The following is a 274,483-nucleotide window of genomic DNA, read 5'->3' on the forward strand; positions in this document are numbered from 1 at the left end:
AGCCCAATCACAAGCCACCCTGTTACACTGAGGAAAGACAATGCTTTTGGATAGATAGGTCTCCATAGCCAGGGCCAAAGGAGTGGGTTAAACTCTAGGGAGCTTTTCTATTTAGCTTTTGCTCAGGTTAACTGGCTTCAATTTCTTATCAGAAACACAGTTTCTTGAAGAAAAAGCTTGACTACAGTAAGTCATGCTGCCAGCTTACAGTGACTGATACACATCTTGTGGCAGACAGTCTAAATTACAGGAGTGCATCTGACCCATTTCTATTACATATATCTCTTTATTTTTGTAATGCTAAGCGCTCACCATAGTACCTAGGTGCCATGTACAGTGCATTAAGTAAATCACATTTTATGTCCCCAAAAGGATTTAATTTTCACTGTCTTGAGTGTCATTGTTCTAGTCATAGCCTTTGGGGAAGCCAAAACTGAGCTGTTCCATAGGTTTGTTACTGGGGAAAAGGCCTCCTCTAATTATCACCTAAATTGTGATGATTTGGAATATAATGACTTCATTCCACACTTCTGGAGAGCATTACATTCCACCTTAATATTACATCAATAATATTCTTATTGCATAGTTTGTAGTCCATTAGTGGTCTGGCACCATTCTTGATGGTCTGTAGAATAAAAGTTCTTGAAAATCAAGCAGTGAGGGAATGGCATAACGGGAGAAGACTTGGGGCAAAGGGCAGATCATGTGCTAGCTCACTCTCTCTCAAAGGGTCTAGTTCATGGCTGCCGTATGACCATTTTGCACTAGTATAAATCCCCCTGCTTCTGGGGACTACAAATCTAATACTGATTTACAGAGGGAGGGCAACTATTTTCACAGTAAAAAAAAAATAGAAACTTTTTTTTAAAAATGAAAGCTAATGTCATGGAAAGGGCTCATAATTGTAGAGTCGGCCATTTTTTTATTCCTATGATATTCTAGTTGCCTACTTCTGGGATCTATAACTCAGTAATATCAAGTCACAAAGCCAACAGAGAGAAACAGGAAAAGATGCATTTAACAATGGATTTTTACTAAATTGCTACATTTTCAATCTCCATCAGGAAAGTCTGAACTCCTTATAAAACAGAAGTCATTGAATCCCACAGTGCCCTGCGGAGGCCATTTCTTTTATAAGAAACATTTATCTTCTGTGCTGAGAGGGCAAAGCAGATAAACCACAAACTTCCTGCAGGGACAGTTGCACTCCATCATTACTTACAGCATGGCTCTACTGTCTGCTCAGCATTCCACTATCTCAGAGATTAAGAGCGATCTATTTTTATACTGCTCTCACATTAGGAAGGAAACATTGAATCAGCTGTAACGTTTGACCACCTGCAGGCATTGTGCTTTTAGAACACAAGACCATTTCTCCCAAAGCAAGTCAAATCAATAAAGCAAAACTGCTACAGCTGGTCCAGAAATTTAGCAGGCTGGAAGGGAGAATTCTTTTGACTTCTTTAAATGTGTATAAGATGGTAATGCATTACTAATTCAGAAGTCAGACACTCTGCAGCACAGAGGATCAACTAGAACATACTATATTTAAGCAGTGCTTTTCAATGTCAAGGACAGAGACCACTTTCATTTAGTTGTGATGTTGTATACATTTTTGATGCTTCTACATACAGAATACAATAGTTCATGCTTTCCTTTACTGCCCAAAAGAACCAAACCTCAATCTGCTCATGAGAACTCCTTTAATAAAACATATAAAAGCAGCCTTATGGGACTTTTAACTATTTACTGTATAAAATAAATACATCTAATTGTGATGAAAATGAAGAATTTTCTCCTTTATTCAGGAATGGAACATTCTTACCATCACTTTGTTCTAAACTTTGAGTTCCCTAGGATGCAGTTATAGTTGGGAAGCTTCAAGTCAACTACCCCAGTGAGGAATAATATAAAAAACCATACACTAGATAGATGGATGGTGTATAAATGCCTAGATAAGATACAGAAAGGATCTGACTGGATGAAAAACAGTTCATGATTCCCCTCTTAAGAAAGGCTCATTATATGTGCACACACTACTGCCCTCTGCTGGATGTAACAGGAGAGCTGCTGGCATAGTTATCCCTTCTTTTTCTCCCTATGAAGGACTGGCAACAGCTCTTCCAACTCATCACCTAGAGGCCTATTTTTGGAGCTGCTGATGAAAGATTATAGCTCCTATACCCTGTTGGCAGTACCTGCTCACCATGGCAACTGTGTATAGGCATTGGCTTAAATCATAATAATATACTTTGGTCCACCCTCATTACATCCTACTTCTTAACAAACTCAAACCCATGTCGACCATTGGCAAAAAGGGGAAATTATGCCACCTGATAAGATCTAATAAGGGAATTTTACAAGACAGGACCACCTTGAGGAGTTAGTGCCACTTCCTCTTTCCCAAATGGAACCTAACCTTTAAAGGGATGTCATGCTGGATTTAGCCAAAAATCTGACATCCACTAAAATACTGAAATGTAACTGGAAGTATCATCTGGATTCTATTTAGAAGGGCCTTGGTTTTTATTTAACTTAACTTCTAAACAACTGATTTTTTTTTAAAATAGTCACCAGTTTTAGACACCCCCGCACAAAACCAGCATTTCAGGTGTTCCTACTGGTGCTAAGGCAGCAGTTAAATATTTTTCCTAGAGCTACACAGACATCAGTTGAAGGTTCAGCTCACAGTTCTTTCAGTATAAGAAGGTGCTACACAGAGTACTGCATATTGATAATGGTGCTGTTAAACCAAACAGACACATTCATTTTTATTCCATTCAAAACACAGGGGAGTGGAAGGCAACTCAAGTTTGCCAATCAAAAAAGGTCAAACTATAGGAGGAAGGAAGAAACATTTTCAAATGTACAAGATGCCAGCACTCTGAAGATGTAAATATTAAGAGGAAATGTATAAAGGGAAACTAAGACAAAAGACTACAGAAAAATTTCCTTGACGATGTGCTTTTAATAAAATATTGCAGCAGTAAGAAGAGCTATAATAGAGACTTGTTTGTGCTTTGGTCTTTTGATCAATACAAAATTCTTTTTCAAATTTCAAGAGATGTAATGATGACCAAAGATCTACTTCAAGCGATCTCTAGGGTTCATGTTAAGAAATGTATAATTTTTTGCTATGGTTTTTCTAAGTTCTTTTTGTATCCCCAACTGAAATCCCTTTTCTGTAACTTCACAGTACTCCTTAGGAATTGATCATATGAAATACATTCCTATGCCTCTTACACTAACAGTATGGCAGGAATTCTCTATCCAGCAGTGAGGAAATGTCAGCATCACAAAGCTGTGCTGAATCAAGGCAAATGGGCCTTTCTACTCAAATATCAACTGGAGTCCTCCAAGTGCAGACCTGAAATGAAGCCACAGAATATATCTGAACTACATTCTCAAAGAAACACAGTAACTTTGGCCTCAAGAAGGCACAAGATGTATTTCCCATATTATAAGACTACATTTTGGAACTCGCCTTGTGAAAAGATGGCATGACAGTTTTCATTCTAAAGCTACTTATTTAATTTCATTCCTGCAGCAGCCATCTTTGTAAGTCAAAGGCAGATTCAGTTTTAAAGTAAGACAGACCTTGTATATACAATTCGGTCTCCTTCAATACAGGTGTAATTCCTCCTTTTAAATAAGACTCAATTTACGCAGACACTATAAATAGTTTATTAAAGGAATGCATCTAAGTTTGGGTTTTTTTATTTGCTTCCATCCTCTTTTCTCTCCTCACATTCCTCATCATCTTACATGCAGCTGATAAGGCACCTCCTGATCAGACTGTTAAGTAACAGGTCATTTCATGCTGAGATGGGAGAAGGGTTGAAAATTAAGACTAGCACCTGCCATGATCACCAACTGCTTCTCTGTTTCCCCAACCCAGCAGAGAAAAGGGTGTTACTTCTGTCCACCTTATTCTTTCTGCTCCGGCCCCTACCTGTGCGAGCAAGCTTGCTTGATATCTTAGGCAGGTATTGTACTCCATTTATACCATATAAAGACCTGTCTGCTCTAACCCTCTTTCAGCTAGAACAGTGCTGGAAACCAGTTACACCGACCCTTATTATTATTACCCCATCTCTCTTTCTGGTCTTTCATAATATTTGGTGGTCCATGTGCTTTGGAATTTTACAAAAATGGAAAGAGTCTCTTTTTCAGGATGTAGAGCACAGTGGCCAAAAATAAGGCCAGGGCGAGAAAAATGAGCAGCTTATCCGTCAGTTCTCTGCGGTTGTACTTTGTAATGAGCTTTCGCCCCAACTGTATTGTCCCCGACATGGACTTAAATTCCTCATTCGCATCCAGGATGGTTCGTGAAGAATTGGCTGAAATGAGAAAGTGTAAAGTTTCAGCTGAGCGTGCTTCAAAGCATCTTACAAGGGAAACATGCATAAAGGAAACTACAGATAGTGACACCCCCACAGGTTAGTCTGACTAGCAGTAACATCAATGCAGATCATGTTCCTGCAGAATCTTTCACCACATAGGAGCCCTAATATGCCTTGGAAAAAAACACAAAGCAAAAGAAACTAGGAGGGCTGGATGGTTTGCAGATCTGGTAAGAGGATACAGGACCATTAATGCTTAGATTACTGGATCATCAAATCTAGTTCAGGTCACTTGTGAACAAAAGTCATTGCCTTTTGAGGTCTGTGTGAAACAAGTTTGGTGGATTCAGCTCCATTCTTACTAGAGAGAAACTGCCATCACAATAGGCACCATTACTGGCAACTTCAGTGTAGGCCAACATCTGACTATGGTCATGGAAACCAAAGTGCTCTCTCACCACTAGAAGTGTCCCTCTGAGCCACGACAGTAATCGATGAAAGTCAGGAAGAGTGATGAAGCAGTCAGGGCCTCAACAGATCCCCTAATGGTTCACTTCCAAACATTTTAACATTTGGCTTTCTTTTTTAAAAATGTACAATTTCTCTGTAAAAATTCTAATCTTAGGGTGAGGGTATTAGCTGGACTCCATTGAACAAAGAGTTTGTTTGAGAATATAACAAAATAATGACATGGCATACAGGGGCTTTTTAGTTTGTGTTTTTGCAAAACAATTCTCTCTTCAGATTACTAAATAATGAAAAGCAGAAGCCCGAGCCTCCATTTTCTTGCACAATCCACATCCTGTAACTGAGAAAATGCAGCTGAATTTGTACAGAGCTAAATGAATAAAGAAAGGTCAAACTTCAAATGTGCTGTTCACTCATATGAGCATGCAATATCTTATGAAAGAAATATTATCATAATCCATCATATCACAAACTCTGATGTCCCATCCTTAAAGAAAGATCCTTGATCCAAGTGGCAAAGGGAAAATAGTTGTTGTTTCCCATGGTTAGTGACAAAGCATGGCTTCCTTGCTCCACAATCAAATACTGGAAAAAGGACTGTTATTTTTTAGATGTTAAAATTCTAACTACAGACTCAAAATCCACAGCTGGTTTTCTCACAGCAGACAATCTTTGATAGCTCCTCCCATGACAAACTGTAAGCACTATTCAGCCAGAAAATGGGTGACAGAGTGACTGCCAAATCTGTCTTATTTAAAAGGAAAAGAAACATACTTTTTCTGCGTGCAGGAACTGTGCACAGCTGCCATCTCCAGATGGGGGTAGACAGTGAGGGAGAGAAAGTTGCATTATCTAACCTATCCTTTAAATCCCACTCTCTTTCTTTCTCTCTCCAAGCACAGCAAATATAAGAGGCCCAGCTGGCACACATCCGACTTCTAAATGGTTCATGAATCACCAATTTTGACAGCCCACTTGATTTATTGTTCTAGGATCTAAAGGAAAGAGCTGGCCAAGTCCTGGGTTCCTAGTCCTAGATGCATTACTGACACAGCATGTGACCTTGGGTACAAATCACTTGATCTCGTCCTGCCTTAGTCAACCCAGCTGGAGGGCTGGGTAAAAGCAATCTTCTTCTTGTATCCTTCTGTGTGTGGGTATGTGTCTCTATTTATACAGACACACCCACACATCATATTTTTGTATTTCTTTGATATGACACCATGTATGCTAGGAAAACAGTATAAAATAATGGCAAACAAACTGTCCCCGACATTGTTGCTTTGCCATCAAATTTGCTGTGGAATGTCAGTGATTTCATATCACAGAAAAGATTTTACACAGAACCAAGAGTCTTCAATCAGCTTCTTCCTCTTTCTTCTTTTTCTTAGACGATTTTACAAAACTTGCCACCAGTCAGGAGGATGGTCTGAAATATAACTCCAAGCCACAGTCAGTTGTTATTCTCTGTTTTGTGTGAAAATGTTAGTTCTGGTGACAGGTACTGACTGAAAGTCCTGCAACAGAAGTCGTCTATGTATCTGCAAAATAAGTTCATCATGGGCAGCGCAATGCAAGTTTCCACTGCACTCTGCCAATTTTCCTCACTCTATCCTGGAAGAGTCACCTCTAGGAATAGAGCATCATTCTCCTTTAAAACAGGTCTGAACCCAGGTCTCCAGAGGCAAAAGACTAGTGCAATAATCCTATACATAAGAACAGTCATACTGGGTCAGACCAAATGTCCATCTAGCCCAGTATCCTGTCTTCCAACAGTGGCCAATGCCAGTTGCTTAAGAGGGAATGAACAGGCAATCATCAACTCATCCATCCCGTTGTCCACTCCGAGCTTCTGGTAATCAGAGGCTAGGGACACCCAGAGCATGGGATCGCAACAGCCATTGATAGACCTATCCTCCACAAACTTATCTAATTCTTTTTTGAACTCTGTGATAGTTTTGGCCTTCATGACATCCCCTGGCAATGAGTTCCACAGACTGACTGTGTGTTGTGTGAAGAAGTACTTCCTTTTGGTTGTTTTAAACCTGCAGCCTATTAATTTCAATCAATTTTTTATAATCCATAACCAAAGACTTGGGTTGCATCTGTACCTAGCGTATGCATGGTCTCCTCACTCTGCTGGACCTGCTGAGACATCATTCTGCTAATGCCCATCAGGTTCTCTGTAATTTTACTTGCATTCTCTGCCAGGCTTTCCTTTGTGGTTTTTCTGAAGGAAGAAAGGAAAAATAAAATGGCAAGGAATAAAATCACATCTCTGGGGTGTTTGATGCTTGCTGCTTCTGATAGCAATAGGGTGTTTAGAGCTGGAATTTGGCACCAACCATAGTCGCCTTCAGATGTACAAAGCACATAAACATATTATTTTAATGTGCTCATTCAAATGAGGTAGTTGATTTGAGTGTGCACCCAAAATCCTCACTAAAGCCCAAAGTCACTGAATTTTAGAGCAGCAGCCCCTGAGACAGTTACTAGGCAGTGGCTGATAGAAGGGGTCCAAGTGTCATCAGATGCTGATCCACAAATATACTATTTCATGACACAGTATGGAAACAGTGATTAAAGCCACTGCTTTGTTACCTTTTATACCCAGTTTGATGTTCCTCGTCGATTAAATAAGACAAGTGTTTAATTAACAAATTATATAAAACAATCCAATTCTTGGTGTGAAATAATGATATCAGGCAGATTTGTAACTTGTACTTTATGTCTATGATACACTTGATGTAAACCACACAAACTTTGGAGCAGTCTAACAATTTCCCCCTTCCTAACAAGCCAAAAGTGGGAGAATGTACAGTTTAACTGAATATTACAAATCAACCACACCTTTATTTACACAGAAGGTAATAGGTGTCAATAAAAGACCCACTTTCTAAATGGAACCATGTAGTTTACAGTACACACACACACAATGTATTACTATTTCTTTTTAGAATAACTGGATACAGCATCTATTGTTTAAATTCTCTAATTACAAAGGAAAGATTTAGTACCTTTGTCTTAATGGGTCTCCTCTTTGCAGCAGTTCATCTTTCTCAGAGTTGTCTATAGCAATTTTGCAAGCTAGATTTGCCTTTCTCCAAGCTGTCTGATTGCTGAAATCACAAGTGTACAATGTTTTAGAATGATGGCGACAGTTCGCAAAGCTAGAAAGATTTTCAGGTGCCAGCCAAACAGAAGGCAGTTGGGCACAAATAAATACCACACCCCAACAACATCCCACCTGTTTATCAGTAACAATCAACATGTAAGATATATTATGTGAACTACTTCTACATAAAAGCAACGAGCAGTCGTTGTGGAACCTTAGAGACTAACATATTTATTTGGGCATAAGCTTTCGTGGGCTAGAACCCAATTCATCAGATGCCTGAAGTAGGTTCTAGCTCACGAAAGCTGATGCCTAAATAAATTTGTTAGTCTCTAAGGTGCCACAAGGACTCCTCGTTGTTTTTGCTGATACAGACTAACATGGCTACCACTCTGAAACCTACTTCTACATCATGCTAAGAGTAGAAATATCCCATTCCCTCATACATTTCTCCTCTTCTGTATGTTTAGAGAGCAAGGCAAGGAAGAATATCGTGCAAGCTGTTGAAAATCTAATTACATTCCATCCCTCTTCTGAGTGTCATCAAGAATAACTATTCAAACAATTCTATTTGACAGAAAGGTAATATATATATAAAACACAACTCAGAGATTAGAACAATAGACTGTGCTTCAGGAGATCTGAATTCTATTTTTGACTCTATCATTGATTTACTCGGTGACCTTGTGCAAGTCACTTCCCCTAGGTGTAGTTTTCAAACTTTTTTTCTGGCAACACAGTTGAAGAAAATTGTTGATTCCCGCGACCCAACGGAGCTGGGGATGAGGGGTTTGAGGTGTGGGAGGGGGCTCTGGGCAGGGGCAGGGGTTTGGGATGTGGGAGGGGGTCAGGGCTCTGGGCTGGGGGTGCCGGGTCTGGTGCGGGGCTGTGGATGAGGGGTGGGGCTCAGGGTTGGGGTGCGGGTTTACCTCTGGTGGCTCCCGGTCAGCGGCGCAGCCAGGATGCAGAGGCAGGCTTCCCGCTTGTCCTGGCACCGCGGACTGTGCTGCGCCCCGGAAGCGACCAGCAGCAGGTCCAGCTCCTAAGCAGAGGTGTGCAAGCAGTTCCTGGCCAATGGGAGTGCGGAGCTGGTGCTTGGCATGGGGGCAGCGCGCGGAGCCCCGTGGCCTCCCGCCTCGGAGCCAGACCTGCTGCTGGCCGCTTCTGGGGCGCAGCATGGTGTCAGAAGAGGTAGGGACTAGCCTGTCTTAGCAGGGCAGCACCACTGACGGGACTTTCAATGGCCCAGTCAGCAGTGCTGGCCAGAGCTGCCACGACCCAATGCCTTACATTCCACGACCCAGTTCTGGGTCACGACCCACAGTTTGAAAACCACTGACCTAGGTGACCTCATCTGTAATATGAGCGTAATGAAGCTCACCCACTTTTGTAAAGTGCTTTGAGATCCTAAGTGTGTATGATTAAATGAAGAATCCGTACATGTTGTCACCATCTTTACCTACCTGAACATCTGTTTTTTATGGTTCTCTACTTCCTGGAGTAAAGCTTGTTTCTCTGATTCTTTATCTCGTTCCTTAGCCATCTGCTCAAGCTCCTTCAATATAAAAGCAGACATACTAAAATCTGAGCATAAGCTGTCACCATCTACAATCATTACTTTTTTCTCCACCAGAGAGGATAACTAACTTGATACTGCTGATACCCTTGGTTTGGATCTAGATTAGTTTAGAATGACTAGTCATGTGCATCCTAACCAGTTGGCTCTTGAAGGTCCCCAATAACAAGACAAGAATCAACTCTCTCTCACATCAGCCAGAGAACACAGACCAATAAGTAGACTGGCAGGTTAACTTCACTGCTGCTTTTCAGCAGACTATTGGCAACAATGGAAGTGACAAGAATCATGCCAGTTTTCCTCTTCTGATTTTAGAGAAAGCTATGAGTATCAGCCCATTTGGAAGGTTACCACTATAACTAGTGTTTAGGAATTTAATTTTTCTTTTAAAAGTAAATTTAATTTCTGCAGAACTCGTCATCTTAGACTCCATCAATTGCAAAGAAAGGTATACTTGCAAGACACATATTTGTGGGATGAGACCCCAGAATTAACGATTTTTACTTATCATGCTCAATACATAAACAATTAGAAATTCTCAATATTATGGTTTATAAATGGCTCCAAGATACTAGTACTGCAGTGTCACCCTGATACATTTTAACCTTCATTCTACCTAACACACAGGCAAATAAAACTTCTGTTTCTCTAGAAAACCCAGGCAAACCCTATTACGAAGCACCATTAACACTGTTACTGTTACCTGCCAGCATCTCATTTTTGTCGTTATGTTATGCCTCACCTGTATTCTGAGACGTAAATGTTGAAACTTTTCCTTTACTCTGGCATTTAATTCTGTAAGCACACTTAAGGGCCCTTGACAATCACTGATATCCTAAAAGAAATAACAGACAGCTTAGAAGCCGTCGATGGGTAATGTAATTTAATTTGTTTATTAATTTATTTAATTAATTTTTGAGAAGGGTGTCCGCTGAATGGCATACAGGCAGAAACGTAGGACTTTTCAATTTGTGGGGAATGTGAATGTTTGCAATGTGATTAAAGATGAAGAAGGGGATTCCTCTTTGGGGTTGATGTAAACATTATCAGCATTATGTTTTTGTTTTGTTTTTCACCAGGGACACAGGGCCCATTGCACTAGGCACTGCACAAACACACAGGCAGTGGTTTTGAAATGCTCTATTAACCTTTTAGTGGGGTAGAACTGGCACAGTTTGGGAAAATCAGTTAGTCTGGGCACATCTGAGGACCAGGCACCAGAAAATTAAACTAACATTTCTACTTCCCTTCCACATAAGACCTGCAGGCTCCTAAATGCCAGCTCTCCAAAGCCTCCAAGGGACATGACCATGGCAGAGAGGTTCACAGAGACATGCGCTCACGTACCTGTTTGCAAAGACCCTAGATGGTGGGCGGGGAAGGATCAAGTCCTTGGGAGAGGTGTCTGGACTGGGAAGAGGTCAGGGCACTGGGCCAACTCCCCAGAGGCGACACACCCGCCCTGGATGTGGCAGGAAGGCAGCGGGCTGAGCCCAGCTGCCAGCGGTGACCCCTCCACCTACTGGGAGGAGTGTGGCGGGAGGGCCGGGCGCGGAGCGAACTCCCCAGCGGTGACCCCCCCCCGGGTGGGGCGGGAGGGCCGGGCGCTGGGCCCAGCTGCCCCCAGGTAACCCCCCCACCACACACACACACACCGACCCAGCTGCCCCGGGGTGGGGGCGCGGTGGCGGGAGAGTAGGGAGCCGGACTGGGCAGGGGCCAGGGGGCGCTGACCCCTCTTCAGGAAGGTGCCGGGCGGGAGGGGGGGTTGGTGTCTGAGGGGGCGCAGAAAATGGGCCCGGGGGTTGCGGATGATGGTACCTGCACCGCCGCTTTAATCTCCAAGTCGAATTTGACAATCTCCTGGTTACAGACCCGCACGGGCACGTCCCCGGCCGCCGCCATCTTGCGAACTACGGGGAGGTAGAGGGATCAAAATCAAAACGCAACCCCCGCCCTCTAGTGGCCCCGCCCTGCCGGCCTAGGGCATGGGAAGCGAATACAGAGCCTCCTCCCCTGGTCCCAGGGCGGGACCTGCCTGTGACCGCTGCCCCAGGGTTGTGGGCGGCAGGAGCAGGGCCTAGGGGGCGGTGCCACTTTGTGTCCAGACACTGAAGTTTCAAAATCTTGATATTGCCACTTCCAGGCCAGTCATGAGTCAGATTGCCGCCCCCCACAAAAAAAAAGAGTCAGGGGCTTGGCTTCAAAAACAGGCACTTAAAAAAAGAAAAAGGAAAAAAAAGGTTCTTGCTTGCGAATTTATACCTGTCTCTGAAAATTTCCACTACATGCCTCCGACCAAGTGGGTATCGACCCCCACAAGCTTATGCTCCAAGACGTCTGTTAGTCTACAAAGTGCCACAGGACTCTGTGCCGCTTTGTTCTTTTTCTGTGACTAAGTTCAAGCTTTTTTTTTCCTCAACAGCCCTGAGCACTTGAACCAGACTTGTTTTTTAAATTAAAGCGAGCATGCTCACGCAGCCTGCCGATGCCAGCAACTGAAAAACAACAACAGATTGCAAGACTCATGAAAAAGCTCCAGCATTGTGGCAGGGGTTTTTCTATATTAGTCCTTCAGAAGGGCTAACAGAATCTTGTGAATCATTAAGAAAGGGCTAGACACAGTGAAGAGCTGCCAAAATCTTAACCGGTTCCCTCCTCACCCCATAAGGGGGTTGTTGCCCACTCCCGCCCCCTGGGGACTTCTGCCCCATCCAACCGCCGCATTCCTTGATCCCCCCCCCCCCGTCCCCAGAACTGGGCAGGAGGGTCTCGTGGGCCACCATAGTGGGTGCCCATCCCACTCCACCCCATCCCTAAGAGCCAGAGTGACCTGCCAGGGAGTCCCGGCGGTACTTACCTGGGGCAGCTCCCAGGAAGCATCCGGCAGGTCCCTCTGGCACCTTGGGGCAGAGGAGCGTAGCTAGGGGGAGAGCAGGGGGAGCGGCTCCCCGCCCGGCCCCAGCTCACTTCCGCTCCGCCACTTCCCCTGAAAGCGCCGCCCCACTCTGCTTCTCTGCCCCCTCCCCCGGCTTCCTGCGAATCAGCTGTTCGCGCGGGAAGCCTAGGAGGGCTGAGAAGCAGGCGGTGGCTTTGCCCTCAGGCCCAGGGAGGCAGAGGTGAGCTGGGGCGGGGAGCGGTTCTCCTGTGCCCCCCTCCCCGGGTTACCTGCTGAAGCATGGGTGGCCCTCCTCACGCCCCCCCGCCCCAGCTTGCCTCCACCTCCCTGGGCCTGAGCACGAAGCCGCTGCCTGCTTCTCAGCCTGCTCCAGCTTCCCACGTGAACAGCTGATTTGTGGGAAGGCGGGGGGGACAGAGAAGCAGAGCGAGGCGGTGCGTTCAGGGGAGGAGGTGGAGCGGAGGTGAGGGGAGCTGGGGCCGGGCACAGGGCAGGGCGGGGTGCTCTGCACCCATCAAATTTTCCCAGTGCGTGCTCCAAGCCTGGAGCACCCACAGAGAGTCAGCACCTAAGGCGCCACTTTTGGCTGGTTGTTAAATTTTAGAAGCCCTTTTAGAGGGGCTTCTAAATTTAACAACCAGTTTGTGTGAACCGGCTCTAGCTCACCACTGGATAGACAATAAGACAGAAAATATCATCTTGCTTCTATGTAAATCCATGGTAAGCCCACATCTTGAATACTGTGTGCAGATGTGGTCGTCCCATCTCAAAAAAGATATTTGAATTGGAAAAGGTTCAGACGAGCAACAAAAATGATTAGGGGTATGGAATGGCTGTTACACACTCTCCACCTGAGAATACAAAAAGAGAAGAGTGTGTTGATGCAGGATCCTGCTTTTTCACCACCTCATCCTAGCATGCACAAAGGGGTTCCTCCCAGCCTCAAGCGTGCAGTTTGCTAAACATACCTTGAAAGGGCAGCAGAGACCAAAGTCCACAGAGACCATATCATAGTTGTTTTGTGGCTTTTGTAAAATAACTTGGTAGTCTCAGTCTAGGTTTTACTGGAGAACTGTCCACATCACTCAAGCACCTTTTCAGCAAGTTGCTGTTACTATACCGAGGACTGAATGGGGATAGAGATTAAATTATCCTCATATCTAGAAATCATCTCTCTAAGAGGAATATTGAAGCATGATAGTGGGGCAATGGGAGAAGCTTACCCTGTTGATGATTGTGCTGTCCCTGTTCTATGGGGTGGCGGGGGCGAAGGGGAGAAAGAGGAGATAGCTCAGTGGGTTGAGCATTGGCCTGTTAAACCCAGGCTTTTGAGTTCAATCCTTGAGAGGGCCATTCTGTGTGACAGTTATTTTTGGGGAGGAGGGATAGCTCAGTGGTTTGAGCATTGGCCTGCTAAACCCAGGGTTGTGAGTTCAATCCTTGAGGGGGCCATTTAGGGATCAGGGCAAAAATTGGGGATTGGCCCTGCTTTGAGCAGGGGGTTGGACTAGATGACCTCCTGAGGTCCCTTCCAACCCTGATATTCTAAGAGGGCTTCAAGCTTCCTGTAATGTCAGTACAACATTCTACAGGGGAAACCCCAGTAATTTTACCTGAGAACTATAGAAGCAACACCTCCGCTGATGCACTGCAGGAGAGAGAACACACCAAATGGGAAGCACAAAAATTTGAGAACTGTTTTTTCTCCACAATTTTTTATTTTAAATTACAAAGGATGTTGCATACATTGATGAGTTTGTATCTGAATAGAAGTGCTAGGGCTCCAGGGTGACAGAGTAAACAAAATCAATATTTTAATTGTGCCTCTTTAAAAAGAAAAACTGCACAACTATTAACCAACATTAAACATTGCAACTTTTAACAGATCATGCTTTTAACAAGGTAAAATTATTTTCTGACAGAGACACAAGACTTTTAGTAAGTTTTTCTGAGCTCCAGTTGGAAATTGACTACAGAATATTGAGGACAGCATTACAAACATGACCCCAAGCATAAGCAGAGCAGGTTGCCACGTTTTGTTAAAAATTATTTTAATTTTTGCCATTCAATCAGTTCACTATATCCACCATGTGCCATCAGCCTTAGAGTTCATTTTTAGCCACAATTACTGAGCTACAAGACATCTTTTAGACAGATGAAGTATTCTAAAAAGGGTAGGGGAAAAGGGTGGTTCAAATAGACAGAAATGCAGTTAGTAGAATATAGTGTTCTAAGAAAGGTTCAAAAAGCAGCTACATTTATACCACTACATTTTTTTGGTTTTTAACGTCATGAAGAGAAAGGAAAAAAAGAGGAAGATGCATTTGTAATTACGAAGTCCAAGCCAAGAGAATCCTACTCTAACCATTCTACACACCCCAAGTTTGGCTTATGCAGATATCTAACTCTCCAGTGTTCCTAACCCATTCAATCTTTAAATGCTGATACAGTACTACAGTATACAGTATATTGCTTGCTTAAAATAAAGAGTTTTGGATTTTTGTCCAGATTAAAAAATAAAATTGAGATTTGTCTTAAATGGATCTGGCTTTATTTTTGGCTCCATTGCTCAATAGAAAGAAAGACAGTTAATAAATGCATAATCAGCATTTGCCTTTGTGGAAGTTAATGAATGTCTAAGAGGCTGAGGGGTATAAATTCAGCACACGCACCTGGTCATGCTATATCCATTAAAAATCATGGCCTATTGTAAAATGTAAGTCAAACATCATTAGCAAGGTATCATTCAGTTTTTGGATGCGGTGAAAAAAATATACTCTAGAGTGCCACTTCTGCAATGCGGACATTGACATATCTCCAATGTAAACTGGGATATTAAAAAAAGTGGTGTTTTCTCAACATGGTAATGCCCTTTATATGGTTACAACAAGAATCAGCCGCTTCAGCAGTAACTATTTGAAATGTATTTTGCATGATCCCTAGGGTAAACAAAATGAACTGCAGCTCTGTGAATAAGCCAAGGTTTCATCTGGTAGCATACTGAACTAGTGGTACCCAACTGAAACCTTTAACTTTAAAATAAAAAAATCATGATTAGACACATTGTTGAAATTCAGGTCCCAAGGCCAAATAAAGATACTAACATTCATATTACATAATAGGCTATGCCTCAACACCATTTCAGGAAGACTGCTAAGCAAGTTTGAGGAACAAAATTATATTTTCTATTTCTGCTGAAGGCAACTGTATACAAACCTTTCGAAGTAGATATTCTTAAAAAACTAAGATTTTTCACCTATCTATATGTTTTAAAAATACTTATGGAAGATAAAAGCACATCCATTCTTGACATTTGTGAATAAATTAAGTTTTATTGAATGAAGGCAAACATCAGATAATGGTATAGATTTTAAAAATGAAATCCAAACTGGCAGAATTGTATTTCAGAAATATGTCTGGTCCTTTTTAGATTACTTAAAAGGCCCACCATGTGTTTTATAAAGGAAGAATTTTGCTTTTTACTGCTGTTTTTTTAAACTGGAAAAAAGAGCTTACTAAACTTGAAGCTGATGAACTGAGCACACCTGGACCCGATTCTCACATCAATGTATATCACGGATGTCAGTGTTGTTATTTTTGATTTATACTGCTATGAGAGGAGAATCAAGCACATCCACATCTAACTGGAGACTTAAGCACCCCCCAAAAAATAAGTCAGAAAACTTTTTTGATAAACTCATGAAAGTCAGAGAAAGCATTAGCTGAAGGGATGTAGTGGAAAATATTTTTTATTTTATTTGTTTAGCCCTAGCACCCCCATCTCCCAAGGCCATTCAAAATTGGTCTTCCATACAAACACAAAGTGACTATTAAGGGAATTTGAAATCAGATTCATTTGAAGTTCCTTCATGATGCTTTTATCATAGTTCTGATTTTGCTTTCAGAAGGGTCAAAGGATTTAACAGGTTCAGGGGAATGAAAAATAAAAACGTTTAGTTCTAAATGTACAAGTAAGGCACAATATAAAGCCACATCATAATCTGGCATGAAGGAAATAGGAACGGACAAGAATCATACATGGTACAGTAGAACACGCAGTCCATCATACTGATTCAAAAAGTGTGGCACCCAAATTCAGGCTGACAAGATCTTAACAAGAGCAGTTTGACAGCATGCTTTAATATGGAAACAAATTCTAGAGAATCCAGTGTATCAGAAAAAAGGATGAGCTTTTAGTTTTTATTAAATAAAAATGTATAATTGGTTTTGGATGACAGAATTAAAGTGAATATTCACAATGCCTACACTCAAAAATATTCAAGGACTTCATTAAGCTCCACATACCATGTATGAATGCTGAAAGCCTTTAGAGAACTATTCTCTAAAGATCATCCAAAAATGCATGCCACAATTTCCAAAAAACAGAACATGTACATTTGTATTTTTACCCTTATAAGATTTGTTTGTGATAAGAATACACTAAACATATATATTTTAATGACACTAGAGGAAGCAGATTGTTACTGGCATTAAAGTACAACCATTTCTAGACGGTTTAAATGCCACAGAGTCCCCTGGTTAAAATGTAAAGCTGCACAGCTTGCCTATGTCATCTTTATGATAAAGTTAAACCAGCAAAGGTCTTAACTTTACTCTACATTTTACTGCCAGGTTTTATTTAGATCAAGTATTGCTGCAGCATTCTGACCAGCCCAGAGTTAGCAGCAAATGGCAGGAATCATATAAAAACGCAATTTTTTTCTTCTTCTTTTTAAACAAAGTGCTTTTCTAAGATATACATACTTATATAAATAGGTACAAAATAAAGTGTCAACATTAAAAAGCTCAACTATTTAAAAGCTTTTAACTATTTAACTTAAAATAATACATAGAAAACACTGAAATGCAAGGGTACAGAATCCACTAGAGAGATTCAAAGTCTTTTTTGAAATGCTAGACCAAAATCATATTCTGGTTTTCAGACAAAATAAAAAGCTATAAAGCGATGTTAGCTCAGTATTCCTGAGCAGCTAGAAAAGGGCATTTTTCTACCTTATCGTCAGTTTAATTTGTCATGTAAATCCTACCTGATCGCAAAACTACTGTCATCGTATTTTGAAATACTGCCTTGCCTATACAGTTCTGATATAGGGTTTGCACCTTTTTAGCATTGTGAATGTTTAAACACCAGAAAGGACTAACATTATTTCAAATCTCAGTATAGCCATGACTTTAAATTTACACGACATTGACATTCTTTGTCAAGATTTCAATGGCCAAATGCATCTCTGGTGTAACTCTTGGCATTGGTAGAATTACAACAGGGATGCATCTGACCCATTATGTTCTGTTCTGAAGCTACAAACCTGTGCTGCTTCTCCTCCCGCCACATGAAAAAAGCAAACAAAACAACCTACCACACACACACACAAAAACCCACCCCCAAAAAACCCCAAACAAACAAGACAGTTCCCTGCTCAGGTTTTGCAAATCCTTTAAGCGAATTGTCTACATTTTGACTAGATAGTCCTGGGTACTTTTTCACAAGTCTTGAAGGAAAAACTCTGTGATACAGTTCAGTAGTGGTATTTTGGCTTCCTTCCACCCTTTTAAGTTTTTCAAAATATCAAGGTGTAGAATAAGTTGTGGACACACTACAAGCATGTAGCAGGATTGCCATTTTCATCTTCCACTCTTTAGTTTACTACTTTTGATTCAGACCTTCTTACACTAAAAGTTTAGGTATAAAAATAATCCCCTACCTATACATAAAAGGAGTCACAGTACAAACAAACTTAGCCAAACTACATAAAGGAGAGAGATTTCCCCAAAGGGAGTGGAAAGAAAACCTTCATGGACCTTTTTTTTTTTTTTGCATTTTTCCAGCAGCTACATTTTAAAGTATTTGGTATTTCTATTCTCAGTAGACAGTGTTTTGTCATTATCTTTAAATAAAAAGGAAAGGGAAGAAAAAGGGGTCCATGAAACCAGAGAATGATCTTGCCTTGACATAAAGGACTTTCTCGTCAAGAGATAAAGCTTTTCATTTGTACTCTAAACACTAACAAAGCAAACTCTTATGAGCAGAGGAGCAAATAAGAACTAATGTGTGTTAGTATTTCCCAATCACAGAAACTACTGAATTAAGAATAAGTCACATATAAGTTTGAAGAAGCTAGTTTTGAAATTTCTGTACAAAAATATAAAAGAAAACTATAAATTTTGTTTTTGTTTTAAGCCTGTGCTGATCCTTTGAAACATCACATGCATAATAATACATCAACTGGAAAAGTGGCAACTAAGGAATTAGATTTGTAGCTCTTTTTCCTCTTTACATATATACATATTACAATAAAAATAATTTTATTTTGGTTGTTTGGTGGAAGTATCCTACAACAAGCTAAATAATTTTTTTTAAATTCTCAAAGTTGAAAACTATTTTTCCAATAGCTTACTAAAATCCACATATATTAAACATTTCCTACAGCAAATGCAGAGAAAAAAAAGATTGAGACTTTGAGATGGTCATCAACTTATCTACTATGGAAGCGAATTAGAAGAACAGCAAAATAATATTATGTATGAATGCTCCTTCTGTAGATAATTGGACCCAAACAAAAAAAAAAAAAATTCACAGTTCAGTAAGATCCCTAACCCTGACCTTAATTTTTTTTTCTTTTTTGTTTTTTTGTTTTTTTACATTCAGTACAGTATCATGTAAGCTGTGCAAAACTTTACTTAGACTGGCAGTTTGCCATATCAGTTGCATTTGTCTTTGGTACAAAAATAAACAATCGCATTAATGTGCAAGTATTTGTTTTCTTCCGGCCAAGTACCGAAATTGAATTTTCTAGAGCCATCTTTTATACAATACATAGACTCTGTGGCATATATCTACATTTTCAACATATTCTTATATACATTCAAAAATTTGTAAGAGCTGGAACAAATACATGAAACCCCATAATCTTACCATCTATACATCTTGTGTTTTCCTCAGGGTTTTCATCGTACAAAAACTTTACTATCTTATATTTATAGCTCTCCCCCAAAATACAAGGCACAAAGAATATACTTTTTTTTCTCCTCTTACTTTCACAGACATTTAAATACAATATTAAGCTCAGAAAATTAAAGTCTTATATGGCACACTAGCTCTAATGCCGTGTGCACTATGTACAAGTTAATGGGTGCAAAGAAAGCTTACTGGTTTTATTTTTTAGAAGAAAATAAGCAGTAATTCTAAAAATAACCCACTAAACTTTGACAGTTTACAAAAGAATGCTTCCTCTTAATTTTTATTTTACTCAGAGCATAAACCTGCCACAATGTTCGGCATTATGCTAAAATTTTCACAAGCACAAAACGTGTTTTTGCTTCTAAAGCAAATTATATGATCTGGTCCTAGGTTTAAAAACACCTAATCTCTGTATTTGTGCCTGAAGCAGCTTTAATACTATGTAATACTGGTTTATGCTCCAAAAATGCTAATTAAGCATTTTATATCGTGCGCTTACTTATCTTATTACATTGTTGTTAAAAAAAAAAAAAACAGCTATGGAACCTAATTTTAAGTGTTTACATAATGCTAAACTGACATGCAGACCAGAATGAAATTTACAGTGGAGTACTTAACACAGGTAGAGCTCTGACCAATGAAATTAGGTGAAATGATGTCTGTTAAACTTTTGACGTTGGTATTCGCAGCCCTACAAGGCCACCAGTGGGGTCTCCTCCTGCAGTTTTCTCTAAAACTTGGTTCACAAATTCTGATGTTTGACCAGCTACAGGTAGTCCTGGAAAGGAAAGTTAGGGATGTACTTTAAGATCTCTTTTATTCCCACATATGTGCATATTTGAATGAATACAAACACTCAGAAGTCCTGCTGTTGGTCAGTAACCAAGCAGAACGGCTAAAGCTCGGTGATAATTGGGCAGCTGCTCCTATAGAAATATTAGGCTGAAGGGACTCAACACTTGTTACATATCAGTTTTGGAGTATGTGGTTGATTAAGTTGATTCCTTACCAAGAGTATCTTTAATAAGTACATCAAGCTTCTGTTCCATGTTGGGTCCTCTGTCATCTTTAGGACTCTGCACTCGATTAACAATTTCTTGTTTGATAGAGTTGATCACAAACAACAAATTATCTACAGAAAAAGACAACACTGGATCACACAGTAATCTCTCTTGGGCAGGAACTGTGTTTCCCTATGTTTATGTACTGCACTTTATGGCAATGGGTCCTAAAATAGCACAACACAAATAACTAATCAAAAGCAAATCAAGTTATCTTTACGCACTACCTACAAGTTAAATACCAACACCCTTTTCTGCATAAAAAATTGTCCAAAGTAGGACTCTGGTGACGTGAAAATACAAAACATACAACTGTTTGTAGTAAGACAAAGGAAAAACTGTGTAAGTGAAAAAAGTTAATTACCATATTCTGTGTTGAGACCCCATAGCTTCACTTTGTTGGCTTCATACTGGGCTTTCTTCTTTAGTCTGCAAGCCCTGTAAAGGAGAGAGAGTCAATATACCTCTAATCACTATAGAACATTCATTATCGTTAACTTCCATCCATGCTGCTAGAGATTGTGGCTTATTATCTGCTCCCACATCGTCTTTACAACCACTGCTTGTATTTGGTATCACTCATACACACAAAGAAATGCAATATGGCAGCAGTGCCTGTAGAATCTCAGATTCCTGTTTGTTAACTTAACAGGATGGCTTTCAGGGTCTGTGCCAAAATCTATCAGCGAGGCCTGCTTCCAATGGGAAGAAAGTACAATCTAGTTTGCATTTTTCAATGTGAATCAGATGCCCTGGTTGTTTGGGGGATTTTTTTTTTTTTTTTTTTTTTTATTAAAGCAATACTAACCTTACAATGCTTGTCTAGGATGATGCAGCCTCTTTCTAAGTAAGAAATTCAAAGAGGTCTGTAAAGCACATGTCTAGAATAATCCCAAATAGGATTAATTCACACAGGTAAAAGCCATTTAAAGTTTACCTGGAAGCTAGTTTGTTCTTTTCTTTTCTTGACCTCGGTCTGGCAGTTAAGGGAAGTTCACTGACTGGTGTCAGGTCACTAATCACCTTATTCAGTTTCCTTAGTTCATTGCCAATCTGGAGAAGTTTTTTGGGGTTAGGAGTCAGGTCTTCCACATCAGTCCTCCGTGACTTCTTTACTGCATATTTTCCTATTTGAATACACAGACAACTGAGTTGAGGGGTGTTAGAATACAGAGATATACACATCTGAAAAACATTCTTAAACTGCATCTGGGGAGTAGGTTGTGCTTATCTTTTGAACACTGGAGACCTGGGTGCAACCTGTCAGTTCCTGTGACCTTTTGCAATGTAAACAGGACCACCACACAATTTGGCACTATTGACTATCCATCCAGAACCAGAAAAGCATGACTGGTTGGTTAGGACTGAGATGCATGAGCAGCGATGGGTGGGATCCAGGATGCTCCCTGAACTGTGGATGCTACAAGTCAGGGATGAGGCAAAACAGCAAGATTTCATAACCTTCCCACTGTAGCTCATTCCATTAATCTCACTTGCATTATCAACAAATTCACACCAAGAAATAAAACAATCCGTTACTCTGTTATCTTCTTTTCTTCATGAAGTGAGAGTAAAGGGTTGGTATCACAATAAAAGACCAGTGGTTGATCTAAGCCAGTGGTTCTCAAACTTTTTTTACTGGTGACCCCTTTCACATAGCAAGCCTCTGAGTGCGCCCCCCCACCATAAATCAAAAACAAGTTTTAATATATTTAACACCATTATAAATGCTGGAGGCAAAACAGGGTTTGGGGTGGAGGATGACAGCTCACGACCCCCCATGTAATAGCCTCGTGACCCCCTGAGGGATCCCGACCCTCTGTTTGAGAGCCCCTGATCTAAGCATAACCAATGTACAGACTAGTCAAATCCTTGTGGATATCTTTGAGAAAAATCTCTTTATATATACTAATGAGTATTAAAAACTTATGCAATTCACATATCTCCTGTGTTTCTCTTAGTCAGTTTGGTTTTACTAAGGATAACTGCATGAAAAAAATCAGGATCTTTATTCCTTAGGAGTATCTGTTTCTGCTGCACATTTCCCTTCTGAAGATTTAAAACAGGAAAGATACTATTTTACTTAAAACAACAAAGATACTGGCAAACACTTTCCCCAGAGACATTTCCCAGCTGAACTGATAACTAAAATGGCTTGCCATGAGGCATCAGCTGGCCTTTCACATACATTACCATCCAAAAGTTGCAGAATTTAACAAAGTGCTCAATTCTACAAGCCTTCTGCATACAGAACTGATTGAGTTAAAAGGGCAGTTCTATGTACAAAGGTCTTGCAAAACAACCCTCCAAATCATGCCTCTGAAGAAAGTATTGAAGACTTTCTGATAAAAGTGAACAGAAGTGCAAATCCCAATCTGGAATATACCGTATATACTCAATCATAAAACGGTTCATTTATAAACTGACCCCTCCCCCACAAGATGGATAAGTAAAAATGGAAAAATTTTTAAGACCCATTCATAAGCCGACCCTATAATTCTGGGGTCGGCAAACTTTGGCTCCCGGGCCATCAGGATAAGCCGCTGGCGGGCTGAGATGGTTTATTTACCTCAAGCGTCCTCAGGCACGGAGGTAAACCGAAACAAACAAAGTGTCCCAGCACATCAGCTGCTTACCCTGACAGGCCGGGACAGCAACTGGTGGGGAAAATTTTTTTGGGGGGGAAGAAGCTGGGGGGTCAGGGGAGTAATCCCTATGATCACCCCCCACATGACCCTACCCCTAGCCCAGGACCCCCACACTCTCCCCATTCCATCCCTTCCCACCTTATCTGGTGAGGGCTGGGGAGGAGGTCTCTGGCCTGGCCAGAGCTGCTCCGGCAGGCTAGGCAGCGTGGCCGCAGCCTGCTCCGGCGGGCCAGACCGGGCAGCATGGCCACAGCCTGCTCTGGTGGGTGGGGCCGAGCGGTGTGGCTGAAGCCTGCCAGCCCCAGAGCTGTAGCTGCTTTGGAGGCTGGGGGGAGAGCAGCGTGGCGAGAAGTGGAGAGGTTCTGGCCCTGCTGCATCCCTTCTGACTCTACTGCCTCTCCTTGCTCCCTCTGTTGCAGGGAGGGGCTGTGTCCCACCTCTCCTTCTCTATACCCGTTCATAAGCCGACCCCCTTCTCTGATGCTTCCCTTTTTTACGAAAAAAATTGGCTTATGAACTAGTATATACATGGTATATATAATTATATTCGTTAGTGATAAAGATATCACATATTGCACATTTAAATAAACAGAAATGCATTAACTGAATTCAAAAAATTTCCATCCCAAACAGAACAGCAAGTAACATTACTTTTTATAAACAAAGGCTTTGAAAACTATCAGTATTAAAAATGACAGAGGAAGTTTTCAATTTCAGTAGTGCAAGAGGATGTTAACAATACAATTAAGGAAGTTTGTTTATTTCATTAAATGTCCATGTCCCTTCAGAATTATGACCAGGTGGGGAACTGCCTACCAGCAGAGGGCACAAGACAGAAGAACAAACTCTATTCTCAAAACTGTTTGTCCTTGACAGCATCAATAATGTCCAAAATACAGGAAAGTTGGCTTGTAAAAAAAAGTCACAGGATGGAAATATGATATATGTTCACCAAATGGAAAGAGACAGAATATTATTTTAAGGTTCTAAGGGGCTGTAATAAAGAAATTCAAAAAGATACTTAAGTATTCATAGATATTATTCCAAAACCCTGCCACGTACACAAGGGTGGAGTGTGGTGTGTGAAGAGGAGCCAGGCAAGAGAGACCTCTACCTTGTTGACTATTCTTTAGTTGACACTTGAATGAAAGTGCATCTGAGTACCATATATTGGTCAACTCTACTGCAAGCAACACTAGATCTGCCTCCCAGTATTGAGGGGCAAAGATCAGGTTTGTTACTAATTTGTGACATTAGCAGTATTGCACAGAGATTTTAGAACATTCAGTATTTTCACTGAGAGACTTCAGGAGTTACAATTCTCAATTCATCCATTTTCCTCTGGAGGGAAAGTATATTGAAGGTTACTACTGTATATGCACTGCCTCTTGCCTGGATGCACTACAGATTCCAAACAGTTAAATAAAAATTACACTGTTTCAGTGATTCCTCCTCATGTAGCAAAACAAGAGCTCCCTTACATGAAGTCAGAGACAGCACCGTTACGTGAAGATGACAGCATCAAAGACACTAACTGGTTACTGGAGAACAACTCTTACCATGATGGAGCCCATTCTTCTGATACATGTTACTTGGTAACGTATCTCGACTCCACTCCGATGGCCTCAGCATTCTTTCTTGTTGTGATGGTGTCAGTTGCTCACTATACTCCCAAAAGTATCTTCGTTTGCCTCTTTTTCGGCAAGATACTGCAGTACTTTCTTTTAAGTCTTCCACTGAATCATTTTCATATCCTAGAGGAATAAATTGCATTAGTCAGCTTATAAACTCAAGGTTGGAAATATTCTAATGAGTCTACAGGTACCAAACCAAGCATTCAAGAAAATACAAGTGAGAAGACTTAGTTAAAGGCCTCAATGGACTTGCTCCACACGATCTAATGAACCATGTTTTTCACCTTGTATGCCACTTGGGCATTTGCCATAAATCCAGCAATAGATGTATAGCCATTGATGCAGCTGCAACTGTGATAGGACAATGACTTCTGAATTGGGGAAAGTCCCCACTGCATCCAAAACCTCTCTCTGCTCCTATACCACTGATGATCCAGCTCTCCTCTTCCCCCACAATCTCACCACCACACAGTGTGAGAGCTGCCTTCTCTGCAATTCTTGTAGTGTTGGATAGCCTTCTTGCACCTCCTTCATTACTTTCTCCTTCAATTCTCAGCAAAAACATTCCAGTTCTCCCTCATTTCTTAAATGAGTCTACCCAGCAATGTAGAATTTTAAACAAAACAAAAAAGCATCTTAAAGGGCAAGTTGGACAAAGAGCAAGATCCTAATCCATCAAATCAGTCCAGAACAAAACTTTGACACCATCAAAAGCTTGGGGAAAAAAGATCACCCTTGTAGCATGCCCCGAAAGTCATGATAGCCAGCTTTGTCAGACCAATGGAAGAGAAAGAGTTCCAGTATAGGAGGCCGTCTGTTCAGCACTACCTGCCCCCAGCCCCACCTCTCATCTGAACAACTTGAGCCAAGATCCATTCAGTTTGATCCCTTGTCTGCACCTCTTTAATAACAAAAGAGAAGAAATAAATAATCAAATTACAAAGATAAGACACTTTAGAGTTAAATTAGGATGCAGTTTGTATGAAATATTTAAAAATACGTTTGTATACCTCAGTTTTTAATATCTATACCAACAGGTTACAGAATAGACAGTTTTCATTTTGCAACTTTATAGCACTGGTATAGGATTATTTTAGAGTTCTCTTTTATTCTCTATCCACTTAGTTCTTCACAGCAGTTTTAAGTAGGACAATTTTTTAAAAGTAAAATATTGAACGTTATTTAAAAACAAATTGCAGAGACAAAAATGGATAATTGGGAACAGGACATGGAATGATGTGAAGTAATAAGTAAACATGTTAGTGGTTTTATTGCACAGATAGAGAATCTCACTTCAATTTTCTCATGCATCAAGAGAGTAGGTAAGCGTTGGGATTCTATTTGTTAGTTAACGCTTATTTTCCGTTTTGGAAGACAGGATGATGTGAATTAAATATCAGGGTTTTTTCCACCATGGTTGCCATAATAAATGTAAGAATATAGATTTTATGCCTGGGTTGGTAAACTCCCATGATGATTTGGTAAGTTTGTTCCCTTCTAAAGCCAACTATAATGGCATTCAGTGTATTATAACACCGTGAAAGCATTGCTGTCTAAAACCTATTGCCTCAAAAGGAGAGGTTACTCACCTTGTGCAGGAACTGGAGTTCTTCAAGTGCTCCACTTCAAGAGCACATGCATGCCACGTAACTCTGGTCGGAGACTTTTGGAAGCAATGTCTGTTTGATCCACACATGCACCCTACACTTCTTTCTGCCCCACACTGAAGATATTTAGGACTGCACAGGCAAACCACTCCCAGTTCTTTCTTCACCACAAAGTCCCATATAGGAAACTCTCAAGCTGAGGAAGAGGAGAGTGGATAGTGGAGCACCCATGGGGGGACATATCTCAAAGAACTCCAATTCCTGCACAAGGTGAGTGACCTCACTTTCTTAAAATAGTATCCCTATGGATATTCTATTTCAGGTGACTTCTGAGCAGTATCCTCATTAGAGGAGGGAGCTTTGGAGCGAAGTCCAACACTGAAGAAAAGATTGCAATCCCAAGGGCAGCATCTGATCTAGAAGAATGAAGCATTGCATAATGCTTGGAAAAAGTATGTATCAAGGTCCAAGCCTTGGGAATGTGTTTAAGGCCACTTGCCCTAAATCCAGCAATGTGAAAAAGTTGTGAAAAAGGCTAATATCATTATGGAGTATACTAACAGGAGCGTTGTATGTAAGACACTGGAGATAACTGTCCCACTTTACTCAGCACCGGTGAGGCCTCAGCTGGAGGACTATGTCCAGTTCTGGGCATCACACTTTAGGAAATATGCGGACAATTGGAGAGAGTCCAGAGGAGAGCAACAAAAAAAAAAAAAAAAAAAAAAAAGAGAAAAGGTTGAGAAAAACCTGACCTATGAGAAAAGGTTAAAAAAACTGGGCATGTTTAGTCCTGAGAAAAGAACGGGGGCGCGGGGGGCGGGGGGGGGAGAGAAGAGAATCTGTTAACAGTCTTCAAATATGTTAAGGGCTGTTATAAAGAGGATTGTGATCAGTCATTCTCCAAGTCCACTGAAGGTAGGACAAGTAATAATGGGCTTAATCTGCAGCAAGGGAGATTTAGGTTAGATATTTGGAAATACGTTCTAACCATAAGGGCATTTAAGCTCTAGAATAGGCTTCCAAGGGAGGCTGTGGAATCCCCATCTCTGGAAGTTTTTAAAAACAGACTGGATAAATACCTGTCAAGGATGGTCTAGGTTTACTTGGTCCTGCCTCAGCACAGGAGGCTGGTCTTGATGACTTCTCAAAGTCCCTTCCAGCACTACCATTTTAGGAGTCTAAGTAACACCACCAAGGTACATAGAGATCTTTCAGAATGGGCTCACACTTTAGGAGAAGGGTGTATATGGGCAAATTCATAACAAGAAGTAACATTACTCAGAAATCCTCCTTGAGAGTCTCTGGGAGGAGACTGTGGACCCTTGGGCCTGTCAGCAAATGAGACAAACAGCCTGGGAGACACTTTAAATGATCCGGTTCTGCCCAAACAGAAGGTTAATGCCCTCCTCACATCCAGGTACAGAAGGAAGCATCCTCCCTGGTCTGATGTAGCTTTGGAGGGGAGTGGGGGGGGGAACTTGGGAGATGGAGGACTTGGTTGATGTGAAACTCAGCCAACACCTTAGAAAGAAACTTAAGATGCGAATGTAATGAAATTTTGTCCCTGAAAAACACTATAAAGGGAGTGTCTGCAATTAAAGTCTGCATTTCCCCAACTCTTCAGGCAGAAGTGATGGCCACCAAGAAAGCAGCCTTCATGGACAGGTAAAGAAGGGAACAACAATTGGCAAGTGATTCGAAGGGGTGTTTCATAAGACATTTAAGTACTAAATTTAAATCCCATATAGGAATGGGTTCTCTAAAGAAAAAAAGTCTTCTCAATCCCTTCATGAATCCCACTGTTGTGGGATCAGCCAACACTGATAATCCCTCATCTGAGCAATGAAAGACTGTCATAGTCACCAAATTAACCCTAACAGAATTTAAAGATAATGCTGACTTTAATTCTAACAGATAGTCAAGGACAGGAGGGAGGGAAAAATGAACAGGTGAAAGATGTTGCTTGACAGACCAGTGATGGAATCTCTTCCATTTCTGAAGGTATTTCACGTACACCTTTTCCTACTGTTTAATAACATTTGTTGTAAAATGTAAAGTATTAAATAAGGCTTTCATTTGAAATGCTTTAACTGTTTTTCCTTCTTTTCTATATCTTTAACAAAAAAGTTAAAAGGATTTTTAATGATGTGTTTGTCAGGGTACTAAGCAGGCTGACACTGCTATAAACCAAACCCCCTACCTTGCTTAATACTATAATTTTACACAAGTGACTGGGTCATGTTAACACCTCTGACTCTTTGGGCACCTTTGGACATTCTAAATTAATAGAACTTTATACTGTACAAAACAAAACTGAAAAGACTTATACGACCATCAAAATACATAACAAAATTCACACTGTAATTCCAAGGATATTTCAAATCTGAAGTTTAGATTAATGAGCCGTTCCTCTTTAGAGCAGTGTCCCAAGACACAAGGAGAACAGAAAAGTTACCAAACATAGATTCTCCAGATAATGAAATGGCTGGGTAGATATTAGACATTCAGGGCATTCTGTAAACAGATGGGTTATTAGTTTTTAGTTAGTTGGACCCATTCTTTTCAAGAGTTGCTTTACAAAATGATGTATTGGGGCCATTGGGAAGGGAAGGGAAGAGAAGAGAGAAAATTATCTAGTTTGATTTTGACCCTGCCTAGATCAAGTCATTCCAGAGGGGCAGCTATCAACGCAAGTGCCCTCAGTTTAAAGCAGACGTGGGCAAAGTACGGCCTGCGGACTGGATCCCTCCTGCCTGGCCCCTGAGCTCTTAGGCCGGTAGGCTAGATCCCGGCCCCTCCCCTGCTGTTCCCTCTCCCCTGCAGCCTCAGCTCACTGTGCTGCTGTCGCAATGTTCTGGGCAGCGAGCTCTTGCCGGGCAGCGCAGCTGCCGAGCCATGGCCTGACCCGGTGCTCTGTGCTGCGCGGTGGCGCGGCTGCCTGTCTCGGTGCTCTGGGCGGCACAGCTGTAGCGCCTTCAGCCACCAGTGCTCCAGGCAGCGCGGGAAGGGGGCAGGGAGCGGGGGGGAGGGTTGGATAGGGGGCAGGGAAGTCACAGGGTGAGGATCGGGGGGGTTGAATGGGGGCAGGGGTCCTGGGGGGCCAGTCAGGAAGGAGAGGGGGGTTGGATGGGGCAGGGGTTTCAGGGGCGGTCAGGGGACAGGGAGAAGGGGTGGCTGGGCAGACAGGAATGAGAGGAGGGGTTGGATGGGGCGGCCGGGGCAGAGGGGGGGAGAGGAGTCAAGGGTGGCGGGTCCAGGGGCGGTCAGGGGACAGGGAACAGGGGGTGGTGGATGGGGAGGCACAGCCTCCCCTAACTAGCTCTCCATACAATTTGGGAAACCTGACGTGGCCCTCAGGCCAAAAAGTTTGCCCACCCCAGTTTACAGACTAGTACAGGGTTTCTCAAACTGGCGTCTGTGAGGGTACTCCAGGGAGTCTGTGAGTCATGTCTGGGGCTGCCAGCTCCGCTAATCAACTCCTCCCCCTCCCTCCCAGTGCCTCCTGCATGCCATGGAACAGCTGTTCAGCAGTGTACAGGAAGCGCTGGGAGGGAGGGGGAGGAGGCAGAAAGAGACAGGGAAGAGTAGGGGCAGAGGTTGGGCGTTGGGGGAAGGGGTGGAGTAGAGGTGGGGCCTGGGGCTGAGTGGAGGGCTTGGGGATCCATGACAAATTTTAAATCAAAATGGTGGTCCTCAGGTTGCTGAAGTTTGAGAACTGCTGGTCTAGAAAAATAAATGGGTACTGAAAAAGTTAAGAATATGATCAACCCTACCAAATGCATTCTTTGCTACATTCAGGGAGTCCACATCCAGTCAGCTACCTGCTATAATCAAGAGAAGCATCTTTCCTCAAATCAGCAGTTTTCAACCTTTTTGAGCTGAGCCTCCCTTTGAGTTACAATTTTTGGTTGTCCCCCCAACCCAGACAGAACTAGACACAATACCTGCCCTTTCCATCCCAGGTTTTCAGGGTGGGGGAAAAGCATGTGAGATGGTCTATGGGGGTGGAGCCAGTGCCGGGCAAGGAGGCTGCCATGAGCAGAATTTGACTCAGCTGCAGCAGATGTTGACACTGACCCACAGGGTGGCCCGCTGAGGTGAGTCATGGGGTGGAGGTGGAGCTCCTTCCCCAAGCCCTGACACACGGGGCTGGTGTCATCACTTACCCCCCGAACGTTTCTCCATTTCCCCCTAGGAGGGCACGCCCCACCATTTGAAAACCTCTGCCTCAGAGGGTCTCAAAGAGCTTTGCAAATATTAAGTGATTTAGCCTTACAACACCATATTGAGGTAGAAGAATATTTTACAAAGACAGAAACTGAAGTACAGATAAGTTAAGTGACTTACCCAATGTCACACAAAGTCAGTGTCTAAGTCAGAGAACATGATCTCTTAACCATCAGTTCTGCATTGTAAAAACCAACTAAAACAAAGAGTCCATAAACAAAAAAACCCAGATATGCACCTGGTAAATTTTTCCTGAACAGTGGATGAGCTGTCACCCTAATCCCAAAAAGCAGACACTATTCATGCTAAGGATAAGGAAAGACCCTCGCACTCTTGTTTAGGATTTAAAATGCACTCTGTGACCTACCCCATTTTGTTTCCCTGTAACTACCCACTATTATTAGGGTTCAGAGATTTGAAAAAGGAGTATACAAGTCTGTAAAAATCCTTCTAGACCTGGTTTTCTGGCAAGCACATTTTGGAGCTTGAGAAACTTTGCAGGGTGAATAAAAATGGGTGATTTCAAAAAAAGTATTTTAACCATACTTTAAAAATAAACTTACTTCAAATTTAATTTGAAGTGCTAACCCAGAATTTGACACCAGTAGTAGCTTCTGCAGGTTCAGAAAGAATATTTTTTTAATTTCAGTTTGTTCAACTACGTCAGTTCAATGACTAATTCATTAAAAGTCAAGAAACTGAGCTGGAGTTGAATGAGATCTACTAGTTCTAAAATCTTGAAGAACACAGTGATAAGAAAATCAGTTCAATTCACTAACTACAGATAATACTTCCTTTATTTAATAAATGAGTTTGAAATATCAAAACATGTTTTGATAAATCTTTCTTATGTACCCAGCACATTTTAGGTAGTTTTTTATTTAACTAATAAAAATATTGTGCCGTTTTGGGGCATTTTAGTTGAATTCCTATTTCCATCCAAATGCAGCTGGACACAAATCATGAATAAAATATTAATCTAGTAAATAATAAATGTGTCATTCACTGTTTTCTAACATAACAAAATGTAATAATTAAGATACTGAATAAAAAAAATTTATTTAAGCAATTGTATAACTTAACATATGTATAGTTATGCTCCTGGTTATCCAAAGGATTTATTAAATTTAGTGTAATGGCTATATTTAACTGGTAAGTAACCATTCAAAATGCTGATCTGCAATTAATAAGTATCAACCTTTCTTTAGAAAAATAACTGAGTAAAATACAGATCAAGATTAAATGTTTTCTGCTTGCTGATTTATATCACGATTGAAAGTTAAATCAATCCACCCTGACATCTTGCTAAATCAGCAGTTCCCAGTCTAAGCAATTTACCAGCTAGACCTCAGATGAACCAGCTAGTGCCTCCTCTTATTCTACTGAATATTCTAATCCAGCATGGAGCTTTGGCTACACCAAAGTGTATCCCAGCCTAAATACTCCTAGATGGGAAGGAGGGAACGGTGCTGCATCAATTCTCAGTATCATAGGAAAGAAGAGCCTAGAATGCCCAGAAATGGTACATATATCAATTTAGGAACTAGTGCCCCCTCGTTCTATTACCTGTATAATGGAAAAGACAGAGAGGAATTCTGTTTTTATAACAGCTGGTCCTCTATTAGCTAGTGTGCGAGAGAACCTAGACAACCCACCTGGAATCCCATGCAAAGTTGACCTTTGCTGAAGTTTGGGCTCCTAATGCTCTTACCATATATTAGCTACACTCCTGCCTCCATGGCAGTAAGGCAACTCAGTGCTGGCCTGAGAAAGGGAGAATGTAGTTAAATAGACAGTCCCTAACCCCTGTCCGAACTGTAATTTCATTTATTTACTAGATTATTCCTCTTTTCGGTTGCAGATGCATTTGCACATAAGATGTGTCTCCACAAAGACTAGGTGAGGAGGCTAAGACCTCAAAACAACGTTGCTCAATAGAGATTGGCTATCCACTTTTAGGATGTCCATTAAACTATGGATAATGAAGGAGCACGCAGATTATTAGTTTCTCATAGTTTCAGATGAGTCAGTGTTTCATAAACCCACAGAAATGGGGGAGGGGGAGAGGAGGAAAGAAAGGGGAATCAAATGTAGAAAATATACATGATAGGGGTCAATAAAAACAGTATGTTCTTTGTCCTTTCAGTGAAATGCACCTCTGTGTCAAATTTAACTCTCTACCTTTAGTTTCAGTATAACAGAATGAAAAGTCTTCCTGCTCTATGCTTGTTTCACCACTCCCTCCATCCCATCTAGGTGTATTTAGGCGGGGATACACTTTGGCATAGCCAAAGCTCCATGCTCGATTAGAAAAATAAAAAAGCAACACAAAACCCTGGTATGGTGTAATTAGACAAAATGGTGATTTAATCTTTTAGTTCCAGGCTTGGAGTAAATGACCTTCATTATTTACTTGAAGCTCCAGTGAGCTTTTATAGGCCAAGTGGCATTCTTATTTCTTAGTTACGCTACTGCTACGTGTAGGAGTAGTAGTATTTAATAGAAGGTGGAAGCGATTGCTGGTCAGAAAAAACTTTCAAAAGAGCAATTAATGCAATGCAACTAACTGAAATGCCAGCAATTAAAAAAAAATCCTTTTCAAGATTACATATTATTAAACATGGGAATCTGGTAATGTGGCATAATGGGTCAGGAGTTATACCATATGGCAATCAAGTCATACCATACAAAAACCATAACAGAAGCCACTCAAACCTTCAGAAGAATAAGTTGAGAGGATTCCCTACAGAAGCAATGAGGGAAAGCTTAGAGGACGTTAATAAAGACTTGTAATGTACACATAGAAGTAATATAGAGCATATTGAATACCCAATATATTGTTTTATACAAGTTCTACTCATGACCTCCTTACAAACATGCTTGACTGAGATTGCCGATTTAAAATGGAATTTTTTAACTGCCTTTTGAGTTTCTTCCCCAAAGTTACATATTGTCAAGTGTTTGTACAAGCTGTTAATCATTATTCTATGCTAGAAAGCTGTGTAAAACATGTATACCCACTAATAAAACTAAGCCCCTTAACTATGGACCTCTTTGCTTATATTTAATCATTACAGTAATAGTTACTGCCTTGTCACCTTCCAGATGAGGGTTAGTTCTCTGTTTTCTACTTGCAGATGAGAGAAGAGTTCTGTCTCCACAGTCCCATTGAATGCTTGGTCTCCGAGACTGCTAACAGGGGGCCATTTAGGGACAATTATAGGATTGATCTGTGTATTATGGACAATTGTCCAGTAGAATCTAGACAGACTATCAACTGATTTCACATGGGCTACTCAGGCAACTGTCAGGGGATAAAAATTCTCTGGATATACTAAAAGAACAACCTATTGCAGAGGCGTAAGGCTCTGTGTATCCCACTATCAATTGATTGACTCAATACATCCCAGCCCAGGAAAGGGATGCAGTAGTGTCCAGTAAGCCGGGAGTCAAGAATTCTACATTCTCTTCCTGGTTTTATTACTGACTCTGTGGGACCTTGACCTTCTCTGTGAAATGGGAAGAATACCTACCTAATGGGGTGCTGTGAGGTTTCATGTTTGCATTTGAAATCCTTGGATGGAAGGTCCTATGTAAGGGTAAAGTGTTACCATCTATATCTATCTATAAATCATTCCAAAGCATATTTCCCCCAATACTTGCTTGGCAGAAAGAGAGTTGCCCACCTCCTAATACACCACAAAATTTAACAAACCTGGTTCAGAGAAAGTATCACTGATGTCATCATCTTTGTCTTCCTCATAATCTTCTTCCTCATCATCATTTTCAGACAGTTCGTGCTCACTGCCAAACCCCTCGTCATGGTCCTCATCTTCAATATCTTCCTCATCCTCCTCATCCTCTTCAGAGTCTCCTTTGGTTGGCTGCTCACACAAGCTGTCTGTGACAAAGAGAGAATAATTGTGCTCTTCTTTCTTCTGTGAAGGATCTGAGACAGATGTGCTGGCAGAAAGGCTGCTCTCCCCCACAACTAGCCCTGGAGATTCCTGGGGTGGGCTGAGGAGCAGCTCCTGAGTCTCTTTGAAAGGCAAAATAGGAGTATTATGATTCTGAAGGGAATCTATCCCTTTCCTCTCTTGTCTCTTTGCTACAGCTCCACAATAGCATGTGTTCTCCTTTGCCGCATCTGCATGTGCCTGGCTCAACACTGGTTTGCTCTGTGGTAACGGACTGATCTTTACTTTTGCCTTTTTAACATAGTCTTTACATTCAACGTGACTGTTCACCTTCTCATTATTGTACACATTGGTCTTCATGATTTGTGTGCTTGAAGTGGGCTTGCTTGCCTTTTGAACATAGTCTGACAAAGGTGCCTCAGCCTGAATGTTCTTTGAGGAACATACAGGGGCTGCTGCTCTACTTGTGATTTTTTTCCCAGGTAGCAGAGAAGTTAAAGGGTTTTGTTTTACACTGAAGAGTGAATCTGAGTAATAAAGTGAATCTGACACAGGTTGAGAGTCCTCACTGTTAAGCTGGGCCAGAGTTGGAGTTTTACTTATCACCTCTTCATCTTGGTATGGGCTTGAGAAATCATCAAGGCCCAGGTAATCCACTTCTTTTGTTCCCCAGATGTCACAGCTGGTTAGTTTGGTGTACTTAGTTAAGTCTTCACAGTATGTGTCCCACTGCTCCCAGTTTGAGGTGAAAGCAGCTTCATTATCCAGGACATCTGCAAAAGACTCTAGATTTTCAATATCTTTGCAGTCCTCCATAGAAAGGAGGTTGTCTCTGGAGCTCTGCTGATAGTCCATTTCTCTGTCCTGTGCACAATAAGACAAGTTAACAAGGCACATTTTAGAAAAATACTCCCATCCAGCTCCCTGGTCTATAACAAACAAAGCCCCAAAACAAACAAAACCCCAAAACATTGAGTGCTGGTGAAGTGTACCAGCCTGATGGCACATGAGGCGTTTGTATCCCAAAACCAGACACAGCACAAGTAGCTCAGCATTATGTTGACGAATCTTTTTAGGGGAAAGGTCAGAGCATAGTTTCCATGCTCCATCAATTCTGGGCTTCTGTGCGGAGACTGCCAACAAGGGTACCGGCCAATTGTGTTATGGTTTTTTGTATTGTGTGCACTCCTGGTCACTGGGAACTGGACTAAGACCAGCAATTCATTTCACATATAAAAGAGCCATCCGATGGAAACTACTTTAGTTCCCTGCTCACCTGGGTCAGATTTATGCAAGTGACCAAGAAAAGAAGGGCTCCACGTACCAGCCACCATCAATGCCAGATATCCCAACCCTGAAGAACCTTGTTCTAGCCAGATCAATCAAATAATAAATATGAGCAATCTTTTTTCCTAGTCCATGCGTGTCTGGTATAGGAAAAATTGGTTATTTCCAACATAAGCTTAGTTTAAATTTTGTTCTGTTCATGTGTCTCTTCTTCAACTTGGGGGAATGTAATGTCTTTCCTAGACAAGACTATACTGCTTGGACTTATGTCGGCAAACAACATCCCAGCAGTGCCAACGATACACCTATCTGCTCAATCTGAGGCTCCTGAACATAAGACATACCAAAGCCTCTGCCGATAGTTAGTTTTAACAGCTTCCTGTACGTGAAACATCCCAGTTGGTGGCCTGGTGGTTGAGGACTAAGTCAGTAATAAGTAATAGTGAATAATCAGACAGCAGACCTTCACTGAACAGCTCCCTACAGACCATCCCCTCATTTACATGGGAAAGGAAGATGCTACCCAAAAGGAAAAACAAAGGGAAAAAACAAACTTACTAGTTCATACATGAAGTCTGGATCTGAACTATTTGCCAACAGATCTGTGCTCGTCAGCGTCTGTTCTGAAAATGTGTGGCACCGAAAGGCATCTCCAAAAGGAGGGTCCATTCCGCTCACGCTGGGCTACAACAAAATTGTTTGATTTTGTTAAGCAAGCTACAAAAGTTATATAAATATATATGTATTATATTACATGCGCACTCCTACACCCCGTATACCTCAACTTTGAACTTGTCCTATACTTGCATTTGGAAGACTTTTAGATAAACATGTAAGCAAACAGCCAGTTAACAATACCCAGTGCTTTTACCCACGACACTCTAAAATTTGTATCCACCATGTAGCTGCTAGATCAGGGGTCAGCAACCTTTCAGAAGTGGTGTCCCGAGTCTTCATTTATTCACTCTAGTTTAAGGTTTCGTGTGCCAGAAACACATTTTAAAGTTTTTAGAAGGTCTCTCTCTAAGTGTATATTACATACCTGAACTATTGTTGTATGTAAACAAGGTTTTTAAAATGTTTAAGAAGCTTCATTTAAAATTAAATTAAAATGCAGATCTTATCAGTTTAGTGCAGTGGTTCTTAACCTGGGGTGCGAGATGCCCTTTCTGGGGGTGAGAGACATGCGAGATTTTTTTAGCAGGTAAATCATCAAAAACACAAATTAAGCACAGGCACATAAGCTTAGTGATATTTTAATGCTTGTAGAAGTGACAGATTAATACTCTAGTCAGTACTCTTGTGAATGGGCACTACCAAAGTTTTTCATCCACTGCTTCATCAGTGGGCCTTAATCTTCCCTTGCAGCACCCTTACTATTCTAGTCCTGGAAGCTTTAAGTACATCTCAATTATTTCAATCCTGGGTAGAGACTGATGATTTTACCATTTGGGCAATTGGTTTGTAATGGAAGATCTACTGGGGGAATAGGTGGAACTTTGTGTAGAAACATTCCGCAGTTAGATTAGGATTACTGGCCACAGAAATAATACTATGAAGCAATGGCAGTTGAGGCTGAAAATGAGTTACTGCTATAAGCCTGATTTTTGCTCTCCCCCTAAAATTCACAAAGGAAGTCACACTCGACTCAGACTGGTAGAAGTCAAAATTTCTTCTATAAAATTTGAAATTAACGGGACAAGAGGTTCCTGAATTAGGACACTAGCAGGTCATAATTTGTGGTGTTTGCCTGAAAACCCACCTTGCTAGTAGGTGGTGATCTTGCTGGAAGATGGTAAGTGTGTTCCATTGGCTCACTCTGCAGGTGGCTCATACGCTCACAGACAGAGGGGTAAGTGTGGCTCTCTAGAAAGAGTACCTAGGGTATGGGTTAGGCAGCCGTGAGTTAACGAATCTAAGAGCAGTCAAACCGGAGGAGAAGACTTGAGCTTTTAGTTTTGTTTATCCACTGATAATTACTTTATTATTAAATAAAGCCAAACCCTACAAGGGGGACAGCTTTGACTCTACTCAGCATCTTAGCTTTAACTTAAAGCAGATTGGGAAAGGCATCTCACTTGTTATAATTTATATACTTCTTCTGAAGGTTCCTTGTTAGCTCAAAAGAATCTTGTAATTTAACTATAAATTTTAAAAATGCAGCAGGGTGTGTGTGTGTAGGGAATACTTTACATAAGTAAATCAACTCACACACACACACACACACACCAGGCTTACCTGAGGCATTTCCAAGCCCAGATCCCCCAAATCCAATTCCAAACTTCTTGTTTTCTTCACTTTTAGATTCCTTTCCAGCTTTACTTCAGTGTCAGTGGGTAGCATATAACTCATGCAATGAAAGGGATAGAGGTTTTCCCTGGAATAACTTCAGTTCACGCACATGGAGCTCTTCTCTCTTTGTAGACTTCTGTGTAAAATGAACAGACCAAACACCAAAAGTTAACATTTATTACACTACAAGTTACGTGCCACAAAAAGGAGACAAACACAGGGGTTTTTTTCCTTCAGAAAAAAAAAGTTAGTATCCCAACATGATCATTTCTGAGGGAGCAAAAAACAAAAATCCCCCGCAAAACTGAACAGACCTCATGCTGGAGCATGCCACAAGAATTAGTTCTTCTCTCCTCCCACACCCTAGTTTAAATGAAAAAGCATGGAACAAACAAGACTTGTGCAAACCTTGCTGCTAATTTAGACTATTTTCCGTTACCTTTTGCTCACTGTGTTTGATTGTCCTCTATTTAGATGCGAGCTCTTCAGGGTAGAGACTGTCTTTTCACATCTCTGGAAAGTGCCCAGCACACTTTTAGGTCAATACAAACAACACTCTTCATACATTTAATATCACAAAGTCAATAAATTCTAGAATGAGACTCATAATCATCATATTTTCCAAAGTGGATATTGAGGGCATACCTGTTTTAGTGTTTTCCCCATCCTTTTCTAACAAGGTCAGCCCAGCCACCTCCAGCTACAATTTAATCAGTTTCTCATGCAGTAACATCTAGTGGCAGAAGGGAAGTGCAGCAGGCACACTCACTATTAAAAAGGGGAACTTTCCTATTCGAACTTAAAGTTTGAGCCAATTCCAATGTCTTCCACTGACTTCTGCCTGGGCCTGGGTTGATTTGATCCAATTTATTCAATAGTAATTTCCTTGTCTCAGTATCTTCTGTAGTCCCTTGGATAGTTCAAATGCATGTCCTAAATAAGGGCTCCTTTCCAATCATTCCTGCATTTGTAACAGCATGAGGAAGCAAGGCTATGAAAAAGCAAAGTATTTGGTGCAAACGTGACAAAAAGCTCAAAAGATAAATGATTGTGAGCGCAGGAGAAACCAATTTATACATCAGAACTAACTAGCCATATTCATTCCTGGTGTAATTCCACTGACAACTGTTACACCAGGGATGAATTTGGCCAAATATTTATTGGCCTTCCTTCCCACACCCCCAAATACATGAAAGTCTCTTTAAGGAATGATGTGCACTGCCTAGATAAATCAGACAGCAGCAGTGTTGTATGAGCATTAAACTGAAATCCCAACTATCAACCCTGAAACAACAGTGCAGAAATATCAGTAGAAACATATTTCCATTTCTTTGAATGTAATTGTTTTATTTTGCACACAATTCCCTTCTAAAAGTGAAGCCACTTGCTCAGATTATTTAAGTTTATTCTCATTTTTAAATGCAGAAATAGCACTAGAAATGTTCTCCTACCGCAGAGTAAACGTGCCAGGAAAAAAAGAATCCCTTTATAGATGAACTAACACAGGAAGGTAAATTATTCCTTCCCACTGAGTTAGTCTAAATTTTGTATCATGAATTTAGTATCTTTAAAAAGTCATTTGCATCTTAAGGTAAGTGAAAGAGAATGCAAACAAAGCCCCTGCCACAGCAAAATAAAGTGGTTTTTAAATCGCAGAGTCACAAACATAAACAAAAACAAATATAAAAAACCACAAAGTTTCAATAGCCCAAATTTTAACTAGGCAAGACAGGTTCTCATTAAGATAATGCAAATGCTTCCAATGAAGCCACCCCTTTTAGGGCCTACATGTCAAATAAAAACCGACCAGTCCTTTCTGAAGTAAGATTTTCTTTCTATCCTCATATTTCCAACAATCCCTTTTTTACTTGTGTCAACTGATGTTTAAACTTTCTGTCAGACTGCCTCAGGGCACCAAGTGTGCAGCCCTTGTCTGTCTCAGTACACTGAAAACTACACACAGAAGAGACATCTACAGAGCAGGCTTGCTCAATGCTGTGAAACGTCACATTAGGTCGCAAAATAGATTTGCTCATTAGTCTAATGCAGTACCAAAACTCTGCACTTTAACTTAAATTTTAAAAAAGTATGGAAACTCATTTTGGAGCCTGGCTCTTCATATTTCTAGCTGGGGGCATGAGGGAGGGGAGACAGGGTTGAGGAAATGGATCTCATCTTTCAATACCAATCCGCATGTCACAGTCTCTCTGCAATTCTGTATGTTCAAAGGGATCAATTTTATCTTCTATAAACTTAATATGCCAGCATCTTAATGATTTTGGGCAACCAGAATATCTGAAACTGCAAGTCTATGGAGTGTCAAGACCAAATTCTGCCTTTTTACAATCCACGCAACCCCACTGCCTTTGATACACAAGGTATAAAGTCAGGGCAGAATTTCGCCCAACCCCTATGGCAATGGGTTCAGTAATGATTTGACATGACACTTCCCAAAAGCTTCTCTGCACCTGAATCTCCAGAGTCTGCAAGTGTTATAAAGGTTATTAAGGAGCATAACAAACTTCCATGAATTCAAGTATGGTAGTTGCTGGTCTCCAACATAAACTCATAGTGTCATATTCTCAAATGTCTTGTGCCCTTACTCGACTAGGCAGAATGTATTCAAATAATCATTCTTTTTACGTTTTTTTTCTTAGTCCAAAATCTCATCAGAACACTTCAATGATGGTACTTCAATCATACTTAGATAAATGCTAATGTTCATACTCAATGGGTAACCTTTGGTATTTACTGTTAGTTTTGACTACAAGACAATTAAATGGAAAGAGACAGTGAGGGGCACAAACTAATGACCCAGTTAGAGATTCTTAGTCTACAGCGTTCTCCACATTTACTATAGAGCAGGACTGCCTTTTATTCTTTTCCATTCCTAAATTCCCTGGAATCATCAAATCTTTATGATAAAAAAAAACATTCACACTTACTTTTTTCTGGGGTTGGTAGATCATAATTTAATACACCAATCAACAATGTCTATGGAAACATGGGTTTAAAATCTGAATTGGTTGGAAAGTAAAATGAGTTTGGGGATCTCAAAGGACCCATTTATCCACATAGAACTACTATACAGTTCATCCATTATAAACAGTCTGTGCTTAAGACCACACTAGAACAGCCTAGCAGGGATGCTGCAGATCAGGATTCAGCCTACTGAATACAGATTTGAATGAATGGAAAGAACTGTAGTGGGGCTTACAACAGGAGTATAAAGAAAAGGAGTACTTGTGGCACCTTAGAGACTAACCAATTTGAGCATGAGCTCACGAAAGCTCATGCTCAAATAAATTGGTTAGTCTCTAAGGTGCCACAAGTACTCCTTTTCTTTTTGCGAATACAGACTAACACGGCTGTTACTCTGAAACAGGAGTATAAGTAATACTGAAGATCAGTACACTTGCAGAGTTGTATGGGAGCACTTGCCCTTTAAGTGAGTTCCATTAATTTCTTAAATAAACATTAAAGGATACTGGGCATTGGTAATGTAATACACCCTTTCACTTCTAAATCACTGGTGCCCCAGGTGGGTTGTGATCATAAAGTTATAACCAACCACTGTTCAGTGGAGTTTGTAAAATGAAATATTAATCTAAAATCAGTTCCTAGAAGATAATCAGTTAGAAAAGTGTGTTTATCTTGCTGGTGATCTTATAGAAATGCTAAATGAACCACAGAGACAACTTTCAAGCTGGACCCTCCAATGCCAGGGTTGTTATATTGATGTGGTAGTGCAGGGGAGCTCGCATTGCCACTTCCTGTGTTTTATTCTCCCAGATTGTAAATCCATCACCTTTCACCAACATTAAATTCACTCAAAAGAAACCCCAAAGAGAAGTTTCCAAACAACTGCATGAGAATCTAGCTGAATGGCTTTACAATATACACAAAAAGAAAAGGAGTACTTGTGGCACCTTAGAGACTAACATTTATTTGAGCATAAGCTTTCATGAGCTACAGCTCTGCTCCGCTGTAGCTCACGAAAACTTATGCTCAAAATTTTTGCGGATATAGACTAACACGGCTGCTACTCTGAAACTTTACAATATACAGTGCACCTCAAACTGCAATATGAATTTTGTACTTCAGTTATGAGCAACATTGCTATTTAATGTTTGTAATGTTAGATGCATTTTGTACTGTTTAAAAGTAGTAAGTATAGCTATATCTTTTGTTAAGGATTTGCACAGTGCCTATTATCACAGCAGCTAAGCACTTAGTTACAGCGTTAAAGTACATTACATAAACAATTACATTTTCACCATCATGAAAAGTGTTTCAGCTGCTATTAATATGTCAAAGTTCCATTTTTAATACCAGAAGAAAGGGAGGAGAAAACATGTTTGCATGACTTTCCATGTGTACTAATCAATATTTTATTGATATTAATATTTGTACATGATTTGGAAGATGAAGAAATATAGCTTGAAAGTTTCCCCAAACACCTGTTAGGCCTGAGGATGAAGTCTACTAGCATAGATGACTAGCAGCAGCAGTACTAGCATTGGGGATCGGTCCTGCTTTGAGCAGGGGGTTGGACTAGATGACCTCCTGAGGTCCCTTCCAACCCTGATATTCTATGATAGGTGAAAAAAGCAGACTGGTTTTCAAGACCTGTATGTGGTACTATTAAAACCAGTGGTGGGCAACTTGCAGCTCATCATGGTAATCTGCTGCTGGGCTGCCAGTTTGTTTACATTTGCGTTCCCAGCCAATGGGAGCTGTGGGAAGCAGCAGCCAGCACGTCCCTGTGGCCTGCGCCACTTCCCGCAGCTCCCATTGGACAGGAACGGCAAACCGCGGCCACTGGGAGCTGCAGACAGCTGTGCAAATGTAAGCAAAGTGTCCGGCAGCCTGCCAGTGGATTACCCTGACGGGCTGCGTGCGGCCCGCGGGCCGCAGGTTGCCCACCACTGTATTAAACAGAACGCTTTGTCTGCGAGCAGGCATCCACTGGGCTTTAATAGCAAAAAACAGTGATCCATACTATTAATAACTTTAAGAAACTACTACAGTAAACAAGAAGAGTATGGTACTAGATTATAAAGACTAAATTCATAGTTTATTTGAACACATATCCTTATACAAGAATTTCAGCCAAATAGGTCAAAGGTTACTTGGGCATTCTTCATTTCTGCATATAACATAAGCAGACTAACAGACGCCAGCAACTGATCACTGCTTTTTCACTGCATGTCATATTTCAAAGAGACTTTAAACAATACTGTTGGACTTAAGAGTCAAAAAAACCCCTCCAACCACCTATCCCTTTTGTAATAAAATGTTAACTTTTCTGAGCATTTTGGGGTGGGCAAAGGGGCTGGTATTTGAACGTACATATCGGACTAATTAATATTTTTAAATCATTGAGCCCCACCTGCCTCACTGTTTTGCCACTGTAGGTGCTAATAGCAACATATTTCAAACAATCGCACATTAAGCCCAAGGATCTCAAAAGGTAAGCATCATTATTTCTCTTCTAAAAGGACAGGGGATTTGAAGTACAGGGAAGTTAAGTGACTTGCTCCAGGTCATGGCAAGTCAGTGGAAGAATTGGGGATAGGACCCAGATATCTTGATTCATATTCTTGCTCTAACCACTACAGTACATTCATCTTTAAAACTCTAATACTACCAGCATCACTTTCCTCTGAACACCTACTGCATGGACATCTTATTCAAGAAAAACCTCACCAGACCAAGTGGAAAATTGCAGCAGGTTAAGTAGAATTACCGCATCTAGTGAAACAGTGAAGGGCTATTTTGAATACAGATGAAAATACAAGTGCTAGAGCAGGGATCGGCAACCTTTGCCACTCAGCCCACCAGGGAAAGCTGCTGGCGGGCTAGGACAGTTTGTTTACCTGCAGTGTCCGCAGGTTCGGCCAATCGCAGCTCCCACTGGCCATGGTTCGCTGTGCCAGGCCAATGGGGGCTGCGGGAAGCGGTGTGGGCTTAGGGATATGATGGCCGCCACTTCCCGCAGCCCCCATTGGCAGCTGTGATCGGCCGAACCTGCAGATGCTGCAGGTAAACAAACTGTCCCGGCCCGCCAGCAGCTTTCCCTGACAGGCCGTGTGCCAAAGGTTGCCGATCCTTGTGCTAGAGGTTACACTATTTTCAGGCAAGTTATTAGCAGCTTTCAATTAATTCTTAACATCTTTTAATACTTTTTAGGAATCAATTTTAAATGTGAAAGGGATTAATTAGTATATGGATTTTATTCAAGTACTGTAAAACTAGAAAAGAGTTACTTTCACAAGAGATAATAATGAAACTGGTTTCTTCTGCTTATGTTGCATGGGAATTCACTGTTAGAAACAGAACAAAGAAGAGAGAAAACGAACACAAAACTAGGCAATTATATAACTGATCTTTTGGAAGGACTGTCCTAGCATAAGCAATGCTACAGAGATGTAGAATATGAAGTCATCATCTCCACTCTTCTGCCAGTGCAGGGTACAGGGTGTAGAGCAGAGTCTTTGAGGAGAATGTGAGGGGCGCAAAGAAGGACGAAATCCTTAATGCTCAGAAAACCCCCGGGTGAAGGGAAATGTAAATTTATTCTAAGCCCTTGTATTGTGGAATTATATTTATAGAAAACAAAAAAAGTTTTGATATTAACTGCCGTCTCAACACAAAATGCTTCAAACTCACATATTTTATAGCCAAAAAGTGTGCAAGTGTAGTCAATTTATCCATTATCAAACAAATAATAAAAATATAATCCAATTGCCCATGCCATCCAAAAACCTGCAGGAAATGTAAATAAGCAAAAACAGAAGTGTTTATTTTTTCTTAAAATGAATTATGGCACAGGCTACACTTTAAAGCCTAAGGCAATATATTCAAGTAATCATCCCCTAGCACCAATCTGTTAAGTAGATTTTCCTATATATTGGTTATTCTCTGTTACAATAGAATCTCAGAGTTACGAACACCTTGGGAATGGAGGTTGTTCCTAACTCTGAAAAGTTTGGAACTCTAAACAAAGAGTTATGGTTGTTCTTTCAAAAGTTTACACCTGAAAAACAACAATACAGCTTTGAAACTTTACCATGCAGAACAAAAATGCTGTTTTTAACCATCTTAATTTAAATTAAACAAGCACAGAAACAGCTTCCTTACCATGTCAAATCTTTTTAAACTTTCACTTTATTTTTAGTAGTTTGTGTTTAACACAGTACTGTACAGTATTTGCTTTTTTGGTTTTGTCTCTGCGGCCTGATTGCATATTTCCGGTTCCAAATGAGGTATCTGATTGACCGGTCAGTTCCTAACTCTGGTGTTTGTAACTCTGAGGTTCTACTGTACCTCAAGTAAATAGTTCTCATAGGGTTTTACATGCTTGATCCTCAAGGAATCTCTGATTGGATAAATAATTTTTTCATTGTACAGTTGGGAAAACTGGGGTACAGGGTTAAGTGGTATGGTATATCAGAGATGGTCTCCTCTGATCACTAAATAATGCCTCTATCAAACACAGACAATCCTTTATAAGTTAGCTAGTGTTTCTACAGCACTCGAAAAGTGCTGAGAATTATAATTCATTTCTCACTCCAGGAGCTATACCATCCAGCAATGAGTTTTACAGGCCATGTGATCATTATCCACTTTCCTTCAACATTAACCATACCAGGTTAGTTGGCAATCCGAAGTATACCAATCACCTAAAATATCTCAGACCTAGCAATTTCCACTCCTTATCTAGGATGCCCACACTGAACATGCACCAGATCCCCCAAAAAACTTCTGTATCTACATCTATTATTCTTACTCCAAAAAAAATGTGCAAATGTTATAATTCAAAAAACCCACAAGGGTTCTTCAGGTGTGCTCAGAAGCAAGCTGTCTGACGTAAACAACCTGGATGTCAGCCCACCTTTTTATTACTGTATTTTGAATTCAAGTCTCTTACAGCTTGAAAGACCATGAGTCAAGTCTCATCATACTTACGCTGGTTTTACACCAGTGTGACTTCAAGGAGTTACCCCTTATTTACACTGTGAACAAAACAGGCCTACTGTGCTTTCAATCCAGAAATTAATATTTCAGTGTGTACAGTTACAAACTTAAAATAAAGTATCTAGTCTATACTGGAGTTTGAAAAAACTGCAAAATTTGTTTTAATTGGTTAGTTCAGCATGAAAGGTAGAAGAATTCTGGTCCTGAAATTAAAACACTAATTATTGGATCAGTTACCGAAAATAATCCTTAAAAAAAAAACCCAGTGTGCCTCACCTATGCACATACCACAGTTGTATTAACGAACTGTCAAAGCACAAGTATCAGGGGGTAGCCATGTTAGTCTGTATCCACAAAAACAACAAGGAGTCTGGTGGCACCTTCTCTTCATGTGTCAGTATATAATGCCTGCATCTGAAGAAGTGGGTTTTTTACCCACAAAAGTTTATGCCCAAATAAATCTGTTAGTCTTTAAGGTGCCACTGGACTCCTTGTTGTTTTTGTCAAATCACAGGGATGAGATTAGGGCATGTCTCATAACTCAAAGGGATGGAGAAGTTCAGTAGTTCACAAAAAAAAGTCCCTAATCATACAAAAAGCTCCCTGGCAAGCAGAAGCCAGCTGAAAGCCCCACTGAAGTAGAGGAGGGTCCTTGTAGGGGCAGAAATCTACCTATTTGATGACCTGTTGATTTGAAAAAGGCTCTGTGCCAGTTTCCAGCAACACAAAGCTCCTTATAGGAATGATCTCATGGAATGTTAATATTTCCTTATTTATAAGAAAAGAATGGAAGGAAGGATGATCAGAAATCTCATGCTTGGATAAACACCTTAATTTGCTTTAAAAGGGAAGTAATTCAGATTAATATTGGATTAAACTCCACATTTCTAGAATAGTTAGTAAACAGTTTATGACATTTTCTGAATTTTAGATCAAACGTTTTTTGTAGAGCACCAATAATGTGTATGATTATGCCTCATTTACAAAAGCCAGAAGTGAAAAGATTCATGGGGAAGGAGGGAGGGTTTAAGCATGAAAAGAGAGAACATAACTTTAAAGAACCAAGTTACAGAGAGTCTGTCTCCTTAACAATAAATGAAGATGTTTTACCCTCAGTTTCCTGATACAAACAAACAAATATTAGTCATGAGAAGTCCTGCGAGTGACAGCAAGGAATTAGGTCCGCCCTGGGTCAGAGGGTAACTGGGGGGCTGGTCTGGGTATGTGTGGGATAGTCACAGCAGCAGAGGGGATGGTCCACTAGTTTTGTAAGCTACTTCCTATCCAGCATGTGCCTCCTGACACCCCCTTGGCTTCAGAGAGCAGGAGCTCAATCTTCCAGCCCAATCACCTAGGTCAGGCATCTCCCCTTTCTGCATCGTCCGGAGCCCTACCTGTGCCTCTCCCCGCCACCTCAAAGGGGAAGGGAGCTGCCCTTCCTAGCACACCCCTGGCTGAGCCCGCCTGCCTCCCGCACCTCTGACTCAGCCCCCACAGGCATGGTCTCCCCGCGACAAGCCCTTGTGCCTGGGCCTCGCCCCCTCCTCCTGACCCACTAACACACCTCCCAGCCAACATGGCCGCCCCACCAACCAGCACCGAACGCAGCCTAACCCGTGACACAGCCCGCCCCACCCCCTTCCCAACCTGATTGGCCACCCAACCTCCCAAGCTCGCACCCATTGGCCCGAGCCGCCGCCACTCATCCGCCCAGCGGCTCTTTCAAGCTAGTGTGAGGCAACATGTAAACAAATCACTTTCAGAGGCTCCTCAGCTAGGCAGTGCCGCCCCCCCACTCCCAAAGGAAAGGAAGTGGGGGAGCTACTGCTCTTCAGAGGGAATGGATAAGGGAACCTACTCTCACCAACTCCACCGTCAAGGCATGGGGGGAGCGGGCTTCCCTCACCCCCCCCCATCCCCCCCGCTGGGGTGCCCATAGGCAGCTACTCTTCTCTCCTGGACTAGGAAGATGGGGCAGGAGGCTCGCAGGCAGCTAGGTTCGCCCCACAAATCCCCCTCCAGGAGAGGAAATAAGGACGGATCTCCATGGTAGCTAGTTTCCAGGCCTGTCACAAGCCTAAGACTCCTCCGGGAGCCCACACATCCCCAAACTAGTTACATAGAGTCACAGGGCTGAGCTGGGAGACTCCCTCACCCATTTCCCACCCAGCTGTCGCCTGTCTCCCCTATTTGCACTGATCCCTTATATACTGAGGGCTAAGCAATCCTTTCATCCATAGTACCAGAACCCACAGAGCCCCTGGAGAGAAGGTGCTTTAATCCCCATGATCGTTCAGTGCAGGCTCTGCTCCCCTTGCCACGGCACAAACGCCTGATAGATGTAGGTTGCAATGGAAGCCGACAGGCCACTGCTAACTCAGTGCACGCCCCTGCACATGCTGCTGCTTTCCTTTGCAGTCTCTTTCAACTCCTTCTGCTACTAACTTGCAGCCATTCATTTCAAAACATACCAAAGGCCCAAGAAGCGACAGCAGTACAATCACTGTGCCAACGGGTCGGAAACCTCAGAAGCAGAGAAACTCAGGCATCTGCCTTGCACGGGGCTGTTCCCATCATACTACCAACAACCGCCCCCTTGAAGGAGCACGGGAAAGTGTCTGCTGCCCTCCACTTCTCTATCCGCGTGGTACCTCCCCCATCCCATACGCCTCTCCAAAACCAGGAGAGGGAATCAGAGGCAGACACACCCCTTTTTCACCCTGGGATTGTCCTGGCCTCAGTACCCCGGTCCTTCCTTGTGTGTATCAGCGACTCTCCTGATCTACTCTGGATGGAGTCCCTGTACCTCTCTGCTGGGTTAAAGGAGCAATAAATGCAGTCCCCCGCCCCGCCAAGGACTGCACCAGCCTCCACACCGCTGCCCCCAGCCCTTATCCTGCCAGGAGCTACTAGTGCAACAGTCTCCACAGCCTCCGCCCTGTCAGAGGCTGCTGCTACCGCCACCCCCACGACCCCTCCCTGCCCGAGGCTGCTGCAGCAGCCGCTCCCTCACCTGGCGTCCCCCCGACCCAGCGGGGCAAAGGTATGGCTCAGTAGGGGGCGCCGCCCATCCCGCTCCGGCCCGGACCCTCCATGCTGCTTTGGGGTTTGTTTTGTTTATGTCTCTTCCTGACGGGTTCCCGGAAATCGCGTGACTCGCCCCCCTCACGTGAGAAGGGGGGGGGGTCTGAGAGCAGGCCAATCACAGAGAACAATGCACAGGGCCTATCAGCAGCTGCAGCGCAGGCAGTCCTCTGTCATGTGACAGGGGCGGGCCGTGGAGGGGCCCAGTGGGTGAGGGGGGGTATTGGCTCCCAGGCTTTTCCAGTGAGCCTTGCAGTGTGTGCCAGGAGTGGCCGAACTTATTGACCCTCAGACTCCGAGCTGCATATAACCGTCTTCAGCGCTTCAAGAGGTGGAGCGTGCCTGCTAAGCCGGGGGGTTTCAGCCTTGCAGGGAGGCGGGTCTCGGGGCTCCAGCCCCATCGGAGGCATCTGCTGGGGCTCAGGACTCCAGTCCTGTGGGGTGCGCCTGCCAGGGCTGGGGGCTTCAGCCTTGCTCCTGCTGAAGCCCCCAGCCCTGGCAGGCGCACCCCACAGGGCTGAATCCTGAGACCCCCATCCATGCAGGGTGGGACCCCTAGCTCCACCACAGGGCAGAAGCTTCGGCCCGGTCAGTGAAGAATCAGGGGCTCCGCAAGCCCCACTTTAACTGTAAAAGAGCTGAATCCGGCGTATGGGCCGCAGTTTGGCCACCCCGATATATATGCCATATAGGGTAGCAGGTGGTCCCAAGGGAGTTTCCCCACACAAGGAGCAGTGGGCTCTCCCAGGGAGTCAGCAGAGGGGCATCACCCCATACACAGGGCTACGGGACTCCAGGGAGTTACTGGTGGGGACTATTTTTATGTAGTTTAAAACCTTAAACCCAAGAATCATGTTTCTGTAGCTCTGCTGAACTTTTGTTCTCTCTTTATCCCTGTTCCTGTATGGCAGTGGTCCCCAAACTTTTGAGGGTTATGCACCCCCTTATCCTGTGTGCCCCGACCCAGAGCTCCAGGAAGGGGTGGGGGATGCAGACAGGACTAAGGGCAGAGGTTGGGGCCACAGCTGGGGGTGGGGCTGGGAGCAGGAGTGGAGCCAGGGCCAGGCTGCAGTGAGGGCTGGCAGCCAAGCCCCTGGCCAGGTGGGGCTCTGCTCCCAGCCTTGCCCCCAGGTGAGGACACAATAGAACTGGGGGTGGGGGGAGACCTGCTGGGTGGTGCTCCCTGCCCCCCTGGGGGCTTGCCTAGGTCCCACCGGATGTTCCTCCACCCCCCTTGGGGACCTCTGCTGTATGGTATAAACCCTCAATAAAAAAATAGTTGAGAGTTTGAGCCACATTTGATACCTAAATCGCTCCTGCAGCTGCTGCAGCCTGTAATCAAAGGCTTTGAAGCTAGTGTGCATTGTAGTGATACGTGACTTTATTTTTTCATTTATTTTTTTCCTGGCCTCCGCCCTGTTAAATCCAGATGGGCATTAAACAAATAAACAAACAAGCAAAACCCAGTCGTCATGAGCTTTTCATCCATTTATATCTCTCTGACTTGGAGAATGAATGGGTTTTGGCTTAAAATAGTTTGGTCTCAAAGTAAATTGTAAATAAAAAGACACCTACTCAGCTGTGGAGAAAATTACACATTTTATCCACTCATATCCAATTTCTGCTCCTCAGTGCTGGCTGCTCAAACTCATTATTTCCTATTGGCTAGATGCAAGTGGATGCCTAAATTGTGTACTGATGAATTTCATTCTATTGCCTATAAGTCTAGGTCTGTTAAATAAACTAGACAGAAAAAAGTGAAAAGATCATTGTCAGCTTCAAAAAGCCTTCCCTGTGTTACTAATTACTCAGATTAAAACCAATATATTTGGAAAACCTTATTTACTTTCTGCTGTTTAGACTGCTCAGTTTACTTTTGTACTTACTTCACACAGGCCAACACAATTATTAGTATTTAGTTGACGCTATCCAAGAATATGGTAGTTGCCTCACAGTACAAACATGAAGACATGGTCACTGTCTTGAAGATCTTAAAATCTATTGCCCCAGTCCTACAGTGTACCAGGCATGAAGACAGCAGTCTACTTACACACTACTACTTTGTTGGCTCAGGACCTAATGTCAAATGGAGGGGTAACAAAACAGTAATAAGAATAAGGGAGGATGGACAGAGCTAACATCAATAAAATAATGTTATCAGCAAAAGCTTATGCACAGCATGATAGAACAAACAATTATTGTTTAAGAATAAATAAATGTCTTTCCCTCATCACAGGTCAAAGAGGAGAGGTTAGTCGCTTGGTAGACCAGTTCTGAAGGGCATTCCATGCATAAAAGACAGTGTGGGTAAAGAAGCGCAAAGAGAAGTAGACAATAGGACAAAAGTAATCTGTAGTGATGGTGACCACATGCACACCTCTATTCACACTCTACACATCACTGTAATAATTTGTGTACAAAATATGCTTCAGTATTGTTTGAAAACTAATAGCTTGCTGGTTAATAATATCATGGTGGAATGTATGTACCAATATGTTAGTTTGTGAACAGAAGGTGAAATCATGACTGAAGTGTGTTTACCAGACACGTCTGGAGAGTGGGTAAACCTGTTTCTCAAAGACAAAGGACAAGTTGAAACCTCTAGCCAGGTGTCACCAAAGCTGATAAGTAATCACCTACCATGTGGCCCTTCTTGAGCAAGGACGCAGGGCAACAGATCTGCAGCTTAGCAAACAGCAGCATGGAGACGTTTTCATCACCAGTATCTTTGGCTATTGTCTACACTACACACCTTTTAATGACACAATTGTGCTGCTACAGCCGTGCCGCTAAAAGGCGCAGTGTAGTCGCTGTTTGTCGGTAGGAGAGAGCGCTCCCACCAACAGAAATACTTCCACCCCCAAAGAGTGGCAGGAGAGCTCTCCTGCCAACAAAGCGCAGTTCACACCGCCGCTTTTTGTTGTCAAAACTTTTGGTGTTCGGAGGTGTTTTTTTTTTTTTTCCCAAAGGTTCTGTCGTTCAGGTTCCACTGTAGACAAAGCCTTAGTCTCCATCCTCACAGTGGAAATGAACTTTATCTAGGGGTAACCCTTAGGAAAATGCAATTTCAAAGGGTGACTGAATTATAAAAGCAAGGAGCAAAAACACCCCAAGTTCTCTTTCCCTACCCATCTCTCTTTTCCATGTAAGATCACAAAAGAAACAGCCTATGGACTTTTGGAACAGATTGTGACCTGAAAGTTGATCAGCCCTATTGCTGGGAGCTTGTGGTAAGAAATTTACTTTGAACCAAGTCTAGTTTAAGTTTAGAAAGCATTTTATCTTTATTTCTCTGGTAACCATTTCTACCTTTAATGCCTTATACTTGTACTCACTTAAAAATCTCTTTATAATTAAATAAACTTGTTTTATTCTTTAATTAAAACTAATCCAGCATTGTCTTTAAACTGAACTGTGTAGGTAATTCCAATTATGGTAGCAAATTGTTGTATATTGATAACCTTAGAGGGGTAATGGACCTAATATTGTCCAGGAGAGGGCTGGACGGTACAGAACACACATTTTGGGGGGGAAATCCAGGACTGGGAGCGTGTTGGGTTCACCCAGCTAGCAGTAGCCAAGGCTACTGAAAGCCAGAGTGTAGCTTTGTTTGTTTTGAGCCCTGTGAAAGCTGGTGTTTCCTAACAGGCAACTGGGGTCAGAATTGCTAGACCAGGGTTATGGCTATCCACAGACACTCAGGATGTAACATGCATCCTATTTGGCTGTTTGTGAGGAACCCCAGCAGCAAAGCACTGGGAGACACCCCAGGTTGCAGAGGAGGGCTGATAGCCTGTCACTGGTCTGGATTGCACAGCACAGTGTGGGGAAAGAAGCGAAGAGAGAAGCAGACAAATAGGACAAAATAGTCATCTGTAGAGATGGTTGCAGAAACAGAGAAAGCCATATTCTGTAGGAATATTCAGTTCTGTCAAAATTGAAATACTTCACAAATATTAGTTTTAATGGAATTTCATTTCAGAAGAAAACTCGAAAAAATTCCAGCGTCAAAATGTCCTGTTTTGACATTTTCAGAAGACTTTTTTTTTGTTTTGAAATGACTTTTTATTGTGCATTTTTAAATTTTGTATCTTATATCGCACATAATTTTAAAAAGACAAAATTGAAAAAAATGTTTTAATTGATCCAAAACAATTATTAAAAAATTTCCTTTATGAAGGATTTTGGAATTTTGGGGTTTCATTTCAATTTGGAATGAAGTCAAATTTCAAAATCCATTAGGACATGGAATTTCATCCTCTGCACAGCTCTATTAGTCTGCTTATAGTTGGTTTCATTTTTGGGTTTTCATCTACCCACACTATAGTGCCACATTGTATGGGTTGCAAATAGTTCAGAAAAAAATCTAAATCCACACAGTTTGAACTGCTGTTTACATTTTTAAAAATTCATTTTTATTAATTTCAAATATTATTGTAAAAATAACTGTTAGCAAGACAAGATCAACAGAAACAACAGCATCAAAATAAAAAAAATCAGGTTTGTTCAGAGAGAAAACAGTACTTGGAAATCTTGACAAGACACCAAATTTAAAAACAACTTGAAAATAATCAGCAAGGTTAGTCGGTCTAGTTTTATACTTAACGTTGTATTAAATGGCAGGAAAAAAACAATGGTGTTAAGAGGCAGTTTTGTAAATCTTTTACATAATTTACATTTTGGGCTTCAAGCTACCTGTCAATGTACAAAGTATGAGATAAAAAGAATAAAGTTCATGGGATGGGTTTCACCTGTGATGACTTTGAAGCAGAGAAGTATCTCCAGAGTCCAGTTGAGTGAGCCTCAGAAATTCAGCTGAAGAAAATACATACCAGATTGAGGAATTTCCCTTTATTTTATGCATCAGCACGGTGAGCTAACACTTCCTCTCTGAGACAGCTGTCAGATAGTTAATGTGAAGAACTTTGGAGGTACCTGCATTTTTTTTTTAAATGAGTATTATGCGGACCTCTCTTTGATTACTATCATGCTGTCTGCTAAATGGGTGCAATGAGTTAACACAGTCCTGGATGGCTTTTTGCATGTCTGCAGGAAGCCAAAGTTAATAGCTTTAGACAGCCCTAAGTATTAGTGCTTAGCAACCACCACAGGTGTCAAGCTTTTAACATTGTCTCTATCCAAGTTGGGCACAGCACCCCTCTACCTTATGGCAAAGTGGGGAGAGGAGTCTATGGATACAAGAAAACGGAGTTGCCTCGTTTTAAAATGGTGACAGGTTTCAGAGTGGTAGCTGTGTTAGTTTGTATCAGCAAAAAGAACGAGGAGTACTTGTGGTACCTTAGAGACTAACAAATCTGAGCATAAGCTTTTGTGGGCTAAAACCCACTTCATTGGATGCACACGTTGGAAAATTCTGGTTTTTTGCTGGTTTTAAAACGAGATTCTCCCTGAAACTAAGAAGAGACTTAATAAAAATTTGCATGGAGTTAACCAACTTGTATACTCCTCTTTTGGGGAATAAATTAATAGGAATATTATTTATCCACACAAAAGTCTGCTTTGTGACTATTGCCATGGATTCCCACTTCACCAATCCACCACTTTCCTCATTCTGATACCTCCAAGTAGTTAATTTTGTAAAAGCGCTGAATTATATCCTGTTCCCCAGCATGGCTCATCATTTGTTGCTCAGGCTATAATACATTCATGCTAACACCTGTCTTTGTGTTTTTTGTAACACAAAGTGGTGAATATCATCATAACAGACTGTATTTGGGGCTTGTGTATAATGGAGATGCCCCTCCAGCTCTGTATAGATGTGGTTAACTACACTGGTCACAAAATCCTGGACATGTTTTAAATAGGAAGGAGGGTAAGTGTGTCAAACTCATGTAGGCATGAACTGGGATTCTGATTATACCCTGCACAGAAGAGATTTGTTCCCATTTCCTGCACCTCAGTGGTTTCCAATCTCTCCTCATAGAGGCCCAGCTGATATATATGGCTTTCACCAGTTGTCTTTTTTCACATTTGACCTAGGATTGGCATGATCTCTGTTTAGAATTAGAACACCTTTGAGGACTACGTGGAAGCATCAGCTAGTACAAAATGTAGTCCTTGTGCTTTCTGCTGTGTACTGGGTCAATCCAAAGGGTTTGATACCATCAATACCACAAAAGTCCTGGATCAGGTTAGCCAAGTAACAGTATCTCCACTTATGCCTCACTGAAACTGGCCATCTTATCTCCAAGATCAAATTCCCAGCATCAGGTAATAGGGCTTTCTGTGAGGGATTCTCAGCTCTGGAACTCATTTACGCTGAAGGGTCTTTCAGAGAATGTCTATTTCTAAGGCACATGCATATATCTATATCTAGTGGGGTTTTTTCCTTATTGCAGTGTTTAGCATTAGGTAGGGTTGGTTGCTGTAGCATAACTTAAGGCAGTTTATTATTCTAACAGTGATTTTCTATACTAACTCTTGATGGTGCTTTAGCCCAAAGCACCAAGCTCTATTTTGTCATAGGCCTTTACTATATATCATGGAAAATATACATACTGAAGTTGAACAGCTTGAAACACTACAAGAAAGAATTGAGAGAGAAAGCAACCAAGTAATTTCCCTCAGTATAGACCACCAGCTGGAGAGTTGGAGTCAGCTGGATAAGAACTCTTACATTCAGATGGCATAGTGAAATAACAGGCAATGTTAGATACAGGCATATTGAAAGCTCTGAAAGTTTCTAAAGTTGAACTCTTTGACTAACTAAGCAAGATTAACGTTACAGAAGTCTACCCAAAACCAAAATAACTATACAACCATTAGATGCTTCCCAAGAATGTTTCATATAAAGCAGCAGATTAATTTTAATCTTAAATTTCTGTGTACATGGGAATAAACTTTTTGATAATACAATCCATTGTAAAAATAAATGCCAAACATGTGGCAGCATCTCCCAGCCACCAGTTTTATTGTACACTTTATTTTTTGCAGCCTAGTGTGTGGAAGTTTCATAAAGCTCATGGAGAATGAGCAACACAGAGGACAAGGAAGAGGGCTGCCCTAAAACTCACATATCCCAGAAAAAAAAATTAGAACTTAAATTTCAAGTGTAATCGAAACAAGAAGTTTATAGCACAGAAAAGGAGGTATAAATCTTATGTATTAGGCACATTGTTAAACAGCATAAAAGGAAACCAGGAGAAAAATATAGGGCTTTGAACAAGCCATTTTAAGCACAATACAAACATTAAGGCATTAAGCAGGTTTGGTATCCAACCAGCTATGTCAAGGGCATCTTTGGATCAATGTAGCTTTTACATCTAGAGGAAATATGTTCTTTACCTGCAAAGCAAAAGGCAAATCAGTCACTCTTTTTCATAGAGGCAATTTACTAGCTGAAGAGCTGCTCAGTGAATTAACCATGGCTGTTTGCTGTAAAGGAACAGTTGTGGCCAAGTAACTAAAGAGTATGGACAGAATTCATCTGCTTGGGTGTTTGAAAGTTCTTTCTGCAGAGATCTATCCCCAAATCAGCATAATCTGTGGTGTTAGTACATTTATCATGTTTAATTCGGTCATATTAGAAGCTGCCACCTGCAAAGTTGTGCAGTTTTATAAGTGGGCCTGATGAGAATTCTGGCAGGTGCCCTGGAATTTAGTAGTGTGTGCACAGAATCTCCAAAGTAATGCCAGGGATGCACATCCAAGATCTCTTTCAGTTGCAGTCTTGCTCCAGAACTTGCCAAGCAGAAGCCCACTGAAGGTTGTGTGGCTCCATCAGTACACTGATGGCAGAAGGGACAAGCAAGAGATTGGTACTCCTCAATAGCCTCATCAAGGTTGGAGCTCTTAGCTAGTCTGCTCCAGCCTGCGGCCCTGTCAACATGCTTGTGGTTGGCCAAGCATGTTAGAAAGTTTCTTGCCTCTGGACAGTAAAAGATACTTAGAAAACTATGTTGTAATCTTGATCAATACCCAGCATGGTTATTACATGTTTCTTCTGTTCACACAGGCAAGAACACACATGTGTAACTTAGACACACCATGCAAACTGAAGGTTAAAAACCCACACAAGTTGCTTTATAGCTACTTATCACAAGCAGTCAAGCAGAAAGGCACTCAGTCAGTAATTTGGATTCTCTGACAATCATTTGACTGGATTCCAACTTGCTCTCCCACCTTTCCCTCAGATGAGGGACTTTCTGGTCATCCTATCACAGGGGTGAGCAATAATTTTCGCAGGGGGGCCACTCCACGAATTTCGGTAAGTCGTCACAGGCCACACATTTCTACTATATTAATGTGGGGTCTGGGAGGGAATTTGGGTGCAGGAGGGAGCTCTGGGCTGGAGCAGAGTGTTGGGGTGCAGGAGAGGGTGAGGAGTGTGGGGTCTGGGAGGGAGTATGGTGCAGGAGGGAGCTCCGGGCTGAGGCAGGGGATTGGGTGCAGGAGGGGGTGCAGGGTCTGGGAGGGAGTTTGGGTGCAGGAGGGGATTCCGACTTGGGGAAGGGGTGCAAGGTGTAGGCTCTGGTTGGAAGGCACTTACCACAGGCAGCTCCCAGCCGGCGGCGCAGCAGGGCTTAAGCAGGCTGCCTGCATGCCATGGCCCCATGCCACTCCTGGAAGTGGCTGTGGCCGGCTGCTGCTGGCACATCTCTGGGCGCCCCTTGAGGGGGAAGGGGGCAGCAGGTCTCTGTGCGCTGCCCACGCCTACAAGCACCACCCCTGTGGCTCCCATTGGCTGGTTTACGGCCAATGGGAGCTGTGAGGACGGAGCTGGGGGTGGAAGGCAGCACACAGAGCCGCCTCTCCCATCAGGGGCGTGCAGTGATGTTCCAGCAGCAGCCGGCCGCTTCCGGGAGCGGTGTAGGGCCACGGCAGGCAGGCAACCTACCTGAGCACCCCGCTGCGCCACAGGACTTTTAGTGGCCCGGACTTGGAGATCACAAGGGGGCAGAGAAGGCCAGACAGAAATGTTAGACGGGCCGGATCCAGCCCGCAGGCTGTATTTTGCCACCCCTGTTCTATCAGATATTAATCCCCCTTCTTTTCCTCAGTACCAATTTATTTATAATGCTTTGGGATGCTACTCCACTAAAAGGGAAACATCTTCCAATAGATATTTTCTGAATAGCCAAGTCTAGATTCCATCTCTCACTCCAGCTTGTTCCAGCTGCTAGTGGCAGCACAGACCATGGAGCAGACGGTTCATTATTAATTAAAAGCAAGTCCCACCCTCTAGTTCCAAGTGTCCATTCTGTGCAGGTGATTATATTCCAATTCCAATCCCCTGGCCTTCTGGGAATATGCCAGCCTTTCTGCCTGTGGTCAAGGTCATTACTCAGCAGAAACAAGACCCAGCACAATCACACAAAACAAATCCAGCTTGGCCACTGTACACTGTTAGAGCTTTCTATCTGCAGCAGATCCCAGCCTACCTTTTGCTTCTACTGAAAAACTAGCAAACAGAGACTTACATACACCACAGTCTGATACTTGTCAGGCTCGGCCTGATTTGGAAACACTAGAGTTTTGCTTAAGGGTTAGTACTCAACAAGCTTTACAACCAACATCCAATTGAGTGGCAATGTCAGCTATCGTCCATATACTGCTGTTCAACTCTTTCAAAAGAACAGAAAATTATAGTAGTGAGGGGGGATTAAAGCTGCAAGACAAAGGCAGTAGAACACAGTGCTTTGAATTATTAATTCAGTTTGATCAGCATAAAAAACAGAGTCATGGAATTGGTCCCCACTGTTCTTGTTTGCACAGCAAGTCACCATTTACATCTCCTGTTCCCAAATCCAGCCCTTCAAAGAGGATGCCTGGATTAATTGTGCCTCCAAAAACCATTCAGTCCTGGTGATGGTTTCGGATGTGTCCAGCAGAAGCTTCAAGAGGTATTCCCATAGCACAGCTCAGCTAGTGCCCACGAGGTTTATTTATCTTGTGGGCCAGCACTAAAAATACCACGTTGGTTTGCAAGTTTATGGGGTAGTGCTCCCACACTGTCATAAGCGAGCTAGAATCACACTGGTTCTGGTCATTTGCACCGACTTCCTAGAGAGGAGAGTTGTACTGCATCAAAGAAACTGCTCATCTTTATTTTCAAGGACTTTCACCATCTATTCTCACTCTACCCATCATCTCTCATTTGCTGTTGACTCTTGCCTCTAATCGGCCTATGATACCAGCCTCTCTCACGCAATTGTTACATTTTCAACTAAGCACCTTTGTGCTTCCTCCCATGCTGCCCCACCTGCTTGGGGGGAAGCTCTCTATATACATCTCACTACTCTCATACACCACAGTCTAAAACTACCTCACTACTCTCCTTAAAACTCCCCTTTGCCACAATACAAAAAACCTGACAATGGTCAGGCTGCTGGCGTGCTGAGACCACTGCCTGTCATGCTGACAAATACTGTCTCATCTTATACTTAGGGTACATCTACACTAGAAACTTAAGTTGAGCTATATTAGGTCGACCTGCATCACCGCATACGGTGGTGGCTATATGTCCACACTACCCTCCTTGGGTCAGTGGTGCACGTCCTCACCAGGAAGGCTTGCAATGACCTAAGGGGACAGTTGGGGAGCAGAGAGGCCGGCGCCTCAGCTCCGCTGGCAGCTCCCTGTCAGGAGCCCAGCTGCCCCACAGGCTCCTGGCAGGCCACCCAGGGTGGGGGGGACAAAGGGAGGGGCTGAACAGGAGAGAACTGCCCAGGGCTTCTCACCTCCCCGTTGCCCGCTGGGAGTGGGAGGAGGGACCCTGGACTGTAGCTGCCCTGCTTTGTCATCAATTTCATGGCTACTGCCCTAAAATTGACAAGACAATCAACAGCCGATGTAAGTAACGCAGCATCTACACAGACATTGCGTTGTCCTAACTATACTGACATAAGCCCTATGCCTCTCATGGAGGTAGAGTTATTATGTCAGTGTAGTATGGCTCCTGCATCAGTGGGAGCAAGGCTGTAGTGTAGACACTGACATAATTAGGCAGATGTAAGCTGCCTTACGTTGACCTAAATGGGTAGTGTAGACCAGCCCTCAGATTGTAAGATTTTTGGGGCAGGAACCATCTTTTTGTTCTGTGTTTGTATAGGGCCTAACACAATGGGGTCCTGGTCCATGACTGGGGCTCCTAGGCACAACAATAATACAAATGATAATAATGTTACTCTGGACAGTTAAGGTGGGAGGACTACCTGGTCTGCAGAAAGATGGTCAGGTCGCCTCAACCATAATAGTGTAAGCACTTGATGATTGTTAAATAAGAAAACCAACTTATGATAGGTGTTAAAGAAAAAAGATATCCCCCCCTTCCTATACCCATTTTCAGGGCTCTCATTTTGTTGCTAGAAGGAGGAACAGATGGTTCCCTCAACACCACCTGCTGTCACATGGTGTGGCACTCCCCTCCCCATCCTTTCAGAAATCAAGCATCCTAGTTCTAACATCTCAGTCTCCAAATGAGATTAAAGCACCCAGTCCCAAACTCAAATCCTTCATTGTTACAGACTGCGAAAAGACTGCTTCCTCTTGTGAAACTGCCCACCCATTATCCATGCTATTGCGTAAGTTTTCACTGAGCATTTAGCAAACCCAAAGACATAACTGGAGAAGGTCTCCAACCATATTTACCTCGTCCACAAAAAAGGCAGCACAGAGGACAGACATCCTTAAGGCCAGTGATGATGAAGATACCAGATTGTTTCATTGCTTAACTGTGGACCAAAGAGAGGGTTGAGCTGGGCCAGGATCGCAATCAGCCAACTGAAAAAGGGAAAAAAAAAAAAAAAAAAAAGACACATAAGAGTATGGATGACTTGGCCAAGGCATAAAGGGTATCAGGAGAAGGTAAGACAACATCGCGAAAGGTCTAACACCGAGTCAAAATGCTGCTAAGGCCAAACTCCTAAAAGTCTGACACAGATGAAAGAGCTCTAGCACTGTATTACACCTCAGAAGACTAGCATGTTTGGACTGAGAACTATCTTGTTCAATTTAAAGTGACACTGTCAGTTGGATTTAATAGTATCTTTTTAATTTGTTGCTGCTTCTTCTTGAAAGGTGAAGTGCTCTGGGACACATTCCCATCCTCTGGGCCCATGTTCCAACAACACTGCCTCCAGAGCTACTCAAGTCCTCTCTGAATGGCAGTACAAGGCACGGAGAGTTACTAAAGCACATCACCTTCCAAATAAGGAGTATGCATCTCATTTACTTTAACCATAACTATGCCAAAATGTTTAGATATACAGAATATAGATGAAATTTGAATTGAAGCAGAACCTCTTTTATACCAATAAAGATAACAAAGATTAAATTGAGGGATGGAAGTACAATCTAGCAGTTAAAACAAAGGAACAGGAATTGGAAAATTCCTGACCTACTATGCAACATTGGCCAAATCACTTAATCTCTGTGTCTGAGACATCCCCCCCATAAAATCAGAGATGCTAGGCTTGGCTTTACAAGGAACATTACGATCCAATAAAAGGTCTTAATGAAATGTATTGAACACTTTCAAACCACCAGCCCCCAATATAATTCTTGTAAGAATAAAAATAGAACAAATTTAGAACGGAAGTCAGAGAAATGGGTGTCTAGATCAAAGAGGTGCAAAGCTACTGAAACAATGTCAATGACAACAAAATCCAGATTAGCAGCAGCCTCTCCCTCAGAGCAGCTGACAGACTAACTCAGCAGAAACCACAGCCAGAATGCAGAACAAGAGGAATCTGGGATGTGGAAAATATCCAGGCAAGCTGAACAGAAATAAATATTTCAGTATTATAAGATGTACTTGCTTTGGCTTTTTCTGAATTTGTAATATTGACAAAGAAACCTTATTTTCATGGATTTAGATCTATGTAAAATACTAACGATATAAACATGTTTAGTAAACATACTGGCCTATCCATCTGCTCTTTGTAGACTCTTTGTGAGGAGGAGAAAAAGCAGAGCAGCTTTGAATGGGAGCTGCCACAAATGCATCAAAGTGCTTAGGCAGTCATGGAAAATTCCACATAAACCTGGATGCTTTAACAAGCAAATGAAGTGCAGGTCAGATCAGCTTCAAAATGGCTACAGAAGCCTTAGGCAAAAGATGCAGGGTTAGATAAAAGGAAGGTCAATCCTCTTGGCACTGACAAAATAAATATTTGTAAATTTTAGTGTTGCTTTTAGGGGGGTTTATTATTATTTTTAACACTAAGATTAAGTAGGACACTAGCTAAAGTCAAGCAAATGCTGTGCCCATAGTATTCTAACAACCCCTCACTCCTCACACATTCAATAGTATTCTGAGTGTAAATCAACAACTGAGGCCACTCACTCATGCTGATATGCACAATGGATATTATGAATGGGTAAATGTCCACTCAGGACCAGTAGGAAAATAGCAATTCATTCTCACTTGTAAACTGAAGAGCCAGAATACTCTTATTTTGTTATCCCTAGCTACTGCAGGGAAAGGGTCGCTCAGCATCACACACATTATGTTGAACTTAGCCTAATCCTTTTACTATATCAAGCAAATCCCTCAAGCGTTCATTGATTTGATAGAAATTCTCCCCTCCATCACCAGAACTCTATGTGTAGCCCACTTACAAGTTATTTTTCAGATACAAAGGCAGATTAGAGGGGTACCAGAGTGCATTGTACTAACTGTCATTAACTTCCTGAACTAACACAGGTGGGGGGGAAGGACAGGAACAGCCGATTGCTGTAAAAGGATAATTTGCCTCTTTACACTGTGCAGAGAAAGGAACTCCAGGCACCAACACACATGCCCAGACCTCTCCCTATGTTCACTGAGATCAGACCCAGAACTGCTGTGAAATAAATGAGCTGGAAGCGCATTCTGAATATTGACATGTCCACAGCTGTACAATTAGGCTCTAGGCAAACACTGTACTGGTTTCAAAAGCTATTTGTTAGGACCATGCTGTTTACCGAACTTCTGAAGCACAGTGCCATTACAGATTGCTCTTTAGCTCCATTACTTCCCTGCAGTGCTGGGGGTCTGATCACTGAGAACACAGTAGTAGAAGGTAGGGGAGCACAGGGTTCAGTGCTTTGAAAGACAGAACTGTGGAAAGCTTCCCCACACACATTTATCTTACACAGGGCTGTTTTACACAAAAAATCTATCACGACAAGGCACAACAAAATGGGGCATTCAGAGCACAATAAAGTAAACCTCTATATCCAACATCTAATGTTTTAGTGCTGTTACATTCCACATGCTACCTCCTGCAACAGTCAGTGTTAATTATCATGCTAACTCAAAGAAATTATGGTCCATCATGATCAAGTATAACCATGTCATTTTATTACTGTATAGACTTCAGAGCAATTTTTATTCTAATTCCATTCTAACGGGCTGAGTACTACAATCTGTCTCTCTCTATAGCGGAGTAAGAGCTCAGGTTCTGGTTTCTATTTAGATTCCAGTTTGGGCAATTACAGTCAGCCCACCCAGAATTCTCCTGCAGAGGCAACTGATGGAGTGTTCCAAACTCTCTATTCTGAACCACTGGGTACTATTGCTGTGTGCTCCTACACAGATAACATCTTCTACCTCAGAGGTGGCTTCGGTGATCTCAAAATAGATGTAGCGGAGCACCCTGGGTCTTTGATGCAAGGAATTACAGAAAGAAAAACTTCTTATCAAAAAGACAATAGGAAAAAAAGACCTGGAATGGACATTTCAGGCTTTGCTGGTAGAGCTTTATGAGCTAAGACGATTACAAAAATGGAACAATTTTCTTCTGTTTAAAAAAAAAAAAAAAAAGACTACCACTACATACTCTGCTTTGAGTCTCACCATGCTCCTGAGGTTTTGGTTACACTTCTTTTAGCAAGGTACAGCATACAGCACATGCACAAAAGGATATACAGTAAATTGCGTAAAGTTTCCCATAAAGCAACCAAATTTGTACAGCACAGTCAATAAGCTTAATTTGGATCACCCCTATCAACTCCACACGGAGGAAGCCAGTTTATTTTATTGAATGGGAATGACTGCTGTTTAACTGAGATTAAATTGGAATAAATTCAATTTAATGTGGATGTATTTGGCTAGTACCAAGTAGTTAAGTGGCATTTAATAGTTACAAAACTGAGCTTCATTAAGACTGGCGCTATCAAAAGTTAAAAGAAATTAAAATAATTTTTATACTTGCATTTTATTTAGTCCAGAATTTCTGGATAAAGGTTTTGTAAAAACTGCATGATAAGGAACAGCCACTTCAGCAGAGTGACAGGTCCTTGCAGGAGAATCTTAAGTACAGGGGACTACACTTGTGACAGTGCAGTTAACATCAAATTTGACTCTGATACCAATATAATAAATACTTTCACACAAAGAACCTTTCATCTGAAATCCCAAAGCTTCAATAGGATTAACAAATGGAATGTAAGTGCAACATTTCCAGAAACTATTTAAAAAAAAAAATCCATAAATATGCAACACAAGGCAATTCCACCCTGGAGCATCAGAAGAGACATCAGTTCTCCTCCACATTTGTAAAAATAGAATCCAAATTCCATATGATTGACTGTGTATTCACTAAGCCACTTAGGCTTTGTCTACACTAGCACTTTTGTTGGCAAAACTTTTGCTAGTCACTCCACTGACCGACATAAGTTTCACCAACAAAAGCACAGGTGTGGACAGCGCTAGGTCGGCGGGAGACGCGATCTCACCAAGATGGCCACCGTTGCTCATTGGGGTGGTTTAATTATGCCAGTGGGAATGCACTCTCCTGCCGGCATAGAGTGGCTACACAGGAGACCTTACAGTGGTGCAGCTGCAGTGGTACAGCTGTGCTGCTGTAAGGTCCGTAGTGTACACACAGCCTTAGACATCACGTATGAAGACTTTAGCTTCTTCCGCTTTATCTTTTTTGCAGGGTGCAACTGAGAATGTCAGCGAATAAATCCTGGGAACATGTTTGACAATTTTAATAAATGCAAATAATCTATCCTTCATTCAACAACACACGAGAGCAGATTACAAGACATTTTAATGAAGAGCAGTTTTATCACTGCCCTGTTCCAGGTACAGCAATTGCTAACCTCTTTCAATACTTCCACAACCACCTTTTGTTTGAGGATTTCAAAGCATTCAGTCAAGCCTCAGTCATTCTGTGAAGTAAATATCTCCATTTTACAGATAAGGAGTCTGAGGCACAGAAAAGTAAAGAACCTAGTTTCCAGGGATTCCGAGAACCCTTAAGTGTCATTAACTTCAAGGGGAACTGCCTGTACTCAGTACCTAAAAAAAAGCTAGCCTTAAGTGGCTTGTCCAAGACCACAAAGCAAATCAGTGGCAGGGCCAAACTCAGAAATCTGGAATCCCAATTCCTACTCTCCTCAAACTTTCTGTTTGATTTAAAATAAATAAATAAATCAAACTAGAGAGCAGAGACAAGCACAGTGCCTCAAAGCTAAATGGGCAGAATCACTGTACCCCAAAGACCCATCAAACACAGCAAAGAGTTACTAGTGTAAGTGAGGACTTTGCTTCTCAGTTTCACTTGTACACATGTACAGTAGATAGCAGTCTTACCAGGGCCTACCTGATTACTTCACAATGCACTGGATCTCTACGAACCTGAGAAGCAGACTCAGTGACACTCCAAAATTCAAATTATTGGGACCACAGCACTGCTACTAAATACAAATAAATAAGCCATTCACATTTCCCTAGAAAGAGGCAGTATGCTTCCTCTATTAGGAGCTCTGAATCTCTCTAAAATCAAGATGCTACAGCCATATTATGCTCCTCTTCTTTCAAATCATAATTTACTTCATCTGCTCATAGTCTAAATGTAATTTTCAAGGTGAAATAAAAGGAACACATTATGGATATTTAATCTGGCAAATATTCGTGTTTACACAGAGTCTAAGGAAGTTGGATAAAGATGCCTCCAGTGACTTTCTATATAATCACCTTCATGAATTCACAGCAGTTAAGTGTATGAGTGTGTGATTTCATTAACATTTTGTGGAATACAATTCCCACATATGCCAGCTGAAAATTCATCAGTACAGGCTTTTCATTACACTGCATCCAGTAATTCTCTGACAGCCAAGTCTTGGTCTAATTTAAGTATTAAAATCTACTCTTAGGCATTTCTTAGAACACCCAGGTTCCGCTACCACAATTAGTACTTGCTTTCCACAAGTACAAGACAGCATGGTCCAGGTACTCATCCTTAAATAGGCAGATACCCACACAAGAAATAACTTAACATTTATATTAAGCTATCTATTTGATGGCATGCATCAAAAGCCCTAAGAGTATGTTCTGCTGTTCAGCCAGTAAGTCAAGTTAGGTTAGTATATATTTTGTGAGAGCATAACTATGTTACTAGGTGGTTATTCCTATATAAACTGCAAGTGCGACGGACAGGGCTCCCGGTGCTTATGTACAGACATCTTTTCATATTGAAATATAGATTTTTTTTTTAAAATGGCTTTTTTAAAATAGGACATGTCCTGGTCTAGCATGTTTTTAAAAGTCAGTCAGGAGGCAGATTCCATAAGGCTTCACATGTGAAATACTTCAGGCCTGTTTAACCATAAACAGAAACTGGACCTTGCTTGTATAAAACCTGCATATCACAGCATTCAACCAAGCTAAACCCACACAAGCTCATGTCCCTAGCCAGCTCAAGATGGAACAAGACAGACCTTACTTTAAACATGCCATGTACTACAAATAATGCAGACACTAAAAATATGGCTTTGTGCTACCAATCCCTGCACTCAAAGTCCCAGAAATTGAGATATATCCCTCTAAGAGGTTATTTATAGTAAGCTCATCACCATGGTATGTTATGAGTGATGGTTTGCAACTAGAGAATGTGTGAACACTCCCAAGTGGACTTGTTCGGTCATTGAATTATGAACAAGTCACCTAGCAAGTTGTACCCACAACAGGTATGTCAGTTTACTGTCTGTACCAGTCTGTACTTGTAGAAAAAAAAAAAAAAAAAAGTGCTGTGTAGAAATGGCCTGAAAGATATTTTGATCTCAATTACAAGGCCCTATCAAGAGGAAGAAATCATTTCACAGAATTAAGGGTTTTCACTGCAGACTGTACCTATAACTCATCCACTTATTGACAAGAAAAGATGATATAGGAAGCAAAAAGGGTTGCAAAGTGTTTACAGGAGCGCAGAAGCTGCTCATTAGGTGGCTAAGAAAGAATTGTTATTAATACCATAAAATAAGGCATAATCAAGGAGCACAGTATTGATTTCAGTGGAAGTCAAGGGCTCTTGGCACCTCAAAGGATTTAGGCATGGTTGACCTGCCACTCTATCATAGTAGGTACACACAAACAGTTATTACAATTAATACAAATTATTCGAGAACTGAGAAACCCTCAAGAGGCTTGAGCTGAATAACTCAAGGTCCGTAGAACAGAAAGCAATAGCCAAGATAAATCAATATAAAAGTACTAAGACTTTGGGTATAAGTCAGAGAATAATATATTATCCACTAACGGGAATTTTTTCAAGATTGCTGAAGATATTTAGGAGCATGAGTTCCACTGACTTTCAAAGGGAGTTGTGCTCCTAAATCCCTTTGGTGCTCTGAAAATTTCCCCCTAAACATTTATTCACTGAAGAGGCCTTTTTCATTTTATAAGCTGTGCCATTATTAGGAGGGAAGCATTATTTATACTTACAAGAGGTAACAGCAAACGGCACAGGTCACCAGCATTGTGTTGATAACACTGCAGAAAGAAATAGGAAAAGACAACTGATTAAGAGTCATAGGCACAGAAAATAAACCTAAGAATGCATTTGGCTTTGATCACATGCAAGGTGACTCAAAATATGAATGTTCTCATGACAATCTAATTTCTTGTAATGTAACAGTATAACTAGAAGATAGATGTGCCTCTCTAACCTAGGACTCTGCACAGACTTAGTTTGCCATTTGCAAATAAAAGCATCTCATTTTTTGTAGTATAAATATTTAAATACAAAGCATAAGACCATACAGCCTTGTCTAAAAAGACTTCCAAAGAGAAGATCTCATGTAATAAACTTCCTTCTTTGTTACAATTGTTTCTATACAGTAAATCAGAACCAAATCCTAAAGCACCTTTTCTGTTAGATTTACATGTGAACACCCAAAGGCACAGTATATAGAATTCTTCATTTGGACACTCTGTTTGCAGAAAGTCTCACTGAAAACCACGAAATTAAGAGCCAATTATTTTGTTTAAAGTGAATCCTGTTGACTGTAACTATTGTAAAATTAAAGATCTTCAAAGGACAAACAAAATCTTGGAGATAATATGACAGTTGCCCAGAATGGGAAGATCCTTATTGGAGGGGATTGTCAGAGCAGGTGTTACTAAAATGATAATAAAGCAACTGAAGCTGTAGCGGTAAAATCGTAGCTGAACAAACATTTCAAAATCCCATATAGATGGGAAAATTATGTTTTCCAAGAAGGAGTCATATGTTCTGACCATGTAGCTCAATGGAAGATGGGTATTCTGTGTCATGACTTTTTTTTTTTTAAATAAAAAAAAAGGAATTCCTCTGTATGTAGGTTTTTAGTTCTATAAGAAGAGTTCAACCTAGATAATAAAAATCCTAATCAGCACTGGAAATAAGTAGATCAAGTAACTCACTTTGGCTTCTCAAGCTATAAAATACATAGATCTGCTCATAAATAGTAACTTTAACATTAATGCTGGTGTTTCTAAAAAGTAAATTAAAGCACAATACAATTATAATGTATACAGTATCTTTCAGATACATTGTACAAGAAATTTTAGAGATGCAAAACAGTGAATGGTCTATATATTATATATGAGAAGACAATGGTGGTGTTAATTGGGCAAATAAATTATTCAATTCTTGCAGCCACAGCATCATAGGATGGAGGTGGGGGGGGGCAAAGTAGCAGCCCCTCCTCCTCCCTGTTGCTCCTGGATGCACTGCCTTGGTGTCGGTTGTTCGGGCTGCCAGCGGGGGTTGGACCCTGCCCCCCTCTGGAGACACCTGGGGCACACTGGAGGAGCAGGCAGCAGGTGAGTTCCCCACCTTCCCAGGGGTGGTGGGGCTCAGCCTCTGGGCTTCAGCCCCAGGCTTCGGGCTCCATCCCTGGGCCCCATCCTCCAGCTGCAGGGCTTTGGGCTCTGGCTGCGGGGCTTCAGGCTTCAGCCCCCCACTGCCTCCCCCACCCACCCCCATCACCCCTGCTGCCTCCCCCAACCCTCCATTTGGGGCTTCATTTGTCCCCAGACTTGCCAGAGCTGAGTAAGTCTGCTGTGTAAAGTGAAACTGATATGTCTGTTAGTATCACTTTGCACAGCAGACTTACTAGCTAGCAATAAATAAATTACAATGATTTGGACATGTATCTGTGCACATTTATAGGGTTTTCCCAAAGCTAATTAAGTATTTTAGAAAAGGTATGACAGCGGCTACCAGCAAGAGTTGGTGGCCGCATTCTGAGGCCACCAAAAAATTTGTCCTGAGAACCCCTGATGATAGGTGCTTATGTGCCCCTTCATCCTAAAGGCAGACTTGCCCCTTCCCAAGTACATAAGAACAGAACAGCAACATCTTATGATTTCGTGGCTAAATACAAGGAGAGCATTCCAGTCAGCAGGATGTACAGAGAAAGATGTTCCTGTGTCATTAAAAGAAGCTAAACAAATCTACACTGTAACAGCAGCTGCCTATGGGGTCTCAGGCTCAGTCCCCGCAGATGGTCAGCGATCACAGGAAAGCAGCACATTAGTCCGCGCCCCCCATCACATGACTCTGCTCAGGAGGGGCAAGTCAGACCCATTCAATCAGACACAAAAAATAAATAAAAAGGGAACTACGATGAGCAAGTGGCACAAGACCACTTCTGTCTGCGCCACTGAGATGCAGTCGGACCCCCACCCCTGGGACGGCTGCTGTATTATAGGAGGGTCGAGATACTTATTGCCAAGGGCCCTTCGCTGGTTTTACCGACTATGCCCTGCCCAGGTGCCCGAGAGAGAGGATCCCTACAGGCTTTACCGGGGTAACGGGGCGGGAGACCCAGCCTGGGGAGAGCTGAAGGGGGAAGGCCCCGACGCCCGTTCTCCAACTGAAATCGAAGAGGACAAGAGGCCCCAGGGGAAGAAAGAGCAGACCCGCTCCCCGGGTGCGGGGGGGCCACGGCGACCACCACAGCAAGGCCAGACTCACAGCGCTGCCTCAGGAGCCTTCTTCCCCTCACAGCCCTCCCCCCCCCAAGGCGCGGCCCTGCCCAGTCAGGGTAGGGGGGACACGGGGTCGGCTCCCTCGTTGGAGCTCTCCGCCGTCGAAGGGAGGGTGGCTGGCCGACACTCTCCAGCCCCGGACGGGGTCGGGGTCGGGATCCGCTCCGCTTCTCTCCCGGCGGCCCATCACTCACCCACGGTTGGGCCCCTTGGGCACCAGCCAGGGCAGGATGCCGCCGACTATCCCCCAGAAAACGCTCATGACGATGATGGGCACAGTAAGGCCGCTGTACGCCATGGCTGGGCTGGGCTGGGGACTTCACTCTGGCACACTCGCGACAGCACCACTCCGCAGTCCCCGTCACCTCGGAGTCGGCCCCCACCACAGCTGCTCGCGGAGCCCCGCCCCAGCCCCGCCGACCAACCAGCGCCCGGCACGTGACATCGGCTTGAGCCCGCCCTCGCCCGGAACCCGCGCTCCACCCGGCCCGAAGTAGGGCGGGGCACGTAACGTCTGCGCGGCTGGCTTACCCAGGCCGCTCGGCAGTTCGAGGCCCCGTCTCCCGGCCTGGCGGGCGGCCCGGCACACTTTTGGCTTTGTGTTCTCCCCCCCTCCCCCAGCAGGACACCCCGGTTTCCCGGCACCGCCCTTGGGAATAGCTGGTGCCTATGGCCCCGCAGCCACCACCTGCGGGATGGAGCTCAGGCCTCCTGCAGCACAGCGCCGGTCCAGCGTGGAGGTTGTGCAGGCGGCCGCTAGGCCTCGCCCCGGCGACTTCCTGATGCCTTTCAGCGAGAGAGGTAAGGCGGGCAGTCCCCCAGCACCGCTGGAGGACAGAGCAGGGCTGGCTCCGACCGCCAAGCCCGCACCCCCGCTGTTCATTCCTCGCTGCACAGCTACAGGAGGCCCAGGGAGCAGATAGATTCCCACTGCCTGGCAGTGCGAAGCAGGCCCTGTGGACTCTAGGCTTAAACAAGAAAGGGGATCCCACCGTGCCAGGAGCTCTAGGAGTAGAGAAGGGCAAGCTGTACCCTCGAGAATTTAGTTTAAAACAAGAAGCCCGAAGAAATGGAACAGCTAGCGAAACTCTTCTGAGGGTGCGGTCAGCTGCAGGAGCATCAAGTCCAATTGCTTTGTCCGTGTGAAGTGGTTTCAGCTTGGATTCTCCATGTCAAATCTTAGATTGTAAGGGCAAAGACTATACTTCTGTACAGCACCTCCTGTAGCAAAGGCCTTATCTGACCCCATAACAAAACTGATGGGCCTTTGTTTATACAGCACACATAGGACTATATATACATTTGGAGAATGTGAAGATAATCCTATCACACTCATATCAGTGGAAAAGTGGCCCTTTGGTCTAAAGCAGTGATTAGAACAAGTAACTTGGGATTCACTTCACAGACCTCACTCTGCCTCCCTGGACGACTTTGCGTTTCACTTTCTCCATCTAAAATTTGAGATAAATACTGTTTCAAAACATGCTGTGAAGATCCAAGGGTAGAGGTGGACTAGTTGTTTTGCTAAAATAGTGGAAATACTCTTCCCAGAAGTTATCCAACATGGCCATGTCAATAGAGTTGATCCATTCCCACATGAACAGAAACTAAAGTATATTAAGCACTGTGTTTGTACGTGTGGAAAGAGGTCTACAAGGGTATGTCTGTACTGCCCATGCCAGCTGACTTGGGCTCAGGCTAAGGGGCTGTTTAGTTGCCTTGTAGATGTTCCGGCTTGGGCTGGAGCCCAGGCTCAAGGACAGTGAGATGGGAGGTCCCAGAGCTCAGGCTCATCTATCTCTGAAATAGACAGCCACATAAGCCTGGTCAGCTTGCACAGGCCAGCCATACGCTGCAGTGTAGACATTCCTAAAGAGACTAGGATGAAGCCTCAATTTATGCAACAGTCTCCAAATTATTAAACACATTCCAAATTAATCCTTCCTCTGGATTCTCACTGCTTCCCATATTTTAGATGGTAAATCTTCAAGGCAGGGGCCGGATTTTTTGTCCAAGCTTATCAGTGATAAGTCATTCGCTATGCCAGTTAGCCATCCAGTAAAAGTGAACTGTTTTCACCAGTCTGCAACAGCTTTCGGTCATTTCTATTACATTCATGTCAAAGCTCATGCAATTATGTTTTACTTACATAAATTCTCAAAAATAGCTAGAACAGACAACTACTGGTAGAATTTCACGAAGTGCTGAAAATGAGGGAAGCCTCTTCTCAAACTTCAGTAATAATTTAAAGGCACATCACAACTCAGTAACTGCACAGAACTAAAATAAAGCTACCACAACAGGGTACTTTAATACCTTGGTCTGTCTTCTTTTACTTCCACTTCATTATATGCCAGTGTAAAACTAATATGCAGACAAGTCTATTTACTTCTTTGAAGACAAAAGTTGGCTCGTGCAAGAGCCTGTGGTTGCAAGCGCTGTACTCATCTGCCTTGAAAACAACACTTTGTAGACTAAAAACATGGCCAATTTCTCCCACTTATTTTGCCAAGTATGTGATACTTCAAACCAAATAACTTACGTTCCTTCATGGTTTTATACATGTCTTAAAGTTTCATTTATAGAGATGGAGAGGAGAAAAAACCCAATATATGCGCTATTTATTCTAGCCACATGTGCTGTCTCCCCAGTTGTCCATACAGCCTCCCCCCTGCATCAACTCTTGCTACTATTCTTGATTTCTTGGATTGTAAACTCTTAGGTATAGCGTCTGTCTTTACTGGCTTTGTAAAATGTCATACACCTCTCTTGTACTACATAAAGGAATACAAGAACCAATGTGCATGCATGGTGAGAAGATACTAAATCTGCTTTAACCAATTTAAAGCATCCAATGGATAATAAGAAAACAAGCCTGTTCTTTTAATTAGTAGAAGTGCTTTTCTGAGCATCCAATATTAACATGTGAAAGTGGTATGAAGAATAACACCAATCCAGACAGACTGTACCAACGCTTCCAAAAGTAGAACACACAACAATAGGTTTCATTTTAGCAGTTCTTTTAATGGGTGACACACAGGAGACCATTTATTCTTGCATCTTTTCAATGGTTTCTTCCTTGTATTTGCCCTTTTCCTTGCCAACTTGGCGAGACTTTGCTTTACGTTCCAAGATCTTTTTGCGATCCTTGTCCAGTTTTAGCCTAGTGATCACCACCTAGAGAAAAAGGAGATATAATAAAAATCTGTAATATTAAAACAAACTCTGGCAGAGAACTGTACCATCCTAACACCTTGGGAGTATCACAGTTAAACCTACTGGCATTATTAAATTCCCAGGATTATCATCTAATTTGATTAGAGTTGTAGCTCAGATATTGCCGTTCTTGCACATTTCAAAACTACATAGGATTCTAGGATAATGCAAACTAAAATTTTTTTCTATTGTCCCTCACAAAAAAAAAACCAACAGCCCACAAATGCTTCACAGATCTTTTAGAACTGCCTCCCCACTGACAGTCAGGTCCTCTTAATACACAGCATATGAGAACTAGCGGAAAGGAACAAGAGGCATTAATCTGAGTTTCATGTGAATTGGAAAACTGGAACACACAGGCCAGCACACTGAACAAGCTCTAGAATTCTGTGTATTCATGGACTAAAACAGACGAGGTAGGTGGGGTAATATCCTGGGTTCAACATGTCTGCATATAACAATGGACTGAAATAGACACATATTCAGGTACTTGGGAATTGATAGCCCTAGTGTGCTGTGATAAATTGAATTGATAGATTTTACTTTTAAACGTGTCTTAGCTACAGGTAGAGGTTTTGTGGGTGCTAAGGTTATTGCAAACCATCCAGCCAAAGGACAAAATTATCACTGAGATACATAAGTTTATTGCTTGTATTATTGTTATACCTGCAGACCCCAATCAGGGATTGAGGTTCAGCTGTACCAGATGCTATACAAAGTATGTGGCTTATAGCTAAAAAGACTATATGCTTTAACCCTTTCCCTGCTGTTCCCTCACTGCATCTGCTCTACTATCCAGAGTTTTCCTCAAAGTCTTAAAGAATGTTATCTGATAAACAAATATGCAAATGTAAAATTCACAACTTGCATCAAGCTGGGATATATAGAATTTGAAGCTAGTGGCCATTACACCATCTAAACTGACACCATATTTGCAGAACTGAAGTGGATTACAAGTAATGATCACACCTTCAGAGAGCTTCCTTCACCATTCACTAGCATAAGTATCAAAAATAAGCAACTCAAGCAAAGGTGTCCACAGTAACAACTCCCTCTTTACAGGGCACATAAGATATCCCCATAATTTTGGAAAACACTGCTGCTGTTGGCTGTGCTATTGGTTTAGCAATAAAATACTTAGCATGGCCAATCCATTTATTCAATACAGAATATTTTCAAAATATAAACAATATGTTGACCAGTTTAAAGACAGACAAAGATTATAAATAAAATAGGTTAAAGAAAAGTAGCAATAACTGATGGTCAATATAATTCATACTTATACTGGGTCTATACAAATAAACCATTCAATAGAGGACCATCTTGGGCAGTATATCATAGGTAGATTCTCAAACATTTTGATTAAAGGTGGCTTTCTTGTAATTATAAATCTGCATTTCCCGTGCTCCAGCCTTGAATAAAGTTCTCTCTTTTAGAGATTCACTAAATAGCACAACCAGCCCAAGATCAGCAAACGGCATTGTACACCATACAGTTAAATATCTTTCAAACCAAGTTCAGCTCTGAGTCTGTTCGCAAGTTAAAGAATAGCACTAAAATCGTCCCATGTTTGCGTAGTGGATAGAAAGCATCTGGGAAATAATACTAATGGAAAAAATGTGTCATGCAAACAGCAGACAACATTCCAAATACAATTTTACCGGTCCCCCTTCTTGGAATGCAAGGGGCACCAACCTGTGTGCGCTGTGCTGTAAACAAATGGCTGCTGTCAGAAGGTTGCAGTCTGGCCAGGCAGTTATCAAATCTTATTAACACATGGGTACATTAGTGATTACTTGCCAAGCCCAATTTGCTTCCAGATTCCTGAAGTTATTTCATAATAAGACAGTGATATACACAAGAGTTTCCAATGGGCACCTTAGTTTCCAGACCCTTGCAGCAGCCTACTACTTTTCTGCCTCTCCAACTGGCAAGGAAGTAACAGAACTGGATTAAGCAGTGCTAAAAAACAATAAGCAGTGCTAGAAAAAACAGATACATAAACCCCTAAATTTGTGAAGTAGTGAGTTAATGAGGTATCTACTGTATCTCCCATCAAGCAATATTTGGATACTATTTGCTTTAAAAAAATGCAACTCTGGAATCTAGTTCTAATACATCCGCACAGATCTGAAGTAGGGCTGTACAATCTAGCCAGTATTCATTCTGCTCCTGCCAGCATTGAAGAAATAAATGCAACATCAATGGGACAAGAGGAAGAATCCTCCTGCTATAGTGAGAGGCAGAAAACTGCAGAATTCCTGCTATCCCCTAGAACAGCAGTTCTCAAACTGTGGGTCATGACCCCGTTTAAAAGGGGTTGCCAGGGCTGGCATTAGACCAGCTGGGGCCCAGGCTTGGGGATGAAGCCCGACGGGGCTCAGGCAGACTCAGGCTTTCATCACCCCTCTTGGGGTCCTGTAGTAATTTTTGTTGTCAGAAGGGGGTTGCAGTGCAATGAAGTTTGAGAACCCCTGCCCTAGAAGTTTACTACATAACCAGACTGTCCTTTTTCCTCTTTTGTATATGCAGCTGGTAATTTCCTTATGGAAACAGAGCTTCCTTAGGAGACACTGCTTTCTTGGTGGGTGGCCCAAGACTGGAATTAACTCCTAAAGGAACTAAGGACCATTAGAAAACTCATTACTTTCCACTCTTAAGTACAAATCAACATCTTTTGGGGGGGGGGGGGGGGGGGGGAGGAGGAGAGAGAAAGAATGACAGATGTTAGTCATTTTGCTTAAAGCACTACTGGAAGACACCCAGCTACTATAATGATGAGTGTGCTAAAAGAACATACATAGAATGGAATGGTAGATGTGATGCATTAGAGATGAGGTCATATTTCCACTGTGTAGAGTTTTTTGGTGGAACCCATTAACTCAAACCCAGTCTCTGGGCACAAAATTGTGTTCTTTGGATATAATTCTGTTCCCCTCTATCACATACAGTTTGTTAGAGGTTTCAGGAAACCTGTCAGAGCTGGGTTCACTCAAAACTACCCTTGCCTGGTCAGTGTGGGCCAGACAAAAGTCTTGTTATATCTGCTTCCAACTAGGTTTCTAGCTAGCTTTGCTGTTATTTCATTAGTTTCCTATATATTCTTAAATGCCTGTCTATGACCAGCAAAACAAGCATTTTCTTCATCTTCACTGAATATAAACCGCCTTAAACCATGTTAGGCTGAAGCCAGATTCAACCAGCAATATTTTTCCTGGCAGCAACTCCTTCATTTATGGAGGTGTATTTAGATATTTCTAATGCGTCCATCAGAGTGGCAGAAATGCCATACGGGAAGGCTGAAGGATGGATCAGATCAATCCACAATATATGACAATCCCATTTTCACCACTGCAGAGGACTGGTGTGTGTGTTGGGAGGGGCAGGGGGTGTCCCCCAATATGGCAGTTACTACAATGTGGATGTGCACTTAACAGTACTTTTGTTTTTAAACAACCAAGCTTTTTGGACATTTTACAAAAAGTTTTAGCCTTTCACAAGACCCTGCAGTTCAGATGCAAATAATTTCTTCATGGTCAATCAATTCACAGCAGGAAACAACCCCAAAATTCGGATTCCTACTTCTCTGCTGCAACTAGGACATTCCCTTACTGTATAGTTACGCCAGTGCTACGGCTTCTCAAACTACTGTGTGTGCTAGGACAGCACTCTACTTCTATAAACTGCACCTATTTCCAAAGCTAACAGAAATTCCTTTGGGGAATTTCAGTTCCCATGCACGTATTATACCTTGCTAGGATGGATTCCAACATGGACTGTTGTGCCGTTGGCCTTCTCACGCTGTACGCGTTCAATGTAGATGACGTATTTTTTTCTGTATACCTGGACTACCTTGCCGATTTGCTGGCCTTTATAATGTCCCCGGACAACCTGACCAAAAAAAAAAAAAAAAAAAAAAACCAAAAACCAGAGCATTTAACTTTCTCAGGTTTCACAAATTCAGGCTCAGACATAGATAAGAATAGTAAGATCTTCACAGGCTGAAATCCCACCTTTACCCCTTGTGTGCGACATTACAGTGAGATCTCATATATTGCTCATAGTATGAGCAATATAATGTTCAGCTAGATATAAAATATAATGGAAAGGAAGCGTACTTCTCCTTCAGTAAATTAGATTTAGTGAACTCTACACTGCTTGAAGTTTAAATTATTAAAGGAGCTCCTTTTTCTGTATCTGTCCTGTTTGAGGCCTGTAACCAAGTATGACAGGTTTCAGAGTAACAGCCGTGTTAGTCTGTATTCGCAAAAAGAAAAGGAGTACTTGCGGCACCTTAGAGACTAACCAATTTATTTGAGCATAAGCTTTCGTGAGCTACAGCTCACTTCATCGGATGCATACTGTGGAAAGTATAGAAGATCTTTTTATACACAAAAAGCATGAAAAAATGGGTGTTTACCACTACAAAAGGTTTTCTCTCCCCCCCCCCCCACTCTCCTGCTGGTAATAGCTTTTCTAAAGTGATCACTCTCCTTACAATGTGTATGATAATGAAGTTGGGCCATTTCCAGCACAAATCCAGGTCGTGGCCCCCCCAACCCCACTCTCCTGCTGGTAATAGCTTATCTAAAGGATCACTCTCCTTACAATGTGTATGATAATCAAGGTGGGCCATTTCCAGCACAAATCCAGGGTTTAACAAGAACGTCTGGGGGGGGGGGAGGAAAAAACAAGGGGAAATAGGTTACCTTGCATAATGACTTGCATATTTCCCCTTGTTTTTTCCTCCCCCCCCAGACGTTCTTGTTAAACCCTGGATTTGTGCTGGAAATGGCCCACCTTGATCATCATACACATTGTAAGGAGAGTGATCACTTTAGATAAGCTATTACCAACAGGAGAGTGGGGTTGGGGGGGCCACGACCTGGATTTGTGCTGGAAATGGCCCAACTTCATTATCATACACATTGTAAGGAGAGTGATCACTTTAGAAAAGCTATTACCAGCAGGAGAGTGGGGGGGGGGAGAGAAAACCTTTTGTAGTGGTAAACACCCATTTTTTCATGCTTTGTGTGTATAGAAAGATCTTCTATACTTTCCACAGTATGCATCCGATGAAGGGAGCTGTAGCTCACGAAAGCTTATGCTCAAATAAATTGGTTAGTCTCTAAGGTGCCACAAGTACTCCTTTTCTTGTAACCAAGTATGGCTCTCAAAACACTTGTCTTCCACGCATTTTTTTCCTTTCAGAGTAACAGCCGTGTTAGTCTGTATTCGCAAAAAGATGATCACTTTAGATAAGCTATTACCAGCAGGAGAGTGGGGTGGGAGGAGGTATTGTTTCATGGTGTCTGTGTATATAATAATGTATTCTGCAATTTCCACAGTATGCATCCGATGAAGTGAGCTGTAGCTCACGAAAGCTCATGCTCAAATAAATTGGTTAGTCTCTAAGGTGCCACAAGTCCTCATTTTTTTCCTTGAGATCTCCCCCACCATAGCCTAGCCTGCCATGAGATTAACTCCAAAGCCCTAACAGCTATTTAAAGTTGTCTGGCCCATCTCTCCTGCAGAGATTCTACATAAAACAAGATGTCCACAAGGCTCAAATTTCACAACAAAGACTAAAATGGCACCTACCTGGACTTCATCATCTTTTCGGATCGGCATAGAGCGGACATTGTATTTCTGCCTTAGCTCCTTGGAAAGGGGGGAAGACATGATCTTCCTGCGAATGTGAGAGGGTGCATTGAAGTGCCTCTTGCGGTTCTTGCTGCGGTCCGAGGTCACAAAAGGATTGAACTTCATTTTGGCTGCACAAAGAAACATAAAATTGAAACTGAGGCATTTATAGCAAAAACAAGCTTGGTGTGAAATTCTGCATATATTAGATATGACACAGTTCCAACCAAATTTCAACAAAATCCTGCAGGCACTTACTTTAGTTTCCATCCACAAATCTCTAGCTTGCATTAACACAAACCTGGGTTTGCAACAAGGTTATATAGCATGTTCCCATACCAATGCGGTGAGGGAGTTCTTCCTGAAAAACCATACTATAAACAATCACCCTGACAGTCTATAGCACTACTTCTGACCCAAAACTCACTGTGTACACCAGTCAGGAAAACTGTGCTAGCAATAACCATAATTAAGCATGGTGGCTGTAACCAGCACAGTTCTATTTCCATTGTGGCCATAACCTAGATATTTGAGGGGGCTTGCATCATTTTGTATGCTTTTATTAAAGAGAAAAATGAAGATTTAGAGAATATAGCAGTCCTGTAATTCAAGTATGTCTTGGAATTTTAGCACAACGTTTGTGACACCCCACAATATCAGTAACGTCACATAGCAGCTCAGTGTTTTAAAGGCAAATTAAGCTCTCGGTGATAGAAACATGTGCCCTCTACCTGCCTATGTTCAAATGCGCGTGTTCCAATTTGCAGTGAGCTTGGGTTGCACATGAATACAAGACAGGGCTTTGAAAGAACCCAATTAAAAATCAGATACTGAACACTGAGGCTTAGTGCTGGCCAAGCTCAGTGGCAGATGAGAGAGCATGGAACTAAACAAGAGGCAGGAACAGCAGGCCCCAACATAAAAGCTCATCAGCAGAAAAAATACAGGAAAGGAGAGATCAAGAAGAATCAGTTACAAAAACTAAGTATCACAACTGAGACATACAAGTGATGGGAATCTGGGGTCTACGAGTACCATTCATAACAGCCTCCAACGTGCATATTTTTTAAATATTCCACCAGACATGACATAGGAGCGAGGGGTAGCAGAATCTTGGGTTGTTTATGTGCCGCCTCCACCTCAAAATAGGGGGAGCATCTCCCTCTCCGGGGCCGACACCTCGGGAGATGTGCAGCCTCCCACCGTCTCACCGCGGAGAAATAGACTATACCGTGGGGCCTTTAATCTCGGCTCCCCGCCTCGAGTCATTTCCCCAACAGGGCGGTTGCTAGTAGGTCTCCCCGAAAAAGGCCAGGCCCCCAGCAGGTGATCGCTCCCGGGGCAATGGGGACACGGGTTGCTCGCTGTGCTTTCCCTCCACCACCCTCCCATTCCCTATTGGGCGCAATCCCACCCTCACCAAGGCCCCAGGCATCTTCTGCAGCCGGGAGCCCCCTCCTGCCCCGCCAGGCTCCCCATACAGGCACTACACTGTCGGCCGCACGGCTCCCGAGCTCCCCCTAGCACCCCGGGCACGGGATGGAGGCCCCGTGGGAAGGATGGCAGGGGATTATAGCGGCTCCCCCCAGCGCCTCCCTTACCCCGCAGCTGGCTCCACTATGGCGGCCAGGAAAGAGAACTGGACGCTGCTTCCGCCGGCCCTACGAACTCTAAGTTCTCGCGAGAATCAAAGGGTGAGACTGGGGAGGAAAAGTGAGCAGCGCCACCAGGTGTTCGCCGAGCCATACGGCACCTGCAGCAGGCGGGCTGCTGTTGCAAAAGCAAAAAGCAGCAGATGCTGTCCTAAGCCCCACTGAAGTCAGTGAGGTTGCACAGTAAACCAGGGGCGGGCAAACTTTTTGGCCCGAGGGCCACATCAGGTTTCCGAAATTGTATGGAGGGCCTGTTTGGGGAGACACAGCATCCCCTAACCGCCAGGTATGGCCCAGCCCGGCCCCCGACCTCATCTGACCCCCCGCTTCTCGCCCCCTGACAGCCTCCCCAGGACTCATACCCCACCCAACCCTCCCTGTTCTCTGTCCCCTGATGGCCGCCCTGGGACACTCCTGCCCCATCCACCACCCCGTGCTCCTGGACCCCACACCCTCCCATCCAACCCCCCCTCTCCTTACTGCCTGCCCCCTGGGATGCCTGCCCCTATTCAACCCCCCCATTTCCCACCCTCTGAGCACCCCAACCCCTATCCACACCCCCACCCCCTCACCACCACCCCAAATTCCCCTGCCCTCTATTTAACCCCCCTGCTCCCTGCCCCCTTACTGTGCTGCCTGGAGCACCGGTGGCTGGCGGCGCTACAGCCGTGCCGCCACGCAGCGCAGAGCAGCGAGTCAGGCCAGGTTCTGCAGCTGTGCTGCCCCAGGAGCTCGCAGCCCCGCCACCCAGAGCATTGTGCCAGCAGTGCAGTGAGCTGAGGCTGCTGGGGAGGAGGAACAGCAGGAGATTGGCCGGGGGCGAGCTTCCCAGGTCAGGAGCTCAGGGGCCGGGCAGGAGGGTCCCACAGGATGTGGCCCGCGGACCATAGTTTGCCCACCTGTGCAATAAGTGCTTAGTACTGGCAGGGAGCAGAGAACTGATCAGGATGCTGTAGCTATAGGACAGCCTTGCAAACACTGTAATGGAAATTTACCAGCTCAGGCCCAAAAACCTAGGCGCATGGAGAAAAATTAATTATGACTTCCACTTCCTCCTCACCCCCCTCACAAAGTAAAAATCCGTTTGCCTCACAACTAGGAGAGTAGCCTTTGAGGTGCTGCTCCAGGATTTCCAGTGGGTGGGGGTTTTGCTGAGTTTAAAAAATAAATGGGAGGTAGGGAATATTCAGAAAATTACAATTTATATTCTCCATAATTACCAGGGCTGGATTAACCTTTTGTGGGCCCGGCCCCAAACATATTTGTGGGCCCCCATAGGGGCAAAGGAGCATGGGGTGGGGAGTTCGGTCCCCAGAGCAAGGGGCCAGCCAGGGGCAATTGGGCATAGGATGGTGGGGCCCGCCCCGCTCCGCTCCACCCAACCCAGTGCAAGGGCACTGTATGCAAACTGGCAGTTGCCAGATGCACACTGGCCCATCCACCCCTGTGCTGCCAGCGTGCCCCTTCCCCTCAGCAGTGGGCCCATGCCATGCCACACAGCCCCCGATTCCCTATGCCCAGCAGCCCCCAACACAAATGCACAGCGGCTTGCACGCAACCCCCCCTTACAGCCGCACCACTACTGCCCACTGCACTTCCCCACAGCCCACCACAACTACACAGCACCCACTCAGACCCCCCACTGCCCAGCATCCCAACCCACAGACCTTCCCCCCTACCCTCCAAGAGACACCCCACTGGCCAGCAGCCCCCCTCCCACCTCCAGAGACCCACTAACTCCCTCACACCCTGCCCTGTGGCCACACTCACCGGCCCTGCTGGAAGGTGATGGTGTCTGCCAGGCTGTGCTGGCAGCGCAGCCAGGGCCGGTCCAGTGCCAGGGCAGGGAATCACTCCAGCCTCTTGGGAGTGGCACGATTAGCCAGGTCAGGGTCTGCCCCCGTCCTGGCCGGACTCCCTCAGGACCCACTTGCCTGGAGATAGGATGACCATACGTCCCCATTTGGCTGGGACAGTTCCCTTTTTAAGCTCTGTACCAGCCATCCTGTGCGCCCCCCTAGCAGGGCGGGGAGGAACGTGTGTGTGGGGGGTGGCAATGTGAGGTGTCAGGCAGCAGGGTTTGGGGTGTCAGCCCCAGCCCCAGGTAGAATGGAGCTTGGGGGAGGGGTTAGGGCCAGCCCCAGCTCCTGGCAGTGGTGCAGGGAGCAGAGGTGAGGGAGGAGTCAGCCCCTGTCCTGGCAGCGGCATGCGGAGCTCGGGAAGTGGGGGGGTGTCAGCCCCTCGCTGCGGTGTGGGGAGCTGTGGAGGAGGGATCAACGCCAGTGGCGGATTTAGAGTTAGTGGGGCCCTGTGCTCAGCTTCATTTTTGAGGCCTCTCCTTGGGACCCAGCCAAGAAAAAGAACATTTCTCTTATCTCCCCTCCGCCCCTGTTTTTCATTCTTTTTTTCTTCATCCTCCTCCTATAAGTAATAGCAAGTAAATGAAAATAAAGTGAGGTACCTTGATTGTTTTTGTAGTCTAACTTATTTTTCCACAGACCACTTGAAAATCGCTGAGGGTCTCAGCCGACCACAATGATCTTTCCAAATATTGTTTGTACCGTTAGCTAACTATTGTAAAGCGCTTGGGATAAGAGTGCTTTATAAAAAACTGTAAAAAAACATTGGGGTGTGGGGCCTGGCCAGGACTTAGGGTGTGTGTAGCCAGACAGCCAGCCCCCCCCCCCAGACCAGCATTGCTGGAAACACACGGGAGCCAAAACACCAGGGCACTCCAGCACAGCCTTTGAAGCTGTGAGAAGCACAGGTGTGCTGCGACAATGTGCCTCTGGGAACGTATACAACAATTGGGCTCACAGCAGGCAGAGGCGCTGTGACAGACATGGCTCTTAGCCCCTACTAAACAGCATGATGCACACACACCAACATCCTAGGTGGGAAAATATTTACCCTGATAAAAGAAGTGTCCAGTAGTCGAAACTTATTGTTTCTCCCTTGCAAGTGTGAACTACTCTTGCGAGAGCTGGCGTCACCCCGACAGACCAGCCCCAATTTAGCATAGAAAGGAGAAAGAGAATAAAGGAGTACAGAGATATAAGTAGGGGACCTACAGCACCATGATTTTTGAGTGCTTTTCACTATCTATCTGCTGGTCAGATAAGTGACAGCCTCCCAAGGCTTCTGCAGCTAAGAGGGTCCCTAAGCCTTGTCCCTTATTCGTCTTTCTGCGGAATTGAGTGACCGATCCTGGCTTGGCACCGCTGGAATCGAGAGATGCAAGGAGGGTAAGAAGCACCCACACCTGATCTCCTATCTTTAGTGTACACATATTTTGAAATAGAGCTCTATACTTTGTTTTCTTTCTTTGGGATTGTAGCTTCAGTTTTGTAACTTGTTTGTGTGTGTAACATCTCTACATTTAAATAAGTAGGCACTAGCAATTTTGTAACCACATGATTAGAATCTAGTTTAATAAATTTTGGTAACCATTTGTGCATAAGCCTGACTTGTTTCTCTGGTTTACTGTAAAGCAGCCAACACAATTAAAGAACCTCAGCCGTTTTGGCTATAAAGCCTGGCCATTAGGTGAGAGTACTAAGAGCCTAGCGTTGAGTTGTGCCGCCTCCACGGGGCAAACTCTTGGGGCACCTGTCAGTCAATCCTGACTGCCCGCTGCGAAGGAGCTCTGAGCTCTAGCAGTTAAAGTCACGGGTGTGGAGAGGCTCTTAGTGCTGCCATTGGGGCACCTGTCAGTCAGTGTTGACTGCCCGCTGCGAAGGAGCTCTGAGCTCTAGCAGTTAAAGTCACGGGTGGTTAGGACCTTGGGGCATCCGTCAGCCTAGCCCGGGCTGCCCGCCGCGAAGGGACAGTGCGTCCTAGCGGTTAAAGTCACGGATGGTATAAACGGGCATAGCTGGCACCTCACCAAACATCCCTGGCCATCGGCTAACAGTGTGGGAGGGGACTCAGGGTCTGGGAGGGAGTTAGGGTGAAGGAGCAGGCTGGGGGTTGGGGTGCAGGGTCTGGCCAGGAGTTACGGTGAGGGAGGGGGCTCAGGGTTGGGGCAGGAGGTTGGGGTGTGGAGTGCTTACCTGGGGCAGCTCCCATTTGGTGCAAGGGGTGCAGGTGGGGATGTGCGGGGGTGCAGGAGTCAGGGAGGGCAGGGGGCTGGGGGTTTGTGAGGGGAGGGCAGGGTCTTGGAAGGAGTTAGGGTGTACGAGCAGGCTGGGGGGGGGAGGGTCTGGCCAGGAGTTAGGATGCAGGAGGGGGCTCAGGGCTGGGGCAGGAGGTTGGGGTGTGGAGCGCTTACCTGGGGCAGCTCCTGTTTGGTGTTCAGGGTGAGGATGTGGTGGGGTGCAGGAGTCAGGGCTGGGGTCTTGGGGGGGGGTTCTCAGCCCCCCTGCCCTGAGCAGGTCACGACAAGGGTGTATGGGTAGGGGGAGTGCGGGGGCCCCGCCTTTGCTCCACCCAGCCCCGATTCCATCCCCTGCCCAAAGCTCCCCCCTCCCATCTTTGCTCCGCCCTGCCCCAATTCCACCCCCTGCCCCAAGGCCTCCCCCCCCCGGCCTCTTCTCCGTCTCCTCCCCTGAGTGCACTGTGACCCCGCTCCTCTCCCTCCCTCCAGGAGCACAGCAAACAGCTGTTCGGTGGCAGGGAGGAGCACTGGAAAGGAGGGGAAGGAGGCGGAGAAGAGGCAAGGGAGAGGGGAGCTTGGCAGCTGGTGCGTGAGGGACAGAGGCTAGGGGCGGAGAAGAGCTGGTGGGACCTTGGACTGCAGCCCAAGCAGAGCAGGCCGTGCCGGGGCCCTTTTGGAGCCTGGGCCAGGCACCATTGTAAACCCGGTACTTATAATTACCACCATAAAAATAACTTACCTGCATGCTGTATAGGCACCCTTAAACTGCAGCTCTGTTCAGAAAAGCCAAAATTAGGTTGGCTACAGCCATAGTTGAATGTATTCTGATGCAAATAATTTCACTATGATGGGAGGTAATGCTAGGTCATTAAACTATGCAAAGTACCATTTGCACAGCCATTTGGAACAATCCCTCCAGCCTGGCTCAATAGACTTTGGCTAGCAGGACTTGCACAAGTGCTCTAAAAGTAGGTATACAGTACAGACAACACTTTGAAGTGGCCACTTGTGCTGGAGCTTGGGCTCTGAAACCTAAGGGAGGGAGGGATATCAGCACCACAGCTGGAGCTTTAACTTCAAAGCCCTGTCTATACTGCTATTTTTAGAGTACTAGCATGAGCCCTGCTACCCCAACTGTGTCAACCTGGCTTGCTCCAGACTGCTGTGTAGACATACCCTAAAAGTGTCCTCAAATGAATTTCATATCCTCAAATGAAAAGCACTACAGAAGCATGACTGTGTTTTGCCCTACCTTGATGGGACCACTTGTAAACTGATAGGTTGTAGTACTCAGATTTATAAAAACAACTTCTGTAATACTCAATTTTCTTTTTAGCAGTATAGCGAGTTCATACACAGGATTGTCACTTCTGGAAACCTGGGTTCAAACCCAGGCTTGAATTCAATTGCAAGCTGGCAGGGCCTGATCCTCTCTCAGTATTTTGAACTGTCACACAAGTACAGATATGAACAAACAATATGAAAATTAAAGGGAATATGGTGACTCAAACAAGACATATGATCATCTACATCATTCAATTTTATAAACCCTTCTTCCCTTCAGCCTGACAAACTGTCTGGCTTAATTAACACAATGGTTCAATCAATCATTATAACCGTGTATTGCAAAGGATTAAAAGAAAGAGAAAGTGCTTTTATACAGCAAGATACATATTGAAAAGGGCCAGTCATGGGAGGTTCTGAGCACAACCTGCATTGTGCTGAGCAAACACACTACTTCCACTAAAGTCAGCTGGAGTTGAGGAGACTGAGCACCTCCAAGTTTGAGCCCTACCTATTTTTTATGCCCTGGTAGTGAGTCAGCGTCAATTAAAATTGAAGGAGGCAGTCTACCGTTTCAAATTTCCACCCATGTCAGAATGCTTACCATGTACTGTGTACTTACTCACTGTACACAGCTCATTAAAATAAACAAAAACATTTACAAATGAAAAACCCCATCAAACCTGGTCTTGCAAGGCTAGTGGAATGAGAGGCAAATGGAAGTGAAGTTTTATGCAATTATATCCGAAAAGACAATGTTCTTTTAATGTAAAGGCTGTTAAGTGAAGCACTCAAAAGTTAGGAAATGCTAGAATTAAAATTGCCTGTGCAACTTTGATTTGGCACCTTTATGCATATGCATTGTGAGAACCCTTAATTACATGATTGCATGCTATTTTTTCCACAGGCCCCTGCCTCATTCAGTGAGCCTTTGTTTCCGAAACTTTAAAAAAAATAAATCAGTCTGAGGCAGGTATCCAGCAAGGAAAATTTTAACCTGAACCATCTTTTTATGGCAAAGTTATAAGCAACTGAAAAGCGGGTCTTAGTTATAATGAACAGCATTGGGGAACCTTAAGTATAGATGTTGCTACCTGAAATGCCTATAAAATGACTACTCGGTGATCTTACTTAGTCCAGCTGGTACTCTATTAAACCCTGGTTTGCAAAACATCTGCAAACAGACATGCACAAACCTCTTCTGAGTATTTGTTTCCACCACTTCCAAACACTAGCACCACAAGAGAGCCCTGTGTCCCATTTTCCTCAACCAGTCCTCAGCACTCCACATACATTTGAGGAAACACCATATTGCCGTGGACTTTTCACAGATCTGGAAATTGAAACCCTGGTTGCTCCAGGGCCTCAAGCAAAACTGTCTGGGTCCCCATTTCTTCAACTGCGTGATAGGGATAATGCAGGTTTCAGGGGGCTTATGAGGATTATTTAGTTACTGCAGAGATTAACATCTTAAAAAGTGCTAAATATTTATTTCTGGGGATGTCCCTCCAAGAAACCCTAAATCAATATTTTGATGGAGGTACATGTAAAAGCAAAGTGAGGGGAATGGAAAAGGAGCATCTATGGGATGTAGAATATGTTTAATAAAGGAGTTTGCTTGTTCATCTCTCTCAAAAGAGGTGGTGACTTGTAGCAGCCACTTTGCTTTTACAGTAGCAGTCTTTGCTTTTGCTCACAGAAAAATCCAAAGGCTCCATGATATCAGCTTAAAGACAACCCAAATGGATCTTGGGTTGCATTAACCTCTGTTATCAAGGACACAACCTGGTGCCTTTATCCGGATTCTGTACGCACTCCATGTCAATTTCTACCTCAGTCACATTCCTTAAAGATGTCCCTGTCTCAGCAATCTGCAGAGTTTTGGGCTTCTGCCCACACTTTTGCAGAACATTATGCGAACACTGGAGATTCAGGTTTCAGAGTAGCAGCCGTGTTAGTCTGTATTCGCAAAAAGAAAAGGAGTGCTTGTGGCACCTTAGAGTAACAAATTTATCCGAGCATAAGCTTTCATGAGCTCACTTCAGCTCACTTCATCGGATGCATGATGCATGAGATTCAGCCTCCCACGCCATCTTCGGCTCCTCAGTACTCTGTAGCAACAGACTCCACTCTCAAGTCCCAGCCCTTCATGGGAGATACTGCTGTGAAGTCACCTACAGTGGAGCTCTAGGGACCTAAAGTATGGGTCAGCTACAACAAGGGGACGGAGATACCCAGAACATACAGCACCATTGGTATGGCAAAGCTTGAGAGGGTGTGGATCCATTGCCTGGAGACAGGTCCTGAGCTGTGACGTCAAGATCTGGATGATCCCTTTTTTCCAAATTCATCTGGAATTTGAAAGGCTGTTGGGGCTCTATCTCTAGAAAAAACTGAACTCACTAGCAGAGTTATGAAACAGCTCTTTGACTGGATTATTTCAGTGGATTTTTTTGGAAAGAAAGCAGGTAAGCCGAAACCTAATTGAAAACTAACACAGTTCAATTGGCCGTCCTATAGCCAAGGACCTCCGTTTTTAAAGTGTGGGACAAAGATGCACTATGCAAGATGCTAAAATCATATCCTTTTAATCCTTTAATTTAACAAGCTCTGAGCAAAAATTCACCAAACGCAAGAGAAAAAACGAGGACATGTTTGCTTTAAGCTTTGGTTGGGAACCATGAATTAGAGGAAATTCCTCAGCAGGCAAAAGAACTGATTATACTGAAAAAATCCCATGTTCCCTCTGCAAAGCAACCACCACCAAGTGGGCAAAAACACACAAACACACACACTGAAATGAAGACAAATGTACTGTTTTCAACTTGATTTCTATAAATGGAAAAAATGTATAAAATCCATCCATACATTAACAGATACAGGAAGTTACAAGATCCAATTCACACCTAAAATAATAGTAATCAGTCCATTAAAAAAAATGGGAAATTCCACCGCTGTAATTTTACAGTAGTTACTACAGGGCAGGTACCAAAAGACTTTTTTCAATATGATTAAAAATTATTGGCTATCTTCCCTACTTCTAAAGCAATGAGACAATTTCAACAGATACATATTGGGCAGATTGAAGTGTTTCTGGCTTTTGCATCAACATGGAATATTCAAGATGCATATAATTACAATGTTCTATTTGGACATTTTCACCTCCAGGAGAGGGCTAAGGACAATAGATACTACTCCAAAGAAAGCCTTAACCCGTTCCAGAACCTGTAAAGTTGACAGTCTTGGGGTTTATTGTTTTATGATTTGCAGTAATCCGGGACCACTCAAAATGTCTCCCCCCTCAGGTCACGCAATTTACAAATCGTGCAAAGACTGAAGGGATGTTTAGGGGCCTATGGAGAACGCGCTGGTGGGTCAGTCCAGTTCCCAGTGGACTGACTGATGTTCACATCACATACGAACTGTATCTGGCAGAAAATTTCCTCTCATACTGCCCATTGCTGGAGGTCTCAGACAGGTCAAGAATTAAATGAAGGGCTTGGAAACTCAGCTACCCTTTCATGCTAAGGGTTTAGAAATACTGGCAGGAGCCAGTCTGTGAGGAAAGCTTGCCCTGTTACTGCCTGTGCGATATCTGTGACTAGACAGAGGACTTCAGTAACTGCCAGTCTAGGGCTGGTAAAAGATGCCTGGTTCAGATTAAAAAAAAAAAAAAAAAAAAAAAGTGCTGGGAATGCAGGCACCTCAAAATCCCAAAGGACAGACGTATTGTGTTTTACAGGTGTGAACCACAGACACAGACAGCACAAGGCACCAAGCTGTGTGCATCCACCCAACGCATCCCAGCATTTCTATGAACAAGTAGCATGGGTGACCCTTTCCAAATAAATCAAATTGCAGACTCCAAATGAGGTGGTCTGTGTTTAAAAAAGGCAGGAGAAAAGGATACAAAGCTAGTATTGCAATGACAACTATTCCCCTTCAAAACAAAAGGCCACATAAAATAGCGTAACTCAATTTGGCCATCTATAAACACAAGACTGGATATTCAGTTATTGGGAAGAAATGAAAATATTTTTACATCCAAAGAGTATAACAGAGGCTGTCCCCTTCCCCAGTTACAGGTAGTTTACCCAGGAAAAGGTGGTTGGGGAATTTAATCATATTTGCTCATTTCATCTAGAGAGGGTCAGACCTAAAGAGGAGCTTTTCAATAAGAAACAAAACATCTTGAAGTAATTTTTGCCTCTCTCTCCTTGGGATTGCTGTGAGGACTAAGCACTTTCCATTCTTCATCAATGGACACATCACTCTTTTTGGCACTGTGGGTAGAATTTCTTCCTAATACATAACTTTGCCTTATAAAATACATGATTGTCTAGTCATGCAATTCCAATAGCATGAAAGAGCTGCAAGAGAATTCACTTACATCTTTGCAACCCCTATATACGGAACCTTCCTGACACTAAAGTGTTACTCTGTAGGATCCTGGAGAGTTAATTCATAAATGCAATTTCTACATTAGAAACCTTTTGGGGGGTTTTGTGGGGAGGGGGCTGATGACTCAGAACTTTGAAATGTAGAAAGATTTTTGATTTGTTGAAAAGAGCTTCATTGAATAACTTGACTAAAGAATAATGTATCAATTCAATCAAATAGAAGAAACAGAAACAGGTGTGTGTGGGGGTTCTCATTCTTTACTCCTGCCCCTGGAGCTTTGGATAACGGTTTCATTGCTACTGCATTTTCCCTAATTGGATCTTCTTCCAGGCTTCAGAGGCTGTGAAAATGCATGAGTCAAGGATCCCAGCTACAGTAAACGTTCCTCCAATAATGGCGCAAATCTGAAATTTACAAAAAGAGAGAGTTTAGGGATTTTGTTGATGAGACAGACATTCACACAGCTTGAAACCCAGGGAAAAGGTAAGTGCTTACAGTTATTGTATTTGATAGAGTCAATGGGTTATTTTGAGGGGGATCAATGCTGGGGAGATGGTTACATGTCAAGGCATGGGAACTACCAGTCCTACTGAAGGGGAAAGGAACTTCTTCACAATACTATTAGCCCATTCTCTCTGCCAGCCCTACTCAAGGATGAAATCACCAAGTTAAACACAATGTCACTTGTCTGGTGTGTATTTACAAGAGTCCCCTCTTTATCCCCAGTATCACAAATATAATTGGATTTTCCCCTGGAGTGAACCTTGATCTCACTTTGTCTGAACCCCCTACTTCTGTTATCTACTTGAGTAAGTACCCAGCCCCTTCATACTCCAGGTTCATGCATAAGACCATTTAAAATAGTTTCAATCTGGTACATTTTAATCTAGTAGCTACCCCAAGAAATACTCCAAGGATTCATCACAGTACTGATATCAGGACACATCAGTTATTGCTTTTGAAATGTGCACCTACTAGGTAGGGGACCTCCAAAGCATGTCCTCACTGTTCCCCAGCCCACCTCAGAGAGTATTAATATACTAGCACAAGGAAGAATTTAAGGCAAAGGAATCTGACCCACCAGTTTCTATCATATGTTCCAATAAAAAGTACAGCACATCTCAAATGTCTAATAAAAGCACCCTTGTCTCACCTTTGTCCTTTCCCATACTCTGCCACTATTCCAGAGACAAATATCTGAGCAGCCTCCCAAGACAGCAGCAGAAACTCTATCACTTGGCACATGTTAAAAACGTCTGAACAGAACACTAAAAAATGTGCCACAGGGAACAATGTTGCATTGGCCCCCAAGGAACGGGAAGGACTTGTCACATCATAAATCCATCTCTAACTTTTAGGATTCTGTGGTATGAATTGCTCCTTCCCCTGGATGTATGCAGTGTTGCTGTAGCCACGTTGGTCCCAAGATATTAAAGAGACAAGGTGGGTGAGGTAATGTCTTTTATTGGACCAATTTCTGCTGGTGAGGGAGACCAGCTTTTGAACTTACACAGAGCTCTTCTTCAGGTAACCAGAAAAGCTCTGTGTAGCTCAAAAGCTTGTTTCTCTCACCAACAGAAGTTGGTCCAATTAAGTTATTACCTCATCCACCTTGTCTTCCTCTGGATCATCTTCTATGTAGAGTAGCCCTCTGGAATCTCACTACTCTCCCTTCCTGCTGACTCACTGGCCTGGTTGTGATTCTGTCCCTCCACACACTCACCTCACTTTGGTGGTTCTGTCCCTCCGTAGTCTTCCAGTTGATGGTACAATATCCTTTCCTGATGCTACTCTGATTGACAAACAGCTCTCTCTCTGTTTCATAGACTCAGCTATTTTCAAATCTCAGCAGAAAAATCTCTTCTCCCTTATGGCACTTAAATCCCTCCCCAACTAGCTTTAGCACAATGGCTTTTAACTAGGCTTGGCAGGATTTGATTTAAATGGTTAGCTGACAGCACAAGTCGATTTCTCCCGACACTCCATATATCCATCAGTAACAATCAGCAAATGCAGCCTCCCTCCCTAGCACCTTGTGCCTGCAAAGATCCAGGGTCACCGGCCCTACGGCCATGCATGGAGCCCCCTGCTGTCAAGCTGTCATCTCACTCACTCACTGGCTGGGAGCGTGGGGGGCTATCCCCAGGGAGGAGCCATTCAACAGCAAGATGGTCTCCCCTGTGGCCAGGGACTTGTCCTCCTCCTTGCAATCCTCTGCTTTGCCCTACCAGGGCTGCAACCATTCCCCCACCTTATGCTTGCAGGGATTTGGAGTCACTAGCCCTGCAGTCACGCAGGGCGCCCCTTGCAGCCCTGCTGTCATGGGCCCCTGCAGTCCCGCTATCAATGCCCCACCACGGTTGCACAGGGAGCCCCTTGCAGCACGGCTATGAAACTGAACACGTATTTTAAACCAATCAATCAGAAAAAGGTTAAAAATAAAAATCTGTATCAGCCACTGAATTGACAAAAAAATAAAAATCAAATTCTGGCAAGCCAACTTTTAATTTAGTCACCACACAACATCATCCATAGCTGTCTGCCTTCCCTTATTTATTGTAGAGCATTTTGCAATGCAGGGCGAACGTGTGTTCAGCTCGTAAAGGACAGAGACGAATAAGAGGTAGAGCTGGCAGCGACACAATAGTTAAGGCATCTAACGCTTTCCATTGTAAGAGCCCATTTTCAATTGTTTATGACTTTGCCAAACTAACTGTTCCGGCTGAAGTTTTCCATTCTGGGTGTCTAACTCAGGCTGAACTATTTAATTAATTAAATGTCAACACAAAAGGAAAGAAAAACAAGCTTAGGGAAAAATGTTTTTCCAGTGTTAAAAAACTCACAACTATTTCACTGAGAAGCTCTAGCACCTTCATGCTTTGGAGCAAGGACTAGAAATGTCACAGGGGAGTTGCCTTGGAAGTCAGAGGTGTTTTTTGGTGTCCCTATGAAAATTTACCCAATTTGTCTGAATTCTAAGCCTTGGAAAATCACCAATTGTACTTGCTCACTAGAAGTTTGCAAAGAGCTTGATAGCAACATTTTCTGAACATTCCATGCCCACAGAGATCTGTAGCAATCGTGCTGAGCATACTCCACCCCACCTGAGCTCACAGCATTCTCTGGCCTGGGGCTGACCAGGACTTTCTTTGCAACTGCTCCTCACAGCTGTTGGGGGCCATTGTGGTGCCCAGCACCAGAACTGTGTGCAAGGCGACTGCCTTTCCTGTGCTCTCAGTGCTCCCTCTGCAGGTGCCCAGGCAGCGTGGAGAAGGAGGAAACCTGACTTGGGAGGATGGAGGATTAAAGTGAGGGCAGGAGCAGAGGAGGAATGTGACAGAAGGAAACAATTTGGGGAGGGCTGGGGACATGCTAGGGGACAGAATCAGAAGAATCCGTAATTACTAAAACATATTCTTCTCCAGAACCTGGGAATCCTGAGTCCCAGTATTCCTCTGTTGGCAAATACCTGTAAAACCACCAATACAGTGTGTCTCATCACACTCTAGTAGCTGGTGCACACAGCAATAGCAGGCCAAAATCATTTAACGCTTAATTAGCTTAAAGGGCAGATGTCTGTTCTGTGGAACTAACGGTTCCAATTGTGCTGATGGCCCATGATGGTATAGGGATCAATATGGTTCTATGTGGGGTTTTTTCCAGATTGCTTTTCAAAAAATTTGGGAAATTACAGGAAAAACCCTATGTTAAAAGAACACTTATGTTTAATAGTCACATGCTCAAAAATTAGGAAACAACAGCATTAAGATTGCTAATGCAACCCTAATTCCCCCTCTGCCCACTCTGTCTGCATATATATGAACTTCGATATAGTCTTTAATTACATGATCACATACCATTTTTCACAAGACCTCTGCCTCATTCAGGCACAGGATGAATGGACTTCCAGGAATGAATCAGGGCTGTCTAGTAAATGAGGCTGTTGGCCCCGCCTGCTTCATTTGTTACAGAAGTTGCAAAGTGTGCAGTGAATGAGGCAGGAGACTACAAGAAAAAATAAGCAGTGGATTTTATGGTTAAGGAAGTCAAATGCCACCTTGGAGAAATGGATTCTTATCCCTGCCTCTACCAGAGTTCCTATGTGATGCTGGGCAAGTCACAACCAAACTTTTCACAGGGGGCCACTAGCTGTGTGTTTCTCGTTTTCTGAGTGCCCACCTTGAATCACTTGGGGCCTGATTTGTGGAAGTGCTGAGTGCTCACAGCTGTGGCTAAAATTAATAGGAGCTGTTCTGTGAACATCTAAAATGTTAAGTACTCTGAAAAGTCAGGCTCTGCGTGTCTGAGTGAGGGCATCCAAAATATGAAGGCCAAACTTCTGGCCTACTAGTCTCTTTTATAATCAATATATCTCCTTTATATTGCTTCAGTTCCCCATCTGTAAAACGGGGTTGATACCAACCTGGCTACAGAGGGATGCTGTGAGGATAAAATTAATAAATATTTGTGAAGCATTCAATACTATAATGATGAGCACCATAGAAAAGCCCATGAGGAAATTAATAATTCTGTATTCAGTGCGAGGTTTAAATTGTATGCAGTAAATAAGGCATGGGCCAGACCTGAATGATGGGGATAAAAAGAAATATGGAATAGATATCCCATCAGTGAGCACCATCCATCCTGGGCAACGAATGAGGCAGTAAAAATAGTATGTGTTCATGTAATGAGAGACTCTATAATAATGCATACGAACAAGGGGCCCAAATTAAAGTTGCTACGGTTTCTAACTTATGCGTGCTTGCCTTTGCAACCTTAATATTCTTTTAATGTAGTCTTTCTGTATGTCATTCAGACTGCAGCCTGGGGTGGCTCACTGAACGATAGTGACTCTTGGAGCTGGTGAAAGGTGAACAAACTGCAGTGCTTCCTTTGCTCAGGAAGAGGGAGGATTTGGACACATGCCAGATCTTAGAGATGGATGGGAAAACAGAATAAAATTATTTAAAGCTTCAGGGCGAAGGGTCAGCAGCTATAGGGAAGTTAGCTGTGCAACTTCGCTGGGAGGGAGCCAACCCCGATTTAGGCCTATTGCACCATATCCGATTTGCCACAGAACAAATCCCACTGGTATGCCACACAGACGAGCCGCAGTGGCCGAGTTAGGTAGGGAGTTTGTTACAGTAATAAACAGCTCTAATGATAGACTAATGATGAGAGAGAGCAGTGGGGAAGAAATCACTCATTTATAAACATATTTATAACCAGTGATATTTGTGTCCTATGAGCTCAGTGAAACAGCAAGATGCCTCAATGACGGTGGGGCCGGGTGATGTGTTTCTTGCAGCACAGCTGGCATTCTGGCAGATGAAAGCCTCAGAAACCAGAGCACCTGTCAGAGACTTAATTCATAGTTTTGGGGAGCGTGTACACTCTCCACACTCTGCCCCTCTCCCTTGCCACCCCTCTGAATGTGACGCATGGTGACGTTTCAGGGAAAGTGACAGCTGAGGAGGTGGGCTATTTCAGTCCACAGGAGATCAGCTGACAGGAGATTTTACACCACAAAAAATGCTTTTAGAGTTTGCATCAGATGGTAGGAAAATCTGACTTTAGTGCCGCCACAAGAGGGTGGGAGGAACTCACAGAAAAATACATATTCATCTGCACAGCTCTGTACTGCTGAGTGCTTATGACTCACACACACCTGGCATTTGGCTGGACTCTGCCTCCCAGCACACACAGATTTTGAGTTTGCTGTGACCAACAAAAGAGGCGATACACAAGATCTCTCTCTGGGTCAATACAGAAGTGATGCTATGTAATTTATTTGTCACAGTCCACCAGTGAGGTTCTAATATGTGCTCAGAGTCCCGTTCTATGGTGGGTTTCACGGGAAGCAGGCACTACACTATTAGTTATTTGTGTAGTGCCATGGGTGCAAAGGAGCTTTATAGATAGAATGACCAGTAGCTGCCTTAAGATATTTACGCCTATCCCACCATGGGGGAAGACAAATAAAAGAAGGGGAGTAAGGGAGCAGGGAGACAATAGTGAGCGATCATGTGATAACATGGGCAGCACATTGGAGAATTTTAACAGATATGATTAGGGGACTACAGTGCAGTTGCTAGTAATGGAAGGCTGCACGGGTATAATGAAGGGAAGATGAAAGAAGGGCAATGGCAACATGGCTCTGTCTTCCCTAAGTGAAATACCATACTGAGGATCTTCAGGGTTTCTTCATGATCAGATTTTAAGAGCAGAAGGGGCCACTATAATCATGTAGTCTGACTTCCTCCATAAAACTGGCAATATATTTGCATCCAGTAATCCCTGCCCTGAGCTCAATAACTTGTTGTGGAGCTAGTGCGCATGTATTTAAATCAAAACTTGGTGTTATTCTAAGAGAGCTCATGTGATGGGGAGTCCACCACACTCCTCAATAAGCTGTTGTGATGCTTAATTGTGGTCACTGCTAAAAATCTGCACCTTATTTCCAGTTTGAACTTTTCTAGCTTTGACTTCCAGCCCCTGGATCTTCTTATGCCTTTGCCTGCTAGAATGAAGAACCCTCTAATATTAGGCATCTTTTCCTAATCTTCCCTTGGGATTGGGGGTTCCTACATTGCTCCTTTGTAACTATCTGCTTACTCCTCCCCCAGAGCTAACCCTGTGGACTAAAAGGCTGCTCTCTGGCCAACCACCTAGGGGAGCTCACAACTGATAAAATGTGAAATGTTGCATATACCTACACCTTTATCCACCAATGACTTGTCTACACTGCAAAATGTCACTCTGTTAACCAACACGTTAACTACCATGATGTTAAAGACTCTTTAGACAAGAAGAAAAGGAGGACTTGTGGCACCTTAGAGACTAACAAATTTATTTGAGCACAAGCTTTCGTGAGCTACAGCTCACTTCATCGGATGCATTCATTTAGACAAGGAACGTCAAGTTTAACGTTGTGTCAGCTGTTTGTGACTAACTGTAGGGTTCACAACCAGTTGACATGACGGTAATCATGGTAGCCCTGGTCTTCACTTAGTGCTAAATTGTGCTTAACACTATATTTGTTAAAATGGGACACTTAAAGCATTTTCTAGCACAGTGCTTTTTGCCATGTATAGATTAGACCTCTTGCATGTCACAGAATGAAGTTCTTAATGTCACTGGAAACAAAAGGTGCGGCCACAAGCTAAGAAGTGTTAGACTAGAACAGCACTGCAGTTCGGATGGCAGCAATGAAGGCCATAACATATGGTACAGCGCTGTGTGTTCTGATGTATCAGTCTCAGCTGCTTTGGGATTTTAAAAAGAAATTCCATGCTAGTGCACGATGTCAGACATCCTCTGTTTATCCACAGAACAAATATGGTAAGGACAACAGCAGCACAAGAGACCACTGGAACTATATTGCGTAGTGCCAACACTTCTTTCTTACCTGACCTCCCAGCACCTCCCTAAACACAGCTGGTAGATCTTAGCACCCACTATTCAACATTTACATCATTCTTCCAACAGACACCCATGCTTAGGGTTCCTACAGACTCAAAAACTAAAAATTCAGCTGCCTTTGTGGTAACAAACAGGTTTACATTTACAACCCTACCAAAGCCTCTCAGAGTCCAACAGAGTCTTTTTCCAGCTACACCTCCAAGAACATATTTCAGAACTGCAGTGTTTTTGTGACGACTGTGTGACCACAGTCTAGTAAACAGGCTGCTCAATAAGGAATGGCAGGTGCTCCCTCCATAGCCCCCTTCTGTGGTTTTTAACTAAGCATCTGCTGCATAGGCAAGAGCTGAGGGGTTTCTGAAGCCTGCCCCACTCAACAATAACTCCAGCTGCCACAAGCAGATAATCTTCTGTTGGATCAGAATGCTGTGGCCTCAGCATGCCAGTGACGATGAGCCAGTCTCCGGGGCAATCGTGATGCAGAAGGCCAGGCTGGTAATACTACTCGAAAGAGCTAGAATGATAGGAATGATGACAGATCATCGTGTGTCACTGAGATAGGACAAGAAAGCTGAGGACCAAGGCATCTTAATCCCCAGCAACCTTGCTCTCCCTGATCCTTTCACAAAGCTTCCCCACACCTGCATCGACAAACCGAAGAAGCCAGCACACGCACACACAGGAGATCAAACCAAACCTTAGACTTCTCAGCCTAGATAAACATAAGGGAGACATGACCTGGAACTGCATCCTGGCCAGAGGGTCCCATTGATATAGCAAAGATCTGCATGGTAGGTAAATACAAAAGGTCTGACACACAAGTGACATCAGTCACCCTCAAGTAACAGGACTAAAGCTGCCATGGATGTATTGTTACCCTCAGGTCTCAATATAACAAATATTAACACAGAACAGCCCAAATGGAGCCACCTAAACTTGGAAGGCAAATTTGGTGGTAGTCAGGGGAGGAAAGTGAAAAGTCTGGAACATTCTCCCCACCAGCTACTTAGACAATTTTGAAGCACAGCGTTTTATTTAACACAGACGCTACAGTTGTTCCCAACCATAAGATGACCTCTTAGCAACAAGCAAATAGACATGATAGTGAACAGCAGTGCGGAGTACTGAAGTATTTACCAGTCCCAGGTTCCAAACCATGCTACCTACCTCCCCCAAAAAGAAAAGACCATGGGACCACAATTTGGGAGGGAGAAGGACAGCAAGAAGCATTAGCAACCAGGTTAGTAAGCCCTAATGTTTTAACCTATTGACCACACTTTGAGACCAGGCAGACATGCTAATTAAAAAAGGGCCCAAACCATGAAGTTCTGGATCTCAACTCTTCTGCCTCAGAGTTTGGGGGTGTTTTGATCCATCTCTAAAGCTGATTGAAAGGAATTTAATGTTTATTGAGAACTCCAAAAACCAAAGCCTCCTAGGGACAGAGCACAGCACATCTGATAAAGCACCATTTATGTTTACAATTCAAATATTCAAACCCCAGTTCCAAACTACAGGTCTTGGGCGCCACCAAAGTCAGGTTATTTCAGTCAGTTTATCATAAACACATGAAGCTTACATGTCCCAGCATGTAATGCTACACATTTTTCTGAGTAGCCAAGTTACACAGCACGATGGGTCCTTTAGTCTGTACAAGCTAGGTCCCATTATTAGAGAGGAGGTCTGCTGCAATCTGCTCATATTGTGTGCCAGTTAGGTTTTGTCCCCATGTTTCTGGCATATTGCCAGTGTGCCTCCCTTCCCTCCCAATGCAATGGGCAAAAAGAGTATGGGTACCGCTGGTGCAGGATATTTGTCATTCTTTTATGCCAAAGTGGTTAAATCAAACCATCAAAGCTTGATCCTCTCTTATCGGATGCTCCACTTTTCCCTCCAATTTCGATATGTATAAGCTGGCTAAGGAAGAGCTCAGCTTTACTCTCAGCTCCTGTCATAGTGCTCTGAAGCAGGAACTCAGTTCCCAGATTGGCAAGGAGGGCAGGGGAAGAGCAGGAGAGGGCAAGAAGGAAGAGTCACAGGCTTAAAGTAACTCACCGATGTGATAAACCTGTACAAAGGTTGCCGCCTCTCTGTATATTTCACTGTGATGGGGCTCAGATCATAGCGAAACCAGATAGCGGGGATAATGCGGCCAGTGTGACTGTAGGCAACATACTCCTGGAAAAAGAGAGTGGGGAGAGAGGAAGGCAGAAAGCGTGAGCAATTTTATTTCAAAGAAGTTGATCTCAGAACTGACTCCACTGGGCTGCTCCTCATTCCTACCCAGGAAAATTGCAACATTCTATCAGGAGATAATAATTACCCATAACGATTACACTAAGAAGAGTAACTTGTTCATTTCTGAATGACTATACTCAACAATACTGACAGCATGGTGATGTGGCAGAGAACAAAAAATGCCACTCAGTATGACCCTAATCCAAAGCCCACTGAAGTCAATGAAAAAAAAAAAAAGACAGTTTTGGATCAGCCCCAAGTGGATACATGGATTTTCCAAGTGGTTTTAGATAGAGTTCTAGCACTATTAAAATTAAACTGCAGCTAACCCACTGGTACGTTAAGCAATACAAAGGGAATTTAATTTACACCAGCTTGTCGGCCTGCCCCATGCATTCAGAACAACAAAGCTTTCCCTGTATCTGAGGCCCCAACCACATTGAGATACAAACAGATTTTTGCCTGCCCAGTGCAAATGGGACAGAGCCGTGTTTAAACCATGTTAAGAAACTTGCTCTAGGCAAGGAGGGGACCTAATGTAGCAGAGAGTTTGCAAACACCTTTTTAAATCTGTTGAGCAGAGACACTCTTAGCTTCACTGTGGACAGGGCCCTTTAATCCACTTCCTATATAGCAGGTACGTGTGAAGTATCAGCCAAAGGGCAGCTCTCCAGCAAAAGACAGATCATCCACCATTATGGAGAAACCAGCACTGTGAAAGGGATTTCTAAAACCTGCTTTGAAAATACATCTTAGTTCTATCAGGTCTCACCAAGAAAACATTTAGATGATTTGCCGTATAATATTTTAACTGTGCCCTCAACACAAGATAAATACCAGCCACTGATATGAGCAGACGGACAAGTCGAGGAGGAGAGTTCTCTTTGAAATACAGCAAATCTTTGAGAAATACCTGAGCATGCCCTGCACATTCCAGCCCTTATCCCAGCAGACACCCCTTCCTGTGACATGTGTGCCACTTTTGACTGTTAGACCCAACTCTTCAGGAGGTAGGGACAACAACCACCCTAGAGAAGTGGACGAAGGACTAACAAAGACGTGTCCACAGGTATAACACGAACAGGATGATCTCTTCTTAGGAAAGGGAGAGGGAACCAACTGAAGCAGCACCATCGTGCTCCATCAACCCCACAGGGATTTTTCCTTCCTTTTGAAGTCTCTTCCAGAGGAGGTGGACTGAGCTTCAGTGGACAGAACAGGAGGGGACCCAGACCAGCATATTTTAAGGGCTCCTAGCAGAGCTAACTGGTTGATGCCAGAACTGTAGTGGTGGCTTTGGGTGGAGAGGAAACAGAAGATCTAGGAGATAACGTAGGAGAGGAGACAGACAGTCCGCACACATCTCCATCATGGTAGAGAACCACCTCATGGGTAGGGCATCTATGCCAGACTATTCCAAAGACTTCCTTCCGATTCCTGCTTCCCTCTTACCGGCATGGGAGTCTAGAGCAGAGGCAGTAATCAGAGACCTTTTTAAAATGCACAGAAAATGCAGATGCAGCTCCATTTGCCTGAACTCTGGTTATGAAGAGAACAGTTTTGACAGAACTGACCTCATTTTTTCCTTCCTTACCTCCGCCCTCAGCAACACAGTCCTGATGATACAGTCTTGGCTGAGGGCCCCAACTGCAATCCTGCTCACAGAAGTATCGAGATCAGCAGCTCAGGATGTATGTTTTCCTAATTAATTTCAGAACTTGTGTTGCAAGAGAGTCTTATCTGAAGAGTGGTTGTAACATTAAACAGAAAGAATACATTCTATCCAGGGAGAGAAAGCCATCCAAACTGTCAGGACACTCTGTACAGCACAAGCAGAAAGCACAGGAGACTATCACTAGTCTTGGCACAGCTCATGAGAGCAAAATAAATGAGTGGATATTTTAGCAGAATGGCAGTCTCAGAACCCTCAACTAGAATGGACACAATAAATTTGCATGCGAATGGTCTGAAGGGAAGTAAGAGCCACTCGATGCTCCACTGGGCCAATGCAATCAAGAGATGTCCTGCACAAACATCCACAGACATGAAGAGCAAGAACCCTGCCCACCTTCGAGTGACTAGCAAAGGGCAGTACTCCCATAAACAATGCATTACGTTTGCGCTATGTGTTAAAATAATAGTTTAATTTTTCAGAGTCTAAAGGCTCTTTAAAGGGAAAATAATTAGCCCCCAATCAATTCAGTCATGGGAATGGCCTGCCAGGTTCCCACACTGTAAAAAGAAGGAGAGTACCAGGCAATAAATCTCTCTGAAACTCCCACTGGCCGCTGTTTGCCCTTCCAGGCCAATGGGAGCTGCGATCGGCCGAACCTGTGGACGCGGCAGGTAAACAAACCGGCCCAACCCACCAGGGGGCTTACCCTGGAGGGCTGCGTGCCAAAGGTTGCCGATCCCTGATCTAGAATTACTTCAGGCAATGAAGGTTTTAGGTACAATATATATGGACTTGAGTTAAGCTCACATAGGAGAGAGTGAACTGCAAGGCAACAATTCTCCAGAGAAAGAATAATTAGCTGAGAAAAGGCGCTGAGAAAAATTCTCATGCTACTATAATGTAGCTGGTGCTAAGTATAGAAGAGGTGACAGCAAGAGTCCTTGTTCTAAAGCAATTCAGTTCCTCACTCTTCCAGCAGAGGTTACTGTATGCTACCAAACACAAATGCTTTATAAACAGAGCGCAATACCAATAGCATGGATTGAGCTTTGTAAAGTAAAGAGCTTCCCATGAACTCATTGGGTTTTTCTTCCCCAAGGGCCACCCTATGTAACAGTCACCTCCAGCCTTACCTTGTTTGCTACAGTATACTGGTATGAGTACCGCTGTTTGCCGCTTATATCTTCATACACGGTGGGGACTATCTTCAATATATAATCGTGAGATGCAAGGGCTATGAGGCAGAAAGGGAAAGGATAGATTAGCCAGTGAAAAAGCCCATGCCCCCCAGAGGAGGGTGGGAGCTCATGACAGCTATTAGTAAAGGATAGGGGTGATTTTAGTGGCAATGGTGGTAGCAGTAGCAAGTGGGTGGGGGTTAGAAGAGCAGTATACAGATGCAAATACCATAAGCCCCCTGGCTCAGACTTGCGACAAGCCATGTCATACCCAGCTAGTCCCTCTTGTAGCAGATGATCATAATCAAGCTGCAGAGAATGCCACCTACTACAAAATCCAGGGTGCAAGAGGGGAGGTAGCAAAGGACCCTGTGTATTAGGCCTTCCCTAGGGTCAGGGGTGGGAATGGAAATCCCATTCACTGATGCAGGGGTCCCTTTGATTGCTTTTCTGGCCCCCTAATCAGTGTTGCATTAATATCCTGGTTTTTATTTTGCCTTTGCCCACCATCAGTGGGCTGGCTAAGCCCTGAAAGCACTGACAATACGTACGGTTTGAGCTGAGCTTGTCTGCTCCCCCCAGGGCATTGAATGCTCCATGAATGTTCTGGACCTGGAGAGCGAGAAAACACATACAGTGGTTATATTATATACTTAGTGCTTTTGGCTTTTGCTTCCCCACCTTTGAAGGCTCCAGTTTGACTCAGTCTTCCCGAATGCAAAGCCTCAACCCAATGAGAAAAAGGCACAAATTATTTTCAGTGACCATTACCACAAGGATTGGCTCCAATTGGTGAGCTTGTAAGGTCAATCTCCAAAGATCTAACATTAATGTCCACTCTAAATTGCTTCAGCCAAGGGAGCACTCCCAGATTGGAAGCGACTGGTGGGGAAACACAAGTCAGTCTGAAGCTTTGAGGTGAGTCACCATGGCAAACTATGACATCATCGCACACCAGTCTGCGTTGGTGGGTGGTGTCATCAACCCATAATTAGGATCAATCTCCCAGCTGGAGAATAAAAGCTTGCACTAGCAAGCTCTCATCATTCTATCACATGCAAATAAAACGTAGAGACTATAGCCTGCTGGGAGTCACACTTTAAAGATTCAAATTCAGGGCAGAACCTGGAGCTTTCTATAGCTTTCACTCAGACGCATTCCTAGAACGAACACACACTATGTCTTGGAAGAGGGTAAGGCGACATGCCAGCTAGGTCATCCATTCCTTAGCAGCTGGTTCCAGGCATGCAAGTGTTAGGCATTCCCAACCCCTCACCACAGATCAATTGGATTCCCCCATTACTCCCCACTCCTCTAAGGTACAGGCTAATAGAATTAGTTGAAAACAATAAGGACCAACATCCACCAATAGAATGATTGATTTGGGAAATTTCTGGAATGGTGAAAGCTATACAGAGGTCCTGCAACTGTAGTCAGAGGGTTGCAGTGGTAACACATGCCACATTAAGATATACAGAAGGAGAAGAGATATCCACTAGCCAGGAAATTACTGACAGACAACAGATAAGCAGTTTTGTTTGGAGAAAGAGTTGTGTCCTTCTAGCTTTCACTGCATTAACAAGTCACTGCACCAATTTGCATTGCCCACCATCCTGCCAACAGCTGTAAGCACTTGACTGCTTAGGACACATCCACCTGATCCTACGGCATGTTCCCCTGATCACTATTCCACAGCAAGATGGTTTGGGAAAGAAACAAGCTAACAAGGTCCCTTATCAATATCCTAAGAAAGAAAATTCTAGCAAGACAAATTCCTTGTTTCTCATTAAACTGAACTGATGGAACAGGTAACATGCAGGTGACAAACATAACTGGAAGCACAAATGGGTCTTCTATAATGTCTTTGAGACTGCTGGTATCTCAAAACGCTTGCACAGTGTCGAGTTGGAGAGTAGCAGTATAGTAACTAGGCAGGCAGACAGCATTCTGTGCTATAGCTCACACATCCTTGGACATCTAGAGAGGGGGAATATTTGACTTGGCAACAGGGTTAACCTCAGCTCTTCTTGATACATGCGATAGGAGTCAAACTTCTACTAGGAAAGCCCTTTGAGACAGGCAGAAGGGGCATCACTTTAAGGTCTCATCTGAAAGATGGCACCTGTTATGACACAGCAGCTCTTCCAACCACTCCTTTAGCATCAACATCCAGTAGAAGTCCTGGCAGGGAACATGAAGCCTCAAGCCTCAGATCAGAGGGTAGAGCACATTAATAGCTGAACAGGTAATCCTGGCAGAATCAGATACTTTTTGAAGACAACTCTGAATACTTTCCTTCTCCAAAAGGAGCCACACTCTGAAGTGACTATACAAAGGAATTAATGGTCAAGCAGAAGTGTCCTCGTATTAGGGGATACTTTGGGGGCAGCTCAGGATAGGAGTCTGCCTAATAACTGCGACCTCTACATAATCTAAAGGAGGAAGCATATGTCAGTGAGGAAGCATACATGCTTGATCTACCCGAGATGCTGGCTGCACTACAAGCGGCCAACCACTGCACCATGCCAGCAGAATGCCTGGTGGTTTTCAATGTCATAGTACCTTGAAAACGTGGAAAAGCAAGGCAGCTGGTGTTTAGCAGGCATAGATGCATGGATGTGTGTATGGACTGCTGGCTTAGCTCAGCATATTTACAGGCAGCTGTAGTAATTCAAAACTAGTTCAGAAGGGATGAGCTCAGGTAAACATCTATTTCAGAGAACTGTCTGTGCATTATATAACTCCATGAACCATCCAACCCTTCCTAAGGTACACACAGGACATCAGAGTTAAGTTTAAACTACCAGGGTAAGGCCAGGGCAAGATGTGTCACTCAATAATAGTTCTAAGACACATGATACATATAAAAGCTCCCCCAATTTCCTTCATCTCAGTGGGTAGCACGTCACTTGCTTCTGCTCCACTTGGTACTTTGGCCTGGTCTACACTAGGGAAATTTACAAAACGTTTTCCACCAATTCAGCTTCAGCCACTATTAAAACCACTCGGAAACATAGTTTAGACAAGGTTCCAGCAGCCAGACCAGTCTTAAACCACTATTTCAATTAGACTTGCTTTTCAGAAAGTTTAGCTAAAATATTGGTAAAAATGGGTTGCTGGATCCTTGTCTGAATTCTGGTGGTCACCTGTTTTGATGACAGTTCAGCTGAAACAGCGCTAAAACTGGTGGGATACTTTTTGTAAGTTTGCCTAGTACAGACAAGGCCTAGGAGGCCATACGCAACAGCACACAGTCAAGGCACAAACAACAGACTTTGGGGGCAAAGTCCAGTGTCTGGAAAACATTCCAAGTTCTTCCAATATCAAAAACCCACAAGCTCTAGGTATAATGTCCTGCGAGGCTAGGGTTCAAGAGGGCATAGTTACAACACAAAAAAAACTGCCCTTTAAATTATTTCATTCTTCTGTGTAAACAAGGAGAGCGAGGATCCCAGACCAGTAGTTTACTGAGAGCAATGTCTCATTTTTGTGCCACAAGTAGGGGGGTGCCTGGAAGATTCCACCCCCGCGACGCACATCCCAACTTGGACAGGAGCTAAGCCCAAGGCTCCGCGCAATCATAATTTGATCATCAGCAACATTTACAGTGAGCGGCATCTGATTTTGGTGACTCACATGAACAGAGCTTATTTTGTGGGCACAGCTTGGAGGAGTACTGCCACCATTTCCCAGCCACCCTCCAATCTGGTCATGGATGGCAGGAGATAGCCCCATTTTGCAGACAGGGAAACCGAAGCACCGAGTTGTTAAATGATTTACCCAAGGTCACAAAACATCTTTACGATACAGGTAAGTGACTAGACCCTGATCTACTGAACACCAGTCCCATGCACTAGAGCACGCTGTCAGAGTACTGGAGAGAACACCCCCGCCCCATTTTGAGCTCTGCACTTCAAATTCAGGCACTACTGAGATGAAATGTAGAAAAGGTTAATGAAGCCTAAAGTAGCACAACCTCTGAGACTCCAGTGGGCTTTTCACTGTTGGAGAGAGGGCATAAATATTCTCCTAGTCTGTCAGCAAATGGAGGTGGGGAGATCCCTTGAGGGATAATCTGGGAGGTTTTTGCAGTTGGAGTTTATGAAAAACTCATATTTCAGGCCATGACACAATAAGGAACAAGGGAATCAGGCAAGCCCTTCAACCCACTATTAAATCAGCAGATACCCTAAGATAAACACTGAACAAAGAAAGCTCACTCATATCCAGATCACATTAAAATGATCCACACCCCCCACCTCACAAAATCACTCAGGATACGTCTTTTGCTGCAGCTGGAGTATGCTTCCCCCAGTGCAGACCCACTAGCTCTGCTTCAGCTAGGATGCTAAAAAAACAGGGTGGCTGTGGTGGTGGCTCAGGCTAGCCCCCAAGTACATACCCAGGAGGTCAGGTGAGCTTGTGCATGGTTGGCTAGCCTGAGCTGCCGTTCATGCTACTGTGGCTACACTGCTATTTTTAGCATGCTAGCTCAAGCAGAACTAGTGCATCTATGTGCCTGCTCTAGGAAGCACACTCCGCCTGCAGCGTAGACGCACCCTCAGTGGCTCTCACCAGTGCTTGCTCAGTCTAGCTAGAAGCAGAGTAATGAACATCTCCTCCCATGTCACATGCCCTTTAGCTCATGGGTTTTGCTTACTGTGCCAGCAGCATGTGCACACACATGCATGAAGAGACAGAGGTGACTGAACAGCATGTGTTATTTAGAGGCATGAGATTTCCAAATCAACCTGTAATGGCACACACCAATAGCCAGCTACATCTGGGAGAGTGGCAGACTATATGATGTACTAAATACTTCTATGCTGGGGGACACAATGTCTGCAATCAGACATCTTCTGCCTGTTCCCCCTCCATGCCCAAAGCCCTCCAATTGCCCAGCCTTCTCACCACATTCATGCTAACACTCTCCGAAGACTGCAGGATGCAGTGGTGGGAACATTCCCGTATAGGACATGTTCCCCATGCAGTCAGCAGTAGTCCCTATTTGCACTTCCTCTTATAGTGGACCACCATGTCTACTAAAGTTGAGATTTATTTTTCATACTTTTCAAAGTGCTTTACAGACATTAAACCTCCTAATCAATATGCTAATATTTCAGTGCTCCAACACAAGACATGTCCTAAAGGAAGCAGGAGCAGAATAAATAGAGGACGACAAAGCAATGCTTTAGACTCATTAGCGTTACAAAGATTTTGGAGTACGCAGACATGTGTGGAACAGGGAGCAGCATAATGAAATGTCTGTGTTCAGGAACCAGGATTACAAAGAGGCTCTGTTTAAGCCATACTGGGAGGTAAGTCATGGAATAGGTTTGTGCACGCACCTTTGTATCCCTATGAAGTCAGCTTTCTGGAAGCAAATTACAAAGGTGTGAGTTGTCTCCATTAAGAAGTCAGGAATTATGCAATAACATATAGCACACCAGGTGAAACGCTAGCCACAGGGCAAATGCACACATTCACCTTCTCCCCAGCTGTAGGCTGGCAGCTTTGAGCAACCACTCAATTTGTCCTGTGAGAAGGGGGAAGTTGCTAGATGTCTCACTTTCTAATCTTTGATCTCCCTTCGAAGTATAGCGAAAGGAAGGGCAATGGGGCTAGAATTTGTTCCAGTAGCATATGCTCTCAACCACCACACCTATGGTATTGTAGTCCCTTGATGTACATGCCTAGCCTCCACAAAGCCGCTAACTGAAGCTACATGTGCAAAATGAATATTCAAAGCAACTTGCCAAGTGCTGTAGCGGGGAATCTGGACTCAGGATTCCTAAATTCTATTCCTAGTGATGCCAGTGACATCACAACCTTTTTATGCCTCCATTTCCCATCACCATCTGTACAGCAAGGATAGGGCTATCTATCCATCTTTTCAAAAGCACTGTGAGATCTATAGATGAAACACAGCCACAAAAGTTTTAAGTTCTCTATTGTGAATGAGAATACAGCTCCTCCCTGCCCTTCCCCACCACACACAGCCCTTCTGTAAAATGCTCCAAAATGTAGTAAAAATAAGACTGGTTCCTCTGCCCCTGTAGACAGCAAAATGGCCCGGATGGAGGACTCACCTGTAACTTATCCCCAAATGAGAGTTTGTGGATGATGTGCGTCATGTCAGGATTCTGAGGCTGTGCAGTGGCACTGTGTGTTGACACATGAAAGTTACCTGGAACCTGCAGTCAGCCAATCATTCAAAAAAAAAAAAAAAAAAAAAAAAGGAAACATGACTATATTTTATTTCCTTAGGCATTATTAGGTATCGCAACACAAAATAGGACCACAAGGATAAGATCATAGACCAGTCTACTCTAGGAACGGCCACTACTTGATGTTTGAGAGAAAGTTTGAAAGCCCATAATGCACCTGGCCAGCGAGGTAATGCTGCACATAGAGGGGAGATCGGCTTACATCCCAAAACACAAGACCCAAGTGGCCTTATAAACACATTGCATACACTTATTTTCAACAAATCATACCCCAGCATTTCCAGTTCCCAAGACCTAAGGCATACCTTCCCCTTCGCCCATCGAAATGAAGATCCACGATTGCCGCAGGTGAAAAATAATTGTCTAAAATTTTTCTCCCACACTCACACTTATACATGGACCCATTATTGTTTAGCTGCGTAGAAAAGTCCTGGGTACTAGTCTTATATATATAAAAAGAGTTAGAGGCTTCACGTACATACAAACTGGTCAGATTTTCAGCTTCCAGCCCTGACAGTGGCCACCTCAAGAACAGGTTTTGTTAACTTAGGGAAAAAGAGAGTTACCTTTTCCGTAACTGGTGTTCTTCAAGATGTGTTGCTCATGTCCATTTCATATTAGGTGTGTGTGCTCGCCACATGCACCGGTGCTGGAAGATTTTCCCTTAGCAGAATCCGTAGGGGACTGCCTCTGGCGCCCTCTGGAGTGGCACCCGTATGGCACAGTATAAGGGGCGCCACCAGCTCCCACGACCCTCAGTTCCTTCTTGCCGGAAACTCCAACAGTGGGGAAGGAGGGCGGGTTGTGGAATAGACATGAGCAACACATCTCAAAAAACACCAGTTATGGAAAAGGTAACTGTCTTTTCTTCGAGTGCTTGCTCATGTCCATTCCATATTAGTGACTCCAAAGCAGTACCTCTGGAGGTGAGTAGGAGTTCACGGACGTGTAGATTGCAACACCACTCTGCGGAACCAAGTGTCGTCCCTGGCCTGCTGAGTGATGGCATAATGAGTCATGAATGTATGGACAGAAGACCACGTTGCAGCTCTACAGATGTCCCGGATAGGGATGTGTCCCAGGAAGGCCGTCAAAGAGGCCTGCGCTCTCATCAAGTGGGCTCTGACAATCGGCGGTGGCAGAACCCCTGCCAGGTCGTAACAGGTCCTTATGCATGAAGTGATCCAATTGGAAATCTTCTGCAAGGACACCGGGTGACCCTTCATCCTATCCACTGTAGCAATGAAGATTTGAGTCGATTTTAGGAAAGGCTTAGTGCATTCTAAGTAGAAAGCCAAGGCCCTTTGGACGTCCAGTGCGTGAAGATGCCTCTCCTCACTGGTCTTGTGTGGTTTGGGTCAGAACACCAGGAGGAAGAGGTCCTGGTTCATATGGAAGGTGGATACCACCTTCGGCAGGAAGGTCGGGTGGGACCGCAACTGAACCTTATCATTGTAGAAGACAGTGTATGGAGGTCCTGAGATCAAGGCTTTAATTTCAGAGACCCGTCCTGCCGATGTCACCGCCTCCAGGAACGCAGCCTTCTGTGACAGGTGGGAAAGGGAGCAGGAACCCAGTGGCTCAAAGGGTGAGCTGGCGAGCCTAGAGAGGACCAAGTTAAGATCCCACTGTGGGACAGGAGTCCATACCTGTGGGAAGAGTCTCTCGAGGCCTCTCAAGAATCTGACCGTCCTGTCATGAGAAAACACCATCTGGCCTGGATCGGTGGGTGAAAAGTGGAGATGGCCGTGAGATGCACTCTAATAGAAGTGTGCACCAGGCCCTAGATCCTCAGATGAAGCAGATAGTCTCAGTCAGACTGTACGGAAGAGCAAGGGAGAGATGCCACACTCGGACGCCCAGTGGGACAACCTCGTCCACTTGGCCAGGTAAGTCAGTCTGGTTGAGGGCTTCCTGCTTCCCAGGAGGACCTGTTGGATCTCATCCGAGCAGGTCCACTCCTCCGAGTTCAGCCATGCAGCATCCATGCCGAGAGGTGGAGGGACATGAGGTTGGGGTACAGGAGCCGACCGTGATCCTATGACAGCAGGTCCAGTCGGTTGGGCAGGGGGCAGGGAGGGGCCACTGACAGGTTCATGAGCATGCCGAACCAGTGCTGGTGAGTACACGCCGGGATGATCATGATAACCTGTGCCATGCCTTTCTTGATCTTTGCCAGGACCCTGCTGATGAGTGGAATCGGAGGGAATGCATGCATCAGGCTCCCTGACCATGACAGGAGGAAGGCATCGGAGAGGGAGTCCTTGCCCAGGCCTTGTCACGAACAAAACCGGTAGCATTTCCTGTTTAGCCTGGTGGTGAACAGGTCCACATGGGGAGCTCCCCACCTCTGGAAGATCATGCCAGCTACCTCCTGGTGAAGCAACCACTCATGGTGAGAAGAGAAGTCCCTGCTGAGGTGATCCACTAGTGTGTTCTTGACACCAGGGAGGTGACAGGCTTCCAGATGGATTTTGTGGCTGATGCAGAAGTCCCAAAGATGGAGTGCCTCTTGGCAGAGAGTCAACAAACGTGTTCCCCCTTGCCTGTTGATGTAGAACAGTGCTTCTCAAACTTGGGATGCCGCTTGTGCGGGGAAAGCCCCTGCCGGGCCGGGCCGGTTTATTTACCTGCCGCGTCCGCAGGTTCGGCTGATCGCAGCTCCCACTGGCCACGGTTTGCTGCACCCAGCCAATGGGGGCTGCAGGAAGCAGCGGCCAGTACATCCCTCAGCTTGCGCCGCTTCCTGCAGCCCCCATTGGCCAAGAACAGCGAACCGCGGCCAGTGGGAGCCACAATCGGCCAAACCTGTGGACACGGCAGGTAAACAAACTGGCCCGGCCCACGAGGGGCTGTCCCTGAACAAGCAGCGTCCCAAGTTTGGGAAACACTGATGTAGAACATCGAGGCCACGATGTCCATCAAGCCTCTCAACACCTTGCCTGACAGGTGAGGTAGGAAGACTCCACATGCCAAGCAGACCGCCCTGAGTTCTTTGACATTTACGTATAATGTCATCTCCTGATGCCAACTCAATGGAGTGATGGGGGGTGTCGAACGGAACCCCCTCTAGGACGGTCATGTGATCGGTTCACCATCACAGTGAGACGAGTACCGACAGGGGAATGGTAACGACCTTGTCCAGGTGATCTCTGGACTGGGAATAGACCGTCGCCAGCCATTGCTGCAGGGGCCGCATCTGGAGCCTGACATGGCGGACAACGTATGTGCACACTGCCATGTGACCCAGCAGGCACAAGCAAACCCTGGCCGTAGTCAGAGGGAATGCGGAGAACTCTGCGATGGGGTCCATCAACGTCTGGAACCTTTCTAGCGTCAGGAATGCTCTGGCACGGCCGAGTCGAGCACCGCTTCAATGAACTCTATCCTTTCCACCAGAACTAACATAGATTTTTTGTGGTTCACCAATAGGCCCAGGGAGCGGCACGTGGCTTGCAGCACCATGACATCCTCTTCGACCTGAGACCTGGAGTTGCTCTTGACTAGCCAGTCATTGAGGTACAGGTAGATCTGGATACCCCGACGCCTGAGGTAAGCTGCCACCATGAGCACTCACTTGGTAAACACTCTGGGTGCTGTCTCCAGGCTGAATGGGAGGACCGCAAACTGGTAGTGTTGGGGCCCCACCATAAACTGGAGGGAGCATCTGTGACCTTGAAAGATCACTATGTGGAAGTATGAGTCCTTCAAGTCGAAGGCGGTATACCAATCTCCTGGATCCAGGGGAGGGGATAATAGAAGCCAAGGAGACCATGTGGAACTTTAGCTTCTTTAGATACTTGTTGAGGTCTTTCAGGTCCAGGATGGGCCATAGATCGCCCTTGGGATTAAGTAGTACTGGGAATAGAACCCCTTATTCCTGTACACGAGAGGAACTTCTTTTACTGCACCCAGTTGTAGCAACCCCTTTACCTCCTACGCAACAGGACTCTCATGAGAAGGAGCACTAAAGAGGGACGGGGAAGTGGGGTGGGAAATAAACTGTAGGGTATAACCCTCTGCCACAGTATTGAGGATGCAGCAGTCTGAAGTTATAGGCATCCATGCGGGGAGGAAAAAATAAAGGCAGTTGGATAACAACGGAACAGACGGATCTGGGGTGAAGTCTGGTAGGTAGCCCTCAAGTGCACCCTCAAAATGATAGCTTGCCCCCCTGTTTATTGCAGGTCGAGCCCGACTGGGCAGAGGGAGGAGGTGGGTGGCTTGGGTGGCGCTTGTAGCCCCTACTCTTCTTATGGGGGGAGCTCCTTGTGGGTTTGTCTCCTTTGGGCCTGAAATTGCTGCAGTTTGAACCACTTATGGGCTGGACCTGGAACGTACAGCCCCAAAGTTTTCAGGGTAATGTGGGAGTCCTTAAGGCCATGCACTTTACCATCCGTCTGTTCTGCAAACAGGGCCTGGCCATCAAAGGGGAGATCCTGCATCAATTGCTGAGCCTCCATTGAAAGACCCTCTGTTGACAGACCGAGAGGAGCAGCCAGGATGCCCTTTGCATGGAGATGGCCAAGGCCACGGTGCGAGCCATGGAGTCTGCTGTGTCCGAGGCTATTTGGAAGGCCGCTCTCACTGCTGCAGTGCCGTCTTCGAGGATTGCACGGAATGCCTTCCTGGACCCTTTGGGCAGCGAGACCTCGAGTTTTGCCACAGACTGCTACATATTGTAGTCGTAGCAGCCAAGGAGCGCTAGGTGGTTGGCCACTCTCCACTGAAGGCTGGAAGACGAATACATTTTTCACCCAAACAAACAGTCTCTTCAAGTCTTTATTCTTGGGCGTAGCCCCGGGTTGACTCTGGCTCTCCCTCTGATTAATGGCCTCAACTATGAGGGAGTTTGGGGCTGGGTGAGTATAGAGATACTCATGGCCTTTAGTTGGCACAAAATATTTGCACTCAGCCCTTTTTGAGATGGGTGGGAGGAGGTGGGCGTTTGCCCTAGGGCATTAATTATTTTCAATACCCCCCCATGTAGGGGTAAAGCCACTCTAGCAGGTGACGTGGAGCAAAGGACGTTGAACAGTGAGTCCTACGGCTCCTCAAGTTCCTCTTCCTGGAGCCCCAGGTTACAGGCGACCCTCTTCAAAAGCTCCTGATGAGCTCTGGTGTCATCTTGTGGAACTGGGTGAGGGGCACCCGTAATCGCTTCGTCTGGCGACGATGAGGATGAAGCCAGGGCCGAGGGATCCACCACATCCCCCGGTGGTCCAACTGGCTGCTCCCCTAGTTCCTCAGGGGACTTGGGGGGGGGGGGGTCTTCCCCTGCGGGGCTTCCACCTCCAGAGGAGGATGGGATGCTGTGGCTGATGGCCTATCTGAGGCCCCTGCCACCAATCAGGCAGCCTGGGAAGGCTGAGTGAACCCCCATGGATTCCAGGGGTACCACGCTGCTGGCCATTGGCCCAGAGGTTACGGGTCAGTTGCAGTACTTTTGAGGTCGACAGTACCACTGGTGCAGGGGCCTGTCCTGCTACCAGGGACTCCTCATCAGCACTGGAGTCGCAAGCGGAACGGATGCTGCGGAATGACCATAATCAGCTGGCCCGATGGCACTCCTCACCTCGGTGCCCGCCGCTGTGCCTCGGCACTGACCTGTCTGGTTGGGACGAGTTCCTCCCATGGGACCCTGGGGATCTTCAGCGTTCAGCGGATCTATGCCTCACACTGCTTGAGCTGTACCAGGATCTAAAGTGGGACCAGGAGTCAGAGCAGGCCAGTCGTCGATAGAATCTCCCCGATTGAGGGGATTCACGTCTTGGCAACAGGTGCTGTTGGGTGGGTGACCGGTGACCCCATTCCACCGATCGGTCGCAGGACCGGTGCCACAACATTGGAGACCCAATGGGTTAGTCTCAATGCTCATGCCGGGGGGCGCGTGCCACAGCAGGTCTGCACCAGGTTACCAGCAAGCCGCACCTCAAATCCTGCAGTTGGTGCCCAGGGTCTGGAGACCGACGAGGGCTTCTCTGAGCCAGTCTCCCGAAGTCCGAGGCATGACAGCTCCATGCGGGCGAGCGCTGGTGGGATGTCATCCGCGATGGGGAGCGGCGCTGCTGAGACAGGGAAAGTCGGAACGGTCCCAAGGTGGGTTTACCCCTGGGTTTGGTACCACCAGAGCTGGTGTGGGGGGCACCGGAAGCGTCAGGATCTCTTGCGCTGCCTGCAGGGCCTCAACAAGACTTAGAATTGACAGAGGCCCTCGTCACCGTCTGGTGTGGCAGGCATAGTATGGGAGGGGCTCGACCGCTCAACATGAGCTGGGGCCCGACTCCCTGATGGAGGTGTCAAGCCGCCCAACACAGGTCTTGGCTCTCCGCCTGCCCTCTTCTCTCCCTCATGGGAAGTGGGAGATCTTCCCCTCGCAGACCTCTTGGGCTTCTTGGCCAGGAAAGGAGATCGGTGCCAGCTCGTAGACGGCACCAGCGGGGCACTCCATACTGATGCTGCAGTGCTCAGGGCTGAGTCGGATCTCTGCTCCGGTGTCAGGGTCAGTGCCAACTCCATCAGGAGTGCCCTAAGATAGATGTCTGTCTCATTTTTAATTCTGGGTTTGAACGACTTAGAGATGCGACACTTGTTGCTTATGTGTCCTTCTCTGAGACATATTAAACAGCTAAAGTGTGGGTCGCTGATTGGCATGGGCCGCTTACAACGATCACATGGTTTAAAGCCTCGGGATCGGGGCATGCCCCATCTCTAGGCTGAGTCCCATCCGGGACCAACTAACTAGAACTATACTAAGGGTAAATACTAAACTATTTTACAAAGAAACGTTCGTGAGACACACTGAATTAAGCAAAAGCTAGCCGAAGCAGCAGAAGTTCCAGCACCATCACTGATGGCAAGAAGGAACTGAGGGTGGGGGAAGCTGGTGGTGCCCCTTATACCACGCCATGCAGGCGCCACTCCAGAGGGCGCCAGAGCCGGTCCCCTACGGATACTGCTAGGGGGAAAAACTTTTGGCACATGTGAGCACACACACCTAATATGGAATGGACATGAGCAAGTACTCGAAGAACAGTAACTTCTGCATACATAAAAAGGAAAAGGAGTACTAGTGGCACCTTAGAGACTAACCAATTTATTTGAGCATAAGCTTTCGTGAGCTACAGTGAGCTGTAGCTCACGAAAGCTTATGCTCAAATAAATTGGTTAGTCTCTAAGGTGCCACTAGTACTCCTTTTTCTTTTTGCGAATACAGACTAACACGGCTGCTACTCTGGATTCTGCATACATGGATTTCACCTAAGGGCTTCAGTTGCCATGACAATGTAAAGCAGCTGCTCTCATGTCATTTTTGATTGGATCACTCTGGAATTCAAAGACACTTCAGAACATGATTACCAGAACTGCACCATGAAACCTTTAAACAGAGTCAATGCAACTGCTGCTCTGAAAGGGCCAGGTAAATTTTCCTTGGCAGCTGAGTGAAAAGGATTGGTGTCAGAAGAAAAAGATCTTGAGTGCTGATGTGGTTGGCAACACCTAGCAACAACTGATGCATTGTAGAACAGTAGTGGGAGAATTACCACTGGAGCCATTACCTTAATGATCCCGATAGCTCTGCACCAGCGGAGACTAGCATATAAGGGAAGACCACATGGTGCTTAGTTTAGATCAGCGGTTCTGAAACTGGGGGTCGTTACCCTCAGAGATTATGAGGTTATTACGTGAGGGGTCATGAGCTATCAGCCTCCATCCCCAAACCCAGCTTCACCTCCAGCATTTATATTAGTGTTAAATATTTTTTAAAAATGTGTTTTTAATTTATAAAGAGGGTCACTTGCTGTGTGAAAGGGGTCACCAATACAAAAGTTTGAGAACTACTGGCTTAGATCAAAGCAAATCTAATCCAAATGGTTGTATGAACACCCGGACACCACTGGGAATGCTTGTATGTGTGCACATGATGAGTGTTACAAGCATACTAGGGAAATGATACTGGGGATGAAGAAGCATAGTCAACATTTAGAACCACACAGACTCATCTCACTGCTGCTCTCTGCACTCCCTCCCATGCACTGTACCCACCGGTTGTCTTGCCATATGCTATCATACACTTGTTAGACTCCAGTGGAGCAACAGTTAAGCATGTGCTTAACTTTACACACACAAGCTGTCCCACTGAAGTCAACAGGACTAATCACATACACAGAGTTCAGAGAGGCTTAGCTATTTGCAAGATCAGAGCCTACGATTGTAAGACCATGCCTGCAGTATGTGTGTGTACAGTGTCAAGCACAATGAGACCTAAATCCCCGACTGCGGCCTCTAGACCCTACCATAATGCGAATTAACCCATGCTTACACAGCATGGCTTGTCCTCTTCTAGTGGCTGGACCCAAGAGGTTCGCAAGTCCATACAGCCTTTTTGCTAACAGACTGGGATCTTTTAGCTCAGGCAGTAGGAGTTCATGCTTTTAGAGCCAGAGCTCCTGGGTTTGACCCCTGCCGCCAAAGTCCACCGCCAGGAGTGATGTATTACCCAAATAATAAAAACAAAAATTAAAGAGAGTCAGGCAGATCACCCTATTCCTACTTTGTGAGAGAAGAACATACAGCAAGCCTCCTGGCTCTGACCTGTGCCAGAAAGCAGACACATTACACGTACCAGACAGGAACTTCACTTCCTTAGCCCTACACTTCAGAGAGCTCTTAGACTTTCAGAACAAAAAGATGAAACTGCACTGAGCTCTATCCCAGCTTAGTAGCTAGTCAGTCATCAGTCTCGCTGGCTGCTTAGTGGGAGAGAGAGACAAAAAAGACTATGCTTCAAGGAACAAGTAAGTCCAAATCATTTTCATGCCACAGCGTAAGCAAGGGGCTCTGCCAGTTATTTTTAGATGTGATTTACCATGCTCTGGGAGGGGGAGAAGGAAGCAGGATTTGGCTGCCTCTGTGGTATATGACAAGGCGTGAATAAAGCCGTCAGTGAGCCACACCCTACCAATCCCCACACCCCATTTAGTCATCTGCAGCATTACATAGCCAGAGTAACCAATTCTGGACACACCCATCCCGGAGAGGAACCTCCCTAGGCCTGTATATTCATTCCCTCAGAGCATGCCAGAGATCCATTTCTACACAGCACATAGGGTGCACGCACGTGGGTGTTCACGGCACCCCATCTAAACACGAAGCCATTTCTGTCAAGCTGGCATCCCCAAGTGGGGAACATTCCAATCATTCTGCAGTTCTTGGAATAGGACAGAGTTTGAATCAGAATGTACCAAAGCTCTTTGCACAGCAGCGAATCATGTACTAGAGGTGCTGTGATTATGGAGGGCAAACAGCAGCCATTCTGCATTCCCCAATAGCTCATACACAACCTAAGACATTAGAGCCTGTTTTAATGAAAGGGGGCTGTTGGCGACAACACAGGCCTGTTTTCTGCTATTCAAGAGGTGACACCTGGAATGTCGTTCTAGACAGGGGTATATGGGCGCTTTATTTAATACTTCTATAGGTCTAACTGTGCAGCCTCTCCTCCTAGTGCTATACTGCAGCATCAGAGAGCTGAGTTCATGTCCTGATTTGAAACCACAATACCTGCAGAGCCATTCAGATGTGGGCTTTCAGGAGCACTTTGCATATGGGGCTTGCCAGCTGCTCCCGAACCACCATACACCCACAACCAGTGTCATTCACACTCACCTTGTTGATGCTGAAGTGGCCCTCAAACCTGCAGCCATCCCCATTATTGAGAGGTACTTTCATTGAGTTGTCAATATGACCAACTTCGTGCCTTCCCATTTCATCCTGAATGTCCAGTCCAACCACTACCCAGTTGGGAGGGGAAAAAAGGAAAGATAAACGTGGAGAAAGTTACAAACAGGAAAAGGTGTGCACAATTCTTTGTGGAGCACAAACAACTTTTTCCTGGCATTCAACAGAATCGTTCAAGTAAATTCACCTCTTAAAGTAAAGGTCATTGCTGCTCATCAGCAGTGATGGAATAATCACCAAAGAGCTTTTCAGCTTCTGAGTATTTTATGAATATTAATTTAGACACTACACCTTGGGAAGTAGGCCTAATTCCCATTTTTCAGATTGAGAAAGTGAGGCAGAGAATTTAGGTGATTTGCCGAAGGCCAAATGTGACATCTGAGTCAGACAGCTGTGATTAGAACTCAAAAGGTTTCTTACTCCTGGACACAAAACAGCAGACCATGAAAGAGGAAACCAGATTTAGTCAGATCTCACTAAGGGAGGTGGGTCACTAGTCAGAACTGAAGGAGGACGGAGTCATATTCCATTGCTAGGTAGGGTCACAAGAAAAAGATAACCTGGCTTAGAATGTGAAGTAGTAGGGTATTTACAGAGACTCAGCCACTGCAGAAATCTGACCTCCCTCCCACACCTGGATTGTGCAGCATGAGCCACTGGGTTATGTAAACATGGGCACAACTGATTCCCTATAGAGATGACGACACACTATAGAAAAGAGGCTCTCTAATGCCTCTCTCTACAGTCATACTCCTCAGAAAGGGAAGAATAATACACTGGACAAGGTAGAGTTTTTATTTCTTCCCTAGGAGAAAAGGGCAACAACACTTCATCAAAATACAGGGTGGGGATTGCTCCCAGATTTCACATTAAATGAGTAAATTTAGAGCTTTGAGTAGCCACCTCCAGAAATACAGCAAGAAATCTAGGCCTGAACGGAGACACTTACATTCACAGTGCAGGTTCGGTAAGCTGATGTTCAGATTCACTTCTATTTTACCTCCGCTCTCTTTGTCTGGGTCGTCTACGTAAAGCTCGTTAACTCTGCAGGAAGATGAGCACAGATGGTTTCACTTTGTAACTGACACACACGGCTACTCTTCAGTAGGGGAATTTGCTCAGAGAGGGAAAGTTAGGGTTAGTTTGTGTGACAGATGCTAAAAATCTCAGGAATTAAGTGAGAAGAAAGCCTTTCCAGAGGATATGAAATCAGATGGGTATAGACACTAGCAACCTGACTCTATAACTTGCACATAGCAATTGCAGGACAGAGGGGCTTTACCCACCTCACTCACTCCAGTAGGAAATGAAGTCAACCACATGCTCTAACCAAAAAAAAAAAAAAAAAATTAAAAAAAGAAGTTATATACTTCCCCCAAAAGGGGCTTCCACTTGTGACATGAAATAAGACTGCTCTTTCTAGAGGTGAACGGCTAATTAGTGCATCAGCCCTCTGCATTATGGGGCTCCTACCCCCCTTAGGAAGAAGGAAGCCTATAATCTGATATATACAAAGTTGTAGCCCTGTCTGTCCCAGGATATGTTGGATGCAAGATGTTCTGAAGAAGAGCTGTGTGTGGCTCAAAAGCTTGTCTCTCTCACCAACAGAAGTTAGTCCAATAAAAGATATTATTAGAGAATCAAGGGGGGGGCGTGAGGTACTATCGTTTATTAGATCCACATTTGTTGGTGAGAGAGACAAGCTTTTGAGCCACACTGAACTCCTCTGAGGCCTTGTCTACACTACAGAGTTTTGTTGACAAAAGGCAGCTTTTGTCAACAAAACAGTGAACGCATACACACTGCGATGGGACCTTTGGCAGCAAAAGTGCTCTATTTTGACGACAAAATAAAACCACCCAGATGACAGACATAAGGTTTTTTGCGCAAATTTTTTGTCGACAAAGTGCCAGTGTAGACACCACGCTTGATTTTTTTGGTGTCCCACAATGCCCATCCTGACCGCTCTGGTCAGCAGTTTGAACTCCACTACTCAGCAGCCAGGTAAACAACCATCCGCCCCTCCCCCTTAGAAGTCCCAGGAATTTTTGAAATTCCATTTCCGGTTGGCTTGTCATGGAGAGGTCTCATCGCATCTTCCCAGGTGACCATGGTGGCTTATTGCAGCAAACGCTCTCCTGCTGCACCACTACCGAGCTGTTGGATCTGCTCAATATCTGGGGAGAGGAGTCTGTGCAGTCACAGCTGCACTTGAACCATAGGAATTGGGATATCTATGGGCAGATTTCTTGAGGCTTGTGCGAAAAGGGCTATGGTCGGGACACGCTGCAGTACAGAGCAAAGATAAAGGAGCTGAGGCAGGCGTACCATAAGGAGAGGGAGGCAAACCGTCGCTCCAGTGCTGCACCTAAGACCCGCTGGCTCTACAAGGAGCTGGATGCTATCCTCTGTGGTGACCCCACCTCTACTGCCAAGAGCCCCGTGGATATTTCGGTGGGCCTGGGGGTAGGGGAAAGAGGACCTAACCCAGAGGACAAAGTCATTAATGAAGAGGTGGAGTTAGACACAATGTGGAGCGCCCGGCGGGTCGCCCGGTGGGGCAGGCCGCCAGGAACTGTTCACCACTCCGGAGGTGTCTAGCCAGTCCCAGCAGTTGCTCTCCAGTGAGCAAGAAGCAGGAGAGGAGACACCTGGTAAGTGGCTGTGGTTCGTGTAGCGCAAAGCTGAGTTTAGGGTGTAGAAATGTACAAGGCTGGCTGTGTTTCTGTGTGCTGGACATTCCCCTGTGCAGCTAATCAGTATGGTGAAACAGGGGCGTTGATGCACACGGGAATCCTCCAGAGAGATCTCTAGGAAAAAGTTTCCTGGAGGTATTTGGCAATCCTCTGCTGAAGGTTCCTTGGCAGAGCTGCTTTGTTCCTTCCCCCATTGTAGGAAACTTTCCCTCGCCATTCAGCAATCACTTGTGCAGGGACCAAAGTGGCACACAGGCGAGCAGCACAGGGACCAGGGCGGAAGCCACAAGCATGTGGGAGGCTTGCTTCCCTGCTTACCCTCAGGAGTGAGATCTGCTACAATGACCCTCGCCTGTGGAAAAGCGTGGGAGAATTTTAGAATTTTTTCCCTAGTCGGCTGCAATGCAACCCTTGTAGGGTGCTCTTTTCCCCATGTAGAGCGCCCCCCTCTGCCTCCCTAGCCAACACTCACCATGCTTTGGGTGTTCACAAAGATGTTTGCTTGCCAAGGGTCAGTGAGAAAGTGATTATGTTACCAGAGATGTATTTTACTGAAATGTTTCAATGTTGTGCGTGAACTTAATCATGCTTCGGCAGTTGTGGCCTTGAGGAACACCATACACACACTGGCTGAATGTCTCCACCAGGTAAGAAAGCACCCAAGAGTGAGCAAAGAAGACATGTTCCGGGAGGTACTTCCCTTCTCCAATGCAGAGAAATGGGAATGCAAGGAGTGGAGGGAAGCCGAAAGGCAGGACAAGAAAGAAAATCAGGAGTTTGTTAAGGACAGTACTGAGCGGATGATTAAAATCATGGAGGAGCAAACGCAGATGCTGAAGTCCTTAATAATGCTGCAGACTGAGCACATGCGTGCCCACCCTCCCCTGCAGCACAATCAGACTCTTTTCCATGCCCTCCCCCCAAACTCTGCCTGCACAGTCATTTCCACTGTCGGGACTTCTCAGTTTCCCCTCCCCTCCACCGCCTCGGACAACTTTCCTAATGATAGCTGGACCTACACACAGATCTGAAAGTCTGCCCTTCCCTGGTTCCTCCTTTCCCACCAAGTCATTGTGTGTGTGTGTGTGTGTGTGTGTGTGTGTGTGTGTGTGTGTACACGCACATCCCCATGTGTGCTGGTGTGAGTGTGCGTGCTGTTTCTTGTGCAATAAAAGGAAAGTTTGTGAACGGTAACTCATCTCTATTTGTTTCCTACAAATTGAGATAGCGGGCACTACCAACACATACACAGGCAGTTTAATCATGTGCTCACTGGAACGTAAGGCCCCAAAGGTCACCATTGCTTCCTAGGAAAACTACATGTCATGTAACACTGCAGCACCAATCACAGAGAGATACATGACTGGTTCTCATTTTCAAAGTGTTGCCTCAAAGCCTCCCTGATTTGAATTGCCCCCCCTCTGATAGCCCTGGTATCTGGCTGCTCAAAATCAGCAGCCAAGCTGTCTGCCTCAACACTCCACTTCTGAGCAAACCTTTCACCGTTAACTTTACAAAGATTATGCAATGTACATCATGCGGCTATGACCATGGGAATATTATATGACCATATTATCCTCACTGAGGTCTAACCTGCCAGAAAGGCATTGCCAGCGCGCTTTTAATCTGCCAAAGGCACATTCCATGGTCATCCAGCACCTACTCATCCTGTTGTTGAACCGCTCCTTACTGCTGTCCAGGTTTCATGAGCCAGGACTGTAAGGGGTATGCCGGGTCTCCCAGGATCACTATGGGCATTTCAACATCTCCCCCTGTAATCTTCTGATTTGGAAAGAAAGTTCCCGCTGTTAGCTTGCTGTACAGGCCGGTGTTCCTGAAGATGCATGTGTCATGCACCTTCCTGGACCACCCCGCATTGATGTCAGTGAAACGCCCACGGTGATCCACAAGCACCTGCATCACCATGGAGAAGTACCCCTTCCTATCGATGTACTCCGTCACAAGGTGGTCTGGTGCCAAAATAGGAACATGCGATTAATTGCCCTGCACGCTTGCATTAACACAGCCTCAACGGTCAACTTCCCCACTCCAAACTGATTCGCAACCAACCGGTAGCAGTCTGGAGTCATCAGCTTCCACACAGTGATCGCCACACGCTTCTCCACCGATAGGGCAGCTCTCATTCCGGTGTCCTTGTGCCACAGTGCTGGGGTGAGTGCCGCACACAGTTCCAGGAAGGTGGCTTTCCGCATCCGAAAATTCTGTAGCCACTGCTCATCATCCCAGACCTGCATGATGATACAATCCCACCATTCAGTGCTTGTTTCCCAAGCCCAAAAGCGACAGTCCACTGTGTGCAGCTGTTCCGTGAATGCCAAAAGCAATCTGAAGTTGGTCCTATCCATATCAGACAGCATGTCAGGCAACTGGGAGTCTTCTTCAGTTAGGATCTTCGTGATTAACTGCACAGCCATCCGCAATGTCTTCATGACAGTTATCAGAGCATAGGAGAGCAGTGCGGGATCCATCCCTTCACACAGAGATGGCGGGGTGAACAGTAAATAAGGGCCTTTGAAAAATGCCACAAAAGAAAGCTGGAAACCCGTGGAATGCTGGGACAGAAAACAATGCATCATGGGACACTGAGCCTGGTCCCTAGATGCACCGTGATCCACTCTGCCTTCCCACAAGGCCTAGTGGCAGAAGGGGTCGAGCTGGACTATGGTAAAGGTACCCACAGTGCATTGCTCACACTGTTGATGATAGTGTCCCAACTGTGGATGTCCCAACTGCTGACAGAGGGAGCGAGTGTGAACATGCAACACCAATTATTATAGCGCTTTTTGAGTGTCGACATAATCTTTGTTGACAATACTCTGCAGTGTAGACAAGGCCTTAGTCTTCACAGCAAAATGCAAGGTGGAACAGATTGTTTAGGGTAAGTAGTTAGCACATATTGTAAGAGACCATTCTAGGTAGAGTGGCCTATTAACACCTCTGCGTCAATAAAAGATATTACCTCACCCAACTCATGATATTACCTCACCCAACTCAAATACCCTGGGACTGACACAGCTGCAACTACACTGCATATAATCTGATACATCAGAAAGTATTTTAGAGAAAGAAGACTGCCACCTATCCCATAGGGGTATGTCTACACTGCCCATGTTACAGCATTGCTGCAGCAGCACTGTGATGTGGGCAGTGTAGTCACGCTTTATTGCCGGGGCAGAGCTCTCCTGGCAATAAAAAAACCCAGCCCGAACAAGTGGTGGTAGTTTTATCGCCAGGAGCTGCAGCTGTCTATACTGGCGCTTTTCAGCGCTAAAACTTTTGTTGCACAGGGGGGTGTTTCTTCACACCCCTGAACGACTAAAGTTTTAGCACTGAAAGTGGCGGTGTAGACACAGCCTTAGAAAGGCCCACTTGTGCAGCTGATCACAATCAATTTTTGCCACCCACATTGGGTGGCAGAGGCAGGGGCAGTTTGTGAGATGGGACATTTAGGATTAGTCTCCTCACCTGTGACTAACCCTGCCTGTGCTGGAAAGCTGTCTGAGCTCCTTGCTGGAGGGGAGAGGTGTTTTAGGTTTCTCCGATTCGTGATTCCTAACTTTCGACCCTTCCTTTTTTGGCTAGTGTGCCCCTCTCCCACCCCTCCAATTACATCTCCTTCCCCTGGTGACTCACTTGGAACTCTGCATAGCACTTCAAAACAATGGCATGACATTGAGATGAGGAGCATTTAGGATAGAAAATATCAGGGGAAAGATTCCTGGATAGCGAGATCCAATATACTGTGGAACAGTTTTCTGTGCGTGGTAGTATTATATTATAGCACTTTGCACCTCACATGTAAGATGACAAAACACAGACTCAGATTGGGAGAAGGAATATTTAGGGTTGGCACAAATCTTGTTAGTTCCACCATTTGTGCTTATTTTGAACACTTAAAATATGGCAAAAAAATACAGTGGAGAGACAGTTGGAAGCCCATTTGCTTCGGAGATTTAAAAACTAGTCCAGATACAGCTCTGGAGAAAATATTGTAGGGAAAATCCTGCACAGGACCAAAGAGATGGATAAGATTACCGAGGAGATCTTTTCGATCACTGTGCTATCCAGCCAGACCAGATAAGCACATTAGTGGATGTATCTGCCAATATGTGATATATATGATATAATAGTCTACTTTTTGCAAATATGCTTTACTATCTTCAGCAGTGAGAATACCACATTACTTTTCATCTAGTGCTCAAAAGTGTGCTAAGCCCTTTTGACAAACAAAAAGAGAAATGGTCCCTGGCCAGAGGAGCTAACAGACAATACAGATGAACGGTGCTAAAAGATGAGGCAAGAGTGCTTTTGCTCTTAGGGCCCATCTCTGGACCATGAGCTTCTAGCTGGTGAATGGCATGACTTATTTATCCAGAAGGAAGTGCAGAGAGAGATGGGTTTGCCTACAGGGAAACAGGTAACTACAGGTTCGGTTGAGAAGATAATGATCACCAGATCAGTGAATTTGATTGGCGTTTGACTGAAACCAAAATAGTGTTGGTGTTCAGCTCCACATTGCTACCGTCTCCTTTCTGTTAACTGGCCTGACAAGCTGTTGGTAATAGTTACCTAATATACATTTCAAGTGATTAATAAAAATGACACAGAGGGAAGGGCAAGTCTGCTCATCTGTGACCTGGTTAGAAGCTTCTTGGCTGGGAGCTCCCATTCGTGCTAGAGGATATTAAGCCTTCTATGTATTTATTATTGAGAGATTACATAGTGCCAAAAATTCAGGCATACCTGCGACATGGCTTCCAGGAGTGACCTCAGCCAAGAGAGGCATTAATCCCAACAGAAATGTTGCAGCTTTCTACATCCCATAGGTGCTTCCAGCAGGCTCCCAGGCTACCAGTCAGTCAGTCTGTTTCATAATAGTGTCCGGCTTTCTCCCAGCTCTTCTCCGCTGTCTGAGATTTGGGCCACACTCCGTCACTGCTTTGGGCAGTTTAATATTACCACTGAAAAGGCGCTTCCATGCCCGAGCTAGCAATGGAATGTGTATCAGGTTCAAAAATTCATTGATCACTTCAAAGAGCTGTGGTATACTCCAAGGACATCAATATTTCTATTGGGCATTTTCAGCTTATGAGCCAGCAAGAAAGTCAAATGCAGCTTCATACATGATTAACCCTTACTTCTCTCCAGGGTCAATTATAATAGGGTACTGGAATAGTTCACATGATATAATTTGTGCTTACATAATGCTTTTTCATTTGTGGCTCTCAAAGCTCTTTACAAAGGGACGTAAGCAGTAGAATCACTTCCATTTTAATAAATGGGATACCTGTGGCAGAGAAGTATGGCAATTTGCCCAAGGGTGCAAAGCCAGTGACAGAGTCAGGAACAGAATCTAGGACACCTCACTCCCCATTCCATGCTCCATCCACCAGGTCACAGCTGCATGCCTAATAATGAGCTATAGGCTTAGCTTGCTAGGGGAAGGCCTCAAAGAAAATGTCATCCCCCTTCACTGAACTGGAAGTTTCACTCCCCAAAGACACACTGGAAACGTGCAGCTAAAGCAGAGCTCTTGTGTCAAGGTCACTCTTTCTATGAACTCCCCCTGAGCCACTACTAGGGTCTTCACGGAACTGGTAGATTTCTGTATTATGCCCCTTTATTTAAGGCCCTCACTGTCCAGCTGCCATCCTTCCCCCTAATGCCAAGAAGGGGAATTAAGAGTCTCATGGATTCTTCCCATTATTTATGCAGTCAACACTGATGTGAAGTGGGAAATAATATGTGCAGTTTGTGACACAGTGACAAGCAGACCTTGCTGGAGGGATAGAGACTCCAGCAAAAGAAAAGGAGTCGGCCCAAGGTATTATGCCACCATGCATACAGCTACCCTTCTGGAGGGCAGGCAATGGGAATGTGAGATTCCTGCACCACGGCTTGGCTCAGACAGTCACAGAAACAATATAATCACGAGGTTGGATGGGGGAGTATTGCAGCTGTGGATTCTAGCTCTTTAGAAGTGGCTGCCTGTAGGGCTGCACTGTAGCCTCAAAGGACGGTTCGAGTCCCTCCCAAAACCGGAGGAGCAGCAGGCAAGCACTGCTGCTTCACGGGTGCTTCTGGTGGCAGGGCAGGGGTTGTGGTTTTTTATTGGCTTTTCTTAGGGACTACTCCTGAGGTGCATGAAAGGGGCAAGTGAGGGCACAAGGGCAGGTGGGGGAAGACACACCAGTCCCACCTCAAGTGCTTGCAGTCACAGTTTCAGGGGAAAGAGCAAGAGAGCTTCCTTACGTGGCATAAACCATGACCCACTCAGAATCAATTTGATTTGCTTCTAGAAATACTTCAGAATCCAAGGAGATGTTGCTGGGCTCCTTGCTCCCTCATACCCTTTGCTTACAAACTTGCACCAGAAGGTTTCAGGGATTCTTTGGCAAGCCTGTAGACAGTGCAAACTGCACATGCACATAGAGGGGACAGTAGCAGAGTAGTTCATTATCACTCAAGGATTTCACCCAGATAAAACATGAGCCACTCCCCAAATTGGAGCCTTATAACTGACATTTGGGATACAACAGCTTTGTTTCTCCAACAAAAAGAGAATGATTTTTTCCAGGGTCCCTGGTCAGTAACATGAAACACTTCAGCACTTGCCGAGATCCAGAAGCCTATGATCCTTCAGACACAAAAGGAGACATGTTTAATCCTTCTGAACCTCAGTCTCTGTCCAAGCCCTCCCAAAGTGGCTCCTCCTGCTCCCTTGCCTGCTTTGCTCACCTGGCTCCTCCTCTTTTGGACACCCCCTCCTCGGCTCTTGCTTCACAGGAATCCAGCCTCTTCTCTGCCTCCCTCAAAGCAAGCTGCCTTTCTTCTGATACATTGTCCGCTCCCAGGCACCAGTGTCTGTCTCACCCCAACAGTTTGAGAAAGGACACCCTGCTGCCAGCGTGCTCCTACTTTGCATTGTTCTCTCAGGTCCAGTCGATGACAGTTAGCCTTGCTGGGATTTCAATATTGTGAAGAGAGGGGTCATCTCAAGAGATTTTCCATCTTTCCTAGGTGATGACCCTCATAGGCCTCTTCAGGGCTGCTCAGTGTCTCAGACGCAGTATCTGAGCCTACCCATTGTTTACCTTGTCCACCTGATGGGCTCCCAGCAGTACAGTCCCCTGCAAAGGCTGCTCAACAATTTCCCATCCACAGACAGAAGAAGAATCAATATTTATACAACGTAATGTCTCATCCTCCCAATTCTTGATAAGGAATCAGAAGTGGGACAGCAAATTCTCGAATGCAAAATAAGTTGGACATATGTTATTGCTCTGTCATTTGTAGTTTCCTGCTGTGCTTGCATTCTGGTCACTTCCTCATTTAAAAGGTCACCGTCCATCTCATTTTAGTCTCATTGCTAAATCAAGGGGTGTACAAAACACACAGTCCTACAAAGGAAGGAAATACAATTCTCAGGGAGGTGGGGAAGACGGGAGATCCTCGTTAAAGATGTCAACATCCATTTGAGTCAGCCATTGTAAATGAAATAATGGCACAACCGTCTGCTTCCTGTTAACCCACAAACACGTAGATTAGGATGAACAGCATAACAATTCCCCACCATACAACACCTTTCATTAGATAATCTCAAAAAGTGTTAGGCAAACATTAAAAAGCCTCTCAACACTCCTGGGAAGTAGGAAACTAAGTAATACTATCTTCCTTTTACAGGTTGGAACAGTAAGGCATAGAAAAGTGATGTGACCTGTCCAAGGCCAATTAGTGGTAGAGTTCGGAGTGCAACCCAAGAGTCTTGACTGTCTTTCTGTTTCCTCTTCTACAATAAGTCTGTTTTATCATTTCTCCAACTGGATGAACTAGTGGAACTGCACCTACAGCTCACTGACCTGGAACAGAAGGTCACGACTCCTTGCTCCCTTTGTACAGTTAGGGCTACATGGCAAGTTACTGTGTGACAAACCCAAGTATGAATTCTACACTGCTTCATCTTGCAACGTGGATACTGCTACCGTGTGAAGTCCCGGCATGCAGCTTACCATGATATGCTTTCAAGTGGTAGCGTGTTAAGCCGTCCTCTGGGACCTTTCACTGTGCTGTAGCAGTGGAACATGGAACATGATTGTGTGGCAAGCTGGGACACTCTAGATTCACATACTGGCTTGCTGTGCAATAACTTGCCATGTAGACAAGCCCTTAGTGACCCATTGTAGATGTATGTGAGCACTGCAAGGTGCAGGTTTGTCCCGTCAGACATGTGCAGGATCTTTTATGGAGAGAGAGAACAGGTGTCCCAATGGTAAGACTCAAGCCCTGGACAGAATGACAGATTTGGTTGCTGACTGCTCATACTTTTATATGAAGGTAATTATTTTATTGTAGGTACTTTATCCAAGTAGTTGCCTTGCAGTGGGCCATGAGCTTTCATTTGAGAAACAGTCACTAAAACCTAGCCAGTTACTTCAGAATTGCATAACTCACTCTATTCTGGTGCTCTTAACGCAAGTTATTTGGTCAACAATAATTGATTTGCCATATTCACACATTTGCCATATTTGTAAGGGAATCAAGGCCACACTTCCACTGCACAGCTACCGGCAGATCAACTGGGTTAATTACTTCATTCCCTCTAATTGTGAAATACTTGGAAACATTCTTAACATCACTTCTACAGAGTATTAATTAGGTCACATGATACAGACTATTATCTCACTAGTTAGAACACTGTAATCACCACCACCATCTAGAACTAGATCTGGGTTAATTAAAAAAAGGGACAGATTATTTCTATGCTCTTAATTTATGACGTAGCCATGAGATGAGCTAGGGAGGACGTTAAAATTATGATGAGCAACTCCTGGAGGTCCTCAACCTCCAATCGAGCCTGCCCAGGAAATACCAGAGACATTCAACACTTACAGCTTTATTTTCCTAACTGTTTGAGTCATTTGCTCAGTGGGACAGGATGTGTGTTTGTGACTGACAACTTAGCAAAAGCTCAGATATGAGACACTGACCTCCTTCTCTTTATCTATCCTTCCCTGCAGAGCCATGGAGCTCTCTTAATTTCTTGTGCCCTATTAGTCACAAAGACTTCAGGTCACCACCATACTCATCAGGAAGCCCCTTTTGAGCTAATCTCTGCTTCCTGTAGCTGGCAAGAGGTATTGCAGTTGAATAATGTAAGGTGCTGCTCTCTCCCACTACGCCTTAGGCATGCTATTTCTGCAGGATATGTAACCTCAGCCAGGAATTAAACCTGAATCTTCCACATGGCTGTGCAGAGAGCTAGCCACCAAGACCATCTAGCAGGTTTGGGAAAAGGAAAGGCCACAAAATCTCCAGCATACCTAGTGGTTAGTGCTCCGACTGCCATGCTAGAGTTGAACGTGCAATTTCTTTCACTTCCCAGACCAGGCTGTATGACCAGTTGCCATACAGAGCATGCAGGCTAAATCAATGGGCGGGGTCAAAGATACTGACCTTTCAACTGGGAAGAGTGTTATTGACATAACTTCTAATGGTAGTGGAAATTTAAGGAGCATATAAGAAGTTTTAGCAACAAGAAAGCAGAGGAAGATCCATGAATGGGGTAGTCTAACCCAGGCACTGAGGGGAGTAGTACACAGACTGCATCTCGCACAGGCTGTCTTCTTGCCTACACCCATGTGCACACATACTGCACATGTCCCCCTACTGCAGAGTGGCTATTAGGTAAGCACTAATACATGATCAGGTATTCGCTAATAGGAGGATACTGATATGCCTCTGGCTAAGGCGGCACAAGGCCAAAGGCTTTGGATTTTTCTCAGCCATCCATACAGTGCAGATATTTCCACACGACCTCACTTAGGGAAAGGCATTATTGCTTTAATGCGACTTACTTTGTTGCACAAGAGGAGGAGAAAGGTTGATGCAGAGTCTCACAATGCAGCTGATACAAGCAAAGCAGGTAAGCTCATAAGCTCATCTGATGTATCTGCACACACCAGTCAGTCATTATAAACTAGCTGCCACTACAAAATTTCAAGCAGCAAGAGAGATTTGTTGTAGGAGATTTCCTTATAAAAGACACACTAGAAGCCTGCAGGGTAACAAAACCTGGTTGAAAATTAATATGCACTTAAATAATACTTTACATCTTCAAAGCACTTGACAGTTAGTCAATCAAACCTCACAACATCCCTGAGAGGTATGTCGGTATCATCGTGGCCATTTCACAGATGGTGACGCACAGAGAGGGAGGCGAGGGATACATAACCCCACCCAAGAAATGCTCAAGGACCACACAGAGCTGGAAGTAGGACCCAGGAGTTCTGTGCTCCCAGGCCCGTACTCCAAAACACTACACTATGCTGCTTCGAATTGTACCATTAGTCTCAGGTCCCATAGGGAAGCGGAGAAACTTACTGTTATTAACACCTGCAATATAGTGGGTTTCCTAGAAGGGAGAGTAATAAGCAAGCAAAACAAAAAATGCCCAGTTCACCAGAATTTATGAACGTGGAAGTACCTTGTTGCCCGATACTCTGTCATTTCCCTAGATGGAGAGAGAAATTCTTCACAAATACAGTGTCCCAGTCGCTACCAGTAAGAGATCCTGGTGAGACCATAATGAGCAGAAGTGGATTTTCGTATTCTCAGACTCCCATGCTGGTGGTCCACATGGAATCAGCCCCCTTCACTTACTTTGGTCATCTCACCCGCTCCCATCATGTTCTGATCCCGATTTTACTGCATTATTGCTCACAAACACCTACTCCCAGAACAATTCCCCCTTTTGCTTCCCCATCCCTTGCCATCCCACCCCATTGGGGTCACCATCTATCCCAGGGGTGGGCAAACTTTTTGGCCCAAGGGCCACATCAGGGTTGCGCAACTGTATGGAGGGCCGGGTAGGGAAGGCTGTGCCTCCCCAAACAGCCTGGCTCCTGCCCCCATCCACCCCCTCCCACTTCCTGCCCCCCTCAGAACCCCCAACCCATCCAACCCCCGCTGCACCTTGACCCCTGACCACCCCCTCCCAGAACCCCAACCCCCTACCCAACCCCCCTCCCCCGCCCCCGTTCCTGGTCCCCTGACTGCCACAACCCCTATCCACACCCCCGCCCCTAACCACCCCCGGGACCCCACTCCCTATCCAACTCCTCCTGCTCCCCGTCCCCTGACTGCCCCACCCTCAGAACCTCCACCCCATCCAACTGCCCCCTGCTCCCTGTCCCCTGACTGCCCCTCGGGACTTCCTACCCCATATCCAATCCCCCTGCTCCCCACCCCCTTATCATGCCGGAGCCAGCCATGCCACCGCGCTGCTGGATAGGAGCGGCGGGACAGAGCGCTGCCCTCACGGCGGCATCGCTGTGGGGCAAGGGGACAGCGGGGGAGGGGCCAAGGGCTAGCCTCCCCGGCCAGGAGCTCAGGGGCCAGGCAGGATGGTCCCGTGGGCCAGACGTGGCCCGCGGACCGTAGTTTGCCCACCTCTGATCTATCCCAAACTTTGATAAGACAGTCTTGTATTCTGTCAGATGGGTTTCAAGAAGTCACGGCACCTGAAGTGTCTTTGAGAAGACACATCATCATGCTGACAATGCCAAGATGTTCATCAGCTTGACAAGACCTCAGAGACTTTAGTTCTTGTCACTCTGAAGGCACTCTTAAGCCAGGAAACATAAATCTCTCCCTCTCTACCTCCCTCACCCACAAAACTTGCTCAATCACACACAATCACACACAAAACTTGCTCAATTAAATTAGCTAAGGTCAGGAAAGAAGAGTTGTTTACTCTCCTTGAAATTTACATTTTAAAAATCAAACCAGACACGACTCAGGATAACCAGGGGAAGAGAAGTAATGTATTACTGGATGTAGTTCTCCACTTTCTAGCTGTTCAAATTTTGTTTTAAATTAAGGAAACCCCAAAGACCTGGCTCTAGAGATCAGGTGATCCTGAGCATTTTATAGAACAATGAATTACTAACTGAAGAGAGAAGGAAAGGGAAACAGAAAACACCATCTATGAAGTAGGCCAGGGAGTAGGGCTGCCACCTTTCTAATTTCAGAAAACCAAGCACCCTTGCCCCGCGCCCTGCCCGAGGCCCACTCCTGCTCACTCCATCCCCCCATCTCCATTGCTTGCTCTCCCCATCCTTGCTCACTTTCACTGGGCTGGGGCAGGGGTGTGTGTGGAGGGGTGAGGGCTCTGCCTGGGGGTGCAGGCTCTAGGGTGGGGCCAGGGTTGAGGGGTTCAGGGTGCAGGAGGGTGCTCGGAGCTGGGGCCAAGGGGTTCAGAGCGTGGGAGGGAGCACCAGGCTAGGGTGCGGGGGAGGGGGAGGGAGGGCGCTCCGGCTGGGGGTGCAGACTCTGGGGTGGGGCCAGGGTTGAGGGGTTCAGGGTGCAGGAGGGTGCTCGGAGCTGGGGCCAAGGGGTTCAGAGCGTGGGAGGGAGCTCCAGGCTGGGGTGTGGGGGGGGCACTCTGGCTAGGGATGCAGGCTCTGGGGTGGGGCCAGGGATGAGGGGTTTGGGGTGCAGGAGGGGGCTCAGGGCTGGGGGCAAGGGGTTCAGAGTGTGGGTGTGGGGTGCAGGCTCTGGCAGGGAGTTCAGGTGCGGGAGGGGGTTTGGGGTCCGGGCTCTGGGTGGTGCAGTTTGCGGGGGCTCTGGGAGGCACTGATATCAGGGGGCCCCTTAAATAGCAGTTGCACCAGCGCTGCCCTGGCATTTCCCAGGCCTCAGAGGCTGCTCTAACGGCTATGAATCTTGGACACATGGCTCGGCCAGCACACCGAACAAAAATTCTTCCTGCTCTATGGAATGTGGGTGGGTGGGTGGTGGGAGAATTCCCCACAAGTGACACACACACCCCACTGCTGCCCTGGACTTGCTGCTCCCCTAGCATAGCCCAAATCACTGCAGCTCTAGGGAGAGCGCTGCTCCAAGCCCCCTTCTCCTCCCGCACCATTTGCAGTGACCCCCTCTCCTGCGTGTCCCCCCAGTCCTGGCTGCTGGCTGGGGCCTCCGCACCCAGCTGATGTCCAACTCTGCTCGGACTCATTCCCAGGGAGAGTAGCCCAGCTTCAGCCCCATCCTTCCATGCAGCCCATTCATCTCCAGGGGAGACTGACCAGCTCACAGCCCCTTACCTGCTAGCCACATGGTCCCAAAACAAGCCAGGTACAGCAGCCCGCGGGGAGCAGGCTATGGGGCCTGGGGCAGGCAGCAGCAGCTCACTCTGGCCCCCTCCCCTGCCGCCTGCTGCATGCCACCCCTGGAGAGCCGGGATGACTCCTCTCTCCAGGAGGCCGGGTAGGGAGGGGGTTGAAGGCACTTCCTAAAGGCCACAATGCCTGCTCTGCAGGGAGCCCCCAAGCACCACGGAGGCTGCTGCCCAGGGTTAACCCTGCCAGCCCCAGCCTGCAGCCAAATGCCTTTCCCAGCACCTCCGCTGGGATCCACCCCCTACCTGCTGGGGTTCACACCGCCCCCAAGCTCCACAGAGAGCGCTGCTGCAGGCCCCCTCCTCATCCCGTCGACGACCGGACTTTTAACGGCCCGGTTGGCAGGGCCAACTGGAGCTCCCAGGGTCCTTTTTCGACCGGGCTTTCCAGTCAAAAACTGGACACCTGGCAACCCTACCTGGGAGGCAAATTAAAACATGTTACAACCTATATTTCACTACTATCTTTGACCACCCAAGGTTAAGATTTTCAGGGAGAGTACACTCTTGTGCCAAGGTAGTCGAACACTGGAAGAGGCAGTTCTCTAACAGGCACACAACAAAGCCTGACACACGTTTTAAATCAAGAGGTGGGTAATCAGTCCCATACAGCATGGGACACACACATACCCTCCACCCCACTGGCTGATTAGGTTCCTCTTTTTAATCTGGTATTGGTGCTAATTTAAAAAAATTGTTCTCATTTTATTCAGTGCATGTTTTTGAGAGGTCACAGACACACTGTCAACCATATTTCCAAGTAAAGTTTGTGGCAGGGACAAGAGGTAAGGGGAGATTTTAACAACTATGTCACCAGTACAGCGTGTCTCTGAATATCAGAGATAGGACCCCAGCTCTATTTCAGCTGAACAGAAAAGCTTTCAGCGTTAACATTTACTAATGACCAGTTGCACATACATCGTTCATCTCTTCCAAAAGGTCGGTCTTGGAGTGTTGTAAGAAGACAGACAAAGCAATATGCCCATTTTACAGATGGGGAAATGGGAAGAAGTAGTATCTTGCCTCAAGTCATGCAGTCATTAGCAGAGCTGGGAACAAAACCCAGAGACTCATGGCTCACGTGCCCCTGCTTTAACCACTAAGCACCATAACATCATGAAATTTTGATGGGTTGAACACCACTCACCTTTAGTCAAATGTGTGTAAAACAAGCTCACTGCACTGGGCTGGAGTTACAGGAAACAAGTTGCAGCAAAGAGCAAGGGAACTCCTACTGCAGGAAAGAGAGGGATCTGCTACTGCCTTTTTTAATATTCATACTACCCTTTGACCAACCATGAGATACTTTGAAAAGGGTTGGGTTTGTGTACAAACTACAGCCTGACTAACATATCCATCACACTCAACATGAAATCCAGTATGTAGCTGGAAAGAAATGATTGGACAGGAAAAGAGCAGCTTTCCCTCAAAGGAATGAAAGTTTTCCTAAGATACATCACTAAATGGAAAAGATGAGTGAATGCTTGAGAATTTTGTTTCAACGAGGAGGATTCCAAACACTGTTAAACAATTAACTGGACTACTGTAGTGGAATTAGACACACAACACCAAGGTCACAGAGGGATGATTTGGTTAAAGAAGGAGAGGTTACTTAACTTGTACAATAACTGGAGTTCTGTGAGATGTGTCCCCCTAGGTGCTCCACATCCAGATGCATGCACGCCCAGGCACTCTATTTATGAGATTTTTGTCAGCACTATCCGCAGGTCTGCACATACACCCTAGTCATCCTCATGCTCCAGTACAAGGGTATGTAGGGAAGGGTGGACCTGCCGACACTCCAATTCCTTCTCAACCATGAAAGTCTAATGAGAGATTCTGAGGCAGAGGGGAAGGAAGGCAGGTAGTGGAACACCCACAGGACACACATCTCGAAGAAATCCAGTTACCGTACAAGGTAAGTAACCTCTCCTCCTCTGTCGCTATGGGTGTTCCATGTCAGGAGACTCCCAAGCAGTACCTCAATTACAGAAGAGGGTGCCAAGGAGGTGGATTCTGTACAGATCACAGAACAGCATCACCAAAAGCCACATCAGCTCTGTAACCAAGCATGACAGCGTAATGCACATGGTAAGATATGTGCAGCAAAGATCAGGTGGCTGCCCTGCAGACATCCAAGATAGCCATTCTGAAAAATATACCTACAGAGGTAGATTGAGCCCTGGTGGAGTAAGCAATAACTCTTGGAGGGGGATGAACCCCCAAGGCTTCGTAATAGGACAAGTCACATCCTGAAACCCATTTAGCCAGTCTTTGCGTGGAGGTAGGACACCCTTTAATTTGTTCTGCAACAGAGACAAAGAGTCTAGTGGAAGACCTAAAGGATCTAGTCCTGTCAAGGTAAAAGGCAAGAGCTCTTTTCACATGTAGTGTATGGAGGCTTGTTCCTTTTCTTGAAGAGCGAGGCTTGGGATAAAACACTAGTAGGTGAATCTCCTGATTACATGGAATTATACAGTGAGGGTGTGGACATAGTGTCACCTTATCGCAACAGAACACTGTGTATGGTTGTCCAGACATCAAGGCTCCAAGTTCCCATACTCTCCTAGCTGAGGTGATGGCTATGATGAGGAATGAAGTCTTGGCCTCTGATGTGGAGTAGGATGTGCTGGCAAGAGTAATGAACCACTCTGAGGTCTAGTATATTGAGATGCAGCATCACCTCCTCAGGGGTCCATTTGCCCTGTGCTGTGAGGTTCTGGGAATGCGCACTCCAACCTACCAGGCAAGGGTCTGTGGCGAGGATCCTCATGGGAGGAAGCTGTAGGAATGAAATTCCCATGCATATCTTTTGTGGGTCCTTCCACCAATTTAGAAAATTGAGGACCCTCCATGTTAGACAGTCAGTTGGATAGACTGTGCTTGTTGGGGACATAGACATTCTCAGCCAGGCTTGAAGACACCAAGATGTAGCCTTGCTAAGGGTGTCACAAACATACAGGATATCACGTAGCCCAGAAGCTGTAGGCAAGCCCTTGATAGGGTTTGCAGGCTCTGTTATACTGTTGAAACAAGGTTGGACATTGTGGGAAGTCTGTCGTTAGGCAAGTATGCTCTGGTGGTGAAGAAATACAGAGTGGCCCCAATGAGTGGCTGTGAGGGTAGACTCTTCTGTATTAAGGCAGAGGCCCACTAAATACAACAGAGGCAGGGCTTTGCTGGTTGCTGTCTGTGCCTTGAGAAATGAGCAAACTTTCAGGTGCCAACCCTCCAGGTAGGGAAAGACAATTATTTCCATCTGGCAAAGACAGACTGTGACAGCCAGTAGGACCTTGGTAAAGACCCTTGGTGCAGTGAAAAGGCTGAAGGGTATGACGCAATACAGGTAGTGGTCTCTGCCTACCACAAAATGTAGGAATTGTCTGGGTGAGGGATGCATGACGTTAAGTGTCCTGAAGGTTGAAGAAGACAAACCAATCTTGCAGATCCAGAGAGGGAGTTATTGCAGTAGGGTTGCCATTCTGAACTGCTGAGCATGGATGAAGGTTTTCAAAGTCCCGAGGTCCACAACCGGTCTCTAGCCTCCATTTTTCATAGGGCCCTGATACCGAAAATAAAACCCTTTCCCAACGAAGTCCAGTGGAACAGGTTCGATCAGATCCAGTGTTAGGAGGTCTGATACCTCCTGCCCCAAGAGATCCTCATGAGAAGGGTCCCTGAAGAGGGACGGGGATGAGTGGGAGGGCAGTAAAGAGCTGAACTGGATGACACAGCCTGCAGAAATCACCTCCAGGACTTATCTGTCTGAGGTGACAAGCTGCCAGGGAGGTAGAAAATGGGGAAGTTGATCCCTATAAAGATGGGGGAGTGCAGCACAGGATCTGGAATGGGAGACAGATTGTGATCCTCAACCAGTGCGTCAAAACGGATGATTTGAGGGTGTAGCTGACTGGGAGGTGATGGCTATGGAGGGCACTTTCTTAGTGAATCTACAATTCTTCCAGGGGGGTCTTAGCCAGTCTCGTGGGCTGGTAGTGCACTGGACAAGATCATTTAGCTATCGGAATTCTGCTGTATTTTCTCTTTGTTTCAGATGTATAGATGCCCAGGGATTGTAGTGTCGCCTGGGGATCTTTGAGAGAATGAAGGGACTTATTTGTGGTGTCACTAAACAACTTGGGCCCTTGAAAGGAATGTCCAAAACTGTTTTTGTACCTCACAGGAGAGGCCAGAGGACTGCAGCCAGGAAGCTCGGAACATGACTACTGTCACAGCCATGGAACGTGCAGCTGTGTCGGCAGCACTGAGCGAGCCCTGGAGAGATGCCTTGGCAACTGTCTAGCCTTCTGCAATGACAGCCTGAAATTGCTCTCTCTGATCCTGAAACAGGTGTTCAATAAAAAGTGAGAACTTAAAATAGTGTGTGAAATCACACTTTGCCATCAGGGCTTGGTAATTGACTGCTATTAACCGCAAAGAGTCCCAGGAATAGCTCTTGCGGCTCAGAAGATGTAGACATTTTGGCTCTTTGTGCAATGGTGTTCAATGGAACCGATGTCACCTGTTTTGTTTGTCAATGGCCTCAACAACTAGAGAGTTGGGTGTACGGTGGGAGAAAAAGTACTCCGAGCCTCTGAGTGGAATATAATATTTTGTCGGCCCATTTGCACATAGGTGGGATAATAGCTGGAGTTTGCTGGGCTGGGGCCAGCAGAGCATCATTGATAGGCAAGGCAGTCTTGCCCTGAGGAGACATAGGAAGGCTGTCAAAGAAGGAATGTTGGGGCTCCCATATTTCCTCCAACAGAATTGGTAGGGCATTTACTACACGTTTCATAGGTTCTTGAAAGGCCTTGAAATCATCAAGATAAGATGGTGAAGGAGGCATGACAGCCTCATCTGGTGAGGAGGTGGTTTTCCTTCCTCCTCACCAGTGGAGCTGGTTCTTGCTTCTCTGTGAGATGTGCCTGTGGGGCAAGGCTCGAGATGTGCCTATAGGGCATGACGATTTCAGCTAGGCTTGGGAGTCCCTGTGTTTAGGAAAGACTGAGCCTGGTGCCAATGTCAGTGCTGCTTTAGGTGGCTTCTCACTATGTGGCTTCCTAGCTGGTGCCATGGGGTCAGTACTGGAAGGAATGGGAGCCTCAGCGGTACCCACATTGGGACACAAAGTCTCCTGAGGCCCAGATCAAGGGTGACTTCCCCTTCTCTTATCTCGTTCCAGAAAATTGGGATCCTTTTAATGTGAAGGTGTGGATGGTACCGTAGGACCCACAGGGTCTTTGCTTACTACCAGAGCAGAGGTAGTCAGTGGATCCAATTTGCAGGGTCTGAGTCACTCCCCTGTATGTCTCAGGAGTGCTCCATCAACAGGAGTTTCAGCCTGTGCTCCCTCAATTTCTTAGATCTGCTCTGAAATGTTGAGCAGTTCTTACATTTGGAGGGGACGTAAGTCTCTCCCAGGTAGTGGAAGCAACATGAATGTCCATGGCAGGTCTGCAGGGTTTGAAGCCCAGGATCTTAGCCATAACCCATACTCAAGGCAGCAGATCAAGGCCTGAGGAAAAAAACAAAAACAAAGGCCCAGATTGGGCAAAGAAAGAAGGGAAGGGGGAACCCCCACAAAAAAGTACAAACTGCTAAATAACAGAAAAAAATAGTTAAAATAATTAAAGGAAAATACTAGAGAATAAGGAAAAATAAGCAAGAAGCATAGCAAGCCGCATGGCTAGCTAATGAACACAGTGACACTCCACCTCAAGCTACAGGTGGTTGATAAGGTGCTACAGTGGCGGTGGGTCCGCCCCAACATATATGCCCTCATACACAAGGCGTCTAGGGTGCAGGCATGGACCCATGGACACTGCTGATGAAAATCTGCGATCAAGTGCCTGGGTACATCCTGGTGCAGAGCACCCATTGGGACACTACCCAATGAAGAATCACTTGGGGAAAAAAAGAAAAAAAAACCCTATAAAACAAACTTTCAATAGCTTTTACTTACATTTCAGTGGCTATGAATCCGGTGAGCTCAGACAGGAAAAGAAACAGTATGAAGAGACAGCAGCAGACAGAAACTGGAAGAGATAGGTGTGGGGGGAAGGATTAGTTTAAAAAAAACTTTCAAAAGATTTTGATTTGTTTTCATACACACACTGGTTTGCCACTGGTTCCCCCACCCCCCCATTACTCTGCCCCTAGGCATTGCTGGGAGCTACCACCAGGTTCAGGGGCAGCAATTCAGGTTATGTCAGCAGAATATGATGGCATCAGTGGGAAACATGGTCTGGAATCTCAGCTCTGAATCAGAACGTAGGCTCCTGATCAGTGCCTATGTTCTGAGGGCAACTTCCAGCCTCAGGTGTAAGATCCACCTCCCACCCCACCTTTGACTCCTGTTTTTAACGTCCTACAGCCTCCACTGCTGGCAGCCAACCCTCCCTCCGGAAAGATTGCTCCATTATATGCCTTCTTCAAAGCACTTGCCAATGACAACAGGGCAAGAGGATCTCCTGCGGGGGGTCTGGAAGGAATCCTCCTCTCCCCACTCTATTATAGCACTACACACTATCAAGTCACCGTCAAAGGCAGGTTCATAGATCAGATGAGTCGATGGTCTGAGACTGTGGGATATGGAGATAACAGCATCAGCTCTACAATGAGGGAAGATTCCCAGTAATCCAGAGAACAAGAGGCCTACAGTGACTCTGACAGCAGGTCTCTCAACTGGCCAGTGGTGTACATTTTCTCTCTAATCCAACTAACCTAGCGTGTATTCAGTCCAGATGATATCTCATGGGGAGCCAAAAGAAGCAACCCTTCCTCTGTAGCTTGTACATTAACAACTATTCCTTACCAGGACACTGCTCAGCCCACTGCAAGCAGTCAGCCTCATGTGATAGTTACAGAGCCACTAACCCACAGTGGGGGGGATGGGAGGAAAAGAGACTCAGGAGGGTAAGAGAGACTGTAAGTGCTTGGGGAGTAGTAGGGGAGCAGAAAGGAGACGCAGTGATGTGGCGACCACAGTCCTGACCTGGCTGGGATTTACATTTGTATTAAACAAGCATTCCCCACATTCCGGCTCCCGAGTGAATCACCACAAAGGAGTAGTTCAGGAAATGGCATGTAATCACAGAGGAACAATGAGAGCATTATGACCCCAGCTCACACTCCCTCAGTCCCAGGGAGTAACATTAGTGTCCTACCAGGGTCCCAATGACTGGGCATTCCATGGTAATGACCACCTCACCCCAAAAACACAACCACTGAGGTACAGAGGACCGAGAACCATGTAGGGTGACCCTTCTCCCTCAACTTTATTCCACTTGGCTGATACAGCCTCAATTTCATCTCCATTCCCTCAGGGGACTCCCAGAATGGTTATGAGGAGGGAAGGTGCTGTAGCCATCATTGCTGTCCAAGACTGAGGCGAAGTTTGGAGGCAAGGAGAGGAAGAAGAAGATAGTTGAGACAAAACACCAAGATGGAGCCTAGATGTCTCAAAGCTTTGTGCCTCGTCCTTCCAATCCATCAGCCCTATAACTCCGTGGAAAGGCAAATTCCTGCCTTGCTTCCCCCTTCCTCAGCAGTGTCATCTCAGAGCTCGCTTACTCTAGCAGGCGGAAGCATTAACAGAGACGTCAAAAGCCATTAAATGGCTCATTCTTTAAACAGGAAAAAGAGAGAGGAAAAGAAAACTGAGCCTGAGAATAGTAGGAAGATGGGGAAGGGAGGAGATACTTTAAGGGAAACCTTCACAGAGGCACACACACAGTTCCTTCCATCTCTGTGCCTTTGGCAGGGAGAAGAATTCAACATTCCACTGCTACCCCAGGAAGCCTCTGGCCTAGTGCACAACAATGCATTGTTGCACAACACTGGTGCACAATAATGGGTGTGAGCAGGGGAAGCTTTTACCTAGAGCATTGAGGCAAATTCCTAGGAGGAGAAGTACTGGAAGACCTTTGTTCATACCTAACTGAACCAGCACAAACTGGTAGGTCAGGATGCTTCTTATTCATAAGCAACCAAACAGCAGGGAGGTCAGGTCACTGATAGGGCCACAAGTCCTTGGCAGTACACACATGAAGTCTCTCTTGCACATACTGCATAGAGCACATCAGTCAGAATTTTAAACAAATAAACCCTTTGCACTGAAATCACAATGAGAGACTGGTAAGATCACCTGCCACTTACACGACTCTCTTCCCTCCATTCCCTTCACAGGCTTCCTCTTCTCTTCCACATCCCATTCAAGACTCTTGTCTTCCTGTAAAGGTCCTCCACAATACCATGCCAGCTCTCTCTGCTCTCATTCCCTCTTATTCAAACCCTGAGCTGCTCTCTGCAACACTCCATTTTTTGTAGGTTTCTTTCACTTCCATCTTCACATCTTCTTCCGTGCCATTATCTTTGGAACATTTTGCCTTCTCCCTTCCAGATACACCAAACATCTGCCCTCTTGCAAATCTTCCCTTCAAACCTGCTCCTCTACTGAACATTTGCAGCACTACACTTAACAAATAAAATAGAGGTAAATTGTACTGGCCATAATTAGTGAGTTTGGGTGCCCAGTCTGAGCTACCTTGCAGGGGCTTGATTTTTAGAGGACAAGGGCTCAGCACTTTCTGAAAAAAATCATGCAGCTTCTGAAAAATCACGCAGCTGAAGTTGTGCACCCAAAAATAACTAAGTCACTTTTGAAAATTTGGGCTACTATATAATTACATGCATGCTGTTTGGAAACCGGACCTTCATCTGAACACCCTGTGTACCGGAACTGTATTGTCTGTCTAATTTATAACGGAAGCCTTTCAGGCACAGAACATAAATTCCTCTATACTTACAGAATACCAAGCACATAGAATACTCCCATAATGAAGGCTTGCACAATTTACTTCAGTCAGTTATTTAACAAGGGAATCCTTTATCTGCCTCTACATGAATGCACGATTCCCTAGGTCACACATTTGTTATGCTTGGAATAGTAGTTAAAAGACTAGAGGCAGATTAAGAAGATAACTGCTTTATTACAACGGTTAATTCAATTGTGGGAGCATGCGTACTGCAGTGTTCCCCCAGAGCTGTCAAGAACCAGCTCTGACCTGTTGTCATAGAACTCCACCTACAAAACTCCAAATATATTAAAGTTTAAAAGCATTACTAGCATTGGAACACGCTGCTATTGGCTGACCAGAAAACTTAAGTAGAGCTGAGTGAGAAACTGTTTTCCCCTTTGTAAAAGTTTGAGGGGTGTGTTTGTTTTTTAAATTTCCATATTCAATTGAGATGAAAAAAGTCAAAGTCTCAAACGTTCACAAACCAAAAATGCAAAACAAAATTGGTTCGGGTCAAAATGTTTAGGTTTTGATTATTCTTTTACTCTACTTCGCTTAATTTTTAAAACAAAAATTGTTTCAAAACAGAAAACTAATCTTTCATTTAGAAAATGTCAAAACAGACGTTGATTATTTCTAAACTTTTTTTCAAAAGCTTTCAATCAAGAAATTAGTTGAAACCAACCCTTTCCTCATGAGAAGTTTGGGTTTAGACAAATTGTCATTTTTCAACTAAAAAGTTTTGTCAAAAAATTCCTGACCAGCTCTAACCTGGAGGACAGGATGCTTGCTAAGCAAATGTTCAGGACTGCCTTCTTCAAGCTAACTTGATGCAACAAGCACCTCCATCTCTGCACCCCAGCCCCTTTTTTCCATCCCCTTTAAAAAAATAAAATAAAAAGATGAAATTCAAAGCAAAAGCAGATTAATGCTTAATTAATGAATGCATATTGAGAACATAGATGCAGGTCTATATTATGGCATACACCAACAGCAGGTATATGTACAATTATACAAACTGCTAGGAAGCGCAAGGAGGGGTCAAGTCCCAGTGGCCATGCGAGTCATAACTGATATTTCCTGATGTGTATTAAAACTCCAGCCTCCACACAGTATTGCTGTAGAACATTACCCAGCCCTGGTCTACACTAGGAGTTGAGATCGAATTTAGCAGCGTTAAATCGATGTAAACCTGCACCCGTCCACACAATGAAGCCCTTTTTTTCGACTTAAAGGGCTCTTAAAATCGATTTCCTTAATCCACCTCTGACAAGTGGATTAGCGCTTAAATTGGCCTTGCCAGGTCGAATTTGGGGTACTGTGGATGCAATTAGACGGTATTGGCCTCCGGGAGCTATCCCAGAGTGCTCTATTGTGACCGCTCTGGACAGCACTCTCAACTTAGATGCACTGGCCAGGTAGACAGGAAAAGGCCCGCGAACTTTTGAATTTCAATTTCCTGTTTGCATGGTCACCTGCAGCTTGCCACACTGGCCAGAGCTCATCAGCAGAGGTGACCATGCAGAGCTCATCAGCAGAGGTGACCATGATGGAGTCCCAGAATCGCAAAAGAGCTCCAGCATGGACCGAACAGGAGGTACGTGATCTGATCGCTGTATGGGGAGACGAATCCATGCTATCAGAACTACGTTCCGGTTTTCGAAATGCCAAAACATTTGTCAAAATCTCCCAGGGCATGAAGGACAGAGGCCATAACAGGGACCCAAAGCAATGCCGCGTGAAACTTAAGGAGCTGAGGCAAGCCTACCAGAAAACCAGAGAGGCAAAAGGCCGCTCTGGGTCAGAGCCCCAAACATGCCGCTTCTATGATGAGCTGCATGCCATTTTAGGGGGTTCAGCCACCACGACCCCAGCCGTGTTGTTTGACTCCTTCAATGGAGATGGAGGCAACACAGAAGCAGGTTTTGGGGACGAGGAAGATGATGATAATGAAGTTGTAGATAGCTCACAGCAAGCAAGCGGAGAAACCAGTTTTCCCAACAGCCAGGAACTGTTTCTCACCCTGGACCTGGAGGCAGTCCCCCCCGGACCCACCCAAGGCTGCCTCCCGGACCCGCCAGGCGGAGAAGGGACCTCTGGTGAGTGTACCTTTTAAAATACTATACATGGTTTAAAAGCAGGCATGTTTAATGATTAATTTGCCCTGGCATTTGCGGCTCTCCTGGATGTACTCCCAAAGCCTTTGCAAAAGGTTTCTGGGGAGGGCAGCCTTATTGCGTCCTCCATGGTAGGACACTTTACCACACCAGGCCAGTAGCACGTACTCGGGAATCATTGTAGAACAAACCATTGCAGTGTATGTTTGCTGGCATTCAAACAACATCCGTTCTTTATCTCTCTGTGTTATCCTCAGGAGAGTGATATCATTCATGGTCACCTGGTTGAAATAAGGTGCTTTTCTTAAGGGGACATGCAGAGGTAAAATGCGACCTTGGAACGAAAGCACATGTGCTGTGTATGTAATGTTAACAGCAAGGTTTACCGTGAAAGAGTGTAGCCATTGTTCTAGAAAATGTGTCTTTTTAAATACCACTGCCTCTTTTTTTTTCTTCACCAGCTGCATGTGTTTCAATGATCACAGGATCTTCTCCTTGCCAGAGGCTAGTGAAGATTAGAAGGCGAAAAAAACGCACTCGTGATGAAATGTTCTCTGAGCTCATGGTATCCTCCCACACTGACATAGCACAGACAACTGCGTGGAGGCAGACAATGTCAGAGTGCAAGAAAGCACAATATGACCGGGAGGAGAGGTGGCGGGCTGAAGAGAGGGCTGAAGCTCAAATGTGGCGGCAGCGTGATGAGAGGAGGCAGGATTCAATGCTGAGGCTGCTGGAGGATCAAACCAATATGCTCCAGCGTATGGCTGAGCTGCAGGAAAGGCAGCAGGAGCACAGACCGCCGCTACAGCCCCTGTGTAACCAACCGCCCTCCTCCCCAAGTTCCATAGCCTCCTCACCCAGACGCCCAAGAACGCGGTGGGGGGGGCTCCGGCCACTCCATCCCAGAGGATTGCCCAAGCAACAGAAGGCTGGCATTCAATAAGTTTTAAAGTTTTAAACTTTTAAAGTGCTGTGTGGCCTTGTCCTTCCCTCCTCCACCACCCCTCCTGGTGCTTCTCTCCTCCACCACCACTCCCGGGCTACCTTGCTAGTTATCCCCCTATTTGCGTGATGAATGAATAAAGAATGCATGAATGTGAAGCAACAATGACTTTATTGCCTCTGACAGCGGTGATCGAAGGGAGGAGGGGAGGGTGGTTAGCTTACAGGGAAGTAGAGTGAACCAAGGGGCGGTGGGTTTCATCATGGAGAAACAAACAGAACTTTCACACCGTAGCCTGTCCAGTCATGAACTGGTTTTCAAAGCTTCTCTGATGCGCACCGCGCCCTCCTGTGCTCTTTTAACCACCCTGGTGTCTGGCTGTACGAAACCAGCAGCCAGGCGATTTGCCTCAACCTCCCACCCCGCCATAAACGTCTCCCCCTTACTCTCACAGATATTATGGAGCGCACAGCAAGCAGTAATAACAGTGGGACTACTGGTTTCGCTAAGGTCTAACCGAGTCAGTAAACTGCGCCAGAGCGCTTTTAAACGTCCAAATACACATTCTACCACCATTCTGCACTTGCTCAGCCTGTAGTTGAACAGCTCCTGACTACTGTCCAGGCTGCCTGTGTACGGCTTCATGAGCCATGGCATTAAGGGGTAGGCTGGGTCCCCAAGGATACATATAGGCATTTCAACGTCCCCAACGGTTATTTTCTGGTCTGGGAATAAAGTCCCTTCCTGCAGCTTTTGAAACAGACCAGAGTTCCTGAAGATGCGAGCGTCATGTACCTTTCCCGGCCGTCCCACGTTGATGTTGGTGAAACGTCCCTTGTGATCCACCAGAGCTTGCAGCACTTTTGAAAAGTACCCCTTGCGGTTTATGTACTCGCCGGCTTGGTGCTCCGGTGCCAAGATAGGGATATGGGTTCCATCTATGGCCCCACCACAGTTAGGGAATCCCATTGCAGCAAAGCCATCCACTATGACCTGCACATTTCCCAGGGTCACTATCCTTGATATCAGCAGATCTTCGATTGCGTTGGCTACTTGCATCACAGCAGCTCCCACAGTAGATTTGCCCACTCCAAATTGATTCCCGACTGACCAGTAGCTGTCTGGCGTTGCAAGCTTCCACAGGGCTATTGCCACTCGCTTCTCAACTGTGAGGGCTGCTCTCATCTTGGTATTCTTGCGCCTCAGGGCAGGGGAAAGCAAGTCACAAAGTTCCATAAAAGTGCCCTTACGCATGCGAAAGTTTCGCAACCACTGGGAATCGTCCCAGACCTGCAACACTATGCGGTCCCACCAGTCTGTGCTTGTTTCCCGAGCCCAGAATCCGCGTTCCACCACATGAACCTGCCCCATTAGCACCATGATGCCCACATTGCCAGGGCCCCTGTTTTGAGAGAAGTCTGTGTCCATGTCCTCATCACTCAGGTTACTGCGCTGACATCGCCTACTCGCCCAGTATCGCTTTGCCAGGTTCCGGTGCTGCATATACTGCTGGATAATGCGCGTGATGTTTAATGTGCTCCTAATTGCCAAAGTGATCTGAGCGGGCTCATGCTTGCCGTGGTATGGCGTCTGCACAGAAAAAAGGCGCGGAACGATTGTCTGCCATTGCCCTGACGGAGGGAGGGGCGACTGACGACATGGCTTACAGGGTTGGCTTACAGGGAATTAAAAATCAACAAAGGGGGTGGCTTTGCAAGAAACTGAATGGCCCCCTCAAGGATAGAACTCAAAACTGGGTTTGGCAGGCTGTTGATTTCACAGAAGGAAGGAGGAGAAAATGAACACAACACAAATCTGATCTATTTCTTGTTTTGAGCCACTTCATCTATCTTTATACATCTTGCTGGCAGCAGACTGTGCAGTACGACTGCTAGCCATCGTCATCTCCTGGGTGCTCAGCAGAAGACGGTGCAGTATGACGACTAGCCATCATCTTCTGCTGGCTGGAGGTTAAAAGACAGTGCACTGCCGGTAGGACTGAATCGCCACGAGACGAAACTTAAAAGGGAAATGACCTGGCTGAGTCACTCCCATGTTTGCCCAGGCGCCCGATTAAAAGAGCACCCAGGACTACGTCAATGACGGCTACCAGTCATACTGCACTGTCTGCTGCCAAAAGGCAATTAACTGCTGCTGTGTAGCAATGCAGTACCACGTCTGCCCGCACCCAGGAGACATATGGTGACGGTTTGCTGAGCAGGCTCCATGCTTGCTGTGGTATGGCGTCTGCACAGGTAACTCAAGAAAAAAAGGCGCAAAACGATTGTCTGCCCCTGCTTTCACGGAGGGAGGGAGGGAACGGGGGCCTGACGATATGTACCCAGAACCACCCGCGACAATGTTTTAGCCCCATCAGGCACTGGGATTTCTACCCAGAATTCAGATGGGCGGCGGAGACTGCAGGAACTGTGGGATAGCCACCCACAGTGCGACGCTCCGGAAGTCGACGGTTGCCTCGGTACTGTGGACACACTCCGCCTACTACATGCACTTAGAGCACTTATGTGGGGACACACACAATCAACTGTATAAAACCGCTTTCTACACAACCGACTTCTATAAATTCGACCTAATTTCGTAGTGTAGACATACCCCCAGTGTGTACAACAAGTACATGTAAGCTATGCATCCACACCGAGTGCTAAATCATGGGATTGGCAGAGCTGCAGACTCCTATTATGATGTCAGGCAGCTCATGCCCATCCAGATACCAACTGTCAGATTGCCTGGGCATGTGCTGCTGCAGCCCACATACCCAAACATGGCCACTTTGTCACAGTGATACTTAGGGCTGCTGACTGTTTCAGCACCACAGACACTGCAACAGAGGGAGGGAGACAATGTTGACACAGGGACTGAATGGAGTGGTATATGTACTGTTCAGTGGTTTGGAGGATGGAAAGTGGAAAAAAAAAAGAAAAAAAATGACTATTCAATGAAGGAGATTTTAATTGTGGTATAATATGAGGGCCTGAAACTACTGTGTTCTAATCATCTCCAGAAACTCTATGCATTGATAAAGGAGGCAGTGGGCATTTAGGTTTTTCCAGCCCTCACCTCACCATATCTGAGTGGATTGCTCTAGTTCCTCCAGTCCTAATGAAATGGATAGAGTAGTAAGCTTTAACACTGTGCACAAATCAGGGGACTGCTGTTCAATGCTACGTCCTACTTCTACTCAGAGATTTCTAACATATGTCAAGGATCAGCTGGTTCTAGTTAAAGAAGGAAATGGATGAAAAGTTGAAACTCAATGGTCTTATCTGTTTCTGGAAGGGAATATTTGAATGAATGAGAGCTCTTTGGCTAACAATGCTAGAGCAACCAGTGCTTTGGTACTATAGACCCAAACAAAACCAGTGCTTTGGTACTATAGACCCCAAAACTCTGCCCCAGTCTTTGAGGTGGTGCTTTAAATGTTTCTTCCTCCCTCTTAATTGCAGGTCCTCATTGCACTTCACCTCCAACTTCTAAGTCACCCCAATTCAGAGCAGGCAGAGCAGCCTCTCAGCAGAAGTTTTCTACTTGTGAGAAGCTGAGACTCTGCTGAAGTAGTGACAGCTAAGCATATGACACTGGTACTCTTCAGGGGATCTACAGCTACATCAGCTGTCATTGGAATCTTTCTGGACTCTGGGTGCTGGCTTCTCCTCAGTGGGACTCAAGCAGGCTTCACCAACAGCAGCACTGTGGTGGTGGTGGTTTTCATCAGAGTACTCCCTTGCTACAGGCAGCTGCTTACTGTTCATGTACTGCTTGAGGAAGGAGATATCTGAGGAGGTTGTCAAACCCTCCCTCTGGACCACTGCCAGAAGTGCCCAGCCCACAGAGAATCAACAAAAGGTAGACAGACACCAAAGAAACCCATCAGCTGGCTCCTGAGCATCCCCTGTGTTTTAATGTGCCCCTGCCCATCGTATCAAGATATGCTACCCACACTCCCATCAGACAGGGATGAACTTCAGCGCTTCCCATCTCGGATGCTTCTGTCTCCCAGAACCTGATCAGCTCAACAGTCCCTAGTGCAGGCAGCATTGAGATGCCAAACCTTCCAGTAAGCTGCCATGGTGAGAAGCAGCATTTTACAACCCAAAAGTGACTGTGGGAGTCTGGCTGACAAACACGCTTCTATTCCAGAAAGCTTCAATACCATGCGAGTTCCCTTCCAGAGGCAACGCTGGACCAGTGCCTATGCAGCAGTTATGGAAAGTGCAGGACTGTAAACAATCAGCTGCTACAAACTGTTTTAGAACTTCAAGCAAGTTGGATGCTCAGAGATGCAACCATAGTCACTTAATCTATTCTAGTACCATAGTCATTTCATTTATTCTAGTGCCCTGGTAAAAATTCTTTATGGGGAATTAATCCCCCACCACACACACAATCCCCTAAATAAGATTATTACAACCCAAATCCCATAAAATATTTATCACAAAATCCTGCTGTCCTGACAGGCTTCAAACTGGTACATTATACCCTAAGTAGAGTAGTTGACTTGTCTCACTCGCGATTTCCATAAAAAGCCTGCAAAGCTTAGAGATGCTGGATTTACAATCAAGAGTCACAGGCTGGGTCAGACAGACAGGCCTTTGAGAAGGCTGTATACAGAGATCACCACACACAGAGGTGCCAGCTGGTTTTGCATGTTGACCATCTGATTGGTGTAAGCTTTCCAATCCCCTCTACACCGGGAGGGTGACAGGCAGGAGATGTGAAGTGGTTAGAGAGGAACCTGTCAAGGGAAAGGGAGGCTTGATAAGCCAGGTACAGGGGGAAATGAGTCAGTTAATCATTTTAGTAAGATTCCCGGCCTCCAAAGTTTTCCAAGACAAACTTACTGCACTAATCAAATGTCACAGATCAGAGAGGGGCACACTACCCCAGCTCTAAAAGAGTTTTTTAAAAGCTCCTTTTCAGGTGATACGGAGACAACTGCACTTCAGGACAAGCTCCTAAATGGAATCAATATGAGGTGTGGAACGGTCACTCCCCAATTGGAAGGGAAGTTTTGGGGCCTCGACTCACCCTAAGAGTCCCCTCCTAACAACAGATCTTAGGGGCCTCCAAACTTATCAACAGGTTCATGCAGACCTTATGGTTGAGCTTGGGGGTGGGAGTGTCTACGCAAACTACTGTGCTGGCACATTCTGAATAATCTTAGCAGCTGCACCATGACTACAGGAGAGCGGGGTTAATGCTGGAGTAATTCAGTGTTTGGGAGAGCCAGAGAGGCATGGACCCTCTGAAGAGAAATGGTTTGGTAAAACATCTCATCCCGTTCTTTGGTCAGGAGTCTCCACAGCTCACACAGCCCTTCACTTCACATCCTTCTGATTCATGGTTACTGACTCAGTTCTATTCAGTGCCTGTCTCCACCAAGGGATATGTGTCAGCAACGAATACAGGGCCACTGACCCAATCTCAGAGCATGAGTGAATGGGGCACAACTACGTGATCAAAGGGAGGCAGTGTGGAACGGAACAGGAAAGCTGCATTAGGCATCTAATTACCAATTTGGCAGGATCAGCTAGATCTGTATTTACCACTCCACGCAGAGCACTCAGTGATAATGACGGTGTGAAATTGCATTACTCAGCCAATCTGAAAAGGAGGAAGCAAGAAGAAAGGCCCAAGGCAAAAAAATTTACATCAACCAAAAACTATGCACAGATACATGGGCTGGGGAGTGGATTGTTATAGGGAGGGCCCTACCAAATTCATGGTCCATTTTGGTCAACTTCACGGTCGTAGGATTTTTAAAACTGCGTATTTCATGATTTCAGATATTTAAATCTGAAATTTCACGGTGTTGTAATTGTAGGGGTCCTGACCCGAAAGGGAGTTGGGGGTGGGGGCCAAGGTTATTGTAGGGGAAATTGCAGGTCTGCTACCCTTACTTCTATGCTGCTGCTGGAGGCAGCACTGCCATTAAAGCTGGGTGGCTGGAGAGCCACAGCTGCTGGCCAGGAGCCCAGCTCTGAAGGCAGAGCCGCCACCAGCAGCAGCGCAGAAGTAAGGGTAGCATGGTATGGTACTGCCACCCTTACTTCTGCACTGCTGCCTTCAGAGCTGGGCCCTTGGTCAGCACCCACCACTCTCTCCAGCCACCCATATCTGAAGGCAGCAGCAGAGAAGTAAGGGTGGCCCTACCGCAATCCCCCTAAAATAACTTTGCCGCCCCCTTGCAACTCCCTTTTGGGTCAGGACTCCCAATTTGAGAAACGCTGGTCTCCCCCCCTGAAATCTGATCTTTTGTGTACTTTTACACTATACTACACAGATTTAACGGGGGGAGACCAGCGTTTCTCAAATTGGGAGTCCTGACCCAAAAGAGTTGCAGGGGGGTGGCAAAGTTATTTTAGGGGGATTGTGGTATGGTCCCCTTATTTCTCTGCTGCTGCCAGATTTCACATCCACGAAGCATTTTACATGGCCGTGAATTTGGAAGGACTCTAGTTATAGGCAATTTATGGCAAGGTGAAAAATAAAGACAAAAAATTGCAGAAAATAAGTCATGTTGGGCTCTCTTCTCCTCGCCAGCTCTTTCTCTGATCCCACAGGAATCCCATCTTTATTGCCACCCCACCACTCCAGCTCTCTCCTGACTGATAACAGTGATCATCATAGAATCATAGACTTTAATGTCAGAAGGGACCATTATGATCGTCTAGTCTGACCTCCTGCACAATGCAGGCCATGGAATCTCACCCACCAACTCCTATAACAAACCCCTAACTTATGTCTGAGCTACTGAAGTCCTCAAATCGTGGTTTAAAGACTTCAAGGTGTAGAGAATCCTCCAGCAAGTGACCAGTGCCCCACGCTGCAGAAGAAGGCGAAAACCCCCCAGGGCCTCTTCCAATCTGCCCTGGGGGAAAATTCCTTCCCGACCCCAAATATGACGATCAGCTAAACCCTGAGCATGTGGGCAAGACTCACCAGCCAGACACCCAGGAAAGAATTCTCTGTAGTAACTCAGATCCCACCCCATCTAACATCCCATCACAGGCCATTGGGCATATCTACCACTAGTAGTCGAAGATCAATTAATTGCAAAATTAGGCTATCCCATCATATCATCTCCTCCATAAACTTATCAAGCTTTGTCTTGAAGCCAGATATGTCTTTTGCCCCCACTGCTTCCCTTGGAAGGCTGTTCCAGAACTTCACTCCTCTGATGGTTAGAAACCTTTGTCTAATTTCAAGTCTAAACTTCCTCATGGCCCCAGTTTATATCCATTTGTTCTTGTGTTCACATTGGTACTGAGCTTAAATAATTCTTCCCCCTCTGTGGTATTTATCCCTCTGATATATTTATAGAGAGCAATCTTATCTCCTCTCAGCCTCCTTTTGGTTAGGCTAAACAAGCCAAGCTCATTGAGTTTCCTTTCATAAAACAGGTTTTCCATTCCCCGGATCATCCTAGTAGCCCTTCTCTGTACCTGATCCAGTTTGAATTCATCCTTCTTAAACATGGGAGACCAGAACTGCACACAATATTCCAGATGCGGTCTCACCAGTGCCTTGTATAACGGTACTAACACCTCCTTACCTCTACTGGAAATACCTTGCCTGATGCATCCCAAGACCGCATTAGCTTTTTTCACAGCTATATCACATTGGTGGCTCATAGTCATCCCGTGATCAACCAATACTCCAAGGTCCTTCTCCTCCTCTGTTACTTCCAAGTAATGCATCCCCAGTTTATAACAGAAATTCTTGTTATTAATCCCTAAATGCATGACCTTGCACTTTTCACTATTAAATTTCATCCTATTACTATTACTCCAGTTTACAAGGTCATCCAGATCTTCCTGTATGATATCCCGGTCCTTGTCTGTATTGGCAAGACCTCCCAGCTTTGTGTCATCCGCAAACTTTATTAGCACATTCCCACTTTTTGTGCCAAGATCAGTAATAAAAAAATTAAATAAGATTGGTCCCAAAACTGATCCCTGAGGAACTCCACTAGTAACCTCCTTCCAGTCTGACAGTTCACCTTTCAGTGTGACCCACTGTAGTCTCCCCTTTAACCAGTTCCTTATCCACCTTTCAGTTTTCATATTGACCCCCATCTTTTCCAATTTAGCTAATAATTCTCCATGTGGAACCGTATCAAATGCCTTACTGAAATCGAGGTAGATTAGATCCACTGTGTTCCCTTTGTCTAAAAAATTTGTACCTTCTCAAAGAAGGAGATCAGGTTGGTTTGACACGATTTACCTTTTGTAAAGCCATGTTGTATTTTGTCCCAATTACCATTGACCTCAATGTCCTTAACTACTTTCTCCTTCAATGTTTTTTTCCAAGACCTTGCATACTACAGATGTCAAACTAACAGGCCTGTTGTTACCCGGATTGCTGTTTTTACCTTTCTTAAAAATAGGAACTATGTTAGCAATTCTCCAGTCATAACGTACAAACCCTGAGTTTACAGATTGATTAAAAATTCTTGCTAACAGGCTTGTAATTTCATGTGCCAGTTCCTTTAATATTCTTGGATGAAGATTATCCGGGTCCCCCAATTTAGTCCCATTAAGTTGTTCGAGTTTGGCTTCTACCTCGGATTTGGCAATATCTACCTCCATATCCTCATTCCCATTTGTCGTCCTACCATTATCCCTAAGCTCCTCATTAGCCTCGTTAAAGACTGAGGCAAAGTATTTGTTTAGATATTGGGCCATGCCTAAATTATCCTTAACCTCCATCCTCAGTGTTAAGCGGTCCCACTTCTTCTTTCTTTGTTTTCTTCTTATTTATATGGCTATAGAACCTTTTACTATTGCTTTTAAATTCCCTTTGCAAGGTCCAACTCTGCATGGCTTTTGGCCTCTCTCACTTTACCCCTACATATTCTTACCTCAGTAAGGTAGCTTTCCTTGCTAATCCCTCCCATCTTCCACTCCTTGTAGGCTTTCTGCTTTTTCTTAATCTCCTCTCTGAGATGCTTGCTCAACCAGCTTGGTCTACAACTCCTGCCTATGAATTTTTTCCCCTTTCTTGGGATGCAGGCTTCTAATAGTTTCTGCAACTTTGACTTGAAGTAATTCCAGGCCTCCTCCGCCTTTAGATCCACAAGTTTTCAGTTCAATCCACTTCTCTAACTAATTTCCTTAATTTTTTAAAGTTAGCCTTTTTGAAATCAAAAACCCTAGTCACAGATCTATTTTTGTTTATCCTTCCATTTAGTTTGAACTGAATTAGCTCATGATCGCTCTAACCAAGGTTGTCCCCTACAATCATTTCTTCTATGAGGTCCTCACTGCTCACCAAAACCAAATCTCAAATGACATCCCCTCTTGTCGGTTCAGCAACTACTTGGTGAAGGAATCCATCAGCTATCATATCCAGGAAAATCTGAGCCCAATTATTATTACTAGCACTTGTCCTCCAGTGTATATCTGGGAAGTTAAAGTCTCCCATGATCACACAATTCCCATTAGTATTTACTTCTTTAAAAACATTAAAGAGGTCTCTATCCATAACCACATCAGATCCCGGCAGTCTATAGCACACCCCAAGCACTATCACAGGGCAGGCTCCAGTAGCTTTCTTCTCCAATGTGATTTTTGCCCAGACAGACTCTGTTTTATCCATTCCATCACTTCTTATTTCTTTACAGTCTACCTCATCATTGATACACAATGCTACTCCACCACCTTTGACTTTATTTCCGTCTTTCCTACACAGCACGTACCCTTCAATACCTGTACTCCAGTCATGACTACTATTCCACCATGTTTCTGTTATCCCTATAATATCTGGTTTCACTTCCTGCACCAGTAGATCTAGTTCCTCCATTTTGTTACTTAGGCTCCTCGCATTAGTGTAAAAACATCTTAATTTTTGTCGTTTGGCTTCGCTCACATTCTTTACCTGATTGGGCACAGACATTCTACCGCCAATATTACCTATTAGATTGGTATGTACACTGCCCTTCAGCCTTATGTCCATTGTCCTACTCACGGCTGTATCCTTTCTTACTTTGTTTTCTTCCCTCTCAAAGAGAATAACTGGCGTGGAGATTACCTGGACATCTCCCAACCATCTCCCCCGAATTCCTAGTTTAAAGATCTCTTGATCAGTTGTGCCATCCTCCATCCTAGAAGTCTATTTCCCTCCTTACTCAGGTGAAGTCCATCCTGAGAGAACAGTCCTCTGTCCATGAATGCTTTCCAATGGCCATACATTATGAAATGCTAAGGAAGGTTAGAGAGGCTACAAGAGCAGAAAGCACAATAATAATAATGGGTGATTTCGACTGGCCTCTTATTGATTGGGTAAATGTCACCTCATGGCATAATGGAGGGATAAAATTTCTAGATACCATAATGACTGCTTCATGAAGCAGCTAGACCTGGAACCCACAAGGGGAGAGGCAATTCTTGATTTAGTCCTAAGTGGAGCACAGGATTTGGTCCAAGATGTGACTACGGCTGAACTGCTCAGTAATAGCGACCATCATCTAATTAAATTTAACATCCTTGTAAGGCAGAAAATACCCAAGAGACCCAATACTAAAAGCAGGAACGACATAAAAATGAGGCCACTTGTTTGATGGAAATTAAATGGAACTGTCACAAAGGTAAAATGCCTGCAAGCAGCATGGGAACTATTTAAAAAGACCATGACAAAGACTCAGACTAAATGCATACCTCAAATCAGAAAAGACAATAAGAGGACCAAAGTCATCCCACCCTGGCTAAACAGCAGAGTAATGAAGGCCATTAAAGGCAAAAAAGCATCCTTTAAAATTTGGAAGTCAAATCCTAGATGCACAAACTCGGGCAGATAAAATGTAAAAGTACAGTAAGACAGGCCAAGAAGGACTTTGAGAAGCAACTTGTTTAAGATGCAAAATCTAGTAGTAAGGGTTTTTATTTTTTAAAGTATATCAGAAACAGGAAGCCTGACAAACTGGCAGTGGGGCCACCAGACAACCAAGGTGTTAAAAGAGCACTCAAGGGAGACAAGGCCATTGCAGAGAAGCTAAATGAGTTCTTTGTATTGATCTTCACTGCAGAGGATGTGCAGGAAGATTCCCACATGAGTGCTGTTCTTTTTGGGCGACAAATCTGCAGTATTGTCCCACATTGTAGGGGGCAAACTGATAGAAACTATAGTAAAGAACAGAATTTTCAGATAGATAAGTAAATATGATTTGTTGGGGAAGAGTCAATATGGTTTTCGTAAAGGGGAGTCATGCCTCACCAATCTATTAGAGCTCTTTGAGGGAGTCAACAAGCACATGGATAAAGCTGATCCAGTCGATATAGTATATCTGGATTTTCAGAATGCCTGTAACAAGGTCCCTCATCAAAGGCTCTTAAGGAAATTAAGTGGTCATAGGATAACAGGGAAGATCCTCTCCTAGATTAGTAACTGGTTAAAAGATAGGAAAGAAAGGGTAGAAATAAATGATCAGTTTTCACAATAGAGAGAGGTGTCTATACTGGAACCAGTGCTGTTCAACATATTCATTAATGATCCAGAAAAGGGATCAATTAATTAATGATCCCAGATTATACGAAATTATTTAAGATAGTAGAGTCCCAAAGCTAGGGTTGCTAGGTATTCCTAGCAGCATCCAGTCAGCACAGATGTTGGCCAAAGTAACCGGCCTCCATCACTCTGGGGTAGGAAGAGCAGCACCTGAAGCCACATGGAGGAGCTGCTCTCTGCCCAGCTGCTGACACCTGACAGAGAGCAGTGGCTGGCTTCCAGACCAGGCTCTAAGAGGTAGGTGGCATTGCGGGGGAGTAGGACAAGGGGACGACAATTGTCCCAGCCCTCGCCCCTTGCTACGGAGACTGATCTCTCCCTGCCCCAGACCCTTGCTAGGGGGACCAACCCCCTGCTGTGCCCCGATTGGGCAGGTAGGCAAGCTCCATGTCAGCAACTCCCAGCCTGGCTCTGCAGGCAGCTGGTGAGTCCTGGGAGAGCGGGGATTGGGAAAGAGAAGTGAGCAGGGGGTGAGGCCTTGGGGGAAGAAGCGGGGCAAGAACTGCAAAGTCTATTTGGAGCAGGCACACACCCATCAAGGGGGGGAGCTAGCAGCTCCCCATCTACTTCAGCCCGTGTCAGAGTTAAATGGTTGGTAGTTCAGAGCCTGCTTTTAACAACTCCCTTTTTGCCATTTTCTGTCCATGTGGTTCTAAAACAAATTGCCTTAAGGGGTTGTTCAGCTCCTCCGTACAAGAGCACAGACTGGTCACAGCAAGCTGCCTCAGCTACAGAAGATGTCTGTTCTCACACGTTTAATATCCCTTTAAAAACCAGACCTTTTAGAGGGAGGCCAGAAGAAATACTAATTTTGGACTGGGGTATGCACAGGCGGCAATGAAAGCTGGTACTTACTAATAGCTCCTGTGTAGGTTGGCTGTGTAAGGTCTTTTGGCACCTTCCTGTAGATATCAAACCTGAAAGAGGAAAAGCAACAGCCATAAAACAGGTGGAATATTTCAATATACTTCATGTCCCTGTAGGGTTCAATGATGCTCAGGATTTTTCCATTCAGGTTTCCAACAACATTTTTCATTTTGCAGAAGGGCATGAGAAAAAAAAAAAACCACTGACAAACCCTTTCCTTTTGTACAGTTATGTAACTGAGCTACTTTTTGGCTCCACCTTTGCAAGCTCCCCCCTCTACCTCCTTTGCCTTGCTCTCACGGGTCTCTGCACTCCAGCTAGTTAGCTAGCATTGGGGGAAAATAGGTTATGGTGGACAAATTATAGACCACTGTATAATCAGTGATGTCATCAGAAAGAGTACTCTTTTCCCTTTTCAAATTTTTTGTATGCAAACTATGGGCTCATGAATGCAAGGAACCCAGTACAAACCAGGCAGGCTCTCTACACACATGCTCACCCCCCGTGCTCCCCTGTTCCCACTTTGGACAGGGGTGGAATATCAGACAGGCTGCTAGTGTCATGGGACTGGGCAGTCATTTTGGAGGCACTGACAAGCATACCCAGGGACTAGGAGAAGAACAATACAGACATATCTTCATTTAGGGAAATAAAGTTTTGAATCCAGATCTCTGGAGACTAAATGCCCGCACATTGACCTACTGGACCCCGTCTTTTTCTGCTTTTCACAGCAGGATCCACACAACAGATTTTCTAAAAGGAACATCTCGCAAGCCCCAAACCTGAATTACAGAAACATAGTTGTGTCTTTTAAATTAATCCTGCTGTAACGAGCAAAGCTGTTCAGTCAATCAGCTCCTACGTACTAGGAACAAAAATGCAGAAAGGCAACCTAATTAAAGAATAGGTCTGCTAAGACTGAAGACAGAAGAGCTCCTTTCACCTGAACCCACCCAGGTTCTCATGTGGAACAGGGAGCAGGTATTTCAATCTTCCCCTAACTGAAATAATTAAAAACAAAGAAAGGTGACATGGCAGCAGAGATTCATGGAAGAAGCCTGGAAAAAGCTCCAGGGAGCTCTGACTTCAGTTGCCAGGAAAGATAATCCATAAAGCAACTTGTAACTTGTGTGCGTGTGTTTGGTGGGGGGAAAAGCTGCAAACACCAATCTCCCAGCAATACTTAAAAAAGTCAAGGTGTTGAGGTAAGAAACCTATACTTGGACAACAGATGCAGGGAGAAAAACAAGCCAAGCATTTTGCTTCCTCTCCCAAGAAAAGAAAACTAGTTTAATATTAGACCATTATTTCTATTCAGTCATGTCTTTTAATATCAACATGGCTCAGCTTTGCTATTTTAAACTCCCATAGTTAAACTTTCACTGCCTTATGATCTTGGCGATATAATTTCCAATCAACTTGTGCTCCACCATGCCCTGCCGCAACGCAGGTCTGACATCAGATTTTCCAAGACTCAATAAAAACTAATTAGTCCATTAAAAAAAAAACAACCCACACCCTGAAGTGTGAAGTGACTGGTTCCCCCACAAAATAGCCTTGGGTTTTTTGTTGTTGTTTTTTTTAAAATTTCCTAGTGGTGCATGAGCTTTGATGATTTTTCCAGCTCAGGATCGCGGGTCTCCCAAGTTCACCCTGAAGTCCTTGTCTCCAGCTGCAGTGAGATAGATAAGACCTCTCCAGTCCCAAACTGGACACTATAATAACCTGCATTTTCACACAGAGAAGATACAAGGCTAAGATTCATTTTACCACCCTCTCTTTGACTTTCTAAAATTCAATAGGTATCTTCATTTTAAAGTATTTTGTTTATAGTCAACCTCATTATTTACCTAAGGGTCTCAAAGCACTTCACAGCTCCCTGTGAGGTAAGGAAGCATCATCATCCCCATTTTCCAGATAGGGGACACAGCACTACAGAGAAGTTAAATGACTTGCACAAGGTTGCACAACAAACTTGGCAGAGCCAACAAAAGTCTCCCACTCTAGCCATTAGCAGCCATGGCATTGCTGTATTTTATCTACCCATTCTGGACTAGTCTAATTAGTCTATGGGCCAGCAGCACTTAACTAGCCTCCCACCTAGAGGGGATCTCTTGTTGAGCACGGAGAGCTCAGGGTAGAAGACCTTCACTCTGCTGCTACAATCTGTGCTATGCCTATTATGGGTCAGAGGTCACCAGCTCCAAGGTCACCTATCCAGCACCTTTCACTAGCACCAAATCTGCTATTTTTGGCGGGAGTTCGAAGATAACTAGAATGCCTTTTTGAATTCTTTCATCATTAGTCTGACTAGAACACCAATATAATAAGCTCCTTAGCACACCACCTGGAGGCAGAATGGATTAACAAAGACTAGCACCTGCCTGCCACAGACCTACTAGAAGACTTTTCTATTGTTTAATTTTATTCAGGATTCAAAGTTGAGGGTGATGGTTTGGGACGGAGGGAGGGAAGGAAGAGAAACAGGAAAGTATAATAATAAAATTAATCTTATGGTTACGGCCATAGGAACATTACATATCTGGGTTCAATGCCTGACTAAGCCACAGAACAAATCACTTTAATCATCCGGTGTCCCAGTTACCCACCTGTGAAATCCTCCCCTGGTGTGCTGGGAGACTAAACTCATTAGTGTCTGTGAGGTGCTTAGATACTGCTCTAATGGGGCCAAGTACATACACAGAGGGAACTGACCCCCCCCCCCCCCCCGCCAGCTTTTGCTCATGCATGATGTAACTAACAGAGCATGCGGTGCTGGATGCTTATAGCACTATACATTTTTATTACTCTATTCACTGCCACCCCCCTAAACACATTACTAATGCTCCTGAACTAAACAGCCCATTTATGGGTTTGCAGCCACCCTGAGAACATCTGGAAAGTGCTGTTTACATTTTTTCCACATACACCAAAGCAACAGCAGCAGCAGATGATAAAGTGACCCAGAACAGCTGATGACATCATGGTCTCACAGGAGGAGGAAATAGCTGAACTTCCTGCTCATGGCCCATTAAACGCTCAACACTGGCGTCGTCTCACTGAAATCACAATAATGGATTGGCAAGGCGAGAAAGTCAATGGAGAGGGAGGCAGAGCAAGGGCTTTGGAGTGTTACTGAACAACTGGAAAATAGGAAATAGCTCTATGCTGAATGTAGTAAAACCACCACCATGTGTACACTATAAAAGGAAGCGTGTTTTTAGAGTGAGAAATGTTCACTAGTTTTGAAGCTATGACCCATCGCAGGATAAAAATAAATGCAGAATATATAGGTATTTGAATACTTGAAAAGCTGCTTTTAAAACAGATCACTAAAATGGGAGAGAGCGCTAAGTGGCACCCACTTCCTAAAGGCCTCTTTACACCCCCACCCCCAAAACCAAATATTTTTAGATTTATTTATACAGGAAATCTCTAAAGAGGGACAGACTCAAAGTTGGTGGGACAAACCACCAACATAAACTGACCTGTGACCTGTCATGTGCATTTATCTGCTGGTTGTAATCACCTACTGAAAAAAAATCTAGCCTCTCCATTTTCCATGCTGCTTCAGTTGCATTCCCCGTCCTCTCCCATGTAATAAAAATCACAGCTAGAGACAGAATTGAGCCAAAACTCTAGATCGTAATACTCCTCAACTCTGCGAGCCTTTGGAGCCAGATCCAAACTTCAGGACCCGAGCCTCTCTCAAATCACACCACTTTGTACCTCTATAGTATCTGTCACGTGAGAATCTCAAAGCACTTTACAAACATTTAATACCCAAAGTGCACCAAAAAAATCAACCTCTAGCCTGAGGAGCTCACAGCCTGAAGACTCATTATGTCTACACAGCATTTTGGAGCTCAAGGAAGCAAGCCTCAGAGCCCAGGTCAACAGACTCAGGCTAGCAGGGCTCATGCTAGTGCTCTAAAAATAGCTCTGTAGACAGCGGTTTGATGTTTCAGTTCAGGCTTGAGCTTGGGCTTTGAAAGCCGGGGAGAGGGGCAGGCTTCAGAGCCCAAGCTGCAACTGCAAAGCAAAGTCTAAACAGCTATTTTTAGAGCTCTAGCATGAGCCCTGCTACCCTGAGTCTGTTGACCCGGGCTGGGAGGCTCACTCCCGTGGACTCCAAAATGCTGTATAGACATACCCATATGCATAGTACAGTACAGCGCAAAGTGAGTGGATTGTATCTGATAAGAGGAATGCTTTGTGGAACTGGCAAGCTTTTAGAAGGGGATAGGAAGGGTTCCCATAACAAACAGTGGAGGAAGGACAGTGGTGAAAGGAGCTTGGATTGTAGGCAGAAAGGAGAGCTTAGGGAGGAAGTACAAGCTTAAACTTCACACGGGGCGAACGCCGATACATGGCCTGAGTAGCAGAAAAGGCAGGTGAACTAGGCAACTGCATTTAGGGTTGGAGCAGGATGCTGCAACGGTCAAGACAGAAAGCAGCACTGGCAGCAGGGATCACGAGAGGGATGGGTTAAGAGATCTGGAAAGAAAACACAACACAACTAGACAGAAGAACTCATGCCACACAGAAGTCATTGAGGCCAAGAGCCTAGCAGGAATGGGGGTGAGGGGAAAAGAGACTGGAGATGTATAAATAAGCCTAACTTATCTGTGGAAGTGCTCACAAATTTGGAAGATATTATGCTCTAGAACTAGATCATAAAGGTTTATAAGCTAACCACTAAATATAAATAATTAAAAATTATTACCATAGCCTAGTACAATGGGGCCCTAGGTGCTAACAATCTACATCTGGCAACGGTCCTGGATGGAGGCCACCTGTGGAGGAAAAGTTGTAATACTTAGCGTCTTCCTTGGTGGCAAGCAAGTCTATTATGGGAGATCTCCAATGACAGAATATTGGTCCTGTGATGGATCTGTGCAAGGACCATTTACAATTGGTCACAGATTGCCTACTCAGGAATTCCATTAGGCCAGTGGCTATCAAGCTTTCCATACTACTCTACCCCTTTCAGGAGTCTGATTTGTCTTGCATACCCCCAAGTTTCACCTCACTTAAAAGCTACTTGCTTACAAAATCAGACATAAAAATATAAAAAAAAAAAAAGTGTCACAGCACACTATTACGGAAAAATTGCTTACTTTCTTATTTTGACCATATAATTATAAAATAAATCAATTAGAATATAAATATTGTACTTAGATTTCAGTATATTGTATATAGGAGCAGTATAAACAAGTCATAGTCTGCATGAAATTTTAGTTTGTACTGACTTTGCTAGTGCATTTTATGTACCCTGTTGTAAAACTAGGCAAATATCTAGAGGAGTTGACGTACCCCCTGGAAGACCTTTGCATACCCTTAGGGGTACGCCTATCCCTGGTTGAGAACCACTGCACCAGGCGATTGCTGACTTCTAGGAGGCGCAGGGACTTTGGGGTTGCCCCACTCACACTTTTTTGAGAGTGAAACCATATCACAGGGATGTCAGGTACCAGCCCTCGGGTCACTCTTAGAAGATCGAAGACAAGCATCCCTGCTCGATGCCAGAAGGAAGGCGTAATCCAGCAACAGCAAAGAAAATATGACTTTTTGGACAGCGGTGTTGTGGAATAATGTTTCAGCTCCAGTCCTGGGCACCTCTCTTGTACAGACTATGTCCCTGGAGGGGATCTCAATAATTATGTGAGGGCATATCACTGACCCATAATCGGCATGCTCTGCATCTAAGTCTGTACTAGTTCACTGTGCATCATTCCTGCCCTAATGGCAGACTTCAACACTTTGTCCTTGGAGCGAAGCTTCTCCCCTCCTTACAGGACGGCATCTCCCTGTGCCTGAATCCATGCTTGGGCTCTGCTCAGCTCTTTCAGTCTCACCTTTGTCAGCTCTGATAACAAAATTGTTGGCATCAGGAGTGCTGGCCCTGAGACCAGCGCTGGCATAGAGGCAACTTGCGCTGGAGTGGTCAGCGGAGCTGGTGCCAATTCTTACTGCATCTTCTTTCCTGCCTACCTTTCGCTGAACCCTAAGGTAGTGTGTGCGCTCACAGGAGCAGTCACTAACAAAGACCCTTTCAGTCATTCTTTGGAGGCAGTCACCTCCTCTGAGTCTGAAGTGACTAGTGTATCAAATGTTTGAGGAGATGCAGCTTCAATCACATGTCCCTAGATGTACAAGCTCTCAAAAGAGAAGGATTTACACGAGCATCTATCTGGGATGTGACTCTCCCTCAGAGAGAACAGGCATCAATTGTGCCCATCAACTGGGAGGCGAGTCCATTGCAGGCTGGGCAGGATTCAAAGCCAAATGATTCGGAGTCTGCCACATTAGTTGGCATGAAGCACATTACCCCACTGTACAGAGAAGTGTACAGGTTTCTTTGGGGCGGGAGGCATGCATATTACTGACCTGACACTAGCATAGCAGGTGCCAATCCAAAGGATCCCAAAGCACTTTAAATAAATTCAAAGGTCACATCATTGGTATGCGGCATGTAAGCACCTCAGAGGTGGTACACCTTACAGCTTTTGTAAGAGTGACATGAAATTCTGCAATAACATTCCTTTAGATACAGTGATCTTCGTACACAAAAAGGAAGTGCATACCTAAGAATGTGAGAAGTGGCAACAAAGGAAAAGAAATCAAGCTGTCTGGTGGGTAAGTATTAGCAGCACTGCAGCAAAGGGAACCCTTGGCATCCAGAGGAATTCATTTGATGGGAACCAAGATGTTCTCCTCCTACATCTAGACGAGTATCTCTGGGTACACTTCACTGTATTTTAAAACTCATGGAAGTGAATCACAGAGCTTGAGTCTGCAGATTTGGGGTTGCGCTATTGCACTAAAAACACCTGTACAGACTTTGTGCTTGTGCCCTGAACCCCACCCCTACCGCAGGCTTCAGAGCTCATGCTGTAACCCAAGCCCAAATGTCTACACAGCTGTTTTTAGCACCATAGCATGAGCCCTGCAAGCCTGAGTCTGTAGACCCAGGCTTGAAGACTTGCTGCCATAGGTTTAAAAACTCAGTGTAGACATACCCTCACTACCTAGTATACAGGAACTGCTCCTGTCAACGCATGCAGGAACAGTGATGTTTGCAGATCCCCTCATTGGGCCTGGAGGAGCACTGTGGGCCCACCATAAAGGAATGCACGTAGGGAGAACAGAATAGCAGCCTCCCGACCGGAAAGGGCAAGCGATGCTGAGCATGCCACCCAACCCAGCCTTTCAGAGTAGTTAAGTGACTCTCGGGGTCATTCTATTTCCACGTACTAGTGAATCATTCTGGTGAGTCACTACAGAGAGACATCAAATTCCTTAACCACCTACTCTCAGCAAGACCGCAGACAAAACCGAGGTTGGGGGAGGAGGAAGATACACACACACACACCCCTACGCTTGTTTACTGAATTTTGGGGAGGGGAAGAGGTGTTCCACTTTTTGTTTAGAGGACTGCATTTTATATCCCACAAAATTATCTCAGCAGCCAAGCAAAACCGCAACACACACAACCCCACTGCAGAACAGAATTCACACACCAGCAAATACAACCAAAGTCATAACTAAATGACGAAATTTGCAAAGAGATGATTCCCTTCCCCCACCATGCCACCCCATTTCATATGATTCAGATTTGACTTCAATGCTTAGAGTGGGTTGTTGTTTTTCTCCCCCACTATAACTGAAGTGTATTTTTCCAAAGCAGAACTGCATATTAAAGATCAGCTTCCCCTGCCCCATCCACCTGCTTTTTGACAGACACTGGCCCCAGAGTGGCTGGTCTTGCATTAGTACAGCATGTACTGAGAAACGAAGGTGCCTAGGAGATGTGGTCAGAGCAAAGCATTGTTCTTCTCCTATTCCCCATGCTAAGAGTGGTTGTTCATTTCATTAGGACAAATTATGTACCTGATGTCACTGAAATGAGAAAAAAAAAATTGATTACACTGGGGCTGATGTATCTATGGCTGGTCAGTGAAACGGTCATAAGCCAAGCCATCTGAACTCCATGCCTATGATAAGAACATAAGAATGTGAATGGTGAAAGAACCATGGAGTCTCCACCTTCTGCAGTAACCAGCTCCTGGCAATAGTACTACTTTTCCGCAAGCACGTCTCATCGAGAAATTAACCCATCCTGGATTTAGAAGAACAGGGTCAGGTCAAATTTAGCCTGAAATACAGGCTGCATTAAGACAAGCTTTTTACGAAACTTCACACCACAAAAAATGTTTATTTTAATTCTTTTACTAGAAAGTTTAAACATACATTCCCTCACAACAACTGCAACCCAAGCACTATACCACCGTGCTAGTGCAGGAGTACCTGAAAGTAAAACAGACTAGTCTCTTTTAATTGGGTGACATTAAAGGAATGCAAATGCACAGTCAAATAATAGATTTGTAAAGTCTTTCAGTGTTTTAATAAACAAAGATAGTATTTGTAAGGATTTTTAAGTCAGAGTGTCCCTGTTAATTAGTTGAACATGAATAATCCCTAGACGTCACCTAATGTGTGTGTTAGAATCATAAAATCATAGAATATCAGAGTTGGAAGGGACCTCAGGAAGTCATCCAGTCCAACCCCCTGCTCAAAGCAGGACCAGTCTCCAACTAAATCATCCCAGCCAGGGCTTTGTCAAGCCTGGCCTTAAAAACTTCAAAGGAAGGAGATTCCACCACCTCCCTAGGTATCACATTCCAGTGCTTCACCACCCTCCTAGTGAAAAAGTTTTTCCTAATATCCAACCTAAACCTCCCCCACTGCAACTTGAGACCATTACTCCTCGTTCTGTCATCTGTTACCACTGAGAACAGTCTAGAGCCATCCTCTTTGGAACCCCCTTTCAGGTAGCTGAAAGCAGCTATCAAATCCCCCCTCATTCTTCTCTTCCGCAGACTAAACAATCCCAGTTCCCTCAGCCTCTCCTCATAAGTCATGCGTTCCAGTCCCCTAATCATTTTTGTTGCCCTCCGCTGGACTCTTTCCAATTTTTTCACATCCTTCTTGAAGTGTGGGGCCCAAAACTGGACACAGTACTCCAGATGAGGCCTCACCAATGTCGAATAAAGGGGAACAATCAGTCCCTCGATCTGCTGGCAATGCCCCTACTTATACACCCCAAAATGCCATTGGCCTTCTTGGCAACAAGGGCACACTGTTGACTCATATCCAGCTTCTCGTCCACTGTCACCCCTAGGTCCTTTTCTGCAGAACTGCTGCCGAGCCATTCGGTCCCTAGTCTTTAGCAGTGCATGGGATTCTTCCATCCTAAGTGCAGGACTCTGCACTTGTCCTTGTTGAACCTCATCAGATTTCTTTTGGCCCAATCTTCTAATTTGTCTAGATCCCGCTGTATCCTATCCCTACCCTGCAGCATATCTACCTCTCCTCCCAGTTTAGTGTCATCTGCAAACTTGCTGAGGGTGCAATCCACGCCATCCTCCAGATCATTAATGAAGATACTGAACAAAACCGGCCCCAGGACTGACCCTTGGGGCACTCCACTTGATACCGGCTGCCAACTAGACTTGGAGCCATTGATCACTACCCGTTGAGCCCGACAATCTAGCCAGCTTTCTATCCACCTTATAGTCCATTCATCCAGCCCATACTCCTTTAACTTGCGGTCAAGTGTTAACTATCCTCTGGGTGAAAATGCTCAGATGATTTTGGGCAAGAGTACCACAGGACAGAGAAAAAAGTACGACTGTGTGCAGCAGCTATATTCATTGTTAAACAGGTCACTAATTCCTGGTGTCTCTCGTCACTCTCAAAGCCCAGGCTAGCACAGAGTGAAAAATAACAATTTAGAATAATCAATTACCTTGGGATCAGTCTGTAAACACGAAAAAGGTGACATTTGCTGAATCAATCTGTGAATTTCTTTAGCAACTAACTCTTAACTTGCTAGTACCACAGATTTTACAGTCAAAATTTGGTTTCAAATAATATTTGAGCTAAACATTTCGTTGACCAAGTCGAGCTGGAAATTCAAGTAGAGTTCAAAAACTGAGGATTTTATTGAGTTAAGGTATGAAAATGGAGAATACAAGCATTAGAATATTCCCCGGGTTAGGACATGTCAGTATCAAATTCAGGCAGCCCCCACATTTTCATTAGGCTGCACACTGTTGTATTGACAATGCAGAATGGCACTGGAGGCATTTGTGTTCCACCATACATGCTGTGGTCTTGAGGCCTGGTGCTGGCAGAGAGCTACCCACTCATCCTGGGTAGGGAGCTATGTCCCTTACATCGCAATCCCTGGTTCTGCAATATAACTAGGTTTGGCAGGTTTGATTTAAATAACTAGTGATCAATAGAGGTCGATTTCATCTGACACACTGAAATAGATGAAAAAAAAAAATCTATTGATAACAGTTGGCTCCTAGAGCCTGCAGGGATCCAGCATCACTGGCCCCGCGACCGCATGGAGCCATCTGCAGCCCTGGTCACTCGCTCACCGGCTGGCCATCCCCCGGAAAGGGCCGTTCAGCAGTAGGGTGGTCTCCCCTGCAGCAGGAGGCGCGTCCTCCTTCTCACAGTCCTGGCCAGGGGTCTCTGCTCTGCCAAGCCAGGACCCTCACCGCGCGCCTCCAGGGATCTGGTGTCACCAACCCTGTGGCCGCGCAGGGAGCCCCCTGCAGCACCACTGTGAACGTTTATTTAAAAGACAAATATCAGAAAAAAACTAAGGTTAAAAATATCAATCAATAATTAACCATCAAATTTACAATAAATAAATAAATAATGAATTCTGCCAACCCAATATATATAAGGCCTCCAGAGGAATAAACAGAAAAACAAGATAAAACCTGGCAAGGGAAAAAAAACTCTCAAACTTGACAGTTTGAACTGCCCCAAAAGATTTCTGGTTCAGGAACAATCTCAGTCCTCTTACATCCTCTCTGGGTAGAATAAACTATACTGAGCCAAGGTTAGGTTCCTGCTCAGGGAGAGGGGATGTTGGCGGACAGCAGCAACATACACAGAACACGGTTTTTTAAATAAAAAGAAAGAGAGACACGACTCTATGCTAGTCACGCTGAGACTGCTTCCTGGGCAGAAGTACTCAAACTTCAGGCAGGAGTCATGCAGCTCACTATCGTGAAGTATGTAATGAGAGTGGTGGAAAACCCACTTCACAGTGACACATCTGCAGTCAAGAGGGAAGCTGAAGAGTCATCGAGCCCACACACTCCAAGGGCACTACTGTCTGTCATGACAGCACTCAGACCTATCTAGGGCTGGTTATTGGCGTTTCCTAATGGGAGGCCCCTGGGGCTCCCCCACATCACAGAACCACACAGTATTGTCTGCACGGGGTTATTTCACCCCTACGCAGTGGGACGGGGAACGAGAACAAGAAGAGCACTGCATTTTCTGAACTAACTCACAAATGTTCTCATACCACAGGACCATTTATACAACTAGAAAACAACCTCCAAACCAGGCACGCCTGCTATTACTGAATGTTTAGGCCATACCATCCAGGATTACAAAAATAAAACCAGGTTAGGAAATCTGCTTTAAAAAGTTTCATCCAAGTGCAACTTTGTTGCCAGTATGGAGGGGGCACAATTTGGTTAAAGCCATTTTCAGAACCTGGTTGCCCTTAGGCCCTTACCCCTGGATGGAACTGTGCTATTTACAACTTTGTTCAGAAATAGTTGGCAAGCACAGCTCTGCTCCTATGTAGTTTCATAACACTGCAAAAGAGAAGGTTCCAATGAATCCAACATGCATGAAGTAGATTTTGTTAAACAAAGTCTACGTGGGACACAATCAACTTGAAATCTAGCCACTTAAAAAACAAAGTATGAGTTACCTGTTTCACCTGAAACTATTCGTATTTGCCCTTGGATCCCCTAGCCCTTTTCTGTGGCCTTACAGACAGTTGCGGGGGACAGATGGACAGACACACACAAAAATACAACTCTGTAGCTGTGTGAAAGAGCCACACCAAGATAGGTTTCAGAGTAACAGCCGTGTTAGTCTGTATTCGTAAAAAGAAAAAAGAAAAGGAGTACTTGTGGCACCTTAGAGACTAACCAGTTTATTTGAGCATGAGCTTTTGTGAGCTGTAGCTCACGAAAGCTCATGCTCAAATAAACTGGTTAGACACCAAGATAGGATGTTATTATAAAAAGGAGAAACACAATAAACCTGACAATACATGATCACTTTATCAATTGCATAAGGTAAAATTAAAAAATGAAAAGATTTCAATCTACTTTAGTTCTAGTAACTTCAGTTCTTGTTTCACCTATTAATATTACTTTTTAAATTGACAAGTGTTCCTTTCACCTGAACTTGCAGTTTCCTTTTTGCTTACAAACTAGACAGTTTTTCTCTCTTTAGAAGCACTCAAGGGCATTTGAATTGGATTTTTGACAGACCTTCATACCAAGAAAGAAGATTCAGATCTATAGCTCCTTCGTGGAACCAAAGAAAGATGAAATGGTATACAACTGTGCTAGCAGTAGTCTCTTGAATAGAACTGGGTAGTGCATCCATCTCCATTACTGGCTTTTCCCTACTGCCCCCTCACCCTGTCAAATCTTTCCTGCAAATCAGAGAAGATGTGTGTGCATGTTCATGTATTCACGTCCATCCTTGACAGTCAGATTAAGTGAGAAACCTACAACACCAAGAGCCTCATTGCAAACCAAAAGAGCTGAACCAAATAGAGTTTTCCCACAGACCTCATATATCAAGAATCCAGCAAGGCTTGATGGTAATGTTTCCTTTTTACAAAAGGTTTGAATGATAAAAATGCATCTAGGCATATGCCACTGCCTGGCTGACATGACAGAGAGCATGCTCATTTCTTGCAGAGAGCACACTCATTAAACATACTGGTCAGTAATTGGGAGACAAGAGGAGGAAGAGACTAACACAGTACTACACATTTAACTTGCCATAGGCATGCTGCATAACAGTGTTATACCCACATACATTCATTTTAAGGAGGCCTCATTGTTCTTGGACATTGACTTGACTGTGCCAACTAGAAATCTAACAGCTTAAGTGTCCACTGTAGCATTCTCTTCAGATGGTCTGGAAAATTCTGTGACCTGGTGTTTCTCCCAGAGCAGAGGTATTCGCTGAAGAGACCAACAGTCAACAGGCTGCACTGGATGAGAAGGCAAAGATATATAAAACTGCAGCGACACAAATGCAGCTCTTGACCATCTTCAATATGGAGGTGCTGCATGCAGTGACTCTGGCTTCTAACAGGCCAGAGAGCACCAACTGCTGCTCATCTGTAGTTTCTCTGTGAACACTTAAAATTTGGCTTGTTTATAATTAGTTTTTAGATCACATCCTTCTATACTACAAAACCATCTGTAGTTATTCCATGTAACAACTGCATAAGGACAAAGTTCAACAACTGCTAGTGAACTTGGCCAAGAAACTATTTCTATTCAGCTGTCATGAAAGGCACAAATCTTCTTTAAAAATTAAGTGAAGAGGATGAATTTAGCCTCAAAACAAGAAAAAACAGAATCTTGGGGTTTGCCAGCCTCCCTTCCACCCACATACCATTCTCCCCAACTGCTGTCTCTGCCTCCTTCCCTGGGCATTTCTATTCTACTGCTGAATCATGAGAATGCCACTCAGAAGGCGGAGTTGGGTGGTGGAGTCTATCAATCCAGATGTCATACACCCAGCCAGGACAGATAATCAAATCTCCCAAGATCAGTGTAGTTGTTCGTATTTTTATATTTGCCATTTCACGATACAGGAGATGCATTAGCAATTCAGTATGTCAGACATCTGTGTAACACACAGGCTTTTTTTGAGGGAAGACTGAGCAACCACAATCCAAATTTAGAAAGCATGTTAAAGAATATTCATTAAGGAGGATTTTTGTTCAGGTGAAGTGAGCTGAAATGATGGCCCTACAGAATTATGTTCTCCATTAGTCTACAGAACAGGCTGCCCCTACACAGCCACCACCACCACCTCAATATTTTTCTGGAGGAAGCACCTCTAGTGCCAAGAAGGGAGTTTGCAGACCATGGCTCTTTCACAGTCTCTGCTTCTGTTCAGACTTCCTACCAAGGTGCCACCTTTTTGTGTGGATGCCTGTCCATTTGGAATTCAGAACCCACCAGCTCATTTTGCATAAATCAAACAACTAATAATTTGAAGATTGGAGACAGGGAGCACAGAGAAAAAAATCACTATAAATTTGGGCCCGATTAAGTCAGAATGATTTGTAGGCTAAAGGCTCCATTCATAATTCTATTTCCAAAAAGGTTTTTAGCAAAGGCTGGATGTTGTATGGAGGAGATTAGAGTCAGTCACCAAATTGCCCTGAGACGTTTCCTCCTCCTCCTAAACTTCAGTGTATTTAGGGCAGGGGTGGGCAAACTTTTTGGCCCCGAGGGAATTGAAATTGTATGGTGGGCCATGAATGCTCACAAAATTGGGGTTCGGGTGTGGGGTCTGGGGTGGGGCTGGGGATGAGGAGTTTGGGGTGTAGGAGGGTGCTCTGAGCTGGGACCAAGGGGCTCAGAGGGCGGGAGGGGGATCAGGGCTGGGGTGCAGGTTCCGGCTGGGGGTGTGGGCTCTAGGGTGGGGCTGGGGGATGAGAGGTTTGGCATGCAGGAGGGTGCTCCAGGCTGAGATAGAGGGGTTTGGAGAGCGGGAGGAGGATCAGAGCTGGGGCTGGGGTTTGGTGTGTGGGGAGAGGTTCAGGGAGTGCAGGCTTCGAGTAGCGCTTACCTCAAGCTGTTCCCAGAAGCAGCAGCATGTCCATTCTCTGGCTCCTATGCAGAGACGCGGCCAGGTGGCTCTGCACACTGCCTCATCTACAGGCACTGTCCCTGCAGCTCCCATTGGAGTGCGTAGGAGCTGGAGCAGGGCCATGCCGAGGCCTGCGGGAGCTGTGTGGTATGGCCCCTGACCCTGTCCCCCAGCTGGAGTGCCGGAGCGGAGCTGAGCCACATGGTGCAGCCCCGACCCTGTGCCCCAGCCAGAGCGGGGCCAACCCACATGGTGTGGCGCCGACGCAGCACCCCGGCCGGAGTGCCAAAGCAGGGCCAAGCTGTGTGGTGCAGCCCCCGACCCAATGCCCTGGCCAGAGTGGGGCCGAGCCACACGGCGTGGCTTACGGGCCAGCTTAAAACAGCTCGTGGGCCAGATCCAGCCCATGGGCCGTAGTTTGCCCACCCCTGATTTAGGGGGTGAGGGAGAGGAAAGAAGGATTCACTACATTTTTTGCCACCTTCTACATGCTTCATGGAATCGCAGTAGGCCTGAGTTTAGGAGGCGACCTTTTTCAGCCTCGGGGAGTTACAGCTCTGGATAGTCATATTGATGGCAGAGTCGGAGCGAGAGGCACATCCTTCTTTCTAACTCCCTGTGGTATTTTAGTGGCATCCATTCTATATCTGCTAGCTGATTTACTGAACAGCGTTCGTACCCCTATGGTACATCAGCTACCTGGGCACAGAGAAAGTCATAATAGGACACAGAAACAAAGGAAAGCCAGGGAATAAAGTATTACGGGAATTGGAAGCATGAAGGAACATGAGTTAAAAGCCTACCTCTAGCTCCTCAACAACTTGAGGTACAAGGGGAGGAATGCTTGCCACCATTTAAATTCAAAGAAAAAAGCCCTTCACTAAATGCTTTGTGAGGTAGTTCAGGATGCAAGATGGTCAGTGCAGGACACGTTTGTACAAATGCGTGTGCACACACAACACACACGCACGCTTGCTTTTCCTTCCCCCTGTTTCTTCTAGGGAATATGAAAGAGCAAAGCAGATTTTCACAGCACAACTCCATGAAGAGAGGGGGCATGGAGGTGCCTCATGTTCCACCATTACAGCTACCTCCTCTGCCAAGACACCAAAAAACGAAACAAAAAACAAAATAGATGAGAAATTATAGGGTGCTAGAAAAACTACATAAAGGGAGACATGAAAGAGGAACGAGAACATACACATAACTTTCTAGTGCTCTTAGGAGAGCAGATTTTACCACACAAAGCAAGCCACACAATACAGGGCTAGAAAAACAAGTTGTGAAGAACCACCAACTATTCTTTCATTTCCTTGGGTCACTGCTCTGAAACAATGACTTTGGGACAATTCGTCTTTGCTTTGTCAGTAATGGTGGGCTAACAGCCCTTGAATGCTAGACAATTAGAGCAGTCCCATGAATGCCAAATGAATAACAAGGCTGCCACACACTCTAACACAGGTGGCCATCTCGAGTGGTTTATAACTAAGACTACATTTTAGTCACGGGTATTTTTAGTAAAAGTCATGGACAGGTCACGGCAGTAAACAAAAATTCATGGCCCGGGACCAGTCCATAACTTGTACTATACCCCTGACTAAATCTTGGGGTGCTCATGGGGGGTGGCCCAGGTGGCACCACGGGTGCCGGGGGAGCGGCGGCCCGGGCCATGGGTGCTGCCGCAGGTGTTGGGGGGGCAGTTCAGAGTGAGCCGCAAGTGCTGGTGGGGCTGCCCAGGGGGTGCCGTGGGTGTGCAGGGTCGGGGGAGGGCTATGGGTGTACAGCCTTCCCTTTTTACTTCCCTAGCAGCTTCTTACAAAAGGAGGAGAGTGCCAGGTAAAACATTTTTAAAAAGCAAATTTCTTACCATTATTATTACTAAGAACAATTTTTTTAAAACCCCTATTTACTTTTCAACATTTAGGACGACTGTCCAAGCTGAGTGAAAAGGAAAAGGTAAAACAATCAGAACAGCTGTGTCCAATTCACGCTGAGATTACCATGCACAAGCACACTGTGGTCTGAATCATAGAATTTAAGGCCAAAAGGGACCCTCAGATTATCTAGTCTAAACTCCTGTATCATAGGCCACCAATACCACCTAGCACCCACACACTAAACCCAACAACTAAAATTAGACCAAAGTGTTACAGCCCACGGGAGATGAAATTATTACGTGTCACAGGCAGAGAACAGGAGGGACTGAGATGCACCAGTGCCCGACGCCCACGTAATGGAACAGAAATGGTTATATGAACTATACCCAGATAATTCTGGCAGGTGATCTGCACCCACACACAGCAAAGGAAGGTGAAAAATCCCCAGTGTCGCTGCCATTCTGACCAGGGGGGAAATTCCTTCCCAACCCCATGTGTGTGGGCAAGATCAAGCCAGCCAAGCACCTGAGACAGAGAGTATGTCTCGTGCCACCTCAGAGTCCTCCCTGTCCAATGTCCCATATCTAGCCAAGGCCATCCATGATGCTTCAGAGGAAAGCCTTTTTTTTAAAAAATCCCTTTCTGACCCCTACAGGTGGCCAGCAAAAACCATGAAGCATGAACTTTCAGGATCAATTGAAAGAAAAACAAAGACACACTTCTGAAGTTTTGATTTGGGAGGGTGGGGTGTTCGTTTTGTTTTGTTTTGTTTTTTGTCTACTATTGTTGAAAGCCATATCTAAAGTCACAGTGACTCAGATTAGAGAAAAGGTTACTATTTTTTCCAGTTTGTTTACTTTGTGAATTTTACAACAGTCTGGGTAGGGTTAAGGTTACTTTTCCCCTCATTTGGGTGTTTCACATAGCAAATGGGGAAAAGAAAAGAAAAAAAGTATGATTGTAAAAAACAAACAAAAGCAAACACCCACATTTCTCGGGGAGAGTTAGTGGTATAGTGTCTTTTTTTTAAAAAATGGTTAAATTTCAAGTTGAAGATGTCCCTTTAAATACAAACAAAATATTCATGGGGGGAAGTGGTTTTAATTGCCTGTCTTTTTCCAATCTGTTGCTATCCATGTTGTACCTATTCTGGGTATAGATCTAGATCTCACTCTCCAGAGCAGTTAAATAAGACAGAACGTACCTTTCAACAGTACTAAATTCACTTACAAAAAGCAGAAAGGAAAAAGACAAATGCCTTAACCTATTGCCTTAGTTTAAACTGTGTGACAAGGGTAAGCTATAGCTGTACAAACCACTTTTTCCATTCTTTAGGAAAATAGTAATTTAAGATTTTATTTTGAGATCCTTTGTTTCCAGGAAGTTCCTTTGTTTCCTATCTAAAGGCAGCTACCAGATCTGACGTATAGGGCAGAACACTTTGCACTTCTAATACAATGCTTGATAAATACTAATTATTCTTCCTGCAATGAAGCTGGCAAACGTTACCATCCCCATTTTACAGATGAGGAAACAGACATTGCGAGATTAAGGAACTCACCCAATATTACACAGGAAGTCAGTAGCAGACCCAGAATAAGAACTCAGGAGTTCCTTGCTCTTACTGCTTCACTTTGAGTTTGTTTCTCTTTGTTTAGACAAAGTTTCCATATTTCCCATCTAATGGGAGGGGAGAGTGTAACATGAGGGAGAGGTGTTGGGACATATAAAGGCAGTATGGTTCTGTGGTTAGGATGAAGGACTGGAAGTTAGTAGATCTGATTCTATTCTATTCCAGGCTCTGACTCACTGTGTGATTTTGGTCAAGTCACTTAACCTTTGTTCTTCACTTTCTCCACCTGTAGAGTGAGGCTAATAATACTAACCTAAATTTGTTAAAGTGCTTTGAGATCTACAAATGAAAAGCTCCAAAAGTGCTAAATGTCTAAGATCAAAGGTTGTTTTTTTTTTAAATATATATTTTGGAAGGTCTTTACTAGGGAAATTCAAGGAGTTTGTGAAAACCCCATGATACATGCACTTTAAGAGCCATGGCTTTGATTCATGACAGTACTTAAACACATGCATTAAGCATAAATGACATCGTGAATAGGGATGCTTTCCTGAATAGAGGCCCAGTTTTCAGAAGGGTGTAAGCTAAACTGCTTGTTCCTGTAAATCAAAATTTACATATGCAAACTGGTACTCCTTTTCTTTTTGCAAATACAGACTAACACGGCTGTTACTCTGAAACCTGGGCACACACTGAGTCTGGCCCTGAATATTTGAGTGAAGATGGACAAACACACATTCAAAGCAGAATGAATAAGTCGCTTATTAAAAATACCAGCAAGTTATTAAAACACATTATGAGATTAGCACCTGCATAACAGTTGATAAGATGCAAATATCCTTAAGCAATCAACTGGCCTTATTTACAATAGTGCATTAAATATGTATTTCAGAAGGCCAGTTTTAGAAGGGTATCTTTTTTCAGCTTCAGAATTACACAATGAAAACAGTTCATTCTGAACTGTTTGAAGCAAGTTCCAATACAAACTGGAAAATTCAGGAAGGTGGAGGGTTTAATGTAGTTTTAAATTAACTTCTTTGTTTTAAAAACAGATAAGGTTGGGACTGGCACAAGACAAGTCACCTACACAATACACACACTCCTGCCACCTCACCACTTCTCAACAGTGCTCCTCTGATGTCCCTCCTGCCCTTCCTCTTAAAGTGCAAAGAGCTATCAGGTTATAGATCCAAGGGTAAAGGACAGGAATAGATTTCTCTGCCAGCCAGTTCCCCCTCTTAATTCTGATTCCAAAGACATTCTGAAACAGAGAAAGTTTCTCAAACAAGGATGAGTACTGAGAACAAGCTAATGAGGTTAACATTATATAGGATTGGCACATTCTGTTTTAATGCAGACAGTACATTCATACAAGTAGAGCCCGTACATAACTGGACTGTAAGGGAACAGGGAGGAGAGGACATCAAAAACACTCTTGGCAGGAGTGTGGGTGCTTACATAGTATGGTGGTACCTAGATTGTAGTGTCATAACCTGCACCCACTGCCTATCTTCATACAGAACTCCTAGAAGAGTGGTCGCCAACTGGTGGATTGAGATCTCCGGCAGCACAGTGGGGCTGCTGCTAAGACAGGCTCCCTGCCTCCCCCAGCCCCATGCCACTCCTGAAAGTGGCCAGTGCAGCCCTGGGGGCGGGAGGGCAGGAGTCTCCCTTCGCATGCTGCTCCTGCCTGCAAGCACTGCCCCCAGAGCTCCCACTGGCCGGGAACAGGGAGCTGTGGCCAATGGGAACTGCGGGGGTGGTGCCTGCAGAGACAGGCAGCGCACAGAGCCATGTGCCACCCGCCTCCCCCCAGGAAGCACAGGAACGCATTGGCCCCTTCCAGGAGCGGCGTGGAGCCAGGGTAGGCAAGGACCCTGCCGTAGCGGCAGCCATGCTGCACCACCAACTGGAAGCCACTGGCAGTAAGTGCTGCCTGGTGGGAGGCCGCACCCCAACCCCCAGCTCCCTCCCAGAGCCAGAACCCCAAACCTCCTCCTGCACCCAAACCCCAGCCCTGACCCCCGTCCCAGAGCCAGCACGCTGTACCCTCTTCTGTACCGCAACATTCTGTCCCAGCCCGGAGTCCCCTCGTACACCCTAAGCCCCTGCCCCAGGCTCAGCCCAGAGCCCCCTCCCACACTGCGAACCCCTCGGCTCCAGCCCAGAGCCCGCACCCCCTCCCAAACCCCTACCCCAGCCCAGTGATAGTGAGTGAGGGTGGGGGAGAGCGTGTGTGGGGGGGGGGGTGGAGTGAATGGGGCGGGGCTTTGGAGAAGGGGCAGGGCAGATCCTGGGGTGTCCTTAAATTCAAAAAGTGATCTTGGGCATAAAAAGGTTGGAGACCACTGTCCTAGAGGCATCTGCCTATAGAAAAAAAAATATTTTATAATATATATATATATATATATATATATATATATATATATATATACATACACACACATACATACACACATACATACATACACACACAAAACCAAACAAGTTACTTTTAGAACAAAGGTACATTTACCCCCACTTGAACACTTCAATAAGAGGATGCAAAAAGCTAAGAAAATTCTGTTCCTTTGTTGAATTGACTTCTTTGCCAAGAACCTAGTTCTCCTACCCCTGTTCCTCCCATCAGTCATACTATTCTGTATTATGCCTTATTAGCCAACTATATTCTGTTATGAGTTTGGCAATCTTGGTCCTCAAGTGCTTGTGTGGGTTGCTCTCCATCCTCCAGGAATATCAAATAAATCACTGTCATTGAAATGTGCCAACAGAACAAACTGCTTCAGAGCATGGAAAGAATGGAAAAGAGAGAGCTAAGAAGAAGCAGTAGAACACATACTTTTCCTTTGAAATTGTATATTAGGCACAACTACATTTCAGTGGAAATTAGGAGGGAGACAGTATTTCTAGACCGAGAGAGACTTAGCTGTGGATTTGTGCCAAGGAGTGATTTTTTTTTTCTTTTAGACAGTGAGAATAAAATGCCAAAATGAAGGATACCAGAGTGCGAGGGAGAGTTTTTTGGGTTTTTTTTTTTAAATAAAGTGAGCAAACCACACCTTGCTTCATCAAAAAAGGAGAAAAGTGTAATGAAGAAAAAATGTCCAAGTAAGGGGACTGGTATTTAAAAGGAACCAAACCCACTACTGGACCGAAAGCAAGAAAGAACGTAATTCTGAATGAAGCAATTAACACAACCAACAGACAGGATGTCCACTTGGTCTTTAGGGGCCAACACTAAAAGTCATTAGACTTAACTGCTATCCTGCACTCTACAATGCCATGAAACTAAATCGATCAAGTAAAGAAAGCATCAGAATCATACTAGAACTGAAAACATGTTAAGTGTGGTACATAGCTGTTGCTAGTACTAACCTCACATGGTTTTCCTGAACAGTGAAGGACAGTATTTTGTCAGGATAATGGGAAGCGTGGGGGATGCCAAGAGGTGAGGAAGATAGAGGAACAGTCACCTGTTGATGTGGTTTGGACCTCCATGGTTTTCAGAGAAACCATGCTCCACTCAAGGAGATGACGATTTCGCCACTCCAAGCAGGGAAACTGCTAGAGCTCTGCTATCTATAACTGATTATGCTCCTACTGTACAAGTACTGTGAGAACTTCAAATGAAAAGTGCTCTGCAAGTAATATGTCCCTTTCAGAGATCGGGTAACTGAGGCACAGAAAAGTTACATTCTTTGCCCAAGGCCACAAAGAGTTGACTGAGTCAGGAATGAGTCCCGGGAGTCCAGACACCTTGTCCCAAGCACTAGACAATGCCGCCTCACTGTATACACCCTGTGACACATGGCCAGGGAGGGCTAAGCAGACTAATTGACCCAGGTTCAACCTTTAGAGACATTTTAGAAAAGTATGTAAATGGTAATTGGGGCCATTCCATGTTAGATAGGCTAGAACTTTAAAATGCAAACCTATATTGTTAGAGAATTAGAGGGGATACTAATTTTATGTGTTTACTTATCTTATTAGATGTTAACCATGTAAACAGACAGTTCCTGTCTATTACTATAGCTACTGATTCAAAGATCAAAGGGAATATTAACATTTAGATGAATCTTGGGTGAAATAATGTCACTGTATATATGTCTCTTTAAAGTTTGTGATAAAAGGCTTAATGGATAAATTGCCTTATGTTAATTTGTGTAGCTAATTACCATTGACGCTTAGGAAATAGGTCTACTTCTGAGTCCCTATGATTGCCTAATGTTCGCCTAAGGAATGTATGGTCAAGAGGCCACTAGAAAACTGTATAAACGACTCTTGGGACCTGATCCTTTCATCTCCGATCTGCTTGATACTTTATGCAGGGGAAGCTTGAGTTGTAAGACTGAGATCTACAGTCCAATCTGGATTACACTGAATATGAACATTGGACTTATTTTGCAGCTACAAAGCTCTTCATCTCTACTATAAAACTGATCTCAGAATGGTACTCATATCTGTTTGTATACTGATCTTTTAATCAATTCTCTCTCTCTTTTCTTTAATAAATTTTAGTGTAGTTAATAAGAATTCACTGTAAGCGTGTATTTGAATAAGATCTGAAATATTCATTAACTTGGGAGGTAATGTGTCTGATCCTTTGAGACTGGTAGAACTTTCTTATATGATAAATAAGATTTTCAGTAATCCTCATCATATTTGACTTGGATTTCTGGGTGGAGGCCTAAGGCTGGGTTGTTTAAAGGGAACTGTGTTTTGGCTTCTGGGTAACTAGTAAGGTATTACAAAAGCTGTTTTGAGGCTAGCTTGGTGTATCTAAGTACTGGAATGACCACCAACTTTGGGGATTGTCTGCCCCATTCTTTGCAGTTTGCCCTAATTAAGTAACCTCAGTGTGGCTCCCGTGGGACCCCAGCCACACACCCAAAGCACTGAAGAGTCCCCCTACGTTCCTAAAGTAAAATGGGACAATATTGTACAGACAAATATCATTCCTAATACACTAGATTTCAGGCCACAATACGCTCCTTTTTCCAGGGACACCAAAATGGCTCCAAATATTTTCTGGCTGCTGGTATATCAAGCAGCATCTCAGTAACTATCCTGTGACAAAGCTCAAAAGGTGCAGCTGCCAGATAAGGTCTCTTATCTGCTGCTCTCTTCCCTTCCGGACCAATTAGAATTTAAATTCCCTAGTACCCTTCTATGATCTTTGTATTCTTTTCCAATTACAGAGGATTCATCTCAGTAACCAACCATTTGAACTGACATGAACAAATTCAGCTGGACCATCTTTTACTTCCTTAAAAGGCTTAGTTGGGGCCCAGTATTGGGGTCCCAGCTTACCTACCAGAAAAGAAAGATTTGATAGTTATCTAGGATCCCAATTTCACTACGGCCTCCCCACAAAATCCACACCTCTAATTTATTCTCCTGCACCTGCTGTGCTACAGTCATCCATTGAAGCCAATGGAATATTAAGAGTTGTAGTTCAGTAACATTCCCTATCTGAGCCATTGCTTGTCTGCTATGGAGCATTTACTACAGCAATGTTTCTGTCACAAACCTTTTACTGCATCAAGGACAGGCAGGGTTAAAAAAAATTTAGGTGAAACATACCACTAAGACTTCCGCTTACTGTGTTCAAACCCTGCAAGGTGCACAGGCGGCGGGAGTACCTTTGATTTCCTTTTGAAACTGATCGTATTACCACAGGATTAGCTCAGATCAGACAGCATCTGGCTTTCAGTGCGGTTCCTGTTTCTGGCCCAGTTTCCAAGAAAAGTTTACGAAGGAGCAAGGCACACTATCAAATGCCAGTGAGGGAGAGGAGACAGTTACATCTTATAATTTGGATGGGACTTAAATCAATGCTCTCCAACGAGGCTAAATCTTATGACAGTCCACAGGCCCAGTTCTAATCTGTGAAGTTATTCCCAATTTACACCAAACATCAGTATCAATGCCCAAGACTTCACCCTGGTTAGGAAACATGGTTACAGCCAGATCTACACTACAAGTTGCAACAATGTTTTAGCAGGATCCCCAAAAGTATTTTACCTGGAGCATGGATTGGCCTATGTACAGATGGCAGGGAGAAGGGGGGCAAATGACTTCGGTCGAAGTCTCACTATTTCAAACTAAAATTGAAGAGAGGTATGAGAAAGTGGATTTGTTATGTTACCTTAACATGGATTTGTGCCCATTACAAAGTGTTCATTCGTTATAAATGTCAAATCTGTATTTCTGACTCCTTGTGGTTTTTCCTGATAAAAGTTTAAGATATGTTCATTAAAGAAGATTTTTCTTAAATGCTACAACAACCTGCAAAAGCAGTTCAAAAAGCTGCCACCTTTTTAATCACACTCTATCCAACTGAAGTCTCTCTTTACAATGGGTATTTTCAGTCACTGAACAGCAGAGTTACTAGCCAGTTAACTCTGATTTCAGAGCACTGATCACTATCCACACTTTCAAGAGTTTAGAAAACTGCTTTAGGACATGGGAGATTTTGTACTGTGGATGGGGAGAAAGATTATTATTTCAACCAGCCTTTTGCAGATTAAGTTTTCCCTGCTTTTGGGCTCAACACAGGATTAACTGGATGAAGTTCTGGGGCTTCTGTCATACAGGAGGTCAGACTGATCTAATGGCCCCTTCTGGCCTTAAAAATCTATGAATCTTTTCAATAGGTATGTACATATGTTTTACACTCAAGCTCTCTCAGCTTCCACTACCCTTGGTTAATTCATGCAATGTTGCTACAATCCTGTGCGCAATATCTGATGCAACTGTTCGCAAGTCAATGAACTGTGATGTCACAAAGTGAAGATTGTGGCTTCAATGAATGAACTAAGAAAGACAACTACCTTGGTAAAGTGAAGTCAAGAAGAAACAAGTCAAAGCTAACTGAAGCTTAATATTTTTCTTCTGTCTTTGGAGTAAAAACCTTGCACTTGAGCAATTAGATTTTAGAAGGAACAGAGGGGGTATTAAGGATACCTGAAAATAAAATAGTATTTATATATGGATACATGGATGCATATAATCACATTACCTATGGCACAAGCTTCACTAAAGTTCTTAAAAAGAAAAAAGAAAAGGAGTACTTGTGGCACCTTAGAGACTAACCAGTTTATTTGAGCATGAGCTTTCGTGAGCTACAGCTCACTTCATCCGATGAAGTGAGCTGTAGCTCACGAAAGCTCATGCTCAAATAAACTGTTAGTCTCTAAGGTGCCACAAGTACTCCTTTTCTTTTTTCTTTTTACGAATACAGACTAACACGGCTGTTACTCTGAAACTAAAGTTCTTGACACTTCTAGAGCTTCTGCACATCCCAATACTTCCTCAGGTTCTTGCATGTCTAGTTAACTCCTGAGATTCTACAGTAATTCCACCCCAAAGACATCTTGTTTATTTTAAACAAACTTGGGGGCAAGGCAGTATCCCGATTGATACCAAACTATGGCAATTACATACGATTCCCGCATCAGGTGCATTTGGAGAGGCTGTTTGTTACTCTACAGTGTGCTGTATCACTGGTGAACACATACCCCTTTCCACCCTGGCGGTGACTGTGTTATAACATAAAAAAATATGGAATGACAGGTATTGTGTAAACAAGTGCTTAGTTATCACTTTACAGCTAATAAAAATGCAGCTCTCTCTGGAGTGTAAAGCAGCAGCTATTTAACAGCACAGAGCAACACTACAATTTTTACTTATGCATGCATAAATTAGGCCATGGAGCGAAGAGTACACCACCCAGCTGAATCATATACAAGAGTCCATGGGAGGACCTTTACCAATTCTGCTGAATAAAGGCATGGTATGAACATCAAGAATTATTGTCACTAAAGTTAATGTCCCAATTCACATAATTTACTATAGGGCACATACCAAGGTTTGCACACTGTGATTCTAAAGCAAAAAAAAAAAATAAGCCCAACACATCTCATCAGGAAAAAGCCATGCAAGTGGAAAGCTGGCATTAATTCCCCACCCTTACAGAAACACACACCCACTGCTACCTAGCACCAGCACTTTATATTCTACACAAAGGGCACCCAGAGCTTGTTTGAAAAAGTGTTTTTGCCAAATGAACTACCACTGTACATTAATGCAGCTAGGTAAACAACATACAGCAAGAGCAAACAGACAGATTGGTAAAAAGCAAACTACTACTGGGCTATCAGCAATGCAGACTCATTTGAGTCCCTACCAAGCACCTTGGAGATTCCAAATTGAAACTATCGACCAAATATGTACATTTCCATTAGGCATTTGATATGGATCTGGAAATAGCGATGCGTCATTTAGTCAGGAACTCTACTCAAAAACACACAAATGGTGAATTTATAGAAAAGGAGGTATGGAAAAGATGTTCTCCCAACTAACCAGCATTTTGAGTGTCACATCAGGATTTCGAGTTGCAAATCTTATGAATCTGTCAAAGAAAAAAAGAGTCAGGAAGGAAAGTTGTGTGTGTCTTCTTTAGAAGTTTGAGGACTGAAAAAAAAAAAAAAAAAAAACTTTTTTCCTGGGGCTCACAAGTAAATGCAGAAGTTCTTTATGGAATCACAGAATTCAGAAGAGAAATTTTGTAAGATTTTAGAGTAGTCAATAATCTGTCCGTTTGAAGCCAGTTTTTAATGGGTAGACACGGAGAGAAAAAGGGCAACATAACACTGCCCTATAGTTCCTGCTGCAGTCTGCTTCACCAGCTTCTCTAATACTCCAGGCTGTGTAATTCAAGCATTACTTTGTCCATTAGCCATCACAATGGATGGGTTTAAGCTAAAAAAAGAACCACAACAAACACATATATGCTTTACCCTCCACTAAAAGCAACACGGTTGAAAGCATGTCAGCTTCAATTAGAGATGGTCCGGCTCAGGAAAGACAAATAAGAACTGAAACAAACATTTGCCCATCCCCCAACAAAAAGTATGTTTTAAGGTGTGGATTACAATAGTCATCCCAGGGACAGCCTTCTTTTTTTTTTTTTTTTTTTTTTAAAAGGAGTTTATTACAGTTGTGCTTAGGGGCCAACTGAGAATAGGGCTCCATTGTGCTAGGCTCCATACCAACGGAATAAGAGACAACTCCTGCCACTGAGCACTTCCAGTCTAAGGCCAGGTCTACACTAGAAACTTCTGCTAGTACAGTATAGTAATTTTGGTTGAGTGTCACTTTTTTTATACTGCCAAAAGCCCTGGGGTAGATACAGTCATACTTGTACACAAATGCTTTTGCCAGTACAGCTCATTTTGCTCGGGAAACTGGGATAAGCTATACAGGCAAAAAAATATTTGTAGTCACTATAAGATGCATCTACACTGGGAAGATTTGCCGATATAGCTATACAGGTAAAGGCAAACCTTTTCCAGTGTACACTAGGCTTTATCATTTAAATCTAAATCCTCTCTAAGCCTGGCTCCTTCCCCATGCCTCTGAAACCTGTGCCCAATGTACTGGTGAGCTCTATTATTCTACTCACATCATCAAGCAATAAAAAAAACAGCAAAATTATTAAATGATGGGAAGTAAGTTCTGAATTGCTCCATTAGCTATAAATGGTGATTTACTATCCAATGCCGGAATAGCACAGCACTGGGATCTGTTAGCACATAACTTCGGAATTGCCCACAGTTAAAACAAGATCTTCGTTACAGTTACTTTAGTTTATACTTGCTCGCAGGCTGAATAACAGCAGTTTAATGGTCCTGAAAGAATTCAAAAGCCTCAGTGGCTACTCCACAGCCAACTGTAACTAGCTTTGAAATGAGAACTGCCAGACACAGTCAGCCACAAGGACAACAATAATACATGTGGCAAAGTTTCTCTCTCCACCTTGTTACCCAGTTTCCAATGCACAGACACTGTTGAATGACCTGTTCATTGTACTGAGAATTATGAAGAACATTTATAATTCCAGGGTCTCTTTCCTCTCAGAGATGCTGCTCTCTACTGAAGCAAGGTCTAGCAAGCAGGTACATCATGCATCAGACACATTTTTGCCGCACAATCCCCATTCAAGGTGGGCCAAAGTTACAGTTTAACTTACGCATGCTTCTAACTTTCACACAAGTTGCAGGTGGTAGCAGGGCCGGATTAAGACCTTTAGAGGCCCTAAGCACTGAAAAGATTATGGTGCCCCCCAATATGTAATTCAAAATAAAAACAATACTATACCGTAAAATAAAATTTTATTTTTCGAAATCACACAAAAAACTTACATGTATGCTGAAATTAAAGTAGCTTCTTTCCAGATTTTCTGATTGCAAAATTCTGGATAAATTCATCGAAGATGACTCGACGAAGCATGTCTGCTTCCATACACAATAGGGAAAGGGAATCAAGTCTGTCCTGACACATTGTTGTTGTCTGAGGGTTTTTTATTCTTTTCAGCTGAGAAAAACAGCGTTCTGCGGAGCAGTTAGTAATCATCAATGTTAGAAAGATATGTAGTGGTTTGGAAATACACATTGTATTCCATCTTTCAATATTGTGTCATGAAGATCAATGTAACTGAATTTCATTTTTCCTGTTTCATGGAACTTTGCATGCATATAACAGTGGAACTGCCATACTTCTCCACAGAGATTCATGTTCAAGTCAACAGGGTATGAGTCAACTAGCTTTTGGGAACCTTGTGAATATTGTTAGTCAGATAAGTCCATATCATTTAGAAAAGAAAATCTACTTGATACTTCTTTGTACACTTCATCTCTCCTCTTCGTATGAGCTTCAAGTGTATCGATTATAGCGTAGTAATTAGATAAGAGAAATTTGTCTCTAGGATTCAATGCTACTTCTGTTGCACTGCTATCATTTGCTTGTTTTTTCCTGATTCGCTTGAGGGACTGGGCTTCTTTGTAGTTAGTATCAGGCAAGATATCTTTTGATATGTCTTCAAATCTTTCGAAATCATTCCTCAAAGTGTGTAAGTGGTCTGCTAATGATATTAGGAAAAACTTTTTCATTAAGAGGGTGGTGAAACACTGGAATGCGTTACCTAGGGAGGTGGTAGAATCTCCTTCCTTAGAGGTTTTTAAGGTCAGGCTTGACAAAGCCCTGGCTGGGATGATTTAACTGGGAATTGGTCCTGCTTCGAGCAGGGGGTTGGACTAGATGACCTTCTGGGGTCCCTTCCAACCCTGATATTCTAGGATTCTATGACAGAGGTCTGCACATGTTTTCAAATCCAATTCTTTTTCCTGGAGAGCTTGACTTGTGTGATCAAAGTGTTGTAAAATTTCATTTCACATGGTCAACATGAATACAAACTCTAGTTCTTGCATCTTGTTTGCAATGGTTTCTGCCTCTTGTATAGTTTCTCCCTTTTGTGATTGGTCTTCAGTTATACTTTCTAATGCATCCACAATCTTTGAGTAGGACTCCAGAATTGCACTTGTTGACACTGCATGTGCCTCCCAGCGAGTATTATAAAGAGATTTCAACACACAATCATTGCCCAAATACGTTTTAAGAACTGTTTTTGAAATTTATTTTTTTTTGCAAAAATTTAATATCTCTTTTTTTGGTGCCCCCTGCTTTGGTGGTGCCCTAAGCACGTGCTTAGTCTGCCTATTGGGTAATCCAGCCCTGCGCGGTAGCATGCATACACAGGCACATGAAGGCAGCGTGGGTCCCTAGAAACCCAGCTGTTTGGCAACTGTAGTAGAAAGGGTGGTGTGGGATGAAGGTGTTCTGACATGAAAAACAGAGACCAGGGTAGGTGTGGAAACATTTGTATTTGTAGCCAAATTTTGGCTGAGAGAATAAGAAGGCACCAAGGCTGTGCATTATTAGGATAAGATGTTTTGTCGGAAGGGCATATACCTGAATGGCATGTGCTTCAGTCTTAATGCAGACCTAAAGTAGTATGCACCAGAGATTTCAACCTATAAAGTAAGGTCTTAATCACTTACCTACTTCACAGACGGATTGCAGGGATTAGTCATTATGTATAAAATGCTGTGAAGATGAAAAGCACTAGATAAGTGCTCAAGTATTATTAAAACCCTAATGCCCTCTGGTTGTTCATTCATTCTAAACTAATTTCAAGTGAACACATTTCATTATATTTTAAATTGAAATGAATTCAGTGTTCCTGAAAATGGACAGCTTGACAGCACAAGAGATAAAAGTTCTATTTATCCACAAACAGATACTGCACGGAGCAGGGCTACAGCACAAGCTTTCCCCTGACTCCTCTAGGAGTGAGGGTGTTCAGTCTTCATAGGCTCTTCAGTCTTTGGCCTCTCATGCAATTACTAGCATTTGTGACATGTATCCATGTCCACTAGTAGATGGATTGGGACTCACCAGCTCATTTTATATGCTGGTTGCTGAAAAGCTGTGAAAAGGCAAATTTTGGTCACTACTGATCTAGGAGATAGGAGCTACAGCCACAGCTTCTCACGACGATTTGCAGTCTTGGTCTCATCTCTATTCAGGGCAGCAAATACATGTTCCTTCATGTTTGGCTGGCCAAAAGGTTGTGTTTTTTTCCTGGCAGATGAAGACCTCACTCCATTCATACCTTTATCATCTCCAGTCCAGACTATTGCAATCCACTCTATCTAGAGCTACTCTACAGGGCAACATAGTTCTTACAGAAGAGTGCTGTGTAGTTTGAAAATTTGTCCCTCACCAACAGAAGTTGGTCCAATAAAAGATATTACCTCACCCACCTTGTCTCTCTAGTATCCTGGGACCGACACAGCTGCAACACCGCACAGTTATATTTTGTCAGACATGACAATTTCTGTACCAAAAAACTGGTATATCCCAGAACTCAGTAGTTTGAGACAATTTTACGATTGTCGTCTTAGATGAAAGCTAAACAGTTTCTTTTTCTTTCTTCTTTTTTTTTTTTTGTAGTTTACATTATGTAATATGACACATTTTTAAAAAATCTATTTTTAGCCCTCTGGGTTGCCAAGAAACAAAGAATGCAAAGTTTATCTGTGATTTTGAAATCTCTCAAATATAGCTCTGAACCAACACCTCCAAATTTTGGGGAAGTCTGGATCAAACTTTATAACCCCAGGTTCATTTAATTTCTCTGTCTCATCCTGTTGTGAACCATCAGCCCTTTCCTTTATTTTAGTGAGCTTGTGTTTCCACCTGGGTTTTGAAACTTTGGAACAAGAGGAATTGTATTTATCAAGCCACCTGAAATACACCTCCCTCTCATACTATAATAGCAGTTGCTCCAGATCCCATTATAAGCCCTATTTTTCCACATACCTCTACTGTCTGCAAATAGAGGCCTCTGAGGTTTGAAATTGGCAGCCTATCTCCAAAGCTGAGGAATAATTCTACCACCAAGTTTCATGCAAATCGACGGGGGCTTTGAAGCCACGGACCCCCCAAAATCCAGTATGACTTAGTGAAATTGCATTGTTTCCAGTTAAGCAATACTCCACTGTGCTCATTCCACTAGAAGCAATTACCCACTGGAGCAATAGTGCCTCAAAGAACACAACGAAAATCCCACTGAACTGTATAAATAAGAGTCCTGATTTGGAGTTATGGTGGACAGAGAGAAAATGACAGTTTTGTTTGGGAGGGGTAAGGTACTGTAATGTTCCCAGTTCCTCCTAGCATCTCACCTCCTGAAATCAAAGGCATCCCAAAGAGGGCACAGATAAGATTCTATAGCTTCTTAGTTGGGAAGTATCATCTTAATTTTACATTTCCCAGTTCTCCAATGTTTACTGTGCATTTTTAATTGTAAGCCCAACACTCTTGTAAGGGGCACATGAGGACACCTTAACTGCATATTTTCTACTCTTCCAGTGCAAGTTTGGGGAATTAAAAACTCATGCTCAGGAAGAGCATGATGACCACAAGGAACTATTTTGCCATTGCAAACCTCATGTTAACCAAGTTTTTTAAGTATGAATCTAAGTATCTATGAGGCTACATGAAGCATGTACGGCAACCTCATTTATAGGTCTGTGTCTCAAGACATAGGTTTGCTAACAGGAATGCAGGAGAGTACAGGTTGAGATGTCCATGCTGTTTTGATTGATGAGAATGTCAATGCTGTCAGTAGCAACAACACACAAAGCTTTAGTTACATGTAGCCTTATCATAACAGGCAGCCCCCTAAAGAAGTTTTAGTACTTGGTAAGAGCATTATACTGGGAACAAAGACCTGTCAGTGTGTCTCCCTGCAAGGAGAGGAAGACAGGGCAGAGTGCTCAACTCAGCTCTTTGGTTATTGTTTGTGTCTAAAGTAATGAAACATCCCCTCCACCCAGCCAGTTTAGGAATCATGCATCATCATACAAAGGGTTCTACCTCTCCCCCCAGCACACCCATATGACCTCAATGCTCTCTATAAAGATCCTCAACACCCACTTTACACAACATTATTACATAACAGCATTGTTGGAAGAACCTCCAACTTCCCATGCACCTTCCCTCTCAAAACCTAGTCCCCTTCCCCTGGCATCCTGCCCGCCCCCAGCCTCAAGGCAGCCTCCATACCCTCTCCCCAGACTGCTCTGCGGCTTGTGTTTCATTTCAGCCTGTGTGAGATCATAAGCAGTTTGGGTCAGGACTTTACCTTGTTTTTGCACAGCACTGGGCACGTTTATGGTGTTATACAGTAACATGTTTTCTTGCACAAAGATCACACCCCTGCCTGTGTTTCAGCGAGCGCTACCCAGTGCTTACGAGACACTCGCACAGGTTGCGCCCTGAACTAATGTACACGTGGGAAAAAGCTCGGCCGGGGGCGTTCAGCGTCCCCAGATGAGGCCAGGCCAGGTTTGGCTGCGGAACGGATACAACTGTGCACTGCACACTACGAGGGAAGAACATCACCGAGCAACGGGGCACCAGCTCGGGGCGGAGGAGCAGCCCCCAGGTGCCGAGGGCTGCAAGGATCCTGTGACTCTTTTCTTCCCCCACTCCATGCACGGCTGGAGGGAAGGGGCTGCATCGACCCCTCCCGCAGCGCGGGACGCCTTGGCGGATATCGCCGCGGACAGCATGGGGTGCCCCGGGTGTCCCCCTCCCGCGTGCACGAGGGGCCCTACACCCCGGCCTCGCGCCGCGGTAAGGTCCGCGCGCAAGGAACCCGCGGGGCCCCTCCCCGCGCGCAGAGGCGGGGGGCGCCCCGCACTCACCTCCTGAAGTCAAAGGGCATGTTGGTGGCGGGTGCGGCGCAGCCTCCGGCCCCTCCCCCGGCTCTCTCAGGCTCGCTCGTGCCGGCCCGGCTGCAGGGCCAGGAAGTGATGGGCCGCGAACCGCGTCCCCATTGGGCGGCCGGCACCGGCCACCCCGGCCGCTTCCGCCGCCGAGTTAAAGGGCCAGGGCAGGCCAGGCGGCGCGGCTGGTTCTGGGCCTGGAGGAGCCGCTGCCTGGCCCCGGGGGATCCTGGGCAAGGGCCTCCCTCTCTGTGCCTCTGCCGGAATCCCCTCCGTCTTCGTGTGTACAGGCTGTGAGCTCTTCGGGGTAAGCATTGCGTGTTTGTACAGCGCCTAGCACAGGGGACCTGACCCCGCTAGGGGCCTGTCAGCCCAAACAGTAATCACCCTTCCTACATACTGAGCTACTCCAGGGGTAGTTGGGGCTGCACTGCAGGCAGAGCCTGGGCCCAGTAAACTGCAGCCTCTCTTTGAAAGGGGATGCTTCAGATCATCATCTCTGTGTCCAGCAGTCAGTGGAAACTGAAAAAGCAGCTGAGGCCTCCAAGGAAGGTGTAAAGATAACTTTTGCTGGCTGCGGAATAACTAATCACTGCTTAGGGAAAGGGGGTTGACAAAGTGGTGTCACCTACAGCACAAGTTATATCACAGCACAGAAAAGAAACATGGTTACAGCCAAAATACCTCCTCTTGGCGGTTAATCAAGAAAAGGGATCAAAGGGAAGAGGAAATTCGCAGAACTCTATGCACACCACACTGCCTTCCTTGGTGGTTCCACCACTTTCATGGTCTTCTTGTGTCTGTTGCAATCTGCCTCCTCCCTAGTGACCCACCTCTCTCCATTTTACCCTTCTCTGGTGGCTCAGCAGGAAACCAAGACTATACTTAGAAGCAAGATTAGTTTAGATTGGAACAAGCAGAGAAACATTTCTTAATGGTGAGATCCATTAGGCTGTGAAATAGGTTCCTAAGGGAAGGGGTGAAAACTTCAGTACCGGGCAAACTGGTTGAAACTATAGTAAAGAACAAAACTGTCATACACATAGATGAACACAATTTGTTGGGGAAGAGTTAACATGTTTTTTATATTATTTTTATTTTCTAAAGGGAAATCATGCCTCACCAATCTACTAGAATTCTTTGCAGATGATACAAAACTGCTCACGATAGTTAAGTCCCAGGCAGACTGCAAAGAGCCTCCAAGCCTACAAAAGGATCTCTCAAAACTGGGTTACTGGGCAACAAAATAGCAGATGAAATTTAATGTTGATAAATGCAAAGTAATGCACAGTGGAAAACATAATCCCAACTAGACATATAAAAAGATGGGGTCTAAACTAACTGTTACCACTCAAAAAAAGAGATCTTGGAGTCATTGTGGATAGTTTTCTGAAAACATCCACTCAATGTGCAGTAGCAGTCAAAAAAGCTAACAATGTTGGGAATCATTAAGAAAGGAATAGATAATAAAACAGAAAATATCATATTGCCTCTATATAAATCCATGGTATACCCACATCTTGAATACTGCATGCAGATGTGGTCGCCACATCTCAAAAAAGATATATTGGAATTGGAAAAGATTCAGAAAAGGGCAACAAAAATGATTAGGGGTATGGAACGGCTGCCATATGAGGAGAGATTAATAAGACTTGGACTTTGCAGTTTGGAAAAAAGATGACTAAGGGGAGATATGATAGAGATCTATAAAATCACGACTGGTGTGGAGAAAGTAAATAAGGAAGGGTTATTTACTCCTCATAACACAAGAATTAGGAGTCACCAAATGAAATTAATAGGCAGCAGGTTTAAAACAAACAAAAGGAAGTATTTTTTTCACACAATGCACAGTCAACCTATGGAACTCCTTGTCAGAGGATATTGTGAAGGCCAAGACTGTAACAGGGTTCAAAAAAGAACTAAGTAAATTCATTGAGGATAGGTTCATCAATGGCTATTAGCCAGGATGGGCAGGGATGTTTCCCTAGCGTCTGTTTGCCAGAAGCTGGGAATGGGCGACAAGGAGTGAATCACTTGATGATTACCTGTTCTGTTCATTCCCTCTGGGGCATCTGGCATTGGCCACTGTCAGAAGGGAGGATAGTGGGCTGGATGGACCTTTGGTCTGACCCAGTATGGTCATTCTTATGTTCTTTTCTTGAGATATGTGAAACTAGACTGGAGGAAGCCCTGGAGATTAGACTGTAGGGAACAATCCTGCAGAAGCCCCTTGGAATGAATAAAAAATATCGAATAGACCTTTTGTAACTCGGATGTCTATATTATCTGACATTAGTGGGATATTTCTCTTAAATGATTAGCAGTGAACTAGTTAACATACTCAGCTGAAATTTAACAGCCCATCAAAATTAGTAGGGCAATTTCCAGCTCTCATAAGGTAGAGCTGGTTAGACAGGTTTGGCCAGAGGGTCCTACAGTGCAAAAAAACCAAAACAGTGCTGATTCAGATACAGCCTAGAATACATACTAGCAAGAACCAAACAGCGTTAGCTGCTACAGTCACCTAGTATTAGCCATATTGTGTTGAAGACATAAACCATGTAAGCCAGGCAAGTTACTAAACTGGTTACAAACTCAAAAACACAGAGCCTTAGGCAGCCTAAAACAATAGCTCTGACTACATATTTAGGAATACATACAACACAGCAATAGGTCACATGGGGAAGTTTTTCTTTGAAACATAAAGGTCAAATTCTGAAGAAATCGATGGACACCGCATCATGCCAGAATAACTTTATGGCCTGATACAGCTCACAGCCTTGCCAAGAAAAGGAGAACTTAATGCCCTTAGATAAGACCCCTCGTCATTACATTGTTTAATTACCTAAGGCTTCTAGAAAGCTTGAGATAAGAACAGGAATTTGACTGCAGTCCAGCTGGGTGCGGTTGCTTAGATCATACTGTGTGTTAGGTTAAGAACTAAAAGCAAGAGTTTATGTGGCCTGACTATAGCATAGTTGGAGTTGAAATAAGTAAGCTGATACTGATGACTGGATCTGAAAGGAACTGTCTTTTTCATAAAGAAACAAAAAATTATCACTCTCCTGATGATAGTAATCTTAATACTACCTCATGTTTCTCTTCAAAGTGCTTTACTACCATTAATTGATCCTCATAACTCCTTTGAAGTTGGTAAGTAAATATCATTATGAACATTTTTCAGATGAAGAAACCCAGGCAGAGAGGTGAAATTACTCACCTAGGACAACATGGGGTCTGTTTCACAGTCAAGATTAGCAACCAGGAGTTTCTAGCTCCTAGTTCTATGTTCACAAAAGTACAAAAAGTAACATTCCATATTCCTGACTGCTTTCTTACAGATGAAACACATCATTGGTGACTCTCTCTGGATTCATAACCAGTGTCTCATAGATTAAAGATAGAGAAATAATAAAATGGTCTTGTAATTAAGGTGAGATTGCTACTTCCTCCCAGATGAATTCAGTACCATTCTACTTCAGCAGTAGAACAGGAGACTTACTTTGATGATCCACTCTGGGATGCTGGTGGATCTTGTTGGATTCCAAAGTTCCCTGGAAGATAAATCCATCCCTACCTTAAAGATGAGAAAACAGACAGAGAGGGGTTCACAGCCAGAGTAAATGACAACCAGAGAGAGAACTTGGGTTTTCTAGACTTCCAAACATTGGCTTGTACCCCCTGCCTATACTGTCTCCCAGAAAAACCTATTTGTCACCCAAGATCATAGACACTAGAGAAGGAAAAAAATCTTTATCTCCCTGTTTGTTCAGGATTTTTCCCTACAGTATGTTTTCTAGTCTTTTGCTCAATCTAGTTTTGAAAGTCCCAAATGATGGGAGTTTTACTCTTTCCATGGAAGACTATTCCCCAGCCAAATACACTTCATTGGCAAGAAACTTTTACCGATGTTCAGCCTACATTTTCCTCTATTTTATTGTAAGTAATTATTCCCCTTGTGTCTCTTTGTGGAGCTGTGATGACTTACACCAGCTGAGGATCTGGCCCAGAACTGGGCTTAGGTGTTTATGCCCTAGCCAATATTTTATAAACTGTTATGTACCTTCAGTTATTGTTAACCACAGTAGACATATTTATCTTAGTCAGTCCTCACAAGTCAACCCCTCTGGTTCTCTGATTGTTGCCATTCTCTGCATTCTTTCCAGTTTGCCAATATCTTTCTGATAACATGGAGTCCAGAATTCTTTATGTGACTTGCTTTAATCACCTACCTCAATCATTTATTCCATAAATTTGTTTTTCTTGGTAAAATGATGTCTGCCTAAATTACCTAGGTACTCCTAATATTTAGATTATATGACAGCCCTTAGTTTTAACTCCTCATTAATGTATCTCTATAAATTATATTGATTTTCCATAATTTTGATAATCTCTATTGTATCAACCCAAAGTCTCTTCATTTCCAAACAGAGTAATCCCAGTTCTCTTCACATTCTGTACAAATCTGTTTAATAAATATCCTTTAAGGCTCACATCAAATGGTCACTTTTTTCTTTTGAGATCTCTTACTCATTTTTCAGTGCTATTTGATAACCTCTGGCTTGGACTCTGGTTCTCAAGCATGAATTGGGAATGTACTATAGATACATTGACTAGGTCACGAGCAGTCATTATTTATCAAGGTAAATCTGTGAAGCTTTGCTCTTGACTTGTATATGTACAGTCACCATTCGGGTCAATTATGTTTTGTTCAAAGGTTGATATGCGCAGTCATTGAGCTTACTCAGTTATGCACTGTCTTCTGTTGCTTAAGAGTGTATGCAAGCTGCTGAACTGTAGTAGCCCTTCATTTGGGAGTGTATATCAGGGTGTGTGCTGTACTGTTTTGTCATTGTGCATTTATTAGCCAAGTATATGTGTAGTCCTCATGTCACCACAGGTTTATGGGAGTGCATTTGTTTTCAGGGTGTGTTTAGTTGAGTCCCTCTTGAATTCTACAGGGTGTGTCAATGACTGCACAATGTGTCAAACAAATGACATTAAGGACGAGAAAACAGTTCAGAGAAGCAAAAAGAAAAGGTTAAAAATGTACTTTTTTAAAGTAAATGGAGAAATTCATGTGAGTGAACAAGTTGGGTGGAGAATTTGCAATTAGGTGAGGACTTGATTGTTAATTGAATTCACATAGCATGCTTAGTACTAGACAAGGATGAAGGCTCAGTTCCTGTCCCCAGGCACTCACAATCTAAACTGGGCATGGACAATATTGTTCAAGCACATAAAAAGACCAAAATCTAGGTCTAATTTTGATGTGGTACAGAAATTTATCATCATGTTTTTTAAATCACTGGTGAATTAATGACAGATTACAGACGGGTAGCTGTGTTAGTCTGTATCAGCAAAAACAACGAGGAGTCCTTGTAGCACCTTAGAGACTAACAAATTTATTTGGGCATCAGCTTTCATGGGCTATAACCCACTTCATCAGATGCATGAAGTGAAAAAAAGTAGGCAGGTATAAATATACAGCACATGAAAAGATGGGAGTTGCCTTACCAAGTGTGGGGTTCAGTGCTAACGAGGCCAATTCAATTAGGGTGGATGTGGCCCATTCCCAATAGTTGACAAGAAGGTGTGAGTATCAACAGAGGGAAAATTATTTTTTGTAGTGACCCAGCCACTCCCAGTCTTTATTCAGGCCTAATTTGATAGTGATAAGTCTGCAAATAAATTCCAGTTCTGCAGTTTCTCGCTGAAGTCTGTTTTTGAAGTTTTTTTGTTGAAGAATGACCACTTTTAAGTCTGTTATTGAGTGTCCAGGGAGCTTCTTCAACCTCCTCTTTGTTTTTGGTGAATTAATTAATATTAGAATAAATTACTATAAACTTATCTGCCTGTCTAGGTACCTAAATGATCCCACTGCTGTGGTATCTGAGCATTTCCCCAGTGTAGACATCATAACCACAACCTCTCCCTTATTCCTTCCCACCCTGAAGAAGTAACTTGATTATTTCATAGCTCATGTGAGTGTGTGAAGAATTTACTAAGGGAAAGCCACATTGACAAGATGAGTTTTGCATTTAGTTCTCACCTCACTGTGGTCTGTGGTCATTAATCACCATTTTCTTGATCCAGTAAAATGTAGCGGTCCCAAGAGGACATGGCCAGAAGGAGATGCAATCACTCAGATAACTGGGTCCAATCCAACAGAGGGCTTTAAATATCAGGACAGAGGTCTTGGCCAACACCTTGTTCAACGAGGAGGCATGCAGACAGCCAAATGGTGGGGTGGTGTATTCACGGGAAGTAGGTTGACTGCTGCATGAAGGACCAGATTTTCCAGGTTGTGGCTTTTATCTTAGATAGCAGCTGCAACATCCCTGGATGTTATGAATGAATGGATCAGTCTGTAGCCAAGACTACACCTGACAGGAGGGAGTGGGCTCTTCAGGCCAATCCCAGATTGAAATGGGTGGGGGGAAGGGTGTTGTTGTTTGGTGGTAGAATGGCTATCTGAGCATTTTGTACTGTTGAGGAGTCCAAGAACGCCCCATGGTAGCAAGCCCATTTAACATTCTGAGAGCAGAGATCCATACAAGAGAAGAATTTTTCACAGGAGACAATTTATTGGAAGCATGCCCTAGTCTAGCACCATCACTTCAGTCTTCCCCAGAATCAACTTTAGGCAGCTGCTCTTTATTAAGGTGCTGATTTCAGCTAAGCAGTAAGAAAGCTGGGATGTGGTGCTGTTTACATTTGATGTAAAGGAGATGGAGAGCAGAGTGTCATCCACTTACTGCTGACACTTCAGCCTTTGTTGTCATAGTAGCTGTCCCACGGGTTTTCTTTGGGGAGTGGACCAAGCCTTGTGGGACTCCATAGGTGAGTGCCTTGGAAGTGGATCTCTTTGCCTTTTTCATTGTAGTGACATAGGCTCGTAATAATTCCTCATCTACAAGCCGGTCTGTAGCAGGCTGCATTTTCTGCCATTTCAGTTTTCTTTTCTCATTTGTTGTGTTGCAAATTAAATGAAAACCATAGTGATTTGTGGGGTCCTTGGAATGGGAGGGAGCACTTCAGTGCCAGATAATCAATAGCAGAAGTCAGAGTAGATGTAGTGAGTCTTTTAAAGAGAGGGTATTTGCTGGGGCCCTGTTTTCAGAGATGCTGAGCAGCCACAGCTTCCAATGATTTCCACTGGAGTTTTGGTCACTCCCTACTTCTGAAAATTTAGCTGTAAGAGCTTGATTTTCAGACATGGACTGTGATTTGGAATGATTGTTTTTGAGTGCCCAGCTTGGCAAACCTTGCAGAGAGGCCAAGCACCAGCAACTCCCATTCACTTCAATTTGGAGCTGTGGGTGTTCAGTTAGGCCAAAATCATAAATTTGGGCTTTCAAATAGGCACCCCAAATCTGTTACCAGTTTTGAAAGTGTTGGCTTCTGCCAATAGTGAGCACCAAACACAGGAGGTACATAGAAGCGTAGCTCAGAAGGAGTGTGGCCAGCAGGAAGGCGAGTAGGAGGTAATGAGAGCAGAGGTGTAGGCAGAGGCATATTAGTGCTGGGCTTTGAAAGTGAGAATAAGAAGCCTGAATGTGATGTAGTAAGAAAGAAATAAGTCTAAGCCAGTGGGCTCACTCCTCAGAAACAAAACAAGTCCAGTCAAGCAAGGGTTTCGTTCAGAGGAGGCTGTTTATAAAATAGAGATCAGACCAAGTTATATTAAGCAAAAGTGTAATAAAACTCCCTCAGCCTGCAGTTTAAGGTTCCTGAGTGCAAAATTACTCCCTAAAGGAATCATTCTCCCCTGTGCCTCCCAAGTAGCCAGTTGATGGTTCTTTCCTAAGCATCTGGACTAAGGGAGGAGCAAAACTGATTTGAAATAACCCCTTATTCACTGGGGACTTCATGAAACCCCTGTACCCTCTCACACTGTGATAGAGGGACTGCAGTAGAGATTGTGTTTTAATTGGACCGGTCTCACTTTTTGTGGTACTTCAAGGTTTCTGAACAGAAAGGATCCGAGTTGGGTTGTCACATGTCCAGTTTTGGACTGGACAGTCCAGTCAAAAAGAGGACCTGGCAGTGGCTAGTCAGCACTGCTGACTGGACGCTAAAAGTCCAGTTACCAGCGTAACCGCAATCAGCCTCCCTGCTGAGAGGGCAGGAAGAGCTGCAACTGCTCGGCTGCAGTTGATGATGGAGAGAACTGGTTGGTTGCCAGATATGGCTCCAGCCTCTCCAGCGGAGAGGTAGATACCGCTGCTGCCTGGGGAGATCCTGTCCACCCTCTTTCCAGCTGTGCCCCGATTTCCTGGCTCTGGGGAGTGACTCCACTCCCCCACACACGCTGCAAACAGTGCATCCCCCCCCCACCCCCACCGCTGTCCATTACTGCCTCTCTTCACACACACACACACACACACACACACAGTGCATGCCCCCCCGCCTCTTACTGCCTCTCCCCACCACATACACACACCACTATCACCCCGCTGCCAGTTAGTGGTACCCCAACTCCAGTGCCCTGTCTGCCAGTTAGTGCCCCCACCCACAGCATGCCCCATCAATGCCAGTTACTGCCCCCTCCACACCTCCACCAACCCCTCAATGACACTTACAGCTCTCCCCAAAATCCCAGTGCCCACACGCACAGCATTCCCCCTCAATGCCAGTTAGTGCCCCTATAATCTCATCTCCCCTCAATGCCAATTACTGCGCCCCCACATCTTTGGGAAGTAGGGCAAATCTACAGTTTTTTGTGAGTTATCAAGAGTGTGGAGTAATACATTTCTATTCAAACAATATTCTGAGATGCTCATTCTAGTGACAGTTTTTAAAATAAAGTTTGATTTAAAATACAATACTTTCTTAACCAGCCAAAAATAATTTGCCAGCTTTTCAAAGAACAATGTAGACACCTAGGAAGACTTAATTTCTACAAAAGAAATCTTACTGTGCATAATTTGCCAGAAGCCATAAAATTTGTACCAAATTGAGATTCTAAAACAGAAACAAGATGATTAGGACTATGGAAAATGGGACGATAGCTAGCAGCAGCCTGGCAAATGGGTTGCTGCATTTTATAGCAGAATTACATATGCTGTCCAGTTTGTTTGGCATTATCTTGGGATATTATGTTTTAGCAAGGCATTCTTGTTTGTATACCTGAAACTTTCCTTTTCTACATTTGTGGAACTTCTCATTTGCCCTTGCCCCAAGAAAAAACTGACATTCCTATATCGGTTGGTATTTAATAGCACATAGAAAAGAGGTGGGATCGGCTTTTAACCAAGTTATAGGAAGATTTTTAAACTTTGTTTTTGGATATTAGTGTTATTGGTACTTCTCACTTAATGTAGATGCACTTGAACCTGTTTAACCCTCACTTAAATCAGTTTAATTTAATTTAGTAATTTAGTGATTGGTTGATCACAGGATGACTACGAGCTGCCAATGTGATATGGCCATGAAAAAAGCTAATGCGGTCTTGGGATGCATCAGGCGAGGTATTTCCAGTAGAGATAAGGAGGTGTTAGTACTTTTATACAAGGCACTGGTGAGACCTCATCTGAAATATTGTGTGCAGTTCTGGTCTCCCATGTTTAAGAAGGATGAATTCAAACTGGATCAGGTACAGAGAAGGGCTACTAGGATGATCCGAGGAATGGAAAACCTGTCTTATGAAAGGACACTCAAAGAGCTTGGCTTGTTTAGCCTAACTAAAATAAGGCTGAGAGGAGATATGATTGCTCTCTATAAATATATCAGAGGGATAAATACCACGGGGGGAGAAGAATTATTTAAGCTCAGTACCAATGTGGATACAAGAACAAATGGATATAAACTGAGGCCATCAGGAAGTTTAGACTTGAAATTAGATGAAGGTTTCTAACCATCAAAGGAGTGAAGTTCTGGAACAGCCTTCCAAGGGAAGCAGTGGGGGCAAAAGACATATCTTGCTTCAAGACTAAGCTTGATAAGTTTATGGAGGGGATGATATGATGGGATTGCCTAATTTTGGCAATTAATTGATCTTCGACTACTAGTGGTAGATATGCCCAATGGCCTGTGATGGGATGTTAGATGGGGTGGGATCTGAGTTACTACAGAGAATTCTTTCCTGGGTGTCTGGCTGGTGAGTCTTGCCCACATGCTCAGGGTTTAGCTGATCGCCATATTTGGGGTCGGGAAGGAATTTTCCTCCAGGACAAATTGGCCCTGGAGGTTTTTCGCCTTCCTCTGCAGCATGGGGCACGGGTCACTTGCTGGAGGATTCTCTGCACTTTGAAGTCTTTAAACCACGATTTGAGGACTTCAGTAGCTCAGACATAGGTTAGGGGTTTGTTACAGGAGTGGGTGCATGAGATTCTGTGGCCTGCGTTGTGCAGGAGGTCAGACTAGACGATCATAATGGTCCCTTCTGACCTTAAAGTCTATGATTCTGTGAGTACATGGTAAACAAGGATTAAATGGTTTTAAATGCATCTACATTAGGGGGTATCACCTATTTAACTATGCAGATTTCAAATTAATTTAGTTAAGACTGTACAACTTTTCTAATACAGATAAGCCTTAAGTATTAGAACACAATTACAAAAAGATGCACATTGAGTAAATGTCAATATGTATTGGTATAATACCACACTGAATCTGCTCATTGGGTTTGCTTCATTTGAGTGTGCAATCACTTTTCTCTTTTAAAAAGTCCTTGAGAAGGTGTGTGGGGAAAGCCTACATACAGAAGAGGTGAGACATTTAATGAATACTCCTAAGGCTAGATGGTTTTTCTACATGAATTTTCTGTGGAGAATTTTGTTGTAGAAAGGAATCAAGTATGAGAAAAAAGTTTTCCAAAAGGCAAAGAACAAACACCTCTTTTAACCCCCTCATGCTGTTCTAAGTCTCATGAATCAGCTTGCTCAATCACAGCTTCCTGGGAGAGGGAAGTGAGCAGGCAGGTGAGGGGTGTGGCCTCAGGAAGAGGCAGGGCAGGGGGCATGGCCTCCAGGGAAGAGGCAGGGCAGGGGTGTCTGGTTTTCAGCAATTAGAAAGTTGGCAACTGACTAATTTAGGGACTGGACTCGACTAGTTGCAAGCACTGATCTTAGCTACTGTAGGTTAATGCAGTACGTCTGTGCCACAATTTATGGTTCACCCCTCCCCTATGAGGGCCATCAAAAGGGAACATATCACAGCTGGTGGCATTCTGAAGAATTCAGCCTTCCTGAACTTATCAAATAATTGAATCACATCCGTCAAGAAACAAGTGGGCTCAGAAGATTCCATGCTACTAAAATACTTCAGAAGTTGACATTTTACTACACTATCTTACTGTCTGCCTGGGAAGGACACCACCCACCAAGCAGGCCCATTTGTGGCATGGCCCTGCAGGCCCACTGCCCTCTTTCTTACAGCATTCTGCTTCCAGACTAGAGTACTTACACCAAGGTTCCCTCTTTGTGGGGCTTATTTATTAACTCTCATAAAGCATACAAACTCTTTAGACCCTCAAGACCACCTGTCTTCTGTAAGCCTCAGTACTAGTGTAGGCAGGCAGGTATCCCCTCCTAAGTTCAGGAATCCCACAGCCTCTTACTGGCCTGTGTAATAACTCAAGTAGGCTTACCCTCCTTACATGCAGGAGTACCACAGCTCTCCTCCTGGACCTGGGTTATGACTCAGGCCAGCTGCAGGCCTCAGCCAGCTTCTCCCCAGCTAAGCCCTTTTATGCAGGCTTGGAGAGATAAGTCAGTAGGCAGGCATCTGCTGCTAGCTTCTGTGGTAGCTCTTTCGAAGCACCCTCCTTCAGTTGTGCTCTGGTAGCCATTTATTGGGCCCAGGAGCTCTGGGACCCTCCCACCCCATAGGGTCCTAGAGCCCAAGCTCCAGCCCGAGCCCAGAAGTCTACATAGCAATGAAACAGCCCCGCAGCCCAAGCCCCACAAGCCCAAGTCGACTGGCATGGGCCAGCCATGGGTTTTTCTTTGCTGAATAGACATACCCTTGATTACTTACAGGTGAGGCAAGAGCATTGTTCTTCTTTAAAAAGTCAGAGGTAGAGTGGGCCAGTCACCCTGTGATTCTGCCAAAATGATAGTCATGGGCTACCCGCGAAATTCTTTGGCCTGTGTAGGAGGTCAGACTACAGTCTACAGTCCCTTCTGGCCTTAAAAATCCATGGATCTGTAGGTCACAGGGGCCCAGCTGAACTTGCGATCTGTATGCAGTTCACAAAGATGGCCATTCTATTAATTATGGTTTTCCCCCCAAATCCTAAAGAATGTTTCCCTCACCACATTTATATTTCACTTCATAGAATCATAGAATATCAGGGTTAGAAGGGACCTCAGGAGGTCATCTAGTCCAACCCCCTGCTCAAAGCAGGACCAATCCCCAACTAAATCATCCCAGCCAGAGCTTTGTCAAGCCTGACCTTAAAAATATCTAAGGAAGGAGATTCCACCACCTCCCTAGGTAACGCATTCCAGTGTTTCACCACCCTCCTAGTGAAAAAGTTTTGCCTAATATCCAACCTAAACCTCCCCCACTGCAACTTGAGACCATTACTCCTCGTTCTGTCATCAGCTACCACTGAGAACAGTCTAGATCCATCCTCTTTGGAACCCCCTTTCAGGTAGTTGAAAGCAGCTATCAAATCCCCCCTCATTCTTCTCTTCCGCAGACTAAAGAATCCCAGTTCCCTCAGCCTCTCTTCATAAATCATGTGTTCCAGTCCCCTAATCATTTTTGTTGCCCTCCGCTGGACTCTTTCCAATTTTTCCACATCTTTCTTGTAGTGTGGGGCCCAAAACTGGACACAGTACTCCAGATGAGGCCTTACCAATGTCAAATAGAGGGGAACGATCACGTCTCTCAATCTGCTGGCAATGCCCCTACGTATACATCCCAAAATGCCATTGGCCTTCTTGGCAACAAGGGCACACTGTTGACTCATATCCAACTTCTTGTCCACTGTAACCCCTAGGTCCTTTTCTGCAGAACTGCTGCCTAGCCATTCGGTCCCTTGTCTGTAGCGGTGCATGGGATTCTTCCATCCTAAGTGCAGGACTCTGCACTTGTCCTTGTTGAACCCCATCAGATTTCTTTTGGCCCAATCCTCTAATTTGTCTAGGTCCCTCTGTATCCTATCCCTACCCTCCAGCGTATCTACCTCTCCTCCCAGTTTAGTGTCATCTGCAAACTTGCTGAGAGTGCAATCCACACCATCCTCCAGATCATTTATGAAGATATTGAACAAAACCGGCCCGAGGACCGACCCTTGGGGCACTCCACTTGATACCAGCTGCCAACTAGACATGGAGCCATTGATCACTACCCGTTGAGCCCGACAATCTAGCCAACTTTCTATCCACCTTATAGTCCATTCATCCATCCCATACTTCTTTAACTTGCTGGCAAGAATACTGTGGGAGACCATGTCAAAAGCTTTGCTAAAGTCAAGGAACAACACATCCACCGCTTTCCGCTCATCCACAGAGCCAGGTATCCCGTCATAGAAGGCAATTAGATTAGTCAGGCATGACTTGCCCTTGGTGAATCCATGCTGACTGTTCCTGATCACTTTCCTCTCCTCTAAGTGCTTCAGAATTGATTCCTTGAGGACCTGCTCCATGATTTTTCCAGGGACTGAGGTGAGGCTGACTGGCCTGTAGTTCCCTGGATCCTCCTTCTTCCCTTTTTTAAAGATGGGCACTGCATTAGCCTTTTTCCAGTCGTCTGGGACTTCCCCGGATTGCCATGAGTTTTCAAAGATAATGGCCAATGGCTCTGCAATCACATCCGCCAACTCCTTTAGCACTCTCGGATGCAGCACATCCGGCGCCATGGATTTGTGCTCGTCCAGCTTTTCTAAATAGTCCCGAACCACTTCTTTCTCCACAGAGGGCTGGTCACCTCCTCCCCATGCTGTGCTGCCCAGTGCAGTAGTCTGGGAGCTGACCTTGTTCGTGAAGACAGAGGCAAAAAAAGCATTGAGTACATTTAGCTTTTTCCACATCCTCTGTCACTAGGTTGCCTCCCTCATTCAGTAAGGGGCCCACGCTTTCCTTGACTTTTTTCTTGTTGCTAACATACCTGAAGAAACCCTTCTTGTTACTTTTAACATCTCTTGCTAGCTGCAACTCCAGGTGTGATTTGGCCTTCCTGATTTCACTCCTACATCCCCGAGTATTTTTATACTCTTCCCTGGTCATTTGTCCAATCTTCCACTTCTTGTAAGCTTCTTTTTTGTGTTCAAGATCAGCAAGGATTTCACTGTTAGGCCGAGCTGGTCGCCTGCCATATTTACTATTCTTTCTACACATCGGGATGGTTTGTCCCTGTAACCTTAAAATACAGCCAGCTCTCCTGGACTTCTTTCCCCCTCATGTTGTTCTCCCAGGGGATCCTGCCCATCAGTTCCCGGACGGAGTCAAAATCTGCTTTTCTGAAGTCCAGGGTCCGATTCTGCTGCTCTCCTTTCTTCCCTGTGTCAGGATCCTGAACTCGACCATCTCATGGTCACTGCCTCCCAGGTTCTCATCCACTTTAGCTTCCCCTACTGATTCTTCCCGGTTTGTGAGCAGCAGGTCAAGAAGAGCTCTGCCCCTAGTCTTCCCTTTACTCCATTTTTTAGAAGCCTCCCACACTCTCATTTACATTATGTTTCTCTCATTTCTAAGTTTGTCTTTCTTTTGAAGGTTTATTCTGAAATAATTTGGTGACTTCCCAGCTTCACCCTTACTTACTCAATCTCCTCCCTGAAATCTTGATGGAAACACACTCATATACCATAAGACAGAGGGAGGTTTCCAGTTCCATCTGCTCCCGTGGACATTGCCTGCCGTGCCCTTTCCATTTCAGTAGATGGTTGTTGCTGGTGAGAGCAGTGACAATAAGATCAAAGTCTGAAAATAAAATATTGAAGAGTCAAATCTACCCCTAACTTCAGAGGAGTTGCAATAGGGATTAATTTAGCCCATTATTATTAGTTGTATTGTCACAAACATATTGGCCTCTTATACTTACAGGGAGAAATTAGATTTGCCTTTCTCTGCATGGATGCCCTAAACCAGGTGACTGGAAGCCAGGACTCCTGTGTTCACTTTGGAACTCTCACAGTGTGTTTTTGAGCAGCCGTGGGCAAGACAGCCCTGTGCCTCAGTTTTCCCATCTGTAAAATGGTGTGAAAATAAATTATGTTAATTAATGTAAGACCCTTTGGAAATTGACAAAGTAATGTATATGAGGGGATAGGTATGCAAGAAATGGATACATAAGGCTTATGTTTAACCTGTCAACTTGGGATAACTTGAGCTATTAGTGAATAACTCTCACCAACAATAACAGAAGCCATGCACATAACTTTCCCCATACCAGAGGAAAATTTTACCTTTTGAACATTTGCACATTTCCCTGAACCAGACGCTGATCAAATCACATGGATGCTGCGTGAGCGTGTGACCAGAAGCTGATGTGCTCACTTACCGCCCAGAAGCTCGTCACAGTGACAAGCTGAAGCTGTGAAAGAAAAAATGACTCATGGTTAGAGCTTTATGTAAATGAGAAGCCTCTGTTGTCATTTCCTGTTTTCCCAACAAGCCAGACTGAGTTCAGTTCAGTTACAAGATGTACTTTGCTCCTGCTCTCTTCTTCTCGAAGCAGTGCTATTATGGGAGGGAGGACATGGTTTTCGAACCGCACAGCATTGTTGATGGGGCCATGAGGCAGAATGACAAGTCATTCTGAATGTGAAAGCCTCTTGGAATGCTGGGCTGACTATACAGTCCTGGTGCCTGCTGTGGATTGCAAAAGTCACTAAATCTTTACATGCTGACCGTAAATGTTGAGTTGGAATTGAAAAAGGAGAAGTTGTGGACTGCAGTGAAGCCTTCTCCCCACTGGGAACTGATCGTTTTTGGGTAGTTTGAAGGGTATTTTTTTTCTTGTTAGAGTCCCTCATTTAGTTCAGTAATGACATAAGAAAAAGTCCTGCTGTTGAGGGCACCACATTGTGTGCCATCTCATAACAAACCTCACATAGGCAGCGTACTCCAGGCAACGGCAGTGAAGATGAGCAGTGAAAACAGCCAAATGCACCAGATGTGAAGTGTCTGACCAGGCAAACCCATCAGATAATATTATTCAAGGAAGAGGGTCTGATTATTCTTTCAATTACCCAAGCAGAAATCAGGTGCAACTCCACTGAAGTCCATGGAGTTACACAAGTGTAAAACTGATGTAACTAAACGGGAGGAGAATCAGGCTCAGGCCCAAAGACTTTGAGTCTTTCAGCTATTCTTGTTTCTACTGTGCGTCATCCAGTGACCCGTGTGTGTACATAGTGCAAGCAGATATAGCATAGCAGTGTCTGCTGTAGAGGACTGAACTTTAGTGAACCAAAAGGCATGATAAACTCTGGTAAACTAGAACACATTTGCCTTGCATTGGGTACATTAGGTAGAATTATAGAAAGAATTCTAAGATCCTTACACATGCCAAATTTAATTGACTTCACTGGGAGTTTTACTTGAGTAAGGACTTCACGATCTGAAATTAGAGATGAAAAAGAAACGTTACTCTTCTTGTCCAGCCCCAGGGATCATAGGATTGTTCCCTACAGTTGATTCTCCAGTTCTTTGCTCTGTCAATTGAAACCAGCACAAATCTTCCACAACTTCCCTTTGGAGATTATAATACTATCTAACAGATTTCATTGTGAGAAACTATTTCCTGATATTCAGCCTATTTCTACATATATGTCACTTCATCCCTTTATTTATGGTTATCCCCCAACTCCCCAACTCAAACCACCTTAACCAATTCCTTTCACACCCAACAGGCACTATAGAAAGGGATCATACTCTACCATGGTCTTAGGCCATGTCTACACTATGAAATTAGGTCGAATTTCTAGAATTTGGTTTTGTAGAAAGTGTTTTTATACAGTTGATTCTATGTGTCCCCACACAAATGCTCTAAGTGCATTTAGTTGGCGGAGTGCATCCACAGTACCGAGGCAACTGTCAACTTCTGGAGCGTTGCACTGTGGGTAGCTATCCCACAGTTCCTTCAGTCTCCGCCGCCCATTTGAATTCTGAGTAGAAATCCCAATGCCTGATGGGGCAAAAACATTGTCGCGGGTGGTTCTGGGTACATATCGTCAGGCTCCCCTTCCCTCCCTCCCTCCGTGAAAGCAACGGCAGACAATCGTTTTGTGCCTTTTTTCCTGGGTTACCCGAGCAGACACCATACCACGGCAAGCATGGAGCCCGCTCAGCTCACCGTCACCGTATGTCTCCTGGGTGTTGGTAGACATGGTACTGCATTGCTACGCAGCAGCCGCTCGTTGCTTTTTGGCAGCAGACAGTGCAGTATGACTGGTAGCCATTGTCAACGTACTCCCGGGTGCTCTTTTAACCAACCTTGATGAGGTCAGGAGCACCTGGACAAACATGGGAGTAACTCAGCCAGGTCATTACCCTTTTAAGTTTCGTCTCATGGCAATTCATTCCTGCCGGCAGTCCTACTGCACCATCTTTTAATGAGCAGCCAGGAGACGATGATGGCCAGCAGTCAAACTGCACCGTCTTCTGCCGAGCACCCGGGACATGACAATGGCCAGCAGTAGTACTGCACAGTCTGCTGCCAGCAAGATATATAAAGATAGATGAAGTGGATCAAAACAAGAAATAGACCAGATTTGGTTTGTATTCATTTTCTCCTCCCTCCCTCCATGAAATCAACGGCCTGCTAAACCCAGGGTTTTGAGTTCTGTCCTTGAGGGGGCCATTCTGTTTCTCCTTGATGCAAAGCCACCCCCTTTGTTGATTTTAATTCCCTGTAAGCCAACCCTGTAAGCCATATTGTCAGTCGGCCCTCCCTCCGCCAGAGCAACAGCAGACAATTGTTTTGCGCCCTTTTCCCTGGATTACCCGAGCAGACGCCATAGCACAGCAAGCATGGAGCCCGTTCAGCTCACCGCAGCAGTTATGACCATTGTAAACACCTTGTGCATTATCATGCAGTTTATGCAGAACCAGCCTGAGAAACCAGGCGAGGAGGTGACGGCGGTGATGAGGACATGAACACAGAATTCTCTAACGCAGAATTCTCACAGTCCCCAGCAATTTGGAGATCATGTTGTTAATGGGGCAGGCTCATGCTGTGGAATGCCGATTTTGGGCCTGGGAAACAAGCACAGAGTGGTGGGACCGGATAGTGTTGCAGGTTTGGGACAATTCCCAGTGGCTCTGAAACTTTTGCCTGTGTAAGGGCACTTTTATGGAACTTTGTGACTTGCTTTCCCCTGCCCTGAAGTGCAAGAATACCGAGATGAGAGCAGCCCTCACAGTTCACAAGCGAGTGGCGATAGCCCTGTGGAAGCTTGCAACGCCAGACAGCTACCGGTCAGTCGGTAATCAATTTGGGGTGGGCAAATCAACTGTGGGGGGTTGCTGTGATGCAAGTAGCCAATGCAATCATTGAGCTGCTGCTATCAAAGGTAGTGATTCTGGGAAATGTGCAGGTCATACTAGATGACTTTGCTGCAATGGGATTCCCTAACTGTGGTGGGGCTATAGACGGAACGCATGTCCCTATCTTGGGACCGGACCACCAGGGCAGCCAGTACATAAACCGCAAGGGGTACTTTTCAATGGTGCTGCAAGCACTGGTGGATCACAAGGGACATTTCACCAACATCAACGTGGGATGACCGGGAAAGGTTCATGGCGCTCGTGTCTTCAGGAACTCTGGTCTGTTTAAACGGCTGCAGGAAGGGATTTACTTCCCAGATCAGAAAATAACTGTTGGGGATGTAGAAATGCCTATAGTTATCCTTGGGGACCCAACCTATCCCTTAATGCCCTGGCTCATGAAGCCGTACACAGGCACCCTGGACAGTAGTAAGGAGCTGTTCAACTATAGGCTGAACAAGTGCAGAATGCTGGTAGAGTGTGTATTTGGACGTTTAAAGGGTCGCTGGTGCAGTTTACTGACTCGCTCAGACCTCAGCTAAACCAGTATTCCCATTGTTATTGCTGCTTGCTGTGTGCTCCACAATCTCTGTGAGAGTAAGGGGGAGATGTTTATGGTGGGGTGGGAGGTTGATGCAAATTGTCTGGCCGCTGAATACGCACAGCCAGACACCAGGGCGGTTAGAAGAGCACAGCAGGAAGTGCTGCGCATCAGAGAAGCTTTGAAAACCAGTTTCATGACTGGCCAAGGTACTGTGTGACACTTCTGTTTGTTTCTCCTTGATGAAAATCCGCCCCCTTGGTTGCCTCTAAATTCCCTGTAAGCCACCCGCACCCCCCCACCCTTCGATCACAGCTTGCTTGCAAAGGAAAGAAAGTCAATATCATTTTAAAAACTTGTATTCTTTACTAATTGGTTATAAAAATAGGGAGATAACTCGCAAGGTAGCCCAAGTGGGGTGTGGGAGGAGGGTAGGAGGGAAGGAAAAGGCCACTTTAAAACTTCTTGAATGACAGCCTTCTGTTGCTTGGGCTGTCCACTGGGGTGGAGTGGTTGAGTGCCCAGAGCCTCCTCCCGCCACGTTCTTGGGCATCTGGGTGAGGAGGCTATGGAACTTGGGGAGGAGGGAGGGTAGTTAAACAGGGGCTGCAGCGGCAGTCTGTGATCCTGCTGCCGTTCATGAACCTCCACCAGACGCCAGAGCATGTCCGTTTGATCCCGCAGTAGCCCCAGCATTGCCTCATGCCTCCTCTGATCTTCCTGCTGCCACCTCTCCTCACGTTCATCGGCCGCTTTCCTGTACTATGCTATTGTGTCCCTCCAGACATTCTGCTGAGCTCTGTCAGTGCCGGACGACTGCATGAGCTCAGAACATTTCATCGCACGTGCTTTTTTTTTTTGCGGCCTTATCTGAGATAGCCTTTGGGATGGAGGAGGGAGGCTTGAAACATTTGCAGCTGCTGGAAGAAAAAAAGGGAGTGAAGTATTTTAAAAGATACATTTTACAGAACAATGGCTATACTCTTTCATGGTGAACAACACTATTCACATTACATAGCACATGTGATTTTGGTACAAGGTCGCATTTTGCATCTTATAGTGAGTGCCTGCGGCTTTGGTGTTAGAGATCACACACGCAGTGCCGGGCAACAGAATTCGGCTTGCAGGCGGCCATGGTAAGCCATAGTCTTTCGGCTTCTGCAACCTTCATAACAGCAGCACCCTCCCCTCCCATACCAAACAAAGCACGTTGAGTTGGCCATTTAGTGCTACGGTTTTCCTGTTAACATGCAGCAGCAGAAACCAAACTAACCCTCCCATCCAATTCTCTGGGATGATTGCTTTACCCCTCCCCCCACCGCGTGGCTGGTATCAGGGAAGATCCCTGCTAGCCAAATGCGAACAGCTCAGCGCCAGTGCCCCACCTCCCCCGCACACCGCGTGGCTAACTGCAAGGAGGATTTCTTTTCAGGCACAGGCAAACAGCCCAGTAGGAATGGCCACCTCTGAATATCACCTTAATTAAATTCCCCTATTTCAACCAGGTTACCATGAATGATATCACTCTCCTGAGGATATCACAGAGAGATAGAGAACGGATGTTGCTTGAATGCCAGCAAACACCGGGACCATACGCTGCCATGCTTTGTTATGCAATGATTCCAGACTACGTGCTGCTGGCCTGCTGTGGTAAAGTGTCCTACCATGGAGGACGGAATAAGGCTGCCCTCTCCAGAAACCTTTTCCAAAGGCTTTGGGAGTAGATCCAGGAGAGCTTCATGGAGATGTCCCTGGAGGATTTCTGCTCCATCTCCAGACACGTTAACAGACCTTTCCAGTAGCTGTACTGGCCACAAATGCATCCCAAGTCCTCAGGGCTACTTAATCATTAAAAAATGCTTGCTTTTATAACGTGTATTATATTTTAAAAGGTACACTCACCAGAAGTCCCTTCTCCGGCTTGGTTGGGTTGGGAGGGTATTTCAGGGTGTGCTGTGTGCTCTCCTCAAGCTCATTGTCCTCCTCCTCATCTTCCCCAACTGCAAAATCCTCAGCCATGGCAAAGAGTACCCCATCATCCGAGTCCACAGACAGGGGTGGGGTAGTGGTGGCGGCCCCCCCGAGAATTGCATGCAGCTCAGTGTAGAAGCAGCATGTCTGGGGCTCCGTCCCGGAGCGTCCATTTGATTCTTTGGTTTTCTGGTATGCCTGTCTGAGCTCCTTAAGTTTCACATGGCACTGTGTTGCATCCCTGCTGTAGCCTCTGTCTCTCATGGCCTCGGAGATATTTCAAAATGTTTTGGCATTTCGTCTTTTGGAACATAGTTCTGATAGCACGGATTCCTCTCCCCATACAGCGATCAGATCCAGAACCTCCCGTTTGGTCCATGCTGGAGCTCTTTTTTGATTCTGGGACTGCATGGTCACCTGTGCTGATGAGCTCACCTGGCCAAACAGGAAATGAGATTCAAAAGTTCCTGGGGCTTTTCCTGTACACTTGGCCAGTGCATCTGAGTTCAGAGTGCTGTCCAGAGCGGTCACAATGGTGGACTGTGGGATAGCTCCTGGAGGCCAATACCTTCGAATTGCATCCACACTAACCCTAATTCAAAACGGCGATGTCGATTTCAGCGCTAATCCCCTCGTTGGGGAGGAGTACAGAAATCGGTTTTAAGAGCCCTTTATGTCGAAAAAAATAGCTTCGTTGTGTGGACGGGTGCAGGGTTAATTCGATGTAATGCTGCTAAATCTGACATAAACTCGTAGTGTACACCAGGTCTAAGTTTCATAAAGTTCTGTGTATGTAGTTCTTGAATCCTTTCCTCATTAGTTGATCATCCAATCCACTGCCCCTGATTCAAGCCTCCATAATAGCAAGCCAATATAAATTATTTTAACCTTAGTCTTGCTGGACTTCCATCTACATTAATTTGCATGCTTTAATTCTTGTAAAAATCCGCTGTAAATCTTCCAGACAGAAGTGAACTGGTGCCCTGATTAAAGGCAACATTTCTCATTTGTTTTAAGGGTCATACTCATGACCTTTAAAGTCCCTCCATGAGCTGAGTCCTTCATATATTTTTGATATTTTAGTTGCCTGTTCTCCACCAGACCCCACAGCTTAAAGGCTAAAAACTGTGCCATCTTTCTGTCTGCAAGCCTTTGGGATATGGCATTTTCTCAATGGACACCCCATCCATGGAGCATGCTGCCTCCTGTCTTTAGAAATGTGACTCACTAACGAATTGTGCAAGTACCATGGATGAAAATTCTGTTCTTCCAGCCTGGCCTTCAGTTAGTGTTTGCTGAATCTTCTGCATCTGGTGTTTTAGTTATATCTCATAAGGTTCTGTGAGATACAATAACACTCTGTACAAATAGCGTTTTTTTTTTTTTTAAACAGGTAGTATTATACATTATGGGTGAAATCATGGCCCTTTTGAAGTCAATGGCAGTTTTGCCATTGACTTCTGTGGGGCCAGGATTTCACTCTGTGGATATGTCTACGTAGCAGCTTCGAGATGTGATTCCCAGCTTGGCTAGACAGACATGCTAGCTCTGCTCAAGCTACTCTGCTAAAAACAGCTGTGTGGCCACAGCAGCCCAGGCAGCGACTCAGGCTAGCTGCCTGTGTATAATCCCACCCGACTCCCTGGGTAGTATGTACTTGGCTGACTAGCCCAAGCTGCTGTCCATGTCTCTATGGTCACTGCTATTTATAGTGCACTAGCTCAAGCAGAGCTAGCACGTGTATGACTATCTGAGCTGGGAATTACATCTCCCAGCTGCTGTGTAACATATGCTATGTATGGTGTGCCCCTGCCTTGCTAAAATACTATATGCTTATCCCCTCACACCTGTGATATATCAATGTTAAGTATTTATCTAACTAAAAGGTTATTAATACCAATAGTTCGTGGTCTTTTCAAAGGTGTTTTTGAGCTTCAAGAAACTGATGCATCTAAGGTAATATTGTATGATGAAGATGCAGTTGTGAAATAATATTACCTTACCTTTCTCTCGCACCTTTCATCTGAGGATCTTAATGCACTTTACAGAGATTAATTAATTCTCATAATGCTTCCTTAGAAATAGTTAAATGTTATTGTTCCCAGTTTACAAATGTGGAAACCAAGTCATAGAGAGGTTAAATGATATGACCAGTGCCCCACCATGAGGCAACGGTAGTTTTGTGGATGGAACCCAGGAGTTCTGTTCACTTCTCATATGTATGGAATGTAGTTGTAGCCGTGTCAGTCCCAGGATATTAGAGAGACAAGATGGGTGAGTCCAGGATGTACACCTTCACATGCTTAAAACCACCTTCACCAAACAATGTCACTCCACCAGAGAAGTAGATTGCATCATGGAATGGGTCAACCAAATACCCCGAGAGAGTATTTATTCAAAAGAGAAATAAAACCCCCTTTGACTGCACATCCCTAGTTGTCACTGACCACTCCATACTGGATCCCATACGGGATATCATCAAACAACTACAGCTCATACTCAATGGGGATCCGATCCTGAAATCTTTCCTGAACTCCCATTCCTAGCCTTCAAACAACCCTGCAACCTCGCCAAGCTCATAATCAGAAGCAAGCTCCCCAGAGACCAGGACAAACCAACTCAAAATAGCTCCAGACCCTGCCAGAACAACAGATGCAAAATCTGCGGACATATCTCGACTGCTACAATGATCAACACCCCAGACAACACACCTTTCAAGATCCATGGTCTTACACACACCTATCACAATATGTAGTTTACCTCATCCAGTGCACTAAATGCCCCAGTAACAACTATGAGGGTGAAAACAGACAGTCACTACACTCTCAAATGAACTCACGCAGGAAAATGATAAAAGACAAAAACACCACATCACCTGTGAGTGAACACTTTTCACAAATTTCAGAGTGGTAGCCATGTTGGTCTGTATCAGCAAAAAGAACGAGGAGTACTTGTGGCACCTTAGAGACTAACGAATTTATTTGAGCAAAAGCTCGTGGGCTAAAACCCACTTCATCGGATGCATACAGTGGAAAATACAGTAGGAAGATATATACACACACAGAGAACATGAAAAAATGGGTGTTGCCATCCACGCTATAACGATAGTGATCAATTAAGGTGAGCTACTATCAGCACGAGAAAAAAATCTTTTGTAGTGATAATCAGGCTGGCCCATTTCCAACAGTTGACAAGAAGGTGAGAGTAACAGTATGGGGAGGGGGGAATAAGCATGGGGAAATAGTTTTACTTTGTATAATGACCCATCCACTCCCAGTCTTTATTCAAGCCTAATTTAATGGTGTCCAGTTTGCAAATTAATTCGAATTCAGCAGTCTCTGATTGGAGTCTGTTTTTGACTTTTTTTTGTTGTAATATTGCGACTTTTAGGTCTGTAATCAAGTGACCAGGGAGATTGAAGTGTTCTCTGACTGGTTTTTGAATGTTATAATTCTTTCCGTCTGATTTGTTTCCATTTATTCTTTTACATAGAGACTGTCCGGTTTGGCCAATGTACATGGCAGAGGGGCATTGCTGGCACATGGTGGCATATATCACATTGGTAGATGTGCAGGTGAATGAGCCTCTGATAGTGTGGCTGATGTGATTAGGTCCTATGATGGTGTTCCCTGAATAGATATGTGGACAGAGTTGGCAACGGGTTTTGTTGCAAGAATAGGTTCCTGGGTTAGTGTTTTTGTTATGTGATGTGTGGTTGCTGGTGACTAGTTGCTTCAGGTTGGGGGACTGTCTGTAAGCAACGACTGGCCTGTCTCCCAAGATTTCTACAAAGGAAAAAGGACACTACACTATCTAAACTACTACATGCCACAAGGGGCCACAACAGTGGTTCCCTTAACCCACACAGCAATATTGTTAATCTATCCAGCTGTACTCTTAGCCCAGCAGAAGAATCTGTCCTATCTCGGGGCCTCTCCTTCTGCCCCTCCACCCCCACGAACATGATTCAGTTTTGTGGTGACCTAGACTCCTATTTTCAATGTCTCCGACTCAAGGAATATTTCCAACACACCTCTGAACAGCATACTAATGCACAGAGACCTTCCTACCAACACTACAAAAAGAAGGATTCTGGGTGGACTCCTCCTGAAAGTCTAAACAGACTGGACTTCTACATAGAGTGCTTCCGCTGACTTGCACGGGCTGAAATTGTGGAAAAGCAGCATCACTTGCCCCACAACCTCATCCGTGCGGAACACAATGCCATCCACAGCCTCAGAAACAACTCTGACATCATAATAAAAAAGGCTAACAAAGGAGATGCTGTTGTCATCATGAATAGGTCGGAATATGAACAAGAGGCTACTAGGCAGCTCTCTAACACCACATTCTACAAGCCATTACCCTCTGATCCCAGTGAGGGTTACCAAAAGAAACTACACCATCTGCTCAGGAAACTCCCTGAAAAAGCACAAGAACAAATCTGCACAGATACACCCCTAGAACTCCGACCAGGGGTATTTTATCTGCTGTCCAAGTTCCATAAACCTGGAAATCCTGGACTCCCCATCATCTCAGGCATTGGCACCCTGACAGCAGGATTGTCTGGCTATGTAGACTCCCTCCTCAGGCCCTATGCTACCAGCACTCCTAGCTATCTTCGAGACACCACTGACTTCCTGAGGAAACTACAATCCATTGGTGATCTTCCAGAAAACACCATCCTGGCCACTATGGATGTAGAAGCCCTCTACACCAAACTTCCACACAAAGATGAACTACAAGCCATCAGAAATAGTATCCCCGATTAATGTCACGGCAAACCTGATGGCTGAACTTTGACTTTGTCCTCACCCATAACTATTTCACATTTGGGGACAATGTATACCTTCAAGTCAGCGGTACTGCTATGGGTACCCGCATGGCCCCACAGTTTGCCAACATTTTTATGGCTGACTTAGAACAACGCTTCTTCAGCTTTCATCCCCTAATGCCCCTACTCTACTTGCACCACATTGATGACATCTTCATCATCTGGACCTCACATTTAAAAGAAGCCCTTGAGGAATTCCACCATGATTTCAACAATTTCCATCCCGCCATCAACCTCAGCCTGGACCAGTCCACACAAGAGATCCACTTCCTGGACACTACAGTGCTAATAAGCAATGGTCACATAAACACCATCCTATTCCAGAAACCTACTGACCGCTATACTTACCTACATGCCTCCAGCTTTCATCCAGACCACACCACACGATCCATTGTCTACAGCCAAGCTCTAAGATACAACCGCATTTGCTCCAAACCCTCAGACAGAGACAAACACCTACAAGATCTCTATCAAGCATTCTTACAACTACAACACCCACCTGCTGAAGTGAAGAAACAGATTGACAGAGCCAGAAGAGTATCCAGAAGTTACCTACTACAGGACAGGCCCAACAAAGAAAGTAACAGAATGCCACTAACCGTCACCTTCAGCCCCCAACTAAAACCTCTCCAGCGCATCATCAAGGATCTACAACCTATCCTGAAGGATGATCCCTCACTCTCACAGATCTTGGGAGACAGGCCAGTCCTTGATTACAGACAGTCCCCCAACCTGAAGCAGCTACTCACCAGCAACCACACATCACACAACAAACACACTAATACAGGAACTTATCCTTTCAACAAAACCCCTTTGCCAACTCTGTCCACATATCTATTTAGGGGACACCATCATAAGACCTAATCACATCAGCCACACTATCAGAGGCTCGTTCACCTGCACATCTACCAATGTGATATATGCCACCATGTGCCAGCAATAACCCTCTGCCATGTACATTGGCCAAACGGGAGAGTCTCTAAGTAAAAGAATAAATGGACACAAATCAGACATCAAGAATTATAACATTCAAAAACTAGTCAGAGAACACTTAAATCTCCCTGGTTACTCAATTACAGACCTAAAAATCACAATATTACAACAAAAAAATGTCAAAAACAGGCTCCAATCAGAGACTGCTGAATTCGAATTAATTTGCAATCTAGACACCATTAAATTAGGCTTGAATAATGACTGGGAGTGGATGGGTCATTACACAAAGTAAAACTATTTCCCCATGCTTATTTCCCCCCCTCCCCCACTGTTACTCTCACCTTCTTGTCAACTGTTGGAAATGGGCCATCCTGATTCATCCAACAGTGTTTCATGTTCTCTGTGTATATAAATCTCCCCACTATATTTTCCCCTGAATGCATCCGATGAAGTGAGCTGTAGCTCACGAAAGCTTATGCTCAAATAAATTTGTTAGTCTCTAAGGTGCCACAAGTACTCCTTTTCTTTTTGCTTACAATAAACAATCTGTTCCACCTTGCATTTTGCTGTGATGCTGGGAGTATCTTTCCCAGACCTGAAGAAGAGCTCTGTGTGGCTTGGAACCTTGTTTCTCTCACCAACAGAAGTTGGTCCTATAAAAGATATTACATCACCTTCCTTGTCTCACTTCTTATATGGTAACATTCTGAATCAAAGATATTGCTGTATTCACAGTGATTGATATATAACTCTGTGTTACATCAAAGTGAATGGGCATCTGACCGGATTCTCTCTGATTTACAGGGTTGTCACCTGTTCTGCACAGGAGAGTCCCAATTTTCACAGGTCCTATTAAACTGGGTTTGCAGGACATTCCTATGGGGGTCTTGAATCATCCTGACGCCAACAGAAGGTGGATCATTTGACATGATAAAGTTGCATCAGTATGGGAAAATGCAAAAGTTGTAACGCTATGACACAGTCATTTTGTATGTAATTACTTAAAGGAGGATGTCTTGCTGTAAGGTGTGTGTAACCCATGGTCAGTTATGTTCCCATAGTCACCCAATGACTTGGCAATCTTTCTGTCCTCTTCCTGCAGACTTTGGGAAGTTATAACTTATGATGAAAACAAAGTTGAATTGTAACATGTATGTCAGCATTGAAGAGTTGCTACTGGATGACCTTTTCAGTTTGAGCAAATACACTAATTTCCTTTGCCTTACTTACTGTTTTCTTTCAAAGCTTAGCATAATAGGAAATCCTCTGCAATTGTTCACTTTAATCAGCATCTCCATTGTGCTGGCTTCTGTTCCATTAAATGAACTGTGCAATATATCTTGGTGATATCTGAGCATTCCCAGAGTGGGGATTGCACTTTCTCTGCTGTCGAGCATATGTGCCCTAGAAATTTGAATGTTTTGGTTCAGCAATTGTAGGCTAGAGAATACCACAACAGAATGTGCTAAACTCTGTACACTTGTCAAAACACAATAAGGAAGCAGCCCTCTCTTTTTGGACTTCAAGAACAAAATAGGCACCCAGTCAGTTTTAGAGTAACACTTACCAATGCTAATAATTTGACCCGGCTGAATAATGAAAAAGCTGAGTTTGCAAATCTGTACTTTGCTCCATGGTTGTAATATTATTTGTTGTCATATTATTGTTAGTATTAGGATGACCACTCGGTGTTTTTTAAAATGCTCATGAATCCTGGGAGTTACACAAATGTTAGCACAAGTAATTAATTTTCCACAAATTCATTCTGAAACACATATTAATTGCAATTTGCTATTTGTCTTTCATCCTCAATTTTCTGACTTTAAAATTTCAGTCATTCAGCCAGGGAGCAGAAGCTATACCACCATTACTACTGTGACAAAGTTCCTCCTTTACCTTGGTGGGTCTTGCGCTTATTGGCGGATTTGCTCACCTTGGAGCTTCACGGCAGCCCTCAGTTTGGCCGTTTTCGTGAACCCACAGTCCAGGTCAACTCCTCCTGTGTCTGACCAGGAGTTGGGAGGTTTGGGGGGAACCCGGGCCCACCCTCTACTCCGGGTTCCAGCCCAGGGCCCTGTGGAATGCAGCTGTCTAGAGTGCCTCCTGGAACAGTGCGACAGCTACAACTCCCTGGGCTTCCTCCCAACACATTCTTTATTCTCACCATAGGACCTTCCTCCTGGTGTCTGATAATGCTTGTACTCCTCAGTCCTCCAACAGTATGCGTTCTAGTTCTCACTCTCAGCTCCTAGCGCCTCTTGCTCCCCACTCCTTACACGTGCACCACAACTGAAGTGAGCTCCTTGTTAAACCCAGGTGCCCTGATTAGCCTGCCTTAATTGATTCTAGTAGCTTCTTGATTGGCTGCAGGTGTTCTAATCAGCCTGTCTTAATTGTCTCCAGAAGGTTCCTGATTGTTCTGGAACCTTCCCTGTTACCTTACCCAGGGAAAAGGGACCTACTTAACCTGGAGCTAATATATCTGCCTTCTATTGCTCTCCTGTAGCCCTCTGGCCCAACCCTGTCACACTACACAATTCAAATAACAAACAGTGTAAGTGAGCAGTGTGCAAACATACCATAGGCTAAAAATTGTTTTTCCAAATTATTAGGTAAACATTTAGGGATAACAGATGCATTCACAGAAATGCAGAATTGGTTCATGAAATAGAAAAAAGGGCTAAAACTTGCAAAAAATAGTTCTGTCAACTGTACTTGTAAGAGTCTGTGCTTTATAAAACATAAACAAAGAACTGAACTGCTGCTCAACCTTTGGGAAAGGTTTATGTTGCACCATATCTTATCTGCTACTTCCTGTTTCGGCACAATAATGTTGATTTCACATCATTGGCACATGCAACGTACAAAAGGTTCAGGGGTCACAATTCACTGGTGACACAAGTAAACAACAATGTAGTTTGCTCCTGCTGTTCTGGTTTATTAGAGAGAAGAGCTGATTGTGATGCTTCCCACCTGTGAGGCACCTCACTACCATCTGTATTTAGTGTGAGGAAGCCTTGTCTGTGCCTGCCATGGTTCAGCTCCCCAACTCCACTGGCCACGGGCAACACAGGCACTCCCTTCTAGACATACGCAGGTCCCTCTGTCTCTCTGTTGGTTAGCGATAGGCATGCTCCAACCCCTGAGCCCTCCAAACATCTCCCTGAAGTGTACAGCTCCTACTCCACTGGACACTCATGGTATTCACAGATTCGCTGCTCCCAAAGGAGCAGCACAGCACAGCGTACCAGTTACACCTCAGATCACCGCTCTGCTTAACACACAGCACCTAGATATGTTCATAGTGAGAACACGTATACGTTTATTTAACAAAGGATAAAGAGTCTGGTAATAGCAAGTAGAAGTCATGATATTACACAGGGTACAATCTGGACCGATGAACAGCTGTGTCCCCTTAACTCTCACGACGAAGCAGTATAAAAGGCACCCCAGGTTAGAGAACTATCAGTCTTGGTCTCCTCACACACAGCCTCCAGCGTGTAAATTGCTCCCAGTTATACTGTGTGAGTGTTATAGCCAACCAATTATGAATTACACTGCAGAAGAACACCAGCAAATTCCCAGTCCCATACTTTCCCCCAGAAATGTGCATCTTGTACTGCCCAGCTCTCTCTGGACAATAGAAGCTCATATAAAGTCCATCATTTTATTAATAGGAATTGATATGCACAAATCCTGTTGTCCCAAATGGACTTTCTCAAACACTTCAATCTAAACACTCTGATTTAGATAAAACAACAGAACAAGTTTGACTATAAAAGATAAATTTTAAGTGATTACAAGCAATGAGACATAAAAGTCAGAATTTTGGTTACAAGAAAATAAAAGTAAAACACCACTAATACCTAACTTAACAAGCTAAGTGAATTCAAAGCAAAAGTCTCTCTCACCACATGTTACAGCAATCTTGCTGGCTAAATTCCTTTCAGTCAGGATCCCTCCGCAAGTCCAGAGCTATTTCCTTTGTTCTTCAGACATTGTGGATGCCATGGGTAGAGAGAAAGGGAGGAAGAAATAATTTGGGGTGCCTCCTCTGGGTGGAGGATAAAGTCTGTGTGGAGAAAGTCTGTGTGGACAGGAACCTTCAGCTTCTTTCTTCATCAAGATGTAGATTTTCGTCCACATCTGGCAGTCCTTACTCAGTTTGTATTCCTCCCCTTATTAAGGCAAAACTTCCAGTTAAGACAATGGAGGTTGCTTGACTATAATCTTAAATCAAACAGAGTAAGAATCCCAGGACTTGGCCCTGTGTATTTATATTTGAGTTTAATTCTTTCTTTCTTATAATAATAATAATTACATTTTGCATCTAACTATAAACTAAATAGCAGGACAGACTTCCCATCAACAGGATGTATTTGACTATGGAGCAGTCTCCCAAGGGAAGTGGGACTTTTTAAAAAAAAGACTGGACAAAGGACTAGAAATTGCACTGAAAGGAACAATCCTGTATTGGCCCCAGGGAGCCAGATCGATAATCTCTAACTTCCATAATTCCATACTGTTTTCCATGTGAGAAGCTCAGACATTAATAAATAGGGCCCTACCAAATTCTCGGCCATGAAAAACGCATCACGGACCATGAAATCTGGTCTCCCCCTGTGAAATCTGGTCTTTTGCCCTATACTATACAGATTTCATGGGGTGAGACCAGCCTTTCTCAAATTGGGGGTCCTGACCAAAAAGGCAGTTGCAGGGGGGGGTCACAAGGTCACACTTTTGCCCCCTTTGCTTCTGTGCTTCCTTCAGAGCTGGGTGGCCAGAGAGCAGTGGCTGTTGGTCGGGCACCCAGCCCTGAAGGCAGCACCCCGTCAGCAGCAGCACAGAAGTAAGGGTGGCAATACCATACCATGACACCCTTACTTCTGCGCTGCTGCCTTCAGAGGTGGATGTTTGGAGAATGGCGGGTACTGACCAAGGACCCAGCTCTGCAAGCAGCAGCTCAGAAGTAAGGGTGGCAATACCATACCATCCCATCCTTATGTCTGTGCTGCTGCTGGTGGCAGCTCTGCCTTCAGAGCTGGGGTGCCTGGCCAGCAGCCGCCGCTCTCCAGACACCCAGCTCTGAAGGCAGCACCGCCTCACCAGCAGCAGTGCAGAAGTAAGGGTAGCAGTACAGCAATCCCCCTACAATAATCTTGCGACCCTTCCACCCTCCCCCCTTCCTTTTTTGGGTCAGGACACCTACAATTACAACACGGTGAAATTTCAGATTTAAATAGCTGAAATCATGAAATTTATTATTTGTAAAAATTATTTTTAAAATCCTATGATTGTGAAATTGACCAAAATGGACCATGAATTTTTCAGGTACAAAAAGTGTTGTATTGGCAGTCCTCAAGGCTAATGGCTTCTATTTATCAACAGACTAGGAATAGCATGCTGTCCCCTGTGTACACCTTTCAACCCTGACATGGGAGGAAGAGGAGATAGCTTTGTCACATTGTTTTATTATTGCCCATAAAAGTTGGCACTGCATACATTTGTTTAGCTGTTCATAAGTGCTGGGACTCTGCCCACTTGTTTGTTATTAATGGGTTATTTACGAATGCTGAGCAAAGGAAGATTATAATTGTTTAGAAACGGCATCCTAGAAAGCACCTGTCCCTACAACCCATCACTGTTACTGAGAGAAGTGGCTTTTTAGTAATTGCCAAACTGTTTTGTTGGTGGGCAGGGGGGACTAGCTGAACCAGTGCAGTTGCAATGCTTGTGGCTTTCTTGTTCACACCAGGAAGAAACCATTGTTGATGTCACCATTTTACACCTTTTCAGCTAGTATAGGAGGGGCTGGGCAGCCCTAGAGGGGAAGGCTGGGTTAGTGGTTAACCTGGGATTTAAGCAACCCAGGTTTAATTCTCTGTTCTGCCACAGACTTCCTGTATGACCATGGGTAAGCCACTTAGAGTACGTCTACGCTGCAAAAGAAACCGCACAGCAATAAGTCTCAGACCCTGCGTCAATTGACTCGGGTTCATGCTATGGGGCTAAAAATAGCAGTGTAGACATTCCTGCTCAGGCTACAGCATGGGCTCTGAAACCTGGGGAGGGAAAAGCCTAGACTCCAGCTAAGTGGGAATGTCTACACAGCAATTTTTAGCCCTGTAGTGTGAGCCTGAGTCAGTTCACCCCGGCTCTGAGTCTCGCTGCTGCAGGGTTTTTTGGGTTTTGCAGTGTAGATGTACCCTTAGCTTCTCTGTGCCCCTGTTCCCTATCTGTAAAATGGTGACAGGGCCCATTCTTGGAGTACCAGCATTGAGGAATATAGCTTGTTCCAAAAGGATAGGTTTGGGGGGAAAGGAGGAGGTGTTGCGCTGTATGTCAAGAATGTATACACTTGCTCCAAAGTCCAAGAGGAAGTGAGCAACAAACCTACTGAGAGTTGCTGAGTGAGGTTAACAAGGGGAAAGAACAGTAGCAATGTTCTGGTGGGAGTCTATTGTAGACCATCAAATTAGGAAGAGGAAGTGGATGAGTCATTCTACAAGCAGGTAACAAGATTAGCTAACACACATGAGCTCGTATGAATGGGGGATTTTAACTTCCCTAATATCTGTTGGAAGACTATTGCAGCAAAATTCTTAGCGTGTGTAGGGGACCACTTTCTGATTCAGAAAGTTGAGGAAACCGGAGGTCGTCCATTTTGGATCTGGTTTTAAGCAACAGGGATGAATTAGTTGTGAAGGTGGTTGGGAACTTGGGAAGAAGTGGTCATGATCTGATAGAATTCAAGAGCCTATTGAAAGGACAACATGAACACGGGGGGAGACCAGATTTCACGATCCGTGATGTGTTTTTCATGACCATGAATTTGGAAGGGCCCTACTTATATCCAGCTCCCCATAGTTCCAAGTAGTGTTCCAGCCACGGGACTGCCAGCACCCCTTCTGTGCTCCCTTTCTTCTGTAAATCCCCCCTACACCAGAAGCCAGGATGGGGGGGAACAAGGAGCTGCTGCCACACAGGGATTCTCTGTACTATCTAGGTATTTATACAACCCTCAGCACCATAGCTTCTGAGCACCTCACAACCATTAGTAGATTTTATCCTCACATCTCCCTGTGACTAAGGGCAAGTCTACACTACAGCGCTACATTGGCGTAGCTGCACCAATCTGGTGAAGACGTGCTATGCCGATGGGAGAGCGCTCTCCCATTGGCATAATTACTCCACCTCCACAAGAGGTGAAGGTATGTCGATGGGAGAGCGTCTCCTGCCAACATAGCGCCGATGTGGACAGTGCTTAAGTTAATGTAACTTGCGTCAGTCCAGGGAGTGACTATTTCACGACGTAAGTTACATCGACTGAAGCAGTAATGTAGACCAGCCCATAGTGTGTACTATCCCCATTTTAAAGACAGGCAACTGAGGCACATGTAGATTAAGTGACTTGAAGAGGCAGGAATTGAAGGTAGTTCTCTAGCATCCTTGTCCAGTGCCCCCACTAAATAAACTAGACCATCCTTCCTCCCTACACAGGGGAGATTGCAAGAGGGCTAAATCCAGTAGGTTTCCAACTTACTTTGTAGAACCACAGTAGAGCAAAACATCTGATATGGACCTAAAAATCAAGCCCTGAGTGTTAACTTACTAGAAAAGCTGTTATATTTTATAAAGGTGACTAAGAATGGCACATAAAAATAGACTCAATTCAGAGCGCAATGAGTAAAGGTCATTCTCTTGTTTGTGCATTATTTACACAAGCAACTGTGCCACACAGAGTCATAAGCACACCGGTGAGTTTCCTGAACAGCTCAATATTGCGAAAGTTGGCTACACTGGACTAGCCACAATCACAGTTTGGCTGGGTGTTGCCTGTTCATTACCAAACAAGTCAGAAAAACCACCATGAAGTGCAATCAGTTCTCAGGAGAGCAATCAATTAGAAAGGATTCCAGGCAGGTAGTTCTGAAGGAGTGTATGCTCGATTTCAGACCACACATCAGGATAAATACCCACCTCTTTGCTTTTCAGGGGAAAGAAATTCTTGTGTGTGTTATCTGAGTGCGCTGATGTGTATTTAACTACAAACTTTACTCAGCTTCACACTCCTATGTTACATGTCCCAGTGTCACTCGGTCCTGAGGGAAGGTCCCTGTCTTAATCATCCTGTAGCCAAATTCATTCAGTCCTTTTCACTGATTTACTTGAAATGAACTTAGTTTCCTCTCTAACAATAGACAAGTTGTTTTGGTAGGAATGCCAGGTTCCTGGTGCTCCTTGAAATATCTGGCATTAGCCAGTGCCCTGAGGCTCCATGTTTTTAATATCTTTATTCTCACAACATCCTTGTGAGGTAGAGCAATGCTATTATAGAATCATAGAGCTAGAAGGGACCACATGGGTCATCTAGTCTAACCCTCTGCCAAGATGCAGGATTTGTTATGTCTACACCATATCAGACAGATAGCTATCCAGCCTCCAGTGAAGAAGCTTCCACAACCTCCTGAGACAGTCTGTTCCATTGTCCTACTGTTCTTACATTTGGAAGTTTTTCCTGAGATTTAATCTAAATCTGCTATGCTGTAGTTTACATCCATTGCCTCTTGTCCTGCCCTCTGTGAAAAAAGAGAACAACTTTTCTCCGTCTTTTTTATGGCAGTCTTTTAAGTATCTGAAGACCGCTATCATATTGTCCCATAATCTCCTCTCTTCCAAACTAAACATATCCAGTTCCTTCAGCCTTTGCTCATATGGCTTGTATTCCATCCCTTTGATCATCTGTGTCGGTTTCCTCTGGATCCTTTCCAGTTTCTCTACATCCTTTCTATACATTGGTTACCCAAACTGGACACAGTACTCCTGAGGCCTAACCAGTGCCAAGTAGAGCGGTAGTATCACCTCCCATGACTTGCATGCTATGCCTCTGTTAATGCAACCTAAAATTGCATTTGCTTTTTTTGCAAGAGCATCACATTGCTGACTCATGTTGAGGTTGTGATGCACCACAACTCCCAGATCCTTCTCAGCAAAGCTGCTGCCAAGCCAGTTTTCTCCCATTCTGTATTTGTGCATTTGGTTTTTCTTCCCTAAGTGTAGCACCTTACATTTGTCTTTCTTGAATTTCATTTTGTTCTCAATAGCCCAGTTCTCCAATGCATCAAGATCCCTCTTAATTTTAGCTCTATCCTCTAAAGTGTTGGCAACCCCCATAGCTTTGTGTCATCTTCAAACTTGATCAGTGTGCTCTCTATACCTATGTCCACATCATTAATAAAGATGTTAACACCAGACCCAGAACAGATCCCTGTGGAACCCCTCTTGAGACCTCACTCCAATCCACCAGCTCTGAAGGCAGCGCCCCGTCAGCAGCAGCACAGAAGTAAGGGTGGCAATACCATACCATGACACCTTTACTTCTGCGCTGTTGCCTTCAGAGGTGGGTGGTTGGAGAATGGTGGCTGCTGACCAAGGGCCCAGTTCTGAAAGCAGCAGAGCAGAAGTAAGGGTGGCAGTACCATACCATGCTATCCTTACTTCTGCGCTGCTGGTGCCTGGCCAGTAGCTGCCACTCTCTGGCCGCCCAGCTATGAAGGCAGAACCGCCTCGCCAGCAGTAGTGCAGAAGTAAGGGTAGCAGTGCAGCAACCCCCCTACAACAACCTTGCGACCTCCTCACTCCTTTTTGGATCAGGACACCTACAATTACAACACGGTGAAATTTCAGATTTAAATAGCTGAAATCATGAAATTTATTATTTTTAAAATCCTATGACCTTGAAATTGACCAAAATAGACCATAAATTTGGTAGGGCCCTAGATATAAGACAGAGCAGCCTTCAGAGCCCCATTTGATATGTATGTCCTGGTAGCATAACCCCCAAGGTAAACAGTCATATACCATTTTTAATCTGATGATTTATCTGAAAGAACTTTACAACTGAGGCTAAGTATAATTATCCCTGTTTTACCATTGGAGAAACTGAGGCACATGGCATCTGAGGGACTTGTCCCAGGTCACACAGCAAGTAAGAGGCTGGAATAGAACCTAGCAGTCTTCATTTCTGTTCCCCTGCAAGAACCCCTAGACACACTGTCTCCCACATAATAATGCTTATCACAGAGTCTTAATTAATTAATATGTAAAATACTTAGACTCCCTTTGATGACAGGTGCTATATAATTACTCTAATATTTTTAAACTAATATCTCCAACTGTTATACACCAGTAAGGTGAATGATGAGTAACAGCTACAAAAATTTGCTATTTTGGGAAACAACAGAGTATTTCATTCCAGCTGTTTTAGGTCACAAACATTTTTGAGAGGATTTAATATTTCTGTTTCTGTTGAAAGACTGAAAAGAATGCAAATAAGCAAACATACAATGTGTTCTGGGACATTAACTTTGCAGGAGAGAGTTCCCCCCAGGAGGGTGACTAACAGCTGCATGCAGGACACAATTTACATGTTCTCTGACTCTGGTGCAATCACTTGGATACTTGAATAACTCACACCACAGCAGGTCGTCCACTCCTTAAGCTGACAGCACTGCTGAAAATCACACATCTATTGACTGGAATCGGGTAGAGGCATTTTGAGTGTTGTTTCAAAGAAATCGTTTAGAGTTATTTCAAGAAAAAAAATAGCTCAGAAGATTTGGAATCTATCACCGAACAGGGTTGGTTTTTAGTTTTGTTTACATATTCTGTGACATTTTCCAAGTAACTGTTGGTTTCAGTTATTGCTGCTACTTCTCTTCATTCCCTAAAGTGAATTTGATGCTGCTGAAAAGTGTCTGTCATAGGGTGGCCCTGACTGGAGCATCCTCCTGTGGCAGGCCACAGTACAACAAGCATGCCTGCCTCAGTTTCCCTCCTTCAGAGTCCCCAGAAATAGTCCAAAGAGTTTCTGAGTACAAATGGCCCTTGTGGGGTTAGTTTATTGCAAAAGAAAGCCCCATGCACATAAACCATAAGAAAACAAGTTCCATCATCAAGTAACACAACAATAGTCCAGCCAGTACACCAAGTAGCACCGTGGCATCCCTCATCACTCCTCAGCTTTCCAGTACAGCCCTGGCATCCCTCACTGTGCCCCGGCTCTCCAGCTCAGACCTGACATCCCTCACCACTCCCCATGCTTCATTCCTTCTGGCCTTGGCTCATTGGCTCAGGAAAAACATCCAGCTGGCCTCTCCACTGGTCTCCTACCCCTACACTCTTTTCAGATCCCCAGCACTGGCTTTGGCTCCTGAAAGTCAGCAGGTTAGCCCCTCCACTGACTTCCTGATCATTCCTTTCTCTTTCCAGGGAGGGCTTGTAGCAAGCTTTCTGCTCTCTGTAGCTTTTCCTAGAGACCTCCTCTCCAGTCTCCTGATTCCGGCAGCCCTAACTCAGCAGGTCACTGTCTCTCAGTGGGTCTCTCCCCCTCAGAGTCTTCTCTCATCCTTTATAGCCCGAGGTGCTGTCCCAGTCCCACCCTCTTAATTGGCCAATGAGAGGGCCTGTTCTAGCATGGGGATGCTGGACCTCCTTCATTTACTGGGGCCAGCCATCCGGTGACAGTGCCATTTTGTCAGCCCTCGACAATTGAATCCTCTGTTATCCATAGAGCAAGTACATCATGGGAAGTATTAAGGCAAATATCCCATACTCTGCCCCACCAATGTGCCTCTAGCTTGCTGTGGAAGGACAATTTGTCATGGTAAGTGGGAAGTTCACTCTCTTCTCTGTTGTCCATTAAACCCTTGTTTTTTCCACTAAGACCAGGGAGCCAGAGAGTGCTCTTTGTGTTGTGGACACCTGTCCCACTAGAAAATAGACTGAAACCCACCAACTCATTCTTCATAGGCCACCAAACGCCTACCAAAAGGTAAGGACATTTGGTCAGTACCTGAACTATGTCCCTCCATCCAGTCCCACATCTCAGCCTATCTCACTGACAACTCCTCTGGGATGTGTCCAGATTAAACTTAATGAGGCCAAAACTGAATGTCATTACTTTCCTCTGAAACCTTTCTTTCTCTATCACTGTTGGCAGAATCACATTTTCCAAGACATTTAGGTTCCTTAACTGGTGGTTATCTCGGACTGCTGTCTACTAGACCAACTCATGCAGGCCATTTCCAAACCTCACCACTTGGTCATCCATGACATTTCCAAGATCTGCATTTTTTTTCTCTCTATCCAGTTGACCAGCATTCTCATCCAGGCCTCAGCATCTCCCAACTAGTCTCCTCCACTTTGGCCTTTCTGACGCCCACCTTGTCCTTGTTAGGGGCCATCCAAACTGCTGCTGCTAAGATAATCTTCTCTGTATTCAACCCACCTCTTCAAGTCTTTCTGCAGGCTCCCTCTCCTCCACCACATGAAATGCAATTGTCTTGTCACTTTCAGAGCTCTTCACAACTCTGCGTCTCCCTAGTTATCCATGCTTGTATCTTATCATGGAACCCCTGCTCCCTCTAATCCACTAAGGGTGTCAGCTTTGATGGACCATTTGTTCACTTCTCCCACAAGTGCCTTTGTGTTTTCTTTCACAACAACTTTTATGCATTGACCCCCCCCCCCCACTCACCACCACCACCACCACCAAATTAGTCTAGAAAACTCTTAACCTGTCTTCCTTCAAATCCCTCTCAAAACCCACTTCTTTCATGGTGCCTATTGGAAATTCCCAACTGATAATGGTTAGGAAGATGGCAAGCAGGGACTATTGATGTCTGCGTATATATCTATATCTATCTATCTATATATCTTATAGCTCAAAAAAAAAAGGAGAGAGAATGATTCAAAACCAATTAACTGAACATGTAGTGAGCTCATAGTAATTATATGTTTCTATCCCTGTTCCCTAATTGTTTGTTACACTCACTTATTGCATCTTGTCTTAGATTGCAAGCTCTTTAGGTCAAGGACCATGCCTTGCTACCATATGTATGTGTATATGCCTCTGGGTAGTGCAATAATAATAATAAATAACACCAACTAATTAATACCAACGTTAACTGATTCACATTGGTACCCTAGAGGTAAAAAGCTCCCCTTCTTATTAACAATCTCCCTGAACCATCCAGTCCCATGGGGCAGGTAAGTGATGCAGATGGGGCCAGTAGATCCATGAACTGGATGGGTCCACTGGAAACCCGGGACAGGGATGATATAGCAGGCATAGCCAGGAGTGCAATATTGTTGAAGGCCAGTCTGTACAGGTACTCCATGCCATGCTACCATATTGGGGCGATGATTTTGTTTCCCGCCCAACATCCTTGGAGCTCCCTGGCCTTTTGTGGTAATCCCAGTAGACTGCATTATAATTCTTCAGATGATCCCTTTTGGTTTTTTATGGTCAGGGTTTGTTGCTAATGCAGGACCAATATCCCCAGGAGTCAGTTGAACCATTGCTGTGTTCCAAAACCTACTTGTCATTGGAACCAGTAGAAAGTAGCTGAAAATTTTCATTTGCAATTTTTACTGAGGGCCGCAAATTCTTTTACTTAGGAATTGTGTGTGTGACCAGAATTTCACCTTTCAGCTCTCTATGCCTTCATTTTCCTGTCTGTAATAATAACAGTTTACCTATCTCGAGGAGTGCTGAGAGGGTCCAATAGTTGCTGTTTGTAAAGCGCTTTGAAAATATTGTAGAATCTGGAAGTGCAAGGTATTTTCCCCACCCTGGTAGAAGTAGCATTCTTGACTTTGGATTATTTGTGTAAATGCTGTGAAATCATTGACTGCCTTATACATGATCCCTGCAAGCTCTGCACTCACTTCATAGCACTGAGCTAATTCTAACAAAGTCCTTGAGGCAAGAAGCAAGGGAGAAACTCATAACTGAAAAGAAATATATAAGTGAAAATGAAAACCAGGTAGCCCTGTACTGTTACAGCTCAACTGTTTAATGAGGTTTCTCGCTGTGACTATGAACACTGGAAGCACTTGTACAGGAGAGATAACAAGACTGTTAGGAAAGATTTTTAATGACTGTCCCCGGGGCAATCAGATGAGCTGCAAATCTGCACATACCAGCTGTCATAGCGCTGGACTCGCTTACTTCAGGCTTTTCTAAGTAGGAAATGTAATGATCAGAATCCAAACTAAGTATCACATGGAGTTTCCTGGTGCTGGGGAGCATTCTCCACCCCTGTTACCTTAAAATGAAGGGGCTTGGATCTATGAGTATAGGCTAGGTAGTGGCTGACCATGCATGGGTGCACAAGGGGTAGGGCAGAGGTCACAAGGATTTTTCTCCTGTTTGTGCCTCAGGGCAGGGGGTAGGCACGCCTAGTGCTCTGCTTGCACTATAGAGCACCTCTCCTCACCCCCTGCTGCTCCCATTCTATTAGCCAGTGGGGCTCAGTCAGCTGATGGGAAGCACACACTGAGCCTTTATAAAGAGCATAGTGCTCCTGGAGGCATTATCTTCAGGTACAGTGCCTCTTGGAGCTCCCACTGGGGCAATGATTCTCTGCACCATCCCATGCTACACGCATTGAGTTTCCCTTGCCTTAAGCATGAAAAAGAGAGACTTGATTGACTGATCTGGACTGAAGCCTGAAAGCTCCAGCCACAATGAAGAAATGAAAATATTTTTCTTCATATTTACATTTTTCTCTCCCAGTGCTCTGGACACAGTTGGAGCTCTTTGGCTGGCTGTCAGTGATGTCGTCCCCAAGTGTATAGTCACCGGGAATGCCAAATTTGTTTTCCTTGATTCAGAGCCTGAATTCCATATCATAGAAGCAATAAGACCCTCCCAAGCTACTACAACTCTAAATGGGTGGCCATGTGCCTTGTGACCAGGGCTGGCAGAAGACAGACTTCTGCCCCATGTATACTAACTCTCCTTTGAGATATATGGGTAAGGATCTATACATATAAGTTGCATGATCTGTCTCTCAATCCCTCTTCCTCTAGGCCAGAATCAGATCCTTAGCTGTTATAAATTGGTGTAACTCCAATTAATTAAACCTTCTGTATGGTACTTCTATTAACTTCAGTGGAGTTACACATATTTACACCAGCTCAGGATCTGGCCTGTAATATCTATCTATCTATCTATCTATCTAATCACATTTATGACCAAAATAAACCATTTTTGGTTAGGTATTAAATATGAATCATGCCCCATTGCTAATTAAAAAGAAATCATGAAACCCTCAGTGGGAAAAGTTCTGAGTAATAGCAATGGTGCAGGGACTGGAATCCAACCAATGTCCAAGTGACTGTCCACAAAAACATTTCTAACTTACAAAGGTGGCGTAAGCATGATTTAAAAGAAAAAATAGAAAACTATATCCAGTTTTAAAAAAGCAAACTGAAATATTTTTAGCCTTGCTAGTCTCCTGATCTTACACTAATGGGAACCGTGTGCTTTGGGATTGGCTGACATTCTTGGTAAATGACATCACTGCAGCATTCCAGATGTTCCAAGGGGTTCTTTGGGAATGAGTGTTTGTCTCTCTGTTTCTCACCCTTATTTTCTGCCTTTCCTGACCATCTGTAACTTACATTCAAAGGCACCTGAGGGAATTAGACACCCAAAGCCTATTGAAATGTATTGGGAACTGGGCACCTCGCTCTAGCTGGCTCCATTGAAAATCCCAGCTTATAAAACAGAGGTTCTGACTTTTAATAATGAGAGTTATTTAGTATGGCTACCTTGATACCAGTGTATTGCAGTATTCTACAGTAATGGGCCACTCTAGTGTAAAACTGTGGTAGTATATTATGCAAAGGAATGGAGCCTGGTGGTTGTGTTGTGTTGGTATTGCTTGAAACAGCTGCCTTGTTACACCCCGAAGGTGGCTGCTCTTCAGGAGTGGATGAAAAAACTCCTAATTATAGGGGTTGATTGAGCTGTGCTTAGCCCAGGAATGGAGCAAGGGCTGAAGGGGGTTTTAAGCCCCCTTTGTACCTTTCCACACTCTAGGACTCTACTAGGGCTTCCTGGAGCCTGGTGTAAATTAGAACAGCATTGGGGGTGCTCTAACTTATGCTCAGCTACAAACTAGTAGCTAAGAACAGCCAAAGTACATCCATTCCCATCCCCCAGCCATGATCTCATCATAGTGCCTACACCAGGAGCTATGAGGAAGCAGTGAAGACCTATCGTAGCTAGCACTACATTATCCAGGGAAGCCCCTATAATAACAATATTCTCCAGTGAGTATATCTTCTACTTTTATGGCCTCTTTACCAAGGCAGCATCATTACGTTGTCACAGGGCAAAGGAGAACCTGGCCTGTAGTTTCTAAGGCACTTTGGGTTGGAAGGTGCCGTTAGAGATAAGCTATAGTATTGTTATTATCACAACATACTTTCCATTTCCAGTGAGCTCTTACTAGCTGGCACATGCTGCACATCTAGTTGAACACAGTGTTTTGGGAAAGCCATCATATTGATCTGGATGATAACTTCCATCACAGAAGTTGGTCCAATAAAAGTTATTACCTAACCCACCTTGTATCTCTAATATCCTGGGACCAGCATGGCTACAACACTGCATACTTCCATCAAGTTAGTTTCATAACCAAGGTTTTCTGAGCTTGGGGGTTTTGTGTGTGTTAATGCTGGTAATGTGACTGAAATATTCTGGTGATTCATTTTTAGTCCAGAGCGCTGAATCAACCATGTAGAACACAGCTTTCTTCTCCCAAACCACTATCTTTTCCGTCCTTCCTCGTCATTTCTGCAAGAGGATGATTCATGCCTCTTTTATTTACTATTTCAGAATCCGCCTCAGGCTTTTATCAAATTTCACTTCTTCTTCTTCCTCTTTTTCATGAAACAATCAGACCTGAGAGAAGGAAACCAATCACCAGGCACCAAGATATCAGGTTGAGGCTCATGGTATATAAACCTGAACAGAATAGAATAGAATAGAGGGAGAAATTCTGTAAATAATTAAATTAATCATTGGTCCAAGAGTCAAAATTCAGATACCGAGATACATTCTCTGTGTTTCAAAGTTCTGGGGTGCTCAAGTCTGGGGTTTTGTTCAAGCCCAGTTCCAATAAAACCATTTTGAAGTCAGAGCTATATTTTGAAGTCAGAGACCCTCAGCAGTTTTCAAGTGGTCCGTGAAAAAAAAATGTTTGAGAACCACTGATCTAGGATAACTGGCTTTTCATCATGATCTTAAGGTAATCAAACCCAGCAGGGGAGTGAGTTCTAGAATCAGAGACTCCTAATAAAGAATGTCCTCCTATCCATTCCTTCCAGTTCAAACCAAGGAGCTATCAGTCTGAGTGCCTCAGCTGATCACAGCAGGTGCAGTGTGACACAGGGAAAGATGTATCTCTCAGGTGACCTTCTAGATCACTCTTTTTTGAATCTGTCTTTAAATCAGGAATGACTTAAAGGTGTTATCATCTCAGGGTGCTTTGTTGGCTTATATGAAATGACAACTAATGCCTGATCCAAAGCTTGCTTAAATCAATGAAAAGCTTCCAGCTGAGCATGCTGGCTCTATGGTTTTCCTACTTTCTTTGTTAGCAAGAGTGTTTTTGACACTACGGGAGTGGTAAAACTTGTTCTGTAGGAAGCATAGTCCTATTAAAAGCCCTTCTCCTGGGCCTCTATCTAAATAGACCTCAGCATTCTGTGCAGAGTATGAGGTGAAATCACACTTTGCAGCTGGCTCCAGGATCCACAGAACATTTGGAATATGAGTCTGGCCAACCCCCCTGAGAAGCGTGCCATGTTTGGTAAAATTCATTTCAGCCAGATCTTTCTTATGACTTCATCACTTATTCATTCCCGTTGGAAAACAAAGTGTTTGCCAAAAGCACAGGAGAAAACTAGCAAGATGAACATTTTGTAAGCTTACCTGAGGCAAAAGGATCTCGTTGGAGGGTAATATCTCAGGTAGATTAGATCAGGTAAACACTGACCTGTGTAAAGTCAGGTGGGTAGTGAGGTGGCACTGACAAGGCACAGGGGACAATGACAAGACATCACATGAGCAAAGAATTGTATGAATAAAGCTATACAGGGGTATGCCACATGGTTCCATTAGAGGCAACAGACACAGAACACCACAAACGTGAGTCAGTTCCCATATATTCAAATGTGCTTTGAGAAACAAAACAGGAGGATAAGGTTTGACTTTTTTCCCCAGCCTAAAGGTTTTCATATTCAAAACAGCCAAGCGCTGTTCCCTTCTATGACTAATCCTATGTTTTCACTAGCTTCTCTCTTACACACAAACATGACCTCACACTATCACATGAGAATCAAGTCATAGTGCAAATATGTTAACACACTTTATAGTGAAAATGAATAAGCTGTTCTGTGTTTACTGATACTGGGGTTTTTTAACAGACAATCAGAAGGTGCTACTCAAAGATTAGCTATTCGCATGGGTAAACTCAAAAGCTAGTGCTGGGGACAAACAGATACTACAGAGAAAAGAAAATAAGGTAACTAAATAGATTCAGAGGGGATACAGACAGTAATGTAAATTGAACTCCCTTTATGCTTGGACTCCCCTACACTCAGATTCCTTTAGACCTACTCACACCAACTGAACAACTGTCAGACTGTCTAAGTTGGTGTAACTTACACATTAAGCAGGCAGAAGTTGTGAATTTAAATAGGTGACCATTTTAGCTTACACCTCTTTACACTCTCCTGCTAGTTGCTTTTGCTGCTACCTTCCTCTCTTCCATCCCCTCAGCCACTACTGTTCCTTACACTTCATTAGACATACTGGGACAAGTGTAGGGGTGATGTGCAGTGCTTCCATTATTGGGAAAAAAAGAGGGGCCCTGAATGTCAAGTGGCTTGCTTTAGTGTAAACAATAGTGAGAAGTAAGGGGACCTTGCTTTAATGTAAACAATAGTGTGAAGTGCAGGAGCCCCTAACAGTACTAAGGGGTCCAAGTCCCCCCCATCAGGCTTCCCTGTCATTTGAGCATTGGTGATGTGTGAGGCAGAGGGTGTTGCTTAGACATTGGTAAGTGTGTTTAAGTGTAAGGAGCCCTGATTCCTGGGATCAGTGGAGATGCATTGGCATAGGACGTCAGAGGGAGGCAAGTGTGGCTTTACATCACATTGGCAGCTCCCCAATTCTATAGCTGGCCCCTGACTATTGTAAATGACTCCCAGCTGCCTATGGTTCCCAGGGGCTGTTCTGGCAGCCATCAGTAGCTAGATCACACAGGAGCTCTGGTCATGTCCTTTCTTTCTTCCTCAGCAATGCTTCCTACACCGGGGGAATTTGGGGGTAGCTGGTTAAACTGGCTTTATGGCTCCACTGCATCAGCAGACTAGTGCAAACAGCTGTACCTTATAGAGAACTGGACCCTGGAGTGCAGAGGGAACCTAATTTGGTGTAACAGATGCATTGAGGGGACCAGAGGTGTAAGTTACATCAAATTAGAGTCCTTCCTCCTTCTAGGCTTACTTAGATTCACATCTGAATCAGGGCCCTGGTTCTCTAAATTCTTCAGGACAGGTACCATCGAGTCATATTCTGAGCTCATTCACCCTGAAATCTAGAGTTACTCCTCGTTTATACCAGTGTTACTGAAATCAGAATCTGACCTTATAGTTTTCACTTGTCTACTAAATACCATGCGCATTTATGGAGCTATATGTGTAATCAACAACAATAACAAAAGGGAGAAAGTCAGAAGAGCAACCTACAGTTTGCACATTGCCCCAAGGAGCGTCATCACAATCTTTGCTACACAGCTGCTGATTTCAGAGCTTAGGAACTCACATATGATCACTGCACCCACAGGATGCTGGAATCAGCTGACTAACAATAGATCCATGTCTCATATTTCTGCATGAGAGCAACACACCTCTTATCGCTATCTGGTTACAAGGTACGTCACTCGTTTTCTATTCAAATTTACCTCCCTTCCACAAAAACTTGCTCTTACCTCACTGCTCATTAGTGTATGTTACTGATAAATGGGTAGCGGGGATGAATTATTGGATACCATTAGAGAGAATACTCACCCTGTTTAGGGTACTCACAGGAAGAGGGCTCCCCAGGCAGCAAGCCAGAATGTTTAGTTTGGTTCTTTGAATATTAACCTGGCCCTGAATAAGTAATAAGTAATGTATGATGTAGTATGTTAAAGTTTTATTGTAACTTTCCCTTAATAAAAAGTTTCAAAGAGAGAATGACACATTTTACACAGTGCTTAATTTCCAAAGACAAATGTGCTGGGGCTCAAGCAATAACAATGGTGTCCTCCACACAGTGTGACCTCACACTTGAACGTATGTGCGTAGTCGTGCTGCATGGAAGGTAACATTCTGTTCTACAAAATGGCATCCTCTGCCCAGAGTAACCTTGCATGCACCATACGTATGAGGTCATGCCTTGCATGCCTCTGACAGAAGAGGTGCAGGGGCTGCGGCCTGACATGAAGAGATGCTGGGGCTGAGCTCCTGCAAGCCCTGGCACAAATTATGCTCTGATTTTACATATATCTAGTGCCTTTCATTCTGAAGGATCCCAGCTTTACAAATACTGTAGCTTCACAACAACTATCAGGTGAGTAATTCCTACATCCAGTACATTTCATGTTTCACTGCAGATGGTTAGAGTTAATTAACTGTAATGCTAATTTGGCTAACATCATGAGTACTGCTGCCCTGATCCTGCCAGGTGCTGAGTGCCTGCTGAATGGTGCTATTCTCCCACAGATTTCAACCAGAGGGACAGTGCTTAGCATTTCTGAAAATCAAGGCCAACGTATCCCAAGCTGGACACACAAAATCAGTGGCTGCTTTTGAAAATTGGCCCTCAAGTGACTTGCTCAAGGCTACACAGTAACTCAGTGTCAGAGTAAGGAATAGAAGATAGATCTGCTGGCTCCCAGGGCCAGTTCAAGCAAATCTGGGGTCTGCTGTAAAATCATTCTCTTGGGCCATCCCCAGCTTCAAGGACCAAGTTTCAGTGTATGGCCTTATTTCCCTACTTGCCCCAAACTAGACTTTGGAGGCAGTGATCATTCTTGGGCTAGCCAGATGATATGTCCAGAACTGGATTTTAGTGCAGGCATTTAGTGGAACAGTGGGTGGAGGTTTTCTGCTGACCAAGAGAAGAGGAAGTCTAAGATACGCCCCAGCCAGGGCTGAGATAAAGGAGGAGATGTTGTTACTCCCCAAAGGGGGGGGGGGGCCTACTTGTCTGTATGCCAGTCAAACTCCTTACCATAATCACTGTACCACTGAACTTCTATATTACTGAGTTTCCAGTTAGTAAGAAGCAGTTCACACTGCATACAACCAGACATGAGCGTAGGCAGAAAATACCATATTAGATTTTCAGCTTTCCTTTCATCGGATAAGACCCCCAACCTAGGTCCTCCTGTTGCATTGTCTGGACTGGCCCTGTGAACAATTAAATACATTCCCTCACCTCTGCAACATTATGAAGTTGATAAAATTAGAACTCGGCCAGAACTCAACAAGAAGATGCAGTCCCCATCCTGGATTTAAATGTGTAAAGGAATCTAGTTATCTGTAGTATATCTGATTGGTAATTCTATATTGATTATATTTTACCTGTTAATTCCTTCATCCCTCCCCCCCCCCCCCCCCCCCGTTATATACAAGATCAACACAAATGTTTATAAACAGAAATGCTGGGTTGTGAAACTGAATTTAGAGAAAATGTTACACATGCTAAAGAAATGAATCCAGTACCATTTCCAGTTTCCCCCACGTCTGTCTCACTGTAGAATTGATCTTTCATATCTTTATTCAGGCAAAGGACATGTTGAGTCAGTAAAGCACAAAAGGTCACATCCAAACCTGCTATAATTCTGATTTCCGTGGAGTTTCGCTCACTTACATGAGGTCTGAATTTGGCCCTGAGTCACCACTTCAGAAGTTTCTGTCACCAGTTTAGCTCTCTACGGGTTGAAAGCTAAGAAGGAGACTACCAAGTGTATGGTAGAAATCTGTATAAGTGGAAGGATCCCGGCTCAGAGGTTATCTGTGATCAACACAGGATTGGTAAACAAATCAGCATCAGAGTCAATCAGTGTAGAAGCTTTCTGTGATCTTTTTATTATTACACTTCTAGATAAGTGTCAGTTTGGAATGTGAAGCCCCTTCCCTCTGAAAAAAGATAATGAAGTCTTCCCTCCCACTGTCCATACACACAAAGAAACAGCAAACATGTAAAGGCACAACAAATGTGACTATGAATTCACGGTGATCTCACTGTGCCATGAGTCTCCTACCCCATGATCATGGTATCATCTTCATGTGGTTTTCATGTCTACAGACTTGTTAGACGTACTATAAAACAACAGTGAACTCACAGTCCCACGACTCTAACATTAAAATAATGTGGAATCTGGACTAATGTGGGTCACCTGACATGGTCAAATTAAAGATCCACCTCCCTCCTTCGCACAAGTGCACAGTCGTTTTCTATCGTTGTTATTATTTTCACAATGACATTTTAGCCTGATTGGAAACAGAGACTTGTTTAGGAGTCAGGGGTTAACTTGGAATTTCCTGACTTTTTTTAAACCAGGAAGTCAAACCCTAATTTAAGTGAATTGACTTAAACTAAACTCTTTAAATGTGACTTTAACACTCTGTTTTGAGCTTTCATTACCTTAGCTTTTAAAGGATGTTTATTTTTAATAAATAAGAGACAAAGGCAAGGAAATTATTCTTTGGTGTTATCAGAGCTTAATTTTCTTCCTACTGACACAGGTTTTACACTGGTGTAATTCCATTTATATTGATCATGTGCCTCCTGCTTTGTTGTAGTGTGAGCAAAGTCAGAATCAAAGCTCTCCTCCTTTGGTGACAAAACCAACTAGCACAACTGATGCTGCCCTTATTTGGGTGGATTCCCCTAGAATACAGGGTGCCATAGTGGTATGGACAGTGTTCTTTTTGCACCTCCCTAGAGAAGCTAGAGTATATCTGGCCCAATATTTAATATTCTGGTGCTGATTAATAACAATGTTATGGAAAAGGCTAGTTGCTATTGAGGTGCATTCTAACTATTGTTCAAAGACTAGAAATATGATTCTTCCTGTAAGCGCAGGAAAAGTAAAGGCTTCCGAGATGGAAAAAAATCCATTTTTATTTTACTTTTATGCTCAAGTAATTTTAAAGCAGCCAAACCACAAGTTGTTAAATTTGGTTAAATCAGTGAAAAGAAAACGTGCCCCCAGGCTGATACCTAGCAGGATAATATTGGTACAGCTAAGTTATAGTGCAGCCATGCTACCTTGGGTCGTGATCTTGTCCAAACTCACAGGGCTGACCCAGATCAGTTCTTGAATGGGAGACCTCCAAGGAAGAATCCAGAATTCTGGAGGAAATAGTGTTGCGAGATGGCCCTTGTCCCTTTGGGTCAATGCTGGCCCAGTGCCCTAGCCCGGCGCTAGGAGGCACTGTGCTGCTGACAGTGCTGTCCTTCATTAAAACATTAAACTGAGGTTCTGACCTCTTGGTTCATGGTTATTAAGGGCATGTCTACAGTACAAAACTAAGTGGAACTAATTTATCTTGGCATACAGCTACCACAGTAATTACATTGCTTGTATGTGTCTACACTTTACTCCTTGTTTCGTTGGTGTGCATCCTCACCAGGAGCACTTATACTAATTGTCCTATCAGTGTGGGGCATTGTGGGATGGCTTCTGAAAGCCAGTAACAGCTGATGTAAGCAACGCTGTGTCTACACTGACAGTGCATTGACCTAACTATATGAACATTGATTCTACGCCTCTCATGAGGTGGAGTTATTAAGTCAGTGTAGCGGAGCGGTTACGTTGGTGGAAGCAAAATTTTAGTGTAGACACTTATGTAATTAGGTCCACGTAAACTGCCTTCCGTCGACCAAACTCTGTAGTGTAGATCAGGCCTAACAATTCCCTTGGTGCTTTTTGCAACCGTAGGGGTATTAAGAGACCAATATTCTAGTCAAATTCCATCTCAGAATTACATTTTCTTTTCCTGCTGTATTTTCAGCTGGATATGGGATTCTTGCAGAGACAAGGTGGGTGAGGTAATATCTTTTATTGAACCAACTTCTGTTGGTGAGACAGACAAGATTTCGAGCCACACAGAGCTCTTCTTCAGGTCTCGAAAAGATACTCCCAGCGTCACAGCAAAATGCAAGGTGAAACAGATTATTTAGCATATAAGTAGGTAGCACATACTGTAAGGGAGCATTCTAGGTAGAGTGACCCATTAACACCTCTGCAGATATAGGACAAAAAGAGGGGGTTAGTGGGTTACAGATTGTTGTAACAAGCCATAAATCACTGTCTCTGTTCAGTCCATGATTTTTAGTGTCTAGCAGAGTAATGAAATTAAGCTCCCAGGCTCGACTTTTGAAAGTGTTGTGCAGGTTTCCTTTGAGGATGAGGACTGATAGGTCAGATACTTTGTGAAAAGTGTTCACCCACAGGTGATGTGGTGTTTTTGTCTTTTATAATTTTCCTGTGTGAGTTTATTCAAGAGTGTAGTGCTTGTCTAGTTTCACCTACATACTAAACTATTGCAGTGTACCACATTAAACTACTGCTGCATTCCACCCTCCTCCTAGCCGACATGATTCCTGTGTATATGCTTGTATATGCAGTAAGTAGGAGTTCTGCCAAGACAATAAACTCTAAATAAGGGCCTCAGCTCTTTGCCTGTCCTTTCTTGACTGCTTTTTTTTGTATGAAAAGGCTATTACTCAATTAATAATTAATAATTATCACTATTATTATTCCCCTAAAAGAGATTTGTGGAGGCCTGGTCAGTAAAAGTTTGATTGGAGCATTGTAAAGGCTGAGGGTTATAAATAATAACCTTGCTAATGGCAGCATCTTATGCAGCACATCCAACAGACTATGTGACCTATTCTAACCGGCCACTCTAGTGTGAGCAGAATATTTCACTGATCATGCTGCATGGGCATTAATGATTCACTGGAAACGATGTGTTGTAAACTGCCTCCACGGTTCTAGTAAGTGAGTAGCTGATGGGGGGCTAGAACATCAAGCACTGGAACATACGAATCCTTCACTCACAATCTGTCTCTAAGTTATGGTGTTATTATAATAGCAATAATAAATAAATAGAAATGAAAAAGTGCAGCCCTGTGTTTATTTTTAAGGGGGGAAAAACAGATTTGCTTTGAGTCTGCAGCTTTGGCAGAGGAGTCACGGTTTGGCAGAATGGATGCAATTGCACAATCAGTTAATCAGTTTCAGACTGGCGATTAGTCAGTATATCCCCAGCTATCTGAGGAGAAGATTCTGGATGGCTCTGGGGCACTTGATCAGATACAGATCAGCAGGGAACTGGAGAGGGTCTAGAAGGTTGCGGGGCACTTTGTTGTTTATGGACTGTCAGGGACTTACTGAGAAACTTCTGAAACATTCTGAGGCAGTTGGCCAGTAATAGTTTGTCAGGAGCCCGGGGAGAAAGTTCTGGAAAGTCCCAGAAAAATGTGGCAGTCTGGGAGTTAGAAAGTGTGACTGGGAGTCCAAAGCAGTTTGAGGAAATGAGAACAGTGAAAAGTTTGTGTTGAAAGGAGCAGCTGGAGAAGAGGAATGGTAAGAGAGTACTGCTGCATGGTGAGGGAAGGAACAAGGCCGAGAAGAGAAAAGCAGTTGTACGGGGGCAAGACTGGGAGAGAAGCAGGAGTCACAACAAGTGGGCAATAGGGAAAAGGGAAGGTAGAGAGACATAGGAAGCCCCCTCCCCCATCGGGAGGGAGAGAGAAAACACAGAGCAAGGGAAAAAGCAGGCTGAGAGACTGCTTTAGAAGCCAGGCACCCAGGAAGGGGAAGTGAAAGTAACTGTGATTGGAAGCCCTGAGTAAGAAATACCCCAGTGGGTTGATGGAAGCTGATCACCCACAGGGAGAAATAACTTTTGGGAAGCCTTGCTACATTTGTGAAGGGGAAAAAATCAGAGACTGAACAGCTCTACTGCCAGTTATTTGGTAGCACTGATTTCAGTGGGAATTTTGAGTAAGCAAAGAATGCAGTCCCAGGCCTAGAGTTTATATTGGTTTTTCTTCCATACAAAACAAACTAGGGAATATTCCCCTATATATACACACACACAAGTCTTTTAGGTATCTCAAATATACATTTAAAAGATGTCTATGCCTATTCTGTCCACTCTGTGATGCTTTTCTCAGTACCCCTTTCACATACCAGATCTATGAGGTAATGTGAAACAGTAACTGTCAATAGGGGTGTGTGTGTAAGTGTAAAGAGAAATAATATGAAGAGTCTGTGCCTGCAGTCCCATTCCTAATCTATAAAGGAACATGGACACGAACTAATATTGTTTTGAAGACAAGAGGAACCACTGCCACTTGTGCTTGAAAAGAACCTCACTTAGCTTCTTAGCAGTGTGGGGTCTATGACACTGGGTGGGAGCGCTCTAATTCCACCCAGCAGAGGGCAGTAAGAGAGCTATAAATCCTAGACATGTCATCGCACTAGGCATGGGGTGAGTGTGTGGGAATTCTTACATGCCAAACAGATAAGAGACTGTGGTACAGTATGTACTATGAAGGGAGAGTGTACATGTTCTTCAGCTTTGCGGTGTACATTGTGTGCCTTTTCATAATGCCGGGAGGCCCGGTCGTTTCTGCCCGCAGCGCAGCGCTGGGGAGCGTAGGGTTGCATCAGTTGATTTCCTGCCTGATCAGGGTGGAAGGTTTGTATGTGTGTGTGTGTTTTGCATTCAAGCGACTGCAAGAGTGCCGATGACGCGAGTACTCCTGGGCAGGGAGTGTCTGCTCAACACCCCTGCAAGTGACGTCTTCCTGAAGCAGTCATGTGATCCAGTCTCATTCACAAGAAAAAGGAGGCGGGGCCGGCGGCAAGCTGACTATATAAGGCCACGCGCAAGGTTGCAGCGAGCAAGGAAAGTGGTAAACCCGAGAAGGGGGTGCAAAGAGCTGCTAGTGAAGTGAGGCTCCCGCAGCAAACAGCAACCTCAAATCAAGCCAGGGGCGCTACCCTCTCGGACCCAGACTCTGCCTTTGCGATACAGAGGGGGCGGCTGGAGTTAAAAAAAGAATTTTACAAGAAGCGCCGGCTGATTTTTTTTTTTAAGAAACTCTAATAGCAGAAACCAAGGAACCCCTGAGAAGAAACAAAGGAGCCGGGAGAGGAAACAGCCCCCAGGCACAGACAAAGGGGACTCGCCTTCTCCCATCCGAACGAGCACTTTGACCTTGCCAGAGACCAACAACCTACCCCCCAGCTCTCTCCCCGCCGGAGTCCTGCATTTGGGGGCCCGACCAGCCGTTCCGAGCTCTCCTCCCCCCCGCTCCTCTCACCCCGTGCTCCGAGCTATGGTCAACATGCAAGTGTGCGCCCTGGATTGCGAGACGCTGCGGGGGCTCCTGCAGGACCGAGCTGCCCAGTGCCTGGTGCTGGACTGCCGCTCCTTCTTCTCCTTCAACTCCGCGCACATCCTGGGCTCCTCCAACGTTCGCTTCAGCACCATCGTCAAGCGGCGGGCCAAGGGGGCCATGGGGCTGGAGCACATCCTCCCCAACGAGGAGCTGCGGGGCCGCCTGCTCAGCGGGGGATACCAAGCCGTGGTGCTGCTGGACGAGCGCAGCTCGGACCTGGAGCTGCCCAAGCGGGACAGCACCATCATGCTGGCCGTGAACACCCTCTGCAGGGAGGCCAGGGACACCCGCATCTGCTTCCTCAAGGGTGAGTCCCGGGAGGGCTCAGGGCACGGGTGGCATCAGTGGTGAGCCTGGGAAGAGGGAGATTCTGGCTGGCACAATGTGGCCTGTGTGTTTTCAGGGGGGCGCGGAGAATTTATGCCTCACCCATGCTAATAAGACCTTTCGCTCTTTTTTTTTTTTTCTCTTGCCATTCCAGGAGGGTATGAAGCCTTCTCTTCTGCCTGCGCTGAGCTGTGTACCAAGCCAACTGCGCCCACCGGCCTGACCCTGCCTCTGAGTGCCAACAGCATGCCCAGCAGTGCGGATTCTGGCTGCAGCTCCTGTGGCACCCCACTCTATGACCAGGTCAGTAGGAAACAGGCAACGAAATAAGGGATCATTTGAATTGACGATAGCCCTGGAGGCTGAGTATCTCCAGAGGTGATGCCCAGATGCAGATACATTAAATATTAAAACCTCGTAAAGAGAGCAAACATCTGCTTGCCTGCATGTAACAAAAGAAGAGGGGGGCTATTTTAAATCACAGAGTGCAATTAACTGATCCTCTTCCTTTGCCTCTTCTCTTTTAGGGTGGGCCAGTGGAAATCCTACCATTTCTCTACTTGGGCAGTGCCTATCATGCCTCCAGAAAGGACATGCTGGATGCTTTGGGGATCACAGCCTTAATCAACGTCTCAGCAAACTGCCCCAACCATTTTGAGGGGCATTACCAGTACAAAAGCATCCCAGTGGAGGACAACCACAAGGCTGACATCAGCTCCTGGTTTAACGAAGCCATTGACTTCATAGGTAAATAAGTGCTCTCTGCAGCCTGTGCTTCCAAAGAATCAGTTTGCATTATCCTTGAGGCAGAAATCTCAGTGGAAAACTCTAGCCCGATTTAATTTTAAAATACATGGGAAACTGTTTCCTCAGTGATTAAAGTAACATGAAATAAATGTATAGCTATTTTAATAGGGTCTGTACTTCCTACGAGGCTGTATTGCTAAATGCTGAGAAGATCCTTAACTTTATAAAGCTGTCTGAAATATTGACTGCCATAACAGAAAGCAGTTAGTAAACTTAGTCTGGTATTCCACCAATAGGTTTTTATTTTTTAAATAGAGATGACTGTTTCAAACAAGTATCAGTGGCTGAAGGAAACTATTTGTATCCTTGGAATTAGAGTTTAGTATAGGTTTCCCTCAGGACAAGAGTCTCCTTTGTCTGTGAAGTGCCATGCACAGCTAGAGTGTTATGGAAAGAACAAATTAAAAAAAATGTGAAACACCAGCTTGTGTTTCTGTAGCATTGCAGCAACCTGACCCATGTGTTAACCATGTCATTTAATTGATTATTTCAGATTCTGTTAAAAATGATGGCGGAAGGGTATTTGTGCACTGCCAGGCTGGCATCTCCCGCTCAGCGACTATCTGCCTTGCTTATCTCATGAGGACCAACCGAGTCAAACTAGACGAGGCCTTTGAGTTTGTGAAGCAGAGGAGAAGCATCATCTCTCCAAATTTCAGCTTCATGGGGCAGCTACTTCAGTTTGAGTCTCAAGTCCTAGCCCCTAACTGCTCAGCAGAGGCTGGAAGCCCTGCCATGTCTGTATTGGACAGAGGAACATCAACCACCACTGTCTTTAACTTCCCCGTCTCTATCCCTGTACATCCTTCATCCAGTGCTTTAAGCTATCTACAGAGTCCCATCACCACTTCTCCGAGCTGCTGAAGGGTAGATGAAAATTTATTCAGAACACAAAAACTTGACTCTTGTCTAAAAAGTGCAATAACCCTGGGGACAGTGTCTTCAATCATTTTTAGTTCACATGGGGTTCCATTCATCCCAGAACAAGCACATTGTCACAAGCACAGAGGGGCTGATTTGACTCCAGAGAGCTAGTTCGTTCCTGAGTTTGCTGGCATATTTTTTGACCAATATCTGGATGTCTACAGAGGAGACAAAGAACATTTCTTTCTTCTCCTGAGTTATTTCTCCTTTGTCAGTTCTAAAAGATTAGTCCTTGTTAAGTTGCATACCTACCGGTATTACCATTTCTGGACATTCTAAGCAACAGTGACACTGTCCCCTTTTATATGAAAGTCCTGTTATTTATTTATTTTTATGTAGATGCATTGTTCTTGCCTTCACAAGTCTGAAGTTTCATTTCTAGAGAAACCAAATACCTCAGTATTTTTTGGGTACTGTAATCCTGTAAATACATCTTAAACTGTTCACATTTCCTAAGCACTGACGTGAAAGCACCAGTTGAGTGCTTTTTTTTTTTTTTAGTTGCGCAGGGTTGTATGTTTGCTGATTTATTTATGATGTGAAATAATATATTTCTTCTTATGAAAGAAGACATGGTTTTGTTACATGATTATGACTTTTTATACAAACAGAATAAATTATGACATTTCTATTGAAATCTGGATGTATAAAGTCTTATGTTTTCAGGATGTCTGCCTAAACCTCACCTAGGCTGTCTCCCAGCTAAGGCTGCACAGGAGAAAAGTCTTGAGTTCAAGTCCTTCTGCTTAACTTTGTGATCACAAGCAAATCACTCAACCACTGGTGTCTCAGACAACCCACCTGGAAAAATGGGTTTATGAAGGGTAGGGACCTCACTGAAAACTAGATTCTGCATCTGAGCTAAACTCGACATGAGTATGTAAATGATCAATAAACTTGTGGTTCAAACAGTGGTATAATAGCAACACTCTATCCCCTGCTTTAATAAATCATATTATAAACACTCCAGGCTACCTTCTCAGCAGTGTGAAGTGGTATTAGTTGCATTGATATCAGGGCTATGCCAATTTACATCAGCTGAGAAACTGGTAGATGACTAGCAGTCACCCTACTGTGAAACAAAATAGATCCCTTCTTTGAAGACCTTCCTTATTACTTATTTACTCTTAACACATTAAAGGTTAAGTCTAAAATCTGGCCCACCACTAACAATTGGCCCATATTTGTAAAGTTTCGGTTAAGGAGTCTAGTGACTTTCTTTGTCGCCCTGAATGTTTCTCTTTCCAGCCCAGAATATTTCCATTATCCCAAATGAAGTGCCTGCCCTCTTGTGCCATGCATAGTACACAAATCTGGGCATATCTACAACAGGAGATAGTTTAAACTGTGTAGAGAGCACATATTTTATTTCTCACATACTAGTTCAAATTTTGCTCTCTTCCTGCAGATTTGCACAAGCATGTCTCTACTGACTCCAGGGGAGTTACTCTGCATTTATATTGATGTAACAGAGGAGAAGCTATTTCATTATGTGCTGTAACAGAGACAGGAAATTTAGCCAATGAATAGTCATGCCACCTTGAAGGTAAGACCTACAAGAACCTATAACATACAATGAAACAGTATCAACAAGGAGTCCGGTGGCACCTTAAAGACTAACAGATGCAGCTGAAGAAGTGGGGTTTTTACCCACGAAAGCTTATGCTCAAATGAATCTGTTAGTCTTTAAGGTGCCACCAGACTCCTTGTAGTTTTTGTGGATACAGACTAACACGGCTACCCCCCTGATAAATGCAGCAGTATGAGATTAGTTGTGCACAGCCCTGTGGGTGGTGTAGCATCAGGCTATCCCACTGGGAGTTATGGGAGAGATTGTATGCTCAGGATTGCAGTTGCTGTGCCACCCATGTACTTCCCTCTGAGCCAAGGTAATGCTGCAGGTAGAGGGTGGGTATGGGTATTTCCCCACCTGCTTCCCTCTATATTTAGAGTAATTAATAGCACTAACAATGCTAGCCTTGTGCTCAGAAGAGTTCCAGAGCTGCAACTGTGGCTGGCTTCTTGCACCAACTGGACATGATCAGGCTCTGTATCTTTAAAATCCAGTGGATCTAATTCTCCTTCTGGATATTATGCAGCCTCATCGAAGATGGGTTTGCACAGATGCAGATAAAAGTAGAATTTGACCCTGTCTCTTTACTTGAAACTAAGGCACTTATAATTAAAGTAGACTCTCAAGTCCAAGGTTATGCGTGAGCTCTTACTGAGTATATAATAGCTGCTGTTTGCCCACACAACCAGTGCTGAGCCAGACACCACATACTTCATTGCTTTGTAAAGCCCTGTGAGATAACTGAAGTGTTAATGTAAATCCATTCTATGTAAAATCCAGTTCTGTTCTCTTGGGAGGAGGTACCCTTAAAAGTTAAGATGATTGCACAACTAGGTCTGAAATTCTCCCAGATGAAATATTCCACAGACGCTGCTCTGCCTTCAGGAGTATATGTTAGCAATCAGTGAGCCACAACCTGACCCTAAGGGACAAAAACAAATGGAACAGCAATAGGGAAGTAAACAAACATCCCTATTCACTGACAACTGAAGCGAGAACCCTTTCCCCCTCCTGCCCACAATTGATTGCATACATGAGCCTCCTACTGGAATTGAATTATCCTCCCACAGAGCCTCTCCCACTCCCCAAATCCCGGAATGCTACCCACCCCCTTTCCTTGTTCCATGGAAATGAACTTGGAAGGTTTTATTGTTCCATGGAATTACACCCGCCACCACATTCCCTGAAAAATGAGTAAGGCTATTTCTGAATACGTGAGCCTCATTACACCTGCAGTGATCAGCGGAACAAGCGTTCATCTTCAAAGCAAAGCTTATTCAGTGGAAAAATACAACCTTGGCTGTGGTGCAACTGACAAAAACAAAAAAGAGATCCTGCTCATTAATCACAGTTCAAACAGAATTCCGCTCCCCATCAGCCGTGGAGGTTTGTTTATATGTTTCTGGGAACAATAAAACTCATTACCTGGCAGCTAGTTGTTTTTACAACCTAAACAGGCACCTGACAGAGGGGCACAAAAAGAGCTGCTTCAGCACAAATCACGTTTCTGAAAAACAAGCCAATTCAACCTGGTTAAAACTTTCTCTGCTAGGCAAAAAATACATTTCTAGTTCTAAAGGGTTGCAATGTATGCTCATAATCTTAATCACAGTTAGTACAGTAGTGCCTAGGGACCAACTAAGATTGGGTCCCCATTGTGCTAGGTGCTGTACAAACACAGAGTGGAAGACAGGCTCTGCCCCAAAGAAGGGGAAGTCCAAATAGATGAAGACCTGGGGATATAACATACAAGCAGAGAGATCACTGTGACAATGACAAACATCATATTAGTGCCACAAATTTGGGAGCAGATGGTGAGGTTTAGATGGAGAGGATTAGCTACACAGAAAGACAAGGGAAGGGATAAGGGTGAAGGGGACAGAGCATTGCAAAGAGGTAGGTGAGGAAGTTACCAGGGGTAGGTGTCGAATGCAGGTGAGTGAAGAGACTATGAAAGGGGGGTGGGAGAGGACAGGAGGGGGCTGGAGCAAACAGCCAGTTATGAGGGCAGAGAAAGACAAGTTGCAACTGTAGAGAGTGTAATTAATTATGCTCAGTGTTTTATTTGCAGGAGAGGAAGTCAGGGTAATTCAGCCTAACTAAACTTCATTTTGCCAGCTCTAAATGCTCAGGGGATGATTTTGCCCTTCTGCTCCACTATATATGTTCTGCCTGCTGTGCATTATCATTTGCTCAGTATACCATGACACACTATTTAGCATGGCTCATAGCTTTGAGACCCACCCTCCACTGATTCTCACAATCACAATCTATGGATTGCATACTGAGAGGCGTTTCTGGGCCGCTCAGGATAAGACCCTATATTTTGTATCAGGCCTTTAATCCCCTAGTGAGTGAGGCACAAAAATGGTGTGTATAACTTTAAGATTATATAAGTTTGTCATTACACAGTTGCCTATGTCCCCATGGAAACAGACTACTAGGAGTTTCCCTTTTGTGAGAAAGGCAGTAACATCACTTCCTGTTGCTGACAAATCAATTTCTCCTGAAGTGATAAAAAGGCATGTTTAGCGTTTACAGCAGCCGGTTCCAGGCTTTGCTGGTTGCCAAGCAGAACCACAAACGCACATACATGCTGAACGCTGGCCATTTTGTCTACTTCTGAGGGGGACCCTGTCAGATAGATGTGAACATATTTAAGGACCTGAAAAAGCACAGCACAGAAAAAAGCAGGCAGCCATTCAATCACAAAATGCACACACCCAAAAGGCAACATATAACACAAGCACATAGCACCTTACAAACACAAAACACACAACCAACATACACAGCACACATAATGAATATATAACAATATACACACCGCGCCAGATCAGATGCAGCTGCGGTAATGCCCATGTCCAAAGCTTCTGTCTTCCTTCTATAATCAGCACTTTTAAAGGGAGCTATGTGAATTAGTTCAGTGACTGTACAACATAATGACAGGTTTCAGAGTAGCAGCTGTGTTAGTCTGTATTTGCAAAAATAGTCTCTAAGGTGCCACAAGTACTCCTTTTCTTTTTGTACAACATAAGTAGTTCTTGGTATTAGCCCAGCAGAGACCAGGTTACATTAGGCCATCAGGTACTTGTTGGAAAGGGACATTACATGATTATGATCACACATGAGGCATCCAGCTCAACTAGTTAGCGCCTGTTTTTTCTTCTGTCTGGCTTCCATACCACATGTAGGAAAGAGGCAGGTTTTATCTCCAGTGGTTTGAAAATCATTTTCAAACTGAGTTTAGACACAGTTCCAAATAAACCACTTTCTAGCATAGTTTGACTGGTTATTGTGAATGAAGCACTACGCTATAAGAACCATGTTCTCGGCTGGGCTGCGTCGTACTGTGTTAAAAACTGACATTTAAACTCAGTTCCTTTCAGTCCCATCTGCACTATGACAACTACCCTGATGGATGACTTGGTTAAAGCACAGTTGTCATGGATAAAACACAGTTTGGGTTTACAGCATAGATGGGACTAAACTCAGTTTTGCGTGTTCCCAAACTGTGCTAAAATCTGTAGCTGTATTAAGGCTAGGAGTATGGTTAAAATTCAGTTCACTCCCATCTACAATACAAGACCAAACTGTGTTGGGCAGCAACCTTTGTAGCCAGCCCTCCCTCCACTGCCGTGGTAGTTATTACAGTATAGAAGGGTCAGTGACTGTGGAGAGTGGGGCGGGGCAAGAGGCAAGGTTAGGCTTCAGGACACAGGTAGCCAGGCCAGGTGGTTCTCTCTAGTTCAAGTCAGGAATATAAAAGGCCGAGAGACTTTGTGAAACAAGAGGGAGGGACACACAGTCCTGAAAACAGAAACAACTAGAGATCAGGCAGCTCAGGGAGGAGCTCAAGCTTGAATTTCATAGGCCAGATGCTCAGCTGGTGTAAATTGACAGTATGACTTCAATAGATGCCAATTTACATCTGCTGAGGACTTGGCTCTATGCTTGTGAGTACAGCTCTGCTTCAGGCCTTTGTTACTTGAAATTAAGGGGTGAGTTTTCAGATAATTTTATATATGAACAGCAGAGTTACCCTGTCTGGAGTCCCACTATGGGTGGGACAAGAGAGGGTAAAGGATACTTTTCTTTTTAGGCTAAATGCATGAGAGTTACTAACCCTTGATTATACAGAAGGTAGTTCTAGGGCCAGGTCCTACAGGCACACTCTGAACGGATAGCTTTAGTGCTTTACACGGTCAAGAATGACTTTGTCATTCTAAAACCACTAACTGGAAACAAAGCAATGAAGGAGTTTCTACTTTATTTCATTTTATAGCATGGGGAAAACCTGCCCTGCCACTTCCAAAGAATCTGTTCTGTAGATCAAGAGAGGATTTCCATTTCCAGGGCTATCCAGCTGGCAAATTTAGGGGACAGAGGTATAAGTATTCAAGGGAGGTTAATAAGCCCCTTGTTCACCCAGGAATACTTCCTCCACCTCTGTGCCCCATTTTGAGTGAGCCTAAGGAGAACCATAGATGCTTACCCAGTCTCTCTCTGCTCTAGGTATGAGAGGCTGAGGTTAATCTTAGGTCCCTCTGAGGACTGCTGAGTTGGCTCTTTTCTGACGGGGTTTTCCTGAATGGATCTCTCAAGCCCTTAGATTTGCATGCACTTCCTGGTAGACACTGAAATGAGTAGTGCTGGGCTTCCCCTATCTTGACACTGCTAAGATGCAAAAGAGTGAGTGGGAGGTGTAGCCAGTGACAGCCCATAGGTACATTACAGCTCCTGTTGATGTCACTTGTCCAGAGGAATTGGCGATGAATAGCTTGTGCCACTCAGTGGTGACACCCCCAGCCAAGGCATTCCTGTGGGAATCCTGTCCAGTCCTCCTCAGCTACAACATCCCCTAGTTTCTGGGATCCAGAGTCTCAAGAGTGTAGGATGTATATCAGTATAAGAATGAGGAGACCCTCAAGGATCCAGTGGGGGGCATGGAGAAGATTTTCAAGGATCTTACAGGGCTGTAGAAAGGATCCTCAGTGATCCATTAGGGAAATGGAGAGGATTATATAGTGATAAAGGAGGGATCTTCAGGAATCCAATAGGCTCATAAAAGGGATCCTGACCTCAGGGATCCATTAGGGAGCTAATCTTCCTCCTAGACCTCTTGGATGGGCTCTTGTATTCTTTCCATTCCTGAATCCTTGATCTTACTCCCAACCAAGACAGCTGAGCATAGCCCACCCCAGTAGGTGGCCAGCCACTAGCAGATATGCTGAGCTGTCACCTGATGCTCCACCTGACTGTTATGCCTGGGCCTCTATCACCTACTATGGATCCTGGCTTAACTAGGCCCCTGTTTGGCAAACCAGTCTGGGCTGTGTGAGTAGCACTTTCATCAGACAACTTATTTCCAATACCCTATCAGACAGGGCCTAGCAGAAGGCCATAGAGAAGGGTACTTTCCCCACAGGATGATGATTACACATTAGGGCAGGGGTTCTCAAACGTCATTGCATCCCGACCCCCTTCACACAACAAAAATTACCACACGACCCCAGGAGTGGGGACCAAAGCCTGAGCCCACCCGAGACCCGTTGCCCCGGGCGGGGGAAGGGGGGGCTCAAAGTTGAACCCCAAGGGCTTCAGTCCCAGCCAGAGGGCCTATAATCTGAGCCCCATCACCCAGGACAGAAGCCCTCAGGCTTTGGCTTTGATCCCAGGTGGTGGGACTCGGGCTTTGGCTTTGGCCCTGGGTGCCAACAAGTCTAAGCCAGCCCTCGCAACCTCACTGACTTTGGGGTCCCAACCCACAATTTGAGACCCGCTACATTAGGGTGATCCTTGTCATAGCTGTGTTGCCTGCTCCTAAAAATGTAAGCCACATTTAAAAACTAACTATAACCAAGTCAGGAGATTCAAATACAGTTCAGTTGTCTTCTCACCTTGTCACAACATGCTTAAAAGTTTCTAGGGACCAAGGATATAGTACAATGGAGTTGATGTAAGCAGGTCCTAACCCCACTTCTTTAACAGTGGGGTCTGTGTAACTGGCTTTGTCAATTTTCAGCTCCCAAGTCTCTGTGTGAGGAGACATCCCAAAGTACCTTGCATCCCAGGGAAGGGGACATATTGAAGGATATCCAAAAGCATTACTAGCAGTTGAGGCACTATGGGAGAACAGGTCAGGTCTTCCAAGGATGCATTGGTACAAGCCCAGTTGTATAGCAGGGTAGGTACAGCATGGTTATATCTGGTAAAATACTACAACATGGACAAGTTGAAACCATATTTGCTGCTGTAAACTGCTCAGAATTCACATTACATGAACATCATTCTCCTTGAGACCTAGGAGTTTTTGCACTCTGTGATGTTGTACCCCATAATACTTTATAGAAATATGCTTATGAATGTAAATATGACATAAGTGGAATATGTTTTATGCTACATATGCCATGTAACATATCTTTGCAAATGTTATGTTCTACTAAACGTATTCATCCTATTCGTAAGCACGTATCATTTTTATATCTGAAGTTATGAGCATTGGCTCTATGCTTGTATTTAAAGTGTTTGCTGTAGAAAGCACCTAAGGCAGATTTGGTCAACATAGTGTGAAAGGGTTATTCAAGTCATTGGGAGTACCTGGCCAACAATGGACCTTGATAGACGCCAATCCACTTCTGAGCTTTCCTGGGAATGTTCGGGCTAACATGGCGTTGGCCTGTAAAGAACTGAGTCATGCCTGGACATGTGACTTGCCCATATGACTCCATCTTGTAGCTGTAATTCTGTACAGGGGGAGAGAGGGGTTTCTACCCACAAGAGGGAGGCTATATAAGCCCGTGGGAAACCCCTCCATTTTGTCTTCAGCTGGCTCAAGAGAGAGCCTCTCCACCCCAAAGGATGCCTGAAAGAAACTGGAACAAAGGCCAGTAACTACAGGGGTGTGAGTGATTGTTGAACCCAGACTAGGAGGCTAGTCTGTCAAAGAAGCTTATTGGAACACCTCTGAGGGTGAGATTTACCTGCATTCAGTTTCCTACTGTATTAGGCTTAGACTTGCGCGTTTTATTTTATTTTGTTTGGTAATTTACTTTGTTCTGTCTGTTATTACTTGGAACCACTTAAATCCTACTTCTTGTATTTAATAAAATCATTTTTTTACTTATTAATTAACCCAGAGTAAGTATTAATACCTGGGGGGCAAACTGCTGTGCATATCTCTCTATCAGTGAACAATTTATGAGTTCGCATCCTTCTTCTCTGATCCCCTCCTCCCTCCCATAGTCTGGGATTTATTTAGTAAATGGATTTATTTGGGGTTTGGACCCCATTGGGAACTGGGTATCTGAGTGCTGGAGACAGGAGCACTTCTTAAACTGTTTTCAGTTAAGCCTGGAGCTTGTGGGGGACGTGGTTCAGACTTGGTTCTGTGTTTGCAGCAGGCAAGCGTGTCTGGCTCAAACAAGACAAGGTACTGAAGTCCCAAGCTGGCAGGGAAAACGGGCTCAGAGGTAGTCTAGGCACATCAGGTGGCAGTCCCAAAGGGGCTTCTGTGATCCAACCCGTCACACGTGCCTCCCCCTGGACCCTCTCAAGAACCCAGCTATCCAATGTAGCACATTACACAATAATTCCCACCCCCTTCAACTGATCAGGAATGGACTGCAAGGACAGAAGCAATTTCAAAGGCAGAAACACCCTTTCAGCCTCTACTTTTTTGCTGTCATTCCCTTCACACTGATCACTGCCTCCAGATGCCAGTGGCCACCTCATTGCAGAGCTAACCTCAACTTTCAGCACCTTTTTTTTCTTCTTCTTTTTTTTTTTTTTGAGACTTGTCCATGGAAGCCAAAGCCAGATGGTCTTTTTATAACCTCCTTTCATTACACTGTTTACTGATTCTCTTCCAAACTCCAATGATGGTTGACGTCAGGGCCCTACATTTGGGCTCCTTGTACTTTTATTCCGCGCTAATGCATTCCTTATGCTCTCGGAATGTGAAATGCAATGTGAGCTGGTTTGAGGTGGGGGAAGGGGAGCCGACTATGGGAGGGAGGAAGGGATCAGAGAAGAAGGATGCTAACCAGCATGTAGCCCTCTGTGTACCAGCAGCTAATTGGTGCAAAGGAGAGCACTATGGTCATTTATGGCATTGTGTTTGTGGCATGCCTGCTCATTGGGGTACCCATCTGTCCATCCACACAGACGGCAGAGTGGATTAATGGCACCGAGGGCTACACACTGAGCTATTTTTAATAGGCTTGGCCTGGATCCCAAGGATGGTTCACTCTATTCCTGGTGCAAACTGATCTTCCTGAAAGATGTGGACATTTTTATTGTGAAATGCATGATTTTTGGTTTCAAGTCAACTAAAGAGAGAAAGCACTAGGAAAAAGGTGGAGGAAAGGCAACTAAACAGGAGGGGAGTGTTAAAGGGTGTCAGGAGACATTAATGACTTGGAAGGGGGAGTGTGCTCTGCCTCCATTGAATGGTCATTGCCAATTTTAAACTCACTCATCAGGAATTAAAAAAGACAAGGTTTCATTTTACAGATGGGGGTTTACTGAGGGCACTGGAGGGCTGTGCCTTTGCTTGAAATAGAAAGCAGGGGAGTTTTAAATTCTTAAACATTTTAAAAGGGAAAAACAATGATGGAGGTAAATGCAGGGCTGCTGGGTTACCAGCTGCCATTACCCACTCTGGAACCACCTCTCACCCCAAATCAAGTGGCTCTGAAAAGCAGCAAAACACCTTCCTTCTCCCTGGATTTGGGGAAATTCCTAAGAAGAATGAAGCAACAACCGTTATTATTTGTGTTACAGCAGCATCTAGAAGCCCTGGCTGAGATTGGGGCTCCATTGTGTTAGGTGCTGTACATTCACATAGGAGAAGATAGTTCTCCTTTGGCTCCCAGATGAGTACTAGTCCATTGTACACCAAGGGCCAAGCAATCAAATGTAGACATCTATACTGCAGGTCAGAAAGTTGCATGTGCACCTACTACACACCTGAAACTTGCATTTATCTGAGTTTTGCCAATGCAAACAATATGCCTATATTTGAAAATGTGACTATAGTTTTTAACATCCTCTCAGCACAAGTGGGCAGACAGCCACACAGACTTTACAGAAAATCAGACAATCAGATGAATAAATTGTTTCTTTAAAGCAAACAGGAGATCACCATTCTCATTTCTAATTTTATGATCATTTGTAGGGGATAACGTCCCTCACCCCATTACATGAGCTATTTCTTGTCTGAAGTGACAATCTCAATGCCTGCAGAACTAAACCCTGATGTTTCAGATGCCTCAAAGCTGAGACCTGCTGCATGTGTAAAGACCACCACACCCAACCTGGGAAGGCTTTTTCTAAAAATCATGAAATATTTGAAATATTTGGTATTTCCAAAGGATTTGTCTGGGCACAAGATTAATGGCAACTTTGCTTTTGATATGTTCTTTTGGAGGAAAGTTTAGTGTTTTGAAGCTGGAAGAAAATTTTCTACTTTTTGACTTCTGATCAGGACTGTTTTAATACTGTCTATAAAGAGCTGACTCGAGGAGGTAGACGACAACATACCTCCCTCCTACCAACCCTCACAAGAAAGGAGTGAGTAATAACACTGACAGAAGGATCTTGAGCTGTCCAATTAGTAGACACGGACCAGTAGATTAAGTATGCCAGTCTTGGGCTGGCATTTCCTACTCACTGTGCCATGTTACTAATGCCAGCAGATATGAAGATACATATAGTGTGACGTTGCACTCCATATGTTTTATGGAAATATGTTTATGAGTGTGATGTAACTGGAATATGCTTCATGCAAAAGGTCTCTTGTAAGGTATCATTACATAGCTTATGATCTACTGAGCACGTTCATCCTATTTGTTTGCATGTATTATTTCTATGTCTGGAGTTAGGAGAATAAGATATAAACTTGTATTACTGATGTAAACATGTTAAGTGGAAGCCATTAAGGGTGCTTCAGAATCAATGACCTGTGAATGGGTTTGTCTACCTGCAAGCCTGCCTATGTACCTGTCTTCCAGCTACTGGGTAATGAAGAAGAAGGTCTTACAGTGACATGTGATCATGTCACCTGAACTGGAATCCATCTTAAACCGGGTGCTTTCCATTTAGAAGGAGGGGTAGGGATCCAGAGAAACAAAAGATTCCGCTTTGTGACAAAAATATAAAAGGGGGTGGAACAGAACAAAGGGGGCTACCAGTCATGAGAAATCCCCTACTTACCACCTGAGCTGGAACTAACAAGGATTGTACTGGGGAAAGGATTGGGCCCAGACTAGGAAGGAGTCTAATCTGTGAAAGAAGCTTATTGGAACATCCCTGAGGGTGAGATTTACCTTTATTCAGTTTCTTAATGTATTAGGCTTAGATTTGTGTGTTTTGTTTTATTTTGCTTTGTAACTTACTTTATTCTGTCTGTTAGTACATGGAACAACTTAAACCCTACTTTTTATACTTAATAAAATCACTCTTGTCTATTAATTAATCCAGAGTAAGTGATTAATACCAGGGGGGCAAACAGCTGTTCATATCTCTCTATCAGTGTTATAGAGGGTGGACAATTTATGCGTTTACTCTGTATAAGCTTTATACAGAGTAAAACTGATTTATTTGGGGTTTGGATATCATTGGAAACTGGGTGTCTGGGTGTTGGAGACAGGAGTACTTGCTGAGCTGTTTTCAATTAAGTCTGCAGCTTTGGGGCCGTGGTTCAGACCCGGGGTCTATGTCGCAGCAGGCTAGTGTGCCCGGCTCAACAAGACAGGGTTCTGAAATCCCAAGCTGGCAGGGGAAACGGGCTCAGAGGTAGTCTCAGCACATCAGGTGACAGTCCCAAGAGGGTCTCTGTGTCCGAACCCGTCACATATTGTCATAAATATAAAGGGAAGGGTAAACCCCTTTAAAATCCCTCCTGGCCAGAGGAAAACTCCTCTCACCTGTAAAGGGTTAAGAAGCTAAAGGTAACCTCGCTGGCACCTGACCAAAATGACCAATGAGGAGACAAGATACTTTCAAAAGCTGGGAGGAGGGAGAGAAACAAAGGGTCTCGGTCTGTCTATATGCTGCTTTTGTCAGGGACAGAACAGGAATGGAGTCTTAGAACTTTTAGTAAGTAATCTAGCTAGGTATGCGTTAGATTATGATTTCTTTAAATGGCTGAGAAAAGAATTGTGCTGAATAGAATAACTATTTCTGTCTGTGTATCTTTTTTGTAACTTAAGGTTTTGCCTAGAGGGATTCTCTATGTTTTGAATCTAATTACCCTGTAAGGTATCTACCATCCTGATTTTACAGAGGCGATTTCTTTACTTCTATTTACTCCTATTTCTATTAAAAGTCTTCTTGTAAGAAAACTGAAGGATTGTTCATTGTTCTTAAGATCCAAGGGTCTGGGTCTGTAGTCACCTAGGCAAATTGGTGAGGCTTTTTACCAAACCTTGTCCAGGAAGTGGGGTGCAAGGTTTTGGGAAGTATTTGGGGGGAAAGACGTTTCCAAACAGCTCTTCCCCAGTAACCAGTATTTGTTTGGTGGTGGTAGTGGCCAATCCAAGGACAAAGGGTGGAATATTTTGTACCTTGGGGAAGTTTTGACCTAAGCTGGTAAAGATAAGCTTAGGAGGTTTTCATGCAGGTCCCCACATCTGTACCCTAGCGTTCAGAGTCGGGGAGGAACCTTGACACATATAGATTCATAGATTTTTAAGGCCTGAAGAGACCATTCTGAACAATCATCTGGTCTGACCTCCTGCATAACACAAACCATACTTCTGCTCGAACTAAAGCATATTTTTTAGAAAGGCATCCAACTTGATTTAAGGACTTCAAGTGATAGAGAAATAGAGTATCATTATCATCATTATTATTTGTATTCCAGGAGAGTGATGTGTGGGCTAGTGGACAGACTGGCGGCTAGGACTCTCGGGTCTCTTTATGGCTCTATTTGATTTTGTTTCCCTTTGCGTCTCAGTTTGACTTTGTGTCTCAGATTACGTCTCTGTAAAATGGGGATGACACTGACCAGATAACAACAGGGGTATTATGAGGTTTAATTAATGAATGTTTATAAAATTACTTTGAGACTCTTGGATGAAAGGCAATGCAGGATAAAGTATTATTATGGTATAGTGAGCTGGTAACAAACAGAGCATGCTGCACTGGCAGAATACAGACCTACTAGTTCTTTTCCAATGGAATATGCAATACATTTTTCGGGTGGAATTTTCGAAAGTACCATTGGCCTAACTCTGCTCCTATTGAAATCGGTGGCAACCATTGGACCAATGCGGAGTCCTTCTGAAAATTTCATCCATAAGGTTGTCTATAAATCAGTGCTGCAGCTGGAGCCCATCAGATAAGCTATTGCAAGGGCTGGAAACATTCCCTAGCAGCTTCATCTCCAGAGTTAATTATCTTTATTAGTAATATTAATACTTCACACTGTGCAGAATTCAGCCTTTCCTCACAATCCCTTGTGGGGAAGGGAAGTATTATTGTCCCCATTTTGCACATAGGGAAAGTGAGACCCAGAGAGATTATGACTTATCCAAGGCCACAGAGGGAGTCCTAGTGGGATTAAAACTCAGAGCTTTTTGTTCTTAGGCCTGTGCATGAACCACTATGGGTATGTCTACACAGCCTGCGGCAGCGAGCCTCCAGCCCAGGTTACCAGACTTGGGTTAGCGGGGCTGGCACTAGCACTCTCAAAATAGCTGTGTAGACAGCACTTTGAAGTTGTGGCTCAGGCTGGAATTTGGGCTCTGAAGCCTTGGGAGGGGAGTGGGCTTAAGAGCCTGAACTCCAGCCCAAGCTGCAATTTCGAAGCACTGTCTACACAGCTATTTTTAGAGCACTAGTACAAGCCCCACAAGCCCAAGTCTGCCGACCTGGGCTTGGAGGCTCACTGCTGCTGGCTGTGTAGACATAGCCTTAGGGTACGTGTCCACAGCCAAGCTCGGACCTAGGTGTTTGGATGGCCTTGTGCCGCTAGGGCCCGAGCAACCACCCATGCCACAACATCCATGCTGCTATTTTTAGTGGCCAAGCTGAGTTAGTTCAAGTTTGTCCCCATGCTGGGAATCTCACCTCCCAGCCCCAGGGCACATAAACCCATACAGTTCACCGTTCAGTTTAGCACAGTGGCCCTTTAATGAGGGAGTGCTGCACTTCTGAATGGCATGGAAGAGGCCCTTGTCAACACCCAAGTATTTTTATATCTCAGAAAATTCAGTAAGGTCACTTTGCTGCTCAAGATCAAAGCTACACGCAGATTTGCAGAGGACTGCCTTTGTAAAATGGTCCGTTTTATGGGGATGGATGAGTGATCAAAGATATGTTTCCTCGGCAGCAGGTTTCCTTTGTCTTTTGCATCCAGCTGAACTGGAGCTTCTTGTGATATGTTCCCCCAATCCAGGCACAGCCCTGCCCTGGCAGCATGGAAGGTTAAATGGCCATCGAGGGCCAGTATCTCCTTGAAAAAAGAAAAGGAGTACTTGTGGCACCTTAGAGACTAAACAATTTATTTGAGCATAAGCTTTCGTGAGCTACAGCTCACTTCATCGGATGCATACTGTGGAAAGTATAGAAGATCTTTTATACACACAAAGCATGAAAAAATACCTCCCCCCACCCCACTCTCCTGCTGGTAATAGCTTATCTAAAGTGATCACTCTCCTTACAATGCGTATGATAATCAAGTTGGGCCATTTCCAGCACAAATCCAGGGTTTAACAAGAACGTCTTGGGAGGGGAGGTTCCCCTTGTTTTTTCCTACCCCCACTCCTCAGACATTCTTGTTAAACCCTGGATTTGTGCTGGAAATGGCCCACCTTGATTATCATACACATTGTAAGGAGAGTGGTCACTTTAGATAAGCTATTACCATCAGGTGAGTGGGTTTGTGTGTGTGTGTGGGGGGGGGGTTTTGAGAAAACCTGGATTTGTGCTGGAAATGGCCCAACTTGATTATCATACACATTGTAAGGAGAGTGATCACTTTAGATAAGTATTACCAGCAGGAGAGTGGGGTCGGGGGAGGTATGTTTTCATGCTTTGTGTGTATAAAAAGATCTTCTACACTTTCCACAGTATGCATCCGATGAAGTGAGCTGTAGCTCACGAAAGCTTATGCTCAAATAAATTGGTTAGTCGCTAAGGTGCCACAAATACTCCTTTTCTTTTTGCGAATACAGACTAACACGGCTGTTATTCTGAAACCTATCTCCTTGAAGAGCATGTATTCTCTTTCTCAACCTTTTCCATCTTACACCAACTTTCTCACCACTTATTCAGTGCCTTCGTCATAGAATAGCTTGGAGCAAACGCTGCTGAGTCCCAATAAAGGTGAGGGCCTCATTTCTCTCCCCTTCTTACAGTGTTTTAACAAACATAGTGTCTCTTTGTATCTGAGCTTCTGAAGTTCATGCCAACTTTTGCCCAAGCCTCTCCCAGGAATAAAATCAGCCATTGTTGCCCTTGGAACAGATCCCTGTCTTTGTTTCCTCTGATCGTATGATCAGCTCTCTCTTCTAAAAGGCCTTTTAGCCATTAGCACATATTGGGCCTGATTCTCCACTGCCTTCCCCTTTGTGTTGTGATTTACACTTGTGAAAAGTAGGTGTAAGACAGAAACAAGTCAGCACACTCCACTTGCCAATAGTGGTGGTAGCACTTTGCACTACCTATGCACATGTAAAAATGCCTACAAAGGGACAAGGCATGGGAGAATCAGGCCCACTGTATAAGTGCTTTACCTGTGTGCAGTTATTCTAGTCCTAGACCCCCCCCTTTTCCCCAGCTGCCAACGCACCCCAGTCCGTAGCATCCCCACTTATTCTAGTCCTGGACTATCACACACCTCTGCCAGTGTACCTCAGTCTGACCTGCACATCCCCCTATTATTCAAATCCTGTGCCTAGCTCTCATTTTTTGTCACTCCCCCCATCCTGGAGACCCCACTGGCTGATGAGTACTGCACAAGATCTCTTGCAAGCTGATCTAGATGCAGTGTTTCTCAAATGTGGCTGCCGTCGCTGCATGTGGCCACCAGGGCCTTTCCTTTCGGCCACAGCCCTCTGGGCTGTGATGGGAGGGTCGGGGGGGGGGGGGGAGCAAAGCAGTGGCCCTTCTCCCAGGGCCACCAGCAGTGGCCTGCCCCCCTCCAGAGAGAAAAACTCTGGAGGTGCAGGCAGCTGGTGATTTCCCCACTTTCCCAGGGGTAGGAGTGGCAGGCTTCAGCCACAGGGCTTTGGGCTCTGTCCATGAAGTGGCAGGCTCAGGTTCCAGGCTCCGGCCCCAGGCTCACTGCCCCGGCATCGTCCCTGCGCCCCGCTGCCTGTCTGCCCACCCTCCCATTCAGGACTTAAACTTGTCCCAGGGCTTGCCAAGGCTGAGTAAGTCTGCTGTGAAAAGTGATATGAACAAACATACAAATATCACTTTTCACAGAAGAAGACTTACCAGCTAGCAAGTCTTAGAAGAAGAAAAAGTGCAACCAAAAAAGCAAAAGAAACAACAACAAAAAGACAAGAACATGCAAAGCGCCTTATTTGTGTTTCTATTCCGTTTAGGTCCAGTAAATAATAGAGACAACTGTACATTATTTTTATTACTGAGTCTGAAAAAAAACCAAACCCTACATAAATAAATTACAATGTTTTGGACATGTATGTGTGCATATTTATTTGCTTTTCCAAAAGGTAATTAAGTATTTTCGGAAAAATTGTCAGCGCGGCCACCAGCAAGAGTTGGTGGTCGCACTGAGGCCACCAAAATACTTGTTGTGAGAACCCCTGCTAGAGATACTTCCCTGATGACTCTTCTTGTAGGGATTTTCATGTGAAAAGCTTGGCTTTTTCTTTCAAGCCAGTAATGGGTGAAAAAACGTTTCCTGAGAGACAGTGGAGGGGATATGTAATGATTCTCCAGGAACAGTGACCTGGGATGGCTCAGTTTGATCTGCCTCCAGGGAGTGGCTATTGCCAACTGTACAGTCACTTGTCAGGAATGAAGGGGCCGTGGTTGTGTTTATAGACACGCTCCACTGTTTGTCCAGTTGCCTGGTGGATGCTGTGGGTTGTTTATCCCCTTCCCAGGCCGTGTGAATTGCTGCTGCCTCTTGCTCTGGAGTTCAAATAGGGTCCAGGACACCGGAGGCCCGACAGTAATGTCCAGAGCTCATGCACTAAAAAAAGCTCTTGTCGCGCTACCCGCTCAATCTGCTGACCAGCCAGCAAAGGCCTTTCCTGCTGCATGAGGGAGTAGCCACAGGTTGGCGTGCCAACATGAGGAGCAGCAGCAATGGGGAAGTGACTCAGGCGGATGGGTGCCACCATGGAGGAGTGCTCAATGAATCTGCCTGCCCAGGTGTTTCTAACCTGCTCATTGCTGGGGTATCTGAGCAAGGGGTCTCACCCCCGTAGCACCATTTCATCTGCCCAGCGGAGCTGTGGGTGTGCGGTGACCTCTCGGCTACAGATACTTGCTTTTTGGGGCAGAGACTGTATCTTTTCACGTGTCTGTACAGGGCCCATCACAACAGAGGCCCAATCCTGACTGGGTGCTACTGTAATGTTTTACATAATGATGATAATATAGTGCCATTCACCAGGGCTCTGCCCCACATGGGCAAAATGGGGGCGCTCATTTGGGAAAATAAAGCATAGTGAGTAAAAGAGAAATGGGAACAAATTGCTGGGATGCAGCTATCAAATAGAGGAAGGGAAACTACTTCTCTAAGGCCTCGTTTGCATTTGAAAAGATTTGCAGTTATAGCTTATACCAGTAGAGGTACACTGGAAACCCCCTAGCTCAGCTTATACCACCAAGACGTTCTTTTACAAGGATAGCTTAAATCAGTTTTCTGAATGGAATAAATCTGAGTCACATCCTATGTGAAGTGGTACTGGAGCCTGTCCGTGAGCACCCATGGTTCATTCATTTATGCTGGCTTTCCACCATGAGAAGTACTGGAGGCTTCTTCTTCAACCCCTGCTGCTTTCTCCTGCATAATTCCTTGCCAGCTCGTGTGCAGTGGAGACATCTGGAGCCCTCCTTACTCTTCTGGGAATGCAACGCTCCTTCAGATGACAGAGAGACTGATCTTTCAAGCCATGGATGTGTCTCTGCTTCTGGATGCTCAAGCCACAGGAGAAGCTCCTTTGCTAACAACACCTGCTGGATTTACACCCCAATGCAATCAGCACACGTGGGAACCAACTGGTCCTTTCTGCCTCATGCACTGATGTAACGCTGCAAGAGCTGTGTGGCTTGGGAGCTAATCGCTTTAGCCAGTAATCAGCCTATACTCGGTGACCCGCTGCCATTGTTCCATTCACTTTCCTCTCCTCCTGTTTCTGAAAGGAGGGATTGTTTACGTGAGGTCAAGAAAACAGGATCTAGCTTGAAGGAGGGTGGGAACCTGAAGGGCAGCTTGAGCCTTCCTGCCTGGGCTTCTTGCGGGGAGCTGATGACGTTAATATCTCAGGAAGGAACACAGTGTTCCTGAAGGGAGCCGGAGACATTCCATTCATAACTAAGCAAGGATCTGGCACGTCACCCGTCTCCACCTCGCCCCCCGTTCATCACATAAGCCAGTCTCCAGGAGAGTCCCACAGGGAGCTGAGGCTATTATTGAAACCCATTTCCATGGCAGATTTCCAGATTTATATTTCTTTTCAGATGAAACAGGGAAGCAAACGCCTCCCAAAAGTGTCCAGCTGGCAACCTTTGCACTTGCTGTACTTTTCCAGTGCATTCAGTGCCCGTCAGCACAGGGTATGCTATGTGTATGGGACAGAAGAGTGTTTTTCTGGTGTCAATGAGGGTGCCCCGTGGCCCCTCAAGTCTCAGGAAGCAGAAGGGGGGATCTCAGTGGGCTAGTGCTCACTGACATAAAATTCCCTTGGATTCCAGGCTCCCAACAGGCCAAAGGGAGAAGCACCAATCGCATTGTGCCCTCAAACCCCCTTGTGTTTCATATTCTATCTTGAGGCCAAAAATGAGGCTAGGAACCAGGAGCTTGAGTTGTGCATTGACTTACTCAATCACCTTGGGCAAGTCTTTTTAACCTCTCAGTGCCTTGGTTTCCCCATGTCTAGAATGGAGAAAAAGATCCTTACCTTCTTCACTGGGGCTATATTAAATAGCGAGTGCTTGTGTAGCACTTGGGAAATATAACATGTTATATAGGATAGTTATCTGTCTGTTGCATTTTGCTCTGTCCCTCCTAGCAACAATTGGCTCTGTAGCCTCAAGCCCTCTTAGGACACACCTCATGGAGATGCCAATAATTTTTTTGTTAATGGTATTTCTGCCATTATTTCAAAGCTTCAACGAACGGTAACAGGCAGATGAGTGCATACGCTCCTCTCCTCCTTCCAGACCTGCTTTCTGAGCCCTGACCTGTGACAGGTACAGAGCCAGCCTTGCCTAAACACTGCAGCCTAACAGTGCAATGCAATAAAGCACCAAAGAAGCTTAGATTGATCAGTGTGTGTATGTGTAGATGATACTGCTTCAGATTGATGCATCTCTGAGCTGTCTGCAGGCTTCTGCCCAAGAAATGGATTCCAGGCCCTTCAGAAATACAGTGTTTGAGAGACAGAAACTGAAAGCTTGGAGCAAATTAGTCATCCCTGTACCCTAGTAACGCTGGCAAAAAACAGCCTCAAACACAACAGAGCTGAGTGTTTGTGCAATCCCAGCAAGGCTCTTGGGTAGTAGCCGCTGCAAACCCTGCACTTCTCCTTATAAAGAGGGAGCTAGCAAAAGGAGGAAGGGGAATAAAGCTCCTTACATATCAGCAGTGTGAAATGAGCCCTCAAAAAACCCTCCTGCCCCATTTCCCAGTGACATCACTCTCCGTCAAAATCCAAGGCTCATATATTTGGGGCTGGGATGGCAGATGGGCCTGCCAGGAGCTGGACAGTGCATGAGGATTTAATAATGATCCCTGGGCACCTTTCCCCCCACCAGATCAGGTCTTTCACTCCTGAGTGGGAGCCACATAGGTCAGAACAGCTGCAGTAGCAGGAGGACTATCAAGGACCACACACAAACTTGAGCGAGGTACTTGGCCTCTGACTCTGCTCCAGACCAGCATTTCTAGGGCAAGGGAGAGCTCAGTTTCCAAGTTTTGTTCAGCCCTTGACCTTTCTGCTGAGACTTCCAACAAGGGATGTGGAAAATGGACTGAGAAGCCAAACTCCACTCACCAGGGCCAGTGAATGCTGTTGGATGTAGAGGACGCCCAGGGGCACAGTTCATGTGGTGACCCAAGGATGAAAGGTGCTGTATCCCCTGACACATCCAGCCTCCCTGGCATCAGATCCCTGAGACTAGTATTAAAATAGGGGTCAGTGCTCCTTGTTTATTACCAGCCTTTTTGGATGAAAGGCCAAATTCACTCAGAATGCTGCACACCTTCGATTTGAGGATCCCAAAGCACCATACATTCATTCTCAAAGCCACCTGTGACATAGGCCAGGATTACTATTGCCATTTTAGAGAGCGGTTTTAGGGGATTTTAGGTGATTTGCCCGCACCGTGATTCAGTCAGAGATGAGAACAGAACCATGAATAAGATATCCTGTGTTAGCTGCTAGAAAACACTTTTTCCTTTCAAGGGGCTTTTGTTATCCTGCTTTTCAATTACAGCTGGGACCACATCAAAATTCAGGGTCCAAAGACTCAGACAACAGGAAAGGTCCACTGGGCCCCGATCGGTGGCTAGAACCTTCTCCACAAAATCAGAAACCTTTGCAGCCTGAATCCGTTGTTGTGCTTTCCTCTTTTGGTCTCCTCTCTGCCTTGCTAGCTGTAGGGGAGGGTGGGGGAATGTGAGAGTCCGGCTGGAGCACACACTCATTGGCCAAGAAGGAACTCGGCGGAGAAGCTCTTTGGAATGCCTGCAGCCCGATTTAACCAGTTCCAGATTTGCACCGTTTACGTCAGTGCCTGAAATGAGAAATGGGCCTCACTTAACCACAGCAAAACATAGCAACAGCAGTGCTGGCGGTGGCACAGGAACCTGTTTTTCAGGGCTGTTGTAAGGAAGCAAGTGGCAAGGCTTTGGGGAACTGAAGGCTGGCTCAGGGTCATGCTACAGATGCTGTGGGGATGGTAACTCAGCATCCCAGAGGCTGCTGAACTGGTGCCATTCAGATGTACAGGGAGCGCAGACCCCGATGCACAACAAAGCCCAGCTGCACAGTGGGGTTTGAAGTGAGAATGGCCAAGGATGGGGTCAGTGGATCCCCTGCTGCATGGATCCACTGGGCACTGCCCCCTTGCAGAAATGTTGAGGCTATGCAGGGTCTCAAGAGCTGCTCCATGGTATGGAGACCCCTGTCTGCAGAATCTACCTACACTGCACCACTCAGGCTTGGCTCAGGGACATAGTTTATGTCTCAGCATCCAGGACTCCTGGAGATATAAGACATCTGCTGTGCCTTTTAGAATGTCAGAGGATTAGATGGGTTGGGAAGGGGCTAGCTCCCCCCACCCCCAGTGAAAAGTCCCACTTTGGCTGGAGGATTCTTAGATGATATTAACTGTTTCAGTGGATCTGAAGCAAAGTCCTGGACCAAGCCCCTGTGAGTTATGGGGCCTCTCAAATCTAGATCCATACTTCACAGTTGGTCCCTAACTCCATAATAAGCCAAACCAACCCATGGATGTGAACACTCTGAGCTCAGAAAGTTCAGTTTTGGCTCATCCAGGCCCGTTTCTCAAATTAATATGGACTGGGTTCCTTCCATCTGTGGGTGGCTTCTGCTCTAACCCTCTCAAACACTCCTGGGATAGCAATCCAGGGCCTGACTCCATGGGTCAGTACAAACCAGCCTGGGGATGCAGCTGCAGTTTGCTGAGTTCCTGTGCAGGAGAACTGAGGCTCAATCAGCCACACCATCAGGGGCTCATTCAGCTGCATATCTACCAATGTGATATATGCCATCATGTGCCAGCAACGCCCCTCTGCCATGTACCTTGGCCAAACCGGACAGTCTCTACGCAAAAGAATAAATGGACACAAATCTGACATCAGGAATCATAACATTCAAAAACCAGTAGGAGAACATCCAGACCTTGCTGAAGGAGATGTTCCAGAATGATCTCCAGCAGAAGTGAACTAGCCCCCTGGGCAATGCAGACCTGTGAGGACATAGGCCCAGGTCCTCGAAGGTATTTAGGCTCCTCACTTCCATTGATTTCAGCATGTCAGGAAATCCAGGCCATTGTAACGGAACTGTTCAATTGCTTAGTCTGGCACTTTACCTCCACCAGAGATACTGATGGAAATCAACATTGTGCTCTGTCCTAGCTCACTGTGCAATGCTCTTCAGGGCAGGGAAAGGGGTTTAGGGATTCCTAACTCTACAGATGATCAGCTGATGCTCTGCAGCGAGAGTCAGATTATCACTATCATAGCTGCACAGCCATAACTGTTATTAATGGTTATAAAAAGAATCATTCCTTTTAAAAATCCACAGTCACACATTGTCTCAGTGGCCCCCTGTGGACATGATATCCCAGGCCGGTTACATGCTGCAGGATGCGGTGTTTCCATTTATTGCTTCTAAATTGACAGCCATTTATAACTTCCACAAGAATCATGTGATTCTTGTATTATGGGACAGCACAAAGAGTGGGATAGCTCAGCTTTCACTTTCTACCTCACCTCAAATACCTCAATCACACTCCACCTAGTTCCTCCCCTTTCCATGCTAAACAATCATAGTTTGTGTCATTTCTCATCGTATGTAGCTTTTGGCCATACAGCTAACCAACCTGTAGGTTAGGTTTGTTTCAGTAGTGACCATTTTGTGTCACCAAAGACCCCCACCCTGCCAGCTGTGACATGTTCCTGTCCCCTGGATATCAGGAAATGGATAGTCAGATGATGCAGGGACTTATGATTCAGGAAAGTATTGGCTTTCAAACCAAAAACCTACAGGCAGACACAGGGCCTGCGGAAATAGTTCCTGAGGACAGATCTGTTTACTGCTCACCGTTGTGCAGTATGGACTTCTGTGCATGCCATTGCGTGGAATGGTAGAACAAAGATTTCCTACATCCTGATGGCCTGTGTTCATGGGAGACCGTGTGATCTAGTGGGCAGGGCACTGGACTGGGAGTCAGGAGATTTTAGTTCTTATCCTCACTTTGCATCCCACCCTTTGTCTGTCCTATCTATTTAGATTGTAAACACTTTGGGAAAGGGACTCAGTGCTCTCACTATGAGTTTGGTCGGTGCCTGGCACCACAGACTCTGATCTCAGCCTCTATGTGCTGCAATAATAATACTAATTAATAATAATAAATTAATTAATAATTTAATTATAATAAATCATTAATAAAGCTGCTTTCCAGAAAGAAAGGAGATATCCAATATCTCCAGAAAACTTCAGCTGAAATTGAACCAAGCTCCCTTCTTTTGGTCTCCCAGGGAAGGGTGTGCTGTCCTGGTGGAAGATAAAAGATCCACAAAAAAAAAACATTTTGAGTAGAGCCAGGATAATTCAGGTGTCCTGGATAGTTAATATTATTATTTATATTGTGCTAGCACCTGGGAGCCCAGTCTTGGACCAGGACCCCCTTGTGCACAGTACAAACACAAAATGTATTCTAATGTCCAAGGCTGCATGAGTGTTATGGCTGGTAGCTAAATTGCGACTCTTGTTTGCCTTCACACTCACTATGGTGCCCCTGGCTAACTCATGGCTTTGTAAAGCCCTCTGAGAGATCTGCAGCAGGTGCCATAATAACCCCAGGGATAAGAGAGATTCTAAATAGCAGAAGGTTTTAATTGCTGGATCTTAACTGTGGTATGGGGGTGATGGAAGCAGGTGGGGGAAAGAAGTGAATCAATGGGTTTGTGGATAAAAGGCTTTGTTCCTGATATTCAGCTCCACTGATGGTGGTGGCTGTGGGAGCCCTAGTGTAGACAAGGTGCAGACGGCTACTGATTCTTTAACCACTTTGTCTTGTTGACCTGTTCTGCTTTATGTGGTGAAAATGCCAGCACCCTGCTGGAGCCTGTTAGTGAATAGAGAAAAAACCTAATGTCGATCCTGGCACTGCTCACCCACTAATCCTGCAAGCCAGAGATGGGGCTTTTGTTTCAGCCACGTGAATGTTCTTTCTTCAAGGAGCCTATTCCTGACCCACTAACAATGCCTTGCTCTCTAGGGGGGAAGCTGACAGGCCGATGGACACATTTGATGCACTGGTATAATACCTAGCTGCTTTGTGAGGAGCTGGATAAACGCCATAGGAATTATAGCTAGTAACAATGATACTTTTCATCACATGTAGATCCCAATGTGCTTTACCAAGCAGGTCAGTATCATCAACGCCATTTTACAGATGTGAGAAACTGAGGCACAGAGAGGTTAAAGTGACTTGCCCAAAGTCATCAAGCAGGGCAGTGAAAGAGCCAATAGACCCCAGGTCTCAGTGCTCTAGATATTGACTGTCACTGCTTTTATCAGCTTCTAAGTGCTTTACAAACTTGCATTGTTCCCCACAACACCCCGTGAGTTAGGTCAGCCTAATTATCTCCATTTAACAGGTGGGGAAACTGAGGCACAGCTGTGAAGTGATTCATCCTAAACCACAGTGGGAGTTGGTGTCAGAGGTGTCAGAGTAACAGCCGTGTTAGTCTGTATTCGCAAAAAGAAAAGGAGTACTTGTGGCACCTTAGAGACTAACCAATTTATTTGAGCATAAGCTTTTGTGAGCTACAGCTCACTTCATCGGATGCATACTGTGGAAAGTGTAGAAGATCTTTTATACACACAAAGCATGAAAAAATACCTCCCCCCACCCCACTCTCTTGCTGGCAATAGCTTATCTAAAGTGACCACTCTCCTTACAATGACAGGTTTCAGAGTAACAGCCGTGTTAGTCTGTATTCGTAAAAAGAAAAAAGAAAAGGAGTACTTGTGGCACCTTAGAGACTAACCAGTTTATTTGAGCATGAGCTTTCGTGAGCTACAGCTCACTTCATCGGATGCATCCGATGAAGTGAGCTGTAGCTCACGAAAGCTCATGCTCAAATAAACTGGTTAGTCTCTAAGGTGCCACAAGTACTCCTTTTCTTTTTTCTCCTTACAATGTGTATGATAATCAAGGTGGGCCATTTCCAGCACAAATCCAGGGTTTAACAAGAACGTCTGAGGAGGGGGGGGGTTAGGAAAAAACAAGGGGAAATAGGTTACCTTGCA

At 44.6% G+C, this 274,483-nt stretch overlaps 6 protein-coding genes across 11 annotated transcripts; 1 reads left to right on the forward strand and 5 right to left on the reverse strand.

The window, feature by feature from the left end:
* Nucleotides 1–1,063: 1,063 nt before the first annotated feature.
* BNIP1 (BCL2 interacting protein 1) lies at nucleotides 1,064–12,000 on the reverse strand. Of its 4 annotated transcripts, XM_074960559.1 has the most exons (7): nucleotides 11,768–11,993; nucleotides 11,324–11,415; nucleotides 10,245–10,337; nucleotides 9,390–9,481; nucleotides 7,829–7,930; nucleotides 6,923–7,041; nucleotides 1,064–4,340 (listed from the first exon to the last, which is right to left on the reverse strand). In XM_074960559.1, the coding sequence occupies exons 2-7, from the start codon at nucleotides 11,405–11,407 to the stop codon at nucleotides 4,144–4,146; spliced, it is 687 nt and encodes a 228-aa protein (XP_074816660.1). In that variant the 5' UTR covers nucleotides 11,408–11,415; nucleotides 11,768–11,993; the 3' UTR covers nucleotides 1,064–4,143. The 4 variants fall into 4 exon arrangements, with proteins under 4 accessions (XP_074816660.1, XP_074816662.1, XP_074816659.1 ...); XM_074960561.1 differs by lacking the exon at nucleotides 10,245–10,337 and having other exon boundaries at nucleotides 11,768–12,000; XM_074960558.1 differs by lacking the exon at nucleotides 11,768–11,993 and having other exon boundaries at nucleotides 11,324–11,520.
* A 2,110-nt stretch (nucleotides 12,001–14,110) lies between these two features.
* CREBRF (CREB3 regulatory factor) lies at nucleotides 14,111–49,187 on the reverse strand. Its single transcript, XM_074960563.1, has 9 exons — nucleotides 49,050–49,187; nucleotides 38,003–38,192; nucleotides 36,323–36,448; nucleotides 34,276–35,341; nucleotides 24,649–24,843; nucleotides 21,379–21,568; nucleotides 20,806–20,879; nucleotides 20,390–20,512; nucleotides 14,111–20,158 (listed from the first exon to the last, which is right to left on the reverse strand). Exons 2-9 carry the CDS (start codon nucleotides 38,114–38,116, stop codon nucleotides 20,043–20,045), a joined length of 2,004 nt encoding a protein of 667 aa, XP_074816664.1. The 5' UTR covers nucleotides 38,117–38,192; nucleotides 49,050–49,187; the 3' UTR covers nucleotides 14,111–20,042.
* Nucleotides 49,188–53,523: 4,336 nt separating this feature from the next.
* On the reverse strand, nucleotides 53,524–70,717 carry ATP6V0E1 (ATPase H+ transporting V0 subunit e1). The gene is made up of 4 exons (XM_074960564.1): nucleotides 70,523–70,717; nucleotides 67,797–67,844; nucleotides 60,731–60,862; nucleotides 53,524–56,425 (listed from the first exon to the last, which is right to left on the reverse strand). The coding sequence occupies exons 1-3, from the start codon at nucleotides 70,624–70,626 to the stop codon at nucleotides 60,769–60,771; spliced, it is 246 nt and encodes an 81-aa protein (XP_074816665.1). The 5' UTR covers nucleotides 70,627–70,717; the 3' UTR covers nucleotides 53,524–56,425; nucleotides 60,731–60,768.
* A 2,614-nt stretch (nucleotides 70,718–73,331) lies between these two features.
* On the reverse strand, nucleotides 73,332–80,876 carry RPL26L1 (ribosomal protein L26 like 1). Its single transcript, XM_074960565.1, has 4 exons — nucleotides 80,789–80,876; nucleotides 79,146–79,318; nucleotides 77,295–77,435; nucleotides 73,332–73,505 (listed from the first exon to the last, which is right to left on the reverse strand). The coding sequence occupies exons 2-4, from the start codon at nucleotides 79,311–79,313 to the stop codon at nucleotides 73,377–73,379; spliced, it is 438 nt and encodes a 145-aa protein (XP_074816666.1). The 5' UTR covers nucleotides 79,314–79,318; nucleotides 80,789–80,876; the 3' UTR covers nucleotides 73,332–73,376.
* Nucleotides 80,877–89,264: 8,388 nt separating this feature from the next.
* Nucleotides 89,265–192,842, reverse strand: ERGIC1 (endoplasmic reticulum-golgi intermediate compartment 1). 3 transcript variants are annotated; one of them, XM_074960571.1, is made up of 10 exons: nucleotides 192,561–192,841; nucleotides 159,241–159,302; nucleotides 140,964–141,036; nucleotides 120,051–120,145; nucleotides 119,030–119,154; nucleotides 109,223–109,327; nucleotides 103,685–103,745; nucleotides 103,089–103,189; nucleotides 100,098–100,220; nucleotides 89,265–91,024 (listed from the first exon to the last, which is right to left on the reverse strand). In XM_074960571.1, exons 1-10 carry the CDS (start codon nucleotides 192,578–192,580, stop codon nucleotides 90,917–90,919), a joined length of 873 nt encoding a protein of 290 aa, XP_074816672.1. In that variant the 5' UTR covers nucleotides 192,581–192,841; the 3' UTR covers nucleotides 89,265–90,916. The 3 variants fall into 3 exon arrangements, with proteins under 3 accessions (XP_074816672.1, XP_074816673.1, XP_074816674.1); XM_074960572.1 differs by lacking the exon at nucleotides 192,561–192,841 and adding an exon at nucleotides 140,395–140,516 and having other exon boundaries at nucleotides 159,241–159,304; XM_074960573.1 differs by lacking the exon at nucleotides 100,098–100,220 and having other exon boundaries at nucleotides 192,561–192,842.
* Nucleotides 192,843–245,325: 52,483 nt separating this feature from the next.
* DUSP1 (dual specificity phosphatase 1) lies at nucleotides 245,326–249,328 on the forward strand. The gene is made up of 4 exons (XM_074960566.1): nucleotides 245,326–246,947; nucleotides 247,122–247,270; nucleotides 247,495–247,714; nucleotides 248,268–249,328. The coding sequence occupies exons 1-4, from the start codon at nucleotides 246,578–246,580 to the stop codon at nucleotides 248,636–248,638; spliced, it is 1,110 nt and encodes a 369-aa protein (XP_074816667.1). The 5' UTR covers nucleotides 245,326–246,577; the 3' UTR covers nucleotides 248,639–249,328.
* The last annotated feature ends 25,155 nt before the right edge of the window (nucleotides 249,329–274,483 follow it).

Source organism: Natator depressus, chromosome 8 (assembly GCF_965152275.1).
Source record: "Natator depressus isolate rNatDep1 chromosome 8, rNatDep2.hap1, whole genome shotgun sequence".
Classification (NCBI taxonomy): domain Eukaryota; kingdom Metazoa; phylum Chordata; order Testudines; family Cheloniidae; genus Natator; species Natator depressus.

What these genes read in the sequence shown, in the direction of transcription:
- BNIP1 (XM_074960559.1), bottom strand. Translation starts at nt 11,407, where the DNA reads ATGGCGGCGGCCGGGGACGTGCCCGTGCGGGTCTGTAACCAGGAGATT. An exon ending in GGAGACCCATTAAGACAAAG is followed by an intron (nt 7,042 to 7,828) that starts GTACTAAATCTT and finishes TTCTTCCTTCAG; the next exon opens with AAAAACCACAAAGGAAAGCC. An exon ending in GGAGACCATGCATACGCTAG is followed by an intron (nt 4,341 to 6,922) that starts GTACAGATGCAA and finishes TTCTCATTTCAG; the next exon opens with CCAATTCTTCACGAACCATC.
- CREBRF (XM_074960563.1), bottom strand. Translation starts at nt 38,116, where the DNA reads ATGAGTTATATGCTACCCACTGACACTGAAGTAAAGCTGGAAAGGAAT. An exon ending in GAAGAATGGGCTCCATCATG is followed by an intron (nt 21,569 to 24,648) that starts GTAAGAGTTGTT and finishes GTATTCAAATAG; the next exon opens with GAAAATATGCAGTAAAGAAG. An exon ending in AAGAACAAACTAGCTTCCAG is followed by an intron (nt 20,880 to 21,378) that starts GTAAACTTTAAA and finishes TCTCCTTTACAG; the next exon opens with GGCTTGCAGACTAAAGAAGA.
- ATP6V0E1 (XM_074960564.1), bottom strand. Translation starts at nt 70,626, where the DNA reads ATGGCGTACAGCGGCCTTACTGTGCCCATCATCGTCATGAGCGTTTTC. An exon ending in CCCAAGGGGCCCAACCGTGG is followed by an intron (nt 67,845 to 70,522) that starts GTGAGTGATGGG and finishes TTCTTTCTGCAG; the next exon opens with TGTTATCAACACAATGCTGG. An exon ending in GCCGTTTGCTGTTACCTCTT is followed by an intron (nt 60,863 to 67,796) that starts GTAAGTATAAAT and finishes TCCCTTTTTCAG; the next exon opens with TTGGCTGATTGCGATCCTGG.
- RPL26L1 (XM_074960565.1), bottom strand. Translation starts at nt 79,313, where the DNA reads ATGAAGTTCAATCCTTTTGTGACCTCGGACCGCAGCAAGAACCGCAAG. An exon ending in GAAAAGATGATGAAGTCCAG is followed by an intron (nt 77,436 to 79,145) that starts GTAGGTGCCATT and finishes TTTTTTGGTCAG; the next exon opens with GTTGTCCGGGGACATTATAA. An exon ending in TTGGAATCCATCCTAGCAAG is followed by an intron (nt 73,506 to 77,294) that starts GTATAATACGTG and finishes CTTTTTCTCTAG; the next exon opens with GTGGTGATCACTAGGCTAAA.
- ERGIC1 (XM_074960571.1), bottom strand. Translation starts at nt 192,580, where the DNA reads ATGCCCTTTGACTTCAGGAG. An exon ending in AGACAAGCTCAGCTCAAACC is followed by an intron (nt 103,190 to 103,684) that starts GTACGTATTGTC and finishes TCTGCCTCATAG; the next exon opens with CCCTTGCATCTCACGATTAT. An exon ending in TGTACAGGTTTATCACATCG is followed by an intron (nt 91,025 to 100,097) that starts GTGAGTTACTTT and finishes TGTAAATTTCAG; the next exon opens with ATTTGCGCCATTATTGGAGG.
- DUSP1 (XM_074960566.1), top strand. Translation starts at nt 246,578, where the DNA reads ATGGTCAACATGCAAGTGTGCGCCCTGGATTGCGAGACGCTGCGGGGG. An exon ending in CCGCATCTGCTTCCTCAAGG is followed by an intron (nt 246,948 to 247,121) that starts GTGAGTCCCGGG and finishes TTGCCATTCCAG; the next exon opens with GAGGGTATGAAGCCTTCTCT. An exon ending in CGAAGCCATTGACTTCATAG is followed by an intron (nt 247,715 to 248,267) that starts GTAAATAAGTGC and finishes TGATTATTTCAG; the next exon opens with ATTCTGTTAAAAATGATGGC.